This window comes from Magallana gigas, chromosome 2, assembly GCF_963853765.1.
Source record: "Magallana gigas chromosome 2, xbMagGiga1.1, whole genome shotgun sequence".
Classification (NCBI taxonomy): domain Eukaryota; kingdom Metazoa; phylum Mollusca; class Bivalvia; order Ostreida; family Ostreidae; genus Magallana; species Magallana gigas.
Window position 1 is genome coordinate 17,463,268 of NC_088854.1, and position 288,358 is coordinate 17,751,625.

General features: G+C 32.8%; 13 protein-coding genes, 4 long non-coding RNA genes and 1 other non-coding gene across 21 annotated transcripts; 7 read left to right on the forward strand and 11 right to left on the reverse strand.

Moving 5' to 3' along the window:
• Positions 1 to 869: 869 nt before the first annotated feature.
• LOC105340985 (cholesterol 7-desaturase nvd) lies at positions 870 to 20,464 on the forward strand. The gene is made up of 6 exons (XM_011447254.4): positions 870 to 1,651; positions 12,509 to 12,697; positions 15,142 to 15,320; positions 16,326 to 16,571; positions 19,261 to 19,434; positions 19,679 to 20,464. The coding sequence occupies exons 1-6, from the start codon at positions 1,216 to 1,218 to the stop codon at positions 19,844 to 19,846; spliced, it is 1,392 nt and encodes a 463-aa protein (XP_011445556.2). The 5' UTR covers positions 870 to 1,215; the 3' UTR covers positions 19,847 to 20,464.
• A 6,258-nt stretch (positions 20,465 to 26,722) lies between these two features.
• On the forward strand, positions 26,723 to 32,462 carry LOC105340983 (cholesterol 7-desaturase nvd). The gene is made up of 6 exons (XM_011447253.4): positions 26,723 to 27,271; positions 28,796 to 28,984; positions 29,177 to 29,355; positions 30,488 to 30,733; positions 31,349 to 31,522; positions 31,653 to 32,462. The coding sequence occupies exons 1-6, from the start codon at positions 26,824 to 26,826 to the stop codon at positions 31,818 to 31,820; spliced, it is 1,404 nt and encodes a 467-aa protein (XP_011445555.2). The 5' UTR covers positions 26,723 to 26,823; the 3' UTR covers positions 31,821 to 32,462.
• Positions 32,463 to 43,428: 10,966 nt separating this feature from the next.
• On the reverse strand, positions 43,429 to 52,036 carry LOC105340982 (eEF1A lysine and N-terminal methyltransferase). Of its 2 annotated transcripts, none has more exons than XM_011447251.4 (14): positions 51,935 to 52,036; positions 51,540 to 51,653; positions 50,547 to 50,775; positions 49,036 to 49,244; positions 48,621 to 48,744; positions 48,334 to 48,452; positions 48,112 to 48,246; positions 47,662 to 47,848; positions 47,157 to 47,337; positions 46,759 to 46,881; positions 44,875 to 44,948; positions 44,491 to 44,626; positions 44,107 to 44,235; positions 43,429 to 43,801 (listed from the first exon to the last, which is right to left on the reverse strand). In XM_011447251.4, the coding sequence occupies exons 2-14, from the start codon at positions 51,629 to 51,631 to the stop codon at positions 43,470 to 43,472; spliced, it is 2,070 nt and encodes a 689-aa protein (XP_011445553.2). In that variant the 5' UTR covers positions 51,632 to 51,653; positions 51,935 to 52,036; the 3' UTR covers positions 43,429 to 43,469. The 2 variants fall into 2 exon arrangements, with proteins under 2 accessions (XP_011445553.2, XP_011445554.2); XM_011447252.4 differs by having other exon boundaries at positions 51,931 to 51,972.
• Positions 52,010 to 60,656, forward strand: LOC105340981 (target of rapamycin complex 2 subunit MAPKAP1). The gene is made up of 12 exons (XM_011447250.4): positions 52,010 to 52,098; positions 52,402 to 52,581; positions 53,606 to 53,694; positions 53,930 to 54,043; positions 54,994 to 55,151; positions 55,278 to 55,447; positions 55,817 to 55,993; positions 56,815 to 56,924; positions 57,073 to 57,180; positions 57,705 to 57,839; positions 59,936 to 60,064; positions 60,317 to 60,656. The coding sequence occupies exons 2-12, from the start codon at positions 52,448 to 52,450 to the stop codon at positions 60,517 to 60,519; spliced, it is 1,527 nt and encodes a 508-aa protein (XP_011445552.2). The 5' UTR covers positions 52,010 to 52,098; positions 52,402 to 52,447; the 3' UTR covers positions 60,520 to 60,656.
• Positions 60,657 to 71,276: 10,620 nt separating this feature from the next.
• On the reverse strand, positions 71,277 to 99,445 carry LOC105340979 (transforming growth factor beta receptor type 3). Of its 2 annotated transcripts, none has more exons than XM_034446594.2 (17): positions 99,154 to 99,445; positions 98,653 to 98,806; positions 91,909 to 92,130; positions 87,133 to 87,236; positions 86,717 to 86,894; positions 82,199 to 82,322; positions 81,396 to 81,588; positions 79,941 to 80,118; positions 79,517 to 79,662; positions 79,221 to 79,370; positions 78,640 to 78,861; positions 78,135 to 78,306; positions 77,840 to 77,921; positions 77,517 to 77,685; positions 76,801 to 76,939; positions 76,283 to 76,480; positions 71,277 to 75,984 (listed from the first exon to the last, which is right to left on the reverse strand). In XM_034446594.2, the coding sequence occupies exons 2-17, from the start codon at positions 98,714 to 98,716 to the stop codon at positions 75,890 to 75,892; spliced, it is 2,436 nt and encodes an 811-aa protein (XP_034302485.2). In that variant the 5' UTR covers positions 98,717 to 98,806; positions 99,154 to 99,445; the 3' UTR covers positions 71,277 to 75,889. The 2 variants fall into 2 exon arrangements, with proteins under 2 accessions (XP_034302485.2, XP_034302484.2); XM_034446593.2 differs by having other exon boundaries at positions 79,517 to 79,665; positions 99,154 to 99,444.
• A 9,205-nt stretch (positions 99,446 to 108,650) lies between these two features.
• LOC105348310 (acid-sensing ion channel 1) lies at positions 108,651 to 130,586 on the forward strand. Its single transcript, XM_066075301.1, has 12 exons — positions 108,651 to 108,923; positions 119,193 to 119,376; positions 119,911 to 119,947; positions 121,152 to 121,287; positions 121,976 to 122,070; positions 122,740 to 122,918; positions 123,131 to 123,196; positions 125,099 to 125,201; positions 125,398 to 125,473; positions 125,830 to 125,934; positions 128,281 to 128,368; positions 129,298 to 130,586. Exons 1-12 carry the CDS (start codon positions 108,745 to 108,747, stop codon positions 129,457 to 129,459), a joined length of 1,410 nt encoding a protein of 469 aa, XP_065931373.1. The 5' UTR covers positions 108,651 to 108,744; the 3' UTR covers positions 129,460 to 130,586.
• A 2,933-nt stretch (positions 130,587 to 133,519) lies between these two features.
• Positions 133,520 to 138,958, reverse strand: LOC105338335 (syntaxin-17). The gene is made up of 8 exons (XM_011443395.4): positions 138,928 to 138,958; positions 137,824 to 138,000; positions 137,157 to 137,382; positions 136,337 to 136,467; positions 136,019 to 136,069; positions 135,021 to 135,107; positions 134,235 to 134,367; positions 133,520 to 133,823 (listed from the first exon to the last, which is right to left on the reverse strand). Exons 2-8 carry the CDS (start codon positions 137,980 to 137,982, stop codon positions 133,669 to 133,671), a joined length of 942 nt encoding a protein of 313 aa, XP_011441697.3. The 5' UTR covers positions 137,983 to 138,000; positions 138,928 to 138,958; the 3' UTR covers positions 133,520 to 133,668.
• Positions 138,959 to 139,162: 204 nt separating this feature from the next.
• Positions 139,163 to 152,293, forward strand: LOC105338334 (ADAM 17-like protease). Its single transcript, XM_011443394.4, has 22 exons — positions 139,163 to 139,298; positions 140,009 to 140,138; positions 140,332 to 140,459; positions 140,938 to 141,026; positions 141,400 to 141,509; positions 142,168 to 142,262; positions 142,355 to 142,491; positions 142,786 to 142,881; positions 144,077 to 144,160; positions 144,399 to 144,555; positions 146,387 to 146,497; positions 146,919 to 146,924; positions 147,111 to 147,229; positions 147,318 to 147,387; positions 147,505 to 147,739; positions 148,264 to 148,326; positions 148,482 to 148,555; positions 148,866 to 148,996; positions 150,432 to 150,510; positions 151,165 to 151,253; positions 151,394 to 151,450; positions 151,788 to 152,293. Exons 1-22 carry the CDS (start codon positions 139,241 to 139,243, stop codon positions 151,986 to 151,988), a joined length of 2,319 nt encoding a protein of 772 aa, XP_011441696.3. The 5' UTR covers positions 139,163 to 139,240; the 3' UTR covers positions 151,989 to 152,293.
• Positions 152,294 to 158,599: 6,306 nt separating this feature from the next.
• Positions 158,600 to 187,211, reverse strand: LOC136269539 (uncharacterized). Of its 2 annotated transcripts, none has more exons than XM_066075304.1 (7): positions 187,078 to 187,211; positions 171,238 to 171,537; positions 170,265 to 170,552; positions 169,694 to 169,987; positions 169,438 to 169,563; positions 165,945 to 165,966; positions 158,600 to 161,754 (listed from the first exon to the last, which is right to left on the reverse strand). In XM_066075304.1, exons 1-7 carry the CDS (start codon positions 187,169 to 187,171, stop codon positions 161,682 to 161,684), a joined length of 1,197 nt encoding a protein of 398 aa, XP_065931376.1. In that variant the 5' UTR covers positions 187,172 to 187,211; the 3' UTR covers positions 158,600 to 161,681. The 2 variants fall into 2 exon arrangements, with proteins under 2 accessions (XP_065931376.1, XP_065931375.1); XM_066075303.1 differs by having other exon boundaries at positions 158,604 to 161,754; positions 169,420 to 169,563.
• A 15,803-nt stretch (positions 187,212 to 203,014) lies between these two features.
• On the reverse strand, positions 203,015 to 204,532 carry LOC105322736 (uncharacterized). The gene is made up of 4 exons (XR_004595737.2): positions 204,495 to 204,532; positions 204,330 to 204,383; positions 203,552 to 203,645; positions 203,015 to 203,199 (listed from the first exon to the last, which is right to left on the reverse strand). It is a non-coding gene; the product is annotated as an uncharacterized lncRNA (long non-coding RNA).
• Positions 204,533 to 212,694: 8,162 nt separating this feature from the next.
• LOC105338252 (uncharacterized) lies at positions 212,695 to 224,456 on the reverse strand. Its single transcript, XM_066075306.1, has 8 exons — positions 224,310 to 224,456; positions 221,275 to 221,568; positions 218,966 to 219,259; positions 218,643 to 218,768; positions 216,917 to 216,938; positions 213,514 to 213,584; positions 213,386 to 213,403; positions 212,695 to 213,277 (listed from the first exon to the last, which is right to left on the reverse strand). The coding sequence occupies exons 1-7, from the start codon at positions 224,362 to 224,364 to the stop codon at positions 213,387 to 213,389; spliced, it is 879 nt and encodes a 292-aa protein (XP_065931378.1). The 5' UTR covers positions 224,365 to 224,456; the 3' UTR covers positions 212,695 to 213,277; position 213,386.
• A 1,687-nt stretch (positions 224,457 to 226,143) lies between these two features.
• On the reverse strand, positions 226,144 to 229,511 carry LOC105318147 (uncharacterized). The gene is made up of 4 exons (XR_010710830.1): positions 229,385 to 229,511; positions 229,180 to 229,258; positions 229,031 to 229,045; positions 226,144 to 228,926 (listed from the first exon to the last, which is right to left on the reverse strand). It is a non-coding gene; the product is annotated as an uncharacterized lncRNA (long non-coding RNA).
• A 477-nt stretch (positions 229,512 to 229,988) lies between these two features.
• Positions 229,989 to 237,313, reverse strand: LOC117681562 (uncharacterized). The gene is made up of 5 exons (XR_010710831.1): positions 237,211 to 237,313; positions 234,943 to 235,242; positions 233,328 to 233,621; positions 230,361 to 230,654; positions 229,989 to 230,125 (listed from the first exon to the last, which is right to left on the reverse strand). It is a non-coding gene; the product is annotated as an uncharacterized lncRNA (long non-coding RNA).
• Positions 237,314 to 238,555: 1,242 nt separating this feature from the next.
• Positions 238,556 to 245,522, reverse strand: LOC117681560 (uncharacterized). Its single transcript, XM_066073315.1, has 7 exons — positions 245,492 to 245,522; positions 243,665 to 243,731; positions 242,014 to 243,299; positions 241,612 to 241,702; positions 241,250 to 241,297; positions 239,905 to 240,243; positions 238,556 to 238,913 (listed from the first exon to the last, which is right to left on the reverse strand). The coding sequence occupies exons 1-7, from the start codon at positions 245,519 to 245,521 to the stop codon at positions 238,666 to 238,668; spliced, it is 2,109 nt and encodes a 702-aa protein (XP_065929387.1). The 5' UTR covers position 245,522; the 3' UTR covers positions 238,556 to 238,665.
• Positions 245,523 to 255,888: 10,366 nt separating this feature from the next.
• LOC105338261 (uncharacterized) lies at positions 255,889 to 265,585 on the reverse strand. Its single transcript, XR_010710833.1, has 3 exons — positions 265,511 to 265,585; positions 265,099 to 265,233; positions 255,889 to 256,020 (listed from the first exon to the last, which is right to left on the reverse strand). It is a non-coding gene; the product is annotated as an uncharacterized protein (transcript).
• On the forward strand, positions 257,094 to 260,223 carry LOC136272764 (paraneoplastic antigen Ma3-like). Its single transcript, XM_066075308.1, is given in 2 exon segments — positions 257,094 to 258,703; positions 258,705 to 260,223. Coding segments are annotated over 2 exon segments (1,236 nt in total). The 5' UTR covers positions 257,094 to 258,064; the 3' UTR covers positions 259,302 to 260,223.
• A 628-nt stretch (positions 265,586 to 266,213) lies between the features above and the next one.
• Positions 266,214 to 271,428, reverse strand: LOC117680663 (IgGFc-binding protein-like). Its single transcript, XM_034446618.2, has 4 exons — positions 271,410 to 271,428; positions 267,513 to 268,792; positions 267,010 to 267,100; positions 266,214 to 266,284 (listed from the first exon to the last, which is right to left on the reverse strand). Exons 1-4 carry the CDS (start codon positions 271,426 to 271,428, stop codon positions 266,223 to 266,225), a joined length of 1,452 nt encoding a protein of 483 aa, XP_034302509.2. The 3' UTR covers positions 266,214 to 266,222.
• A 1,667-nt stretch (positions 271,429 to 273,095) lies between these two features.
• On the forward strand, positions 273,096 to 276,579 carry LOC136272180 (uncharacterized). The gene is made up of 3 exons (XR_010710126.1): positions 273,096 to 273,483; positions 274,565 to 274,630; positions 276,383 to 276,579. It is a non-coding gene; the product is annotated as an uncharacterized lncRNA (long non-coding RNA).
• The last annotated feature ends 11,779 nt before the right edge of the window (positions 276,580 to 288,358 follow it).

The following is a 288,358-nucleotide window of genomic DNA, read 5'->3' on the forward strand; positions in this document are numbered from 1 at the left end:
GAGCGCAGCGGGAGAGCCGTGAGGACGCGATGTAACAGGGGTTTCACGGACTCTTGTCATATTGTAAATTTTGAATTTACTGGGTGGGTGTAAATACAAAATTTACAACATGACAACTTGTCATGTTGTAAATTTTGTATTTACACCCACCCAGTAAATTCAAAATTTACAACATGACACTCTCAAGTATCAACAGAGTTGTATATGACCTGATTTCACACGTTAATGATGAGGTTCATGTACGTATAGAACCATTTTAACAAGAGCTTGGACTTTTGGTAGTTGAGTCAAACGGCAATGTGACGTAGGCATGTCTATTTCATTGCTGGCCGCTCAGCCATTGCTCTTTGAAATCAACAGGATTTGTCTGGCTTTTGAGCGATGACTACGCAATCAGTGTATAAGCGTCATTCTAACTTGTTTTGGCGCAATAAATAGATCGTTACATCCTACTGAAAGTCCAAGGTCTTGTTAAAATTGTTCTAGACAGCTCTTGATCTACACCTTGAGTGCTAGGGTTAAAATTAGTGTGCGGATGTATCTTGACAAATATTGAAGATAACCCCGCATATAATCAAATATGTGATTAATGCTGAGTGATACACATGCACATAATTATATTATTTGCTACCACATCTCAATTTGCTATTATCTAATTTTACGATTTTATTAATATTCCTCAAATATTCGTGATAAAAAATTTATCAAAATACCGATAACATACCGCAAGACACGAGTGAACATTAGATAACCTTGAATTTAAAACTTTGATTGTGACGTCACGCGTACTACATGGAAAGCTAACCATGCATGTCCAAGCCTATAATCCACTGTATGAACACAATACGTGATTTGATGCAAGACCTCAACATTTATATCGACGTAATATTGCACTACATTTTGAACAATCATAGCTCGATGTTTGCTGTGTCGATTTAACTTTCCCATTAAATTCCCAAACTCGGGAACTTACTATGCCACTCTGGCACTATTGAAGCGATCTTTTTTCTCGCGCTTGTGCATTTAAATTTTTTTCCCCAAATCGAGTGATGGGGCGTGATTTTCTATTGACTCCGAGCTATATAATCATGTTCAGTCTAAAGTTGGCGGAAATGGTGGCAGCTCAATGAAAGAGAGAGAGTGCAGACGAGGACATTCGATAAATCAAGCCGCATATAACTGTCAATAACTTTCACCTGGCGAAAGAAGCAAAGAATGGGAGAATTACACAAGTGGAGTTCATTGGGAGTGATAATTTGTCTATTGATTCTCGCCGTTTCTGCAACCGTTTCACAGAAGGTGTTGAACGTGCCCTTGTACGAGACAGGGCGCTGGTGGTGGGTCTCGCTGAGGGACCACCCAGTCCTCACTGTCCTGACGGATTTCTCATCTGTGTACATTTACGCAGTCTACTTGGTCATTGTTTACGTCCTGTACAAACTGTACCGTATTTTCTTCGTGCCGTTGAATAGGATTAGGTACCTAGGTGACATTGGGTATGCTTCAGAGGGAAATATTAAGGACACGGTCAACAGAGTGAGGAAACAAAGGATTGTGGGGGACATACCCCCAGTCTACCCCAACGGCTGGTTTGGGCTTATAGAGGGGTTCAAACTCCAGACTGGAAATGTATTAAACATTACTGCCTTAGGTAAGGAATTACAACGTTACAATGCTACATATTACAATCATTAAGTTACCACAGTGTTTTGGCATTTTTAAACAACCTAAGATCTTTGCTGATCATATGCTCGTGTCAAAACTGAGTGTCACTATATGATTTACCTGTTTAAAGATAAGAGTTTATTAACAAGTGCATGGTGGTATGTTATATTGACTGATGACATTAAACTAGTATATAGGGCATCGAAAAACTCGGGCCTTAGAGCCTCCATAGATATATTATCATATTGAATTAAAATTTATTTACCTCAATAAACATTACTTGAATTTACTTCAAATACATGTACAACGTTCATTAATTATTTCGTCTCGTTCCACTGAGATTTTTCTTCCTTCTTAGAGCGGAACAAACATTACTTAATTTTGAATTTCCCTGTTTGAAGAACGTTATAATGAGTTTTATAATGGGGATGATATATTTCATTTTGCGCGAAATTTACCGAATTCAGATATAAATAACAGCTAGAAATTAACACCTCCCAGATTTGAATATATACGCTATTTGTTGATATCGTTTTACACAATTCCAGCCGATGTTAGCGTTTACATTACCATTATACCCGACTCCATGGATCAAGTCATTTCTAGTATGTATGCGGTAAACCCGACCCTCCACAGAATACAGAATATTCCAGATGTTGATCATTTTTGCGGGGACATTTAATTGTGGGTTTCATCTTGCATAAAGTATTTTTCTTTTTTAAGTTTGTTAAAAAAAATCAATTTCTCATTCAACATATAATTAAGTATGATACACGAGCAGGAAAATAATATAAATGCGTCTAGTACATATACATTATGAGAATGACTGAGTATTTTATGCATGTTAAATAACTAATTAAACTACTTGATTGCTTTCATAAGTACTGCTTTCATAATCAAGGATAAAGTAGAGGAAAGACGAGGGTTAGGGTCCTTATTTTTGTCAATTCGTTGTTTAAAAAACTATCATGTGGATTTTTTAAAGATAATTTCCTTTTTCCCGCCAAATTGTTCTAATTAAGTTTCATAACGAAATCTTTGAAACCAACGTTTAATAGGTACGTGACTGACATTGTATATATTCTTGTTGATGATTTAGACTTGGTTAATTATTGAAAGATCAAAATATACGGAACAAAACAATGCATTTACTAGTATTACATCTTTTGCTATTATTAAGTTGCGATCACAAACGATCATTCGGGAATCGCTGGTCTCCGGTCCTTGGTTCTGTTTTCTCCTTCCTTCTACATCTTTCCAGCTTGTCTCTTTCAGTTTGATATTTTACGTTTATATTACCTATCACTTTAAGGTCAGACGATACGTTCCTCAATTTTATATCACTTTTTTCATTGATTTACTTTTACTTTGACAAGCTTTCTTGCATTTGTGCAAGATACTAGAGTATACAATTTCCTATATGATCTTATTGAAAATACACTTGACTTGCTGATTCTAAGTTTTTTGGCATATCTATATATTTTTTTTAAAGAATTTAATCACTTAAGATGATAATAAACAATAATGATTTTATTTGGTTTATTATCAGGCCGTTGAAAATTTGAAAAATAATTATCATTTTTCGACGAACGTGTCGTCTGGCCTTAATTGAATATCTTGACCCGTTGCCCTTAATTTCAGTTCGATATCTCGTCATACAATCTTCCAGTTTGATATTTTGTCATACAATCTTCTGGATTGATATCTGGACGTGCATGCAGCTTTTCAGTTCGATATTTTGCCTTACAACCTGTCATTCAATATCTCATCTTTCAACCATTTGAAAACAATACCATGCCTTCCAACACCTTGCCCTTCAACCTTCCAGATCGATGCTCTGCCCTACAGAAGTAGAACCCGACCATGAGAGTGATTCTACTCTCATCAGTAACCGATTTGGTCTTTGAAACAAACTATGAGCTAGAATGGTGTTAATTCGATTCGTGAGAGTGTTTCAATAGCTTGCTGATTTGGCATTAGCTATTGTTGAATCAAACCTCGTCGAACACTTAAGACTACAATTAAACAATACAGCATAAATCCAACCGTTCAACAACTTAACATTAATTAAGCAAGGAATGACATTTCATTTGTTTTATTGCGTCATAAATTTCGTGATTTCGCAAAAGATCAATTTTTACAAGTGATAACACACAACGAGGAAGGAGATAGCAGGAATATGCCGTTCTCAAGGACTTCGAGTTGATTATTATTTGTTGTAGTACTTGAAAACTACTGTTGGCCATAAATGACTCCCAGGGTTAAGCAATGCTGTCGGTCCATTCTACTTCATAACACGCTTTACAGGGATAAAACACAAATCGATACAACAACTCGTTAGCAGACACTTGTTCACCTTAGACTCCGGGTGTGGTGAGTTTGTTTTGCAACTGTTGCTTCCTTGATCCCCGAAGCAGATTAATAATTCATACGTAACTTCCACCATCAACAACTGATGGCGATCAGTTGAAATGAAAAAAAAAACAGCCTGCAACTAAGGCTGACAAAATGTACCAAAGTAACTCGGAATTTCAGCTCAGTTGTTCCTCAAAACGTAAAGGAAAAGTTGGTTTTTTTTAAAACCGCACTCATATTGTTTCAACTAAATGTAGATGATTGTGTCTGATTTATTAAACCCATCGATCCGATCATAGTTTAAGCTAGAGATAAATGCTTTGCTAGCTGTTACAGCTAAGTTGGATTCATCCTACAATTCCGAAGCCAAACCTGTAAAAGCATACGCTGCGAATGTAATTTTTTTTATTCATACTTCAATGAAAAGACGGTTTTTATACACTATGGTTTTATTCTCATTATGAAAGTTCTGTTTTTTGGTGTTTTTTTTTTATTAATGATTCAATTAACTGTAATGAAAAGATGTTTTAAATCCTAAAAATATGCGTTCTAGATTGATTACAACACCCGAAAACATCCCGTATCCGTAAATTACAAAACAATTATTTTTATATCTTTTGAGCAATAGAACGTGTTCCTTGCTAATCTAGTTGGCAGCCATTATCAAATATTCATACTCCCCTGGTAATATTTTGCTGGTCCAAATGACCGATATATCTTGTATGTACATGTAAATGTTCGCACTGTTGTATTAAGGTACATAAGGGTGCCTGTTTACTTGGATACAATCAACATTTTTCTTAGTCACAGATGTAGTAGATTTTTTATGCAATTTCGATTTTCACCTTTAAAAATCGCGGTTGAAAGATTTTCAGTATAATTATGCAATTCCCTAGTACAAACAATTAGAACCAATCTTGGTCTTTCTAATTGCAAAATTGAATTGTATATTTTACTCAGTGCTAGTATGGTTGGTTGCTTTCTAAGAAAAACTTGATTAATCGGTGAAAGTTATGTAAAGTTCACAAAAAGAGACTAGTTTTAGGTTCCTCTTCGATGGACTTACAAATGAAAAATTTGGAAAAGAAATACTAAGGGAAGTGTTTAAAGAGTTTTACGTAAATCCGGATTGCCTTTTGAACAATTTTATGGGTGTAAAACATGGCAATTCTATGTACACAACACTGCTGGGTAAATGCATGATTAAAGCTATGTCTATTTAACCTCACAATGAGTCTTGACAAACTTCACTTATTTTTGTCAAAATATTTTATAGTAACCATTGGTTACTTTGATCAATCCATCTAAAGGTTCAATGCTGTCTGTTGGCATGAACACATTAAAGAGATACGTCTGTACCAGTACCATTCAGCAACTTCTGTTAGTTTTCTTTCCATCTTTTTCTTGGATGGATTGATGTTTTGTTCGTTAAAAAAGACGGATCAGTTTGAAAGTATCCCATCAGATCATATGGTCATCATTAAGACCTTTTGCAAAATTAAATTCCTCTTTTCGCCATTCTGTCATTATAGCAGTTTTCCAGGGTTTTTTTTTATATAATGTGTTTGTACAAAATCAGTTATTAATATTTAACATGCGACTGTATATCGATGACTTACATTTCAAGTTTTGCATAAATTGACCAACTTTCAGCAGTGTTATTCTTGCCAACATTTAGCCTATGCAACTTACCGTCTGGCATTAATCAATCTAGTGTTAACATATACTCATCACCTATTCAACAAAATACCGGTATCTTGTTTTTCTTTTTTTGAATGTTCTATCATTATTATCATAATTTAATGACTTTCTGAAAGAGCTTTTCCGCAAATGTGACCTCAATACACGAAATTCTGAGTATTTTTAATTACCGTAATAGGATGGAGTATAATAAGTACATCCGTTTTGTATACACGGCTTTGACTCGTAAGGGTTATTGTGTATGTGACAAATGAAGGTGTGACTTTACAAATAAAACGGTATATTTAACCAGATCAAGAATTCATTTCAAAATAGTAGAAGATCAATAAAATCGCAGATATTGATACTCTTGACAGAGAAAGACCAATCGATACACATTTTGGGTTTGTTTCCCCCTCAAATCAATAAATCTAGTATATGTTGTTTTTAATTTAGTTCAACCGTAACAGTAATATAATGAATAAATAATATCCCTCACATTATTGGTGAATCGGTGATCGATATCGAGTAAATCGCAGCCAGCTCAATACCATGTATTTAAAAAGCGTTCTTTTGAGGGGGAGTTAAGAAGTGGGACTTAAAAAGACCCACAGAGTAGCCCGAACATGTCATAGGACCTAGTTAACGGCCGTATGTGTTGTCACTCGGGCAAAAAGTTTAAATGTCCACTCGTTGCTTTGGTTAATGTGAATGGGAGGGTGAACTATTGGTAATTAAGGATAAGATCAAATCTGAAGGGCGCAATCGGAAATGGGTTGATACTTGTCCTGGAATATATGACTTTATTGAGTAAGAGTTGAAAGTACCAAGAAAGTAATGAGGAGAGAGAGAGAGAGAGAGAGAGAGAGAGAGAGAGAGAGAGAGAGAGAGAGAGAGAGAGATTTTAAAAATGATGTATTTAGATATTATATTGTCTCTTAAATCAGGTATATCAGTATAACATGAACTATAGAAATGAACAAAATCTATCTTTTTAATTTCTTTAAAATTTATTTTAAACCTTTTGTTTAAAATGATTTTCCGAATTTCCAAAATATTTTTTCTTAAAATTGTGTTTACGTGTATCTTATTGCGCTAGTGATTTTAGTTTCTTACATGTAAGGGTATTGCTGCAATTGATGTACACGCTCAGTGCTTTAGTGGCAAATAGACCCATCATATAATTTAGCATAAAGTGTTTGTGATTATAGGTACTTGTTTTCTCAAGGGCCGAAATTTGGCTCAATTTCCAGTTGAAAAAAAGTTTAATTTTTCCTTAAGCAGCATTTCATTTTTACAGAAAACTTTAATTTTGCATTGAAGGAGGCCGATGGGGTGGGGGGGGGGGGGTGTGAGGGAAAACTACAATACCAAACTCTTTATTTTTAACCATATGTCATTTCCTACCTTATATGTAAAAAATACTAAATTCTACCTTCTGGTTTTTAGTGGGGGCCATCTCAAAATATTAAAAAGCACCATATGCTATATATCTGGAGCATGACGAATGAAGATTGGTATAATGGATTCATTCAAAAAATAGGGAAAATGTCCTCGAGGATAGCATCATTAAGGTCTTCCGTTTCCAACGGAAGACCTTATTGTTATTGCTTTGTTTCTTTTTAGGGTCTTCCGTTTCCAACGGAAGACCCTCTTGTTTTTCTACTGTTTCTTTCTATTATTATTATTCTTAACATTCTTTTTCTGCCTTCTTTAAAGCTTTATTTCTCGAAAACTATTCGACCGATTTGCACGAAATTTTCCGGACTTATAGAACATCGGAAGGGATAAATGTTTTTAGTTAAATTTTTTGTTGACGTCACTTCAGGTTTCAGATATTGACGATTATATAATTTTTTAAGGGTCATTTTGTCCACGCATCTCCTCCGAAACTAATCAAGATAGAAGCTTCAAATTTTCAGGGATTGTAGATGAATATCTGTAGATGTACCCCCATGCTTTCAATTATGAAAATTGCTCAAGGCCTTAAAGCTCGCCTGAACCTGAAAATTAGCATCAAATTTGTAAACGAAATTTTTGCACATTTTTTGTTATACCTTTTGATGTATAAATATTTTCTTAAAACATGTAATGCAAGAGTTGTTTCAATTTTCACGAGCTTTCATTTAATATCAAGAAAAAGGGGCTGGCCCCTCAAATTAGGGGCTAAGAGGACTCTAAAGACTTTTTACAATAACTCTTTATTGAACAATAATTTGTTATTAATTATAGAAGCAAAAATGTTCATTGTACAACTGTTTATCTATACAGTACCATATCTAAGTCATATATTACGTAATAAGGGGTTTTAAGGGGCCAGAAATTCAAAAGTTTGATCATTATAACTGAAAAAGGAGAAATATTTTCAAAAAGTAATGTATAACAAAAGTTGTTCAGAATAATGTTCTGTACAACATGCTCCCATAAATTTTTTGTTGATGGTCCCATTAAGGAGTTTAAGGGTCAGCCCCTAAAATACATTTGTTCAGATATCTCGAGAACGGTTAACACTTGATGAACACTTGTTGAATAAAATATGTTTATATTTGCAATGCCTTTAATCTGATACCAAGAAAAGGGGGCCGGTCCCTCAAATTAGGGGCCAAGAGGGCTCTAAAGTCTTCTTACAATAACACTTTACTGAACAATAATTTGTTATTAGTTATAGGAGCAAAAATGTTCACTGTACAGCTGTTTATCTTTATAGTACCATACTTATTTCATATATTACGTAATTAGGGGTTTCAAGGGGCCAGGAGTTCAAAACTTTAATCATTACCATCTGAAATAGGAGAAATATTTTGAAGAGCAATGTAGAAAAAAAATGTTAAAAAGAGTGTTCTAAACAATATGCTAACTAAACAACTAAAAATTTGTTGTTTGTGGCCCCGATAAGGAGTTAAAGGGTTGGCCCATAAAACACAGTTGTTCAGATATCTTTAGAACGTTTAACAAATCGTGAATACATGTTGAACAAAATATGTTTATATTTGCAAAACCTTTTATTTGATATAAAGAGAAAAATGCTGGCCCCTCAAATGAGGGGCTAAAAGGGCTACTAAGTATTTTTATAATAACTCATTTCTAAGCGTTAATTTGATATTAATCATTCAGAAAAAACCAAAGAATTTTTAAGCTTAATCTTACAGTTAAACATGTTTTAAAATCGGACGATGCACTACAGATCAATTGGGGTTTGTTTAAAATTTGATTTTTTCGGAAATTTTTGATTCTGCGTTCTTGGTTTGAAAAAAAAAGCGTAAAGGTGGCAGGGGATAGTTTTTTTGGTCGAGGAAATATGAGGGAGATAGTGCTCATATATGAGATTTAATTTTTCAGTGGATTTTTAAATTTGCTAAAATTGGTTTGCATGCAGGGGACACATGGTCCCGACTCTTGAGAATTTTTAAACATTTCAGAATAAAACAAGTACAACTTACATATGGCACTATAATGAACAGCCAGGAACGGTCTCAAAATTTTCTGAAAAATTGCCCTTTTTTCACATTTTCACGGGTCCAGAACCGCGCTCCAGTCCCGAGCAACTGCCATAAACTACCATAGGATTTGTAGCTTAATGTATACCCATGCAAATAATCACCAATTGATGGGGGGTCAATCACCTTCTTTTCGAGTGACATTTCGTGTTCTGAACCCACCCTACTTTTCAAGCACAAAACCGAAAGTGAAAATGTTGGCCTCAGTTTCGCATTTTTATTCCATATCTGATGAAAAGTGCTACCAGTATTAAAGTGTCATATATCAATGAAATTGACATGAGTTCCTCTATCCACAAAATGAATGCAATAAATATTCTAGCAATTTATACCCCTCAAATAACCAGCCAAACCCCAGGTTCTCCCTTTATTTCAAAATTTTGACCGGGTCTTTCCTTCGAAACTATCCCCTGCCACCAAAGTTAACTGTAAAATTAACTCGTACCAAAATTATTGTTAAGTTGTACTTGAACACATTCGGATTTTTTTTGTTAGGACGTTCTTATAATCGGTAAGGCTTTTGTTAAGTCGTACTTAAGATCAATCGGATTTTGTTAAGTCGTACCAAAAATTATTCGAATTTTTTCTTATTGTTTTAGTTACTCTTGTTATTGGTTTAAGAACTCTGCTTCTTACGGGTACTTTAAGCTTTACTCTCGACATTAACGAAAGACCCACTCGTTGCTTTGCAACGAGCTTTGCTCTAGTTCCCTTTTATTATTTTTTTTTTCTTACGCTTTTTTGTACAGGCGATTTCTTGAAAACGGCTTGACCGATTTTCGTGAAAATTTCAGATCTTGTAGATATTGATAAAAACCTTATATTTAATTTTTTATATTAATGACGTCACTTCCGTTTGGGAGATATTGATGTTTTAGTGATTTTTTGAGGGTCATTTTGTCCTGCTATCTCCTCCTAAACGAAAAAAGATATTGAATTTAAATTTTCAGGGATTGTAGACAAAAGATTGTAGATGTGTTTAAAGGCATTTATGGTTGTCTGGCTTCAAATGCGTCGAAGCTCGCCTGGACCCGAAAATCGAGTTTGAAAAAACGACGTAATTTTTAATGGTTTTCGTTCTTTATCTCCTTTCCTGAAAATATTTTACCATAACATATAGAGCAAATAAAATTTATATTTACAAGAGCTTACGTTTGATAACAAGAAAAAGGGGCTGGTTCCTCAAATTAGGGGTCAAAAAGGCTCTAAAGTCTTTCTTCCATAGCACTTTACTGAGAAATGTTTTGTAATATGTTTATGAAGCAAAAATGTTCATCTTTTACTAATAAAACTATACATCATAAAATTTTTATTATGCGTTACGTAATTAGGGGTTTTAAGGGGCCAGAAGTCCAAAACTTCGATCGAATATATCTCAAAAAGGACAAATATTTTGAAAAGCAATATAGAATTAAAGATGCTTAGAATGATGTTTTAAACAATATTTAATCATAAAAGTTTCGTTATATGGCCCCAGTAAGGAAATTAGGGGTCGGCCCCTAAAATGTCCTATCCCAGATAGCTCTAAAACGGCAAAGAATTTCTAAACACTTGTTGAACAAAATATGTTTAATATCAAAAGAACTTTCGTATAATGCCAAGAAAAGGGGGCTGGCCCTTCAATTTAGGTGCCAAAAGGGCTCTAAAGTCTTTCTTCCATAGCACTTTACTGAGAAATGTTTTGTTATATGTTTAAGAAGCAAAAATGTTCATCTTTCACTAATAAAACTATACATTATAAAATTTTTATCATGCGTTACGTAATTATGGGTTTCAAGGGGCCAGAAGTCCAAAACTTCGATCGAATATATCTCAAAAAGGACAAATATTTTGAAAAGCAATATAGAATAAAAGATGCTTAGAATGATGTTTTTAACAATATTCAATCATAAAAGTTTCGTTATATGGCCCCAATAAGGAGATTAGGGGTCGGCCCCTAAAACGTTCTATCCCAGATAGCTCTAAAACGGCAAAGAATTTCTAAACACCTGTTGAACAAAATATGTTTAATATCAAAAGAACTTTCGTATGATGCCAAGAAAAAGGGGCTGGCCCTTCAATTTAGGGGCCAAAAGGGCTATAAAGTCTTTCTTCCATTGCACTTTACAGAGAAATGTTTTGTAATATGTTTAAGAAGCAAAAATGTTCATCTTTCACTAATAAAACTATACATTATAAATTTCTATCATGCGTTACGTAATTAGGGGTTTCAAGGGGCCAAAAGTCCAAAACTTCGATTGAATATACCCCGGTATCTCAAAAAGGACAAATATTTTGAAAAGCAATATAGAATTAAAGATGCTTAGAATGATGTTTTAAACAATATTCAATCATAAAAGTTTCGTTATATGGCCCCAATACGGAGATTAGGGGTCGGCCCCTAAAATGTCCTATCCCAGATAGCTCTAAACGGCAAAGAATTTCTAAACACTTGTTGAACAAAATATGTTTAATATCAAAAGAACTTTCGTATGATGCCAAGAAAAAGGGGCTGGCCCTTCAATTTAGGGGCCAAAAGGGTTCTAAAGTCTTTCTTCCATAGCACTTTACTGAAAAATATTTTGTTATATGTTTAGGTAGCAATAATGTTCATCTCACATTTATTTAACAATATATTATGATTATTTTATCATGTGTTCCGTATCAAGGGGTTTTTAATGGGTTTTAAGGGGCCAAAAGTACAAATCGTTGATAACATACCTCAAACAGAACAAATATTTTAAAAAGCATCATTTTGAAAATCAATATAGAATAAAATGCTGAGAATGATGTTCCTAACAAAATTCAACCATCAATTTTTTTTTGTTGGCCCGATAAGGAGATAAAGGGTCAAATATCAAAATCAAGGTCATATAACCTTCAAAAAATCGCACGGAAGACCTCTTCGTTGCTCGCAACGAGATCGTGTCTAGTTCTAATTCTTTTTCTTGAAAATGATAAATTAAGATATCGTTTAATTTAGACGTATGAATTCAACTATTTGGATTGATTTCATTTTTTCAAGTTAAAGTAATAATGTGCTAACTGGATAAAACAGGACAATATGCTGCGAAATGGGATAAAAATCATTACACAATTCATTGTCGTACGAAATTCGATTTTGTCTGCTATGAAAATATCTAGGTCTGAATGTCATTATCCTATCCTCATCCGTTTCTTGACTTTATGATTCTCGTATATTTGTGTTTTACAAATTCACTTAAGAAAAGATCACACTGTCTTCAAATCGAAAAAAGCATAAGAAGTCTTCCACATACATCTATATGTTGATACAAGATAAGATTAAGCATTTTCCAAGTTTTTGTTGACAGGGTTGAATTTGGCCGTATTCCGAGCGGAGGATGGAAAGGCGCATGTCGTTGACACCTATTGCCCACATATGGGCGCCAATCTTGCCGTTGGCGGGCGAGTTGTGGGCGACTGTATCGAATGCCCATTCCACGGCTGGCAGTTCCGGGGAAGTGATGGGAAATGCACCAAGATTCCATACTCAGAGAAAGGTTGGTACCATTATAACTATACATGTCTATTAAATTGATAAAGGTTAAAATACTTTATACTTGTACAAAGGTAAGATTCAGTCATACTTTGTATACATACATAGGTAAAGGTCAATACAACTATAATTTACACAATACTATATAAACATGTACTTGTAAATGGAAAAAGGTCAGAAATAATTTATTGATAAATAAAAGTTACATAGATAAAGGTAAAGAAAACTCTATTTAAGGAAGATGGAATTTTTTTTAGCATTATCATAAGGTGATCAAATACGGTCGATGTGATCAAATCCATTAAACCCGAGGGGCTTAATGTTAGAAAGATCACGCCTGATCGTATTTTATCACCTCATAATATTCAAAGAATGATTTCTTATTACTTATATGTATATAATTTTCAGCTTTTCTTTATATTAGAAATTAATTTATTGACAATTTTATGCGATTTTTATTTCGTATAATTATGTAATTATGCAAACCCCACTTGCGCGGTCACAATACGTCATTTGCATCATTGATGAAATTTATTGGACTATATGTTACGAAGAAGGTATAGTTTCAGTCATATTTTGTCCTGTTTTAAAGTGATTTTTAGATATATCACAAAAATTAAACGGTAGCGTTTATTTGCACAAGAATATTTAAAAATTGAGAATCTTTTAATAATTTCCTTATTAGACTTTGAGGGTAATTGTGACTTCTGGGCCATAAAAGTGCTTAATTTCCTGTTTTTTCTTGAGGCTTAGCAGGAGACACCAATTTTCAGTACTTTTTTAAATAAGACTTCGTCCCTTACCTACAAGGGAATTTACATTAAAACTTTATTATGGAATTTCACATAAAATATATTGATATCGTTGTAGGCGACAGCTGTGGACATATTTTGAGAAAATGTGTCATTTTTTGTCAGTTTTGGCTACATCTAAGGAATATAACAGATTTTCGAAGTCATTATTTCCTTTTAGAAACAGAATAAAAGTGCATAACTTCATACTTTTTACACACATGTTTTCAAGGTTGTATATGTTTATTTTCTTTAGATTTAAACAACATTTGAATTTCAGGACAATATTGAAAGAAACTGTACCATTTCAGCAGTTGTACGATTATATATTGAAATAGTCATTGATGAAATGTGATAAACTATACATTACAAAATCGATTTGTAGTGTTATCACAGACAAAGACACTGGAAATTTAAATATACACAGATAAAGGTTAGAAATACTTTATAATTATATACATGAATACATGTAATTATAATATTATACACTATGATGAAATTCATATAAAACTCTGTATATACATTTACAAAAAAAGTCATGTAAATTAGTTGATATACAAGACTAGTATTACTATATTCATAGACAAGTAAAAGGCGGCATATCTACAGAATATGCATAAAACACGGGGTCAGTTACTGTATTAAAATACATGACATGCGCGGATCTAGAAATTTTTTCAAGGGGGGGGGGGGGGGCGAAAGATAATTGTGTTTGCCGGGGGGGGGGGGGGGGGGGGGTCCGAGGCATATTTGTGATAATTTTACTATGTAAATTCAATAAATTTTCATCTTCCCGGGGGGGGGGCACCTCTAGATCCGCGCATGCATGAGTTATATAGATGTGTACTCAGGTGTATAGTATTAGATTCAATTGGAATTCAATCATTCCAATAAAAGCTTGGATTTTTAGGTAGTTTTGTCAAACAGCAATGTGACGTAGTCTTTTTAAGGCTCTTTGAAATCAACAAGATTTGTTTGGCCTTTGAGCTAAGACTATGCAATCTATATTTCACTCGAAACCAGTGTCATTTTTAACTTGTTTTGATGCAAGAAATAGTCTGATAATTATGTCCTACCGAAAGTCTAAAGTCATTTTTTAATTCAGTTTGCAGTCACATATACAATATCCGCTGCTTGCGTTTTGAAGATTATCATTGTATTTGAAAATATTGCTTACTAGTAGGTAGAGAGAAATGGAGTGTGTACTTGTTTGGTTTATTCTTATCATTATTTCTGAACTGCTTTAAAACATAAAGCAAATTATATGAAATGGTCATGGTTTATGATAATGAATACACAATGCTGTTAGTTACGTTATACAGTTCGAAGTCGCGGTCAGTTTGACGTTACGTTTACAACGCTACGAAAAGTCACGATTTTCCGTTGCATCACTATGAACGCAGAAAAACTCTGGTATATAGCCATAACAAATTTGAAATTAGACAACCTTTAGATGTGTTCTATAAAATTGTGTTAAAATATACAAATGGGCAAAATATGCCATAACAACGCAATATTTGCGAAAACGTTGGGTTTCTCGCCCTACTCAAACTTAAAGATATCTTAACTTTAGAAAAAGCGTCATTTTATAAGTATGCTGTGTCAGAATGCTTTACTTTAAACGCCTTCTTATGATTCTTCGACTTATTTTTATCAGTCCCAGATGTTGCGAAGATCAAATCGTACACGTCGACGGAAGTGAACGGCTGGATCTACCTGTGGTACCACGCGGAAGGATCCGAGCCGACCTGGCAGATTCCGGTAATTCCGGAAATACAGTCAGGGGACTGGGTGTACAACGGCCGGACGGAGCACTACATTAATTGCCATATAGAGGTAGGGGGCAAGGGATTGTGTAAACATTTGAGTAGTTAATTACTTGGTTGTTAATGTCCAGCATCCCACTTTAACAAGAAGTGAACGTAAATCATTAGAATCTTCATTCGCTCACAAAGTGTGAGAAATATCTTTCATGGAATGATATGTAGCGGAATCTTTCTGGTTTGTTGATATTTAAAAAATTATCTTTCTCGTTTATTAAATTTAAGGGAGTCTGTTCAATATTCTGAGATGAAAAGGAATCTTCCTCATAAATGAGACATATACTGAGTATACCAAGTTTCACTGAGATGTAGAACCATTAAAACAAGACCTTGGACTTTCGGTAGGAGGTAGCTATCTATTTCCTGCGTCAATGACGTTGAATTCAAGTAAAATATGCACCGATAAGCGATTGCGTAGTCTTAGCTCAAATGAGCCATGGCTGAGTGGCCAACAATGAAATAGACAGGCCTACGTCACATTGCTTTTTGACACAACTATCTAAAGTCCAAGCTCTTGTTAAAATGGTTCTTACAGTGTTCTTCCCTAACTGAGGTGTAATAAAACTTAACAAAACATAATACTTCACTTGCGCAATGGAATCTTTCTCATGCAGAATCTTTCTCGTAATGTATACATTGAAATGTAACGAAATAATTCTCATTTATGAAAATGTAAAACAGGTTGTTTCATACTGAGATATAACGAAATCTTTCTCTTATATAGAGTTGTAAAGGGATTTCTTTCTATATATCAATCTTCATTTGTAACGAAATATTTCATTCAAATGACATACTACTAAAACTAAATCTTGCACATCTTGAGTGGTAACGAATTCTCACAATCATAATTATATCACACTTATTTGTAACTGATTATTTATTCATTTTCAATTTTACGGAATCAATAGACAATATCTGAATATCAACAGACAACATCTGAATTACCAAAATCCTTATTCGTACTTTATCATGCTTTAAATAAGTTTTAACCAAACTACCAAATTTCCGCTTCTTACAGGAGGTCCCGGAGAACGGCGCTGACGTGCAACATCTGAAGTGCGTGCACACTCCACTGATGACGTCAGGGATCGACCTGCGCTACATGTGGAGCAAGCTGTGGTCGTTTGGATCCCACTCCTGGACAGCGAGCTGGGAGCCCCACCCCGCCCCAGAGGAACACATAGGGACCATGACACTGACCCACTGCTTGTATCTGTTCGGAAAAGAAATGAACCTAATAGACATGACGGTCAAGGCTAGACAGGTGAGTCCCCCGGGCACTTGTTTCCGTAATAAAGAAATACCCCAATATTATCCAAGATACATGAAGAATAAACTGAGAGAGATTGATTAGGACTATACTCTGTCCCAAGTTTTTGCTTCCACCACTTTTTGCTGGATATTTCAATAATCGTAAATACCTTTGTGCTCAAACTACGTTCATCCACTCATATGAAAAATGTCCAGATTATCTGTTTTGAAACGCCCCCCTCTACCGCTTCAGGTTTCAATACACATCCCAAAATAGAAAGTCTACGGAGATTTTGCATTGCATCAGTCATTGATAACCCCGGATGATAACGTTGAAAAATTGCGCGAGGTATCCCGAGTATTTCCGAATGGAGAAAAGATGTAAACATTTCCCATTATAAATCTCCGTAAGAAATTTTTTTTCGTTCCTGTGAACTTTAATGAGTGAAAAAAAATAATTGTTCAATGAAGATATCTTAGATATATTCCCTTTCATTGATTTCAACTGTACTTCTTTCACAGGTATGTGTATTTTCATTAAAAATCACCAAAAATGGATGGAAGCAATGACTTGGGACAGACTATAAATACTTTAAGTAACTGCGTCTAGCTGAAATTATGTATTACTCCCTTTTATTAAGCACATTAACATTTTTTGGTCGAACTATTAAATATCTAGAGCATGATATCCTGTTAAGAAAGTTGCATTGTCTAACAAAGATCTTGTTTAAATGGGAGAAAATAATAATTTCTGCGAAAAATATTTAGTTGTACCAGTGTCATCGTCTGTGATAACACTACGAATCGATTTTGTAATGTCCAATACAGTTCAGTGTTTATGTTGATATTTAATCGTTAAAATACTGAAAATGATACGAATATAAGGATTAAGGAATCATTCTTTTAATTTTAAGAGTTGATCAAATACGGTCGGGCGTGATCAAAGCTATCATTAAGCCCTTACGGCTTTATTGGATTTGATCACCCTGACTGTATCTTATCACCTCACGATACTCAAAAAATATTTCGTTATCTCTCAATTACATTCGTATTTAAACAGCTACTCGTAGTGTTTGGTGTCATCTGTAGATTTGTTTAACTAGTATCTAAAACTCCTGGGGAAAAAGGCTCGATTTGAAAAAAGTTGAAAGAAGATCAATTAATACTAATCGAAATCTTAAAGATTTCTACGAGAAGACCCTATATAACGTACATTTATTTTCGGCCCATGATTTCTTATTCGCCTTCCTATACTTGCAAACGATTCCACCTTGTCTTGAAGAATCCCAGACACAGTATATGATTGATAATCTCCAATGACCACAGTAATTTAAAAATTGTTTTGAATTCGCTCAGTCTGAAATTTGCCTGCTGACATCAGGGCGATAGGACGAAAATAAAACGAAGGCGAATATTTTTCTTTAAACAATACTTCATGGCTTGAGAAATCTTATTACAAATTGAAATTTCCAGATTGATCTAAAAAGTAATTTCTAAATGACAAGTAAAATGTACTCATGTTGCTGCTGATAGCAATGAAAGTTGCGATTAATGGATTCTAACGATTAACTGAAGTAACTGTAAATTAAGCAGCTATTTCTTATCTTCAACAACTTCTTACATTCTGTGTGGTTCAAGACATTCCAAATGACAGCTGATATATATCGATTGATCCAAACTCTCAGCACGTCTCTGCAGTTTTCAACTAAGAGAATTCTAGAAATATGTAGTAGCCTAGCTGAAAATGTTATGTGCCAAAAAAATAGATAACTTAAAATGACTAATTCGGAGACGTAAAATTAAGAACATTTTCAAAGCAGATGCGTTTAGAAAATAAATATTTACTTTGTTATTGTATACAGAATTGAAACGTTTTCGGCAATGAATTTTTTTATGAATTAAATAAATGTTTTTATTCTGTACAAAATTAACATATCGTCGCAAAAACCCCCATTTCTGAACTGTTTGATGTAACAAATTCACGTAATTCAGTCATGATTCGATGAATATACCTGGTGTGTGGTTAAAAGCCATTGTAATTCAGGACATGTCCTAGTTCGATTTTTATGATAACGATAATAGTTTTTCGTTTCCCATTCTTTTGAAACATTAAGTCAAATTTTGCAATTCCACAGTAATTTCAGGGTCAGTAGATACTCCATGGATTACTATCGGCGTGACGTCATCTTGATCAGGGAAAGAATTTGCCAGGCTGGTTTTTTTTAAATACAAATTCACTAACAGACGGTTATCGGTCGTATGTAAGCATTGGCGATGACGTAAACAGTTTAAGTGGATGTTGGAGAACAGATGACATCAACCACTACGAGAAGCTGTTTGATAGTCGAACAATCGAAGACATATCAATTATAACGTCAACATGCCTGCGATTTGAGGTGTTACTACATAAGCCTCCACTTCTTAGATGGAAAGACGGTTTTGCTGTAGTTTGATGACTTTTGTTAATTAGAATTATTTTGGAGTGTTTTTATATCAAAATTCTATAGATCGACCTTGGGTACAGTAATTTTATTATAGTTCGAATTCTGTAGCATTGTCTAGAGATAGAATTATTTTATTTTAATACTTTGTACATGAATATATATATTAGGTACATCGACCTATAAAGATAGAGTAATTTGATATACTTATTATGTAGATTGTTGTAGATGTAGATCAGTCTTTATTTACTTACATTTTAGATCGGTCCAGGGATAGTATATCTGACATTCCAGTCCCCGCTCGGTAACGGAGCCTTCCTGCATCACATTACTCCATCAGAGCCCTTGCTACAGAAGCTAGTGCATAACATCTACATACAACGGTACAGCCCCACCGTGGTGGCCAATTTCCTTATGCTGGGCGAGGCTATCCAGGTATTCATTCCAGTTTGATGGACATACTATTTTTTCCCCAAGAGATTGTAAATGTCCTGGGTTTTTTTTTATATTTACCAATGTATTGTTTATTTTAAGTTCAACTACAGAGACTGTATTTTCAAAGATTTTCTTTGTAAAATATATTTTTTTTTTTGCCATTTCAATCCAACCTAGGCTATGATTTTTTAAGAACAATATACTTTAATACGATACCGTAACGTAAATGATTTTGTACTTGCAGGTCGAGCGAGACATAATGATTTGGAACAACAAACGATATGAACGGAAACCAATGTTTGTCAAATCTAAAGAAGATTCTTTAGTTGCAAAGCACAGGAGATGGTACTCTCAGTTCTACTCGGAAAACAGTCCTCGGTTAAAGTTTCAGAAAGACACAATGGAATGGTGATTCCGATACTACGTAACTAAATAGAGTTATCTCCCTTAAGGCACTTGGAACTTTCTAAAGCTATGGAACAGTATTTTTTTTTTAATTGATCGAATACTAGTATAGTATTAAGTATCGTTATTTCAAATGTGCAAGTTGCCAACCTTACATTAATTATGTAATGACTGTTTAGCTGCTGTATGCTTATGTAGTACTAGTTCTAGAAATTCAAGAAAATTCTAGAAATAGCCACCCAAGAGGTAGGTCAAAATCAGGGCCACATTTGGGTGAGATGTACAAAATGTGCTGAACTTATGTATGCATGTAATTTAAAAAAACAACGAAAGGACAACAGGTGATTGTCAATAGATGAATGTGATGTCCAGCTTGTATTGGCACAGAGGAGATGACGAACATTCCTCTTTAACACTCTGTTTTGTTTTTCAGTTATGTTCGAATTTGTATTGAAGATTTTTTCTTAATTGAAAAGTTTTGTATCAGTGGGTATAAGCAAGATGATAGTTGTTATGAAAGATAGATGACATTCAATTATTTATTATATGTATTTATTGTGTGCATGTACGTCTGCTTCATCTGTTTCTACATCTTGATTAAACTTCACAACTACAAACTGGTTTCCTTCCGTTTTTTACAATCCTGATTAAATTACACTGTCACACCTATAAATGTATTCCGTTCTTGTTTTAAATTTGTAAAATGGCGTCGACCTTGGTGATCTATAAACAATGGCGTTTACAAGTCACGTGATTTGTATGTCGATGCGCCTGCTTTACTATTGCATCAAAACACAAGGGCTGTCTGTGAGTGTGTTTAATGATAGTTTACAATTAGTCCTCTTATAAATATTCTTACTAAGGAGGTCTGATAAATGATCTGAAATGAGATGTCGTAAGGCTAAAATCCATAGGTAGTTTGTTACTTTAAATAACAGTGGACGCAATTTTGTAAGATGCAAATATTAGTTCATTTCAATTATGGTATGAAATATCAAATTTTAAAGCTTATGATAATTGTAAACTCTTAAACAAATCAATCATACTTTATTTATTATGAAAAAAATGCATGTAAGTAATGAAAATATTAGATAAAGATTCTTTTCTGTAATGAATAATAGTAATGTATAGATACATGTATATAGATTGTTAGATCTATTGATTAGAGAGTTTATATCTCTCGGGGCGTCTTTGAAAAGCAAATCTATTTTTATTTAAAAGCACTGAAAGCTTATTTTTGGATGTCGTCGATTCTAAAACACCCCGAGGCTGTGCATACAAATTGAATACCGCGCGTTAGCGCAATATGACAGTTTGTCTGCATAGCCTTGAATGGTGTGTTATAGGATCGACATCCAAAAATAAGCATTGAATATTTATATTCATATTGATGTTTATTTGTATGAGGTATTGTGTATTGTCGTTGTAAAGCCATTATATACGCTCTTAGTCCGGGAAATGAAACATACATGGAAAAGCCATCTGGCTCATATTAACATATTATATTTAGTTCGGTTCCGTGACTTAAAATATACTGCCAGAAACTTTGTATTTTTTTTCATTAACGAGTAGATATGATTAAATGATTATTTTTCAAAAGTACATATCAAATTGGTTATATAAGTTTGAATGATTCATTTATTTATACAATAATAAATATATTTAAAACGCGTTATGACATTTATATTTGTGCTCTTGGCGCATGAATAGGCTAAGTGTTTTCACAGAAAATTGAGAGTCACAGATTTGCAAACATTAGGTGAAATATACAGGGGGTAAAATTAAAGAAGAGCATGAAATAATACGATCAGTTTTCGAGCCTTTCCTTGCTCTTGTAGACCGTTTTGCACAGTTCAACTGTCATCTCTGAAAAGTTAATATACATGTGTAGTTTATATATGTTGAATGGTTTTGAGTGAGATCCAATGACAGAATATTAATTGGTTCCTGTACAATAACAGAAAATCAATGTATAGGGACATGGTCACGATTTGAGCTCTAAAATTGAATTTTACCTGTTATTTTTCCATGGTTAAAATGCTAACTTATATAATTTAATTGTAATGACTAATCGAAATGTGAATGTACTTTGTTATGCGTACTTAATCAAGCTTTTTGTTAATATCGTGGTCATGCACCTTTAAAGAATACGTATAGTATTTGTTCGGTATCAAAAGATTTATTTTTGAAATATTTTTTCAAAAATTACATGTATAATGTTTAATACAATTGAAAAACATTCATCACTAAAAAAAAAAGAAATATTTCGAAATCGATTACATTATTTACCTTTGGTTGCATAATGCAATGTTACCAAAATGGATTAAGCAATATAAATGTCCTAATTACAAAAGACTTTAAAATAGAGTAAATGGCATATTTAATAACGTATACGTTAGTGATGATGATAAACTAGCAACTTCCTTACAGATAAACATGTATGTAAGCGCAAATACAATATACTAGCGTGTGTCAGCCCATGTCAATCAGGCCAGGTTAGGTTTTAGAGTATGCCTTTTTATATTAGGTCGCTAACGTGTAAAGTAGCACGTACACATGCATTTGTTTTTAACCTTAAAAAAATACCAACTATAGGAGTGAGTCAGATGACATCTTAAAATATAAACCAATTCGACTTTAAAGTCAGTAAAATCGCATAAAATATAAAACCATTTGTTATTTATTAACAACAATTTCCCCAATACAATGTATTGTTTGCGACGCAACAATTTAGAGATATGCTTTGAAAAGTTTAAAATAGGTCTCCAATCAGCCTTTTTAGCAAATAAAGTAATGGGGTTTCTTTAGAATCAACATATATCAATGTCTTCCACATATATTTACTCAGATATATATGTTTTAGCTACTGGGTTGGTTATTTTTCATGCAATCAATCATATAACTCATCTAACATAATACATGTATCATTATCTCATACATGGCCTTTGCAGTAATTCTGTGAATTTCTAACAGTTATCAAATATATACAACATACCTCTAATATATGATATACGGTACTAAAAATGATATCAAAGGCCAATTTCATATTTCTGTCCCCTAAAAGCAAGATAAATTATGTCAACAATTAAGGCAAGGTAATTGTGTCAACATACAAGATAATTATGTCTACAAGCAAGATAATATTGGCATGCAAGTTACAAATCTTTTTAGAGAATCTGATTTTTATATAGGTGACAATGTTGACATACGAGTTAATTATGTCGACATGCGACTTTTTTATGTCAACATGCGAGTAAATAATGATACCATGTAAGATGTTTATGTCAACATACAAGCTCTTTCGCATGTAAATTGTTATAAATAACATTCATAAAAACATATAATTATCTCGCATGTTGACATACTAGTAAATAAGTTGCATGACACTATAATTATCCTGCATGTTAACGCAACTTTCTTGCATGTTAACATGAATACCTTGCATGTTTTCATAAATAAGTCGCATGTCAGCATAAAAAGTTGCATGTTTTCATAGTTATGTTGCATCTATGATGTCAGATACAGGCGTAAGTAAGTGATTTTACCCATATAAAAATCAGGTTCTCTTTAAAGATTTGTAACGTGCATGTAGATATAATTTTCTTGCATGTGGATAATTATCTTGCATGTAGACATAATTTATCTTGCATGTAGAGGGAAGAAATGTGCCACTTTACATTTCTAAAATGCGTCATCTACATGTAATTTAAGAGTAATCACAAAAGTTAAATAATGATTCTCTCTCTCTCTCTCTCTCCTCTCTCTCTCTCTCTCTCTCTCTCTCTCTCTCTCTCTCTCTCTCTCAGAGGGCGTAAAAACATCAATATGTAAGATGGCACAACTGCCCATTTGGTTTAGTCGTAAAATTCAATTTCGAATTTAACATTCTTTTCAATTAAATATATTTAATATGTTATAATACAAGTTTACAAAAGGGTAATTTCTAACTATATTTAGTTCGAAATATTTCAAAATATAATAAATCCTTAAGTTTTGGGGGTACGAACCCACAACCTAAAAACCCAAACTCTATAAAGTTACTTATTGGCTGGTGCTCTAACCACTGAGCCATTTCATTCTTAACGAAGTGCGTTGTTTAAATGCTATATGAGACGTTGGCAACGAATTTACGGACGTATTATTTTTCTAAAACGTTCAATTGTTGGGCTACAAAATGACATTTTTAAAGAATAGTGGGTCATCTCTCCACATTTTTGTTGATTAAAATCGGTATAAATTCCATTAAACCGCATTTAGACTATGACAAAAATATGGAGCTCAGACCCACTCTATGAAAGAAAAGGCATTGCAGGTATAAAAATTACACCATTTTGAGGTTTTGACACGCATAAGCCAGTTTAAATCAACATATTGCAAGTATTAAAATATTTAAGGATTACAAACCGATGTTATGTTAAAATTTACATTGTTTCTAATTTTTTTTTTTTAAATATCAGATTTAATGATATTTTAATTTTGCAGTATCTATTCATTTCCTCACATGGGCATTTTACACGCCTTATTGACCCATCTTCTTTAAAAACAAAATTTGAATTTATTGAAATTCACCCCATTTAGAACACATTGCGTTTACAAGCATCTGTTATTAAAGCATACCTCAGTTGGAAACAATGATAGGGTAGTATTTTTTCTCCCGTAAGGCAACTCTTACAGCACAATTTTTTTCATTCGAAGCTGCTGCAAGTGTGTTTACTCTATAATTCTCTTAACTAATGAACATGTGTAAATTTTCTATTTTCTACAAGCTTTTCAATTAATTCGAATATCCAATAGACTCCATGGTCCAATTTCCAGCAAAGTAGATATACAACATGCTTAATGGATGCGTTGCATTAATTGCTATCTTATAACACCGAAAACTCCGTTTCCATTTTCAAAAGCAATATGCGCGATCTTGTTAGAGTGCGATTAAGTCATTTCATTCCATGTCATAATTTTGAGTATCAAATTAAAGAAACGCCATCATCTGAAGACGTTTTGTCATTTTTGGGAGTTGATTTTAATCAACGCTCCTATGCAGTTACTCTGGCAAACCGAAAGTGAAACAGTGTTTGGACCTAACCACAAATCATCGCCGCTGACAAGACTTAGTTCTTGAAAATAATTCAATGCGATGTAACGAATGCTGAAGCATTGTTTTTCAAGGAAACTTATCTATAGATATTAATTTTTTCCCCCAAACTAGCTGCAAATTTTTCGCTTATTTGACATTTGTACAGTTTATCAATCATTACATCTTTCAAAAAAATGTCCTGTTAATTTGAGTGACTTTTTTCAGGTGTGTTATTCCACCTTAGGTTAAATCATGTAGCATTTCAAAATCATGAAAATCCGTAAACTCAACAAATATTCAAATAGATTTACCTACTTTAGGTTTGGAGTGCAGTAAACCCCTCTTCACGGTTTATGGCTAGAGAATTTAGGTTGAATAAAATTCATTGACTTTGGAATATCATGGAACTATGGATCTGTGTAAAGTTATTCACGCGGGGAGCTATTTTGCAATCTTTAAGATTAATAGCCCTGATAAAATAGTATCAAGTGATGGATAATATATCTTTCAATTCAGAATTGCAACACTTTGATGAAATGGGTTTTTCCAGAGAGTTGAAATATCATTACAGTATGTTGTAGCATGTTTGAAGCAAAATATATCCTGAATTCCCCATGGGTATTGGGGCATTTCAACCCACAACAGGGGAAGGTTTTCCATGAGGTTTAAAACATCAACAGGTGTAATTTTGTGTCGATGCATGGTTTTTTTTTCATTCCCAAGCCCTCCCCTCCCCATCCTATTTTCAGGGATGTGTGAATTTTTTTTATTTTTTTTTTTTTGCTTTGTTCGTTAGTTCTGTTGGGTTTTATTTTATTTTTTTAAAAATATAAACTGAATTTTATCTGAAGTATTATTTTGATAAAATGAATATGTGTACTGTGCAATTGTTGAGTGTCTGGGGTTGTCTTTCTTTGTGTTTTGATTTTACGCTAGTATTGGGCGATTATATTATTAAATGAAATGTCAAAATGTCTTCGTTTATTTCTGTATTTTATTCCCAGATCGTGTTTTCTAAAGAAATAGCAATACCCTTATGTTTAAAATGATAATTGGTTTTGTTTGTTTGTTTTCAACTTTTGGGTTTGTTAGTTTTGTATTTTTTTTTAATTCAAAAATTTCAAGAGAATTTTCATGAGACAGGAAAGATCCCAGAAATAACTATCAAATGCGATAGAATTATTCTTTTTATTTATGTTTTTCTATAAAAAAAAAATTGGGGGTGTTTTTAATTAAATTACTGCTTTAGTTTGATTTCAGTTAACCTTGCTTTTTGTGTCCATGAGTTTTAATTATTGTGTACTGTACAGGTGGAATTGTATCCAATATATCCATTGATATAGTAATATTGTGATTTTAGCATACAATCAAAATGTCACCTCTTTTATGGATAGATCTTCATCTTCTATGTATTTATAGAATGACAATGTTGGATTCACCCAACTCATGAAACTGCACCAAAATTACAACGAAGTAACATCCTGATTTATTTGAAAATAAAATCTGCTTCTGATTTTTCACCATTTCAGCAATAATACTTGTAACCCGGTAATCTATTATCACTGAAATATTTTGAATATGCTAGGTAGCTTTATAATTCATCGAGTCCGTCAAATATTCGGTTCAGAAAAATCGTCTTAAGTCTATCATTTGTGAATTATATAACTTGATCAGTTCAATTAAATACTGATTTCCTAAATCCCCGCATGTATAGACATCATAAGAGGAGATTTAAAACCACGCTATTTCAAAATTCTTTTTCTACGTATTAACTTCCGACCAATCGAAAAGGCTGGCGGAAATATAAAAATGAGCAGTTATTAAACGCTGGTGCGATAGAAAGAGAAGACCGTTAGACGCGTGGTTCTGTCATTACACGTAGTTCTATTCGTTCGGTGAAACCGCATATAATGACTATGGGCCATATGAAAAAGTTTGGTTCTTTCGGAGCCACATTATGTTTGTTGATACTAGCAGTGTCCGCAACTGTCACCCAAAGACTACTGAACGTACCCCTGTATGAGACAGCGGGTCGACTCTGGACGTGCAAATGGAATTTCCCTCTACTGTATCTCCTAACAGACTACAGGGTTATTATAACCTGTACTGTTATCACAGTTTTGTTTTACCCACTGTACAAATTATATGGTGTCTTATTTCTACCTATGGATCGAGTTCGGAACCTGGGAGATATCGGATATGTTCCGGAAGGCCGCATGTCCATGAAGGAAATGGCCAATAGGGTTCGGAGACAGAGAGCAACCGGTGATTTACCTCCAATATACCCCAACGGCTGGTTTGGGTTAATTGAAGGCTCAAAAATCAAAGCCGGAGATGTCAAAAATATCTCTCTTTTAGGTAAGTTCATAACTTTATCGATATTATAGCCAAATCAATTTATAAAAATGTAATTTTGTTTTGAATTTATCGATAGGATTAATTAATATGTTTATTTGCTAATTTTTGTAATGCTTCTGAAAGTTTTCATTCACCGTAAAATCAACATAGATATACCAGTTCGTAGTTGCAACTCTGTATGCATGTAGCTGAAAACTTGGAGATTTCTCCAGCAAAACGTTTTATCGTCATGCACTTTACAATAAATGTACCTTTATAACATACAGGAAAAACCCAGTAACCCAACATTTCCTTGAAAATTCTAACCTCAAGTATAATACTTTATTAATCACGATTTTCGATCGATCATAATCTTGATGCTGAACAAAAAGTTGAAACTTTGCATCCCTGTACTGAGGCGTAAACATTGGAAACCACGTGTGTGTGGGACGTTGATGTTTTCCTTCCTCTCTGTTCATGACTATATGCATGTTTTGTCTTGGTCGTAATCTACCAATAAAAACAGGACTTGTTGTGTACCTAGACCAATTACTTAATGACAATTAACATGATGTTTTTATTGTTTGCCCCAATGACCGGCGGATATCGGGGACTCGGTGCCGCAATGATTCAATCAATTACATTGTACCACTTTAAGCTTTTCTTAATATCCATTGATTTTCACATCAATGGGAAATTGATTTTAATACAATGCACGCAAATCTATTGTCACACGATTCTTTAAAGGAAATTTAACCTAGGAATTTATATCAATGACCATTGCAATCATTACATGTAGGTGTGCAAAAACGATAGAGAAAGAATGTACTTTAAACAACCGCTTTCGGCGTAAACTAAACTACAACAAACAAATATTAGCTTGCAAGCCAGTATTTTTTGAGACAAAAATAAGTACGTTTCATTCCACCTTCCCTGAGAGTAATGTGTGCTTAAAATCATTAACAAGAAAGAAATTATTAAAGAGCCCCCCCCCCCCCTTTATTTTAAAAAACCAAAAAATAAATCAAAATAAAACCCTTTATCTTAGACTGGTTATGCAAGAAGTCAAATATACCTACAGTCAGTTTTCGTCCACGGGTACTAGTCATGCTCTAGTTGTGAAGACTGCGTGAACATGTACTTGCATGAAAGTATCACTCACGTTATGACGTGTTGACACCTTTGTGTCGTGTACTATAAAACACCAAGAGAGAATCAAAACAATCACATTAATTCAATCGAATTTTCTTTAATCGTTGACAAGTCGTGTCAGATGTAAAGGAATTAAACTAGCAACTTTAAATCAAACCGTTTCTTTCATAATTAAACTGAATAAGTAAACCTTTTCCTTTTTAAAGGGAAAAGCACACTGTATTTTTTTTTTTTGGTATTTTTTACGAGAAATAAATGCCCCCTCCCCTTAATACATACAAGTGAAATTTTAAATACTTGAAAATAAAATGGACATTAAAAAACTATGGTACATCAATCTTGAAAAATGTGATTATAAATGAATTGACATATAAACATCTACTTCTCCTATAGGTTTAAATCTGGCCGTTTTTCGGGGAGAAGATGGAACTATACATGTCATTGATGCCTACTGCCCACATATGGGCGCAAATCTTGCCGTTGGTGGGCGCGTTGTGGGCGACTGTTTAGAATGCCCTTTCCACGGCTGGCAGTTCAGAGGGAGCGACGGACAATGCACGAAAATTCCATACTCTGAGAAAGGTACAAAACGTTTTCTGCATGAAAAGCGCGCGTTTCTAGTGCATTGACTAACTGATACATCTAACGTAATAATTTTTACTATTTCAAAATTAAAATTGTTTTCCTTTCTTTTGCAAATATTATATACAGAACTCTGTTATTTAATTACTGTGGGTATATTAAATCTTAAACTATCCGCAATACTTCGTATAGTTCCAGATATTGCCAAAGTAAAAAGTTACATATCTGATGAGGCTAACGGTTACATATACTTTTGGTATCACGCCGAGGACTCCGCTCCTACGTGGACAGTACCAAGGATAGAGGAAATTCAGAGTGGGGACTGGGTGTACCGAGGAAGAACAGAACACTATATCAACTGCCATATAGAGGTACTCAGATGAAAAGGGGTTAATATTTTTACACACTCTAACCTTATTATGTAATTTATTAAGGAAGATCAACCCAACCGTTTTAACAACAGCTTGGACTTTCGGTGGGATGTTACTATCTCGTTTGCTCATCAAAACAAGCTGTCAAACATAGTCTTCCTTTCTTCTAATTCGCTTAGAGAACCTCAATAATATCAAAAGACTGTCAAAACCGTTGCTCTGCTGTGTGAAACTGACGCTGTTTCACCGAAATATACATCCCTGGATGAAGTCGGACGAGTGTCATTGCGTTCAATGTATGCATATCTATAGCCAATGACTGGACAGTTAACCATTATTAGACCCCGTTTTCATCAAATCGGAGTTTATCACGTACCGCCCAAAGTCCAAGCTCTTGTTAAAACGGTTTTATGAAATAAAGATTTGGCGCGCCAAATGAAATTTTTTTTTGGGGGGGGGGGTTGAGGTATAAGCATGTACATATATATACAAGTTGGATGGGGTTTATTGGTGGTTGGCGTTACTGGACAGAGAAATTTTGTCATGTTTCCGTCACTAGTAAACCTAGTTGTACTATCTATAAGCCCATGTTTATGTCCAGCAGGAGACTCTTGTTCTGGTCTATTCTATGCTAGTAGCCTACCAGTACTTTCAGTCAGGTCATTCTCTGACTTCACTTTATTTTTATATTATGGTAATTGAAAAATACTTCGAATGATTTTCCTACTGCGAATAGTAACAATTTTTACTTAAACAGTCATTGTCATTGAGTCAACACAGTTTGAGCGATGTCCCGTCACTGAGAGAATTCCTGTTTGAATATTGGAAGGAACACGATATCAAACAGTGACGTTTTAATTTTAGCATTATTATCAATCTCCTTAAACGCATTTCTCCTTATGGCAACATGTCATCCAATCCTCTTAAACACCATAAATATTTTAATATAAACGCTTCATTCACAAGACAAGTATCTGGATTAAAAAAAATACCAACAGTCGAGTTCACTTAGTGGATAAACTATGTAGCTGTGTAACAAAACCAAATTAAGAAAACAATATACAAAGAACTCTTTGATCATGAACGTGCAGAAACAAGTGTTTTACATTTCAAAATGAACTTAATCTTGTAGGAAGTACCAGAAAATGGGGCGGATCTACAACATCTGGAGTGTGTCCATGCCCCACTGATTACGTCAGGAATTGACTTACGTAATATGTGGAGTGCATTGTGGTCATTTGGAAGCCACTCGTGGACGGCAAATTGGGAAACGAATCCGCCTCCAAACGAACACATAGGGACCCTTCGTCTAACCCATTCCATGAACCTGTTCGGAAAGGCATTCCGACCTGTAGACATGGACGTGACAGCGCAACAGGTAATAGGTCGACCTATATTATCGATACTATAAGTCGAGGTAGTCAATAAGGCGAGTATCCGCTGTGTCTATATTGTTCTTTATACAACATTTAAATTACTAAAAGAAAGTGGCTGAGATACGTTTAAATGCATATCTTAAAAATGTCCTTGAAATGAACCTTTTTTACAACAACTTCTTATCATTTCCTATGATTGTAAACTAAAATCTTCCTCAATTTCAGCCATTCAACTTGTCTGTAAGCTAAAAACAAGCATAGAAATAAATTTTACAAAGCACTCTTAAAACTAGAATAATTTCTGGGCAATGTTGCAGAGTGCAAGTTTAACTCGGCAACAAAGAAATGACGCACGCCATGTGGGATTCGAATTAAATCCTGGTTTGTTTGGAGTGGTACTCTGCAAGATGTTTATTTCACACAGTGTTTTAGAGTACCTTACCGTAAAACATGGCACACATGCGATTATTCTGCCTAGATCCACGCATGTCATTTACTATCAAAACAGCTTTTATTCAATTACACATCTTAATAAACACATGTTTGTGTAACTGTTATTCATTTTGATAAACGTATGTACACGTAAAAGTAACAGATTCTCATTTCCTTCGTTACAGATTGGGCCTGGAATTGTCTACTTGACTTTTCATTCTCCCATCGGGAGCGGAACCTTTGTACAACACCTCGTTCCCACCGAACCTCTTGTCCAGAAACTGGTTCACAATCTCTACTTTCAAAAGAATCTTCCAGCTTTTATAGGCAAATTTTTCTTACTAGGCGAAGCGATACAGGTGCAATATTATTTGAAATTAGGTTTAACTTCATTTTAAAATTATGTATCTTTTTCTATTTGCGAAAAAAAATCTTCAAATACAACTGAAATATAAATATTCAAAACTAATTTTTTATGCCTTTTTTCAGCTCGAAAGGGATATAATGATTTGGAACAACAAACGATACGAGAAGAAACCCTTGTTTGTCAAATCCAAAGAAGATTCTCAAGTAGCCAAACACAGAAGGTGGTTTTCTCAATTTTACTCTGAGAATAGTCCCAGATTAAAGTTCCAAAGAGATACCCTGGAATGGTGACTGACGTGTCGTCTGATTCAAAGTCAGCGTAAAACATATACTGCTAGTTATCCTCCGAGAAAAACTTGTACGTGTAAATCAAAATGGCATTCACAGACTTCAAGCGACAATCATCGAAACTCAACCAGCAATAATGCACCATGTTATATTTTCACCATCATTTATTTGCTCTACATTACCCTAACTGTGATAGAATTAAGCTTCACTGATGTTCTTTGTTATTTGATCTCGATGATTGAGAGTTTTAATGCATATTTGACTGCGTTTCAAATACTTTTTTCTAAACATGTGGAGAACATTAAGCACTGAATGTGAACAGAACAGACAATGACTGATCCGGTGTCACGTTGTTTCATTATTGCATCAACTGACAAGTATAATGGAGGAATATGAACAAAAATTTTAATACTTTTATCATCATATGATGAAATATTGACTGTATTGTTATCCGTCAATACTAATGTACATGTATATACGATTTTACCATTTCTTATTTGACACTTAGACTTTATACTGTACATTTATTTATTGTTTTGTTTAATTATATACGATATTTTTCTCAGGGCCGTTGAATTTAGTATCCATCACTATTTTAGTAGTAAATTGGTTCATGTACGGTCTCCTTTAATAAATTTAATATATTTTTGTTACATAATCTTGTCATATAATATCTTAGGCCATACAAGTTGTCAATATATTTGGTATAACGGTATCAGTTTTTGAAGAAAAGGAGGAAGAAATTAGAAAAAAAAATCGGATGTATAATAGATTTCCATTGCCAGATTATGTGATGCACAAAACATACGGGGGAGGATATGTAGGAATACTTAACTAAAGTATTCAATTCTTCAGATACAAAACAAGACACAGCTACAATTTGAATATAGTTTCTCATAATAAAAATAAAATACCCTATATCTAATAATACACTGTATTATTAGATATAGGGTACTATTAGATATAGGGTACTAATTTTCATTATGAGAAAATTATATAACGTCAAGTGCCTGTCTTTTTGTGTGACTGGAAGAAGACTCGGATCAGAAAATTGCCGTGCTTTTTGGTTATATTTTGTTTTTTGGTTTATAATATAAAACAAGCTGCAAACCTTATGTCCGTCCGTCTTCCTTTGAAGTTTTGAGTTCATTTTTGACAATGATCCTAATACGTATATACACGTGGACGAAAAGTGCATGGCGGTAACGACAACAAAAATCTAAAAGTTGTTCTTCGAAAATCGAAATAGAAGGAACGTGTTCATGTCATTTTTGATTGAACAAAGAAATGAATCGCAATTGGAAATATTATTTTAGGAAACCAGCGCGAAACTCAATCCCGTGTGCGTCAAAACTTTGCCTCCTTTTGTGTCAGACAGAGCAAACTTTCCTTACTAGGCCCACGGCTTACTTGGCGACGCATTACCAGCTGAGACATGGATTGCGCTTAATATATGATTATACACAAGGGCCATAGATAGACGATTTGGGACTTTTTAAGGACCACGCAAAGTCAGAGAAACTTCATTTTTATATGATCTTAAAACCAAAACGTGAATTTAACATGCTTCATTTTCTGAGGTTTATTAGCGTGTTTTAGGGAAAGTCTGGGGCAAGTAAAGTAACAATACAGTAGTAAATTGTCTGAAGAAATTATTGCAAGCTTATTAATTTTACTAATCCTCAGAATTTGTGTGTAAATTGCAATGTTTTAGCACGTACGGAACTGTAGCTCTCAGGTCGTTTATCCGGATTTTTTTCAGACCGGAAGTAACAGACCTATAGCAAATAAAGTCTAAAATGTTGAAAAATGTTAAAAACATCGGTAATCACAAATTACAAAGCTCACCGAGACAAGGCATTACCTGTTAGAGACCACTTTGATTAAAATACAGGCTTATGAAAATCATAATTAATGATCACTAATATCAAAATATTAGATATTGTAACACGGTTTGACAAATTAGCCTACATCATAAAATGCAAAACTGTACAATACAATATAATATTATATAATACAATATCGTATCATATTACATGATACAGTACCATATCATATAATACAAAATCATATCCTATATTACAATATCATATCGTTTCATAAATAAAATAGTGTTTGATACTTTATCATGTAATATTTAACATTGTTATACTTTCATGTTAAATACTGAAATCTGATTGGTTAAGACGCAGTTAATAATATTTACTATTACCCTCAGCGTTAGCAACGCACTTGGCAACGGGTAACATTAAAAAATGTTACATGCGCGAAAATTATGCGCGTACGGTTCGCTGTAGAATTCACGTTATTCCTATATAAAAGCAGTAAAATTTTCTTAAAAATTTTAAAAAAGACATTCAGTATAACAAAATAAATAGTGCCTGTTTGGGAGGATAACAGTTGAAATTGACACCCCTCGAAAACCATTGTCAACCTCCGCTTCGCGTCGGTTGACAATGGTTTTCTCGGGGTGTCAATTTCAACTGTTACCCTCCCAAACAGGCACTATTTATATAATATTGTACTTTATGAAATGATATCGTATCATATACTAGGATATAATTTCAAATGATATTTTATCTATTCAATTTATTAAATTATATTGTATACTATGATATGATTATGTATCATTTGATACGATATTGTATCATATGAAACGAAAATGTATCACATGATATCATGAAATTTTGTTTTATGTAATATGAAATACCCGTCAAGTGCACAAGTATCATAAGACACACCATCCGTTCAAATATGGTGTAAATATGACCAGTAATAGCTGGGGTATAGGCATCAAAGATCACCTGCTCCAAAAGCTTTAAACATCTCCAAAAACCTTAACCTCATCTAACATCCGAAACCTTTGGCTCAGATTCAGCATTTAAGCCTGTCAAGTGCATAAGTATCATAGGACACACCATCCATACAAGTTTGGTGAAGATAGAACCAGTAATAACTTAGATATAGTCATCAAAGGGCACCTGCCCCCAAAACTTTGACCTGCTTCGATCACCTTAACCTCCTTCAACAACTGAAAATCATGGCCCATGTTCATCATCCAAGCCTTTCAGATCCATGGGTAGGTCCTGATGCATCATCCATGCAAGTTTTTGGAGAAAGGACAAGTATTACATGTACTTAGATACACGACCTGAAACAAAAACTTTAACCAGGTTCGGGCGCCGACGCCAACGCCGAGGTTATAGCATAAGATACCACTGACTTCATCACGGTGAGCTAAAACTGATATGGTTTTTACGCTGTCTCAAAAACAAGCTTACGTTGTGAAAAGCCCCATTTTCTTCGGTTGTGTTTGTAAATATTATTTCAAATAGAGAGTTCGTCGGAACACCCTCTTTCGGTCACGCTTCTCTTACAAGTTACGGGAGGCGAGACGGTGCGTGGGTTTCCGGCGACGACAATTCATTGGATCTTCCTCAAAGGCCTGAAGATGTTCGATTTTGAAATAGCTTCCCCCACTAGCAAAATACATCTCATTACACTTTCATATTTTTTAATCATTTCTGCTGTCAGTACAGATGTGGTTTGTAAATGCGAAACGTGTTCATAAAAGATACACCAGGTACTGTATTTACCTTATCCTAACATTACCCGGTAATCCAAATAAAAGATGTGTGTATGCTACATAGGTGTAGGCAATATATGGTATAATATCGACAAACAAAAAACTTCTATCTGGAGAATTCTTTACATTGCTATTTTTTTTTACATTTAAACCGAATACAGTTATCCATTCTTGTATGGCTATAAAACTTACACCAATTTACATGAAGAGCCAGATTTCTGAACAAAATTCTGATTGTGCACATTTTGTAACGTTTACCATCTGACAAAACATGCTAACACAGTTACAATACGTAAGTGAACAGACCAGGGGTTTCTTTCAAATTCAAATGAATCACTATATTCATACGTCATCGTTTTAATACAGTAATAAACAGGAAAGTTCTCTGTTTTATTAATGCTGCAGTGAACATGTGACTGGGTAAGGGACGATACCTCCTTTCCTCCATTCACATCAAGCTTCAATCTTATCATCCTGTGAGTTTAAAAGTGACACATAAATCACATGAAGAGAAAAATATAAACAAACAAATAACCCACTAATGTAGCAACTAGTAACTGTATACAAATCTGAAGCCAACACTGAGGTAGCCATACCTGCCGCCGGGAAAAAATATTCATTCTTCTTATACCTTACGCTAACATGTGTAACTGTAAGAGTACATGCTTATTTCATACTGGTCATGATCATTCAGCCCTTATGGATCTTAATCATCCACCCTGATGTATTTGGTGCCCGACTTGCATTGTGTAGAATGTATTAGACAATAACGGCATCAGCATCAAAAAAGTTAGCGAATGAATCGTCATTCTGAGGGATTGTCAGAGTACATGTAACGTCATGCTTGCCATAATGAGGTCACCCTAGGGGGGATTTATTCTCTTTAATTCAATTTAGCCCAATGCAATTTGACAAAAGATCAGGAAAAGCAAAGCAGTTTTAATTCATTGTTAATAACACGCACTGTATGTCATCAAAACATGAAACACTGCTTGTCAAGGAGGATTCAGGTAGTCCTGAGTCTGTCCACTCTACAGCATAGTACTACCTTTCAGTATTTACACAGTTAATCTCTTTGAAATGTAATTCTCGTGGTAATTAGAAAGCTTATTTTCCCATCATTTAAATTATCAATAAAAAGTAATCGTTGTAAAGCCAGAGATAAACCTATTGTAACAAATTAGTACATGTAACTTGTCATAATCAGAAAATTAACTTGTTGTTATAACGAGTGTATAACAATGTAACGAGACAGCAAAATATACGCTATGCCGACTCGTTTAACGAAATAGTTTACTTCTCAACTCGAATTAAAATGAATTTTATGAAATTAAGTGGCTGGATGTGGTGGCCATTTCTATACTATATTAATCCCCTAGAGAAGATCTCTGTTTAAAAATATATAGGAAAATAATCAAAATTTAATGCTAAATTATATGGAATTTTTCTTTACCAAATTAAAGTTTATAACTGAAAAAAAATCATGTCATAGAATTCAAGGTATATCTGATAGGTAATTAGTTGACCACGTAACCTCCTTCATTACACGACTTTAAAATTCAGTAAACGACAATTCTTTATAACTCTAAACAAAGAAAAGATGCTGTTCCTCACTATCTCTGGTCACTATGATATAATCCAATTGATCAGTGTTGTCAACATACATTAATTAATTGAAAACAAACAGTTTACACGCATACGGCTATGTTGCTGTTTATTTGCCTATTTGTTACTAAAGCAAGAAAGGGTGAACATAAGTTTATCGTCCCAACATTTCGAAATCTTTTTTAAAAAATATATTTCAATACTGAAAATTAATCGTCTTTCATACCCCATTTACAACTATGGGGGCAGGCTTCTTGTTAATAAATCCGAAGGTCACCGAATAATTACAGCTCATAGTAAATGTAGACGAGTGACGTACATTAGAAAGAAATTATGAATGGAGCTAACCAAAAATAAATTTTTAAATACCCCCTAGCGATTTATTTCAGTCTATGTTTAGTATTTAACAAAATCTTTGTCAATATTGTTCTTTTGTATCTATGAGTGACATAGATTTTAATTGAAAAGTTTCTTATCTGATTACTTTGTACCGTTAATACACATCGCGTATTCAACTGCTATTTTAAAAAAAATATATTGTGTTTACAATGACATTTATACATACGTGTGTGTGTGTATATATATATATATATATATATATATATATATATATATATATATATATATATATATATATATATATATATATATATATATATATATATATATATATATATATATATATATATACACACACACACAAATATAGTTTGGTGACAAATACTTGAATTTTGGGTTGCGCAATATCAGGGATCTATAAACAATTAAGTGTAAAAATCAATACATCTCGGTCGTAAGAGGCGCTAATCTGACACAGGAAACTGCATTGAATGAGCAAAGCTTTTAATAAGGAAAAGATTTTTTACATGAGACAGGATGCTTTAGTCAGAGATATGACATTATATGTATCTTTTATGTATTTTAGATAAAATATGTATTACTCTGCTGCAGCAATTTGTCTGAAAATGTCACTACTGGCCCAACATTTCAACCTCCAACCACTCCCTGCCCTAGCCATGCATGACATAACAATGTCATTCAATAACTGAAAAAAAAGTACCCAAAAAAAAGCTCAAAATGGTATTTGGTCATAAACCGAGTGTGTTACATAAATCGGGTTTTCCCTGAAGTCGTTGTGTAATCACACATTTCGTGTGTTTGCAGTGCTCCCACCTGACCCCCTACAGCGCCCGTGAATCACGCACCATTAATGGCATCTGGAGATAACTTCCCGTCGTCAACGGACGCGAGACACTATCACGAGATGTTCAAATATGGAGTTTCTCTATTTTTTATCTTATTCTTTTTATTTGAAAAGCCATCGTAATGTTTATAAAAAGAATGAGGGTAATCGGCTCACAGATTGCTGTCCCAGATACTGACCGGGGTACCAGCCAGTGAGGGGATTTTTACATTATTGTTATAAATTATATTATTACGTATTGAATGCTTATTTCGCTCAAACCATATCAATGGTACAAAAAACAAAAATATTTACAAATGTACAAATACAGAGTCAAGTTAGGAAGAGCAAGAGTTAAATAAATCAAGCTAATAATTTTTTTTTAACAAATATGGACAATTTTGTTAATGAATCAATGTCACTGGTATTCATAAGGTTCTTAACTTTATTAGTGATAATATTTGTTGAGTATTTTTCTTGAATTAATTTGTTGCGGAATAAAGAAAATGCCTGGTATTCCATAATATAGTGGTATTCGTCACCCAAAGTGTTTTTATTACATAACGAACAAATTCTATGACATCTTTCTATGTTATTTCATCTTCCAGTTTCAATTGGTAATTTATGATTACAGGTTCTAAATTTTGTAAATATGAATCTTAAATCATTTAGACGTTTTTTAAGATAAATTTCCTGTCCAAAGCTTTTCTTAAAGATTCTGCAACTCAGACATTTGGCTGCATTTTCTACATTCCTGAACCATACTGAACCGTACCCTAGCAACAGTACTCCCTACATTCTCATCACAGTCAGAAGTTAAATCAACACATTTCATTTAAAACAAAGAACATCAAAAATTGAGTTGACTTTCTAAGCTATAAATACATTTATTTATTATTTATACACCTAGCAAACACATGAATTATTCGTTTTTCATATTTTTTTTTTTTACCAGATTTAATAAAAGAACTTTGCACTGAAAAATCGTTTGAAAAAAACCACTTTCATTTGTAAAACAAGTAAGTACATTGATGAAAAAATACACGTATTTGCTGAATTCAGCTCAATGAATAATGAAAAAAAAACACATTTCTTTTGTCCTCAAAATATATGTTCACGCATATTGGCGAGTTTTAAATCAAATAAAAATACCTGCATTTTGTGATATTTGTGATTGTTAAAGCTATTTTGTCAATTATTGCGCATACATCACTTTAGCAGTTGCTATGTGTATTACTGTGGCTTATATACAAGAAGAGAGATAACACTTAAAATAAAATATTACCAGATTGACAACCAATATTTAGTATTATGTCCCTTGTGAGAAATTGTGCTACCTCAATGCCTCTGACCATGAAGATAAAGAAATTTGATTGATGAATTAACAAGAGGCCAATTGGCCTTAACGGTCACCTGAGTAGCATATATCCCATACACAAACTTGTCATGGAGTCTCATATATGCATCTAATTAATTAGGTTTCATACTGGAGTAGAAAAATTATAAATTTGTAATGACAACCACATTTAATTAAAAAAGAACTGTGAAACCTATAATTTTGTGAAAAACTAAAAGATACGGGCTGCGTTTTACAAAAGAACTTACGACCAAATTAATGAATGTTTATTAATCACAAACTAATCAATATTTTATTGTAATAGTTGTAAAATATAATTATGAAAATCAAAATAGGTGTAAATAAATGGTTTGATATAAATTTTGTTCATCAAAGACCGTTCCATGAGACTGAAAATATTTACGACTCTGTCGTAAGTTCTTTTGTAAAACGCAGCCCTGGTCTACAAAATTTCCTTTCAGGTGTGTGGGAGTAAAGAAGTTAATTTTTTAACTTTATATGCATTAACATCTATACATCCATTTTGGCCCTGCCCTAGAGTCAAAACCCATACCCCAGGGGACATGAAAATTAAAATTTCAGTAGAGGACTTCCTGGTAAACATAATTATTAGTCTTTTTTTTTATATAGATGTGTGAGAATATAGAAAAAGATTTTTAAACATTATATGCATTAACACTGTATTGCCATATTGCCCCCCCCCCCCCTCATGTCCTGAACCCCTGACCCAGAGGCCATGAATTTCACAATTTAGGTAAAGGAGATAGTGGATATCATAACCATGTATTCAGTTTTTTGCCCACATGTGTGGGAGTAAAGAAGAAGATTTTTTAAGATTTAAAACATTTTACTATATGGCCATATTGGCCCCACCCTAGAGCCTGAACACCTAACAAAGGGGTCATGAATTTCACAATTTTAGTAGAGGGCCTCATGGACATCATAATCATGCATTTAGTTTTTAACAAATATATATGGGAGTAGAGAAGAAGATTTTCTAAGATTTAATTCATTTTTACTATTTGGACATATTGGCCCCACCCTAGAGCCTGAACCCCTGACCCAGGGGTCATGAATTTCACAATTTAGGTAGAGGGCTTCATGGACAACATAATCATGCATTTAGTATTTAACAAATATATATGAGAGTAGAGAAGAAGATTTTCTAAGATTTAATACATTTTTACTATATGGCCATATTGGCCCCACCCTAGAGCCTGAACCCCTGACCCAGGGTTCATGAATTTCACAATTTAGGTAGAGGGCTTCATGGGCATCATAATCATGCATTTAGTTTTTAACAAATATATGTGATAGTAGAGAAGAAGATTTTCTAAGATTTAATACATTTTTACTATTTGGCCATATTGGCCCCACCCTAAAGCCTGAACCCCTGACCGAGGGGTCATGAATTTCACAATTAAGGTAGAGGGCTTCATGGACATCATAACCATGCATTTAGTTTTTAACAAATATATATGGTAGTAGAGAAGAAGATTTTCTAAGATTTAACACATTTTTACTATTTGGCCATATTGGCCCCACCCTAGAGCCTGAACCCCTGACCGAGGGGTCATGAATTTCACAATTAAGGTAGAGGGCTTCATGGACATCATAACCATGCATTTAGTTTTTAACAAATAAATATGGTAGTAGAGAAGAAGATTTACTAAGATTTAATACATTTTTACTATATGGCCATATTGGCCCCACCCTAGAGCCTGAACCCCTGACCCAGGGTTCATGAATTTCACAATTTAGGAAGAGGGCTTCATGAGCATCATAATCATGCATTTAGTTTTTTCAAATATATGTGATAGTAGAGAAGAAGATTTTCTAAGATTTAATACATTTTTACTATTTGGCCATATTGGCCCCACCCTAGAGCCAGAACCCCTGACCCAGGGGCCATAAATTTCACAATTTTGGTAGAGGGCCTCATGGACATCATAACCATGCAACCAGTTTTTTCCTCACATGCGTGGGAGTAGAGAAGAAGATTTTTGAAAATTTGGCTTTTTTTGCATATTTGGCCCCGCCCGTGGCACCCCAGGGGTGGTAGAGCCATAAATTTCACAATTTAGACTCTTCTTACCATAGAGATGCTTCACACCAAAAATGGTAACACTTGGCCTAGTAGCTTTCAAGAAGAAGTTAACAAGAGGCCAATTGGCCTTAACGGTCACCTGAGTAGCATATATCCAATACACAAACTTGTCATGGAGTCTCATATATGCATCTAATTAATTAGGTTTCATACTGGAGTAGAAAAATTATAAATTTGTAATGACAACCACATTTAATTCAAAAAGAACTGTGAAACCTATAATTTTGGTGAAAAACTAAAAGATCTGGTCTACAAAATAATAAATTTAGTTTTCCTTACAGGTGTGTGGGAGTTAAGAAGATAATTTTTTAACGTTATATGCATTAACATCTATACATCCATTTTGGCCCTGCCCTAGAGTCAAAACCCATACCCCAGGGGACATGAAAATTAAAATTTCAGTAGACGACTTCCTGGTAAACATAATTATTAGTCGTTTTTTTTATACAGATGTGCGAGAATAGAGAAGAAGATTTTTAAACATTATATGCATTAACACTTTATTGCCATATTGCCCCCCCCCCATGTCCTGAACCCCTGACCCAGGGGCCATGAATTTCACAATTTAGGTAAAGGAGATTGTGGATATCATAACCATGTATTCAGTTTTTTGCCCACATGTGTGGGAGTAGAGAAGAAGATTGTTTAAGATTTAAATCAGTTTTACTATATGGCCATATTGGCCCCACCCTAGAGTATGAACACCTAACAAAGGGGTCATGAATTTCACAATTTTAGTAGAGAGCCTCATGGACATCATAATCATGCATTTAGTTTTTAACAAATATATATAGGAGTAGAGAAGAAGATTTTCTAAGATTTAATATATTTTTACTATTTGGCCATATTGGCCCCACCCTAGAGCCTGAACCCCTGACCCAGGGGTCATGAATTTCACAATTTAGGTAGAGGGCTTCATGGACATCATAATCATGCATTTAGTATTTAACAAATATATATGAGAGTAGAGAAGAAGATTTTCTAAGATTTAATACATTTTTACTATTTGGCCATATTGGCCCCACCCTAGAGCATGAACACCTAACAAAGGGGTCATGAATTTCACAGTTTAGGTTGAAGGCTTCATGGACATCATTATCATGCATTTAGTTTTTAACAAATATATATGACAGTAGAGAAGAAGATTTTCTAAGATTTAATACATTTTTACTATTTGGCCATATTGGCCCCACCCTAGAGCCTGAACCCCTGACCCAGGGGTCATGAATTTCACAATTTAGGTTGAAGGCTTCATGGACATCATTATCATGCATTTAGTTTTTAACAAATATATATGATAGTAGAGAAGAAGATTTTCTAAGATTTAATACATTTTTACTATATGGCCATATTGGCCCCACCCTAGAGCCAGAACCCCTGACCCAGGGGCCATAAATTTCACAATTTTGGTAGAGGGCCTCATGGACATCCTAACCATGCATTCAGTTTTTTCCTCACATGTGTGGAAGTAGAGAAGAAGATTTTTGAAAATTTGGCTTTTTTTGCATATTTGGCCCCGCCCGTGGCACCCCAGGGGTGGTAGAGCCATAAATTTCACAATTTAGATTCTTCTTACCATAGAGATGCTTCACAACAAAAATGGTTAAGATTGGCCTGGTAGTTTTCAAGAAGAAGTTAAAAATGTAAAATTGTTAACGCACGACGCACGACGCACAACGCACGACGACGGACGAAGACCAATTGCAATAGGTCACCTGAGTGACTCAGGTGACCTAAAAATGTGATATAAATGTAAAAAACGACAAAATCATATCTTGTTCATAAGATGTATTTCTCTCTAGTATAGAAAGTTTTCACCTGTTGACCAGTTGAATTCCCTGCAGCATCTCCACAAGATCCACACTGACGGAACTGTTCGAGTCTTTAATGTTTTTCTGCAGCACTGACACATTGGCACTGAGCCCCCTAATCAATGGGTCTACTGGACCCCCCTTTTTCTTACCCCCTGTTTCTGACCTGTATGTGGGGTCAGGTAACACAGGCTGGGAGGGGAGGGCATACAACACTGTGTTCACATCGTCTGTAAAGTCTTTGGTGTACACATAGGGAAACACTTCCTGGATGTCTTGAAACACCTGATTCTTCAGCTTGTCATCTCGGCAAACAACATTTATCATCAGTAGGCCTAGGAGAAAAGTGAGAAAGTCTCATTCCATGATTATCGAATAACACACCAATTACAAAGTACCGATAACCTTTCCTGATTGGGGTTTCAACCTCACTTCAAGAGAAGAAGATCTGAAGCTTTTAATGTAGAGAATGTTAAGCTTCTCAAAAAGCTTTTTAAAAAGCTTTTTAATAATGGGGGAATATTCTTCACAACTTTATCTTTTACAAATATGTCTAAGAAAAAAAATACAAATTGCAACTATGCATGATAATGTACTTTTTTAAATACATGTACAATATTATTGCTAAAAATAGACTTACCAGAGTCTTTGAGCAAATCTTTGACAGAAGTCATAAAAGCAGGTGTTACAAAGGGCAGGGGCGGGCAACTCATGCCTGTTGTCCTATCTTTACTGTCTACATCTAGAATCACAATGTCTTTTTTCTGTCCTGTAAAGAAATATTACAACTAGGTTGTTAAACAATTCGAAAATACAAATGTTTTTAAACTGATTCTATACAAAAATGGAATTATTGTTTATGATTTTTCACAATATTTATATACTTTCAAAATGCTATTTACCGGCATAGATGTAATATATATTAACTTGCAGGAACTATTTTTTAAAAAAAAACCCTGCCATAACTGGCATGGATATATGAAAAACTTTCAATAAAAGTTTTGATGACAACTAAATTTAGAACCTTGTTTGATGGCATCCTGAACAAACTTGATTCCGTCAGCCACATGAGCTCTCTGTCGCTGGTCCTCCTGGTATCCAAACCACTTTCTGGCCACCTCTACGATCGCCGGGTCAATGTCCACGCTGTTTATCTCCATCTACACCAGTCAGCAAAAAAAAAAAGAAGAATATTTTCAATGCAAAATAATAATTAACAAAAGAATGTAATAAACAATGGTTTTCCTTGATTTCTAACATATTTTCTTATGTCAAAAGGTACACATACATGTACTGTTAAATAGATAACAGATCCTATATAATGTGGAGCTCAGAGGATCTGATATTACCCGGGTATATTTACCAGCAATATAACTTCAGAAAAGAGCTCTTGAATACTTAGATTTACCTGTGGAATGTGCTGATGTAAAAAGTTGGGCAACCCTCCTCCACCAAGACCTATCAATACACAGCTTAATCTCTCTACAAAGTATGATCAAAATATAAACAGAAAGTTTAAAACTATTTACTGGGATATAAACTTGATTGGTCACATGGTCAAATCCAGTAAAGCCCGAAGGACTTTTCGAAGTATTTGATCAGTCAAATTCATATCTCAGTGAACTTTTTTCATGGTTATAACTTATACTTATGTTTGAGAGAGGCAAATTCTTCAGACTTCAAAAGTACATTGTATTAAACTGTATCAAGTATTAATCAACCATCAAACCATTAGCTTGAGCATAAATCATTGTAAGGTCAAGAAATGACATCTTGACAAATTAAAAATATTTACAGAAATGAACATTTTTGGGTGCAAAACAGTTTTATATGTAACGTTATAAGGACGTTTTTAGATGAGGGGCAAGCAAAACTGGCCCCTATAAAAATAAATTGTTAAAATATGTTACATATATATTTATATATCAATAGAAAGATAAAATCGTGAATTTTGTAAATATTTAAAAATAATGCGCATGTAACTTAACGCTAGAATTTATGTGGCACTCAAAACATGCGGAAAATAGACAAAAGGATGCCTCTAAATGCAGTACACCCATGCATTTTAGGCTCCCCCTAAAAGCAGAATGCAACCAAATCAGCCATTTTTATTTCTGTACATTTTCAAGAGCAAGTCCTTAGGCATCATTTCATAGTATTTTCAGGGTACATTCGCCAGCTTTTTAAAGGGCTATGTTACCCGCTAAAAAATTCATGAAAATCTGCATGTGTAAAATCGGGATGTTTTTGGAGTTACCGCCCTTTATTTTAGAGTCTCACAAAATTAATTTTTAAAAATTTTCTACATACTTTTTTCATGTATTCGAAAGATAATTCACTATATTATGCAACTGAGAGTTTAAAAATATGATTTTCATGTATACCGCATAAAAATAGCAGGAAAATCCCTACCCATCATGCTTTTCCCCAGAGAAAAACCCCCTGGATTTTATACGAAACTGTGTTTAGCTACCTTTGCTTTTAGATGGTTCATATACATGTATTAAAACACATTTGCAAATGTAAATATGGCATTGAATATACATGTATATTTGAAAATTTAATTTTTATACCAACAGGAATGAATTAATCAAAGTACTGAAGTACTGAAAGCCGGGCTCTTTTGGTGTGTCTTTATCCATATTGTGAAGTAAAGACTGAAAATATCTCTCTCTCTCTCTCTCTCTCTCTCTCTCTCTCTCTCTCTCTCTCTCTCTCTCTCTCTCTCTCATGCTTTTAATGTCGGCAAAGCATCAGAGAGCGACACCAAATTTTGTAAGCGGCTATAAACAAAAAATATGTCTGTCTAGTAGAAGTTAAAAAGTTCAATAGTTGCTGCCTTGAATTTTGCAACAAGCATTATATATTCAATCCCCATTTCTTAATCGCGCAGCAAAGTAGTTCATGGAAATTTATGCGCATTGTATGTGTCCAAAATGCATAGTAATGTTTTAAAAACATGTTATTAATAAGAAAACTAAAAAAGATAGACAATTCATTCGAAATTTAAAAAAGGAAACAAAATGCCAACACTTTTGACAAAACGTGGCTCTTTGTGTAACTATTTGGTATATTGGAAGCTTTACCTTGACGCTGTTTGGTTTTTTGTTTCCTTTTGAAGTTGTGCTATTTATAGTAACATTGGCGATTTGCCTGCCTATAGCCAGGACTCTGCTTTCAGCAGAGCCCGGCTAAAAATTAATGTGTCTTAAAATCTCCTTTCAAATTGTATATTAAAAACTGCATAGGTGTCTACATTCAAATGAGAAAGATACTGAAGAGGATCACTTACCATTTTTATTAACAGCAGAGTTTAGAAATCCTAATCCTGTCACCATGGCAACATAGTAATGGCTGGCCAAATAGCTGTTGTCAATAACATGTTTTTTCTTTCCTTTTCCTTTCTTTTTTCCCTCTACAAGTATAATATATCATAATTAAGAAACCGGGCTTTCTCATATGTACTTGGTTCACTTCTCACATACCAGTACAAGTAAATTAAATATCTTTTGAAATCATAGTGTAAAAACCCCCTTAATGACATCACCTGTATTGTATTTAAATTGAAATTTTATTAGTTTATAAAAAGCTATAAGGAAAACAGACTGAAAATATGGAATTTATAAAAGTAACTGCTATCCTAACATCTCTGTGATAAAACTTGTAGCATGATAATAAAGAATCATCTACCTAATTTCAATCTGGCTTCCGATTGGATAACATTTGGACAGGAAGTAAAGATGAGTCTTCTGAATGTTTGTCCTTCATCAGCTACCACATCCTCCACTATATAGTCCCCGCTCAGTTCACTGTGACCTTCACACACTACAGTTCGACTCCCAATGTCTTCTCCCAACGACAGAAATGGAATCTTTAAAAAATCATCTCTCGATAATTGGATTTTTTTCTTTCTTTTTCTTTCTTAACATAACAATTTTCGAATCAAAATAGTTTTACAAACTTGGCTCATCAATTCACCAGACATCAAGACTGGCAAATCGTACTATAATGATTTTTTGAAAGATCAAGTCATTTTATCTTATAGCCTATTAAAACAACATGCTGCATATGAAATGATACCTAACAAATTGGTACATATCCTCCAATGTCCATTATGTTGCTTTTTAGACAAAGTAAAAAGTTAACATATTAAATTGCCTACTTTCAGTGAAAAATCTCCTGAGAGTGAACACACCTGCACTCCTTCTTTGTAGCCTGGTGGTGCCAGTTCCATGACTTTCAATGACAGCTCCTGTTTAACACTTTCCATGTCAACATATGTGTGGTGCCTGCTAAGAGAGACCACTACTAGTCTCTCAAAGCCTGCACTCTTAGCCAAGTGGTTCCTCCCTTCTTCTGACCCAAACAACCAATCAGTTTCTCTGTCAAATTAACTACTATTCTTAGTCTCAAAGGCTTATACATGTATTTAAAAAAAATAAACTCTCTTCTATTTCTTCTATTCTCCCAATACATACTCTCTCTCTCTCTCTCTCTCTCTCTCTCTCTCTCTCTCTCTCTCTCTCTCTCTCTCTTTCTCTCTCTCTCTCTCTCTCTCTTTTAGGATGTATATACATGTATAAGTTTATATTAGTTTATAATAAATATAAACTAAAAATAAATGATTTAAAGATGTACAAATTACCTCCCCTGTGGGACTATAAAAATGGCAAATTTTCTGAGGCCAGTTTCCGGTACATCCAGAACGTGCAGGGTATAACGTGGCTCAGTGGATGCTGATGTAAACAGGGTCAAGGACACTTGTTCTCCAAACAAATTCCTGTAAGTAAAACAAAGTCTTGTCATCTGTACACTGGCATTGCATGTTATTAAATCCTAAGGTAAGAGGAATTGACACTGCTCAAACCTCTTGCTAAGTTTCTGTCTGATCATGGCATAGTACTGTACTTCTTTAATCAGAGTTTTCACTTCGTCTACATCATTGTGTCGGCTTAATTTATCCTCAGAGTTGCTAATTTCAAGTATCTATAAAAATATAAATTCCATACAACTTTTATGTAAACCATCATAAATTGAGATAGAAAAAAATAAAATTAACTCAAGAACAAATTCAGAAAAAAATGCATATTTTACTTGATATAAAACTGTTTTCATAAATATCACAGCTTAAATGGCAGCACCTATTTCACTTACAGGTTTCATATTTGGCATTTTCTTAAATTTTGTGAAAACTACGGCAAACACTGGGAGATGGAAATCCTTATCTGTGTTTTCAGAATTCTCTGTGTCAATCTTGTGAATTCTAACAGGCCAACCTCTAAAATATACATGTAACAACTGATACATCAGATTATGTAAACTGGTCATTAAAAGAAATTCCTAGCTCAAATTTATCATCTGAAATGATCGATGAACATGTAGTTTATTCAATAAAAATTGTGGTTGAAATTAAGTAAACTTTAATTAAAAATACTATTCCCTCAAAAAACATGTATGGCACCTCTGATCTGTATGTGATAAATAAAGATAATCAATATCATCTAAAACCTACCATTTTTCATTGCAAAAATCTTAGTCTTTGCACTCGTAATTCAATACTTGTACTCACATATCTGGAAAATACTGGAGAACTTTGTTCAAGATATGGTCTTGCATTAGGGATATGCAAACATAGCGACCACCAAGTTTCAGCACTCTCCCAATTTCACAGAACAATTTATTGATGTCTTCATTCACAGCCTCTGAATCGTCCACCATTAAGGCATCCAATGTTCCTTTGTCCAAGACAACACTGAATGAAGAATCTTTAAATTCCATCTATAACCATAAAGGAAAAGTACAAAATACTTATTATGTTTGCTTCTTAGTTTCTATCATAAGTAAAACTTGCAGATTTAAATATGAATTTTTTTTAAAATTGAATTGTTAGATTTAAAGACATGTTCATCAGTGAATTCAATTTCTATTCCATATTAATCAACATGTAAAATTTGAATTACTCTGCAAAATCATTTGAGAGAGAACTTTTCAAACAACAGTATCACAGTGTTGAAAATCAAAATCACTTCCAATATTATAAGTAAACCCATTTGAAAATAATCTCTCTCTCTCTCTCTCTCTCTCTCTCTCTCTCTCTCTCTCTCTCTCTCTCTCTCTCTCTCTCTCTCTCTCTCTCTCTTGTACATGCATATTAATTAGTTTGGACTGATTTTTCTATTCTTACACTTAATATATCCTAAGATAAAGATTGTCAAACAATCTTTCAGTCCCAGCTTCCACTGCACCTGTAGAACGTTTATTTAGTATAGCTGGGAAGATTTTCAAACTAATAGGATGCAGTTAAAAGATGAAACCTTTGAAACTTTGATCATAAAGTGCAACAGCAATCTTTTGTCTTAAAGTGTCCTCAGCATAAAGAAATCCGATTAAAATATATTAAGAAATATGACTGGGAAAACCCCTCTGTCTATAAATTAATACAATTAAGTGTCCAAAATTATAAAGATTTGTGTTATCTGGGTAAATATCTCTATTAAGCTTTTTAATAACCGCAACATTATTCCATTAATTGTTTTCTATTATGCACGAATTCTGTGTCTCTATATCATATCTGACATTGTATCATGCTAAATGTCTATAAATGTCTTTTTACTTATGTAATATGTTGTTCATAATGCCACAAGATTATTATATATTGAGCAAATAAAGAATGACTCTTGTATATATAGTCATTGAATTTGAACCTCAGATACTGAACAACAAAAAATTGAACCTGTAGATATGTTAAAGAGTGTTTTAAATTTGAAACATTTGCAAAAACTCTTTATTAGCTTTACTGTTTTAAAACAAAGTAATGGTAATGGTAATGCATTACTTTACCCATGTAATGGTAATGTAATGCATTACTTTAAGAAAATCAAGTAATGGTAATGGTAATTTAATGCCCAAATTCATGAAGTAATGGTAATGTAATGCATTACTTTACAATGTAATTCGCCCCAAGCCTGTATCACACATATATATATATTTATATATTTATATTGTATATTCATTGAATAATTATTTTGCACCATCTAATTACGAGTTGAATGAAACAACAGTGCTAAAACTGATGCTTACATCAAGTGCATCCATTTTTAGATACTTCATTTCTGGCCTCTGCTCTTTGTTTCTCTCTGTCATTTGTCTGACCACAACATCACTGATGTCGATGTTTGTGATGTTGTGATGCCCAACATCAAACAGGTTCTCACTCAGTACCGAGTTACCACACCCAATCATCAGGATGTTATCAGCTGTCTTAACATACTTGTGAAGAACTCCACAAAGCTCTGGATATTCTCCATACCTAACAAAAAGCAAAATAGATGTATTTTACAACTGCTACAGCATTTATTTACATTATTTATTATTCTAAAACACTCATTCTCTAGTGAAGACACATAATTTTCTTGAATAATATATCTGTATATCAAACCATCATAGAATTTGCATTTTAGGAAAGAATCAGTAATTTTTAAACAAACAACTTAAACAAAAACACAAGAAATCAAGCATCATATATGTTGATTTGATACTGTATTAATGATAAATTTGGTGCATAACAACAAATATCTAAGCACAATAACAAGTAATAAGATATTAAATTTAAAGCATTAATGATTTGTTTCAGAAATAAAGTTCATATTTTGTTGCTTGATTCACACATATGTTTTTCTTGTAGTCATCCAATTATCGGTACTTAAAACATGTTAATGTAAAGTAATTTGCACCATTTATCTGTCTTAGTGTTTATATGGAATAGCACAATTTACTGATATACATGTATAACAAAAAAGAAATCATTTTTAATGGTGGTCTGAACCATTCCAAAAATTATATATATATCTGAAAATAGAGTTGAGCTACAAAAAAACATTTGCTTATCCAAGACTCCACTAGTGATTGGATTTGCTGAAAATGTGACCATCTGAATCTCCATTGCATACATGTATGTCATACAAATAATACGGAATCTTGGGTTACACATCCACCAAGGTCACTTAATCTGGTTGTGTGCTAAAACTGTATGTTAAACAATATAAATGCTTAATGTACATATTAAAGATGTACCATTCAAATGCCTTTGTTCCTCTTTTCTGAAAAAAGTTCTCCCAATATTCAGCTGAATGGAAGTCTTTGTAGTTTTGAGGAAGCAGATTCATTTTATGTCATGTTCAAAAGCACCTGGAATTGAATTTGAATAAATATGTGAATGTCTAAAAAAAACTAAAAAAAAAAAAAACTTTCCAAGGGAATTTACATAACTAGCAAGTTACGACGTTAAAAGAAAACATGTAAGAAATTTTTGCTTATAATCTTTTTTAAGTCTTACGTTATTTAAGAACATTTAGATGTTAACTGTATGTCATTAAAAGTGTATGCCAATTCTGTTGTTCAACGTCATAAATATGAATTAAAGTAAAAGTGGAAAAGTTTGCATTTTATGAAAATATTTGTTTACCCACGTTTTCGATGGTCAACTGAAGTTCGTCAAAGTCGATTTGTAACTTGTTACTTCTCTGCAGTTCTAGTTGTGAAAAACGTTTCTCTGATTTCAATTTACATAAATGATCTTTTGTACCTTCTGTGACAGAAGAGCAGAAAGGGTCTAGAAGAAGCTTATGAAAAGGTAAAAATTTGATAAATTCTTGTGAAACGTATATTTTGAATAACATATTTATACAAGCTGTTGTATATAGTAAATTGCCAATGTGTTTACTTGTCTAAACAGTAGCAGGGATTACCTACATTTCCTTCAGTGTTTAGAACACAGCACTTATCTGGGATGCACAATTTACATCAGATTTACATCTGTCTTAATGCTTAAGGACAACAACAAAATTGCTGTAGGAGGCTAGATATATTATATTTAAAAACCCAGTATTTTATAGCAAGTATATAGTAAGAATACTTATTTTTCTTTTGAATACAGTATGTTACAACTCCTTAGTTAGAGAGCTACTCCTATAGTATCAATCATGGCTATGATGGACAATGCAGGTTTCCTTCTGGCTCACATTCGAAACTCATTCATTACAAGTGATGATACTGGAATGTGTGAGTTGATAATTGAAAATGATGAAACAGACAGAGAAAGCAAAAAAGTTTCCAGGTATGTTACACAAAATATAAAGATTTGAATTATACTACTAAGGTCACTCGCAGGTTTAAAATCTTGCGCCCTCTGTGCAGGGTATTTTGCATTACTGTCATAAACGCATATGTGAAGTAAAATGTTCAAATATACAGGTTATCATATAATGTTTTTATTTTTAAAAAATACTTATATAAAAATTATTTTTAGTGAAATGAATTGTTAGAATAATATTCAGAAGTATTTTAATTATTAAACCGCTTCTAAAAAATCGACGTTATCCACGTCTGAGTTAATGTCTGCGGTTGACGTCAGTTGAGACTTTGACATAACAATTGACAAAAATAAACGTCATGCATTTTTTATTGCAGTGTCAATATAATTAAAATTGAAAATATTATTTGCAAAATAAAAACAATTGCACGATTCTTTCATGTTCTGTGTGAGTAGAAATTAGGTATTTTTTATCTATTACAAATAAGATTGAATATGATTCGTAAACATCTTTGTATTCTATACAATTCTATATGTAAAATGGCTGGCACGACATGTTTACAGGACCAAACTATGAGGGTGGATAGCATTAAAACTATCTGGTCAATTTCGTTTTAATTTGGCAAAAAGTTTATTTATACGTTATCCTTCCATCGCTGAAAATTAAAAGAAAATTGTATGTTTGTAGTTTTTTTACATATGAAATTGAAATGAAACCCCCTTTTTTTCTATATAATCATATATAAAATGTCGGGCATGATTCGGACATACCCCCAGAATTTGAGTGCGGTAAACAGATAAACTATCCGCTCAATTTACTTTATATTTTGCAAATATTTTACTCATAAGTTCAACTATCACTGTAAAAAAGTAAAGGAAATCGTATGTTTGAAACATTCTCCCTTGAGACTCCTTAAGCTCAACTACCCAGTACATTTATTTAAGCTGTCAAACTTATATTCATTTGCCTTTCATTATCTAAAAACCACTTTAGAGGGTTTTATTTGATTGAGGCACTTTTTGTTTCACTGCGGGTTATTTTATTTAGGTTAGATGGATCCTTCACCGATAGCGGCGCAGAATTCTCAGATCATGAACTATCTACGTCTTACGATATTCTTCCAGACATGGGATATGGTAACTTTTTACATCATATAGACTACCACTTTAACTCTACAATTGCTTTATAATACAATAAATAAACTCAAAGTTAATTAGCATCTTCAACAAAATATTTAAAATTGTTGGAGGGTTACTCTATATTTGTACACATACTGTTTATAATAGTGTAAATTAAATCTTTTTAAGCTAATAGGACATAATCTTTGTATGTGACTAGATTAAGATGCTAAATTCATTGCTCACACAACAGGACACAGACTGAGATCTAACACTGCACAGAGACTGGAGAGGTTAAAGAAAGAGAAGAAAAGTCAACGAAAGGTCAAAAACATATCATGGCGAGACTGCCCATCAGATTACACAGGTATAAGTTGTCTATTTCACAGAATTTTTTTTACTTTTATTATAAATTTTAAAAAATTTCTATGGATAAGTATACTTAGCCAACAAGGATTCCGTAATAATGTTTAGAAATTTATCTCAATCCTGGGTTGTTGTTTTTTGCCAGAATTAAGATACTTTGATGAAATTCTTCATTGTGTTTTATGAATCAATATGATTTGAAAAAAAGTTGACAATGAGAGAGAAATGGAAAAATAACAATGAGAAGGAATTAAAAAAAAAAAAAAATTATCTTAATGATGCTGTTCATTTGAATTTATGAATTGGTTTATATGCAAAAAATCTAAATTAAAAACAGAGAATTTTTAGAGTTTTGGCTCAGCTGAGCTTAAAGCTTAGGTGAGCTTTTCAGATCACTCTTTGTCTGGCTTCAATCTGTATGTGTGTCTACAAGTAAAATTTTCACATTTCTATCTTTTCCAGAACTATATAAAAAGTTATTTTGGTCACTCATGTTTGTAAATCGGTGTATTCTGATTCATTTTATATTAGTTTTCCCTCATTTTGAAATTTCTGCCACTTTAGCATATTTTTCACAGAATGCTTGATGATACATGTATTGACTCCTGAAATAAAGTACCGGTAAAATTACTAAGTTACCATGGGAAGTGATGTGGCCCATGGGCCTCTTGTTTATTTATTTTGATCATCTTTATACTCTCAGAAATAATGATAAATGATTAGACTTTTGGCAACTAAAGATGAAAGAGACATAGCTCCACTTCCACTTTAGATACATGTTTTATCAAATTATGCATTTTTGATTTTTCCACTGACTATGTGGTTGAGTGTGGCAAACATAAAAGGGATTGAAAATTTTCCTTAGTATGGTATGCTTTGAATGTTTATAATGCAAAGTTAAATATGATAATATCTATTTTACGTTTTTTCACCAACAATTTTTGTTTGTAGCTGAAGATAAAGGGCACCTGTTTGAAAAGAAATCTCTGCCATACCCAGATTCTGATCCAGGGGAGCTGTCAAAAGCTTCCAAATTATCGCAGCAAATTGAGAATTATGCCAGTTCAGGAGAAAACCGATTTCTGGAATATGCAAAGTTTGATGGAAGGGTGTGTAAAGGCTTTAATTGATCAGCTTATTTCTGTCTTGAAATCCTAAAACAAAAATAGTTTTCTAAATACTTTGTGTGATTTATTGTCATTTAGTGTTTATTATTTCAAATTTTGGTTTTAAAGGCCAGTGTTGGAACTCCAACTAAGAAGATTGATATATTTTTGACCATGTGCCCTCCTGGAGAGAGGGAGTATCCTATTACAGTCATTGTTGTGGCATCAGCCAAAATCCATGATTTGATTGGCCTAATTTGCTGGCAGTACACAAATGAAGGAAGGGAACCTAAACTTAAGTGAGGATGATTTGAGTAATATTCAAGAGGACTCAATGGGCATTACCATTTTTATACTTTTTTAATTTCCTTAAGAAGAAGATCTCTGTATAAAGATATAGGAAGATGGTCAAATTTCAAAGCTTAAATATTTGGATTTTTTTTCTTTACTAAATGTTAGTTTATGCCATAAATATCTTTATGTCCAAGGTTTAGGCAGATCTGATGGTTAATTTGTTGACCACCAAGCCTCCTTAAATGAATTAAAATTAGTAAGATGAATTGGTGCTGCTAAAGATCTTTTTCAGTCATACTTTAAGAAAGATACATGTATTAAATGTAAATGATGTTTGGATTGGAAAATTTTCAATTCATCAAATTACATTGTAGTGAAAACATAGAGATGTACTGTCTCCACATTGCTGAAGATGATGGTGAGGTGGACACAGATTTTCCAAGTTTAGACAATAGAGAACCAGTGTCCAAGTTTGGTTTCTCAAAGCTGGCTCTGGTAGAAAAAGACATTCCTCCACCTGCAAACAACCGCTCCACACACGTGGTTACAGTGTAAGTTCTGTTCCCACACAAGTGGTTACAGTGTAAGTTCTGTCTCCACACACGTGGTTAAAGTGTAAGTTCTGTCTCCACACATGTTGTTACTGTGTAAGTTCTGTCTCCACACACGTGGTTACAGTGTAAGTTCTGTCTCCACACACATGGTTACAGTGTAAGTTCTGTCTCCACACATGTTGTTACTGTGTAAGTTCTGTCTCCACACACATGGTTACAGTGTAAGTTCTGTCTCCACACATGTTGTTACTGTGTAAGTTCTGTCTCCACACATGTGGTTACAGTGTAAGTTCTGTCTCCACACACGAGGTTACAGTGTAAGTTCTGTCTCCACACACGTTGTAGCAAGTTCTGTCTTGCTACTTCAGTAAACATCTATGGTAATGTTACTTCTTTCATTCTGAACTGCATGGCTATTTGCAAATGAAAGATGACACATGGCATACATGTAGTTGGTTTACAGTAAATCACGATAACAAGCAAAGAATTCCCATTATTGAATTGAGCTGTATTGATGCATAAACCAGTATTTAAAATGAACTATGAATCAGTATTTCTTTATAATTGATATTGCAAACAATTTTGAATTTTTGATATCATGTATTATGAATTCATCAATAACCCCATCATATTGAAAATTTTATAAAGACTTCCCCAATAATTTAGCATGTATCTCCACAATAGAAGTCATTGAGATATTTTGGATACCAATAATTGAACTACATGTATATGAAATAGCTTAAAACTAAAAGCCATCAATCAGATTCATTAAACTAAGTGAAAAAGGCAGTGCTTATTTTGCTTATTTTGTGTTACAGATATGTTCCAAACAGAGGCTTCAACAAATTCCAAGTGGAAAACATGAACACAACTATTCGAGAAATTTTACAGAGGGTATTAAAACGAAGAAAAGTTAAAATAAGGCCAGGTATGATGCAGTAATACAAATTACATTTAATATACACATTACATTAAAAGTGATTCTCAAAAAGCAGATTTGTTAGATCCAACTGTTGCTCATTTGCCATGAATATAGAGATACCTGTGCTTGTAATAGGTTTTGATTTTGTATGTAGGTCAGCAGTACAACATTGAGAAACAGAGCGAGCCCGGGGTGTCATTAGAGCTCGATGCTACACTGGCCAGTATGGACACACTAGAGTTCTGCCTGGTCCGTGAAAACAGTATGTAGAACACCAACTGTAGTTTTGCAAATCAGTGATGACTTGTTAATATGTTGATGGATTTAAATATTTTTCAAGATATACAATAATTATACCCCCCGCTAACAAAGTTTAGGGGGGTATATAGGAATCACCTTGTCCATCCGTCCGTCCGTCTGTCCGTCTGTCTGTGCAATCGTGTCCGGTCCATATCTTTCTTATGGAGAAACATTGGAAGTTCTTACTTCACACAAAGATTGCTTATGACCTAAGGGTGTGTCATGACCTTGATCCAAGGCAAGGTCAAGGTCAATGGCAGAAAAAATGCAAAATTTGTGTCTGGTCCATATCTTTCTAATGGAGAAACATTGGAAGTTCTTAGCGGGGGGTATCAATTATGAGCTTGCTCACAGTACCTCTAGTTTGTTTAGCTTTTAACTGCTGTAGATTACAAATACAGTGTAGTTTGTTCCCTTAGAATCTGGTGAGAATCTATCTCAAACTGAGTTAATGGAACATGTTAATTTGACTGGTTTGCTGTACAGGTACTCGTGGTGAGTTTGAGGAGGAACGGGACGGGGATGTGTCAACGATAGCGGACTCACTGACCAGCCATCAGTACAAGAGTTACATCGTCAACATGATTCATCGACTCAGGACCAACACGGAGGTCCAACTAGGTTAGGCTTGTTCCATTGAGAAAATATTGGTTCATTATGTAATTTGAAGGGACCTAGACATGATATGAGATGAAAAACTTGATATTTAATTTTTCTGTATCAAATGATCTACTGTGGTTTCATCAATATTCGATGAATACTAATTTTCGTTGATTTCATTGTTAAGGATGACGTTTACTCAGAATGAAAAAAAAATCCACTGATGATAATGAAAAACCATCTATTGTGTGTTATAGACCCCTGCTTGTATTGTTATTTTTCACTTTCAGAAAAGTAGGTCAATGACCTACTTTTTGAGTTAATGGCCATTGAATATTTATTGAAAAATCAAGAAAAATCCCATAAAATTTTACTCTACGATTGAGATTTTCTTAATTATAAAAATATTACAAATAAGTAAACACTTTAAAAAATAAGATACAGTTTATGAATTGTAGTGGCACTAAATAAGTACACAGCATTAATATTTCAGCAACAATTTTAAGAAATAAACCAGTCCGAATTTCCTCTATCAGTTTTCAAATCCCTACCCATTTTTGCTCCAATTTTACAAAAAATTGAATGATGATAATACAAACACATTTATGGTATTAAACTACGTATATTGTCCTTATTCTGTTGGCATAAAATTTACATGAGGTCAATGATCAAAATTTTGAGATATGGTGTCTTTTGTCGTTTTTAAGCATTTTTCAAGACTTTTATAATTCGTGCCATAAGATTATTTTAATGAATAAGTGAGGTAAAACCATCGGAAAATATGCAAAATTACATAGACTTAAATATAAAATCCTAACTTTTAATAATAGACTACTGCCAATAAACTTTTAGCAGAAAACAAAATCTGCAAAATTTAGTCCGAATTTCCTCTGTTTGGCTAAAAGTCAAGTTTTGTTTGAGCCTAATTCCATATTAAAGTAAAAATATTGAATGTTTTTTCAATAATAATTCATTTCATAAATACTTTTTGTGTTTAGAACAAATTTTACACATTACATTGAACTTTATAACAATCGGAATTTGAGAACTCAAACCCTGAGTAAACAACACCCTTAAGTTTATCCTTAAAATTAAATATTCATTGAACTGCAATTTCTACTAATATTTTGTATTGATGGGGTCATTGGCCACGAATTTACATATCCTTGAAACTGTGATTTTCACTTTATCCACGAGAATTGATACCCTTGAATATTAATGAAACCACAGTATTTGTGTGTTTTGAGTGATTAGCCAAAATTTTAATGCTAGAAATCAAGTTACAAGAGAGATACAGAGGAAAGAAGTTGGTATTGTTTAAACAAAGCTCGAGTCTTATATTTGTTTACAAATAATGTACTAAAGTAAAGAAATTGTCATTTCACTAGTGGCAACAAAATAAACTGATTTAATGTGTCCCTGAATACTTTTATCAACAACATAATGCAACATTTGAGTGAAACTTATACCAATACAATGCATACATGAACAATAAAAAGACTGGAGCTTTGTTTACAAAACAAAGAATTCTGACCTCTGTAACTTGCTTGTAAATCTATATTTGACATTTTGATTTTGACAAAGCATGAAAATCATCCATATTAATCATTATAGGCAATAAAATTGAAAAAATGAATTTTGAAATATTTGAGCTCAAATCGTGTCCTAGTCCCTCTAAGAAGTGAAATGCAAAGCTGTTTAGTGAGTCTGAATTTGCAGAGGGAGGATACATTCATGAACATGTGATGAATGTTATTAAATTCAAAATATTTTTGAATATACATGTATAAGTAAAAAAATTACATTTTGAATAAATTTGTGAGATGATGATAAAACTAAACATGCCATGAAAATGTACCAGAGTATTAAATTGTGCACTGTGTTTGTAATAACTCTGCTTGATATATGTGAAATTCTCAAAATATTGTTATCAAGTGTCATTTCTGAATAAGAAAATAACATCCTTGAGGTTGCAAATACATATACATGTACATGTATTGTAAATTTCTAATGAAAGTATTGTGATCTACTGGAGTCGACGTACATTTGCACCTATGCTTTTTTGTGGCTCTTGTAGAAGTGGATCAGTGTTATTGTAACTAGAATGTCTTTTGTAGGAATAAGTGGGGAAAAGATTGAGATTGATCCAGTGGGCACTAAAGGCTCAGTCAAGTTCCTGAGGCAGAAGGCTGCTACATATTTAGCAGACACCATAGCCTCAGCAGACATCATAGAAGATAAAAATGGTAAGATAAGAAGTCTCTTTTACTTCACTCTCTCAAAATAATAATGATAATTTGTATACCTAGTTATCTTCTTATAAAGTTGATCAATGATTCTTTGACAGAATAAGTACTGGTATTTAAGGTCTAGAAAATTTGATTGTTATTTGTAAAAAAGAACCAACAGTACTAGTCACAATATGGTCTATTCAAAGGTTAGATTACCAAAAGAGTAATGAATTGTCTTTTCTGACATTGTTATCTCTGGTTTGGCAGGTAAATCTGTGTTCCGCCTGACCTATTTCACAGACAAGGACAGCTATAAGCACCACGACTTTGAGGCTGATGATGACGTTGCTCATGAAATAGTGCAAAAAATCAAAAACATTCTGGAAATGAGACTGAGTCCTGTCCGAAAAGATTACATGGCCACCAAGGAGCGAAAACTGAAGAAACGCGAGTCACTAAAATTTAGTTAGCAAATACACCGTAATATTACCATTCATCAGTTTCCTCAGGTGCAATTGTTTTTGGAAATACATATGCATATGGCATGTTTATATAGGTAATATATGTGTATTGAAATCAGAAAGCATATTAAAGGATCTCACATTTGCCTTTGTTTTTTTTATTATGTCTCCCCTTTCAAAGGGGAGACATATTGTTTTTGTCGACTTTCTTTTTCTTATTCTTCTTCATCCAAATTTGTCCAGGCCGTAACTTAAATACCCTTTGACATTAAGACTTCAAACTTGGAACATAGGTAGATGGTATTATAAAGGAGTGCACGCCACCAAAAACTTTGACCTTGACCTATTTTGTTCTTCAAGGTCAAGTTTTTCATAAAAAATATTGTCCGGACCATAACACAAGACTCCATCATCAAGGTAACATATAGCTGACATCATTCTTTTTCAATTGTTTAATTTGCCCCGTATTACAATCCTTGGGGAGAAGGGGAGACGTGTTTTTTGTAAAAAAAAACAATACCCACTAGTTTTAATATGTGTTCGAAGTTTACATGCAAATATTTGATGATAAATTATGAATTTTTCTATTTCAAAGTTAAATGTGCTGATGTTTCCTATTTTAAAAAAGAGTAAGCCAATTAATTTGATTGTAAATACAATTAAAAAAAACCGTTTAGGTTAACTGCATTTTGACATAATTGACATCTTGATTTGTAGTCTGAGAATTGTCAAATATATAAAAGAAAAAGAAAAAAAATATTGCTGGGTATAAATCCTCAACGAACAAGCTATATTCTCTTTCTGTCAAGCGTATACTAACTGCTCTGATGAACATGCAAAAAGAAAAGCATCTTATTACATGTCCAGAGATTTTCATCACCTCCCACATTACTTTTCCTAATGGAAATAGAGTTTGCATGATTGAGGTTAAAGGAGTTTTTACCGTTAAGTCACAGCCTCTGCCCTATTGCTTATCACATTTCAGTGATGCAAAACTAAACTTTTTCTTGAAAAATCCACGGAAGTTAAAAATAGGAAATGAAAAAAAAAAATTATGTGCATCATGTATACATAAATTGTTCGTCGTTGCCACCTACAAAATTAACACTGTATTGGAAAAAATCTTTTGATGAAAAGGTTTGTTAACGTGATCTATTGGTGTACATTCCCCCATGCTGGAGTTGTTTATTTTCCTTTCGCCGCTCTCGACGCAGAAGACTCGCTGAAACCTCCCAGGGAGCTGACGGGCTTACTCCACGCATAGATTCTCCATCCATCATGGAGAGACTGAGCGATGTCTGCGATCGTTTGTCATCGGATTATTAAAGCACGAAGCTTCTTCAAAGCCCCTTGTTCTGTGTGTTTATACCAAATCCGACTCCTCGTCAGAAACCCACGAGGACTCTGTATTGACTGAAATACTCACAGAATAGAGATTGCTATTGATTAATCTGGCCGTCATATAAATATTTTTTCTTCTTTGTGATTAAATTATCTTTGCCGTAAGTGAATGCCATTGGGCACTTTTATATATGATGCAGAGTTTTTTTCCCGATATGTTATCGTGTAATCCCCATTAGCTTGGTCGAGTGCACCTGTAGATCTATGTAGACCTTTAATTATATCACTACAAAAAAGATTACGTCTACATAATGAAAAGTAAGAACTAAATACAGTTGTTAATTAAATCCTCTTATTGTCAATATATGAGATTTTTGCCTGCAAATTGATGTTTCTATAGAAACTGAAACCATTAATGATTAAATACTGAGGTAAGGAAATAAGTTTCCCAATACTTATTTTGACTGATTATTTTTTTTTTAAAGGGGGGGGGGGGGGGGGTAGAGCAAATACGACATACAGTAAACTCCATTTAGTACGAACATAGCGACATCAGGTTAATTGTTTAAATGAATCTATAATCACATACACTTTTCAATTTCCAATCCAATTATTTTCAGACTAAAAGTGTATGTTTATTTAATGCTTGAATAAATCAATGATGGTCATATGGAAAGGAACATGTACATAAAGAATTTTTTAGCTTAGCATTACGAATTCGTTATGCGCGCGGTCTTACGAATTACGGATATAGCGACGTAAATCCAATGGTTCCTACGAGTTCGCTATAGCCGAGTTTTACTGTACGTGGGGCATGGGTGAGATTTGTTTAGTTGAGCAAAGACAGGCGTCTTATTTCGTAATAAATAGATAGTTTTTGGATATGCTACTTATTTTAGTTAAATTTTATACGAATTTTTCAAAGAAAAACATTCGTACATGGAACCAATTGTGCATTCGTTCGTCACATGAACTTGTCAGCATCATGTATACTTAGTATTTACACGTCAATTCTTCTTTTGACAAAAACTAAACCTTTGTATATTTTAACAGGCTTGAACTCTAATTAATTTTTCCTTTAGAAATGAAAGACATAAAAGGTTCGAAAGATCTAATTGGGAATAGAATTAGTCCGTACGTGGGTCTGCTTTTTAAACACACCTCTGCTTTTTTGTGTTGCGCAGTTCATCCACAAATATTTTAATTTCATTTCCTATTGGCATAGCTCATTAAGTATTAATTAAAAAACCAGAACGAGCCATCCCTTTCCCTATTTGCCGTGACATATACCAGGCTGTTTCCCTAAGATCGATTTCTAAGCCAATATAAACCGACAGCTATACCCGGAACGAAACGGGTATTTTATCATTAATATATGGATCCTAATCAGATTTTCTCCTAAAAATAAAAGATCCCATTCCTTGGATGTGAACAGCTTCTTGTATCTGATCTGCTTTGAAGTTCACTAACGCTAGGTTATAGTCGGGGTTTGGAGTGAATGCGAGCGTGCATGCTGACAAAGCGACCTCTCGCCAGGTAAGGCTTTACTAAGCATTAATCTGATGTCAAGAAAAGAGCATCTTTTCATGTAAATATAAACAACGCATACCCGGTATATGTTTGATACTTGTTCATTAAATGCATTGGAACTGCTTGTGGTAAAGTAAGACCAAAGTAAGGTTTTTTATACGTACATTAATGGCCAGAAATTAGTCCTGACTTTTTGTAACAGTGGTTACATTGGTTACAGTGCTTGATTGTGAATAATTTACAAACTCTGATGTACTTGTGACAAGTTACAGTGGTTACTGGTAACATTGGTTACAAATTAGGTTAGGGTTAGGTTAGATAAGGGTTAGGGATAGGAATAGTTGGGGTTAGGGTGAGGGTTAGGTTAGGGTTAAATTAGGTTTAGGGTTTAAGTTTAGTGTTAGAATTAGGGTTTAGAGTGAATCAATTTTCTGCTAAACAGAAAAGGGCTTGACACATCTGTTACCTTTTGTCACCCACAGAATATAGCTGTAACCATTGCAACCAAATAAAATAAGACCCCCTTGCTAAAAAGACCAGTCATTCCTGTTACTTTTGTAGTCAAGAAAATATAGCTGTAACCATTGTTACTGAATAAAACTAAAACATCTAGTGGAAAGAAATTAAACAGTTTTGTCATTCATGTTATACCTGAAAACAATGCCTTGTTACTGGTTGAAATGAAATGGGGTAAAAGTCTGGACTATTTTCTGGCCATATGAGGTTTTTGATGTTTTTTTTATTTGAAGTACGTTGCTCATTTTCGAACTATCTTCTTTTTATTAATTTAGTTATTAATCAATTTATTGATGAGTTATCAATTTAGTTATTAATCATAGTTTTTCCGCAAAAGTTTTAGACACAAACATTTTTATATCTATCTATCTGTGATTTTAGATCATGTCGGAAGAACCAGGGACAAAATTGTGTTCTAAACCACGCGGTGCAAAGCGAAATGACTGGAACTTCGTGTCCTCAAATACGGACCAATCAAAGCACAGCGGAGATAGACAACCCACCTATTCCGACCAATTGAACGGAAGAAATTCAGAAAACAACAACCAATCGGAACGAAAGAAAGTAACGGAACTGGTAAAACACGTTGAACTTTTGTGAAGTGATTAAAAAATAAAATACCCAGAATTTAAAAAAAAAAACCACAAAACGAACATTTTCTATAATGTATTGGGATGCGGGATTTGCACGCAGAGTCCTGTACTTTTTCTCAGGTGAATCAACAACCAATCACAACGAAGGTTACGGAACATGTAAAACACCTTCAGCGAACTGATTGAAAAAAGACCCGTTAGTTTAAAATGAAATTTTAAATATTTTATACATCACCTGGATTCCTGCAATTTTTGTTTGCGTGAAATTTCAATGGAATTTGAAACAACGTTAGCACATTGCCAACATTATGTGCCCTGGCAATATCTTATACTTTTAACATTATTATTCATTACTGAATACCGAACCGTGTACATCGCTTTTCAAAAGTTTAACCCTTTTTTAAGTAACAAAAGATTCTTTTGTAACTCACTCTTTATATCCCCAAAAGGCTTTATTCAGTGTGTATGTGTTTGTTAATTTATTGACAAATTGTATTCTCTATGCTGTCTTGTTCAAATGATATAGCATTAACAAAAATAAAAAAAATCCAGATGGTCGTTGCTACTGACACCAGTGAACTTATCCATAGTTACAACCTTTGCCAATGACAACGTATAGAAGGGATGAACAAACTCTATCAAAGGCTATTACATTTAGTATCTAAGCAAAATTTCCAACTTTCAATAAACAAACTCCATACTTATTGATACGAGTTACGACTGTCCTTTTTTTTTATTTCTGCATACATAGAAAGAGTCGCAATTAATGTGCAATCATTTATATTCACGAGGGCAATTTTCGTGGATTATGAGTTTTTTTGCGTATTCGCGAGGATGTTATTTCAGTTTCAGTAAAAAACTAATCCTTAATTTGAAAATTTGTTTTCGTCCGGGATGTAAAATAGTGCGTTAGGGCTACTTAGAATACCACGAAAATAGAACCCCTACGAATTTTAATGATTCCACAGTTTTGTGAGGTCCTCTATACAAGAATTAGTGCTAGTATGTATAAATATATTGATTAATTTTTCTAATTAGACCCTTTTCATTGATAGCAAGGACAAATTGTGCGCTATATTCTTAATGTGTACATGCTTGCAGTTGTATAGGTGATCAATCCTACATATACATAGTCTCTTGAGAAATTAATCACAACCTTCCCTTGTTCCTATTACCTCAGTTTCCCAAATGAATACATAATGATTTTTTTCCCTTCTTGTTAATTAAGTAGCGCAAGATTCTGTTAGTTTTATGATGTAATTTCCTGCATGAGACAAGCTCCGTTATTATTGATGCACCATGTATTAATTAACCCATAATCCCAAAAGCATCATCAAGTATTCGGCTTATGTTTCATAAGTACATATAACGTTGGTTGGAACCAGATAGCCCCAATAAGATCTTATTTCAGGACATTTCGAACGGAAAATTATAAAAACGATTCCTTCTATACATGTTAATTTGCATTTTCATTATTATTACAAATAAACTGTATTACATAACCGTACCTACTTTCAACAAAATGAATAAACAATAATAGAATTATTAATGATTTGTTTTTCCATGTTTGATATATAATTATTTATTCAGAAATTTAACCTTGGGCGATACAGCCCATCAGTTTACAATAATTCACATATTACAATATAATATAAACATTAGACTCTTTGGAGTCTAAAATGGGGGGGGGGGGTGAAACCCCTGATCAAATGTTCCACAGTTCCCACAGTTCCACACATTACATGTAGTAAATTAAACGTATTAATTATATACAAATTGAAAATACAGTTTTAAGTCAACAAGTGTTACACATAACTAAGGCATAGTATAAGTTTCAAACATATGTTAACATACAAGAGAATATGTTACTTAAATACATTGGATGAGTTTCATGCAATTTGACAATTTAAAATTATTATGGATTAATAAAGCACATTAAATATATTTAGCAAGACCAACCAAGGTAGATACGGGATCCGAGCCCCAAAACTGAAGTAATTTAAATGTACTTGGAGACTTGTAATAGTACTAGAGACTGATTAATATGATAATGTTGGCTTCGTTTTTATAAAATTTTAAATATCTCGCAATTGCGACTTATTATTTCATAATTACGACATATTATCTCGTCTACATTTACAACTTGCATATTTCTTTTATGTGGTTTGTATGACTTGATATATCGTTTTGACGACTCAATACTTGCTAAGCAGTTCTGGTTATGCTTTGTTTATGCCGTTTATAAAGCATAATATTTCGTATATCGTTTAAAAAACATAATATTTCGTATATCGTTTATAAAACAGAATATTTCGTATATAAGACGAATAAGACAACTATCTTGTATATGCGACATACATGTAGTATCTCGTACACGTACGACTTACATGGGTAGTGAATTTTACAACTGAGGAGTCTGGGTGGTCAATAAACCATCCATCAGATTCACCTAAAAATTACAGATCTATGAACTATCATGTATTAAGAAAAAATTAAGATATTTTTCTTTATTTTTATAAAGAGCATTTCTTCTTAGTGAGAAATACAGGATAAAAATGGCCATAACCACTCAGCTACCTAAGAAATAGACAATATGTGCATAGTAACACTGCATTTAGTATACTAGTATTTCCCACGACTGTGAAAGTACAAAAGAACAAATAGAATTGTATTCATCTTCAGTATAATGCCATATTGGTCCTACCCAGAGCTTGAACCTCTGACCAAGGGGTCACAATTTCACGATTTGGTTGAGGGCTTCATGAACATCATAAAAATGTATACAGTTTATCTTCCACTATTGTGGAAGCAGATCTAGAATAGAAGATTTTCTAATATTTAATACATTTTCACTATATGGTCATATTGGCCCCGCCTTAGGACCTGAACCCCTAAATCAGGGGCCATGAATTGCATAATTTTTTAGAGGGCTTCATGGACATCATGATCATGCATTAAGTTTCCCCCAAATTTATATGGAAGAAGAGAAGGTTTTCTAAGATTTATTACATTTTTACTGTATTGCCATATTGGGCCCAAAACCTAAGGTCTGTACCTCTGACCCAGGGGCCATGAATTTTCACAATTTTTGTTAAAATTTTTATGGAAATCATCCATTTGTAGTTTCTCACATGAGTGGGAGAAGAGAAGATTTTTGAAAATGTGGCTCCGCCCATAAAGCCCCTGGGATGGTAAGATCATTAATTTCACAGTTTAGATTCCTCTTATCCTAAAGATGATTCAAACCAAAAATGATAACAATTGTCCTTTCAGTTTTCAAGAGGAAGTTAAATGACCATCACAGGGCGCCTGCTGTGCTGCAAAAACTTTCTTTTCCTCCAGTATCTGAAATTCTTGGCGCCGACTAAGCATTCAGATCTGTTAAAGCCCTTTGGTATCCATTGGTGCAACATTCGAATAAGTTTGGTGAAGTTAGGACAGGAAATAACTTAGATATAGGACCTGCTCCAAAATATTTAAGAGGATGACGGCGCCGAGGGTACATTAGCTCCTCGATGTCCTGCGTCTTGGTGAGCTACAAACATTATAATTAATGCTAGATGGTACAACAGGCAATATGTATTGGGTTATTAGCAAAAACAATACAGTTTAATTTACCAGCCAAATAATTTATTTGCAAGATCTTTGTTTGTAGAATTGTAATTACAGTATTAATCTTAAGCTGTGAAATATGGGTAAGGAAAATTTAGAAATATAGAATACATTAACTGAACATTTTTGATACACATATTGAATAATCGTCTATGGTGAGACCGTACGGGTTCCGCTGTCCCGTAATGTGTCAAAGGTGTCATACCGGGCAAAATTGTTCATAGACAGAGCATTCAAAATTGATCCTATTTGTTGATACAATATAATAATGCAATATTCGTTTTCCCGGTGCATTCAAATTGCACGTTTCGTCTGCATTCCGGTGCAGATGAATGCACAAAAACTTGGCTATGGTCATCTTTCTTCACAATCTTTGAATTTTATGAAAAATATTTACAAAAAAAATATGTAAGTTTGAGTCACCATGTCTCTTTAAGAACCCATGAATTGAGCTCACAACATTTTTTATTCCTGCGATTTCCCTCATAAATGGAACAAAGAATACGTTGTTAAGGTGAAGTGGATTACTACTGCTGTCAAACAAAAAATGAAAGACCAGTTAATAGAGAAGTTGACAGTTAATATCGACATTTCTTTTAATCAACATATATATGAAAAATTAAGATCAATTTATAGTTAATCATCCTTTAATAAAATGTATATGGTGTCATTTGAAATTACATATATATTTCAATAAAATACAGTATAATATCATGAAACAACATAATAATGTAATATACAAAATGATATTGTATCATACGATGTTGCATGATATGATATTATGTGATATTTTATGGCATGATATGATATAGTATCATGTAATATGGTACGACATTGTATTTTATGAGATCGTATCATATAATATGATATCGTATCAATTAATATGATATTTTATTGATTGATACAAAATTGAATTATATGATATGATATTGTAGCATATACCATGTTGTATTTTATACAAAATGATGCAATTTCGTTGTATATTATATGATACTGTATCACATATGTTGTATCATATCACGTGATACAATATCATAAGATACAATATTATATCAAACAAGATGACTTGATACAATATTATTTCATATGATACAAATCATATGATACAATATTATAAAATATGCAATAATATCATATAATTCAAGTTTATATTACATTCCAAAAAAATATGCATATTATATTGTATTATATAATCTGTTACATTTTTATATTATTTGATTCAACATCATTTAATAAATATCATATCATATGATTCAATACCATAGGAATATGAATCATGATGATATATATCATATATCAACAATCACATCTATCAAGCAAGTTTGAGTGAGGTAGGACAAGGTTTTCTTAGCATCCTGGATCATGGAGATTGGGCCCTATATCTGGGACTAGCATAATATCTCATACCCACAGTTAAATGTATCCTGACGGCTAGTCAGTATAAAATCTTGAACGACTTAAAAAACTTACACTTGCTCCAGCATCAACATAATTGAGATTAAGCTACGTATCTGAAGTAACATGTATCTCTATTTACACACCCATAGTTATATTAACTGTTGAAGTCTGACTTCATTTTGTAACCTGCTCCAAAACCCTAACACAATTTGAGTTGTTTTAAAATCTGAAACCTACCTAAGCATATAGATAATCAAAATCACTCTCAGGATCGGAAGCACTATGGCTCAGATTCAGGCTGTGGAGTGAATCAGTATCACAAGATGCATCATCTCTCCAAATTTAGTAAAGACTGAACCAAAGATAACCCAACGTTTGTCTAACAAAGGGCAAACTCCAAAAACCATAATCTCATTCAGCATCCGAGACATATGGTTCAGAATCGGCATCCAAAACTGTGGAGTGCATCGGTATCAGAAAATGCACCAGCCATGCAAGGTTGATGAAGATAGGACCAGTAGTTACTTAGATATGACCATCAAAGGGCACCTGCCCCAAAAACTTTAACCAGTTCAAAAAAATCATCTGAACAGCATCTGAAATTAATGACCCAAATTCAGCATCCAAGTCTTTGACGTTCATAAATAGGTCCAGATGCATCATCCAGCAGCAAGTTTGGTGAAGAAAGGACAAGTAATAACTTAGATACAGGACCTGCTCAAAAGCTCTAGCCAGGTTCAGATGCTGACGCAGACGCCGACACCTGGGGTATAGCATTAGCTCCCCCGACTTCGTCTCGGTGAACTGAAAATTAAAGTTTTGGTAGTTCTGACCCTTCAACCTTAAAGGCTCGGTTTTTGATGACAAGTCACACTTTAAATGCTACATAATGCATTCTCCCCACGCATAGAGACTTTTGCGTATTCCCGAAATGCTCAATAGTTGTAAAGCAAAATAACAAATCCAATGTAGAGTAAGTCGTCCTCCCACACTTCTGTTTGTTGTAATGTATTTGGTTCTTTTTTATTTCTAAATTAGACCATAACAAAGATATTGAACACAGAACCACCTGAAAATAAGCTTTGTAGCTCTTTAAAATTAAATTTTTTGAAAACTTTGTACGAACACACCAGTTTGATTAAAAATTTTCATATATTGAACTTATCTAAAGGACAAATGTTACAAAAATTTATCTTAAAAAACTTTTGCAGAGTTTCCATCAATATGAATACTAGTATCTGAATCCTCAGAAATCGGTCACGGTCATTGTAATTAATTTGTATTACATTTGACCAATTTATTCATTTGTATAAAAGTATTTTGAGAAAAATATGTTTTTAAAACGTCTGACACACCAAATCAACTACAGTTGGGCAACTTTCTGCTGCATGATTTCATTATGTTATGATATAAAGCGGCAAACTCAAATAAAAATATTTAAAAAAAAAAAAGTACAATTGTAAAATTACGACAATTGGTATTTGCACCTTCTTAAACACCAAATGATTATTTCATTTCTTGTCCTACATGGATGTTCACGTTTTTATTTTCCCGCCCATTATCATGTTTGAATTGGATGTGCAATGAGATAGTTTTCCTTGATATCCATTTATTTTGCAAACCAATAACTACTTCCCTTATGGAAGATAATTGAAAAGGCAGCAAATGCTAATACGATATACCCCACATAAATATTCCGTCCCGAGTCCACTCGTTGTCATAGTCCCCAGGCCCCCTGACTTCTTGATGATGACATCATAAGACAAAGACAACAAGTCTACTTTACAGATTTATTTCATCAGATACATGAAAAATTAACATAGATGACAATGAAATAGCAAAGATTACACTGAAAAAGATTCTTTTTCTTAAAAAATGTACAACAGGTTCATTTTGAGGTAGATAAATAGGTCTTACAATTGTAAATCCTGACCATCTGTTAAAAGTTGTGTTGCAGTCAACAACTCCGCAAACAAACTTGTCTGCATCTCCATATCATGCTATGCATTCCTTAACGTACAACACATTTTCTTTAATATATGAAACAATAGTAATTCTTGAATTACAATTTTATTGTAAATTTTTAAAAAATCGTTTAGTTATACTTCAGAAATTCATCAAGGATTTTCAACAGCAAGACTCCCATGATCAACTATGGCACCGGGTTTAAAAGTCTTCCAGTCTCAATGACTGGACATAAGCTGCATAAATAACGTAACAGAAAAATTCAGATGAGCATACAAACATATACATAGTACAATGTACAAACACACTCACAACAAATTTGCTACACAGAATTTTATGTACAGTAATACATTTATTTATATTTTTTTAAAATCAAATATCATTTAAAAATTTCTAATCTGGGACGAATATTCTGGACTTTTTTGGTTTTATCTGCCATTTTGTTTTCAGTAAACACTAATATCAGGCATTAACCTTTACTTGGGAAGCGGGCACACTATATCAAAAATAGTCTACCCTCATTAAATTGCCAAATATTTCCTAATCTCTGTTGATAAAATAATGTCAGTCAAATAAATAAACCAGGGCCCAAAATTGTGTATATATGTATGTACAAAGTGTGAGGAAAGTGATTCTATGACAATCAATATGTTATGGATTATATAAATACAGCACTTATTTACATGCTTCATATACATTTTAAAACAATGATGTAAAATGATAAAATGAAATTTGAAAAAGAAAACAAAAGCTGAGGTAGAGCTCAAGCTCATTACAAATTACTGAAATGTACTAAAACAATCTATATTAATATGTACATACAACTTTCTTTTGCACTTGATTTAATATTTGTAAAAAGAAAAAAAAGTGACCACAGCTGTCTTAAAATTCTAAAATGCATCATGAAAAATATCTGATCCTGATATGAAATGTCCTTAGTGATATTGAAAATGAGGTAACAAACAATAGTCTGGCTGCATAATTATGATAAATCCCACTTCTGAGGTCAAATCTAATTGATATGAGCCCAAGTTCATGATGACCAATAACCTTACCGGTGTGTATTTGTTACTAACAATGGATATTTAAAAAAAAGAAGGGGTACTGGTCAAGAAATATTTGTGATTATCATATTTCTCTTTCCTTACAACTATTTAACCAAAACAAAGGACATAGAAATGCCAAAAAGATGATCGACTTTTGGATATGAAAGAAAATTTTACACAATGAACTGTGAAAACAGCAAGGTCTATCCAATTATCTTCAATGCTAAAAAACCGGGATATAAATAATCTCACAACCATTTTGACTGAATCTGCTTAATTTCAAAAGATCAGACCAAATAAAATTAAGGATAACTAAATTAAATGAAGAGGTTCAAACGGTCATTTCCTACTAAAATACCATTAGTTTGCAAGGGCGTAAGGAAAAGTGAAAAAATACAATGCATATCTTATGTACTAATTCATTGAATAAAAATTGTATACTAAAATGAGTGCTTGAATAACAGCACACATTCCATAAACTGAGGTAGACATATCGACGACAAATCAAAATCATACTGAAAATACAGTGCAAAAAGACAGAAACAGACAGACAATACATTGTATGAGTTATCCGGTGCTATTCTGTTAAGAGTTGAAGCTACATGCAAATTTACCTATATGTAAGTTGACACATTGTAACATACAAAATATATGCTGCCTTTCAACAATAATGTTAACTGTTTAAACTTCAAAATCTTGTGAATGAATGAAACACTACTTCAATCTTCTGGTTCATCAAAAATGCTGTTTTCAAAACTTTTATGAAGTGAATAATATTGCTGCTTTAATCTGCCTAACACCGATTTTTACTGGAGTTTTGTTTAACTTTTTTTAAGTATATAATTTGAACAAATAAAGTTTAGTATAACAGTTATCTTGAAAAATAATATAAATCTAAAAGACCAACAAACATTAACATATAAAATGATAAAAATAAACAGAAAAAAAAAATCTCCTTGCAATATCAACTTGTCTTAAAGAAAATAAGATCGTCTCCTTTCATGGTTTAAACAGATCTATAGTCTATATAAAGATAGTAAATAAACCAATTTGTTTGTATACAATTATACAAATAATGTGCCACTATTTTTTTAAATATTCAATACACATGTACAATAATAGATTTTTCATGTGTGTTAATCCAACAACATAAACAGAAACAAATCATAATGCATTGATAAAAAGGTCACATAGCACTTAAATACCCAACAAACAAATTTTTATAAACAACAACAATACAACACCAACATCGTAAACAATTTACATATGAATCTCTCTCTCTCTCTCTCTCTTCCATTCCTTGCATGTTTCAATATTGAAACACAAATTTAAATTTCCTAAGTCTGCTTACATTTTTCATTTTAAAGCAAGAAGGGAAAATAAAAAACTTGAATAAAACAAAAAAAAAAAGGACAAAGACAGAGAAAAAAGATCTGCAGAATACAATACATAATGTACATTAAAATGATGCTCTTTTGAACATATTTTTCATCCATCATTTACCAACAGAAAAAAAAGATATGAGAGATAAATGTCCTATATTTCCTGACTACAAAAAAAGAAAAGAAAAGAAATTCACTGGAATTCTGGTGAGTTTGAAAATTCAAAGTAGCACTTTTTCCATATCTTACATAATGGGTGACCCCACCCTAGCACTAATCCATGTTCTTATGAAGGGAATATATACCAAGTACCTGCCACCAAAGACAAGCAGCTCTTTGATTTAGATCAATTCTTGGTTAGACATAGGTTTTATACATTCAAAATGATCACAGACAATTTCTCCATAGTACCTAATATTTCTAAATAAATATGAGTTTCCATGGTTACAGAACTACAATTGCTATGGTTACAGATTCTATCACTCTCACTGGTATTGATGGTGATTAATAGTTTGATATCAATGCAATCTTGTAATCAATTTATAACATATATATATACACATGTATATACAGTACACATATATATGAATCAGAACAATCTATATACATTACAAAATAACCCATGTTATCTTATTAATGCTATACAATACCACACACTGTGCTAAAGCAAGCTTTACAGCAGCAAGAACTTTCCCTGTCCTATTAGTATATGTGTACATTGTGAGGTATTCAGTGCTTATATCAAGGAACTTGATGCCCTCTTTTGATCAAAATAGCATGCAAGACCAATGAATAAGTAAATAATCTTCTAAAGAATTTACAGGTAGGGTGGGGATATGGTGAAGATAAACTTTCCTCTTATTAAACCCCCCACCTCCGAAAAAAATGTTTGAGAAAAATTCAACCCCCTAGGCATTTTTTCTTTAATTTTTATCTGCAAAGGCACAAAAGTCTCCCTGACCTATTGCATAAATAATGAGCTTCTGTGGGTATATAATGGGGGTATATAATTAATTTAAAAAGAAAGTCCAAGGAATTGGTGATTGCATTTTTAAGTACAAAAAGGGGTGTATAAACAAAACAAAACATTAGCCGATATACATAATTAAATATATTTATCAGCTCCATCCTGAATAATTTGAATTAATAAATAGACTATCTTTAATAAGGGATACAAAGTATGTGGCACAAACTATAGGGTATGCAGAAAAAAACACAGCAATCAAATTATGCAGCCAACATAATACATTGAAATTTAAATTATTATGATAATAAATGGTCACTTAGACAGTTCTGTCAAGCCATTTATTTACAATCACTGTTTAAATACCCGTTTCACCAAATAATGGTTATTTTCAATTCAATTTGTTAACTTGCTTTAGCACAATGGTCTTTTCTGAATAAAAAAAAAAGCTTCTTCAGATAATTTTAACATGTAGAAACCTAAATAAACTTCCTCTACAATTTTACAACCATGATGGGCAAAATAGTCTTCAGAAGCTCACCCTTAAATGTGGCCAACCAAAATCGAGGCAGTAACCCTCCATAATTAAATACTACTATGTTACAGATCTAAGACGGAATTCAATAATTTCAACTCCCATAATAAATTTTGGCTGCCATTAGCCAACACAGCTTAGTGCTGCTAATATCCTGAGAGGACCCTTGATGTGGGCTGAATTCCACAGAAATGTACTGATCTTTGGTTAATGCTATGGTGCTGGCTTTTCTCTGTTTAAGCATACTTCATCCTTTTTCTATTGGCACACACAACCAGATTCCAGGATCAATGCCAGCTCAAAATGTGTCACATTTCACAAATCATTAAAGTTTGTATTGGCTTATAATATCATTCAGTAACACTCATAAATTGACAAAGGACAAAGGAATTAACTCCATGTACTGGTTTCAACAAACAGCTTCTCCTTGGAATAACAATTTACATCACTAAAGCAGAAGTTCCCTCCCTTGGTACTTGAGTGTCGTCGACACAATACTAAGAGTTGATTTGAAGTGGTGCTGTGGACATTGGTGTTGATTCGCCACTACCATCCAACACAGCTCGAGATTGGACTGCATGCTTTATAGGTGCTACAAAATATGTAAAATCATTAAAATCCAAGTGTTTATTTAATTAAAAAAAAGAGTTCAACCCAAAAAAACTGGGTTAACATAATGAAGTAATCTTGTCAGTTTAGAAAAGTGATGGGATTTGGTAGCATCAATAAACTTTTAATATATGTAGAGGACTTTATATAAATATATGAGATTTTAGTTCGGCATTAATGTATTTACTTCAATTCTATCTATTCATTCAGGCATTGTAAATTACAAATTGAATCAGAGATAACCAGACACATGTATAATTCTAGGATTTGTGAAGCCAGACCTGTATGAGTGTGAATGAACCAGAGAGCTGCCACCAATAGGACTCCGATGATGAATGCAGCGAAGGCGATTCCAATGACTGTCCCTGAGTCTAGACCCTCCACTATGACCGTTTGTCCGGAGGTTTTCTGGGAATCCTCATCCTTGGAGGTCTCACTTACTGGCTGCTGGTTCACGATGTGGACCTTAGGTACCTTAACTGAGGACCAGGAAACACCAATCAATTTTAAGTGGACCTCAGCTAGTTTGTTACTCACATCTTGTGTTATACATGTATATTGAGTATTATCTAAGAAACATGTTTTAATTTTCATTTCTATCAAGACATATCTTTGGAGAATTTAGTGGGGTATATGAATTCAGTTTTAATGTACCAAATAAAAAAATCTTAATAAACACGATAGAAAATTTCATACAATCTTAATGAACACTAGAAAATTTCATACCCCTTTTGAGTACATGTATTAAACATTAAAATCTGTACAACGATAAAAGTTGCCATTAAGTTCTGAATCTTACTAATTGTTGAATTGGCATTGTAATTTTCTGTGTCCTCTGGCTCAGACTTGGAGTCAGTGGCATAGAGTGGACCTAGAGTGATCTCCTTCAGCATGGCTATAGGGCTGTCATTGTCACAGAGCTTGCTCTCCTCCACACACTGCAGGGAACATTGCACAAACATCAGCAAGGAATCAGCACCAGGACTCATTATCATTATAGTATAATAACAATCGCAAAATAATTGTTTAAAATTTTTGCCATTCAGAAGATATAAAAGCAGATAATTTTACAAAACTCATCATCAAGGAATCAGTACCAGAATTCTTAATTATTTAATTCAATACCAATACATATTGCAAAATCTTTTTGCCTTTTAAAAAAAGAGAGAGAGGGACAGTTTGACAAAAATGCCTCTGGGCCTTTACAGTCATCTGAGAGTAATCAGGCATTTGTTTGATCCATAAAATGGCACTTACTGTAATTAATTAATCAATTCTGCCCAGAGCAATATGCAATTGATGTTCAAGCATAAATATGTATTGTAATAGAAGATCTAAAAAGTATTCATAACATCTGCATACTGCATATCAAAAAAATATTAATGACTTGATATTTCATTTAATTAAGGTATCCAACATGGTAGTTCTCGAACAATTTCTTGATATCTATTAGTGGAGTCATGGTATCATATTAATTTGACCTTTAGTTGCTGCTAAGTCAGTCTGATGGCTTACCATTGGAATGCCTTTGTTGCTCTCTTTTGGCCAGTTCTGACAGGTGCTCAACTGACAAATCAGGTAGCTGAAGGGTGTGGCATTGCTCAGCAGGAAACTGAATCTCTCATACTGTGTCACACTTCTCAAGACCCCATACTGGTGCCGAACATTAGCATCCTTTATACAACTACAGAATAACAACAAATTCAACTGTGGTGTGTTTGAGTTGCATTTCTTACATTTCTATCAAAATTTGCCTATTCATCTTAGTTAAGAAACTTTTCTTAATTGTGTTAAGTGGGTCAAACACACAATATCTGCATGAAAAAAAAGTAACTTACCCATCCCTGATAAGCCAGTGAATGGGTGCATCATCACTGTGAAAAATCCAGCAGTTCTGTATCACCACACGCAATGACTGGTCTATAAGAAAATATCAACATTTTATGAATGTAAATAATTTTCTCTCACATTTCAATCTATAATACAGCTGCATAGGAATTAATCATATGTACCTGTAGCTTACTTTATAACAATATCTATGTATTATGAACTTCTAAAATGAATTTTTTAAAATTCTATTCACAACACATCTAAATAAAAACATAAACAGTTCTTAATGCACAAAACAAGCACCTGCTTCAATGCTGGCTTTGACATACACCCTGCTGTTGGCTGGCAGAGCCAGGGGGAAGGTGTGTAGGGGGTCAGTGTAATGGGAGGACCGGTAGAGGACCATGCTGTAGTGGATGTCAGAGGATGGGTCCCAGTGGCTGATGTTCCTGGGCTTGCTGGTTGTGGTCAACACCTACACATACAAAAATCAATTAATTTACTTCAGTTAAACCAGCTCTTTAGAAGTTCATGCATATCTTCATACAACTTAACAATTATGCCAGTCTTTTCTACCTTATAAAAAATCCCTCTCTTTTTTTAATACTACTGTAAACCAAATATTTTTTTCTCTCAAAAATTCTTGCCATTTTATTTGTTTATGATTAAAAGGCTGGGTTTTGAAATTCTTTTTTTTTTTTAACCATGAACCACTCCATAACTGGTAAGTTGCTAAATAATATCATTGCAAATAAATTTAAATTACAGGATTTGCACAACTAAAGTACCATTTCTCCAATATACATACCGTTTCTTCTTCTCTTTTCCTAGGCACTGTGCAGTGGATAGGAATCTCGATTCTGTCTGGTGACTGGTTCAAATCCTCATCATCAATGTATGTACCATCCATGGATGATACCCCAGACCCCTCTTCTCCTAAGTCCTCCTCTCCTTCATCCACTTCATTAATTCCCATTCCACTTGGCTGGTCATATAGGTCAGTGTCCACCTCCTCTTTGTGGATGACAATCTACAAGAAAAGGAATTTCTGGGTAACTACACTCTAATACAGGTTTTTTAACTGTTGTTATGATCTCCAACTAACTTAATACCCATTCCCAATACACCCATTCCCAATACACCCCCCCCTTTCTTTTTTTATCTAATATTCACAACTAAAAAACCTAGCAAAACCCCTCCATGTCATACTTTCAGTCTAGAAAGTTTAGAAGTTCTTATAGATATTCACAAGTAATTGACACTCATTTGAATAAAAGATAATTATCAGCAATTACTATACTCGTCTGTGTTCAACATCCTAAGGGAATTAAAGAAAAGCGTTACCATGGTGAGGTTCACACAAAAAATCAAAGCCCTTTGTGCACTTACTGCATTCGAGTAGTGAGTCTGGGTTCCTTTGTGATTGATAACTGTCTTGCACATCTCTGGTGCTGTTGCAATGATCAACTCTTTCTTATATACTTCCCCAAGACAGCCTTTGTCCAACAATGTGATCTGTTTCCAGGACAGGTTAAAAATCTACAGCACAAACAAACAAGTCCTTCACATTGTATCTCAAATATACTTACTGGCACAGTATGAACGGAATTTTTTTTTAGATATCTGAGGAACTAGAAATACTTTAGCTTACATGTATATCATGATTAAACTATAAAAATAGATACCTTCATGACAGACTTTTTCATGTGTATTATAATTTGCCCCTTTTCCCCACACTCTGTGTGCAATACCCTCTTAATTACATTCTTTGTGTATGCTCGAACTGAGAATGGGTCAATGTGGGTAGGATTTGCTTTTGGAGAATTACTACCTGCTGAAAAAAATCCCCAACAATATGCTTTAAAATAAAACACACAAGAAACACATTAGGTAGAAGAGTCTACAGATCTATCCATAATGAGTTAAAATTTAAAATCTAATGAACTATACAAATAACAACAGATAATACTTGACTGACTTTCAAAAGGTCAATTTATCATAAATAAGTTATATAGAAAAAGGAAACAAAATTTCAATTCTGCTTATATATCTTCTGATAGAACATTTGACATCTAAATCTTATTTTCTAAAACATTCTTTTTTTCTTACCTGTATCAGGTAAAACGAGTTTGATTTTGTTGGCCAGGTTGATCTTTGTGTACATGGCTACTGGCCCCAGATAATCCTCTACCCAACGAATAAGTCCTTGGTCTGTGGCCAGAATCTCATCTCTCCGCACGTTTACAGGGTCCATCCGTATCCGCATCATGTCCACATAACTATTGGCCTAGAATGAAAAAAGTTTTTAAAATCACTAATTCATGCTTATCAAATTACATGTCTATTTAATTGATGACAAGAAAGGTTTTTCAGACACAACATAAAAAAGAGCAAAGTCAATTTTACATTGGTAACTTATAAACTGGGGTGTTACATAACATCAGACTACTACCGGTACATGTAGATCCATAAATTTCTAAACTTTGAAGTTAATCATGATCATACATTTTAACCATTAAAATTTGTTAATGTGAGATTAAAATAAAATAGAAACTACTCAAAAACAGCTCTGTGTTATAATTGGCACAATTAAACCAGAGCACAATCGGGTGAACAAAATGGTCAATAACACAATTAACATGTAGAGACTAGATAATTTTAGCAATTGTAACGTTTTGTAAATTACATGTAAATAGAACTGTCTTCCCCTTATCTTCCTCTTACTGGTTTGTAAATGCCATTCTGACCTTAGTCAAATAACGTAAAGTGCAGAGACAAATATGTCATCCTTGAGTCACAAGTAACACAGTTTCTGATGTTTCCTTTTAATAATGCTATTGTTAAAGCTAATAAAAACTTTATCCTTAATGTCAAAAATGTGAATGTAATAACTACTGCATATCTAATAAACTGACTTTTCAAACAAATTACAATAATTATTATTGTATTTCTAACTTTTGACGTTGGCAAGTTTTGTTGTTGTGATTTTTGGAAGCAAAAGCATTCTAACTGACAATTTTCAACGCTTTTATGAATATTTCACATTGCTTAAAAACTTTATTAAATTTCACCTTATGATAAAATCTTTCTTAAGTTATATTTACACAATTATTTTCTTAAAGTTAAAGAAATTCTATATAAAAACTGTATTCAGAGACATGCATATGTTAGTATATAAATAGTGCCTGTTTGGGAGGGTAACAGTTGAAATTGACACCCCGAGAAAACCATTGTCAACCGACGCGAAGCGGAGGTTGACAATGGTTTTCGAGGGGTGTCAATTTCAACTGTTATCCTCCCAAACAGGCACTTTTTTTTTTGTTATACTGAATGTCTTAATTTTAAGAAAATTTTACTGCTTTTATATAGGAATAACGTGAATTCTACAGCGAACCGTACGCGCATAATTTTCGCGCATGTAACATTTCTTAATGTTACCCGTTGCTAAGTGCATTGCTAACGCTGAGGGTAATAGAAAATATTATTAACTGCGTCTTAACCAATCAGATTTCAGTATTTAACATGAAAGTATAACAATATTTAATGTACATGTAAAGTACTGACCACAATATCAATGTATCCCTGGAGTTTGTGGGTGGACACTCTCCAGTTGACATGGTCTGGTGATTTCAGGACTAGCCAGAAATCTTTCTGAACTCTCTTCTTGGACATGCTTCTTATGTCCAGGTGAGCTTCAATGGCTGCTGTATTGTTCGCAATATTGCTCACCTGTTCCACCTCTATGATATATGCCACCCTGTTTTGAAACAACCAATACAGATATTACATTTCTTTCCTTTAATTTTTTAATCAACTTTTACCTTTTGATGTCAACTGTTTCAAAGGTTATTCTAAATAATATATATTTTTTAAATTTATTAGTTTGATAGCAAAATGAAACCTTTGCCAAAAAAAGTTACAAAGATTAACCTCTGTGTGACAAAGTGGGATGCATGTCAGATGTTTCAAGGAGAAAATGTATTTGATGTGCTTTAGTTTTCCTCTGCATCAAGGCTTACCTATTTCATTTAGCTCAAGGCAAGACACAACAATGATAAAACAAACTAATGAGCCTCTTTATTGATTGTAGATTTGTTGATTGGAGAATCACAAAGCTTGAGAATCCAACACTAAGGCTTTAGTCCGTGATAACTATTAATCTCTAGGAGTGTACCTTTATTTGGCCTACATCTACCTGATCTCTAACCTACTTGACATAATCGCTTCAATACATGACCAACTTTGTAAATGGCATTTAGCTCTTTGATCCCTGGTCAACTCATTGTGGCCACACATTCTAGAAATCAAATGACCAGTTGGAATTTTACCTGTGGCAATTAAATGTAGAGTTGATTTGTTTTCTTTACCTGGAGATATCCGTTTGTGGAACAATGCAACCAGAGGAGAGTTGGGGCTGTTCAAATTTTGCCATCACATTCAACTTCTGAGACGAGTTTTCTTGAATAACACAATCGCTAGCTGCATGTTTATCTGAAAAATCAAATACAATGTGAACATGTCATTGAATGTGAATGTTTCCTATACTTTTCCCTAACATTGACAAATATGGTCTTTCTTACCAACAAACTTGGTTATTAAATTTGGAGGAGGCCAATTAGTAAGGTCAGTACTCGGAAAATATCCAAGGACACTCAATGAATACCTAACATTATTTCAAGTCCAATCTAGTAAGGAAAGTGACATTAAATTATACACATGACATTATTCAGAGACAGATATAGCATAATACATAGCATATTTCTACAAGACGAGATTTCTATACAGCTGCCTCAGGATAAGAGAAATCTGCATCCTGACCTGTATATGTCACACCTAGTTATCAACAGGGGAGAAATTGAGATATGGGAGAAGTTTGGATGCCACATTTACTACCCAGGGATGTTTGGCTGCAATTTCAAGCTTAGTTTGCTGTGGTTTTTTAATCTTCCTTTCTGACAGAGATTTTGATAATCCCCAGGATTAAGTGCATTGTAAACATGTAAAAGTTAAGCTGGGGCACTCCCTCTTTTTATGTTCAGAGATAAATAATATCTTTTACCTTCAACACGCAAAAGAAAAATAAAGTTCCTAGCTTTATTCTCTTAAAAAAAAAAACACTTCAAGATTACAAAGTTTAGATGCAACAAGCTTCCATTTCCAAAGTTTAATGTGTTCAAGTTCATGGCAATGGTTGCAAACTTCTCTCTCAAGCTGTCTCCAGATTTTACCCTGTGTTTCACTTATCTACAGAGCAAGATTTATGAGCCATGTCACAAAATCTGGGAATACCCTAAGCAGCAGCAGTTTTGTGGATTTCGATTGTAAATGGAAATGACATTGACTGGACACAAATAGCTGTTTGAATCATAGATCTACAACTCCACTATAGAAGATCAAAAACAAAACCACAGGGATTTATAAATATCCACATGTGAGGTCGCAAAAACAAAGAAATCTCAATGTAAAACACATGGCTGTAATTGAAATGGAGCTCTAAATCATTGTTAAATTTACCTCCTCAAATGACTGCACAGGTAGATGCAATAGATACAAAATATACTGGATTGTTTCTCTCTTACTTTTTAATTTTTTTCTTCAGTTTTCATCCACAAACATGTGATTAGATGCCATAACATAAAATCTAAAATTAGCTTATAATGTCTAGATAAATTGATGAGGTAAAAGTTGACATTTTTGTGGTAACTGAACAGGTAAACATACCTGTCAACCCTCGACAAAAGAACGAGCAGAAAAAGGTCACACTAAGAGCCCACTGGCCACTTTGGCCCTCAGTCAGGTTGAAGGAGCGATTATACACTGGGAGCAGGGGAGCACTTAGCACAAGTTCTATGCATCACAATATTCAACATTTCTATCACAAATTCTATGAATCACAATGTTCAACTTTTCTATGACAAATCCTATATTGCATCGAAATGTTCAACAAATTATGACAAACTCTATGCATCACAGTGTCCAACATTTCTATGACAAATTCTCTGCATCACAAGAACAATAAAATGCAGTGGATTTGCCAAAAACACATAAGTGCTGACAAAACTTTGAAAGTTATATGTGTGCGGAAAATCTCCCTGGTTTATGAATATTAATGGCATGTTATTCATGACTTATTTAAGATCATTTCCTTCTTTATAAATCATGTACCAATTCTTTAACTGACTTCAACAAATACTTTAAGTTTGATTAACCCTGTACAAGTTATCAAAACGTCATTGTGAAAATATCATGCACATCTTTTTATCATGAATTAAAAGTATACATAAAATTGAAGGAAAGTTTCTTGGAACTGGTCTCAACAAATTCATGTCTACAGGCAGACAAACAGACACAAAAATGGTGATTCCAACCCCCAAACCCTTAAAATTTTGCCTAGAGTATAATTATGTCTTTTCAAATATAAATAAAACATTTTTTTACACCATTTCCGGCAGGAAATTGCACACTGAGAGAATCAGGTTAAAACATACACATTTAATTAGCTTCAGAGAAAAACCCGATAAATCACCTATTTTGTGAGTTAAAATTATACATCTAAGTACTAAAAGGCAATATAAGCCATAAAAAGATTCAAATGAATTTGACCTCCTCTGGAATACATCTTGTCTTCCTTTAAATGTGGTTAGATGATACAAACAGACAGTATATCAAGTCTCAGTCACTCTCATATGCAAATCTGAAGTCTTTTAGGCTTCTAAAATGTCTTTAGACCAGTCCATAACCAACAACTGCTATTTTCTTTTTTATCTGTTTCTCTAAGCAAGCCACCTACATGGCATTAATTTATAAAATATTAATTTGTATGTGTTTTTGTTACTTGCATTGCATAAGAAGTCTCCTTGATATCCATTTGTCTGGGATTAAAAAAAAAATGTTTGGCTTCTTTTATTCTTTGTTGGATATATTGCATTTCAACAATAACTTTTAAGGACAATTAGACTGTTGCATAAAAGAAATGGATCAAAGTTTTCTGAAATGTTTAATTTCCAGAGAATCATTACAACCCATATATTCAATGCCTTTAAATATTGAAAGATTGGAATTCTTCCCTCCTCCAATAACTCGCGTCCACATTGTCATCACAACAATGAATAAAACTGTTTTCATTCCATACATTTCTCTTCTTGTATTATAAAAAGAAAAAATTCTTTCAAACCCTCTTCAATCATTTTACTTTCAATAGATGGCATTTCTGTATTGAAATATCAGCTAAATATAAATACAAGTAGTAATAAAGCTGTAAAGTTTTCTAGTATCTGTAGATTGAAAATTATGTTGCGCATTACAACATTTAGGTTGAGAAGTCACATTTTTCGAAACAAATGTTTGTATCCCTCCAGTATTTAAATGGCAATGTTTGAACCTTAATACACTTTGATGGCTAATGTCAATAATGTATAGTAGTGATATGTACTATTAAGATTTCTCACTATTTACATTGGCCCAACCATGGCCTTGAGTTAAACGCTCCCAATATCTTACAAAGCCCTGTGATATTTATCTTTGCCATCTTCTACTTTATGGGTTGCCATCCGATTTAAATGGATTTATTTCAGTTCATTGTTTAAACGTCAAGTATTCTTCGATCTGAACACAGAAACTTGATCACAACAAACTAAATGATGATAACCGTCCTGCACATTATTCTGTCATACCCTACAATGGATAATTCCTAATGACGACATTCAATAAATCTAAAACCTGCCACTTTTATGACTATCAAAATATAATAAATGATGACAATTCAATATAGAAAGCAGCAAGGGGGTTAGTGTTTAGTTCTAACTTCTGAACTTAATACAAAAATGTCAATGAACCAAGACTGTTCATTTATGCTGAGTCTCAAATACGCAGCCAGCAATTTGGAGTAAAATCAATAGGCAATTATGTGACATCTGCAAATAGTTCTGCTGGACCAAATGACAAATTTCTGGAGCATTTTACACAAAGAATACGAGTAATGGATCAATTAGCACTCTATCTAGGGCAGAAAAACGAGAGGTTCCATTTTAACCATACTCTTTTAGCTACCAGATACTCCGATATAAAGCATCACAAATCTCTTTTCTATAAATATTGGACACTAAAGTGACAAGTTTATGTAAATGTACCATAGTTTAATGCCTAATCTCAATGATACTATAAAGATTGACTTTTTTTGTGCACTACACAAACACAAAGACATTATACTGAGTAACTACAATATTCTTTATTTGACAAATGGATAAACAAGTGATTTTTGTAAACCCCATTATGTTTGCCATTAACCCAACCTCTATCTAGACAATCACAGGACAGCATCATTCTTGATCCTTTGTGATCATCGTGGACTTGGTTACTGTAACAACCCCCCCCCCCCCCCCCCAAACCTAATTCACTTTTGCAATCCCCCCCCCCCCCCCCCAAAAAAAAATACTACAAAATAAATAAAAATAAGCCTAATTCATTTTGACTGTGTCTTGTTGACCAAAAGCCAAAGAATGTTTCATTTTCTGTGTCTGATCTTAGCTTTGTCCTATTCATCATCAATGAACATCATGATGCTCTGTTTAGTGAACTAGGGTGTCACCAAGTTGATCTCATCTCTAGTGCATCTTGTCCCCCTTTTTTCATTTCTTATGTAACTTATCCTCAACTGCACAACTGCAATTGATCTACCACCTCATCCATTGTAACCCCAAATCCATTATGCCCTCCTTGTTTCTCATGTAAAAGTAACCTTGTCTCTATAATCAACCTCTTCAACAAGTACAAACACCCAACAGTACCTAAACTCTTTTCCCCTACTCTAGGAAGAGAGCTGTCATCTAGTACATGAAGATGTTACTAGGTTCCTTCCTCTACTCCGCCTGTTTTTGTAATCTTACCCAGTCCAACATTGAGCGTCATCTGATTCCCTCTCTTCAGCTCCGTGTAGGAGGTTATGACTTCGTATTCATTTTTCACCCATGACATTAGAGTCTGGGTGTCCTGAGGCATCATGCTTTTTCTCACTCGTTTATTCTCACTGCCTGTGACGAGTCGAATGGTTGAATATGATGGAATCTAAAATGAGATATAAAAATAAGAACCTTAATACAAAATCTAATAAAACCTGACACTGTTCCCTAATGATTCTTCCATTCACGCAATCATGAGTTTTGTGAACTCAATGAAAATTCCTATTAATATGGTGCAAGCTATCTCCTATCAGAGAAATAATTATCAGGTACTGGAGTACAATTGTAATTTGTTTTGATGCATGATGTAATAGTCCAGAGGAAACTAAGTAAAAGATAACTACCACAAAAAGATGCTTCTTCTTTGATGCTAGGGTAATATCCGTTCGAATCTTCCACCTTACTGGCTGTCGTGAGTTCAATACGTAAACGAAGGGTTCCAAATAGGCTACAAAACAGAGAGAAAAAAACATCATCATAAAAGATTCTCTTCACAAATTATTCATAAATTGTTTTATTATCGTGAGTTCTATCGATAAAATTGTAAATGTCGATCTGATGTAAAATTGTACTCTAGAGTGACACTTTAGTGCAGTTTTCAAAACCAAATGTGCCTCATTAAGGAACGAATTCCCTCTGTGCTCAAAGTTCTCAATGATGTTATTGTCAATTCAAATGGGCACAGCATATTTTCTTTGGTCTAAAAATATTTCCTTTTGCGATCATTTTACACTTTTTGTTGTTATCAGATCTACATACATAATAGCTTTTAACCACCGGTGCCATTAATACAACAAGTTCTCTTAATGACCTGATTTACAAGATTCAAATACTTGTAACAAATGTTGCTCAGAGTGGATAATAACAACTGAAGGACAGCAAACCCAAATACAGTACCGGTACATGAAATTAATCAAAGGAGCACAAATCAATTAGCGATGGCATAAATGCTGGATGTAACTAATGAATTTATCACCTCTTTGAATTCACGTTTTGGATTGAATGTACAGAAACTAGACTAAGGTCAACAGAGAATCATTAATAGTACATCAGTATGCAGGTAATTGGTCATGTAACGATGATATGAAATTCATGGTAAAAATTTGACATCTTGTATGCCACACTAAAGTGAAGGGGTAAAGGGATTGGGTTGTGTTTTAAATCATCAACGTTACAAAACTGATGCAGCTACCCCCCCCCCCCACCCCCTTTCCTCCCCAGTCCCCTGTCCTTGGCCTAACACTCCCATAGGATTCCACATTCAGATTGATCAAATGGCAAAGCAGCACTACTAGTGAATTCCATTGTTTTTGAATAGCATTGATTTTCTAAATATGGAAGCAAATGACAATAACTTTAGTACACAGATGGGAAAAATGGCTTCTTAGTAAAAGCATCAGAAACTAATTGCAGTAAAAGTCAATTGGAAAAAGAATACAAGTAATAAGTGAATGTCCTATATCATATCACATTACTCATATAAGACAAAAATACATAAATCCACAGATAAAAATCATGCAGAATTGGGTACCGGGGTAAAACTGAAAACCTGTGCTATTCGATCAAATCACCCAATCTAATCTGTATAGTCTTGATGATTTGCAGGGTTTTTTTTTAATATTTCAATTATCAGGCTTTACAGGTGAGAATACTCAGTACTTCCCCAACATGCTTAGTTTTGTAATTAAAACATCAAGTCAACATTTCTTTAGTTTTTGTAAACAACTCTAAAATCAATCTACGAATAACAATTGAAAAAAATACCACATAAAAGGCAAATGATAATGAAATATGTTAAAAATGTGGGAAATAAAATTCTGAGAATAAATTTTATGACGCATGTCTATATTTAATTATACATCAATCACTTTCAAATGGGGAAAATAGTTTCATCACAATAGATGGCTCTTTTCAAATAAGATTAATATTTTCATGGATTGTTTATTTTTAGTATACCATCATGGTTGTAGATTTTCCTGATACACAAACGGAAATGGCTAATATGCTATTGTAACTTTCCAATGCTTCGTGTGACTAAGGAGATTAATATAGGTATCAACATATTTTAGGTCTTTATTCAAACCATAGTTCAAGTCTATTTTTGAAATATGTTTTGATTGTAATCGGCTTCCTCAATTAAATTTCTATATCAGCATTGGCTTAGGACGTTAGCCTTTTGACCTTTAAAAAGTTACTTGGAAGCTTATTACCACTCTTCAATTTAATAAATGTCACACAAAAGAAAAACATCAGAGGTATTTGTGTAGCCATCAAGTTTAATCTTCAAATACTAGGCTTTTGTTTTTTAACATTATGCAAAACTATTTTTCTTTGTGCAAATAAAATCCCTTCAAGCTATGCATATATACAGCGAACCTGTCAAGTTTAGGGGCCCAAGAGACGGCTTACACAGAGGAAAGCATAAACTCTATAATACTTATGAGTCAATCCATATTTTAAAAAACTTCAACCACAATCTTTTAATGACCGGGTGACAATGTACGGTCAAGTCTATCATAATTAGTTTTTCAGAATAGCTTTAAGCATGCAGTTTGTCAAGCCATCATCTTGAGATTAGATAAACTTGGTATTTAACTGCTAAATCACTTGCATGACAGATTAATTTTAACCATCTACTGGGTTTTATTGATATCAAAATAATAAAATTTTATGCTACATAAATGTACCCTGTTAGTTTTTTCAGTAAGATTCAGATTTGTTTTCTTGTAATCCAAGGGCAAGGGTGGGAGAGAGCTAGGTTTTCATATGTGTGTTAAGTCCTTGATATTGTTCCAATAATAAAAAATCTTGTACATCTACAAGTAGGAACGGGCATCTTTAGAGCACACTGTCATAATAAGAATGCATGCATGATATCTTATTTAATATAGTGTCCCTTTTTTTTCAAACACGCATTCTAGTATTTTGCTTTATCTATATTTGATGCTTTGCCAAGAGATCTAGTAAAAGCAGCCAAAGTTCAGGCTATCATATTAGACCATCTGTTGAACTTATGGGAGTATTTGGCAAAAGTTCCTGATTGCTAAGCCATTTATAACTATTACACTTCAGAAAATATATACTAACAATTAAAAGGCCAGATTGTAAACATGATCAACTGATTGCAACACAACAATTACAACACCAAAAATTACAGAGATCCAGCAATTGTAATACATGTAAATTGTAACAGTAGAGTCCTGTAAACATTCAATCACACAACACAGACACAGCAAGATAGTAACGACAACAAATACACTGGACGGGAATGTAAAGTCATAGTTTTTCATTCTCAATATGAATATGCAATAAATGAGACAATAGATCATTACAGGCAAAATATGACATACAGTTATACAACATCTGTCAATCTTGGGCAAGTAAAAATAAGCCTGGACATACAAGAGAGCATGTTACTGTTACGTTCTTATCCATAGTTCATGGAACCATGAACATATTAATTTCCTTGGGAAATACTGTAGTTGCTGTCTCACAGGGCAACAAGTAGGTAATGGTATATACAATGTACTAGTCCCCAATCCAAGAAAATTAAAAGTTAATTAATAAACTACATTTAACAGGTAAAATGATTCCTAAATATACCATGAAAGCCTGAAGTTCTATCAATTTTTTAATGCAACAACATTATTTCATCTCTATCTTTTCCCTGACAATTTATCCCTCATGAACATATGTTACATGTAGTTCAAATTTCAGATGCCTGTAAAAGATTTGGTTTAAAAAAACCCAATTAAGTAACTATGAGTCTTTAATGAATAACTGTATACTATAAATAAGTCCATGGGGAGGATCAGGATAAATTTCTTGTTGTTAAGCTTCTCAAAAGATTAACTGATGACTTTGTTAGAGAAAGAATTAATTTTCTCAAATTATAATTGTCAACATTTTACCATTCTACTTAAGGATTGGTTCTACTTTGTGATTTTTATCGTTTATTATCATGACTTCAATCAGCTTAATAAAGTAAAAAAAGAAATGGGAAAGGAATAGTGTTAGAACAGCTGCTGGTGTTATTTAAAATCATGGTGTATAATTTTTCGCATTACCATGACTTCTGTTATTTTCATCTGAGTCACAAACAAGAAATACAAACATTCATAAAACTTCATTGAATAAAAAAGAGACACCTAAAGCCCTCAAATATTTTTTACCCATCTCTTTATGAAAACACTTCCAATATTAGAACATAAAAATGTGAACCAAAATCGTCTACACTATAAATAAATTGTAATCCTTCACAGGGCTGAGTTGTTGTAATTGTAACTTAACACACACTGGGAACATGAATAAATATCTATCTGTGAACTGGAAGGGGGGGGGGGGGGGTCTAAAAGCTATGTGCCCAAGGTTTCACATAAGAATTCATGTTCCCATGAAATTTTCAACAGAGTTAATCTCAAGTTCAATTTCGTTGTGAACAATATATATAAGAACATACCGGTATAGTTTAGAACTTGAAGGGTTATTTTGTCTAAGGTACATAATGAATAACTGCATTATTTAATGTTATGAACTATAAAATCTTGTTAGATCTATACAAAATTCATTTTTTCCCAGCCCATTATGAATCAGAAGATAGGGCCCAGCACACGATCCACTACAGTCTTTTCTACAGCTACCAAGCAATGACCCTATGAGGGTTTTTCATACTTGCATGGTCTTGGAATTTTTTTGATGTTGTTTACTTTTTTAAATCCGATCTATTTTAATCATGTTCAATTGAAATAAACAGTCTTTGTTCTACATCTACATAAACTTTTAATTTCTTATTGTAAAGACAAATGTTTTAATTAAAGAACAGTTATTGCAGTACATGAATAAAGTGACAAAAATGGATGATGGTAACTAATTTTTGTTATAAAATATTGTTAATTGAAAAGGTTTGGAGCTTTTTTTACCATCAATATGACGGTTAGCCATCTGATGTATTCATAAATTCAACCTGACTGATTTCACAGAACTTTATCTTGCCACTAAAAGGACTTCTGCACCTTGGTGCATTTGTGCAATATGCATTACATGCATTACATGCATTGCCTCTCCATTACCACAGACTAAGATAACACACAAGACAACAATTCAAAAACATTGCTGCTCACCTCTCTCTTCATTTCGTGATTTGATCAACAAGTTAACTTCTGCCAAGTCGTTCCTGAACACTGGGCCTGCATTCAGAAGGTTGATGACATGAACCTCTGCTGTGCTGTTCGTTGTGGCGTTACTACTACATCCCTTGCCCTGTATGATCGTATCATAGTAGGCCGAGATGTACTGAGTGGTCATGGGAAATGCAATTCTACAGGGTTGTGAACCAGCATAGCCTGCAAATGCACAAAAATTAGAAGTGTTAATTAAAATATTATCAGGTTTGAATATTCAAAGTACAAGCATTTATCAATTAGCTAGTCAATTTTTACTCATCTATTGTACTTGAGTTGTTGTATCATTTAGAATTCAGTCCATGGTTATAATACTGTAAATGATTTCTAAATATTGATACATCTTGAAATATATGGATACATATTAAAGCACCCAATGGGACAAATCTCTGAGTGTTAAGCAGATTCCCATAGAAAATCTCATTTTAATATCAGTTGAGAAAAGAGAAGATGTTAATTGTATCCTGTCTTTAATTGTTTAAGCTAAATCTGTCTCATTCTAATACTCAAAGATAAATCATTTTGTATGTAATTCGCCCAACACATTACATACTAATGCATAGGTGTTGTTTATTATGAACCAATGAACATGCCCTACATAGGAACTGTACATTTGTCAATTCTGTTAAATTTCTTATATCCTTGTCAAGGATTACGGTGATTTACTTCACACTAAAAAAAAATTCATTCATTATATAAAACTGCTGGGGTTTTTTCACAAGTGATATTTAAAGCATGAACAAGCAAAAATGTCTTTGAACATCCAGAAATCTTCTATGTGTGATTGCTAAAAAGATCAACTTGAAAGTTTCTGAAGCTCTATGGGGCCCAATTAATTCATTGTTAATTCATTTGCGGCATTAAAATTTGATTGACTAAATCTCTTGCAAGTTGAGAGAATGAAAATAAATCAACCATCAATTCCAAGCCCACGAGATACAAACATCTAAAAACTTGTAAAAATTTAAGTTTAAACCTTAATTGCACATCTTAAGTGCAATAGAATTCATAAAAGTGCATTGTACATCAAATAAAAAAATCTTGCATCTAGCATCGGTAATTTTGGCTACGAGACTCTGAGTGCTTTATCACAACAAAACTTAAAAATATGTTTAAACAAATCTTGCTTCAAAAATCAATAAACACCATCACTGAGTACCATACATATAGTTTTCTCTTTTCCAGAAAGTGAACAGACATTTGGTAATACACTTAAATCCACTATAATATACCCAATAACTTGCACAGAAAATGCCCCACAAAAATATCCATAAAATGCATTCTTGTAAACAAACAGTCAATAACTGAATAACTGATATTAATCCAACATCTTGAGATTTCCTCATTCTGATAAAATATACTTATACAGTGATCTGCTGGTCACAGCTGTCAAATGTAATGAATATTCAATGACATACAATCATATTTCATTGTTAAGCAAGAGCCTGGTAAATGTTTTGTATAGAATTTGTATTACACTTTCAAATTGTTATAACTCATCAAGCAAAGTGAACTTGCTTCAACTTCAAAATTGACTGCAGTTCCAAGATGATTTCATATACATTGGCTTCAAATACAGTCAAACTTCATTATCTCAAACTAGATTGGACTGTTCAAAAACTTCGAGATGTCTGAGCATTCGAGATATCAAGGGTAAAATACTCAAAAAGTAAGTGGTTGGGACTCACAAATCTTCAACATATCCATTGTATTTGAGATATCAATGTTTGAGATATCGAAGTTTAACTGTACTATGATAGAAGATTTTAACAAATTTGTGATGTGTTTTCAAGAAAAAGGGCATTTCATTGCAGATCAAGATCCAAGGGTCTATTTGGTCCTTTTTCTGTACAGTTGTGCTATCATAATTACTATTTTGCATGACAGTAATATTTACTTGTAGTGACTATTGAAACAAAAAAAATTCTATGAAGCATTACAATCAAATTAAAATTCATCAGTAAAACTTGCATTTAAATTTGGAAATTTTGAAGAGGCAGAGAGGATTGGAATCAAGCTCAATGAATAAAGAATTAAAGAGGAAAATGCTTTGACTGTGTGTGTTATAAAAATTAAAAGATCTTTCTTTTTGTTCAAACCAAAAATAAAAATACAATAGCTGAAAATACAAGTTTTTCTCCTTGAAAAAGTGTGTTGTACATGTTTCGTATGTACTAAGTAGATTTGGACTGTCAGTTATTTTTTATAAGAGCAAAATGGAGACAGGATGGCTGAGAGCAGACTCCAAAATAAAATCCCATAAAAAATTAGTACTTCAAAAACCAAATAATGTCGGTCAAAACAATAGCCAGAAATGACCTTAACTATTAAGAGCATCAGTACTGGTACAAGTATGGTACATGCATGAATTATTAACTCCAAGACAGTTTGAAGAAGATATTTGCTGGCTAACATCCTTGCTGGCTGATTGACATGCACTTTATTTCATCAAATGATAAAAAGGTCCAATGCAATGATTAATCTACAAATGATGTTTCAAGAATTTGGAGGTAGTGGCATCTCTTTTGATTACCTCCAATTAATCAAGTACAACCTCTCTTTCTGAAGGAGAGCAGGCTTTAATGATGGAACAATAACAACAGGTGTTTACAGTTAGCTGTGACTCTCTATGAAATTCAACTGGTGAGCACAAGACAATGAAACAGAGATGTGGAGCCCTGGAGGTAGACTGCTTTAAGCTGTGTTGATATAGCTGGAGGCTCTGGGTGGTGCAGCTGCACTCAGTATGAAGATTATTAATCTGTAGCTATTTTCATCCAGAGCAAAAACTAAATGACAGTTCTAAAACCAAAGTGTTTATGCATCACTGCATGCAAATGGAAAAAAATACCCAGTGATATCATCTCTTCTTTTGACAATGATCAATAATACAACAGTACCTCAAACTACTGAAATAAATCTTAATCACCGTAGGGCATCTTTATGACTGTATTGTAGAATGACTTCACTTGCATTAACAGGGGCAGGAAAATATCAACAATATTCTGTGAATCTTTCAAAACCATTCTGTAATTCAATCTAATCCAAGTCCCACTGGAGCCTTTAACCCACAAAACCCCAGAGGTTTCTTCATAATCAAATATAATCTCACAAAGAATGAAAAAGAACATCTTTAATAGGTACATAAAAATCATCTACTGTTATGGAAGGTCAATTCTACCATAAGGAAAACCATTAGAGCCATCTCAAGCAGTCTATTTTATATCTTTTGTTTAATATAGGGAGGAAGAATCTAATTAACCCAAGCTTTTTATATCATGTGTTTTGTTATGTCCAATAATTGTAGGTTGCCAAAATCCCCAATTAATGATCCCCTATTTAATTTATTGCCAAACTGCTCTAGAGCATAAACCAAAGAGTATGCATGTATTAACCCATAATTGTTCGCCTCTACACTTTGATACTATAAATTCCTGCTATATCTTCGTGTTCAGCCAAAACGTTTTTCCTCTCCCTACAGCTTTGCGTTTTTGGTGTAAATAAACCCTTAGGAGGTGGATGTATAACGTGTACAACACGCTACTTGACCTTGACCTTGGAGGAATTGGTCTTTGATGTGGTAAGGTTGAGAAATAAACATGAGCTCTGCAGAACATAATATCCCAGAGTAGAAGATAAAGCTCAACATTACCCAGCTTCATCCCAATACCAAGACGTATACAACGCGTAATTAAAGCTGCACATGAAACATTGGGTTCAAATCAAAATCGGAGAGACTTAATTGCCACAGATAGGTTTTTTTTTCTTAACTGTATTGAGTCATCCTCTCTACACCTTTCAAGCATGTGTACCTTGTTACTGTGAAATTCAAGACTGTTACAATACGTAAACAAATCAATATCTATCAATACATGCACGTTAATACCTGCATCTACGTAAACAAAATGCTAAAAAGTTTGGAATCATTTTATCAAGCCTTACTGTTCGTTTTTGAATCTGTTGATCAGTTAATTTCATCTTGCTGAGGCCCATCTAAACCCCATTTGCCGGATCAATCTCCGAGATCAATATCCATGCATAGTAATCTTTCTTTGTGATATCTTTGTACAACCTTACGACAGCTCTTCCTCCTACACTTCTAAATCTAAAGAGTAATATCTTTCACTGCCAGGACGCAGAGTTTCCTTTTTCACCTATAATATTGTCATACTTATATATTGAAAAATTAAAGTTCTTTATTTAGAGAGGCAAAGGTGGCAGATGGAATCACGATCTAAAACATGTGTACCTGCATGGGTTAAATCACAAAGAGCAGTACACAGAAATGAGGAATCATCCACCAACTGATACATGTCTACACACAATACACAAAAACATTGACATTTAATACGATCATGAATTGTTTCCATCGGAAGAGTAGATGAAAAAATCTTGATATATCATAGGGCCTTCATTGTGATCTATTTGTCTTAACTCTTACTTTTTGACTATCCGTATCTATAAAAATTCTCAAACTGTACACAGTGTAAAATTCATAAAAAATCAAATGTATTTCATATCAAAAGGGAGAGCGGTGGTAAGAAGTAAAAGACAGTAGGTCATAACAAGCCTTTCTATATATATATGCTATATTATCTAATATCTATCCTTTATGTAAAGTGTATCAAACATGTACAAGCTGCATGCATTAAGTTAGGAGATGCACGCATCAGTGCAATACAGATTGGCCTTATGATGCCTCTTGGATTGAGTCTGTTTTAAACCTACTTAACGTATGGTGTGCATAATGACTCCATATTATATTTATGCCTTAATTAATAAACAAGGTTATCCAATGATACTATCGGTATATTACTAAACGAACTATGTAACCTGATGTCACTACCAGGTGCTGAATTGGTGTCAAAAGGTGAAAGCCTAAATATAAGGTCTCTAATTCTAGATTTTTATTGACAATTAATAACAACTTCTGTGTCCAACAATACATTTGTTCAACCTTTGGCTAACACTATCAAAACAGAATTATACCAGTTTCAAAATAAGACAATAACAATTTCTTTCCCAACACCACTCTCATTCAGTTGGAATACATACACTGTGACGAAAACACTGTAAATAATCAAATACAAAATAAAAACTGTCATGATAATGGAAAAATCAATTAGTATTAACCCCTTGGTATTCTGAATATATTGTACACCAGTCATTGGCCTGTGATCGCGTTCTTAGCTGGTACAAACAACAGCTAGAATTACCTCTCACCATTCTTTTCACCTGTCAGTGGCCGCATGATAAACAAAGTCTACTTAAATGAAGCTCTATTGATTATTTCCAATGTCTTTATCCCTTCTGAAAGGTTAGTCAACTGTTGTACCAATACTTAATACCTAAACATAAGTATTTACTTGACATGCATTCAGTTCAGAGGAGATTTTTACAGTAGGCATCTTTGATTGGGAATTATTCACAGCAACGTATGATAGGATCTTGCTATCAATAATTAGAAAATAAAATACCTCATGATTAACAGACATAAGTTAAGATCAGGCCTTTTGACTGCACGTACATGCATCTAGGAATAAGCATGGAACTAGGTATCTACCACTGTGTTTGGTTTTACTGCATATATGCATGTACATAACAGAACATTCATCTTTTTTATATTTGCCATCAATTTCAATAATTAAATGTTATTAATTCTTGAAATAATAAAAATTGCTGTCCAATACACAAATGATTGTGCATAAGATTAATTAACCTCGGTATTATTGGTTGTCTACAACAACTGTAGATGTGTCACACTATATGGTAATATCTGTTGACACAAAAAACAGTACATACTTTACTTCATATTATGTTCAAGAGATGATTAGACTGCCTTGTAATTGACCTTTTAAATGATTCATTCACTTATTTCTCTGAAGTTTATTCTATGCGTAAATCAGTTAGTCTTTTTTTAAATGACACAATTTCCTGCTGAATTATCACATCAAATCTATATCAAACATTTTTTAAATAGCGCTATCAAATAGTGTTATAAGCTTAGACCAGCATCATGAGATATAAAAAGTACACATGTAAAAATGTACTAAATAATGTATTCTTGTCCATTTTTCTAGGTAAATCACATATAAAGGTTTCTTTAGCAACATTGATTGAGATATGAAACTATAATAATTTGATACAATATTAATGCAAATGATAGTCTTTCTATTATTTACATGTACATGTACTTAACATCTAGCTGACTTAAAAGCAAATGAACTTTATTACTTCCTATGCTTAATTTAACGTACAGTCTTGCTTTTTTGTAAAATTAAAATTGTATATGATCTTGTTTATACTGTTAAAAATCAAGTTATCCTAAATAATTTTTACAATAAATATAAATAACGCTAAAAAATATTTTAAAAAATCACATTAATAAATCATACGCAACAAATCTTTTTCTTTTGGTGAATTGTTATTAAATGTAGAAAAATTTCCAACTACCAAACTGAGTGCTTTATATAAAATTTTCGTATCTTGATAAATTTAAAAGAAAAGCCGATCACAATAACAGAGGTCTTTCACTTTTTCCATTAACACTATCTGGGCCACTAGAGATTAACCTCAGAATGATTCGAGGTCACAAAATTGAATAATCTTTTATTTCTGTTTCACCCTTTTGCCCGAGGGCACCATGACCTCAAGGCCATCTCACAATCTATAACTTTCACTTACCATTCCCTGCCTGAAGAACCAGGGACAGACATGCAGTCACGAAGAAAACTTCTGGGGGCAACATTACTAAGTTACGGCATGTGCCCCTCTGTTAGACCAGTAACACATTTAGCTGCCAATGCCGCGCTCTCCCCTCAGATGACCTAGATTATATCTACAAAGAAAAATGGCGATAGATCAAACATGTAAACAAATAAACTGCAAGCCCCATTTTCCGAGCAAGTAGTTTAGTTTCTTTTCAAAGGAGTTGGTAGATGCCTTTAGGAATAAAATGTGATGAACTAGCGATATATCAGGTGACAAATTAAGATGTTGTTATTGTTAATTGCTACTGTTTTGACAAAATTCTCTGTTTATAAGGCCAAGCCAGGTCACGCTTTTGCTGAAAATGGCCGACCAAATTATACAGGCAACGTTAATAATATTTACCAGGTTTCAACTCTGTTGTCACAAGATATCATTGTACAAATTTGAACTGATACATGTGCATGGCATACTTACATTAACAATCAATAAGGAAAATGAAGCCTTTAACATCCGTTAGGAATCTTATCTTCACATCAGATTGAAAATTAGGTCAATGCAGATGATTTCATCAATCACATAAAAATATACACAGTTATTGAACTCGACATCCTCTTTAAACACTAAATAAGACTGTCATAGATAAATAAAACTGTTTTACGAAGAATCGCACTTTTCTCACTCTTGTTTGTATCTCGTAAAGTATCGACCTTTTCCCACAAAAAACTCTACGCTGTAATTGACACAATTCCGTATAAGGATTGCTACGTCACAGCAAATGCGCGCACGCTATCCACTCATGTTCGACTAAATCTGTGTATTGAAAAGGCTTGAGATCTTTAGTTTCTGTTTCAGTTTAAACAAACGTTTAAAATGTTGAATGCAAATTTTATGAATGAAAAAATAATACAACCAGTTGTAAATACGTGTATATTTTGGAAACCGAATTTGACACTGCAATATAAAACATGAAGAGAAATTTAAAGGTGTTTTTCAATGGAAAATGTTTATTATCCCCGATTTAAAAAAAAATCTGTTTATACTTATAACGTTTTGTTGGGGGAGGGGGTATTAAGGGCCTAGGCTATAGCTATAATAATAAAAATCTCCACCTATTAAAGCGGGTCAGCTGGGAAGGGATCCTCCTCTGATTTTAACATATCTATTGTGTAAATTTCACAAGGGAATTGGAAACAACACTGAACAAGTTCTTACAACTTACATGTTCCTCTCCTAATGATTATACACACAATAAATGCAATTGTCATAGTACGTGATATAATACTATACATAGGCGTCGGAAGCAAATTGAAAGTGGGGGGGCTAGACTAATCCTCAGAAATATTGAGAAAAAAGTAATTCCAAAAATCATGGAAATCCTAATCCGTGGGGGGGGGGGGGGGGGGGGGGGGGGGGGAATACCTATACTTCCAAAAACAAAAAAATTACTTACCCAAATTTTTTTCCCAAAATCATGGAATTCCTAATCCGTGGGGGGGGGGGGGGGGGGGGGGCTAGTATATACTTCTGAATCTAACTTCTCAATCTTTCAAGGTAAATTTAGGAACAATAATCTTTCCTACAACAAAAAGTGGGGGGGCTGAACCCTCTATCATGCTATGTTTGTAATGGTTAGGTATAACTTTGCAAAAAAAGTGGGGGGGCTAAGCCCCCCCTAGCCCCCCCGGTTCCGACGCCTATGCTATATTTTACTTATATAGATATTGACTTTATAATAGTAATATTCATAGATATGCATTTACAAAGTATTTGCGAATATATAGTAAATAATGTTGATATACAGTATAAAAATAGCAATTACAAAAGAAAATTAATCATTAAATCTTCCAGACTCTTTAATAAAGTTTTGAACTGCTGAAAAAATGAAGTAGTAATTCGAACAAACGACGTAAGAATTACAGATTTAGCAGCCACGACATTTTAGCAATCACTCCTATAGATATATTTTAGGAAATTGAAGTTTGACAAAATAATGATTTCTGTTTAATTTGTTTGCATGTCACGATGTTTGAGATAGGTTGATGATACTACGTGTCTGTTTGTACGTACATATGTTTCCACACCGCAGACCACGCATCCTTCAATACGAACAGCGATTACAATGCAATAGTGTTTTTTTGCCATTTTGTCTTCAACTTTCCATTCACAAATCTTTTTCATCTTGAAGATTTTTAGTTTCATTGCATCTTTTCTTTTTTTTATTTAAAGCAAAAGGAAAAACGCAATTTGTAATTTGTCGGTATTACAAGTAACTAAATGGCGTTTCAAATGTAGTCCATTATGGGCAGCGGAAAGTCCATGATATCGATATCTCTTGTGACCGTTGGAGACTGCGATGATCAATGACCTAAATGGAGTATATTTAAAAAACATATATTCCACCGTAACTGATTTCAACATTCAGCAATTGGAACATAAAAGAGGGCGCCTTCTCCTCTGAAGATCCATCGATTTTTAAGAAATAATTTCATTAGACATGCCAGTTTGTGCTGCACAAATTGTTCTCGTTTTGTACCTAATTTATATAGGTGACCGAGTTTAATCAGATCACGTATACATCTACCTTGGTTGGTCTTGCTGAATATATCAAATGTTCTTCATTAATCCATAATAATTAATATAGCGAAATTGCATGCAACTCATTCAAAGTATTTAAGAAACTTATTCTCTTGTATGTTTACATATGTTATGCATTTATACTATGCCTCTAATTATGTATAATAATTGTTGACTCAAAACTGTATATTCAAATTTACATGTAATTTACTATATTATGTTATTTGTTGAACTGTGGGAACTGCAGAACACTTGATTAGGATTCACCCTTCGCTGAGCCTATTTTAGACTCCTAAGAGTATAATGTTAAACAATATAATACTTATAGTATTTGGATTATAATAAACCGATGGGCTTTATTGCCCAAAGTTGTATTTCTGAATAAAAAATATGTACTTCTTCCGCCACTTTTGAAGTTTTGAAGCCCAAAACCTTGATACTTAGGCTTATACAATTCTTCAAGCAAGTAGAATCGGAGCTACATATATAATGCATGTATATATAGTAATGTTCACCTACAGGCTAGAAACCATGCACGGTGCATTGATGTGCCAAGTACGTCTAAGGAAGGTTTCTGGCTATGCCTATACAAAGTCATTGTCGCCGTAGACTTGCGTTGCAATACATTAGCTATTTTAAATTCGATAGTCAATGCAGTAGGAATGGTTTGTAAGACTAGAAAAAAGAATTATTAGAAAAATTATATATATTTTGAAAGTGATACGAGACGCAATTTTAATTTTTTACAGCAAAACTAATATATTTGAATTTAATTTAGGTCTATATATGAAGAAGACTGCGTTGAACTATGTATAAGTTACGTATTTCTACACAGGTACTATAAATTGATTTTGTGTTATATATAGCGTTTTATTAAAAAGAAGATTATTTTAGTACAGGAGGACAATTGAGTAATTTAAATTCATATTTTGTTCCTTATTGAAATAAGAAATTACAATTTGAAAAAGAACACTTAAAAATGCTGCACTCAAATAATATTGCACAAAGTAGAAAATATTGCTTTAAAAATAAATTTTAGTACTAGTCGTCTACAAATTCTGTATAAGTGATATTAAACGGGACAAGGTGACACATATCAGGTATATTTCATTGCAGCCCGAAGGAATCAATTGCTCTATACATCTGATAGTGAATTTTAAAGGAGAGGACGCAAAAGACGTTAGATTTCACCCACTTGGAGCAATAGAGAACACGATTTTCATATGTAGTTATAAAGTTATAATATTCTATTTTGGTTTTTGTTTTGCTTTGTTTCTTTGGTTTATAGTAAAAATTTAAAGATGGAAATATATAGCGTGCATTTATTTTGTAAGCACAACAGATATCTAATTCCAAATTAATCAACACGGCGTTTTTTGCCTAATCTTGATCTTTTACTGTGCTAAATTGAATTTTTACGTACATGTATGAATGGATCTAAATTTCTTTCTACAACTACTTCTTTTTAAAGGAAAAAAATTCATTTCTTTTATCGTTAGTTTATTATAATGGGATATTGACCCATTATGGGTCAAAATTCTTAATTTTCTTCACAAAAACGTATTTCTTCACAGTTTTAAAACTATTAAAAAATCATTCACTACACATTTGTCTCTCCTAAGCACAGGTGTATAGCGGAAGCTGCAAGACACACACCCCCACCCCCCGTCTTTGTTTTGGAGGGCCTTCGATTCGTGCTTATTGTGTTCGTTTCTTTTTTATTTTTAACTTGTAAATATTTTTGTGCAAAGCATGATTTTTGTCTCGTTTTATATTTTTTATCTTTTTATACAGATAATAAAATTATTTTAGGAAATATTTCAAACTCTACAGATAACGGCCAAATGTGATGATCAAGCCCTGTAATTCAATAGAGGTAGCACCTACCAAATTATCCATTGATATCGATATTCAATATGTGTTTATAAAAAGGAGCCGATTACAAAAGATTCAAGAGAATTATATGTAAATCCTTTTATATACTTGATCTGATAACAACCACTATATTGTAAGGTACCATAGAATCTGATCATTTAAATAAATACAAAGAGGCTTATTTCAAATGTTATACAAATTCCTCAGTAGAGAAGTTATCAGCGTTAATGTACATGTACATAGTGACTGAATCATGACAAAATGTTATTTCACATATAAATTCTGAAATAATATAAAAGACGATTTACAAAATGTTTAAAAATCATAAAAGACATTCAAATAAACATCATTTCATTCAAAATGCAATTAACAAGAGTTGCTGTCACTTTTTTTCAATATGTACACCTTTTTCACCCATCTGCCAACAAAGTATATTGCAATGAATGTTTGATGATAAATCATCAAATAAACACACACATACAATGGAGTTTAAGTTCACATTTCCTTTTCCATACTTTGGATGACACGTTTCAATAACGTCAACACCTTATCCATTCTCCTGAACACATCCTAGGTCTCCCTGTCTCACTGATAGTATAACTCTAAGTTCATGCCATCATGGATTTCATCTTAATCATTGTTAAGGTTATTAGTGCAATACAGACTATCTATGAACCCTTTGTGAGCATGGAACAAAGGAAGATAACTCAAACAATAAATTTGTTGTTCAAGAAAATAAAAGTGAATAAATTATTTTTGGGCATAAGATAGAAGAGTATGGTATATGAGATAATCATGCCTTATATAGATCTATATGGAAGATTTATATAAGAAAATCTCAAAATGATATTTAATTACACATAAATATCTTTCATTGATGATTTTTTGTCAGACTTGTAACATGTTTACTTACCATATGTACGAATGCATCATTTTTGTAAAAATGCAAAATACCTTAAGATTTTTTTCCAGCATTAGCCTCAGCATTCTCTGTCAAACAGGTTATTTTAAGACATGGGTACACAATATAATTTGAGCATTCCTTGTTTGCTCTATTGAGACAAATTTTCTTCAGGGACGAACTGATACTTATCTTAAAGGGGCATGGTCATGATTTTGGTCAATAATTTTGTTTCCGGTTTTAATATCAAAATTGCTTCAGAAAGGCATTTTTAATAAGCAACCAAAATTTGAGTGTCATTTGTTAAGATAGCGAGTTACAGAGCTTGAAATTCTTTGCTATGTAAACAAAGCATTTGTTTAGATTTTGAACGTTGAAGTAAAATTAAAAGGATACAATCACCAACTGTCACATGATCTTTATAAATTGTGTACCTGTACAAAAGAAACAAAACTAAATTTCAAATGTTAATGACTTATTACAATTACTGGGTATTTCTTACCAGTAAAAATTTTAGCTTTATATAAACATTATTGATAAATTCTGATAAAAGTTTATACTTGCCATTTTTTCAAGACAATTTTTTCGGGTCTGGTGCCTGTTTGAGCTGCTATCAGCTTTTTCAGATCCCCAATTGTGTCATCTTGGCTTGAATAGGTTAAGGTTTTGAATTTCATAGAGTGCCAATTTTTGAAAATGCAAGAAATTCATGATAAAATGCACATTTATACACAATGTATGTGTGTGCTCTAGATTATTAGTTTTCATATTACTCATATATAGTAATAAACAATTCAGTTGTTTAGCATTTAAAGGGACCGTGACATGATTTCAGATGAAGATTTTATATTTGATTTCTATGTATAAAATAGTTTACTTTTGTATTTTGAATGATTCACCAAAATTTAAATGTTAGAAGACATGTTACAAGCGAGATACAGATGAAAGAAGTCATTGTTATGTACACAAAGCTCGAGTCTTATATTTGTGTTTACAAATAGTGTAAATTAAAGAAATTGCTATTTCTTTATCAAAATATCTTGTGGAAACAAGATAGACTGATTCAATGGGTTAATGAATAATTTCATTACATCAAACAGCAACATTAGATTGAAACTTATACCAATACAACAAATATGTTAACATTAACAGGACTCAAGCTTTGTTTACAAAACAAAGAATTCTATCTCTGTAACACGCTTGTAACTCGATACATGTATTTGACTTTCAAATTTTGTCAAAGCATTAAAAACATCTATATTAACAATGCTAGACATAAAAATTGAAAAAATAAATTTTAGAAAATTTTGAGCTCAAATCGTGTCCAAGTCCATTTAATGCTTAACAACTAAATTGTTTATTTATCTAACTATGTGTGGTATAATACATTTCTCTCCTCCAAAATCAAACTTCCTTGGAAAGCTATAAAATAAGGTTAAAAATAGTTACAATCATATTAAAAATAAGTATGTAAAAAGTAATCGCCCCAGTTACGTCATAATGTATATGAAGATTGTCTTATTTTGATAAATCAATGTTTTGAAGCCAAAGGTGAGTGTGTTTCGACGTTTTTTTGACTGGAAAACATCAAGCACATGCTTGCTTAATCTCAGCTATGATGTGCATTATAAAAAAACCCAAAAACATATGTAAAAATCGTACTTAAGCAGACTTGCGCTCTGTGTTATCAAAGGCAAAATATAAAGGAAAAATTACAATATTTTCATTTGTTTGCAAAATTGAAATGTGCCCATTTTTGTAAAGTCGTAGATGAACAGCTTTTGGACAATGATTACTAAAATCAAGATTATTGTGATAGACATACTCTGTATGAAGTTTATTGATTCAGAAGATTTGATTTAGACAAGATACCATTTAAAAAAAAATCAGTTAAAATTGGGAACAGATATTTGACAATACCAAATATATATCAGTAGTCCTTTGAAGTGAAGCTCTGTATTCAACAATCAGTTTAGGAGAGAAAATTCAGCATGATTTGTCACTGTACATGCACTTTCTTCTCAGGTATACTCTGTCCCAAGATATCCTTGATTCACATTTTGCTTAATTACTCGATATTTATAAATCCCTCAGGGTTCAAACTATGTTCATGCAAAAGTATGAAAAAATTCCATGACTTCCTTTTGAAATGCCTCTACTGGCTTATCAGGTTTCAAAACACAATTAAATCTAAAAGTGCCCACATTGATAACGTGGAAAAATTGTGCGAGGTATTCTGAGTGGTTCAGAATGGAGTAAAGATTTCAACAATTTCCATTATAAATCTGTGAATTTTTTTTCCAGTAAAATACATGTATGCTAATGAAGATATCTTGGATATTTTTCTTTCATTGATTTGTACCTCTTTCACAGATGTGTATATTTTTATTAAAATATTTTTATAACAATTTATCCAAATAAGAAGAAAACAATGATGTGGGATAGACTATAGATTAATTCTTCTGCAATATGAAACTGCAAGTTCTCTTTGAGATCAAAAGTCACAAGAATTATCAAATACAATTATCAAATACATTGAATCCTAGTTCTAAAAAGCCTGAAAAATGCATAATTTAAGCATCTTACAAAGGATACTTGCATTTAACTCGAACCTTTTTACCAAGACGGTCATTACAAGTGATTTCCAGCATGGCTTGTGTTCAAAATTTCTGGAAAAAATCAAATCACACACTTACTACATACACATAAAAATAGGTACAATTTGTATTGCATGTGATGTATAGATGTATACGTGTACACATGTATGGTAAAACATGTATTAGAATGTGCCTACTGATCAATCATGTTCAAGTTATTTTCAAACATGGATTGGATACATCTCATAAACTATTGCATATTTTATACTATATTTATTCCATTCTCCAATCTACAGGTCTAATCTCATAACAATTCTTCTGAAAGTTTTTGATTTCGTCAGGATCTGAACTTAACTGAAAAAAAAATCTTAAAACAATAATATACTAAGTTAGTAGAAACATAAGAACCTAAGATAATAACAAACCACAAGAGAACCAGAACAGCTCAGAGAAAATCCAGAATAATCTAAACATTCGCACAACGCAGATTGTCTCGAAAGTTTAAAAACGGTCAGGTCAACATTCTTATTTCCGGATGAAATTTCCATATTTTTTACGAACATGTTATCTACAATTATGCATAATGATATCAAATGCTTATCGATGTAATTACAGCTGACTTTTCATATCGTGACACTAATATGGATTTTATGTGATTTATATATATATATGAAAAAAGATTTTCACCCCACCCCCGAAAAAAAAACCCTCAAAACCCTACCCCCCTTAACAAAACTGACAAGGTACAAAAAAAAACCTTATAATTTATATTCCGTGTTCTTAAAACTCGTAGGTTTGTTAGATATGTGTTAAAATATCTCCCTTTTTAAATATAAGTGTGATTAGGGAAATCTTTTGTGAAAAAGTCAACTTTTATCATTAAATGGTTGATATAAATACATGAAGATAATTGTTATAGCGAGTCCTAAATTTCCTGAATTCTGCCCTTAGAAATGTGTTGATTGGTAGTTTGTAGATTTAATGTGGATTTGAAATGAATTATACGAACGAAGATTTTCACCCCCCCCCCCCCCCCCCCCAAAAAAAAAGAATAAAAAAATCAAGCAAAAAAATCAAGCACCCCCTACAAAAAAAAAAACAACAAACAAACAAACAAAAACACAAAAAAAAAACCAACACAAAAAAGCCCCAAACAAACAAACAAATCAAAAACAAAAACCAAGGATCGTTATATATTACTTTTTTTTTTATCCGGGGGGGGGGGGGGGGGGGGGGGTGTTGTGTTCTCAAGCATCTTTGGTGATAGATAAAAAAGCATGATTTTTAATCTTTATCCAGACCTATATTCTGCAAAAGTTGTGTATTGACTCATTTTATAAGGACATTTATTAAAAATAATATATCTAGATATTCCGGTGTAAATCGAGGCATTTTGGGATGGAAGCGATTTTGAAGTCACAAAAAAGCCTATAAGAATAAGCATATATATATGCACACATTTGGAAACAAAAATGTCAAGGGGAGATTTAAAAATTGCATTAATTTAAAACATATATTGGCTGAAGACTTGTTGATATTTGTACTTTAAATTAAAATTAATTGACAAAGTTGATTTATTGTTAATTCTAGTATCACTGCATCCACAATCAATCAGGCTAGACTTCAATATCCGGATGCTTGACGACTGAAGAGCTTCCGGACACCCATTAATTAATAATGATTATATTCAGTAGAGACCTGAACATTTATAACGGATGCACACACTCGCTTATTACCATCTTTACCAGGGGGGCTTAACCGTTGAGTGAACTTTTATTAACAAAATAGATCATTATTCCCAAAAGATAGTCAAGAATTAAGCTTGACAATAAATGACAAAAGGCTTTCACAAACTACAAGCATATTCATATTTTCAATTGAAACTTCACACAAAAGGTCGTACAAATTCTCCCGTTTCCATGAAATCGAAATTTTACAATACTCGATAGCTTTGAGACCTGCGTACATTATCGGTATTCATGTATAATCAATAAATTGAATCTGTAAATTTCAGATGATAACCTACTGCTCGAACATCAAAGCAATACCATCTTCCATATATAAAGAATATTTGACAAATATATAGGAGTTATTCCGTATTATTCCTCATACTGAAAGATGCCGAAACATATACCCAAAATATGCAAGGAGTTTACAGAATATACCTCCATGCACGGAATCGGCCGTTTTGGAAGTGCCCAGTTCCTGATTCAAAAGATTCTGTGGATGTTGCTGTTTTGCGCATGCATTGCGTACTGTCTGTTTCAGACCTACAGCCTCTACGTGCAATTTCAATCGTAAGTCATACTTGGTACTCTGACTACATGCATGTATTATGCCGGTATGTATAGGTATCGGGACCTTTCGTCTTTTTTTTTTTGGTTTTGATTCCTGGTTTTTTGTTTTTTGTTTGTTGTTTTTTTTGGTTTTTGTTTTTGTTTTTTGTTGTTGTTGTTTTTTTTTTGGTCGTGTTATGCAAAGATACGAAAGGGTAAAAATGAGAATTATTATCGTTCTAAGTTTGGTCTATTACATTGTTTGTATTAATCGTTATCGTTATTTTGAAATTAAACTAAAAGCATGCAAAGTTAATTTAACCTAAGATATAATAACATTTTTGGAATACATGTATTTGGTTGATGGCAGAGTGCGAAGATAGCGAGGCAAAAAATGCAAAGGTGTAACTAATTGTTTAAGAAGTATTTTGTTCATAATATATACGTTGGTATATATCGGTGCAGTGATAATGGATTAAACAGCAAACAAAGTAGCTTATATTAGTTCTTTCCGTTATAGATCCTGGCACAACTATAACAATTAATATTATTATACTTTCATGTTAAATACTGAAATCTGATTGGTTTAGACGCAGTTGATAATCCGTTCTATTACCCTCGGCGTTAGCAACACACTTAGCAACGGGTAACACTATATAAATAGTGCCTGTTTGGGAGGGTAACAGTTGAAATTGACACCCCGAGAAAACCATTGTCAACCGACGCGAAGCGGAGGTTGACAATGGTGTTCGAGGGGTGTCAATTTCAACTGTTATCCTCCCAAACAGGCACTATTTATTTTGTTATACTGAATGTCTTTTTTAAAATTTTAAAGAAAATTTTACTGCTTTTATATAGGAATAACGTGAATTCTACAGCGAACCGTACGCGCATAATTTTCGCGCATGTAACATTTTTTAATGTTACCCGTTGCCAAGTGCGTTGCTAACGCTGAGGGTAATAGTAAATATTATTAACTGCGTCTTAACCAATCAGATTTCAGTATTTAACATGAAAGTATAACAATAAATATTATTAACTGCGTCTTAACCAATCAGATTTCAGTATTTAACATGAAAGTATAACAAAACGAATTGTTACATGCGCGTAAATAATGCGCGTACGGTTCGGCGTAGAATTCACGTCATTTCTATATAAAAGCAATATAAAAATTCTCTGTTGAAATTGACACCCCTCAAAAACCATTGTCAACCTCCGCTTCGCACAATCAATTACAGTTAGAAAATAAGAGGAAATAATGGAGATATTGGAGATGAAAAAAGGGGAAAATGTAAAATAAGTTCTGCAATATTTTATGCACATTCACTGGCGTTTAAGTTTCTAGTATATGCAAGTACATATTTTGTTACATAATACAATTGTACATTCTAAAATATTTTTTGTCTTTATACATTGATATTCACTCAATATATAACACATTTTTACATCAAGAGATAGAAGTGTGATCGTGTAACTATATAGCATGTTCTTTCAACCACACGCCATCTAATCGATCTCCGTTTACACACAGATTTGGAACATAATAAAGTAATGCTAATAGTAGTTTTGATAGTGCTCAATTCTGGATTTGACAAATGAAGATTCTCTAAACATGCACGATGAAACAAGTATTTGTCAAAAAATAAATTTTTCGGTAATATTTTGCTATATAATAAATAATAAATAATTGTAAAATTATAATAAAATATTGTCTGTGTGTGATTTTACTCATATTTTCCATTACTATTTCCTTCGTGCTATCTATATCTTATCTGTATCAAAGCTTACAATATAACCTCGTTGCAATTTGAAATTCTTCAGCAGTTGTGCTGTACATAAGTTAATGTAATAGGGTCATGCTTTTTGTCTCTAACATAAAGCAATTAGCTACAGAGATTGACAATATTGATTTTTGTTCTATATTATTAAAAAAAAACCAACCATAGTTTTGTTTTGAAAGAAGAACGTTTCAATTATGAACACATATAATAAACATCAATTTTACATGTTTTAATTAAGAAGAACTTAAATTACAATAACTTGTTTGTGAACGTTTTGGTTTTAAATATTAATTGGAAATCTACAACGTTCAATTACCTGTAAAACACTTAGCCTATTCACGGCACATGAGCACAAATATAAACGTCAAAACGCGTTTTGATAATATTTATTCAAGTAACATTGAATAAAACTTTCAAACCTACGTACAAAATCAATAGTCGTAAAATAATATCTATTCGTTAACAACAGAGACGTTTCAGAACAATTTTTTTCTCAATATAAATTATATTTAAATAGTCGCGGATTAAATAACGTGTACGTCAATATGGCTGTTTCACTTATGTTTCATATCCCCGAGTTAAAGCGTATATTTAAACAATAAAATGATTCATGCGGGTTATGAAGGTGGCGACATTGCAGAAAAAATACATAACCCGCTTTAGCGCGTTATGTACATGTAAATTTTTTCTGCAATGATCGCTTCCTTCATAACCCGTTTATATTAACATCTTTATTTCAGCTAATTAATAAATTGATTATAAAAAGTAAGTAAAATTCACTAAATTACTGTTAGTGTTCATAATTACGTTAGCCAAAAAAAACAGCCATGGCCAAATCGTCTCCTTTGAGACTTTGAGTCTGACATCATCATGATTATTTCGTGCAGTCCGTGATTTTTCTTAGGTCGCTGTTCATAGATTTCGACCAATCGATAAACGGGGCGTGTAGATTTCAGTCTGGCTGTTTGTATGAATTAACTATATATAAGTTTCCTAACGAAATAGAGGGAATCATACTTTAAGCGACGATATGCAAATACCTCATACAAATATTATACAATTATTGCTGTTTTTGAGGTCAATACGATGAGTTAGCTACCCGAGAAGTGCAAAATTCATCGAGCCGGAGGGGAGGTGAAGATTGTACTTCGAGGGTAGCTAAATCATCGTACTGATCGAAAAAACCCCCAGCGATAATTATTTTATTATGATTCAGCGACGAATTGATACAAACATATATTAAATTGAGTGTGATCAAGCAATGTTTTAGTTTGAAACCATAGGCGAAGAAACTGAAAAACGCGATGTTTCATTGGACGATCTATTTTTAGTCCAATGTAGAGAAAATCAAATGTTATATTGACCTCCTAGGCCACGTGCAGGGGAATATTATACAATCATTTGATGCTTGAGCAGTCAATAGACCAGAATATTTTTCCCGAGGTGCAGGGAACAGCTCAGTATGATATATTGCCCGAGGCCAACGGCCGAGGGCAATAGATAATACTGAGCTGTTCCCTGCACCAAGGGAAAAAATTCTGGTCTATTGACTGTTCAAGCATTAAATAATTGTTTTATTACCTAGTTTCTTTTTTAGTTTTCTGGGTTTACAATTTGCACATTGCTAAGATTTTTTTTCATCTTTTACATGCACCAAACCTGTTGTATGCATTACAACATCTCAATTTAATATTAGTTTACACAAAGAAGGAGAAGTCTTCAACCCATTAGATTTTTAAAAGTCTTTTACCTTATATGAGGCTTTAAAACTGTTGATTATTTGATACTTCATTTTGATAACATTGAATTTGGTTTTACCAAGTACTAAAAACAGCGTCTATGTAAAGGAATATACATTCCCTGCGAAAGGATTTAACATCATAACATGCATGCGTTCTGATATACGTTGCCGGTGTAATGAAGAATAATGACCCCCGTAGAATAATGACCGGGGGTCATTTTTCTACGTAGAATAATGACCCCCCGGTCATTATTCTACGCCGAAAAATGACCCCCGGTCATTATTCTACGTAGAAAAATGACCCCTTTGCCTGAAGAATAAGTGTCATTTTCATAAAAATGAGCACACTCCACATGGAGAAAAGTGACCCCCTGTAGAATAATGACCCCCTTGTAAATTAAAGTTTTTCGGTATATTTTTTTATTATTTGTGAAATAGTCTTTACACTATTGTAATTTTTACTGCTGCAGTTTACAGAAAGTAACAGAAATTATAATTCATATTCAAATAAACTTAAAGTAAAAAAAGGGGTATATCTTAGAAAATAAACATCCTTCCGTATTGCATCGGGGTATGGTTGTTATCTTAACAATTACGTTTACATATATCTATGGTGTTCCGATAGGGCCACTTCGACCTTATACTCTGTCCTGAGTTTTTGCTTCCACCACTTTTTGCTTGATATTTCAATAATAGTAAATACCTTTGTGCTCAAACTACGTTCATCCTATAATAAAAAAAAAAGCCCAGATTATCTGTTTTGAAACGTCCCCTCTACCGCTTCAGGTTTCAATACACATCCCGAAATTGAAAGTCTACGGAGATTTTGCATTGCAACAGCCATTAATAAGCCCGGATGATAACGTTAAAAAATTGCGCGATGTATTCCGAGTGTATTCCGAATGGAGAAAAGATGTAAACATTCCCCATTATAAATCTCCGTAAGGAATATGTTTTCGTTCCTGTGAATTTTTCTGAGAGGAAAGGGATAATTGTTCAATGAAAATATCTTGGATATATTCCCTTTAAACGATTTCAACTGTATTTCTTTCACAGGTATGTGTAATTTTATTAAAAATCATCAAAAAGCGATGGAAGCAATAACTTGGGACAGACTATAGTTGCAAAGGCGATAGTGCGAAGGCGAAGGAGCAAAAGTGCGAAGATGCGACGATTAAGCGCGAAGATGTGATGCCTAAAGTGCGAATGTGCGAGGGCGTAGGAGCGATACTACTATCGCTCCTTCCCAACTAACACTCTGGCCTTCGCATCTTCGCACTTTTGCCTTCGCCTTTTTTGATTGCATTCAGCAAGTCTCGGTCGATTGCATAGATTTTAATACAGGCACCGTACTCGCCAAGGTTTTCCGATTAATCCATGCTATTATTGGTACGCATGCGCTATGCCATCGCGCTTACTATGAATGTTTATAAATATTTTAATGTGTACATGTAACATATATTTTTACCAGTGCTGGCTATGCCTAATCATTATCTACTCCACACAAAATTTAATATCCGCCACAATGTGTACATATGCACTTCTAGACTTCTGTCACTTACAAGCCGTCTGTTTACCGTGGACCGACACGGTAACATTCTAATTTCATTTTGCGTTACCCCTTGCTCATGCATGGATCTAGAGGGGGAGAGGGGGTCCGCCCCCGGAAAATTCAATATTAATAATTTTACGCAGTAAAACGGGAGAGGGAGTCCGGACCCTATCCTCCTGGATAATTTATTTTTATTAATTTTATAAAGAAAAAAAAATCCAAAATATGCCTCGGAACCCTTTAAACGATGGAGAGCTCCGCAATTATAAAACATAGGTAATCACAGATTACAAAGCTCACCGAGACGAGGCATCACCTTTATGAGGCATCACCTTTATGAGACCAACTTTATCATATTATATGTAAACTATCCTTTATGGTCTTGGATATTCATGGATTCTGTTTTGAAACAATATCGTATATTATCTGTTAAAAATGTGTATGATAATCATATGTTCATATGTTAATCAATACAATAATATAAAATTAAAATTGCATCCTATGAAACTTACAATATATATCATATATTACCATAACATACCGTAAAAAATTGTGATATGATATTGTAACGTATGATATGGCATTGTAACGTGTTATACATTATAATTGTATTTTATCAAATAATAGAATATCATAAAACATAATACAATATAGTATTATATGAAACAATATCATATTGCAATAATACATCATAATATTGAAACATATGATATTATATTGAATAATTAAGCATTGATTTATTATTTTTTGAAAGATGTGGTCTCATGACTGCAACGGTGTGTGCATACAAATTGTATAACGCGCGCTAGCGCGTTATGAAAATTTGTTTGCACTCATCGTTGCAGTTATAAGACCTCATCTTTCAAAAAAATAATAAATCAATGCTTATATTTACGTTTTTAAAACATGTATTTCCTTCCCGCAAATATGACTTTTTTTAAAAAAGCTCTGTCTTATTCAACGAATAATGCGAAATTAACGGAATGGCCACTGGAACAGCCGAAATATGCTGACATAAATCGTGCACAGCGTTTTAAATTCTAATAACACAATTTTATTTTTCTTTCTGTAATTTAATGAATATACTCTTGGTAAACTAAGAAATTAATCAATTGAATTCATTTAACTGTCAAAATATATTTACATCAATGAAATATTTATCAGCGTAAATATAATATCAGGTCGTTATCCGGTTTGAAGTCGCGAGAAGAGTCAGTTCTTGTTCTTTGAGAAATACTGAAGGAATACTAAATGTATTCATACGCACCAGATTTGGTGATTGGGTCTTCTGTGTTGTGCATAAATATCACTCAAATCAACCAATGCAATTTAATAGAGGGAAAGAAAGTGAATGTAAATATTATAGTATGATATAGTATTGTATGATACTGTTTCATATGTGATACATAATATGATATTGTATTATACATGTATAATACAATGTAATTTTATACAACATTGTATCAAATAAATGATACAATATCATGGGATAAAATAAAATATTATATAATACAATCATATTATAAAAATATATCATATCATAAAATACAATTGCATGTGATATGATAATATATCATATAAACCACTATCATATTATACAATATCGTATGATACGATATTTTATAATATTTCAACATCATATATATACATTTTCATGTTATATAATTCTATATTACAGAAACCAATATCATATTATACAATACTGTATAATACAATATCATAGAATATACAATATAATATCATAGGATGCAATATTATATATTGCAATATCATATGTAATAGTATCATGTGATTAAATAATTAATAAATAATACAATATGATATTATACAATATTGTATCATAATAATCAATACTATACATAACAATATCATGATACAACATCATATCATAAAATATTTAAAAAAATTGATACAATATTTTATCGTATCATAAAATGATTTACAATATAACATATGGTATTATATTGTATCTTATTAAACAATAGTGTTTCAAATCATACAATACTATATCATAGGAATCATGTTACGTCATTTAACAACCACATCTATCTATCAAGCAGGTTTGAGTGAGGAAGGTGATTTCTCAAGCATCCTTGATAATGGAGATCAGGCTCTGCATCTAAAGCAGCCTCTGCGTTTCATTTATAATATAGTTAAATCAACTATGCAAGCTATCATCTATAAAACATGTGACATGTTCCAAAAAACTAAAACTCATCAAGAATCATAAACCTATGGCTCTGATTCAGCGTTCAAGCCTGTCAGGTGCATCAGTATCATAAGACGCACCATCCATGCAAGATTGGTGAGGTTAGCACCAGTAATAACTAAGATATCATCATCAGAGGGCACCAGCAATTAAAACTTTTACCTCCTCCAGCATCTCCAACCTATGGCTCTGATTCAGCATCCATGCCTGTCAGGTGCATCTGTATCATAAGACACACCATCCATTCAGGTTAGGTGAAGTTAGGACCTGAAATAACTAAGATATCATCATCAGAGGGCACCAGCAAAGATATATATTTTGAGTATCCTTAATAATGGAGATCAAGCTCTGCATCTGAAGTTACATCTGCGATTCATTCATATTACAGTTTAATCAGCTATGCAAGTTTGAAATAGTACTATTATCTATTAAATATGTTACCTGTTCCAAAAAAACTTAACATTATCCAGCATCCGAAACCTATGGCTCAGACTCAGCATTCAAGCCTGTCAGGTGCATCAGTATCATAAGACGCACCATCCATGGAAGTCTGGTGAAGTTAGGACAAGTTATAACTAAGATATCATCATCAGAGGGCACCTGTTTCAAAAACTTTAACCAGCTCTTACAATCTTAACCTCCTCCAGCATCCGAAACCTGTGGCTCAGATTCAGGTCTGTCAGGTGCATCAGTATCATAAGACGCACCATCCATACAAGTTTAATGAATTTAGGACCAGTAGTAACTAAGATATAATCATTAGAGGGCACCTGCAACAAAAACTTTAACCTGCTCCAAAAACCTTAACCTCCTCCAGCATCCGAAACCTATAGCTCAGATTCAGCACTCAAGCCTGTCTGGTGCATCAGTATCATAAGACACACCATCCATGCAAGTTTGGTGAAGTACGGACCAGCAGTAACTTAGATATCGCTATTAAAGGGCACCTGCAACAAAAACTTTAAACCTGCTCCAAAAACCTTAACCTCCTCCATCATCTGAAAGTTAGGAACCAGATTCAGTAGGTCCAGATGCATCATCCATGTAATTTTGGTGAAGAGAGGACAAGTAATAGCTTAGATACAGGAGCTGCAACTAAAACTTTAACCAGCTCTGGACGCCAACACCGGGGGTATAGCATATGCTCCCATTGACTTCGTCTCGGTGAGCTAAAAAGGCGAAAGCGCGATGATTCGAAGGCAAGAGTGCGAAGTTGCAAATGCGAAAAAGCGATAGTTGTATCACTTCTTCGCCTTCGCAACTTAGCACTTTCGTCTTCGTATCTTCGCGCTTCGCCGTCGTATCTTCTATACTCTTCATATTGTTCATGAATTATACTTGCATTGAGGATTTCCACAATACAAACTGCTTGGTATACTAGTTCATCACCCAGAATTAATGATGAAACCAAAATTATGAAAAGTTTACTCCACTATTAGGCATTATAACCAAGCTGAAGTTAGTAGGCATTGACAGCAGCCAGTAGAGGTTAATGGCCAATAAGGAAAATCGTCAAAGTACTGAGAGTACTCGTACAGAAAATATATTTTACTTTATCCTCGGCATACTTTAGTAAGTTTAGTTAATATCAAGATGATTAATGCTTCAATAGTTTGTATGAGCATTGGTAACTTTGGATACAATAAAGATCGTGTGATCAAAATCAAGGGGGATATAAACCCTTAACATGGGCAATAACCTCTTATCAACGCTTTCAGAAACAATCTTTTCTTATTATAATCGATCAGTGTTTATTATCTATTAAGATTTACTATAGTCAGGTACTCTTCACACATTTGCTCTAAAGGAATAAAGTCTATTCATGATCACAAAACAACATTACAACAAATGTTTATAATATTGATGTTCTTGTATTACGTAGAAGAAAACAAAACTAACGCAGAATGATTTAAAAAAAAAAAAAAATCATTTTCCCCAAGACATGTAAATAAGAAGTATATATTCATATTCCTACGTTACCCGCCCCCTTAGTTTTTTTCCATAAAGATATATGCACCATAGATATGTATCATTCTTCGATTGACAATTCATTCACCAATGAATATTGCTTATATCATTACAACGATTATTCTTTCATGATTATTGTTCGTTAATTATCACACAATATTACCATTTTGTATGAATTTTTCTTTATTTGCGTTATTTCCCGCCGTATGTCGACAAGAGAAGTAACGTAACTGTTATCAATCAATTTGTGGCAATGTCAGAGTGTTTTGCGCGTACTTGCTTCGAATATGAAAAACTATATACAGCGATTTATTTACAAGTTCGGTGTTTATAACTTCAAAATCAGTTGAACAGAGTGAAAAAATTAAGTAATTTCAAAGTCCTATCTTGGATACGGGGTAACCAATTTCTATTCATGTTTAGGGGGGGGGGGCATTTTTTTATGGGGGTCATTTTTCTTCATGTTTAACATGAAGAAAAATAACCCCTGGGTCTTTTTTCTTCAGAAAAATCCAATTATTCTTCAGCTAGGGGGGTCATTATTCTACGTAGAAAAATGACCCCCGGTCATTATTCTACGGGGTCATTATTCTTCATTACACCGGTCCAATAGATCACAGTCTATTGACCGGCGGTCCAATAGATCGCAGTCTATTGATCGGCGGCCTAATAAATCGCAGTCTATTGACCGGCAGTTCAAAATAGACGCAAATATTTAATTTGTAATAAAACAACGAAATCCCTTTGATTAGGTAATAAAACGTTCTGTTTTTTTCGAGATAGTTGGATATGAGCAAATCAGAGAGCTAGGAACTAATCAATTATATAATAAACATCAATATAACGCATCTAACGCGCCGTATTCAGTTTGTCTGCACAGCCTTGGTGTGTTATGGGACCGACGTCATCCAAAAACATGCATTCAATGCTTAATTATTAAAATATGATGAAACTTGTAATTTTGTTTTTACTACTTCATCATCATCATCATCATCATCATCATCATCATCATCATTTTTATTACTTCTGACTACTTCAGAGAACCCACGAACACTTTGATGAAACAGAGTTACGGAGAAATCGAATTTCCAAAGGTTTCCTTCTGCAATCTCAATCCTATGAAGTTTTCAAAAATGTTGGAAAATGAAAAGCTTTTCCAAATTATCAATGAAACAGCCACAAAGAATCAAGTTGAATTAACGGAGTTCGGACTATATCTTGAGGTATTTTTTTTTTTATTTTGAATATGTTCAGCAAATGTATATGGCGACCAAAACTTGAAATGAATCTTGCCAGGCAAAATGTTTAAACTGAACGTTTAAAAGAAATTAAAATCAATTAAAAATTGTCTTCAATCAAACACTTTTACTTTTATGAAAAAATTATTTTATAAAAAAAAATACGAAAAAACGTCCTAACTATACTGAATAAAATCTGAGCGATTTTATTTTATTCTAATGAGACTAAATAAAATTAAAATTATGATAGAAACTTGTATATATGTTAACTTCACACATATAATTTTTAAATTTTTATACATAGTAACACACAATTGCAAAATCTAAACAATACTACATGTAGATTTGTAAAGTAAGTTTGCAAGTATTTTTAGTAAGTTTGCCAATAATTAAGATATTTGTATTTCATAACACTCAAAGTCCTTTGTCACCCTTTAGCAAATAAAAACTACACTAATTTCTTTTATATAATAATTATTATAATATAAAAGAATTAAATCAAACGATGTATTTTTGTAGAAATATCTCAAGATGTATCAACCTCAGGCCCCACTGGGTATGTATTTTCGTGCACAGAGTCGTCCTTAAATTTTTGTCGCATACAGTGACATTAAAACTTAAAATGCTTTTTATCATGTTTGAATTGGATCGTGTATTTTTCACTTATCTCAGTTTCTATAAAATTCTACAATCTTTTCTCGTCAGGAAAAATAAAGGGGGGAAAATGGATGCAAATCACAGGCACTTGTTTCTGAGAAAAAAATTTACCCTATAGTATAATAATAACACAAGGTTTCTAACTCCCAATGAGGTAAACCACCCCCTCCCGTGTGTTGCAGTCGTTTTTGCTTTTATACGAAATGCAATGCAAAAGTTTTTAGTACCATTTTCTTCTACAGTAAATTATCTAAACAACCATATATAGCATGCTTACTTTTGTTTAATTCTAATGTGCATAACCTGCGTCAAAACATGATAGACTTCAATTGAACCGTAGGCACTGACATGATAGTATCGCAGAGAATGAAAAAATAAAATAACGTGATTTAAAAAACATTTTCAGTGTCTAAAATTTGCAAAAAACTAATGATGTTTAAATAAAATAAAATATTGCAAACCCCAACGGTTATGTTAGTAATGTACATGTGTTTCGATCAAAGGAATCACTTGCCAACGACAAAATTTTTCTTTGGATTTGTAATACTCTTCACTTATTTATAAAATATCTTGGAGTCATATTCCTAATATTTTAAGGGCAATTAAATACGATTATAATATTACTACTACAAGTTATATATTTTATGTAAAAACACGCAGTGAAAATGTGCTAGGGGGGGGGGGGGTCGTCGGAACAGCCGCATTGATCTCTTAAAAATAAACATTTGAGGCAATATACATCGTTTTGACTGGAACTAACACGTGAAATTGACATGGTTTTAAAAAAATTTACGGTTTGAAGTTGTATTTTTTAGATCAGTGGGATCTGATAATTTACTGATGACGTTCGTAGTATATTGGAGAATAATGTCCGCGGCATCTCTTTGATCTCGGCAATAACTAGTAGAATTAGAAATAAACATTTAAGGTCAATGTTCATACGGTAATTGTTATCGAGCAGTGAATTTGCGTTGCAGCAATTTTGACATCAATAAATCTCTCTCTCTCTCTCTCTCTCTCTCTCTCTCTCTCTCTCTCTCTCTCTCTCTCTCACACACACACACACACACACACACACACACATTTCTTTTTCATTTTTGTAGGCATAGAATCTGATTCTGACAGTAAAAACCTGTTTTACCGGGAAATGGCTCAATATTCAACATTAGATGAAGTAGCTCAACCGCGGAATGAATTCATTATTTCCTGCGAGTTTGAAGGTGTTAAATGCAATACAAGGTAGGTTTATTTTTTCTTTGTCTATATTTTTTCCATCAACACCATATTTTTTAAATTTTTGTTTACAATATACATTTCGTTTTTTTTGTTTTAAAGGGACATGGTCACGATTTTTGTCAAAAATTATTTTTTCGATTTTAATGTTTATAATGCTTCAGTAAGACATTTTTAATAGGCAACCCAAATTTGAGTGACATTTGTTGAGTTATGAGCGAGTAGCCGAGCTTACAATTCCTCGCTATGTAAACAAAATTTTTGTTTACATTTTGAATATTGTAGTGAAAATTCTAGTTTTAGACCTAAAAAGAATGTAGTAATGGTTAGGAACTGTTTATTTATGTTTAAAATGAATAAGAATTTTGACAAATCATCTTGAAAAAGATTTTTTACTGGTATATTGAACCTATGTAAACAGAAACAGGGCACGAGCCTTGTTTACATGACGAAGAATTGTGAGCCCTCTATCTCGCTTAAAACTCATCGACGGCCACCCAAATTTCACTTGATCATTAGAAATGCATTCAAAAAGCATTGTAAATAATAAAAACAGGAAAATAAAATTTGACCAAAATCGCGACCATGCCCCTTTAATATGAACTTTTTATACACGTTTAGATATTCATGTAATTTTAATGTGACATTTTGTTATCTGTTTTGTACATGTTTATCTTATGCTCTTCCCCTTAAGTGAACTTAAGCCTTATAGAGATGAGTTCTACGGAAGATGTTATAAATTCGAACCTCAGGTGTCAACCAAACAAGCCTCTCCGGGACCACAAGGAGGTATGTATATTTGTTTAATGATCTATTTTCCTACATAGTGTTTTACACTACCACAGCAAATAAAGCATACTAAGAATTCTCGTCTCTCTCTGCTTTCTACATTTGGCAAACCTTCAATCGGAACATAGAGCGATGTTTCGATTGACAAACCTTGTGTCGTAAACTTCGTCATCATTCAAGATAGCATTTGTTTTACACAAAAAATATTCGGGCATTTTACAAATATGTTTCCTTGGAATATTCCAAAACGATGATGAGATTAGGAAGTTTGTGAGTGTAGACAAATGACTTATGAATAGTAATCAATAGTTTCTTCTCTTATAGAACGTATACCCAACATTTTTAACTTTTATACACACACTTGCCCTTGCACGCACGAATCTGGAAACACCTTTTTCAATAAATACTCCATCTGGCAGTCAATACAATAGTCGTTGGTCCACCTGTACTAATCATATTTCTCTCTGTAGCATTATAACTGAAAGTTGAATAACAATCATTTGCTGTTTGAAAGTATATGATATTATTGCTGAATCAATCAATACACTTTTGGATATCAAAATAGATGAAACTCAATTTATGATTTTATTATATTGTAAATTTCGGATTTACTGGGTGGGTTTAAATACAAAATTTACAATATGACGATCTCTCTGCTGCATGGTATAGGCCTCACCCTGACACTGAATGCTGAAAAAGAGGAGTATATTCCCTTTATCACTGGATCGGCAGGGGTCATCATGGATATATCCAAGAAGTCAGCGAACCCTTCCAACAGAAACCCCAGCATGAAAATCACCGGCACCCTGCTGTCGCCACAGACAGAGACGAACATTGCTTTGAAAAATGTAAGAATCTCTCTCTCTCTCTCTCTCTCTCTCTCTCTCTCTCTCTCTCTCTCTCGTTCGTCACGTATAATATATACATGTAATAATTTTAATATATGTAAAAATGTAAATATGACAATAGAATTCCACAGTGATATTATAACAGAATTAATTTTTTGTTAAAAATTCAAACTATTGATGACATTATATTAAAAATTATATCGTTACTTTAGGTGGAATATAAACGACTTCCTGGGTCCAAAGGGAAGTGCTCCAAGTCAGCCAACAGCAGTGTGGCGGTATGCTCTAAATAGAAACACAAAACATTAGCTTCCAATGCAAGCACCTATAACAACAGGAAATAAACTTTTTTTAAACTTTTATTAGAAAACAGACATTTTTCTGATATGTACTTAAATAAAGAATTGATCCTCCACATTTTTAATAGCGATAAGTGATAAAAATACAGAGAAATTTAGGAGTTTGAATGATGGCTATGTTAGCGTTTTCAATTTATTATAGCTTCTTTTTTATAAGATGGTTTATTCCCACGTAGCTATAATTCTGACATTCTTATTCCCACCTAGCTAAAATTGTGATTTTCACACCTAAGTGAGCACTGAGTACAGTCTGTTATAGGTGTGAACTACCTGTATAAAACTCACCTGTGATATACTGTTAGAAATTCTTGATAATATGGATACAGTGTTATAAAAATGTTAAGAACTATCAATTATTGAAAGGTTTCATATTTATAAATTAAATAAATAAAATAAAATTGAAAATAAATAAATTAAAAAGGAAGATGACCATATATTATGTATTCTGATGTTAACATATTTTAATTTGATTTCTATTGTCATTCTTTTGAGCTACATGGATAAATATGATTCTGGCTCTTCAAAACCGTCAGAGTTGTAAATATAATCATCCCTAGATAAACGCCTAGATAAAAAGGTGGAACTTTATCCGTACATATTTTCATTGACCTATTGCTTCATCACCGATTTATACTTTTTAATGATTTTTTGTTTGCCTGTTTGTTTGTTTGGTTTTTATTGTGTGTGTGTGTGTGTGTGGGAAGGGGGGGTTGCTTATAACAACCTGTATATGTGTCTTTGAAATCAACAGATCCGGTTTTTTCATAAAAGGGGGGAATCAACTTTCTACATTGCTACGTGCATTGTTTTAAAATCCATTGTAAAGAAGAAAATGTTTGTAATGCAAGTTAATAACGGGGACTTCACACAGTAATAATGTGGAAAAAAAATTAAGCACGCATGCAGAATATTACATTATCAAGCGTTTCAGTAACTTTATTCTAACATTCTTAAATCATGTATCCACATAACCTTTTCATGTGATTAAAAAAATCAAATTTATAAAATGTTCTTATAAAAGTTTGTACAAACTTTCCAGATAAAATTCTACACTGCTTTATATGCAACGTTGCAACAACAACAAAAATTACATCAAATTCATTTACTTTGATTTTTTCATTTCATCTGTAACTCCTTTCATGCCCATTTAATGCAACTATGTCTATTTACCTTCTCATCACTCAAAAGAATGAATATTGAGTAATTTTAAATGAAATAAAATTAACTCCAAGATGAATCATAAAACAAACCCTTTTTTTTTCTTCTGAAAAACTAAACTTTAATAGTTTTAAATTTTTTTCTTCAAAATATGTCAATTAACATAACGCGGATTATGTATTTTTTCTGCAATGTCACTACCTTCATATCCCGAATGAATCACCAAAGAAAGCATTTTATTGTTTAACTAATTTCCTTTGATCTTTGACACCCTTAGCTGTGCACCGTTCCCACTTAGCTAACACCGTTCCCACTTAGCTAAAATCAGTCACCCACAGAAAATTCAGAATTTTAGCTAAGTGGGAAGACACCATAAAGATAACGACCATTGCAGAAGAAAATGTATTTTTTCTACAATGTCGCCACCTTTATATCCGGCATGAATCACCAAAGAAAACATTGCATTTCATTGTTCAAATAAATGTGGACAATTTTTTTTTATTATAAAAAACTACATAAGTAACGGAAACGTGAAAATATTAGTATATTATACACTGTAAATGTCTTTGTGTTTGACCGATAGCTATTTAAAAAAGTTTGGGTTTGAAGAAACCACTAAACGATTGCAAATTGCAGTTTATACTTTGATTTTTTTCCCTATAGGAATGTATAGAATACTGTGTAGGAATGGCCGCAGCTTTAGCAAGTGGCTGTTCTCACGAGATTACATACATGGACGCAGCCCCTGCCTGCGAAACTCTATTGGGTATCATTAAAATTATACAACTTGGAAAACTATATATATTCAATTTGTAAAACAAAATCTTGACATTACGCAAAAATGTTACATAAAGATAAGTTTGATGATTGATAACGGTACTTGAGCATCGTCCAAGTTTGACATTGGGTTTGTGTCGTAGTTTATTTTGCACTAGAACACGATTTACTTGTCTTTCAAACAGAAATGTCACGAAACGAAGTCATCCGCGTTAATATGGATATCTCATACACGTGTGGTTCTTGCAATATTCCTTGTCAGTGAGTAAACGTTGTTAATTTGTTTTGATAGAGACAATCTGGATTAAAACTGTTAATACGTGTGGATACAATTTTCATTCCATCATTGTTATATTATATTTTCAATTGCATCTGTAGTATATAAAAAAGAAGTTTTAACATTTGAATATAAAACGTAACAATCTAAACCTAAGTATAAATGTTACGTGTTAATTGACATATTTTGAAGGAAAAAACTATTAAAGTTTAGTTTTAAATAACGTCTTAAATAAACATTTATTTTCATTAGATTAACATTTGATTACTATGTACAAAATTAATCAATCCAGTGTATCTGATACTTTACGCAATAAAAAAAATAAATCATTTTTTTCCAGCGAAACAGTTTACGAACAAACCCTTTCGATGACAAATTGGCCAATCGATACTTACGTCCCGACGCTAAAGAACCAACTTAAAGAAAATGGAATCAATATTTCTGCGTAAGTGAATGAGAGAGAGAGAGAGAGAGAGAGAGAGAGAGAGAGAGAGAGCCAATTTGGTCTATATCATAAAAGAAAGCATTCACATGTATTTCTGACTTTTAAGGCCGAATATTCAAGAGATAGCAATTTTTTCCTCACCAATGTTCCCAATGTATTCTTACCAAAACCATTCTTATGTTCACTCTGTTGAGATGCTTGCAAAAGTAATTTATCTTTTACAGCATTCTAGTTTTTTTTTAAATGAAGGCAAGTATGGCAAGTAAAGTTACAATATAGTTGAATTGAATGGATTAATTATTTCATCTGAATTTGAAAAATAGGATTAATCAGTAAAAAACCGGCGCAGTTTTTGTGCGCAGTGAACTGTTTAGCACCCAGTAGGTCTTCCCGTTAAAGGTGCTCTGTGTATTACCAAAACAAATAAAATTGCAAAATGTATAATTATTGATATAAAACATGTCATTGATATATAATTGTTGAATTTATGAATTATAAAAAATATTTAAGATAACGTTATCAATTGGTTTATATATTAATGTTTCACATGCATGCTAGTATATCGTTATACAGTGACATGACATAACTATATATATATATATATATATATATATATATATATATATATATATATATATATATATATATATATATATATATATATATATATTTGCATGCAGGCCTCATATTTCAGCATGCGCAGTCTGATATTTCTTCCTACTAGACTGTGAAAACTGCAAAGTTGCGTTAGCGCGACGGCGTGTTGGGCAAAGATGTGTAAGCGCGACGGCGTGTTGTGTGTTAGTTCGACGGTGTGTTGAGCATGTTGTGCAAAGGTTGTGTTAGTGCGTTGTGAAAAGTTGCGTTAGAGCGACGGTGCGTTTATCTGAACTCGATGTCGCGCTAACGCAAATGGCGCTATCCGGACACCATATAAAAGAGCTGTGTATTCTATGTTGGGTCCCATTTGTTGATCCGATGGTTTCCGTTAGAACAATTTGGAAAGTATGCTTTATACAACTAGGATACATTCGTAGAAATACTGAAAAATAATAATGTTTAAAAAGACGAAATTTTGAATATGTCCCAGAGAACCTTCTGTCGAATTTAAACAAAATGTTTTTAGATGTATTAAAGAAGGTGAGTAATTCGTGAAATTTTCACGCAGTCAAACAGACCGTATTACCAAATGATACCATCTGTGTAATTAAATATGACCTTGTTCTCGCATCTAGGTCAGGTCAAAGCAACTATCTTTTTCATCTACTTAGATGATGATAAAAACAGATGTAGGTAATATCTATAGTTCTGTGAGACATCTGTTTAAGATATGAAATTTCTAGTCTTCAATTAAATGATAAAATACCACAATGTTTATCAGTTTATCCTACTAAACTGAAATCAGTAAAGACCAATTTCGATATATATTGCTTAGCCCGCATTTCCTCTAATATTCTTCAAATTTGAAGATATTTTCATAATTTTTATATGCTGTAAATATTAGAATATTTCTGATTTTAACACATTGAATTTACACAATAGAAACAAAACCTTTCCTTTATATTAGCAACTCTGGTGCATAATCTTCTATACTACTATATTAGAATAATAGACTCGAATTTTTGGTCTTTAATAACGAGAAATCGGAAGAGTACTGTGTTTTGTTTTACATATTTTTAACATCATCGGTACTTGGAGATTACCAATTTGTTTTTATTTTTTCTCAATCAGGCTTCGCTAATTAATAATCAACCAAAATTCCTTTTGAAAATCCGGAAATCGTCTGAATTTTTCGGATTTTACAATCTTGCACATGCGCATTACATTCACACTAAATCGGGATGCTCTTTAGTTTATGTTTCCACGATATCACTTTTGCATGGATAAACTAAAAAACGATGATACAAATACGTGTAAATTTTCATTAAAAATTGCTATATATTCTGCTCATGAAAGAAAATACAGGAGATAACTCTAACTCAGTGTTTTTAATATTAAAAATTCCGAGAGTTCTGAATGTCAATATGGTGTGCAAATTTGATGTATCTATTTCGTAAATGCCCGACATAATATGCATATGTCAACCCGTGCACGCTAGTCAAAGTCTAGTAATTATAAGTAAAATTTGAAGACACATATGTTGTCACTGTTTCCCGCCACCATTTTGAAGTGTTGTACCGCGATTTTGTTAAATGCCAAGGGGCTTCAGAGAGACGAAGTCGGAATTTTAAATTTCAATGTCTGGTCGGTTAAGCCTAATACAGTTTATAGCTAATGTGGATAAGAATAAGACTGTCTGATTGATGCGAATTTTATGTACCAATTTCCAAGCGATTTTTTTTACAGGGAGTTTGAAACGAGCAGTATGATGAAGATCCATGTATTTTTCTCCACCTTGTCCACTACAGTCATCGAAGAAGAAAACGCATACACGGTGAGTAATCAAAATCAGCATACACATGTATTCACGAGGACTACAAAATAATATATTTACATTTTCAACTGTCTTTGTCTGTGATAACATTACAAATTAATTTTGAACCTTAAAACCCAATTACTTCATTCAAAATGAGTAAGACAAAATGGGCGTGTCTTATAGCATAACCGAAAAACAGGATTGGCTGCGCCGCGTAGTAATACATAGCATGGGCTACATAAAAAAATAATGTTTTTAAACTAATGTTGTTTTAAAGTGTACAAATTGGAAATAATATAAATATAAATAACAAGAAATCATTCTTTGAATATTATGAGGTGATAATTTCAGTCGGAGCGTGGTCAAGTCGGGCTTTATTGGATTTGACCACGCCCCGACCGAAATTATCACCTCATAATACTAAAACAATGATTCCTTATTCCTTACTTAAAAACTGTACATTACGGTATCAAGCTTGGCTGTAAACAGTATAAATTAATGCAGGAATAGAGAGATAGCAACACCAACAAGGATACAGTGCAACACAATAAATTCTTAGTAACCCCAGTCATAAGGTTACATATATCTATGGTAGGGCCTAATTCACAGTGAAACTTTGCATGTAGTTTGCCTAGGACTAACTCCATTCTAAATAACTATATATACCAAATACTACTTAAGATTGTTCTATACCTTTTCCTGTAGTATTGGGAACTACTTTTTAAAGCGCTAAGCATAGCCTAGCGCTTTATTGTCGTTAGACTTCTACTTCCGGTGCATCGAATAACCGCCCCCTATGAGATACATACACTGTTTATCCTTAATATACATTCAGAAGCTGGGTTAGCGCTTTTCAGTACTATGAGTACTTTGATTGTATCCTGGCATACCTTTTCCAGTAGTTTGGGAAGTACACATGTACTTGTTATGTATGCCTTTTCCTGTAGTTTGGGAACTTCCTGGGCGACATTGGCGGCCAGCTCGGACTGTGGGCCGGGATTTCTGTCCTCAGTCTAGCGGAAGTGATAGAACTACTGATTCTGATGGTCGCCGGCCTCATCGCAAGAAAGAACAAGACTGCTGACAATGCGCAAGCCATCAAAGAGTGAAGTGGTAATGAGGATTATTTGTCTTTATGACATCTCATACCACCTAAAGTTCAATATTAACATTGGGAATTAAAGGGGTATGGTCACGATTTTGGTCAAATCTATTTTTATGTTTTTATTATTTACAATGCTTTAGAAATGGATTTCTAATGATCAAATAAAATTTGAGAGTCATTAGTAGAGTTATAAGCAAGATACAGGGCTCACAAGTCTTTGTCATGTGAACAAGGCTCGTGCCCTGTTTTGTTTACATAGTTTCAATATACCAGTAAAAAAATCTTTTTCCAGCTTCTTTTTATTTATTTGAACCATAGATAAACAGTTCCTAACATTTAAAACATTCGTTTTAGGTTTAAAACTGAAATTTTTACTTCAACGTTCAAAATGTAAACAAACGCGTTGTTTACACAGCGAAGAATTTCAAGCTCTGTAACTCGCTTATAACTCAACAAATGACACTTAAATTCCTGTTGCCTATTAAAAATGTCTCTCTGCAGCATTGTAAATATTAAAATCGGAAAAATAAGTTTTGACCAAAATCGTGACCATGCCCCTTTAATGGTTTTGAATACATCAATAAGCTGACAGAGTTTTGTTGTATCAAGATCTACGATATACATGTATATGATTGTATAGGGAATGAACTGATTAATATACATGTTTTATCAAGATTCTACAAGGGTGGTATTCTGTTTCATTGTTTTTGATGTAATTATTTTGTACATACATGTAGTTGTACAAAGTTGTAATTGCAATTCAAGTTACAAAACATATATGTGTTATTTAAGAATGGAAAATAAGCCATATTCATGTATGTTGAGATTAACGTGCATTTTGAAAAATTAGTGAATCAAATCTCAAAGAAGCATGGTCACGATTTTGGTCAAATTTTTCTGTTATAATTGTTTACAATGCTTTATCAATACATTTCTAATGATCCACTAAAATTTTAGTGTCAGTCGAAGAGTTATAAGAGAGATACAGAACTCACAGTTCTTTGCTATGTAAACAAGGCTTGTGCCATGTTTTTGTTTACATTGGTTCAATATACCAGTAAAAGTTCTTTTTCAAGCTGATTTTTATATCTGCTTATTTGTTTTTAACATAAAAATAGTTCTTAGTGTTTACAATGCTTTATCAATACATTTCTAATGATCCACTAAAATTTTAGTGTCAGTCGAAGAGTTATAAGAGAGATACAGAACTCACAGTTCTTTGCTATGTAAACAAGGCTTGTGCCATGTTTTTGTTTACATTGGTTCAATATACCAGTAAAAGTTCTTTTTCAAGCTGATTTTTATATCTGCTTATTTGTTTTTAACATAAAAATAGTTCTTAGCGTTTGTCACATTATTTTACGTCCAAACCTGGACTTTTTAAAATGTAAACAATTACATAATCTGAGCTTTGTTTACACAACAAAGAATAGTGAACTCTCGACGACTGACAGGAATGCATTGTTCAAATTAAAAACGGAAAAATAAAGTTTGACCCAAATCATGACCACGTCTATTTAAATACTGTAAACTCCTTTTATTACAAGAGTACTTAATTCCACGATCCCGCTTGTTTGTATCAAATCGCGAGAATATAAAATCGCGAATGCTGAACTTTCGTCTTATTTCTTTTAGTTTTCAACTCTCAGAAAATAATGGCGAGATTTTAAAATCCGCGAAGGATGCTTTTCGCGATTTTACGCGGATATTAATTCCTCGCGTTTAATTAGGAATTTACAGTATGTTGATTTATAAATACATGTAGAGACAGATATTTTAAAAAATTATGTTAGCATGGATTTTACCTTCCTGTGATTAACATAATTTTTAAAAATATGTCTAATATAATTTCAGATGCAAGTTATATTACAACTTTCAATTTAATTTTCTTGTTAAAAACGGTGTTACAAATGAGACTCGAAACTATTTAACATACATGAATTGTTATTTTACATGTGTTGTAAATATACAGCAAATATTCTATACTGTATACGTAAGACTGTATAGTTGTAGTTTTTATGCCAATTTTATTAAAATTAGACTAGTAAATCCGCTCCTCAACAATATAGAAGCTTGTATAGCATATCATCGTAGTTGAGTTGTTATTCCTTACAAGTATTTGACGACAATTTTTGATTTAAAACATTTTTGGAATAACTTATGTCCTGCAATTTTGCATTATTATAATGACTTTTTTCTAATACATTTGTTCTGTGTACAATTAAGATATGCAATGTTCATTTTAATATATAATTCATTACCATTTTTATCCCTTCCTAAAATGTATGTTTTTATACTAACAATTCTTTGTTACTTTGACATTATTTTTTCTAAAATGTTTATTGCTAAAATGACTTATAAGTATTTTGTTGAAAAGTACTTTACAATACATAAACTGTGTTTATTCAGAATTTCAATTAAAACTTATTTACTCTAGTGTCTTTTCATTTTATATTAAAGTTTTTCTCTTAACTCAGCTACTAAAAGTGAAATGATTTCAATTATTCTTTATATTTGGAAGGTATATTTTTCACAACATTCGTTTTCCTTAATTCTGAACTTTCTGGTAGCCAAATTAACCTCCGTGTTAATGAGCATTTGCAAGAGTTATGAATATTTTGTACAGTGGAGCCTCAGTTATCCGGAGGCTTTCGTTCCCAAGTTCAATCGTCCGGATAGGTGATGCGTCCGGATATCTGAAATGTGTCTATTGTTGTCATAAATGATAATGTATTTGTATACAATGGCTCCCAGTGTTGATACTAGGTTTTTTGCCTTTCATACCATATAGCAACACATGCTAGAGTTGTCTGTTGATATGAACGTTTTTAAGAGATAAAGAACTCTGCTTTATTTTATTATTTTGTCATTAAATATTAACCGGACAATAATGATAACCGAATCTAGCTAAATTCTTTGTGTCCACGTGTGATATGTGTGTGATACACTGTTGTTCGCAATTTTCCAATTTTTGAAAGTGATTTGGGAAGTCAGTGTATTTATACAAGCTACTCATGAGGGTCTAGAACGTAAAAAAGGTGTGAAACTTAATTGACAGGGGTAATCTTTTGTACTGAGTAGGGTATTATCAAATTTTACCGTCCGGTTAAATGAAGCAAGATTAGTAGTAAATCAGTGTTTTGTGGTAAAAACAGACCGTCCGGATCCGGAACACGAAATTCCGGATAAATGAGACAAAATAACGTATAAAATATCTGTTCCCAAATAAAATCGTCCGTAAACTGAAGCGTCCGGTTATCTGGCGTCCGGATATCCGAGGCCCCACTGTAATATTAAAAAGGCACCTTTTCGCAGACTTTTTAACCACTGTCAAAACAGAAGGAAACTGTACTTGATTACATGCAACAAATTGATAAACTATGCAATTAATTTTTCATCTATTTTCACAATGTATACAATAAATAGCATTAACAGTTACATAAAAAGTTCATCGAATAATACATGTACAGTCACAAGAATTATTGTTGAGATAGTAGTATTTCATTTTTTACTCTCGTGGTAAACCAGATTACCGCAATCTTAATAGTAAATTGAATGGATGAAACACAGAAATGATAATCTCTGTTAGATGATAAACAATATTAACTGTGCAAATTATCAAAATCACAATAAGAAAATGGTGTTATGACTTTAAAATCAAGAATAAGAAAGAAATTCCTTTAAAATATCACTCCACAATACAGCAGTAATTATATTTTAATTATAACAACAAAGTTAACTTGTGCAAATTCTGAAATGTTTTAGTATACATATGTACATGCACTACTTTTCCTTTCCCTTTATTAATTCAAACAGCTTTTTTTATTTGGTAAAAATTAATATCACTTGTCTTGCAAAATATAAGTGTATCATTTACCAGTCTTTTTGTTTACATTAAAACATTTTATTTGAAGTATTTTCAGGTTCTGTACGAACAATTTTATGTATAGAAATTCTGATGGATTTGAGAGATCTAAAAAATGTTGGCTGCCATATCCCTTTTAGAGCTAATGTTCATTTCAAACTCGCATGACACCTCATACACAACTTATGTTTTGGTAATCATCGCGACCAGACATGATACAGGTACATGGATTGGTAGGTTTAAATAATGGGTAAGTTAAGATGGTAAAACAGGCAACAGCTGTTAATAATCCTTATGATAGCTCATGAACTGTTCATTCAAAAGCCAAATCTGTACAATCAGACTACATCATCTCAAAGAAAACCAAGACTCTTTTTTCTGTGTTGACTGTGATGCTGCTTGTAGATCTGGGAGTGAAGAAGATTTTTTAACACTAAGATTTCTCATTTCTACTTCTGTCACCTTGTTTTGTCTGTTCTTCAGGTATTTACCTCCAAAAAATCCTGTGGAAAAAAACAATTCATTCACTGACATATAGAACATGTTGTTTACACTACAAAGTGTAAAAAAGTCAATATCACTTAACAGAAATGAAGTTAATTCAACAAATGTGAAAAAAAAATAAATGTACTGGTTTACAGGCACTGTCACATTAAGTCAAACGCTGCTTCAATGATTAATAATTTCATTGCCATATTGAAAAGGGGAATAACTCAATTTTCAATTTTAGTTAAAATATAAAAATTGAGTTATTCCTCTTTGCAAATATATGAAGTTAGTTATTCCCCTTTGCAAATAATATGGAATAAATTATTAACGACACTTTTAATTAAAATTTTTAATAACTTTTTGGCCTGAGAACCAAAAAATTAATTTTTGGGCAAAAGTACTCTGAAAAGTTAATAACAAACTACCTGCTGTTCCGCCAATACCCAACCCCAACGCAGCCCCAATTTTGGCCCCAGCAAACAATCCGACAGGTCCTGCTACCACTGTTCCAATCACAGCACCTGCTATCGGGAAGACGGCGGTCTTGAACTTGGAAGCCTACAATATATGAATCACTTTATAAAGAAATAATTCGAGCATATGCATTTTTAACGGCAGAGGAAAATAACATAAATAAATTGAAATGGCAAATCAAACCAAACTTTCTCCACTGCTATTTTAAAAGACATTGAATACTTCAACAAAAGATGCTAATTTTTTTTTTATAATTCAACAATAGCAAAATATAATCTTGATTTTAGCACATATCTTAAATCCATTTGAAGAGTTCACAATTTTTTAAGATGTACAATGCTTGTACTTTAATTATCACCTTACAAACTTTCATTTCCAAAATGATTAGCACTGGTAACAGTAATCAACCAAAAAGTTAATGTACTGGTTCTTAGCCAAAACATTTCAAAATATAATGAGGCGGACAGGTATCTTACTTTTTCTCTGTTGCAAGATTTGTAAAGGAAGATAACCCAATTTCCATATTTTGTCTGAAAATTGAGTTTTTCCCCTTTTCCATATGGCAATAAAATGAAACAGCAATGCTGCATTACCTAAGAACCAATACATTTATATTTGTTGGCCTTATTTGTTTATGTCAAAATCCATATAAAAATGTCTTCATCAAAGAGAGTGTTTTGGGATTTTTTTATGAAAAACGTTAGCATTAATTGAACACCTTTTACAACATTGCATACCTTTCCCAATTCAAATGCCCCCTTTTGAACCTCACTGTGTGCCTTATCAATGTTGTCTTCAATTCTATCAATGGTTTCTTGTTGAGTCTGAAAATAGCATTTGTTTTTATGTATAGTAAAACATTCTTATATCGAAGTGCCAGGTAAAATGATTTGAATTCATTATAAGCATAATTCATGTTCCATTTCTTATAAGTTTATTATATATCAAAAAACTGGTATGAAATTAATGAAACTGATCTTTGCTGTAAGCATGAAATCATTATAAGTATATTTGCTTAAATCATGTTTTACAGTAGTTGAATTATAATATTTTGTTTAATGCATTTTGTTGATTATAATTATATGTACACATTAAAATTGCTTTGCAAAGGACTAAGTGCGGTTTTATGCAATTTTTGCCCCCCAAAATTAAAGTTTAGAAAGAGCTTTAAAATAAGGTGAAAGATAGTTAAAATCATATTGGAAATAAAGGTGTAAAAGGTTATCACCACAGTGACGTCATAATGTAGAAATGACGTCATGAATATTGCATTGTTTTGATAAATTGATGTTTTGTAGCAAAATATGGGTGTTTTCCGATGGTTTTTCGACTGGGAAACATCGAGCGCAGGCTTGCTCAAATACCATTTTTTAGTATAATATGTATAACTATCTGAAGAAAAACATATGTTAAAATCGCACTTGATCAGACCTGCGCTCTATACTTCCGAATGCAAAATATAGAGCAAAAATGAGAATATCTTCCTTTGTTTGCAAATTTGCGGGAATTAGGTCATTTAAGTGACGTCATAGATAAACAGCGAGTGAGCAATGATGACTAAAATCAAGATTAAAGTTATAGGCATCTTTACAACGATTTGTGAAGATTTCATTTCTATACGATACTATTTAAAAATTGGTTGAAATCGGGGGCAGATATTGGACCATACCGCACATAGTCCTTTGTTAAAATGTAATTTGTCATAATTGAAGCTCAATAAACTCATGATGCTTACCTTAACAGCACTTGAAAATTCATGTACCATGGAATTTAGCTCAGTTAAGCTCTGCAAGAAGAAATTAAATATATTTTTTTTCAAAACAGTTCAACACATCAAATTGAATACATTATAGTTGATGGATCTTTTTTCAAGTATCTTTTTTGAAAATATGATTTAGTTCCCCAAAAAAGCTAAAGATTTGGCTTTTTGGTTATTAATTTGCAACTATCTGTGTATACTAAAACTCACTATAGATGGAAATCTCTTTTTTGGGGTGAAACGTAAAACCACATGGAAGGTGCTACATGTAGTATATAACAAACATGTACCTACTTCATGTAAATTTTCCCAGGATTCTTCTGCCTGTGAGTTATCTGGTATCTGATGTAATTGTTCCATTCCTGAGATGTCAAGCTCATTTTCACTCAGAGTTCTGTGTCTTTCCAAGAACACTTCACTGTCATCTTGGTCACGATAAAAAAAGGAAGAGGTATACAATATGAAGCACAATTAAATTTTTTAATACTGAACACATCTCATAAATAGGCACCAGCACATGGGTATATAATCCCTTCATTTTTGTTACACCTGGTTGCACACCTTAAACTGTTGGCTGACATGTAGTATTCCTTTCATTATCTTAGATTCAGTACACGCAATCTATTGTTTTATGTGCATTTTCAAGTTTTTTTTATATTAATTGTTGACCTGTATACTTGATGTTACTTTTCCCCTGTCTTTTATGAGTCGATCATGCTCAGCTTAATTAGCAGGAGCCGTATAAGTATGTCACAGTGCATCCGTGATCAGTAACCGAGACATGTTTAAATAAAAATACCATGAAGTCGACATCACGTTCTTTGGAATAATTTTACACATGGAATAAAAACAAAACTGTTTAATATGTGATTTTAAAAAAAAATTTTTGTGATGAAACAATTTTTTATTTTTTAGTGATCACTTTAGCGCTGCTAAAAATGCAATACCTAGAGGCTATGTCTATTATTGTAGGCTATACAAACTTATCAAAGTGCAAAAATGACTTGCGAAAATATAAATAAAGTTTTTGCAAATTTGTGACACATGGCATGCAAAAAATAATCTGATACACAGTGAATGCTTAAATTAAAACAATGAAATATTGCAAGATTACCACAAGTCTGAGATAACTCTGTGTTTAAGTTCACAAAGTCTTGAAGAGTCTGAATTGCCTGCTGCACCATTGGTTCAGTTCTGTCATCAAATTTATCAATATCTTCCTCCAAGACCTGGTTTCGTAACTTCTTAATTTCCTTTATATTTGCCTTGATTTGTTGAACTGTTCTTGTTGCATTAATGTTCTCTCTGTGAAGAGCATTCCAATCACTGATTCTGTTAAACTGAAATTTGCACAAAATATGAAAGATTCTTTAGAAGGGGATTGGGGTAATGCATATGAATTTTGCATATTCATGCATGATATAATCTAGTGTACCAAATTTCTTGCTTTGCATTAAAAAAGAAATTAATTTCAACACAAGCATTGCAGGGTTGTCTCTAAGACCCAGGAGGCGGGGAATTCCCCCGCCTATAATGCCTTAATTACCCGGCTATTTTTGCATTTCAAACACAATGTAGCTATAAGCAAGACCCCAGACCCCCCTTCTACTTTTTCATTTCCTCCTTCTACTTCAATTTTTAGAGACATCCCTGAGCATTGTAACATATTCATTAAGTTTGTCTTTTTCCCAAGAAACCAACATATAAATACTTACCCCTTTTCAAAATCAAGTTAAACTATTTCTGAATTAAATATTGTATAAAAAAAGGTTGCACTGTACCTTTTCCACATTGAGTCTGTGTTGCTGTAGCCTATCTATGTCTATTGTTATGACCTTGATAAATTTTTTCACTGATATTTCTAATCTCTGCAATGAAAACTTCTGTACTTCCTGTGGAGTGATACTCTGTTTTACAGCCTTGGATTCAAATGAAGCCATCTTGAATCTGATTAATAACTTTAAACAGAACAAATACATTATAATCCAATAGATCTTATTTCCTAAACATTAATTAATATGAACATTAAATTATCTTCCAATGTTCTTGAATAAAATAAATGGCCCAGATTTTGTTCATACAAATGAAGCTCATTTCAAAAAAAGGAGCAGAGAGTTGCATTTCATTGAGTACATTAGTAATACATTAACCAGGTTGGGAACAATTGCACAAATGGGTTACAAATGCCCTTTTGGGTTCACATTATATACCCAAATGCGATATAAAGTTACAGTACAAAAAGTGGAAAATTTTGTTTGGTAAATTGTTGTAAAATTGCATCAATATACATTTACATATAAATTCAACAGTTTTTTTAAAGCTTGTTTTTCTGTAAACCTAAAGTACATGAAAAACAGAGATGGTTCCCCTAGAAGTTATGGATCTATTAAGTTACATAGAAATCAATAGGCTAAACAGTATGGTTACAAAATACTTGTTTACTAAAATAATGTTTCTTTTTAAGTATTTCAGTGCAGATTTACAATAATTTTGCAGCACACATAATTTTCTAATATTTGCATTGAAAACTTATAGCCAATTCATTCAGAATTTACCATAATATCCCAATTAAATGGACTATTATGACCTATTTTGGGGAATTGGGCTATCTTCGGAAGAGACGTCAGTCGATTTTTTTATCTCGAGATTAGGCATAGACCGATAGTACCCAACCTGTTAACGTTTTGTCAGATATGGATAAAACTAAAACATTGCATTGTCTCTTCTCTAGCTTTTAGTCTACATGCATTGAGTTGAGTTGTGAATAATAAAACTCACAGATACAATTAGGTACCAAAAAAACTCATTAAATAAATACAGTAATAGTATGGCTACATTCTATTGATTCTAATCTGTGAAAAGTAAAAACTTCTCAGCTGTCTTACCTATAAATAAACTGAAAGTAGAATGTAAAAGTCGGAACATATAGGTTTGTAATCCGTTTAAATGAGGTTGAATGGAAAATTTAATTTTAAAATATACATATATTTGATTACGGATGAAAATCATCTTAATATTAAAAGACTTTCATTAGGTGGGAAGACATAAGAAATAAAGAAGATTAAAATATATTACATTTAAACCTGGAAAAACAATCCGTAAAAATCCGTAAAAATATCATTATAGGTTCTTCATTTACAATTTTGGCAAAAAATTTAATGAGTTGGAAATACATTAAACCACAACAAATGACTAAGAATGAGGAGTGTCGTGTTCTGTTTGGTGATGGTAGTAACTTTGGTTAACGTCACAAACGGTGAGTATTATACATGCCATATTCAAACTCAAAATATGCACTCCATTCGATAAAATCACTATAATGGGCCAAGTGTCCAGGCATGACCAATTATTTTATAACAGTGCATTTTAACTAGACGTGGGAAATTTTTGCTGTCATATGCTATTTATTTATTACATTTGATGTTTAAAAAGTGATGACAACTGTAAATCAATAATTTAACATATCTTAATTTAAGATATATTTCAAACTGTCAAATTGTATGGTATAATTATACTTGTAAGTTTTAATTTATATATAGTGTAACTTGTTTGAAAAGTGTCTGGATCATATTCTCATCGGTCCAAGTTTTTCATCGATCCCTATTTCCTTAATTGACTTAAAATCCACTTGTTAAAAACAATGAAGTTTATAAGACTTTGAACTTCCCCAACTTCTCCATGACTGCTAGCTAGCATGCCATTTATGGTTGTATGCATCGTATTGACTGCATGAGTGCAATCTGTTTTGACTTCCTTACAAACATTATTTCCAGTTATTGAAAGTTAGGAAGAAAAATGTTGCCCTTTTTTCCTTGATAAATTTGATCATAGACGAAGTAAAGATGAAGCCTATTATTTGCAACGTAAGACACTTTGGACAGTTAATACATTTAAGAATAAAGACATTGCCTTATTAAGACACTTCTCTAAAGGTAAAGACTAATATATCATGTAAAATATCAACAGGGAATGTATCCAGCAAGTTGCAGTATTATGAGTTTCTGCGTATGTCAGACATTGAGCGTCGGACTAGGCGAGGAGCTGATCCAAACCCTGCTTCACATCTGCACCAATTCTGGTTCAAAGCATTTGAAAGGTATCAGTTAAAGTCATGGTGCAACAATTCCACACTTAGAATGCTTATTGCTCAATGACCTCTAGCCACCAGCTCAGACGTTCCAAATTTTTTGCTGTCACTCATGTGAATAAAACTGAGGAAAACACATGTGAGTGAGTATTTTTTATGTTATTAAATCAATAATCAAGAGTTGATCTCATTTTCTTTTCAGAAAATTTCATTTAGTTCTCAAGCAATCCAACATCTTACCTCGTGATTTTAAAGCAAGGACACTCAACAATAAACAGAAGAGAGAATTTTTCATTCCAAACTCAGAATTTCTTCAAGGGTATTTGTCAGGTAATGTCAGTTACAAATAATGGTAGTTTTGTAATGTATCTTGGTGTTTAAATTTGGCATAGTTGAGATAACTGATAAAATATTTAGAGAGCTATCATGTAGCAAAAGATTTTTTGGTCATCTACATCTGCATTTATTCATGTGGTTTTGTGGTAAGAATCTATTAGATTCTAATTATCCATGCTAGTTATAGTTACATATCATGCATTATTGGTGTTTAGCACAGATGCATTACAGTTAGGTATGATATGAAAACTGAAGCATTTATGCAAATACATGTATATTGTATAATTCATTACTCTTCATGTATGTGACATTTAAGGTATTTATTACATGTACATGTATCTACTTAAAAAACAATAGGTGTACTCTCAATTTGGGTAATACCATCTATAAATCAATTACTGGATATATTACAAGTACTTATAAAAATGAATCAACAAAAATCAACCAGTAACTATTTATTCTGTGTTTGAAGATGATGACAGTTCTCATGTAGAGGCTCATTGGGAAGATGGTGTGTTATCAGCAAGTATTACTACAGCAGATGATATCATTGTGATCGAGGTAAGTGTAAGTTAAGGTAAGTTAAATAGACTGATATTCGCTGCATGATGGCAGCTAGAGTCTTTACTTGGTAAATCTTTCCAAAATCATCTTAGTTTGCATTGTACAGATGCCTTCCATGACATTTTAATTGCTCTGGCCTCACCCCTTATCAATGGTGCTTAAACACTTTATTTTTGTATTTAGGGTTTAATGTTTCATGATATAATGTGATAGCTAAAACTTAATCTTTTTCTTCAAAAAAAAAATTTGGGGGAAAGGTTGTTAAATTTTGTCTACAGCGATAAGGTATAGATCACAACAGGTATACAAGTAAATCATGACATTTACATGTATTGTCAGAAATTTGTATATATATTTTAATGTTTTACAGCCTTCTTGGAGATTTCTAAGAAGTTTGACTCAAGGACAGAATGGCAGCATGATAATCTACAAGAAGTCTGATCTGATATCTGATCCCCAAGATAAAGCCTTAGGATATAGGTAAAGGAATCTTTTCATATAAAAATAGATAGTTATAATGTCAATTGATACCTCTTTATTTTCTTTTTGAAAATACAATGTACCACTGAATTGATTGTAATATTCATACAAAATCTGTTATATCATTTGAATTTGATTGTAATCATCATACTAAATTGGTTATGTTATATATGAATTTTAAAAATTAAGTGAATGCTGTACATGTATTATTTAATATTTTTGAAAGTAGGATTGTTTGACTGTTTTAGATAGTTTGATTTTGTCATGAATAATGTTCTTGTTACATAATTGTTTTCTGAATTCCATGTGAATGTACACCCCATTATCACATTCTGACTTACAGTATGTACACTTCCTTACTGTGGGAATAATTACTGTGGAATCATTTAAATTCATGGGGCCAATTTTTGTGAATTGCTTAAATTGTACAGGTCAGTGGGGACGTAATTTCGTGTATTATCTTATACCTACTAAAGAAAATATGCCTTTATAACCCTTATTTATTAATTCGTGGAGGATGTTAATTCGTGGATGAGAGGTACCCAAGAATTCCATGAAAATCAAGCCACCACAAAATCTAATGATTCCACAGTATGTAAAATTTATACTTACTCATTACACATTTGAGGAATTTATATGTACAAGTGTTTTGTGACAGGATGAAATTTTGTGGAAGTGGTGCTGAAGTGTCAAGAGCAGCAGATGAAATCCCATCAACACCTGAAAACATATTTTTAGAAAATTATTACACAGGTAAATAAGGTTTTCACTTACCCTGCTTTATTTAACATAAAAAAAGTGAACACCAATAATCATGTCTTATTCTGTTATGGCATTTTTTACAGACTATAAGCATCGGAGATTAAAAAGACAGCAGGATTTCTTAGGTCCTAGAAAAGTTTGTCGCCTTTTTGTAGTAGCAGATTATGAGTTTCATAAAAACGTTGGAGGGAAAAACAAGCACACAACTGCACGTTACATTGTAAATATTTTTTATCAGTTTTAATCCAATTCTTTGAATTAATACTTTTATTCTTGATATATAATGATAACACAATGAAATAGATATACATAACCTTGTTTTGTAATTGCATGTAGCAAATATCTTTGAACAATATCTTATCTTGAATTTTTTTTTACGTCTTAATTATTTCTTTCTTCAGTGCATGATTTTTTAGAATATTGGTAATAAGAATTAAAAACCCCCCAGACTAATGCATTCATTAAATATCTACACTTGTGTACCAGTAATGATTATTTCCTTTTCATTGTTTAGATAGGAATAATGAATAGAGTAAATCAGATATTTATGGGAACAAAATGGCCAGATGATAATTCCAACATACAGGGTCTTGGTTTTGAGATTGCAGAAGTAAGTATTAGGACTAGTGTACATTTACTGGTATGTATAAAAGAAAAGCTTTTAAGAATGTTGCCTGCTTTAAAGTATACCAGTGTAATGTTTTATAGTGCCATGATTTTGAGATGCTTACATTTTTATTGTTATACTCTATACATAATGAAGTACACTTAATTTAGATATAAATAGTGTAAATAATAGTGTATATTTAGTATATGCAGTGTTATCTATACTAAAGGGAGTACTTTTAGTCAGTTTTGTCATTTATATAGAAGGTACATTTAGTCAGTATAGTTTATACATTGTACAATTAGTTTATATAGTCTAGTGAAAACATTCTTGACTACAATTTGTCAATATAGTCTAGTATATTCATTGAACAATTAGTGTATACTGTCTATTGAAAATGTTCTACAATTAGACTATACAGTGTAATGTATACAGTGTACAATTAGTCTATACAGTCTTGTGTATACATTGTACAATAAGTCTATACAGTCTAGTGTATACATTGTACAAGTTGTCAATACAGTCTAGTGTATACATTGTACAATTTGTCAATACAGTCTTGTGTATACATTGTACAATTAGTCTATACAGTCTAGTATATACATTGTACAATTAGTCTATACAGTCTAGTGTATACATTGTACAATAAGTCTATACAGTCTAGTGTATACATTGTACATTAAGTCTATATAGTCTAGTGTATACATTGTACAATTAGTCAATACAGTCTAGTATATACATTGTACAACTTGTCAATACAGTCTTGTTTATACATTGTACAATTTGTCAATACAGTCTTGTGTATACATTGTGCAATAAGTCTATACAGTCTAGTGTATACATTTAGGAGTACATTTAGTCTACATAACTCATATTTATTCAAATTCACGTTTCCTCTTTGGAAGAAACCTTTTCAAATATTCATTGTAATACAAAAATCTATTTAAGGATGCTAATGTCTTTTAACACAATATAGTTCAGAAATTAGACTAACCATTATATGTATTTTATAAAGGTGTATAATTATTCTAACTTTTATGTGTAGATAGTTTCACAGTCATCTTTTATTACCATACATACATTTCATGCCCAGACAGAGTGAGGAAAGAAATCTAATTTACCAGGTCACATTGCCGTTAGTTTTGACCACTGTCAGTACAGATGTGTTTGTGACAGCTATAGATTTTGTACATTTCAGCTGGAAATCCATGAAAACTACACATACCAAGGTGTTCATTTTAATAATCCGAACATGCAGTGGAACACCACATACCTTCTGCAGGTACAAGAAGCAACAGAGATATGATGAAAATATCAAATAAACCAGTTATTTTAAACAATTAGCATTTTGTAACAGATGAATGAAATATTTTATATTTGATGAAATTGGAAGCCATCTGATGTCTTTAAATTCTTTTGTGTTTATACATGTATCTAGAATAAGAACAATGGAAATAAAGAGCTGTAAACAAGGAAAGAATGATTTAGAGTTAATGTTGATAACTACTTCTTTGCTTTAGGTCTTCAGTCGAGGTTCAGCATTTAAAGACTACTGCCTGGCCCACTTGTTTACTTACCACAGATTTTCTCGTGGGGTTCTAGGATTAGCTTATATAGCAGGCAGGGAAAACAGCCAGCCTGGGGGAATATGCTCCACTGGTCCCTCCCCAGGCAAAGGTACAGAAATTTAATCATCAGTTTCTCTTGTACATACTTGTTTCTGAAAGCAAATATTTGCAACCAAAAATTATTATACTGAAATTTTTATGCTTTTAGTAGGGAAACTGTGGTAAGACATGAATGAACTTTATTTGTGAAAGGCAAGAAAAGTTATGATATTTTAATATGTTACTTATACTGCAGCAAAAAATACCATAATAGTTTAAAAGTTCTTTTCTTTTTTTCCTTTTGAAACATGTCATGCCTACCCAAGTTCTTTCAATGGACAATGTGGAAATCCCTGTAATGTGGTCATTTGAATGTTTCATTTGTTTTATGCATGAGCTTTTAAGGGTGATTGCAGAACTTTTATTTAACGATTTACAGACATTGTTTGTTAGATATTGCACAAAATGGAAACTGTTTTGCCATCTTTGTTTATACTGGAGTTTATTATGAATGGTTTGGTTGAATAGCCACTAAGTGCTTAATTTTGATTTGCAATAATTGAAAATGTACTTGTAAATGTACTAGTAAATTAGTAAATGGTTTTTTTTACCAACAGTAGCTATTTTAATCTTGTGAAATAAAATTGTAACTAACCATAAAAAATCTACCGCCACTGATTTACCATATACCAAATTTTTACACTTTTTCCACATATTTTAAATATTATATGACAAGATGAACTTTTTAAAAATTACTGTGAACAGAAGTAATAAATTATTATTTGGTCCAAAACAAAAATATTGAGTTTCTCTTCCGCCTCATGGTCACGCAAGTGCAGGGGAATGTAAGTACTGCAGCATGACATATAGCATGAGCAACGGCCTCTCATTGAAATCTGATGTCCTTAAAAGCTAAAATAATTTGTATATTTATTTAGATATACTTTCTGTGAATGTGTATTTCAGACTACAGATATCAAATCACATCAAATTCCAATTCTATTCTCAATGCGTCAATCCCACTGTAACTATTTTTAGACAACAGTCGTAATCACATGACTCTGAAATCGATGTCCGAAACAACTAGTTTTGTGTACAAGTGTAATTCCAGATGAATTTTAATGACTTGTTAGCTGATTTGTAATGACTAAGAATATGTGAAGCATTCAGTGTAATCAAATTTTTTATATTTCTTATTTCCATTGTCATAGTAAAAAGTAAAATATCTTTTTTGAGTCACATGTCACTTGAAATATACTGTTTATTTAGAGAAATATTTAGTGTTTGAAAGCGATTGGTTTGATAAATATTGATAATAATGATTAATCCTTGTTTCACCTTAAGGATTAAATTGTGACTTACAAATTTATGAGATATTGAAATAGTTAACAGCTTGTACAAAAAATAAAAGATTATGAAACCCGTGTAGATTTATTTAGGAATGGTCCTAATAGTTAACATTAAGGCAAAATCAAATTTTATTTTTGCTTTACAATGTTAAAGCAATGAAGAGGACAGTGATATAAACTGATCACAATCTTACCTTTATATTCAACCAGTAGAAAACAATGAACTTGAATCTGTTTTTTTTTTTACCTGCATGGCAAAGTTTGATTTGGTATTCTTAGGATAGAATTTGAATTGGATTTATTGACAAGAGTTGCAAAACTGTTTGTGTGTGCTTACATCTAAGTTTACTCAGAGCTTATAAATTGTTGGAAATGAACTTTGAGCTGAATAAAGAAATAAATTACACTAAAATGTTATGATGAGTAAAATCTTGCCCATATGTCAAATATTTTGAACCTTTTATTTAGTTAGTCTGATGAAATCTTTTACTTTTGTGTCTTGTAAACATGTTCATTGTTAGATTTTTTTCAATGTTCCAATTTTGTCTGCAGTTTTCCAGTCCCAGGGTTATGAGACAACTTTTAACACTGGTTGGAGCTCTGCCCAGAACAGCGAAGGCGATAGAGTTCTCTCCCTTGAAGCAGCATTAGTTATTGCTCATGGTAAGAATACTACAACAGTAAAAATAATTACTATAATATTTTTCTTGGAGAGGTCCTCCACACCAGAGGTATATACTCTTTATGACACAACATGGAGTTTATTTGCATTGTACAATATAAAAATGCTAATAGAAACAAATTTGTTGGCCTTAACTGTAGCTAAACAGTATATTCTAACTGTTAGAGATGATGTATATGCAATATGTATTGTTTAGGCATTGTATTTTATTCTGGAAAGAAATAAAAGAAAAGAAAATTGCAATGTTTTGTACTGCTTTTGATTAAAAGTAAACATGTGTTTATACATGTTTTTATTGATATTTGTATTAAGTAGATTTAACAGAATGGTGTTATTAATATGACATACATTTGTACATGCAATTTAATTTTTTTTTTACCTTTGTATTTCATGTTGATGCAGAGCTCGGTAAGTCACATTATATAGTCAACAATTTCAATGCTATTGTTCATGAATGGAAACAAAACCATTGGGAAAAAAGAGATGTCTTAGATTAATGTAACAATGTTGAAAGCAAATAATTCAATGTTGTATGATCCATGTTTGAAATCATTTGTACATGTTCAAGCAAAAAATGTTGTGGCCTGATTATAGGTCACAACTGGGGGAGTGAACATGATCCAGATACTCCTGGCTGTGCCCCAGGGGTAGAGAAAGGAGGAAAATATCTCATGTATCCATATTCTGTAAGCGGGTATGAGCATAATAATCAAGTAAGTACACAATACAGTATCCGTTTCAACAATTTGATTCTAAATCGCTGGGTATACACCACACTTGATTATGTCCTTTTTCTTTCAGATTTTTTCTTCCTGTAGTAGAAGATATATTTATAATGTGATAAAATCCAAGGGACCTGGGTGCTTCACAGGTAAGAAAACCCAATCCTCAAAGTTGTACATGAATAATCTAACATGATCAAGTGCATTTTGAAAGTACCACTGCTAGAAAGGAAATTCAAAAAATGAATGCATGTTGTAATTTTCAGAGAGTAATACTCTGACCGTCTGTGGTAATGGTCGGATAGAGGCGGATGAAGAATGTGATGCCGGATTCAATGGGGACCACTGCTGTTCATCTCAGTGTAAACTACAGAGTGGAGCCATCTGTAGTCCAATGAACCATGAGTGTTGTGATAATAAATGCCGTACTGCTGACAATAATACTATTTGTCATGCCTTGCCTGATAATCTGGTCACGTGTAAAGGGATTTCTAAGTGCAAGTATCCTTCATAGTAAAATAAAAGAGGGAATGGTTGAACCACATGTCCAGGGTCTATGATATTTGTCTGATTTATTAGACAATAACTACCAATTAATCTACCATTTTATTTCTCAAGAAGCTGATACTGTAGATGCCTTATTTTTTTGCAAGTACTTAATTCCTCTATTCAGTCGTTTTCTATCAAATTGCGAGGACATGAAATCCTGAAAGTCCAATTTTTGTAATAGTTTCATGTAGTTTACATCTGTCTGAAAAATAAAAGCGAGACTGAAAAATTCGCGAGATTTACTTCTCGCGATTTTACGCTGATATTAGTTCCTCACGTTTAATTTAATAAACCACTACTGTAGATTCGTATTAGGAATCTACAGTAGTGGTTTATATACATGTATTAGCCTTATGTAATTTAGGGTGTATAATCACCAAACAGTAGGAATGCTGTTTGTATATCAGAATGAAAAAAAGTACATGTAGATTAGACCTCTTCTATCCTTGTAAATATATTCCTTAACTGCGGTACAGTGGTGTAGATTTGACTTGCCCAGAAGCTGGGAATAAAGACGACAACTCGACTTGTGTGGATGGGTCAGTTTACATCAAATTTGATTATATTAGTATAACTTTACTTTGTTTTTGTTAATCCTGAAGTTTTTTAAAGAAAGGCATTTCTTATTTAAATGAAAAACTTTGCCTTGTTTTTAAATTTTTCACCTCTAATAAAACTACATGTGGCATTTCAGAGGAAAGTGTAAGAATGGAGTATGTCTAAACTATTGTGAGCTCCTTGACAAAGTTCCATGTATTTGCTCCAAAGGTAGGCTAAAGATTAAGAACATTCTATAACTTGTTTGATTAACCAGGGTCAGATTGTTATTCATTCAAAAGCACAGAGATTTAGGTGTATACATGTACATGCATTTTATGGCAAAGGTCCAAATCTTAAAATCTTCAGGACATATAATGTACATGTAAAATCTTCACAGTATCATCTGTGTTGTTTGAAATTTTCTTCTAAGAAATGATAATGATAATTGTAATATAAAGAAGATTATGCAATATTAAAGAAATTATCAGGAAAGATTTACATTCAGAAGTCTTATATTGCTCATATTTTGCCCTTGTAGAGAGTGGATATGCATGTTACCGCTGTTGTAAAGCATTGAATGCCTCAGAATGCTTGCCCGAGCCCCCACCCCCTGCCTTTTTCCAGAAACTTCCCAATGGCAGGCCATGTTTTCATGGTGTTTGTGTGGAAGTGAGTATCATTTAATATTTATTCGTTTGATGAGATATCGGCGCTTCTGATTGGTTGAAAAATTTCTTTGATACCTGCATCAATAAAATTTTTTGCCGGATCTACTTTTCTCAACTGTTCTGATCTATCACTATTTATAGAACGGGAATTTCCAAGATAAACACTGTCAACAAAATGTAAAGTTGTGTCTGTTTTATTGTCAGCAAACAAAATACAACTTTATAAACATAAAAACTTGAAAGTTAAACCTTCAAAAATAAACAAAACACATTATTTGATTCACGAAATAGAAAATTAAGCGTCTTCACACGATTTCGTCTGCTTGAGATCAATCAACATTTGCAGCGAGGCTGGCTGTTCCTTTTCCAGGAATATTATAACGAACATATAGGCCTATACACTTTCACGGTAACACTGCTGTTCAAATTTGGTAACGATAAGTTTTAAATTTACACACGTACATGATCGGTCATCAGAATAAGCGTCGTAAAGAAAAGCTATCAGCAATGCATCAACTCCTTCGGCGCATTCCAAGCGGCAGATATACCATTTAAGTACATCACTGGCTATCTAGTCACCACAACATTTACAAAAGTCGCTTATACATACTATTCTTTGTCGACATATCAGCTATTTTCGTCCACGATCGCCTCTCCTTGGATGGTTATGTCCAGTTGCATATTCCAGCGATCTCACATGAGAACTAGTTTTATTACGAGTTTTTCTGCACAGTGAATAATATCACAAGCTATCGCATGTATTTTCCTTTCGTTTTCAATTCAGCCGGTTCAGATTTTAACTCACTATTTGTGTTAAATCCATTAAATTCAGCTCAATAGCTCTGCATCAGCTGAAAGCGAATCCATTTTGAATATTGTTGCTGTTGTTGTTTTGTATTCATACGCGCCGCTTCATTTACATTATTTACATTTTTGATCAATGACACTTCACATTTTTTAATTTGAAAATGTTTTATTAAATGATAAGAAATGAAGATAATAATTTTTCTATTGATCGACGTATCAAAGAAAAAATTGACCGGAAAACTTTTTCATCAATGCGCTACGCGCATTGATGAAGTTTTCCGGTCAATTTTTTCTTTGATACGTCGATCAATAGAAAAATTATTATCTTCATTTCTTAAATCCTAACTGTGTAATCCTTTGTGAACACACAAACTTGTGCTGTCAATAAAGATCCTGGCAAGATGCTTATATGCTTTGTGTTTGATTTGCCAAAATAAAATTTGATGCCCCTAAGTATATCATCAGTGCTTACACATGTATATGAAGATAATTGTATGATTTGCTTCACTCATTGGAAAGTGGCAATTGAAATTGCAAAAGGGCTATGGAAGGAAAATTGAATGTGGTTTAAATGATGTATGTTTTTTTGTTGTTGATTTTGTTGTTTTAATTGGATTTTTATTTAACAGGGTGTGTGTGAGAAACAAAAGAATCATATTGTTCAGAGATTATTCAGCATTATTGATACCATTACTGTTGATCAGTTTGGTAAGTTGTCATGGAAACTCTGTCTAACATCTTAAACAAGAATGTAAACTGAATGAGACTGATTTAAAATTTAAATTTGCAGAGAAGTTTTCAAAAGCATTTTAAATTGTATGGAACTCATTGTGCACTTCTAAGTACATGTATTATTAATTTAGAGATACAATATAAAAAGGGTGACTATAAATCACAGTACTGTAAATTCCTTATTTTACGCGAGTACTTAATTCTGCGAGTCCTCTGTTTTGTATCAAATCGCAAGAATATAAAATCACGATCACCAATTTTTTGTAATAATTTCCGATAGTTCAAAACTGTCTAAAAATAAAAGCGAGACTTTAAAATCCGCGAGGGTTGCTTCTCGCGATTTTACGCGGAAATTAATTCCTCGCGTTTAATTAGGAATCTACGGTATTGAAATGATTTTACAAATATCCATTTTGTTCAGTCATCTTGCAGAGTGTACAATACACTTTAGACAATTTAAGCATTTTATAAGTAATGTACATCTTGAAACATGACTTCAAATGAATATTCCATCCTGCAATTCAATACAATAGTCTTTGGTGTTTGTATACACATAAAAGCCATATTTCTCTCTGTAACATATAAGATTAAACATATGAGGTTAAATAAAATTTGGATTTTTCTTTTCAGTTGAGTTTATGAAAACCAATATTGTTGGTACCATTCTTGTGTTCTCCTTGTTGCTGTGGATTCCTGCTAGCTGTACATTTAGCCATTTTGTAAGAGCCTTCATCTGTTTTGTTGTATTATTTACTAGTCAATATAAATATAAACTTACAATTATAGCATAAATAGTATTAAAATTCTTCAAATGAGTTCAATTAAATTCACCATTTTATCTGATCGCTGTTTTTTACAGGATAAAAAGAGAGAAAAAAGATTAAGAATGAGGCATGGAAGGTGGAAAAGTCATTCAGTAAGTATGCTGTAAATCTTTTGTAAAAATTTTCTTGATGTCATGCTTGTCTTACAATTATATCTTTGTATTATATCTATCTTTGGGCCATATGCTGTTGATATTAATGTTTACATATTATATATAATATGATAAGCAAAACAAATTTCATGAAGTCAAACAAGTTTCATCTTATAACCCAGTTTAACACAATTTAAATTCTTCAAACAAAGTTAACTACATATCAATTTATTTCTTCTATATTTTTTTTTTGACAATGTATACATGTACATGTATTAATTTGCTTTTGTCTCCAAATGTTTTACAATTTGTACAGTCAAGGCCGTTTATTTTCCAGAGATACACCTTGCTTATGGACTGTCTGGATGCTGAAGACAGACAGAGGATCAAGCAGGCGGGAAGCTTCCGTGTGAAACATGTCGGAGGCAGTGTGATCCGTCATTCTGCCATCCGTGCAGGACACATGTACTTAACTCAATCCAACTTCACCAAAGAGGTTTTACAGTATGCTGACGATTTGAAGGAGTCCTCGGTGTGATCAGTGTGAATGAGAGAGACAGCTGTGTTCTGCTTGTAATGCCTTAATCTTTCAATTGTTGTGTGATAGTCTTATAACCAAAAGTGCATTATTTCATGTCTAACAGGTAATTCTCAGTCAACTCATACAACACATATATTTTACAAGAGGGTTTTATTTTTTATTATGTTATGTTTTATTGTGATTGGGAACAAGTATATTTGTTTATATTGCACAGAGAGTGCAGTTTGTATTTGATCTTCTTAAATCCAAATTTTATGAATTTTTATGCTTTAAGAGAATTATTAAATGATTTTGATTTGAAACATACAGTGTGTGGTTAATTCATTTGGTTGGCAACATGTCAACTCTAACTATATATATAGCTACATAAAACAGTATGTATCTGTTAAACAATGTTTTTCTTTGATTTATTAGAAATTTAATTTACTTAGTAGATTAAACAAGAGGCCCATGGGCCACATCGCTCACCTGAACAGCAGTTCCTTGTAACATTACATTTCGTAGCATATGCTTTTTCTCTTTTAAACATTGAACCCCTTTCTGGGGACCCAGTTATGGTCCGAGGTTTATGGTTGGCTTGAACAACATAAACAGTAACATAGGAATGAAAATGTGTAGCACTGCGGTAGGACCGCACGTACACAACCTGAAAAACTGAACGTAGCAGAGTTCCACTTCAAGAGAAATAACTCTCAGACTGTACAGAACATCAAGAAAGATAACTCTTGGTTCCACTACATTAGAGTTTACACAATTTGAGGATCCTTGCATAATAATCTCACAAACTGTAGCATTATAGTTCTCGAGAAAAACTTTTTAAAAACATTTTCAATATATCTTTCTATGTTAAACTTTGAACCCCTCTTGGGGCCACAGTATTAGTTCAGGGCTAAAGTTTTAATTATTTGGAATCTACATTATTTAAGGATGCTTGCATAGTTATCTCACAAGCTGAAGCATTATAGTTCCCTAGAAAAAGATTTTTCAACATTTTCCCTCTATATTTCTATGCTAAACTTTGAACACCTCTTGGGGCCCCAGTATTAGATTGAGGTCACAGCTTTTATAATTTCGAATCTACACTATTTGAGGGTGCTTACGTAGTTATCTGACAAACTGATGCATTGTAGTTCTCGAAAAGAAGATTTTTAAACATTTTCCATATATACCGGTACTTCTACATTTAACTTTAAACCCATCTTGGGTCCCTAGTATTAGTCCAGGGGTCACTATTTTAAAACTGTCGAACCTTCATTATCCAAGGTTGTATGCATGATAGTAATCTCACAAATTGAGGCATTGTAGTTCTCGAGAAGAAGATATTTTAACGTTACCTTTATATTTCTATAATAAACTTTGACCCCATCTTGGGGCCCCAGTATTGGTCCGGGGGTCACGATTTTACCAATTAGGAATCTACATGAGCGAAGGCATAGAAATTCCACAAACTAAAACATTGTAGTTCTTGAGAAGAAAATTTTTAAACTTTTCCTTTATGTTTTTTAAAATGTTTAAATTTTGAACCCCTCTTGGTGCCCATCAATTGTCCGGGAGTTACAATTTTTAGCTCACCTGAGCTGAAAGCTCAAGTGAGCTATTCTGATCACATTTTGTCCGTCGTCCGTCTGTCCGTCCGTCTGTCCGTCTGTCCGTCCGTCCGTCCGTCCGTCTGTCCGTCTGTAAACTTTTTACATTTTGAACTTCTTCTCTAAAACCGCTTATCCAATTTCAACCAAATTTGGCACAAAGCATCCTTATGGGAGGGCGAATATAAATTGCAGAAATAAAAGTCCGATCTGTATTCAAAGCGGAGAAAACCTTGAAACTGTAGAAAAAGGGGGGGGGGGTGCATTTTTAAAAATCTTCTTCTCAAGAACTAATTAGTTCAATTCAACGTAGTTTAGCATAAATTATCCTTATGGGAAGGAAAATATAAATTGCAAAAATTAAGTGCTAATTCTGATTCAAATCTGAGTTATTACGAAAATAATAATAAAGGAAATGCGTGTTTCAATCAGTTTAATAGCTTCGGGCTCGGCATACGGTAGAATTACCTACGGTAAAATGGATAGGCAAGACTTGGTCTGAGCAAAACAAAAGATTGGCAGGTATTAATCTGCCAATCTCATTAAAATTTCGGGATATTTGATGGACCAGTATATGTGTATTCGCTGTTAATATTGCTGCAAAATAATGCGTATTTGGAATTGACGATTGCCGATCTGCCCCGGCTTTTATTTTGCCACGGCCCGGGTTTGCATACCCATTTTACCAAGACTCGTATTCCATACTTCTAAAACGAGGTTCTTTGTTTAAAGCAGCCATGACATTATACGAAAAAGGGTCGATCTGACTATGATGAATTTACTTGCTATGCAACCGTTCGCGTATGAAGGGAAATTTTTGAAACATGCAAACTATATTGGTGCCGATTTTGTGAAGTAAATTGAGGCTAAATATTTCAATGCGTTGACAGTTTTCACACATGACGTTGGTGTTAGCTTGTTCTGATTTTCGTTTCGTTTTCATTACCTGGGAACTATCGTCTGTATTTCGTGATTTTTACGTATCAAATAAAACAGAGACTACGGTAAATCAAACAGTTAACAGTTTACCTGCGCAAAATAAGCAAAATCTGATGTAGGGGTACTGAAATACAATTCAGTCTATCGGTAATTCGGCATTATCTTTTGCGTAATGGTAGATTAATACAAAAGGGTTTTGTTGAGATGCTCAGCATTTTCTCGAGTTTATTCAGTTTAAATAGAGTTTGATATCGCTGACGGAAATATGTAGATATATACATGTATATATATGATTCATTTCGAAAAAATAAATTGTGTTCTTTATTTGTTATACATGTAGTGCATGTTTCTTGTGTTTAATTGTTACCCTACAATTTCTATTTACTAACCATATTTGAGTGTTAAGCTTCGAATTATAAGCAAGATACAGAGATTTGCTCACAATTCTATGTTTGTACACAGATCTTAAAAGCAGAAGATTAAAAAAGTAAAAAAATTGTCAATATTTATTACGAAAATTTTCAAAGTCTGTTCTTCCAGAAACCAACTTATTGAATTGTAAACTTAACCTTTTTAGCTCACCTGAGGGTGGGGCCACAATGGGGGGGGGGGGGGGTCGAAGTTTAACAAATGAATCTATAGAGTAAATCTTTAAAAATCTTCTTCTCAGAAACTAATCGGCCAGGAAAGCTGAGACTTGTGTGGAAGCATCCTCAGGTAGTGTAGATTCAAAGTTGTGAAAATCATGACCCCCGGGGGTAGGGTGGGGCCACAATGGGGGATCAAAGTTTTACATAGAAATATATACAGTAAATCTTTAAAAATCTTCTTCTCAGAAACTAATCAGCCAGGAAAGCTGACATTTGTGTGGATGCATCCTCAGGTAGTGTAAATTCAAAGTTGTGAAAATCATGACCCCCGAGGGTAGGGTGGGGCCACAATGGGGGGTCGAAGTTTAACATAGGAATATATACAGTAAATCTTTAAAAATCTTCTTCTCAGAAACTAATCCGCCGGCAAAGCTGGAACTTGTGTGGAAGCATCCTCAGGTAGTGTAGATTCAAAGTTGTGAAAATAATAACCCCTGGGGGTAGGTTGGGGCCACAATGGGGGGGTCGAAGTTTAACATTAAATAGAGTAAATCTTTAAAAATCTTCTTCTCAGAAACCAGCCAGGAAAACTGAAACTTGTGTGGAAGCATCCTCAGGTAGTGTAGATTCAAATTTGTGAAAATCATGACCCCTGGGGGTAGGTTTGGGCCACAATGGGAGGTCGATGTTTTACATAGGAATAAACAGAGTAAATCTTTAAAAATCTTCTTCTCAGAAACTAATCAGCCAGGAAAGCTGAAACTTGTGTGAAAGCATCCTCAGGTAGTGTAGATTCAGAGTTGTGAAAATAATGATCCCCAGGGGTAGGGTGGGGCCACAATGGGGGGGGGGGTCAAAGTTTAACAAAGGAATATATAGGGTAAATCTTTAAAAATCTTCTCAGAAACTAATCAGCCAGATGATTCTTTATAATTGTTAAGACTTTGGCCCCAGGATAATTTTTTGGCCTCACAAGAAGGTTCAGAGTTTGATGTACGTTTATATCCCATATATAAACTATTGTTCGGGATCTTTTTGAGAACTGCAATACTCAACATATGATATGACTATAAAATCATCCTGTTAGAAAAGGGACTAATGATTATAAACATAAGAATATCCAGGGGAAAATGGATTTTCTTTATACAGGATCTACATGTATTATTGTACATTGTCCAGATAGTTTGTATTATGACTTCATTGAGCTGATTTTATCATAACTATTGTTCCTCAGGTGAGCGATGTGGCCCATGGGCCTCTTGTTTGAATCTACATTATTTAAGGATGTACATGTATGCATAGTAATATCCCAAACAGTTGCACTATAGTTCTTGAGAAGAAGATTTTAAAACATTTTCCTATATAAGTTAAAATCTAAACCCCTACTGGGGCCCCACTTTTTGTTCAGGGGTCACGATTTCTTCACTATATATACAACCGTTTGTGTATGTATTGGCATTTTTGGTGAAGTGGTTTTTGAGAAGAAAATTTTTAAACATTTTTCATATGTAGTTCTATGTTAAACTTTGAACCCCGCCTGGGGCCCCAGTTTTGATTTGAGGGTCACGATTTCTACAATTTAGAATCTTCATTATACATACAAGCTTTTGTGTAAATATTGGCATTTCTGGTGCAGTGGTTCTTGAGAAGAAGATTTTTTAAACATTTTCCTAAGGTATATCTATGTTAAACTTTGAACCCCGCCTGAGGCCCCAGTTTTGGTCCGAGGGTCACGATTGTTACAATATAGAATCTTCACTATATATACAAGCTTTTGTGTAAATATTGGCATTTCTGGTGCAGTGGTTCTTGAGAAGAAGATTTTTTAAACATTTTCCTAAGGTATATCTATGTTAAATTTGACCCCCGCCTGGGGCCCCAGTTTTGGTCCGAGGGTCACGATTTTTACAATTTAGAATCTTCACTATATATACAAGCTTTTGTGTAAATATTGGCATTTCTGGTGCAGTGGTTCTTGAGAAGAAGATTTTTTAAACATTTTCCTAAGGTATATCTATGTTAAACTTTGAACCCCGCCTGGGGCCCCAGTTTTGGTCCGAGGGTCACGATTTTTACAATTTAGAATCTTCACTATATATACAAGTTTTTGTGTAAATATTGGCATTTCTGGTGCAGTGGTTCTTGAGAAGAAGATTTTTTAAACATTTTCCTATGTATTTCTATGTTAAACTTTGAACCCCGCCTGGGGCCCCAGTTTTGGTCCGAGGGTCACGATTTTTACAATTTAGAATCTTCACTATATATACAAGTTTTTGTGTAAATATTGGCATTTCTGGTGCAGTGGTTCTTGAGAAGAAGATTTTTTAAACATTTTCCTATGTATTTCTATGTTAAACTTTGAACCCCGCCTGGGGCCCCAGTTTTGGTCCGAGGGTCACAATTTTTACAATTTAGAATCTTCACTATATATACAAGTTTTTGTGTAAATATTGGCATTTTTGGTGAAGTGGTTTTTGAGAAGAAAATTTTTAAACATTTTTCATATGTATTTCTATGTTAAACTTTGAACCCCGCCTGGGGCCCCAGTTTTGGTCCGAGGGTCACGATTTTTACAATTTAGAATCTTCACTATATATACAAGCTTTTGTGTAAATATTGGCATTTCTGGTGCAGTGGTTCTTGAGAAGAAGATTTTTTAAACATTTTCCTATGTATTTCTATGTTAAACTTTGAACCCCGCCTGGGGCCCCAGTTTTGGTCCGAGGGTCACGATTTTTACAATTTAGAATCTTCACTATATATACAAGCTTTTGTGTAAATATTGGCATTTCTGGTGCAGTGGTTCTTGAGAAGAAGATTTTTAAAGACATGCACCCTATACTTACTGTTTCGCAATTATCTCCCTTTTGAAAAGGGCTGTGCCCTTTATTTTTACAATTTATAACCCCCTTTCCATAAGGATGCTTTGTACCAAATTTGGTTAAATTTGGCCCAGTGGTTTTTGAGAAGAAGTTGAAAATGTGAAAAGTTTACAGACGGACGGACAGACAGACAGACGGACGGACGGACGGACGGACGACGGACAACGGGTGATCAGAAAAGCTCACTTGAACCTTCGGTTCAGGTGAGCTAAAAACAGAATACTAAGGTGAAAGTATATACCAGAGTACACAATAGTTGTATGGTATTATACATTAGCACACTGCATCATACATACAGCAGGAGATCCATGGTATTAAACAACAAATGGAGGGACAGTATGTGTGTACGTTTCAATTGATATATCAGCACCATAGATATGTATAAACATATAATATAATACATGATAATATCTCATTTTTAAATTAATCATTTGATGTTCAAGTAGATGGCCTGAGAGAGGAGTTGCAGCCAGTTTTCCACATAAAGTGATGTATTAATTTTATGCTTGTAAAACGTTAAGAAGAAAATTTATGATATTAAATAATACGCATGCTGAGCAATACCCATAAACAACAGTTCCTCACACACAAAAGCCTTTCAATATACGCACACAAAAACTTGCGCTAGTTTTTGGCTGATTAATAAACATTATTTCCTAACACATTCTGTGCTTATGACCGTTACCAACAATTACTACCTCATTTTCCTTCGGGAGTCGTCATTTAACTTGCGTCTGACTTTATTTACCGACTACGGAAAGTGAAGAATGGGGCAGACACAGCATAAATACTCGGTCAGAGTACCGAGTACCTACATGCTTGATTATGGAGTAGAGACCTCAACCGGTTTCAAGATATTTGACCGAGAGAGGGGATTGGAGAATGACAATGGGGAATGTACAATGCAATCGCAAGAAAAAATATGCAGGTGGGGCACTGAAAAGTTTAAAAGGTACTTGTGTAATTAGAAAATAAGGGAGGGTGCAATGACCTAGTGCACTTGGACAACATACAACACTCAATTCATTCAATTCAGTTTATTGTCCTTGAGAAATACAACTCATTGGGATACAAAGAACATAATGAACAATATATAAACAGTCTATTAAAAGCAATCGGTGAGTGGACAGATAAGAAAAATAATATATATGAATATTTACACAATGTATATTTTACACAAAATATTATATGAGTGCACAGTAGTTGATTACATTACAAAGATAACAGTCTTAAAATAATGAGAATTTTTGTATTGTCCATAGACATACTAATTTTCATAGGTTATAAACATTAGTTTTTGCTTAATAAAATGCTTAATATATTAGTTATATACTTATTTTTTATAGGTTATAAACATTAGTTTTTGCATAATAAAATGCTTAAAATATTAGTTACATACTTATTTTTCATAGGTTATAAACATTAGTTTTTGCATAATAAAATGCTTAATATATTAGTTACATACTTATTTTTTATAGGTTATAAACATTAGTTTTTGCATAATAAAATGCTTAATATATTAGTTACATACTTATTTTTTTATAGGTTATAAACATTAGTTTTAGCATAATAAAATGCTTAATATATTAGTTACATACTTATTTTTATAGGTTATAAACATTAGTTTTTGCATAATAAAATGCTTAATGTATTAGTTTTTCTTTTTGACATAAAACGGAAATTTCCAAATAAAATGGAACTGGTCCTCTACCCTATGATCACATACATTACATAACCTCGGACTCCTCAGTACATTATTGTGTCTGCCTTTTTGCATTGTTCAAATAGAGCTAAATAGATTTTTTTTTATATGTTTGTCAATTTTAAATCGATATCTAGAAATTGTCTATAAAATGTTGGTATAGGACACTCCTTGTGAACATGAAAAGTACAACTTTAGACTTTGTTTGTAGATATTCATTATCTCTACTTCAATTATCTCGGAATTTTAAAATTGATTTGTAAATGCATTTCACCAAACATATAGTATAAACCAAATGCAGACAGTTTTTCCAAACCCAACTATCACTGGTTACAATAATGTTTCCGTAACATTGCTTTAAGATACAGTTACATATAGTTTTAATTTTTAATAAGTATTCAAATGTTTTTGGAATTTTCTTCTATACTTTATAGGAGGAATCTACTCAGTTCACAAAACACCAAAGCATTGTTAGTTTTTATTTGTTTTGCTTAATTTTTAACGGTGCTCATTTTCAATGGCCGGTGCTTTATAAAAAAAAAAACCAATTGTTTCACCAGCGTAAAAGTACATAGTTATCAAACACAGAAGACTGAGTTTCCACTTAAAAGAATGGGTTTAAATTTTTGGATATTTCAAAGAGGGACTCTGTTCTGCATTATATTTTTGTGTTTGAAAAATACTTCATGTATTTGTAATTTCAGCTGTACATTATATGTCATTTTCTATGTTCCGAAAACTTCTATTATTCAACATGCTACTAGTATGCATAAAATTGTTTTCTTAGTTTTGCATTTGCCTCGGCTGGGGGAAGGGGGTTGGACTGGGGGTAGCCCCGGACCTTTAGCTCTTTTCACAAATTTCATAGGGATTCAGAAAAATTCATATCAAGATCACTAACATACAAATTAAAAATATGCGAAAGAACTTTGTCCTGCATTAAACCAGAATTATCAAAAAAAAAAATTAACTCTCTCCGTAATACATACTTCTACATTGCTAATTCACTGATAACTCAATTGTATACCCTATCTCTACTTTTAACTATCGATCGAATCAAAATGCTTTTTAAAAAAATAAATGGAAGCACAATATAAACGTTGAATTTTGACAATCTTTTTTTTTTGTTTTATGTGTATACCGTACTTTGCTTTAAAACCAAATTTTGCATCTTTAATTTAGCTTTTCTTTAACACGGGCGAATTTAATACACATGTACATATATAATGCAACGTAAAAAGGTTACAACATTGCCTATAAATAGTTATTTGGGTCTCACTCCGAGCTGTGAACCTTTTTTTTACCATCTGGAAGAAACCACCTAAACAATTTACAACGTATGTGTGACGGGTAGCAAAAAAATCTTCGAATTCAATAAAATACTCAAATTATAATTATTCATCACCATATGGTTTGCTACTTTTGAGGAAATGTATTGATATCTTTAATTTTGTTTACACTTATTTTTTCAAATATGGTATAGTATATATTTAAATTTGTATAGTGCTTAAAAATAAACTGTGTTTGGAAAAAGCTTAAGTAAGGTAATAAAAACTCTTTTGTGTAATTTTTTTGTAATATGAATAAGGCAAATGCAGATGAGTGAATGAATATTTACCACAATGACTTTGTTAAACATAACATACAATATTTAAAAAAAAGCAACCCCTTATTAGAATTAATGACCAAATCATGAAGATTTTGGTGGCTACATGTAGCAATTAATTTGTAGGAATGTAAATTAAAACCGGATTACTACACAAAATGTTTCCAACATTAACAGAATATATTGGGAACATTGAGTTTTAACAATTTACATGTACCACATGCCGAGTTTTAAGGTATACAAATTTAGAAAGTGAGTGCTTTTTTTAAAGATTAATTTATCATTCGAAAAGTCAAAGTAGAGTACATGTAGTTTTGAATATATTCAACTACAAATCACAGATAAGTATTCATTAATACTTGTAGACCTACAGGCTGGATTTTACTCAGGGCTTTTGCAGTGATTCATAAGATGGTTCTACTTCATTGGAGTACACAGGGTTTTGATGTACTTCATTGCTACAATCAAAGATACTAGTAATTACAATACAAGTAAACATCCCAATAATAGAGAGGTTGAGATTTAAAACGTGTACGGGTACGCGTACATGTACATGTGTCATAACTACACGTACACGTTTTTGTAATTTATCAGATGATATTTCATAACTTGTAGGATATATAAACGTGTACGTAAATTTCGACGCAGTTTTGTGACATGAATTTACTTAATTAACTCCAAATAAATGGTGAATTTCTTATCAATTTACATGCAAATTAAGTTTAAAAATCTATACAGTGTATCACAAGAATATATTAACTCATCAATTAGATTATTTTTATGCCTCCCTTCGAAGAAGGGAGGGCATATTGCTTTGCTGCTGTCTGTCGGTCGGTCTGTCCGGTCCGTCGGTCCACCAACGGTTTCCGTTCATTTTCTTCGCAAAGGATGCACATAATGAAATGAAATTTCATATACAGGTTTATCATAATTATATATATATATATATATGTTAAGTTTGATTTTGGATACGATTAATCATTTTTTGACAGAGTTATGAGTCTTGGACTTCAAAAATTTCAATTATTTGTAGTTTCCGTTCATTTTTTTCGAAGAGGATACACGTATTGATATGAAATTTGGTATACAGGTTTATCATAATATTATATAGTTCAAGTTTGATTTTGGATACGATCAATCATTTTTTGACAGAATTTCAATTATTTGTAGTTGCCGTTCATTTTCTTTGAAGAGGATGCATATATTGATATGAAATTTCGTATACAGGTTTATCATAATATATTATCAAGGTCAAGGTTGATTTTGGATACGCACGAGCAATTTTCGACAGAGTTATGCCCCTTGGACGTAGACAGATTCCAATTATTTGCAGTTTCCGTTCATTTTCTTCGAGGAGGATGCTTATATTGAATTGAAATTTAGTATACAGGTTAATCATAATAATATCTAGGTCAAGTTCGATTATGGGTGTGATTGAGCAATTTCTAACAGAGCTATCATGCCCTTTGGACGTAGAAAAATTCCAATTATTTGCAGTTTCCGTTCATTTCCTTTGCATATAATGCATAGGATGCATATAGTGCATAGGATGCACATAATGAAATGAAATTTGGTATACAGGATTATCATAATAATATCTAGGTCAAGTTTGATTTTGGATACGATCAATCATTTTTTGACAGAGTAACAATGAATGAGTCTTGGACTTAGAAAATTTTTAATTATTTGTAGTTTCCGTTCATTTTCTGCGCAGATGTTTTCAGGGGAGGGGGAAATAAGTGTTTTACAAACATCTCTTGTTGTAAAAGCTACAAGTTTGTACTTTCGTGTAGACGACACTCTAAAAGTTTAGAGAACGCGTAGAAACCTTGTCGTCACAAAAACTGATGACGTTGTAGGAGTCAAACCCTACTTTATATAATATTTTTATCCCAGTTTCGTTCCGCAATTTATTTTTTCTGGACCAAGGATAACTCTCCTGAAATAAAGCAACTTGTAAAGAGTTCAACTATGGCACGCCAAATTCACAAAAATGAGCTTAACATAGTTTCACAGTCGTTAAACTAGGATAATCGACTAATAACTATAGTTTACGGATCGTAAACTATAGTTACCGAAGTTAATCTATATTTCACATCTGTAAAATATAGTTAACGCGATAATCTATGTTTCACATCTGTAAACTATAGTTAACACTGAAAACAATCATTTGCGGTTGTTAAACATAGTTTATCTGATAAATAGGGTTTTATGGTCGGTAAACTACGGTTTACAAATCTTAAGCTCACCAAATTCACATAAATTAGCAAAACATAGTTTCACAATCGATAAACTAGGTTTATCGGCTGTTAACTATAGTTTACGGACCCTTAACTATAGTTACCGACGTTAATCTATATTTCACATCTGTAAACTATTATATAATAGTTTACGAATGCAAATCTATGTTTTTCTGTCTGGAAATACTCGTTAACAATAGATTTTGCTGATAAATATAAATTCACATCTGTAAACTATAGTTTACATTCGTAAACTATAGTTTAGAGTTGATTAATATAGTTTCACGATTGTGAAAGTATATTTATCAGATAAACTATGTTTTACAATAATTAATAATTTTTACGGTTCTAAACTATAGTTAACTGTCATTTATATTTATAAATTATATTTAAAAGAAAAAAACTATAATTCACGATCCTATAGTATAGTTTTGAGAGATAAACTATAATTTACGTTTGTTAAACATAGTTTATCGTCCTAAACTATAATTCATGTTCGTGAAGGGAAACACGTGCGGATTTGCCCTCTGTACTAAAAAAGATCGATACATTGCCAGTATGCCTAATGTACAAATTGATATATAGCCTACCCATATTTTCGCTGTTGCTGGCCATCGCGCCCCTCGTCAGCTTCCGCCGTACAGTAAATACAATAAAAAAAAGGCCCGCGTTTTTTTGTTGTTGTTTGTATTAATTTTTTTTAAAATCAAAATAAAAAAGGTAAAGTTATTTTAATAATTTCAATTGCCATAAAGTTATCGAAAAATCACTTTTCTTGTCAAAAAGAAATATATATCTTAACAACCAATAAAAATGATCGTTGTTAAGGCACAATCAAATCTTGCTGTAACTAGGATTAACGTACCTATGATTTACGAACAAAACTCTAGTTAACTATAGATTCAATCGTAAACTATAGTTTAGGGTCGTAAAATATAGTTTCACAGATAATTTCGCATGTCAGATGCTAAATGAGAGATTCTGTTTGTAAACCATGCATTACAAACTTAAAACTATGTTTATCACATTTTTGTGAATTTGGCGCCTTAATGTCTAAATAATACAATTTGCATTCGTGAACTATAGTTAAGAGTTGTTAATCGTAGTTTCACAATGGTGAAACTTTATTTATCAGATAAACTATGTTTAACAATTGCAAATGATTGTTTCAATGTTAACTATAGTTAAGTGATGTGAAACATAGATTGTCGCGTTAACTATAGTTTACAGACGTGAAATATAGATTAACGTCGGTAACTATAGTTTTCGATCCGTAAACTATAGTTAACAGCCGATAAACCTAGTTTATCGACTGTGAAACTATGTTTAGCTCATTTTTGTGAATTTGTCTGATGAATGTAGTTTCACAATTTGTGAAACTATAATTAACAACTCTTAATTATAATTTACAAATGTGAATCTATATTTATCAGCAGAATCTATTGTTAACGTTTTTTACCGATAGATAAACTATGATTATCATTCGTAAACTATAGTTTACATTCGTGAAATATAGTTTCAAAGATGTAAACTATAGTTAACGAATCGTTAACTATAGTTTAGGGTCCGTAAACTATAGGTAACAGCTGATAAACCTAGTTTATCGACTGTGAAACTATGTTTAGCTCATTTTTGTGAATTTGGCGTGCCATATTGAACAATTTATTATGAAAAAACATATACAAAAATACTGAGACTTACATGTAATACCGGATTCAGGTGGAAAAAGGTGTAAATCTTGGCCTTTAGTAGATACACTACTGATGTCTTAGGTACTTCACTACACCGAGACTTATACTTTTAAGACACTACGTCACAAGATGGCGATTTAAATGTATTGATAAACTGTTTGTATCAATCGATACAGATATATATCGTCATAGCTCAGTGGTTAAAGTATCAGGCTTGTGAACCGCAGATCATGAGTTCGAATCCGCCTTGGGCTTTTGTTCAAGTTTACTGAATGAAATTTTTTAAAATATCATTTTTTATCTAAAATTGCACATTTTTTTCGCCTATTTGACATATATACTTCTTATCCATCATGCTTTCTATAATAATCAAGCAATTCTCTGCTGATTTGAGAAATTATTTCAAGGTGTAGTGAGGCACCTTAAAGCTTTGTCATGATTTAAATAGCCAAAAGAATAAAGAACTGAAAGTGACCAATAAAAACGTTTCATGCTTGAACGACATTTGACCACCGATAGCCAGAGTATATCCCTCGATACAGCTGTATAAAACAGAATACCTTTAATTCTATGGAACGCAAAAAGTGAAATCTACTACAACGTAATACGCGAAGAATTTATGTGATTTCCATAGTTCACGTTCACGTACCCATACACGCTTGAAAAAGAGGGACTGTTAATAGTTACAGGTAACAAGCATATAAAAGGTATATTCACCTTGAATTTGTTTCTTTTGTCCCTGAAAAAAAATTTGAAAAATGTGTTTAAAGATCTTCTATTTAGTAATTAACATTGCTTTCAAAGTGAACTATTTTTCAAAATAACATTTGTGCGATAATCAACATTTACAACATTGTACCTATTTTTTTTTTATTACTTTCGCTTTTACTAGACAAATTCTTCAAATGTTCCAATTAATATTCGATGTATAAACATGCACAAATGTTACATTTTCAGGTTTTTTACCAGACAACCATTTATCTTTTACAAACAAGTTATTTATTACCGGTACTTGCAGATCTAAATCAAATTTTAGAGTATCTTAGATACATCAATGAAATGTTCAATTGTAGGAGTGTAAAAACACTTTTTGATCGCTTTTTGTCCGTTGTCCGTTCGTCTGTCCGTCGGTCTGTCTGAAAACTTGTTACATTTTCGACTTTTTCTTCAGAACCACTAAACCAATTAAGCCAGGCTTGGCACAAAGCATCATTGGGTAAATAGAATTCAAATTTGTTTAATTTAAATGCAATGTCCTCTTTCAAGGGAAGATAAGTAAAAATTATTGAAAAAAACTATATATGATAAGAGTTAAATTTGGCCCCCATAATTCACCATTTTTTAAGTGTTTCGGGTACAATAAAATGTTAACTAATTTTTTAGAAGAGTTGATATAAAATATATTTTTCATCTATTCATTTGATTTATTTGCACTCGCTGGCAGTATATGACGTCAGAAGTGACGCTATTTCTATAATTCAATCCAAATCAGCCAAAAATTGACATTTTTCTTATCTATTTACGAATGGGAAATATAGAGGCATGCTTGAACAAGGAAAATTTTTTTTTGTCACTTATTAGTCTTGGCTTGATTCATCTCTGATTAAAATATTTTATTTGTTCAAGAATGCGCTCTATGTTTTCGGAAGGAAAAACTGCTTGAAAACAAGCTTTTTTTAACGCTAAAAATGCAAAAATGGCGGGAAAATGTTGTCTTTACAATGTCGTATTTCTAAATTGTGGGCACTTGAACCAAAATGAATATTATGTTAGCACATCACATACATGTCTGTACTAAGAAAACAAAGAATGATAGTAAAATGATGTTCATTTTAGGGGGCCATTTTAGGCCCTTATCATATATAGTCCTTTGTTGGCATATTTCAAAAATCTTCTTCTCATAAATCATTTGGCCAGAAAAGATGAAACTTGTTTGGAAGCATTCTCAGGTAGAAACGTGTGTGGAAACATTCTCAGGTAGGGTAGTTTGGATTTGTTTAAATCATGATACCACTGGAGTAGGATGGGTCACTATGAGAGGGGGGGGGGGTCAAATTATTACATCTTTTTCTCAGAGACTGATTAGTATTGTGTTCCGATGGGGCCACTTCGACCTTCACACTTTCGCCTTTAGGTCGAGGTGCGAGAGTGCGAAGTTGCGAAGGCGAAAGTGCGAAGGTGCGACGGCGAAGGAGCGAAAGTGTGAAGATGCGACGGCGAAGCGCGAAGATGCGAAGGCGAAAGTGCGAAGTTGCGGTGGCGAAGGAGCGATAGTAGTATCGCTCCTTTGCCATCGCAACTTCGCACTCTCGCCTTCGCATCTTCGCGCTTTGGCCTTCGCCTTTTTATAATTGTGGAGATCTCTATCGTTTAAAGACAATTTTAGCTGTATAAAAAGACAATTGAGGCAGACGATGAACTTTTTAGAATTTATTTTCAACAGCCTGCGCAGTCCATAACTTTTTCAATGGGGGGGGGTCCAAGACGTATTTTGGAGATTTTATTATATATACTTAATAAAATTAAATTTTCCGGAGGGATGGGATCCGGACCCTCGAGCCCCCCCCCCCCCTTTACTGCATGTGTGAAGTTATTAATATTGAATTTTCCCGGGGGGGGGGGGCGGACCCCCTCTCCCCCTCTCTATCCATACATGAGCAGGGAGTGTCGCATAATGAAATTAGAATGTTACTGTGTTTGATCCACGGTAAACAGACAGCTGGTAAGTGACAGGAGTCTGGAAGTGCATATGTATACATTATGGCGGACATTGCATTTTATGTGGAGTATATATTGATTAGGCACAGCCAACACTGGTAAACATATATGTCACATATACACATTAAAATAAACATTCATAGTATTTACAATGGCCTAGCGCATGCGTACCAATAATATCATGGATTATTCGGAAAACCTTGGCGAGAACGGTGCCTGCATCAAATTCTATGTAATCGACCGAGACTTTCTGAATGCTATCATAAAGGCAAATTAAGGCGGAATTGCGAAGTTGCGAAGGCGAGAGTGCGAATTTGCGAAGGCGAAGGAGCGATAGTAGTATCGCTCCTTCGCCTTTGCACCTCCACACTTTCGCCATCGCATCTTCGCGCTTCGCCGTCGCATCTTCGCACTTTTGCTCATTCGCCGTCGCACTCTCGCACTTTCGCCTTCGCAACTTCGCATCTTGACCTAAAGGCGAAATTGCAAAGGTCGAAGTGGCCCCATCGGAACACCATAGATTAGCCAAAAAAGCTGAAACTTGTATAAAGCATTCTAGCTAGGGTTGATTCAAATTTTTTCAATTATTGATTCCCGATGGTATTTGGTGGAGCCGCAATGGAGGGGCGTGGCTCTAATATTTATATAGGAGTACATAGAAAAAATCCTTAAAAACCTTCGACTCGAAAACCGATCGGCCAGATAAGCTGAAACTTGTGTGGAAGCATCAGATAGTGTAAGTTTTTTCTAATCATGATTCCAGTCTGATTAAAATCAAACATTTTACTAGCTCCTCTATTTTGATAAAATAAAGGAGCAAGTGAAATGTTTGATTTTAATCAGACTGATCATGATTCCTGGCCGTAGATTTGGGTCCTAATGGGGTAATATAATTATACAGGAATATATATGTATTCTCAAAGAAAAATCTTTGAAAATCCTTTAAAAACATTTGCAAAGAAAAGCTGAAACTTGTGTGAAAGCAATCCCCAAAAGACTAGTGTAGATTCAAATTTGTCAAAATCATAATCTTCGGGGGTAGGGTGAGGCCACATATGGGTGTCTAATTTTAAAAAGGAAAAATTTTTAAATTCTCAAAAAATCTCTGTTCGATGGTTTTTTTTTACAATAAATTTTGAAAACTTATTTAAACATTTATGGAGAACCCATTTCGCTAAAATTTAGTGTTTGTCATCTTTAACAATAGGGTGATTCGTTGATTAGTTCATTTAAAGCTTTTTTTGTTACGCTTTACTCTTAAAATAATAATTAACGAACAATGCGTTCACTGAAATACTTCAGATCCAGCCATTTATATGAAGTAATTATCACTTAGTTAATCACTTTATGCAAAAATTATAATATTTTAAAAATGAATACATCACAGTAAAATTCTAGTATTTTGAGTGTAGATTAGAACACTAAAATGTTCCACTATTCTAGCTACAGCACGATGATTTTGAAAGGTACTTACTGGTAACTGATGTCATACCATTATTTTTTCTCAACTGCATACACAGCTTAACTCCAACAATGGACAATGCTACTATGATGGCAAGGAGAATACCAGCTGTTGTTCCAAAAGTCACGAGCGAGAGGCATTGCGTGGCACCTTCAGCTTTGTATGTATGTAAAATAAAGCAAGTCATATATCAAGATATTGAATATTTCGTTTTACAATTTTATTAGCCATATAAGAATTTCAATATATTTTTATACTACTTTTGTTGAACTCATTTATCACTTACATACAATGGTCATTCTTTTTAGATTCGAATATGCAACATAATGGACTAGAGACTGATTTGCTTTGCAGTAACAATACTGCTGATGATATTTCATTTCTGCTCTGAATATTATTCTTGTTATGCCCCCAATCTGTTCCGCCCTGTCGCTAGGAAGCCTATGATTCCCACAATACCAGGCCCAAGAAATGTCAAGATTGCTAAATTTAGAAACTGAGCATATAAGGCCTATATCGTCTCCTTCACTCACGTCCATTGGTGTTAGCGAAGTCATAGCAGGAGGGTCATCAGGAATGGCTGAAAATACCGTAAATAATTGAAACTAATCGTTTGAGTTTAAACACATTAGATTCTTGTTCACTAATTAGATGGATAGATCGCTTTCATCTTACAATTATAGAGAGTACACACAACACATGCTTTAAATAAATGAAGTATGAACAACAGCTAAATACACATCTATGAGATGTTATGAGAATTCTAAAATGAAAATGGAAAAAGATGTTACTTTTCAAACGTAATTTAAATTAACTTTTTAAGTAATATTAATGATGTTCCTACCAGGCCTACTTACGAAAAACTGAAAACTGAACAAGTTCGGAATATTCTTCATATTGATAGTAAGAGTTAGATAATGTTCCTCTGCATCTACATCCAATACTTCTGTCATTTACATTTAAACTGAAATAAGTCTCCAACCCCATTGTGGTCCCATAACTGGGAGCTTGATTATCACAAAACCATCTCCAAGAAATTGTTGGATATCCTAGAGAAGTTAAATTGCATTTGACTTGGATTTTCTCTCCTGGACGGAGAGTGGTAGGCGATACAGCGTATATCATCGGTTTTGTCGGAGGGCTATCTGTGAAAATATTGTAGGATATGATTTCATTACTTTAACAGCAGAGGCCTTAAAGAATTACTAAACTTGTATGTGTTAGGAAGCATAAACTAGTAAATTTTATGTACAATATTACATGTAATGTAGCACTACCTAATAAACATTTTCTTCAGGTTTTGAATGTATGTCATGAATATCTAAATATGTTAATATTTTTACTTTTTTCAGTGTCTTTGCCTATGATAATACTAAGTATCGATTTTGTGCTATACAGTTTAATAACTTTAAATAAGTTATGAATGGGGCGCCAGCGGGGTTTGCTTATTACATGAATATCTAAACATCGTACGATGGCTGAAAATTTTATAAATATAGGTAATAAGGAATCATTCTTTCAATATTATGAGGTGATAATTTCGGTCGGGGCGTGATTAAATCTATCATAAAGCGCTTCGGGCTTTATTGGATTTGGTCACGCTCCGACCGAAATTATCACCTCATGATACTCACAAAACGATTCATTATTCTGTAATTAAAAGTCTGAAATTCTATACATTCTGAGTTGACATGAAAACAGCGAATATAAAGATGAGAAATTGAATACATGTCTCTACAAAACAAGGTTTCAAAATCAATATTTGTACTCTCTCGCATTTACAAATAACGGGAAATATAACCAATTGCAATAGTCACAAAATTCACTCACGATAAACATATATTGTAAGTCTTCTGTTGGAAGTCATGTTATAGATTAATGTAGAAGATGGCGATGTTGCTCTACAGTAGCAAGCTTTCTTGTGGTATTTCATAGACAACAAAAACTCCAGATACGTATAGGTAGTTGAATTTGTTATAAGGCTTTCCATCTGCTCTTGACCGCAAAACCAGCTCCATACGACAGGGGGATCCCCAAGAGAAGACAAATGGCAACTCAATTTTATCGTATCTCCTTCATATCCACTTGTAGAATATGAGTATGAAATGTATGGTGTAGACGAAGGAATAGCTTTACAAATATAAAGCAAACAAACGCTTTATTACTATGCATTTCAACTTCTTTAAACAGAAATACATTTTAAGTAAAACAAAAAAGTTTTGATTGAATACCTCTGTCAAATATAAAAGCTCAACTCTTTGTATTACTGTTTTTTTTTTACTATAATTAATATAACTATCATATGATTATGAATTCTAATACATATATTTATCATTTCACGAATCGTTCTATAAGTTTATTTTTTAAGCTCGTATAATTGGTGTATGTGAAATCAAATAAAAAACAAAACATATCAAATGGTTTCATGGAATATAAATATGCATGAGTTAAAATAAAGTAGACTGGTTTCACTTTTAAAAACCCATACCTGGTACTCTTTATTGAATGAACCACGAACAAATCAATCGTCACTAACAAATTTTGAGCACTTTGAAAGCTCAAGGTACTTTAATTACAACTTGTTGTTGATTGTTTTGAATATCTTAATTTTACACATTATTCATTCATTTATTATCGTTTCCAACGGAAGACCTAATTGTTATTCTTCGGTTTCTTTTTTCATATTGATAAGGTCTTCCGTATTCAGCGGACGACCTTACTGTTTTTCTACTGTTTCTCATTCTTTTATATTATAAAGGTCTTCCGTTTCCAACGGAATACCTTATGGTTTTGCTTTGTTTCTTTTTCCCTATTATTAAGGTCTTCCGTTTTCCAACGGAAGACCTTATTGTTTTCGTTCGGTTTCTTTTTCCCTATTATTATTATTTTTTTTTCTTTTTTTTTCCAACCAATTTTGTGTACGCGATTTCTCTAAAACTACTCGACCGATTTACATGAATCTTTCAGGTCTGATAGTTAATGATCTGAACATTATTGGAAATTTTTTTTAATGATGACGTCACTTCCGGTTTTGAGTTATTTACAATTTGACGATTTTCAGAGGGTCGGCTTGTCCAGGGGTAAACTCCTAAGGTAGCAAGGGACAGTTTCGAATAAAGTACCCTCAATATTTTTGTAAAATTGAGAGTTGCTGTACTTGAAGGCTTATGAGTGTTGCTATAATTCATGAAATGATTTTTAATGATTATCATTAGTTAGAGGGGTGTCTCTTGTTGAAATTGATATGCAATATGTAGGCCCCTTAAGTTAGGTACATGAGAATCAGAAGTAAAATGCGAAACCTGCGGCTATGACTGTTGTGCTGACTTTACACAGTGAAATTGCAAGTTACAGACGGGAGGTAAAATAACACGAAAAGTAGGTGGATGGGACATTGTAAACTATACACCGGTAAGTTTCTGACATGTGATAGTGCAACATGCACGCGGTACGGAAGGTCAACCCTCTGCAGGGAATGAGCTGGGGGAGGTCTAAAAAGCTGAAAAATCATGAAAAATTAGCAAAATATGAAAGGGTCAAAATCTCATAAAAACCAGTATGTAGAGAATTTTACAGGTTTTGATTAGTAATATTCTTCAGAAATTGGTGATTGGCCTTATAAAGAGTGAATTAAAGGTATTTGTGCTGAATGGGAACTGAGGAAATTCTAGTTACAGAGTTCCGAAGATATGCATCCCTTGGCTACAATGAATTGTATAAAAACAACTGTCCTCTGCCACCATCAAGACTACATGGTATTTTCATATTTCTCCTTTAAGTGTAATTTTGAGTGGATTTTGTACCATAAGTACTACATTTTGTGAAAATAGATGATTTTCTTGGCTATAGATGTCATGACATGATTTATTAGCTAAAATATTCAAGGGGAGTAACTCCCTCTTAAATGTGTAGAATGACCATCACTAGAGTAAATTGGCTTAGAGAGTAAGTATTTCCTATCCTGATGACAATTAATAGGCTTAAGTTAATTACTGAGATAAGAATAAATACTTTAAAACAGTTTTTATCAATTAAATCATTCAATTTATGAATTTGCAGCCATTTTGCTGTCTGATTTTATGAAATAACATTAAGCCACCTGACTTATATCACCCAATTTTTTTAAAACAGCATATTTTTATTTCAAATGAACTTTACATGTAGACAAATGCAGTTATCAAAGTATACAATATGTCAAAAAACTCAAGTTTTTGCTCCTTCCTATCAAAAAATGGTATTTTTGATGTATTTACAGAATTAAAAAAGCCACCCCCTCTTTCCAATGGACTCCATTACCATTACATGTAGGATATGTAAATGTACGTTTGACCTTGAAATAACATCTGCTATGATAATTACTCTTGAAATGAACAAAAAACAACATATGTTTACCCTTTTATTGTATATATGCATCAAAAATGTAGAAAAACATGTAAAATTTGAACATTTTTCATGGAATTCTAATCCGTCCCCAGGTACCCGGGTGTGTTTGAATTTCATTTTAATTAAACGCACACATCACACTTGTAGGTCTTACTAATTTAGCAAAGTTAAAAGGAGACTAGAAACCAGAATATATAAGATATCCACTAAATATGATTATAAGCTTAGTTTTTCATGAAAACAAGAAATCACATGTAGGGCGACATGACTTTTTGTGAATAAAAATGCTACAAATCATCCATTTACCAAGAAAGATCAATTTTAAATATCAGTGATGGTTGTTTTCAAATATGTGGAAGAAATGACTCAAAGAAACTGCCACAAGTTTCATGATATTAGGTTAAAGTGTTCAAACTAATGCTTCTTGTGAAAATCAAAAGATAGGGGGAGGGTATACATGGAAAGGGATTTCTAAGTGATGTGATGCTTTTATCATGATAATATCAAGCAGATGTATGTAGTATTGAATAAGGTTTCTTATTTAAGGAGGTTGAACAACAGTTGACCTCAAAAAGATTAGGTAAAGATGCTTTATTTATGGAGAGCCCTGTGAATCTGTGTTAAATAGAGGAAAGTGGAAATGGTGGGTTCACTTAAATGGCCATATTTTTCTTAAACCTCAATGGAATTGGCAAAATGTGGTGTACTTTTTTTCAGAATAGGATAAGCTTTTTAATTTGAAGAAAAAATGACTTTTCAGAGAATGTTAGTGTATGTTAAAGGTAGCAAGGGACAGTTTCGAATAAAGTACCCGTCAATATTTTTGTAAAATTGAGAGTTGCTGTACTTGAAGGCTTATGAGTGTTGCTATAATTCATGAAATGATTTTTAATGATTATCATTAGTTAGAGGGGTGTCTCTTGTTGAAATTGATATGCAATATGTAGGCCCCTTAAGTTAGGTACATGAGAATCAGAAGTAAAATGCGAAACCTGCGGCTATGACTGTTGTGCTGACTTTACACAGTGAAATTGCAAGTTACAGACGGGAGGTAAAATAACACGAAAAGTAGGTGGATGGGACATTGTAAACTATACACCGGTAAGTTTCTGACATGTGATAGTGCAACATGCACGCGGTACGGAAGGTCAACCCTCTGCAGGGAATGAGCTGGGGGAGGTCTAAAAAGCTGAAAAATCATGAAAAATTAGCAAAATATGAAAGGGTCAAAATCTCATAAAAACCAGTATGTAGAGAATTTTACAGGTTTTGATTAGTAATATTCTTCAGAAATTGGTGATTGGCCTTATAAAGAGTGAATTAAAAGTATTTGTGCTGAATGGGAACTGAGGAAATTCTAGTTACAGAGTTCCGAAGACATGCATCCCTTGGCTACAATGAATTGTATAAAAAAAACTGTCCTCTGCCACCTAAACGCTTTGAGATATTGAGTTCAAAATTTCAGGGATTGTAGACAAAAGGTTGTAGATCTGACATGTGGTATATATATTTTCCTGTGACCAAAAGCGCCGAAGCTCGCCCGAGCTCGAAAATTACAGTTAAAAAAGCGTCGTGATTTTTCGTGGTTTTCTTTCAATATCTCTTTCCTCGATTGTATTTTGTTATAACATGTAGAACAAAAAATCTTTATAAAGCCAAGAGCTTTTATGTGACATCAGGAAAAAGGGGCTGGCCCTTCAAATAAGGGGCTGAGGGGGCTCTAAAGTCTTTAAATGATAACTTTTCACTGTGAAATATTTTGTGATACGTTATAGAAGCAATTATGTTCATTCTAACGTTATCCACCTATACATGGCAATCATTTACTCCTACGTTACGTAATTAGGGATTTTAAGGGGCCAAAAGTCCAAAAATTTGATGCTCAATATCTAAAAATGGAGGAAAATTTTGAAAAGCAATATTGAACAAAAGATGCTCAAAATATTGAGCTTAACAATCTGCAACCATAATTTCTTTGTTATGCAGTCCCTAAAAGGAGTTGCAGGGTCGGCCCCTAAAACGACCCTCTCAAGATATTTCGAGAACGGTACAAAATTTGTAAACACTTGTTGAACAAAATGTGTTTGAATTGATTAGAGCTTTCATTTGAAATCATGAAAAAGGGGCTGGCCCTTCAAATAAGGGGCTGAGGGGGCTCTAGAGTCTTTTAATGATAACTTTTTACTGTGAAATATTTTGTTATACGTTATAGAAGCAATTATGTTCATTCTAACGTTATTTACCTACACATGGCAATCATTTACTCCTATGTTACATAATTAGGGGATTTAAGGGGCCAAAAGTCCAAAAATTTGATGCTCAATATCTCAAAATGGAGGAAAATTTTGAAAAGCAATATTGAACAAAAGATGCTCAAAACATTGAGCTTAACAATCTGCAACCATAATTTCTTTGTTATGCTGTCCCTAAAAGGAGTTACAGGGTCGGCCCCTGAAACGACCCTCTCAAGATATCTCGAGAACGGTACAAAATTTCTAAACACTTGTTGAACAAAATGTGTTTTAATTGACAAGAACATACTTATGAAATCAAGAAAATGGGGCTGGCCCTTCAAATAAGGGGCTGAGGGGGCTCTAAAGTCTTTTAATGATAACTTTTTACCGTGAAATATTTTGTGATACGTTATAGAGCCAATTATGTTTATTCTAAGGTTATTTACCTATACATGGTAATCATTTACTCCTATGTATGTAATTAGGGATATTAAGGGGCCAGAAGTCCAACACTTTGATCTTAAATATCTCGATATAGAGGAAAATTCTGGAAAGCAGTATTTAACAAAAGATGCTCAAAATAATGTGCTTAACAATGTACAACCATATTTTGTTTGTTATCTGGACCCTAGAAAGAGTTTTAGGACCGGATATCAAAACGATTTTTCCCAGATATCTCAAAAACGGTAACCAATTTCTAAACACTTATTAGCGGTACACAAAAATACCTTTTAATTAAAATGAATGAAAATGAGCTGATCCTTCAAATAAGGGACACCAAAGGGATAGATAGTCTTTCACCCATTACACTCATAGATTCCGCCTCCTTTACCGGATAAGTTTCGTTGAGGAAGATCAAGAGTAAGGTCATTCCTTATTCTAAAAATCGGACGGAAGACCTCCTCGTTGCTCGCAACGAGATCGTGTCTAGTTATTTTTCATTTTTTTTCTTACAAATTTTGTCTGCACAAGTTCTCAGAAATGGCGCAGCCGATTTTCGTGAAACTTTTAGATCTGATAGATATTTACCTGAACCTTATTGGAATTTTTTTAATTGATGACGTCATTTCCGTTTCCGATATCTTACCGTTTTAGCGATTTTTTAAAGGTTAGTTTGTCCATGCAACTCAACCATAACTATAAAAGATATTGAGTTCAAATTTTCAGGAATGGTAGACAAAAAATTGTAGTTGTGTATTATGTCATTGATATCTGTCTGGTTAAAAAGGCGCCGAAGCTCGGCTGAACCAAAAAAAAAATAATTTAGAAAAGCGTTGTAAATTTTCCAGGTTTTCTTTGTTTATCTCTTTCCTGAAAAATATTTTGTTAAGACATACATGGCAAAATGAGTTTGTATTTATAAAATCTTTCGATTGATTTCAAGGAAAAGGGGGTGGCCACTCAAATTAGGTACCCTGATGTGTTTAAAATCTTTTATCTATAGCCCTATACTGAGGGATATTTTGTAATATAAGTTGTAGAAGCAAACATGTTTATCTTATAGTTACCTAAACAATATAATGATTTTGTTTTTTACATAATTAGGTGTTTTTAGGGATCAAAAGTCCTAAACTTTGACTACCCATATCTCACAAGGGAAAAATATTTTGAAATGCAGTATTGAAGAATAGATGCTCATAATGATGTACTGAACAACCTTCAAAATTTCGTTTAACGGCCCCAATAAGGAGATAAGGGATCGGCCCCATAAACATTTTTTCTCATATATCTCAAAAACGGTAATCAATTTACAAACACTTGTTGAACAAAAAGTGTTTAAAATTAAATTAACTTTCATTTAATATAAAGAAAAGGGGGCTGTCCTCTCAAATTAGGGGACAAAAGGGCTCTAAAGTCTTTCATCTGTATCTGTTTAGTAAGAGATATTTTGTTTATTTTAATTATTATATCATGTATTACGTAATTCGGGGTTTTTATGTGCCAAAAGTCTAAAATTTTGATCACCCATATCTCAGAAAGGAAAAAATATTTTGAAATACAGTCTTGAAGAAAAGATGCTCAAAATGATGTAACTATAAATAATATGCAAACTTCAGAATTTCGTTAAATGGCCCCTACAAGGAGATAAGGGATTGGCCCTTTAAACGTTATTTTCCATATGTCTAAATAGGGTAACTAATTTTTAAACACTTGTTGTACAAAATGTGTAAAGAATTAAATCACTTTTCAACTGATATTAAAACAGGGGACTGGCCTCTAAAATAAGGGGGCCGAAGAGCTCGAAAGTTTTTTTGTCTACGGAGGGATATATTTTGTGAAAGTTTATAGAAGCGGAATGATACGTTTATATATCCTAACCATGTAATGAATTTCTCATGCGTTTACCTTATTAGGGTTTTTAGGGGCAAGAGGTAATAAAGTTTAATCTGTTTGACTTCGATTGGAAGAAATGCCAGTATTTTTAAAAGCAACGTAAGATAAAAAAAAAGATAGAGAAAAGCATCAGTACTCCACTGCTTTTTGTTATCGAAAATCAAAGTCGATGATATCATATCACTTTCTAAAATTGAACAGAAGACCTCCTTGTTGCTCGCAACGAGATCGTGTCTTGTTATTTTTCTTCTTTGTAGTCACCCTTACTTTCTCAGCCATTTCTAAATCGAATTTAATGATTTTTACGGGGTTGATGTCTTAGGTGAATATCTCTTTGCATCCCACTTGCTGTTAAAACATTCACTTCCGCTTATGAATTATCTCCCTTTATTTATGTATTTTGGTACATATTGTCCACGCATCTCCTAAAAAAACTGTTATAGTTAGAGACTTGAAATTTCTATGCAAGATAAAGTGGTTATAGTAGATTTGCTTGCTTGTTTTAGATTTGACCAGAAGTCATTATCCTTAAACTCACCCGGACCTGAAAATGATGATAAGTTTTAGGAAATTTAAAATTTGAGTACGAATATTTTTCTTCTCATAAATAATTTTTTAACACATGTAGAACATCAAAATTTTATCTATACAACAACTGACAAAAGGTGCTGGCCCTTCAAATTAAGGGCCATGAGGGGTCTAAAGTCTTTAATCTATATCACTTTAATCATAGTTATTTTTTAATGCATTATATAAGTAAAAATGTTTATCTTTCAATTATTTATCTGTATATGTTAAAATGTTTCTGATATTTCACAATTATGGGTTTTAAGGTACTGAAATCCAATATTTTGATTATTTATATCTTAAAAAAAAGAAATATTTTGAAAAGCACTTTAAAAGAGAAGATGCTCAGAATAAGGTTCTCAATAATATTTAACCAACAAAGTTCCGTTAAATGGCCCCTATAAGGAGATAGAGGGTCGGCCCCTAAAACAATCTTTCCCAAATATTTCAAGAACGGTAAAAAAAAATTGAAACACTTCATGAACAAAATGTGTTTAAAATGATAAGACCTTTAATTTGATATCAAGAAAAAGGGGCTGGCTCCTCAAATTAAGGGTCAAGAAGGGTCTAAAGACTTTTATCTATATCTCTTTTATTATAAATATTTTGTATTGCACTATAGAAGCAAAAATGTTTATCTTTAATTTTTTTTTATCTACATATCATAAAAGTTTTCTGATATGATATATAATTAGGGGTTTTAAGGGGCTAGAAGTCCGATATTTTCATCATTTATATCTTAAAAAGAAGAAATATTTCAAAAAGCATTATAGAAAGAAGATGCTCAGAATAACGTTTGTAACAATATTTAACCACTAAAGTTTCGTTTAATGGCCCCCGTATGGAGACTCGGCCCCTTTCCCATATATCTCAAGAATGGTGATTTATTTCTTAACAGATGTACAAAATGTGTTAAGAATAAGAAGACCTTTATTTGAAATAAAAAAAAAAGGGCTAGCCCCTCAAATTAGAGGACAAGAGTGATCTAAATGTTTCCATCAAAGCTCTTATGCATGTCTTATAGAAACAAAACAAGGATTTTGTCTTCTTTTTCCAAATAATGTTGAGCTGGTAAAAAGCAAAATAAAGGTCTTGCATGTACATGTATCTCAACTTCTAAAATTGGACGGAAGACCTCTTTGTTGCTCGCAAAGAGATCGTGTCTAGTTAAGGTCTTCCGTTTCCAACGGAAGACCTTATTGCTTCTTCCCTATTATTATTATTTTGGGGTTTTTTTTCTTACAAATTTTGTGCACGCGAGTCCTCAGAAATGGCTCGGCCGATTTTCATGAAACTTTCAGATCTGATAAATATTGATCTGAACCTTATGGAAAATTTTTATTTTAATGACGTCATTTCCGTTTCAGAGATATTGACGTTTTAGCAATTTTTAGAGGGTCAGCTTGTCCGTCGAACTCCTCCTAAACGACAAAAGATATCAAATTCAATTTTTCAGGAATTGTAGACGAATAATTGTATTTTTGTCTAAAGTGAATCATTTATGTCTGGTGCAAAAGGCACAGAAGCTCGCCTGGACCCGAAAATTACGATTTAAAAAATGAGGTGATTTTTCTTGGTTTTCTTTATGTATTTTTTTATCAAAAATATTTTGATAAGACATGTAGAACAATTAAAATTTATTTTTACAGGATATTTCATTCAACATCAAGAAAAAGGGGCTGGTCCCTCAATTTAGGGGCCAAAACGTCTCTGAAGTCTTTCTTCCATAACACTTTACTGAGAAATATTTTGTAATATGTTTAAGAAGCAAAATTGTTCATCTTAAATTTATTTAACTATACACTTTAAAAAAATATTCATGCGTTACGTAATTAGGGGTTTTAAGGGGCCAGAAGTTCAAAACTTTGATCAATTTTATCACAAAAATTACAAATATTTTGAAAAAACAATATAGAATAAAAGATGCTTAAAATGATGTTTTAAACAATATTCAACCATTATAATTTCGTTTTATAGCCCTGATAAGGAGATAAAGGGCCAGCCCCTAAAACGTTCTTTCCCAAATAGCTCCAGAACGGTAACAAATTTCTAAACACCCAGTTAGCAAAACATCTTTAATATAAAAAGACCTTTCATTTGACAGCAAGAAAAAGGGGCTGGCCCCTCAATTTAGGGGCTAAAAGGGCTCTGAAGTCTTACACCCATAGCACTTTATTAAGAAATATTTTGTAAAATGTTTAAGAAGCAAAAGTGTTCATTTTACATTTATTTAACTATCCATTATAAAAAAAAACATGCGTTACATATGTAAGCCTTCCGTCTTACGGATCCAATTGAGGGTCAGCTCAAACTTAGTGATGACAAGTCCAGTATTTCTTTCTCAAGCGGTTTTATTAAGCGTGATCGTATAGTTACAATTACATCAGCTAATAGCAGCCCAAATCCGGAGTCTTAGAATCTATCTCAATAAGCGGAATCTCTCTAAATCTATCTAAATCTCAATCTAAATCTGTTCAACATCATTTTACATGGGTATATATAACATTTTACTTATGATGGACAGTTCTGACTAGTTCGGCCCATTTACGACGATCATCAGTGAACATTTAGTGTTCAAAATTAAGATTAATATTTTATTTCTAAATAAAGTAACAAAACTGTCAAAACTGAAAGAGTTTGGATGCAGGATGTGAGTCTCCGAGTCCTGGGTCTCGGAGTCCCCCACCTAGTATGAGGCATCGCTTACTCATAATACGTTCATTCATACATGGCATAAAAGGTTACAAAGGTTAATATATAGAGTACACAATACATGAGTCAATATAGAGTACTAGAGCTATCGTTGCAGACACAGAATCGCCAAATATGTCACTTGTTGTTAAACTCTCAATTTGGATATTATTATGCCCGTATTATGCACCTGTTTTCATAACATCATTTAGGAATACTACGCATTGCTACAAGAGTCACAGAGTTCATTCTGTCAATTATCATTAACACTATTCAGTGCCCAGCACCTAGGTACACATAAGTATCATAGTGATCATTATGTAATACTAGCAACTCAAGGTCATAGCATGGCTATCTGTTTACACATAATTAATGATTTTAAGGGTCCAGAAGTGCAAAATTTCGATCACTTATATTACAAAAAAGACAAATATTTTGAAAAGGAATATAGAATAAAAGATGCTAAAAATGAGGTTATGAACAATATTCAACCATTATAATTTCGTTTTGTGGCCCCGATAAGGATACAAGGGGCCAGCCCCTAAAACGTTCTTTCCCAAATAGCTAAAGAACGGTAACACATTGAACACAATATGTTTAATATCAAAAGACCTTTCATTTTACATCAAGAAAAAGGGGTTGTACCCTCAATTTAGGGGCCAAAAGGGCTATGAAGTCTTTCATCCATAGCACTTTACTGAGAAATTAGTGAGTTATAGGGTCGGCTTCTAAAATAATTTCCAAGTATACAATTTTTAAACACTTGTTGAACAAATGTTGACCAACATGTGTTTAGTTTTAAATTCCAATACAATATAATATTTTTCTCGCGTGTAACATAATTAAAGGTTTTTAGGGGTCAGAATATCAAAACTTTGATCACCTATATCTCGTAAAGGAAAAATATTTTGATAAGCAGTATAGAAGAAAAGATGCTAAAAATGATCTACTAAACAATATTCAAGCATCAAAATTTTGTTAAACGGTCCATTAGAAGGAGATCAGGGATCGGCCACTAAAAAAGTCTATCTCAGAATTCTAAAGAACAGTAACGAATGTCTAAATATTTGATGAACAAAATCTGTTTAGTTTTAAATTCCCTTTCATTTAATATTAAGAAAAAGGAGCTGGGCCCTAAAATTTGGGACCAAGAGGGGCCCAAATTTATTCCAAAAATCTTAAGAATGGAATCAAATTTTTTAAATACTTGTTGAATGAAATGTGTTTAGATTAATAATTTTCTTTATTTAATGTGAAGAAAATGGGAATGTTCCCTCAAATTAGGAACAAAGAGGGACCTAAATGTTTTGAACCAGAGCGTTTACAACGGAAATAAAATAGACTCTGCCCTAAGAATGAAGACTCCTTTCTTTTATTTTCAAATCCTGTTTAGCTGTGAAAAAGCAAAGTCAAGGTCATACATGTATCTCAAGTTCTTAAATCGGACGGAAGACCTCCTCGTTGCTCGCAAGTAGATCGTGTCTAGTTATTTTTTTTCTTCCGTTTTTTGTGTCAAATTTTCAGAAATGATATATTTTAATGTGAACTTGATAGCAAATTTTTTACATTGATGACGTCATATCCGTTTTTTGAGATATTGAGATTTTTTTCAATTTTTATATAAGTATTTTGTCTGCAGACGTTCTCTCAAATTATAAAAGATATTGCGCTATGGTTGGTTGAGGGAAGATTGAAGTTTTGCATGGTTTTATATGTCTAGCACTAAATGCGCCAAAGCTCGGTTGGGCTCGAAAATTGAGATACGAAAACGTCGTTAATTTCCTTGCATTTCTATGTTTATCTCCTCTCTGGAAAATATTTTGTAAGACGTGTAATGTAAAAAAAGTTTAAATTTATAAGACCTTTCAGCTGATATCAAGAAAAAGGGGCTGGCCCCTCCAATAAGGGACCTAGAGGGCTCTAAAGTCTTTTATCTATAACTCGTCACCGAGGGATATTTGGTAATAGATTATAGAAGCAAATATGTTTATCTCACAGTTATGTATCTAAGAAATGTAATGATTTTATCATGTGTTACGTTATTAAGGCTTTTTAGGGGGCCAAAAGTCCAAAATTTTGATCACCCTTATCTCAGAAAGGAAAAATATTTTGAAATGCAGTGAAGAAGAAAAGTTGTTTAAAACGATGTTCTTAACAATATGCAACCTTCAAAATTTCGTCAAACAGCCCCTCTAAGGAAGAGATCGGCCCCTAAAACCTTTTTTCTCATATATCTCAGGAACCCTATCAAATTTCTAAAACTTTTGTTGACAAAATATGTTCAAAATTAAATGTCCTTTCATTTGATTCCAAGGAAAAGAGGCTGGCATCTTAAATTAGGGGAAGAAAGGACTTTAAAATCTTTATCTTTTATCTATAGCCTTTTACTGAGAGCCATTTTGTGAAATGTTAAAGAAAAGCTAGATTAGGTATAATACGTTTATATATACGTTTATATATCCTAACAATATAATGATTTTCTTTTGCGTTACCCAATTAGGGTTTTTAGGGACCAGAGGTAAACAAGTTTAATCATTTCTATCTTAATTGAAATGGAAGAAATGCAAGTATTTAAAAAAGCAATGTAAGAGATCTTATAAAAAGCGATACAAAAAGCATTAGTACTTCACTCCTTTTTCCATATCATGTTTTTTGTCAAAAATCAAAGTCGATGATGTCATATGACCTTCTAAAAATCGGACGGAAGACCTCCTCGTTGTTCGCAACGAGATTGTGTCTGGCAATTATTATTAAGGTCTTTCGTTTCGACGGAAGACCTTATTGTTTTTCTTAGGTTCTTCTTCCCAATTATTATTATTTTTTCTCTTACAAAATTTGTGCCCGCCTTTATCAGCTAGGGCTCATTTGATTTTTATGAAACTTTCAGATCTGATAGGTATTGATCTGAACCTTGTTGGAATTTTTTTTTATTGATGACGTCAGTTCCGTTTTTGAGATATCGTCGATTTTATGATTTTTATAGGGATATTTTGTCGGTGGAACTACTCTTTAACTATTGCAGATAAAATTTTCAGGGTTGGTAGAAAAAAAACTGAAGTTGTGCATGAATGTGCTCGCCTAGACCAGAAAATTTGGATTGAAAAAAAGTCAAGATTTTTTGTGTTTTCTTTGGTTATTTCTTTTTTGAAAAATATTCTGTAAAGACATGTAATGTAAAATAAGTAATAATTAACAAAGGCTTTCACGTGAAATCAAAAACAGGGGCTGGCCCCTAACACTTGGGTTCCAGAGGGGTCTAAAGTCTTACATCTATAGCTCTTTACTGAGGGATATTTTGTGATAAATTATAGAAGCAAAAATATTTAACTTAATGTTATGTACGCATGCTATATAATGATTTTATCAGTAATTACGTAATTAGGGATTTTTAGGGGTCAGAAGTTCAAAACTTTGATTATCTATATCTGGTAATGGAAACACATTTTGAAAAATAGTAAAGAAGAAGAGATGTTCAAAATAACATATTCAACATTATTCATCCCTCAAAATTTCGCTTAACGGCCCCGATAAGGAGATAAGGGGTCGGCCTCTTAAATCTTGTTTCTCAGATATATCAAAAATGGTAACGAATTTGTACACACTTCTTGAACAAAATGTGTGTAGTTTAAAGTGACGTTTCAATTAATACCTACAAAAAGGGGCTGGCTCCTAAAATCAAGGACCCAGACGGGTGTAAAATACTTTAGTTATAGCTTTTCACTGAGGGGTATTTTGTAATAAGTTAAAGACGCAAAAAATGTTTATCTTACTGTTATGTACCCATACAATATAACGAATTTTTCATGTGTTATGCAATTAGTGTTTTACGGGGGCAAAACTTTGATCACCTTTCTCTCAAAAAGATAAATGTTTTGAAATGCAATTTCATGCAATTTTGAAGAAAAAATGCTTAAAATGGCGTACTTAACAAGACACAACCTTCAAATTTCGTTAAGCGGCCCAAATAAGGAGACAAGGAATCGGCCCCTAAAACTTTTTTTCTCAGATATCTCAAGAACAGTGACGAATTTCTAAACACTTTAACAAACATTTTACACGTGAAACAAAATAGTATCTAGACCTTAGAATGTAGATCCTGTTTATCTATTTTAAATCATGTTTAGCTGTTAAATAGCAAAATCAAAATCGAACATATATCTCAAATTCTAAAATGAGACGGAAGACCTCCTCGTTGCTCGTAACGAGATCGTGTCTAGTTTTAAATTTATTTTTGCTTTTACATGTATGACTCATTTCTCATTCGTACTCCCAAGTATTTCGTACAAACAGCATACCATTTCGTGAACATAATTTGTACGCACGACGGAGCATCTCGTTCCTACGACTAAGTAATTTTTACGAACTCATTATCACTTTGATACAATTTATATACACTGTAATTATACTTTTATGTTAAGTAATAAAATTTGATTGGTTTAGACGCAGAATATATTCCGTTCTGTTACCCTCAGCGTTAGCAACCCACTTGGCAACGGGTAATACAACGAATTGTTAATAAAGCATTGAATGATTTATTTCTGACGTCGTCGTTAGTAACATCAGGTACAGCTGTTTTATAAAAACGGTTTAAACTGGTTCTCACATAGACTGTTGAGTTGATATCGATGAGCATGAAAATATAATCCATGAAAAATAACTCTTGAAATTCTGCTTATAACTATAAAATCAATTTTTTGTTGAATAATTGTAAAACATGGTGTTTTGACAACATGTATGAAAAATAATTTTTAACCGATAACATAGAAATCACTGTTTGAGAACTTTTTACGTAATTTACGTGTAAATTCAAATGCTGTGTATAGTCGTTGCATTTAGAGTCATTTAAAGATCACATAATTTGATGGGAAAACACAGTAGAATGTAAATATATGCGCATAGACTATGTGCTTATGGTTAGCCGTAGAATTCACGTCAAGCAGTAACAATTTTTTAAAAATTTAATAAAAATAAATAGTGCCTGTTTGGGAGGGCAATAAATTGACACCCAGAGACACTTTGCGTCTGTATACAATGGTCTTCTCAGGGTGTCAATTTCCACGGTTTTACGTGCGACATATTTATTTTCGTTATTGCAAATACAACTAATTATCACGTACGTAGACAAATAATCTCTTCATTACGACTTGTTATCTTGTTGTTAGTTGCGGCGCAGTAAAAATATCATTTGGCATCAATACTTATTTGTTCTTTTCAATAAGCATATACAAAATAAAACTTCAAATTTAAAGCGTTCTTTGATATGTTCTATATTTTGATCAATAAGCTTTTAACAAAAAACAAATTCATTTGTTCCTAATCAAAATTATTAATATCTTTTCTAAGCTTATACAAAATTTTATTAATTGCAGCTTTATAAAAAAAATATTGCAATCTTTTGGAAAAGTGATTAAGAAGTGACCGTTCTTAGCATTTGTGCATGTTTTACACAACTACAACTTACTGTCTCCATCAACGAACTCATAAGACTGCCATATGCACAGTATGAGAATAAAAGTAAAGTCCATATTCGTCAAATTGATAAAACAAGTTACCATATGAAAGTACAGGAAACTAAATGAAATCGGCACACAATGGTCGAGCTTTTAAATAAAAGTTTAATATTACGGAAGAAAGCAGGATTCTTTAACAAGAATTCGGTTTCTTCGAATTCGGTTGTATAAAATGAAATGCATCTCTATGGTAATATTATACTATTCTTTGTAACTATACTTCTTAAATTAGTTGCATGATAATAATTTAAACAGGAAGTAGTTTATTCTTTTCTTTTGTAGAGCAAAACTAGTTTAGGAAATATTACGTATCTCATGAATAGTTTTAAATAGCCTTTAGAGTTTTAAATCTGGTTTAAATTTCTTCCTTAATATGATAATGCGAAACTAAAAGAAAACGTTTAAAGATGAATGCAAAGTTGCAATCATTGTTTTAAAAAAATATGTTGTGTGTATTATAAATTGGTTGTTACATCCCATGTGAAAAAGTTAGATTAAATTAAAGCTATACACGCTATAATTTGCGTCAATTTTGAATAAAGGGGAACATGTATGTGTTTGATTACTAATAAAAGTTACCTTCATCCTGTTAATTATAATGCTCAATTCGGTCACGTAACAAATATATCAAATATTAAACAATAAAAAATATTTATTTTCCTGCCAGGAAAGTAATGCCTCCTCGTGAATATCAATCTATCACGTGATATCGACAGCTAAATTTAGCCTATCATACCAAAACTGGTGAAGGGTCAACATCTTCATAATTGTGATAGTTTCACAAAGGAAAGGATATTTTCAGTAAAGCATAAATTTGTCCGATATACGAGTACAAACAAAAGAAAAAAAATACAAGCCTGTGAGTAGATATAAATACTGCCTTTAAAAAAAATGACGTAGACCTGTGTTTTTCCCCTATGTGCTATTTATAGATCCTATAAGTGTTAATGCAGAAGTAAGGGTATCGTGAATGACAAACGTATTTTACTCATTATACATGTATGTATTTCAAATTAACAACTGTTAAGCATATTAAAAATCAAGTTGGATACTTAATTAGGCAAATAATAACGAGTACCTAGTTCTCCGCGGACATGCGCAATGAGGTCAGTTTGCTCTTCCTTTATCAATATTCATGAAAAGGTATATTTTCCTGGCAGGAAAATAAACAATTAAAAATCTATATCTTTGTAACGAGATGGAATTCACCATTGTAATTTACAGATTAAGGCTAACTTTTATAAGTAGACAAACACCTGCGTTTTCACTGTCATTCAAAATTGACGTAAATCATAGCGTGTATAGCTTTAAAAGAGAATCACGGAATATTGTGTATACTTCGTGCCATATTTTTAATTTTATATTAGTTATAAATAGAAGGCATTTATCTTAATGAAGCAACCTGTCATATAACAAAATTCCAAGAATATGCGGACACAACATACTAACTTTCTCACTATTTTGATGGGGTTGAACTCATGTACATGCTATGCGCGGTTTATTTTGCACAATGTTCAGGAGGAAAGCTGTACGTAATTTAATCAAACTTAATTATAACAAATTATTTATACTTAATCTATAAAAAGCGTGAACATTTTCATCTACGCCGTCCGCATTTAACACGCTTACATGAATGATACTGTTCTTGCATGAGTGCATCTATTCACTGCTTTGTGGCTGAAAATGCAACAAATTGGTTTACAGGGGAAAATACAGGTCAATCTATTACATAGTTGAGTGTTTACATGTCTACTTTTGAGCGACTGAAAAATTATAATGTCTATAAGAAATTCTACATATCAAAGAGATGAGAGCTGTAAAGAGAGAGAACACTAAAAAGGTGTGTATTCTGATTTCTGATTACGATTTGTCAATTGCTGTTTGCAGCATCATATATGATTTAAAATGTGTCTAAATAGACAGAAATTTTTAGAGAATCTACGTAGATTCAACAGGAAGCAGGGAAAAGCTCCTAGCCCAGGGGATCGACCTTAGAAACACGAATGTGAGAGTGTATGGCACCAATCCTTATTCTGCCGGACTCTCGAGTCCTTCTGAAAACGTTGTCAAAATAACTGTCAAGGATGTACCCCTATCTGTTGTTGATAAAGAAGTGTTTAAATTGCTAAATGACTATAATGTTTCCTTTTCGAAAAAAAAATCGGCATCTCAATACCAGAAAAATGACGGGTATTCTAAACAGCAATCAGTTTATCCACGCCAAATCTCTTGCAAAGGGCACGTTTTTTTTCCTCGCACAACTACATGTACTTGTGCTGGTCTTTGATGTTTCATCTACCAAAATAGACAACCGTCTGCAAAGGGCAACCACGCTGTACAAATTGCTGGGAAAAGCATAGTTCCTCTAAAGACTGCCTAAACCAAAAAAGATGCAAGGTGTGCAAATTTGAAGGTCACATGCCAGTTGACCAGAAATGCGAGTACTTCTCTCAAGAAGAAACTAATGGCATTGCATTTGCTGGTCACGACAACTGTCTAACTTTTAGCCATGCGACATCAACGTCTTCGGTGTCAGCAATAGGTCTGCGGAACACGCCTTCCAGTACGTTAAAGCTATGCGTAGTGGGGATATCCTGAGGGCAACGGCTATACACTAAATTAACCCTTGATGCCAAAGAAATAGGGAAATCTATTACAACTTCCACCAGTTTTACAGAAAACCAGGTAGCCCTAATGACTGAAATCATCGACACAAAAGCAGAGTAAGTTCCAGCTGTCGTTGATGCCATTAAAAAGCACCAAAAATCTGACGTATTTGTCGAAACAACATATGATAATTTTTGGACTTTATGCGTATACAAAAATGGATGAATAATTATGGATCATTTAAATTTTGTCTCTGCTAACGTAAGAGGTCTACATACAAAAGAAAAATGACTTAAATTTTATAATTGGCTTAGCGACTCAAATGTTGATCTAGCTTTTATACAAGAAACGCACTACGTTGAACGAAATGAATTTCTATATAACACTATATGGCCTGATAAATCTATACACTGTTACTCAGATTCTTCCCTTAGCAGAAGAGTATCCATTTAAATTTGGAAAGGTTTAGAATTAGAAGTAATAGCCATATCTAGATCTTATGATGGTCGTAAATTACTAATAAAATTGGTGAAATGGATTTAAGTTTATTTAAGATATATGCACCTAATAATAAAACAATAGAGAGTGCAGTTTAAAAAAAGAGAGATCTTATATAAATATTGCAGTATGCGGTGATTTCAATTGTAAATAAAATACTAATAACTCTGCGGATAAGAGTGCTAAATTACTTAATGAAATTTATGTTTTATCATGCTGCACAACCTCTCCGTGGCTCTGTTTTTGCTGTCTGATAAATGAACTTAACACTTGTGCATGATGAAATATGATGAAATATGTCATTTATTAAAAATGACGAAAGTTAAGAAAAATATAAACAACATAGTAGGGGATCAGACCTCAAAACTGTTCACACAAAATGTTAAATAATTTATCGATATGCTGATCCCCTTTACTTACAGAAAAACAATATTTTGTTCAAAATTGTATATAATATATACTAAACCAGCAAAAAGACAGCACCTAAAAATAAAATAGGCCATGCCCCTTAAATTACAGAATAACAATATTTGGTTTATATATAATTAGACAACTTTAAAATATTGGATTGGTGAAACGGGGATGGAGGTGGGTGTATCTAAACATTTCTCGTGCTAACACTCTCATAGATGAAGACAGAATGACCCTACTTTGACCGGATCAAAACACGTGACCGTATCGTTTAATTTGATTGGCAATTTAATTTAATTTGGGAGAATTACACCATGGAATTTTTTTACAATTACATAATAGGTCACTGGGAGATTTTTAGACTAGAGATTTGGGCTACAAAATAGGTATGGCCGGTGACCACTGAAGGGAAATTACAAAATATGCCCAACGACCTCTACAAGGCCTCACTGGGAAAGAAATGCAACATGTCTAATCAATCATAAAACATAAGAAATTCAATAAATAAGCATATAAAATTATAGCATTCAACACATAAACACAATTATTAACGTTAACATAATTGTTGTTTTAATAGTGAGCGCAGCGCCGGCGAGCAAAGCGAGCTCTACCGGCAAGGTGTGTGTGAAAAGAAAATTCGGACTAGTTGCACATTGATTCAACGGATTTTTTTTGGCGTCAGTTACTCAGACCAGTAATGCCCTGTTTATATCGGACCAGCAGTTCCGTGTAAATATGGTTTTCCATTTTACATTCACGAGAAGAAGATAAAAATAATTAAAGACTATGTAAATGCATTGTAAATGTACTGCTGACACAACGTAATTCCATTACTATCGTCCTTTCGAGTGACGTCACAATGGATTTTTTTACACATTGAGCTGACAGAATTTTTTTGGCGTCAGTAATTTTCGACGCACAATGCAATTCAAAAAATGGCGTTCTCACCTTCTCGCGAGAATCGAAGTAAAACTTTCGAGAAACAGATGAAATGTGTAATTTCAAGAACATCATGCTTTTTAACAAAATAAAACAGTATATTTCGTCTAGTTTTTAAGGGTCGTTTTTAAAAAGACAGACGACACTTGACCGACGTGAACTTTGACGTTACAATAAGGGGAAATGACTCTAACTTTAGTTTTAAATCTGCTGAAATATAAATACCAAAATCTTCTCAAAATCTTGCAGAGCTAGCGAATGGGGACATTTCTTCAGAGTTAGGAAACAGTTGTAACTTTCTCTCATTTGGATGAATGCTCACATTTATTTTATACGTAAATTTAAAACGAAATTATTTTTTTTTAGGGGAGGGGGTGGCAACTCTATGATAGGTCAACTTTTTATATATAAGTTTAAGAAAAACTTCTGCTGCAAGGAAAGAGGAAATAAACTGCAATGAACATCATGTTAAAATCTTTATTATTCACAACATTGTATCCGAAATAAATTTTGCTTATTAATAAATAAAAAGTTCTTATAAATTATGAATAATGAAAATTTACTGACAAAAATTGGTATATTTTATATTATTTTGCATTCAAATTCATTTACGTTACGTTGCTACTTTTATTTTTATTGATTTATCATAATTAACTGTTGATTACATGCTGCGCTCGTCCCAACGATCGCACCGTAAAACAGATATCACAATCAAATGTTGTTTTACTGGAATGATGAGCATAATGATACGGAGAGTTTTACATGGTGCGATGCTACTGACACACCAAAAAGTAGAATTTATTTCATTTTTCTAAGCAAGTATTTATATTATAAAGCTAAAACATCTTACACGAAAATGAGAGAGAAACAGGTTACTGGAAACTTAATACATCTCTACTTGAAAAAAAAGGATCATATAGAAAACATCTGTGACATTATTCAAAATATCAGCATTTCACGCTATACTTTTATGCAAAATGGGAAAATTAAAAACAGAAGGATAAACAATTTTCTATTCGTCATTCAATAAACAAGGCTGTTTACTCTCGCCCACCCTCTTCTTAATTTTGATAGATTTGATTACAAAGAAGGCATTTGACAAGCCAAGGGGAATACACTGGATAATGGTCAGGAGATTAGAAGACCTAGACTTTGCTGGCGACCTTGCCAACCTAATAAAAGACACAAGAGAAAAAACCAACAAACTAAGTGAAATTGGAAAGAAGATAGAACTCAATGTTAACATCAAGAAAACAATAGTTTTGAAAGTGAAGACAAGAGAAGGTAGACCAATCACAATCGAGGGGGAAAAACTGGAAGAGGTAGAGAAATTCACTTACCTAGGGTACAATATTAGCAAGACAGATGTCTCAGATGAAGATAATTAAACCAGAATAAGCAAAGCACGACAAGCCTTCGCAATGCTCGTCCACCGAACTATGCGAAAGTACAAAGAGCGGGATATTTAACACCAATGTCAAGTCGGTGCTTCTACACGGATTTGAAACCTGGATACTGACAACAGGACTACAACAAAACATCCAGGTTTTTAACAACAAATATGTAAAGAGACATGGCCAAGAAAAATATCTAATTTAAAACTACTGGAGCATACTAGCCAGGAACCAACATAACCCCAGATTAAGAAAAGAGCATGACAATGGATTGGCCACACATGGAGAAAGCCCAAAACATATCACCAGAGAGGCACTAGACTGGAATCCACATGTACAAGGCCAGAGAAAACAAGAGAGACCACTGCACAGTTGAAAAAAAAAAACAAGATTGAAAGAATGTGAAAATATTGGGAAGACCTGGAATGAGGCAACCCCCCCCCCCCCCCCAGCCCAAAACAGTGAGATGTAGTAGTAGCCCTATGCTCCACAATGAAGGAAGAAGTTAAAGTAAGTTTAGTTGTGTATCCATACTGTAATCATACAAGTATACAAAAATATGTATGCAAATATAGTATAATCACTATACGTTATGTGTTTAAACAATAAGGGTCTACTATTTTAAGAAACATATCTCTTAAATTTATATATGAAAAAGTGAATTATGATTTTTTTATCAGTCTGTCCCTCACCTCAACCCCCACCCCCACCCCCACTTTCAAAAACGAAACTGAAATACCTTTTATTCACAATTCATGGCGTGAAATTATTTCATATTTTAATCATATTTTTGCTACAAATTGTTTAATAATACTAATGCATTGAACATTGAACAAACTATTGGATGAAAAAAGTAGATGATACTGTGTCAAATGTATATACTGAATCAATCTGACAAAGATGAATTTGGTTGTTGTGGAACAGTTTGCGTGCGAAAGGAATATTTGAAACGTGCAAGATACATTAATGCCGATTTTGTGAAGTAAATGGAGATTAAATATTCCAATGCGTTGACATTTTCACCTTTGACGGTAATTTTAGCTTGTTTTGATTTTTGTTTCGTTTTCATGAATTACGGTTTATAACTTAGGGGAACTATCGGCTGTATTTTGTTATTTTTACGTATCAATCAAATATAGACATCGAAAAGTAAGACAGCTGACTGTTACTTGCGGAAAATAAGATACATTAACAGGTACGGTAAAAATACAAATTATAATGGTAATACGGTATGGTCTTTGCGTAATTGTTGATTACTGCAATGTGTTTTAGGCTAGTTGTATGTATTTTCTCGTCTATTCAGTCTAAACGGAGATTAATATTGCTGATGGAAATACTAAGTGTGTGTACATGTAGCAGAAACATAAATAATTGTTAGCTAACCTGAGGTGAAATATACAGAGAAACATCTTTAAATATATTCTTCTCAAAAATCAATCGGCCAGAAAAGCTGTAACTTGTGTGGAAGCATCCTCAAGTAGTGTAGATTCAAGCTTGTCTGTAATGATGTACCCCCCCCCCCCCCCCCCCTTTCTACTTTTTATTTTATGACAATAATGTTTGATGACACAGTCTAACTTATTGTTTCATCTTTGACAGTGTTCAATGAACTATACTGAGTCAATGACTGTAATATTTCGCTATTTTGTATGAGCTTGGAGCGGGTTGATATTTCTATCAAATAGAGTCAAGGACTGTAATATGTTTTTGTACATTGTGGTGATTTGGAGCGGGTTGATACGGTATTCATACACCCAGAGCTTGATACTAAATAGTTAAATGTATGTTATTTGTTTTTTACGTAATATTTTTGTGTTATGATATTATAAAGAAGTTTAGAATATGAGTGGTAGCATGTGTAAACAATGTCGAGGAAATTCGGACTGTGCACGAATTCGTTTTTATGTTTTATTTCATCTTGATTGTTGATCACGATGTTATTATTTAGTTGTCCTTATGCTATTCCTAAGTCTTATCTATGTAAAATAATGTTACCTTTGTTATATGGCCGGAAAATTGCATGTATATGTTCATATGAGCAGCCACATGTTTTCCTGTCTGCTCGCTTCCGGTTTAGCTTGATGTCTATATAGTCGATAAACTTATGCTTGAGTATTGATATTATATAAATAGTGCCTGTTTGGGAGGGTAACAGTTGAAATTGACACCCCGAGAAAACCATTGTCAACCGACGCGAAGCGGAGGTTGACAATGGTTTTCGAGGGGTGTCAATTTCAACTGTTATCCTCCCAAACAGGCACTATTTATTTTGTTATACTGAATGTCTTAATTTTTAAGAAAATTTTACTGCTTTTATATAGGAATAACGTGAATTTTAGAGCGAACCGTACGCGCATAATTTTTGCGCATGTAACATTTTTTAATGTTACCCGTTGCTAAGTGCGTTGCTAACGCTGAGGGTAATAGAAAATATTATTAACTGCGTCTTAACCAATCAGATTTCAGTATTTAACATGAAAGTATAACAATAAATGATGTTAATTCTTGAGTTAACATTGTGTATTGTTAAAACTATTGATTGAAAGTTGTTTGGTATATTTTGTACTTAACGTTTTGATTGTGATTGATTTTTATGTTACGTTGTACACTGTGAGTGGAAGTTGTTAAAATTATAAATTTATCGATAAAGAAGTGTGATTTCCAATATCACACGTTAGGTGGCGCTAGTCCAAAAGCGATTTTTTTTAGTCATCCTATCACATATCACTATTGATCACATGATCAATTATTGATTTTTGCCGCTGAATGTTTTGATCGTTTGCTCATTAGTATAAATACCGAGTTTTATCGTCTGTACATCACTTCTGACTCCTTGATTTTAAAGAGCAGTTGGTACGTTAAGTCGTTCCAATTTATTTTTATTTTTATTTTTTTTTTATTTATTTTATTTTATTTATTTAACTTAGGGATTAATATTTTTATTTATTTATATGATCGGAATATCAACTATGCAGTGATTTAACTGCGAGTTGTTATTTCCGTGATTTTTATTCAGTTAGTAAATTTTACGGAAATTCTTAGATTTTTAATTTGATTGAAATTGGTTAAGATTTTAAAGTATTTTTGATTGAGAATTAATTTTGAACAAGTAGATTTATTTAATTATTTTTGGCGATTTTTGGAAAATTATTTTTCTTCAGTAATATTTTTCTTTTGAGATTTATTGATAAGTAAGTCATAGGAATAAACCATATTGTATATCAAAACAGTAATTTAACTGTGATATGCATCCGTGGTTCTGTTTTAATTAGCTTTAAGTAGGGTAACCATAATGAACAACACAGTAATTTAACTGTACGTTCATGTTTTGGTTGTTTATAAATTTTCTTGTCTAATAGCGAGCGCAGCTCGCCGGCGCGCAGCGCCGGCGCGAAGCCAGCTCTACCGGCAAGGCGTGTGTGAATAGAAAATTCGGACTAGTTACACATTCATTCGACGGATTTTTTTGGCGTCAGTAAATCGGACCAGTAATGCATCGTTTTAATCGTCCCAGTAGTTCCCTGTAATCATGGCAATTTTTATCACTTCACACTCTCACGAGAATCAGCAAGACAAATTTAGACAGTAAAAACAATAACGATGTAAGCGACATACAGTCAATGTTACACCTCAGTACACTTTCAATCAAAAATAATCGTGTGACGTCACAAACGTTTACACATTGATCCGATATATTTTTTCGGAGTCAGTAAATTTTGACCCACAATTCATAGTACCAATGGTTTCCAACCTCACGTTCCAACATCACGTTCTCCCGAGAATCAAAGTAAAACCTTTGAAAAGCTTATAAGATGTGTAATTTTAAGAACATCATGCTTTTTAAGTAAATAAAACAGTATACTTCGCATACTTTTATTTCTCAGGGGAGTTTTAAAGAGTAAGACGACAACTTAACCAACGTCAGCTTTGACGTCACAATAAGCACTGATAAGGGGAAATTACTCTAATTGAAGTTATTGTGAAATGACCAAAATCCTCTTAAGGTAGCTCCATACTCGTAAAATTCTCTGAGGAAAGTTGAAAACCCGAACTGATTTCGACTTAATAGACTTTAATGTCATCAATTGTTAGAAAAAATATACATGTCATCACACTTTTTGAGATGCCAGATAAACATAAACTAAAGCATATTTTAGCATTAGAAAAATGTATTTTTTTTTTGTTAAAAGTAAAATCTTGTAGGCAGAAATTTGTTTTTCTTGTTTAATTTTAATGTCAACTTTATCAGAAAACTAAAATTACAAAAATATTTAAAAATTAATCGTTGGAATAAGAAAAACTATAGCATTTAGACAAGCAACTGAGAGAAAAGTCAGAAAAAGAGTTATTTCCCCTTTGCATAGATAAAATATATAAAAATTTGAAAATTTCGTATAAAATCAAGTGCGAACATATCTTGAACCTACCAATAATTCTAACTACATCCATGTGATTATATTCACATAAAATAAATAAAACTATCTTGCACAATTTTTAAAGAATTCAAAGTTTTACAAAAAAGTGTGACGTCACAGAACACTGGATCTACTTTAAAATCTTGCAAAGGCTAAGATAAAGAACAGCTGACGAATAAGGACATTTCTTCAGATACAGGAAACAGTTGTAAATTGCACTAATTTGGATGAATGCTCACAAATATTTTATTCACTATAATTACGATAATTTCCTGAAACGCCTTTTTTAAAGGGGGTGGGTGGGTGGATGGCAGCCTCATCCAAAAAATCTTTGCAAGCAAAAAGAAAAATAAATCATGAAAATTCTAATCCTTCAGCTTTTTAGCAGTTCAATGGTTTCTTTATTTTTACTTCCATTTATTACATGCGGGGGGGGGGGGGGGGGGGGACAACACCATGTTTTTTTAACATGATAAGCAAATATTTTAAGCGTAAATTAAAAATAAAATTAAACATTAATTATTTTTTTTAAGTGGAGGGGCAAATCCATGGTAAGTCGATTTTCTATGTATAAATTGACAAAAATGAAAAAAAATTTAGCATGGGGGGAGCTCTATGATGAGTCAAGTTTTATATGTAAGTTTAAGAAAAAATGTCTACTGCAAAAAAAAAGGGGGAAATCAATCAAACAATCATAATCACAATCACTTTAAAAGAGGAGATGCAGTGCAATGAATATTTATATATTAAAATCTTTATTATTTAACAACATTGTATCTGTTCTACATATAAATAAATAAATTATAACAAATCTTATAAACTATGAATAATGAAAATTTACTGAAAAATAGGTATGTTTTATTTTTTTGCATTCAAATTTCACGTTGTTAATTTTATTTTATTAATTTATTATAATTCATTGTTTGATCACATGCTGTGCTCGCCCCAACGGTCGCACCGTAAAACATATTATATAGTGATAGGTTAACCATAACGGTGAACCAGTGAGTAATTTAACTCAGTTCACCAAATGGTACAGTAAATCCTGTTTTGCATTTAATCAAATGACACATAACGGGATTATTTAATTGGAGTTATTCCCCTTTGCCCACCTTTATATTTTTGGGAGCTTTAAAAATGAAGGTTCTAGTGATACATTAATGATTTTTAATTTATTAATTATATGTGTAATTAAGGTATGAACGAGTGTGAGAGTGTAATTATAATTATAGTATTATTTATGTTGTGTTATTGAATAAATTTAATATCATTAACTTGAATAAATCTTGATTATTTAATTGAACGAATTCAGGAGTTCTGCACAGTTCCGACTGGTATTGATTTTGTTTATAAATTTTTGCGTAATTTTAAATATCTTACAATGCTGCTGCGCTACATTAAAGCTTAATAGGTTAGCGATATATTACAGCTACATTCTTGGCATCCACGGCGGGATATCCTCTTTATATTTAGGGATATCCTGTGATACAAACTTTTCTTTTTCAATATTGTAAGACTTTTTTTTTTTTTTTTTTTAAAAGGTGTTGTGTGTAGTGACATATGTTTACATATTTCTTTTTGTTAGTTCTTGTCGTACTGAAGCCTACTGAAAATTTGTACTAAGAAGTGTTCTACAATAAACATGGGGGAAAATAGAAAGAGAGAGAAAGAGTGTGATGAAGGGACCCTGTCTGAAAAATCTGTTTCTAAACAGTCTGTAAATGTAGGTCAGGATAGGACTACAACTACCTCCAGTACTTTAACTGAACATGGTAGTACACAACTCTTAAATAACAGTCAGAAGGATGGTCATTTAACTGACTTCGAAACTGTCACTTTCATTCCTGACAACAGTAAAAGAAACGGTCAGATAACCGATCTTGACACTGTAAATCTCTCTTTCAACAGTAAAGGAAATAGTATGCTAACTATGCCTGACACTGTCAACAGTACAAACGGTCAGATAACCGGTCTTGAAACTGTACATAAATGCATATCCGATATTGAAGCAAACAACAACCCAGTTCTTCAGAAACATTGTAATACATTGGAGATAAATGGACACCAGTGTCTTGATAGAGGCGATGTTACTCCATCTAGACAGCATTATACGTTTAATCAACATGTTGAACCAGTATGTCAATCAGATGTGGAATACGAAGAGAGGAGATTTCCATTACCAGCATCTCTGCCTCCAAGAAGATCTATGAACTTTTCACCTTCTAGAAACTATGTACCAGTACATGATGGAATTATGAGCCAAAGAGATAGAAATCAAAATGATACGAATGAAGCGACAAAGGTTAAGGATGTTTTTCAGACCATGAGTCAAATTTTAGAAACAATGAATGATAAAATAAGTAATGGAACCCACATTCAACCCATGCCTCAGAGAAAGCAGAAAACTAAATATGTACCAAGGTTACATAAGAGATCCAAATCCAGTTACGGTGACTCTTATGGCACCTCTAGCTCTTCAGGAGACAGTTCAGACAACAGTAATGATGATAGCGTGTCAACTAGAATAGTGACAGACAAGAGAACAAAACGTTCTACATGCAAGTTACCTCCCTTTACTGGAGAAGGAAAGGAGAAATGGTCCGTTTGGAAAAGTCGTTTGGAAACTGTAGCGAGTAGATCTCGATGGTCAGATGAAGAAAAATTGGATGAACTCTTACCAAAACTACATGGAGAAGCTGGCGAATTTGTATTTGATCAGTTGAAACACAAAACTAGAAGCAACTACCGTAAACTTGTGGATGAGCTGGATAGCAGATATAGAATTGTGGAAACAAAAAAATCCTTAGAGGCAAAATTTAGCAACCGTAAACAAAGACCCAATGAAAGTGTAGAAACATATGCTACAGAACTAAAGAAACTTTATGCAAAAGCATATCCTGATAAAGACGACAAAACTAAACGAGAGGATCTTCTTAGAAGATTTTTCGATGGTTAAACTGATGAAAAGGTTCAATCGCAAGTAGAATTTGTCAAGGATCCTGACAACATTGATGATGCAGTCTTTGAAGTGGTTAATTTCCAAGATATGAATAAAAGAAACAGCAATAAGCAGGAGAAAAAAATGACAAGGGCCATAACTGAAGCTCCTCAGAATAATTTCAAGAATAATCACAGAAACAAAGAAACTTCAACTGGTTCACAACAAAAGCCAAAGGTTAACAACAAGTCGCCAAGTTACTCATCAACAGAAAATCAGCTGCAAGATGAAATGAATAGACTTAGACAACAAATGTCGGAGATTCAGAAATCCATTGAACAACTGAGCCAAAGAAACCTTCCTTTTAAGAATACAAAATCCTCCATGTCATGCTATCATTGTGGAAAACTTGGTCACTTCAAACAGGATTGTCCCATGTTGCATTTTCAACCACACGTGGCTCCTCCTGTAAGCCAACATTATAATGGAAGTTCTAGATACAACTCCTATTCTGCTGCTCCTTTAAACATCCAAGGATCGTAACTGGTGGCCGAGGAACGGTCCATGACTCTGAGAAGAACGATCTACAAAAGACCAAAAATGAAAATGTTATAAATCGTAATTACCAAAGAAGTCCTGGAATTTACGTAGAAGGACAAATTAATGGATCTTGCCTTATATTTACTATAGATACTGGAGCTTCCAGAACAATTTTGTCAAAATCAATCTTCGAAACTTTGGAGAAGAAACCTCCTCTACATAAGACTACTGGAATTTTGAATGCCTGTGGCAGAGAAATAGAAGTGCTCGGTGAAGCAAAATTTACATTGAAATTGGGAGATTTCCTAACTGATCAGCACATCATAGTTGCAGAAATAGATGATGATTGTCTTTTGGGTGTTGATGTCCTATATGCAGAACATAATATGCCTGCAGAAATATTACTGAGTAGAGGGATACTTAAACTACAAAATAAGGAAATTCCTTGTTTCCAGACAACTACTACAAACAGCAAATGTCGTAGAGTTACGGCTGCAGACAATTACGAAATTCCACCGTTCAGCGAAAGAGTCATACAGGCCTTTGTTGAGAGATCTGAAGATCCCAATGAACAAAAGGAGTTATTAATTGAGCCGTCGGAACTTTTCGCTGAACGATACGAACTTCATATGGCGAATACTCTTGTAGATATTAAAAACAATACTACTGTACCTGTAAGACTACTTAACCTTACCAATACGGAACAGTGTATCCACCAAGATGCTGTTATAGGTGTAGCAGATGAATATATACATGATGTTCAACTTCCTACAGGTGGAATAAAGAATCCAGATTCTTCTACTTTGTCGATCAGTGACGTTACTGAAATTGACACAAGAGAAGTTAAAGAATTGCCAGGCCATATGAAAGACTTGTATAGCAATGCTGTTGAAAATAATGATTTTGATGACTTGTCCAAAGAAAAAATTTATAATTTACTTTGCGAATACAGTGATGCTTTTTCTAAAGATGACTTAGATTTAGGATATACTACAGTGACCGAACACGAAATAGATACCGGTGATAGCAAGCCTATGAAATTGCCACCAAGAAGAGTGCCTCTCGCCTATGCCGAAGCAGAATTGCAATTAATAAAAGATATGGAAAAACAGGGCATCATCCAGAAGTCTAATTCTCCATGGGCATCCCCTTTAAACTTAGTAATGAAGAAAAATGGAAAAGTCAGACCATGTATCGATTATCGAAAGGTGAATGATGTAACTAAAAACGACGCCTTTCCATTGCCCAGAATACAAGATTGTCTTGATGCTGTAGCTGGAGCTTCTATTTTCTCTACCTTTGACTTAACTTCTGGATATCACCAAGTACCAGTAAAGAAATCTGATGTTCCAAAAACTGCGTTTATTACTAAATATGGCCTTTGGGAATTTTTAACAATGCCAATGGGACTAAAAGGAAGCGCTCAAACCTTCCAAAGAACTTTACAGATCATATTGAGCGGACTACAGTGGCATACTTGTCTTATTTATTTAGACGATATTATCGTTTTTGGATCAACCTTTGATGAACATTTAAAAAGAGTCAAAGAAGTTTTAGATTGTATACATCAAGCTGGATTAAAGTTAAAACCCAAAAAGTGCCAGTTTTTCCAACAAGAAGTTACCTTCTTAGGTCATGTGGTAAACAAAGACGGTGTTAAACCAAACCCCGAAAATATTTCCAAGATTTTGGAATGGCCAATACCGAAAAATGTTACTAAAATACGGCAAATATTAGGAATGGCGTCATATTACAGAAAATTTGTCAAGGACTTCTCTGCCATTGCGAGACCCTTAATTCATTTAACAAAGAAAGATGTCCCTTTCAAATGGACTGAAGATTGCAATATAGCTTTTATGAAAATTAAAGAATGTCTTACGGGACCAGATATTATGGCCTTTCCTATGCCAAACGAAGAATTTATTCTTTATACTGATGCCAGTAATTACAGCATTGGAGCTGTCCTAAGTCAAATTCAAAATGGCCAAGAGAGAGTTATTTCGTATGCCAGTAGAACTATGAACAAGGCCGAGACAAATTATTGCGTCACTGACAAAGAATTATTAGCAGTGAAATATTTGTAGAATATTCTAAACAATACCTACTAGGCAGAAAATTTAGAGTACGAACAGATCACCAAGCCTTAGTTTGGCTGTTCAAAATTAAAGAACCAAAAGGACGTATTGCCAGATGGATAGAAATACTATCAGCATATGATTTTTCAATAGAATACAGACCTGGACATAAACACGGCAATGCTGATGCTTTATCAAGATGCCCCAATCCTCATAGTTGTGAATGTTCTGTTGACACAAAGTTAAAATGTGGACCCTGTAAAAAATGTATTAAAAGAAATGAAGAGTCTCCCCAAAAGAAAAGATGGCCTAAAGATCATACAAGTGACGAAAATAACATTCGTGCTGTTACCCGTAATCAGACACATACAGAATTCACATCTTGGAATGATGTTTGCAAAACTGTAGATATGCCGAAGTTACAACAAAATGATCCAGATTTGAAATTACTTTATAATGCAAAGAAAGAGGGTCATCAACCAGATGAAGTTCTATTAAAAGATACTAGTCCTGCTTGCAGATATTACTTCAATGTGTGGAGTTCTATTGTATTGAAAGATGACACTTTGTACAAAGAGTACATCTCAAAAGATGGCAATTATACTTACCTTCAACTATTGTTACCACATTCCTTGCGTGAAGAAGTATTACAACAGATGCACAACTCAATAGTGTCTGGACATCTAGGCATCAAAAAGACAACTGAAAAAAATAAAGAAATTGTTCTATTGGTACGAAATGAGAACTGATATACAAGTCTGGATAGAGAAATGTCATACTTGCCAAATGAATGAAATTTCTAATAAACCTGCAAAGGCTTCCATGGGTAACATGAGTACAGGAGCACATATGGATCGTTTATCTATAGATATACTTGGACCATTACCAAGGACTCCTCGAGGCAACAAATATATACTTGTTGCGATGGATTATTTTAGTAAATGGGTGGAGATATTACCCGTTCCTGATCAAACTTCAGAGACATGTGCTGACAAAATTTTAAACGAAGTAATTGCAAGATACGGCTGCCCCCAATGTATACATAGCGACCAAGGTCGGAATTTTGAAAGTAGTTTATTTCAAGAGTTTTGTAAAATATTAGAAATCAAGAAAACCAGGACAACTCCAAGAAATCCAAGAGCCAATGGTTTGGTTGAGCGATTCAATAGGACTTTGATTAGTATGATTAAATCATACATTAAAGGCAAACAAACAGATTGGGATAAAAATATAGGGTGCCTGGCTCTTGCATACAGAAGTACTCCTCAAGAATCTACAAAGTTTACTCCGAACATGATTATGCTTGGAAAAGAAGTAAAACTCCCCTTACAAGTTATATACTCTGACCCAGAAAAATCAGAAGAATGTTCTTCATATGGAGATTACCTGTATAAACTCAGAGAGAATCTGTATCACTCTCATCAGATTGTCAGGAAGAACCTGAAATGTGCAACAAATATACAAAAGAATAAATATGATAAGAAGTCAAATTTGAATCAATATCAGACTGGTGATTTAGTCTCTGTTTTAATGGAGAGCCCAGATACTGACCTTGAGAGTCACAAGTTGCAACCAAAATACATCGGTCCTTGTTTGATTCTACAAAAGATCAACAATTTGTTATACAAAGTTAAAATCAGCGAACAAGCTAACGTCAAGATGATACTTCACAATAAAATGAAACCATATGTAGGCGAAATGTTGCCTTGGATGAGGAAGTTTATCAAGAAGAATTAAATACATACGATAACCAAGATATATTGGTCATAGATATGTTATATGCTGTTTATTGTCAAAAGAATATTTTTCATCAATACCTTAGGAAGGAGATGATGTATTTTGAATTCATATGATAATATATTAACAAGTCGAATACATAATTAATGTATCACAGAACTTGGTCCTGGCCTGGGGTTGAAAATTCAAGGGATTAGAGATTACTAATACATATATAAGTAGAATTATACTTACATGTATCTACTTCTTATTACAGTTGTTGTTGTTATCACCATTGATTAGAAGAGCCACCATGGATCCAGTAACCCTGAAGTTGGCCCAGAAAAGAGGTCCAGTTTTTCAATGCACGCATACAGATTGCTCCGAGCATGGAGATATGATAGCCATGGTTAGACATGTGTTGCTTAGACATACGGCTCAAGTCAAAGTCCCTTTTAAATGCTCTGCTTGCGACTTTGTATCAATGACAGAGAAGGAGTTAGTAAAACATACAAAGTGGTACCTTCCCCACAAGAACCAAGGCATAGGATCATTTATAGTTATCAAGGGAGAAGAACCTTTAAGTACCTCAGAACTGAAGCTACAGAAATGGGAAAAGACAACATCAGTTATGTTCTGGTATAATAAACTACAGGAGAAGAAGACAACAGACAACAAAGCAGACAGAAAGTTAAGCAGCATTGAGAATAGTAAGACTGAACAGGTGGTGGTAGAAGAAAGAGTAGAAGATATTAGAGGGCAACTGTTAGGATTAGAAGATGAGGACTACGGGATCGACATAGAGACAGATAAGGAGAACGACAAATCAAGGGAAGATAATACGTATGTAGCTAAGAAAGAGAAGATACTGGACGAGAAATTGAAGAAAATAGATGAAGTATTTAGAATGGTAGCGGAAATCTATAGAAACGGTCCAACCAGGGGACTCTCTCCAATTCCTCTTAGAGCACAGACTCCACCCCTTAGGAAAAGAAGCACATCAAGAAGTCCAGTCAGAAGGAAAACAGCTCCCCTTGCCCCCCATACATCTTCCTCTAGTAGACACCATCCTAGGAGTAAGAGGGCCAACAACTGGCGCGAGATGAGATGGAGGCGAGCCACAACTCTTTTTGAGGATAAAGACCATCACCAAAGAAATTCGTCACCCAAAGTCAAGTCCGTAGTTAAGATTGTTCATAAGTAGAGGTATAAATATTTGTGTAGATTTGCGGGTTAGGGGGAGGACTTTAGATGTTGTGCATATTATATATATCTTCATTAAGATGAAGATTGAACCAGGTGTCTCCAAGTATGTCATCTTTGCTGTATTGTTTGAAATATGATATATTGTTTCTGCTGTTGCCTCTGTGTATATATTGATGATTATTCCCCTGTTTAGGTGTAGGCATGTTTATTGTGTAGTAGAACCTTCTTATGTATAATTACATACATTTTACTGATTACAAAGTGTGAAGAAATGTTTTTAATTACTTATTGTCACTGATATTTGGTGTGTTTAAATTATGGTCTATTATTGTTACATCAGGATTTACAGGGATCCTGACTTTTATTTTAATTCTGTGTCAAGAGTTTTTACTAGTTTTTCTTATGTAATAAAATTAGTGTAAAGTCGGGTATTCAGTGACGACTGACCCCGCATAGGTGTAATTAACGACGGTTAATCACCGAAAGGTTCTGGTTATGAGATATATCCTGTTATATTGTTCATATTTTAACCCTTGTATAGAACCTCATTTGATTTGATATTTTTGTTAGCAGGATTGCATGTATATTATATTTTCTCTCCGACGAGACTTTTGTTGTTGGGTCGGCCAATGTTATTGATTTTATTTGACAATATTTTGTCCAGTTATTTGTATTGTCTGTGATATTATTTTGAGAGTCTGTTAGTATATTTGTTGTCATAGTATTGATTCATTATTCCTAATTTATGAATATTTTTCTCAGTTGTTATGATGAATATATGGATGCATAGATGTGATTAATTATTTTCAGCATTTTGTGAATGATGTGATGTCTATTTATATTGTCTTTGTCTTTTGAGTGAGTCTATTGTGGTGTCTTTATGTGTTTTCAAGTGTGTTTATATTATTTTAGATATAAGGTGGAGATATATTGTTAAGTTCATGAGGACATGAACATTTTAAAAGGAGGGCAGTGTAATGATGTACCCCCCCCCCTTTCTACTTTTTATTTTATGACAATAATGTTTGATGACACAGTCTAACTTATTGTTTCATCTATGACAGTGTTCAATGAACTATACTGAGTCAATGACTGTAATATTTCGCTATTTTGTATGAGCTTGGAGCGGGTTGATATTTCTATCAAATAGAGTCAAGGACTGTAATATGTTTTTGTACATTGTGGTGATTTGGAGCGGGTTGATACGGTATTCATACACCCAGAGCTTGATACTAAATAGTTAAATGTATGTTATTTGTTTTTACGTAATATTTTTGTGTTATGATATTATAAAGAAGTTTAGAATATGAGTGGTAGCATGTGTAAACAATGTCGAGGAAATTCGGACTGTGCACGAATTCGTTTTTATGTTTTATTTCATCTTGATTGTTGATCACGATGTTATTATTTAGTTGTCCTTATGCTATTCCTAAGTCTTATCTATGTAAAATAATGTTACCTTTGTTATATGGCCGGAAAATTGCATGTATATGTTCATATGAGCAGCCACATGTTTTCCTGTCTGCTCGCTTCCGGTTTAGCTTGATGTCTATATAGTCGATAAACGTATGCTTGAGTATTGATATTAAATGATGTTAATTCTTGAGTTAACATTGTGTATTGTTAAAACTATTGATTGAAAGTTGTTTGGTATATTTTGTACTTAACGTTTTAATTGTGATTGATTTTTATGTTACGTTGTACACTGTGAGTGGAAGTTGTTGAAATTATAAATTTATCGATAAAGAAGTGTGATTTCCAATATCACACGTTAGGTGGCGCTAGTCCAAAAGCGATTTTTTTTAGTCATCCTATCACATATCACTATTTTGATCACATGATCAATTATTGATTTTTGCCGCTGAATGTTTTGATCGTTTGCTCATTAGTATAAATACCGAGTTTTATCGTCTGTACATCACTTCTGACTCCTTGATTTTAAAGAGCAGTTGGTACGTTAAGTCGTTCCAATTTATTTTTATTTTTTTTTTATTTATTTTATTTTATTTATTTAACTTAGGGATTAATATTTTTATTTATTTATATGATCGGAATATCAACTATGCAGTGATTTAACTGCGAGTTGTTATTTCCGTGATTTTTATTCAGTTAGTAAATTTTACGGAAATTCTTAGATTTTTAATTTGATTGAAATTGGTTAAGATTTTAAAGTATTTTTGATTGAGAATTAATTTTGAACAAGTAGATTTATTTAATTATTTTTGGCGATTTTTGGAAAATTATTTTTCTTCAGTAATATTTTTCTTTTGAGATTTATTGATAAGTAAGTCATAGGAATAAACCATATTGTATATCAAAACAGTAATTTAACTGTAATATACATCCGTGGTTCTGTTTTAATTAGCTTTAAGTAGGGTAACCATAATGAACAACACAGTAATTTAACTGTACGTTCATGTTTTGGTTGTTTATAAATTTTCTTGTCTAATATATAGTGATAGGTTAACCATAACGGTGAACCAGTGAGTAATTTAACTCAGTTCACCAAATGGTACAGTAAATCCTGTTTTGCATTTAATCAAATGACACATAACGGGATTATTTAATTGGAGTTATTCCCCTTTGCCCACCTTTATATTTTTGGGAGCTTTAAAAATGAAGGTTCTAGTGATACATTAATGATTTTTAATTTATGTATATGTATAATTAAGGTATGAACGAGTGTGAGAGTGTAATTATAATTATAGTATTATTTATGTTATTGAATAAATTTAATATCATTAACTTGAATAAATCTTGATTATTTAATTGAACGAATTCAGGAGTTCTGCACAGTTCCGACTGGTATTGATTTTGTTTATAAATTTTTGCGTAATTTTAAATATCTTACAATGCTGCTGCGCTACATTAAAGCTTAATAGGTTAGCGATATATTACAGCTACCCGTGAGCATTACATTGTCCAAACCATGATCCCCGGGGGTACGGTGGGGCTACAATGGGGGATCAAATTTTTAGATAAAAATGTATAGAGAAAAATCATTAAAATCTTCTTTGCAAAAACCAGTTAGCCAGAAAAGCTGGAACAGTGGAAGCATCTTCATGTAGTGTAGATTCAAATTTTTTCAAATCACGATCCCTGGGGGTAAGGTGGGGCCACAATGGGGGGGGGGGGGGGGGTCGGAATTTTTACACAGGAATACATAGAGAAAAATCTTCTCAACAAAAACCAGTAGGCCAGAAATGCTGTAACTTGTTTAGAAGCATCGTCAGGTAGTGTAGATTTAAATTTGTTTAAACCATAATCCCCGGGATAGGGTGCGGCCACAGTGGGAGGGTCGAATTTTACATAGGAATACATAGCGAAAAATCTTTAAAAAATGTTCTTCTCAAAAACCAATTGGCCAGAAAAGCTGTAACTTGTGTGGAAGCATCCTCAGGAAGTGTTGATTCATTCTAGTTTTTTCAAACCATGATTTCAGGGGATAGGGTAGGGCCACCATTGGGGGTCAAATTATGGTGGTGCGTGTTATTCGGTATTATCTCTACGTAATAGTTGATTAATGCAACATGTTCTTTTAAGATGTTCAGCAATTTCAATCTAAACGTGGAGTTTATTCTCGCTGCTAGAAATATATAACTAAAGTATATATATGATGAAAAATAAATTGAGTTTTCTCTTTGTTTTAGTGCAGTTTTCTCTTGTTTTAATTGTTTACAAATTCCTATAATTTTACTAACCTGAGAGTCAAGCTTCGAGTTATAAGCAAGATACAGAGCTTTGCGCACAATGCTATTATATGTTTGTACACAAAGCTGAGGTCATGCTTTAGTTTGATTATATTTTAAATGCACCTATGCTGAGTAGGAAATACCAAGTTTAAAATTCTTAGTTGAATGTAATAAACTCATGTGAGCAAAAACATGACTCAAACCAGGCTATGAATCTTGCTTATGATTCTACGATTGACACTGAAATTTTGGTTTATCAATAGAAATGTCTTGCTAAAAGGATGATGTGCTGTAATTACATTCTGTTGCCCCTTCTTCAACAATGAATTGCATTAAATCTACACAAATTTTTATAGTTTTTCGAACACAATGCCTTTTAAACAGTTTCCATAGGTCTGACACATTATTATTATGAGGATAAAAGCATTATCGGTGTTCTTAAAAAATGATCCCAATTGAAAATCATCTTTGTACACATTTGTTGTTTTTTAATAAAGATGAAAATAATGGAAGGGCCTTGGTACAATAGAGCGACATGCCTGCCAATACATTAATTTGAATTATAGCTCTTTAACATATGTGACAACATTTTCAGTTAAGTTTATTTTCTTCAATCAAGTGAGAAAGGATATCATACGTCAAACGAAATGAATTCATGCCTGGTAAATGACAATCGTCTATAATGGAGAAGGCCAATTAAATTTTTCAATGTTTTTAATTTGAGGAATAGAGCGCATTCATTATGGTGCATTGGGGTACACTTTTCTTCTTTCACATATATAATTTTTTAAAATACAATAACTAGCAAGTAGTGGAGGTAGAAAATGTACCTTAATGCTCTTATGTATTTTAATCGTTTTATAAAGTGATTGGAAGGGGGGGGGGGGGCTAAAATAATGGGAACTGGAAGTTGACCGTGAACTCCAACTGAAAATTTAGTTATTTATATTGCATATGATCTTATTTTCGGTAAAAATGGTATTCCATAAAGGTTAATATGTCAAAGATTAAGTATATGCAAAAATAAAGGAAAAATTCGGATATACGTTTTTGCTGAATCTCCCGAGGGGCCATATGGCACAATATCCTTTGAACGTCCTTATAAAGCCAGTGTTGCTCAGGTGAGCGATGTGGCCCTTTGGGCCTCTTGTTTCTATCATGAGGTTTTATCAATTTAACACTTTCAGTGAATGGTTTTTGAAGGGAGTTCATTTTTGAAGGGAGTTCATTTTCCCCCAACATGCATCTGTTTTCTGACACAGATAAACCACATATCTACTTAGTTGACAGGGTTAATGTTTATAAAGAGTTGATAGAATTAATAATAATGCCAGGATGTAAAGCAAAGATTTGTACTGCTATGAATGGACAATGATTCAATATATTCCTGTTTTTATTCTTAGTTAACCATGTATGATCTGTACAAAAATGAGATTACATGCATCGCATTTCAGATGTTTGTACGGAGATGTGGTAGTCTGTGTTTAGTGTTTACGTAAATAAGTCTGTTTGTAAATTTTAAATCAATATAAAAAGGTAATAAAAATTATTGGTGATTTCACATTCCCGTTCACATTTTGTTGTTGGCATCTGTTTCTAAGTATTTCAGTAAACCATCACACATCTCTCTAAGTATTATTTATTTTACTCGAGAGTTTTTGCTGTTTTTATTTTGCCACTAGCTATAGGTGTTTTCTATGTACACGTTTAGATTTTGTATACACTGAAGCAAAGTTCAAATTGCTCACCTAATAATTTTCTAATATTTTGTAATAAACACAATTGAAACGTAAAGCTTTTAACAATCATTTTTCTCCTGGATGTTGTGGGAAAACTACCTAGAACCTCACGAGACGTTAAAACAAATACCATCTGAAAAAACACCTCACCCCAACCCCCCGAAAATTAGTAACATTAATGATCAACTCTAACTCTTAAAATCGTAAGTTATCCTATCTCTGCGACATTATTGTGCACATAATTTTTCTATATTAGAACAACCTTCTCAAACATCAGGACTTTGTAGTTTTATTTTGGCATCACCTACAAAATGGACATAAATAATACTTAGAGAGATGTGTGATGGTTTACTGAAATACTGAAAGGAACATAAAAAATAATCAAATGTCAGTTTAATTTATATAATGAATTCTAAAAAACATTAAGACACAGCTTTCCTAGGCTAAGTAAGAAGATATACCATTTCGAATGGCCATGTTGTTTAATTCATTACCTCCCTGCCGGGTGATTTCTAAGCATCTACGAGAGGACAGAAGCGATGCTTACGTCAGAGAGACGCATTACATTTTCAGATAAATCTGAGATGCCTTTGTACCCATCCCTGACGTAAAGTACGATATCTCTGAGTCAGTACTTTACAACTATTAGTTGTCTGGTGTGTAAATGTACCTCTTTAAGGTGACTGAGAAAGTTTTGGACAGCTTGAGATGACATTACAAGGCCATAGCCAGCATTCGTTTGTCTTGTTGATGTTGCTGATCTCCACGTATCTTTCAAGTGATTAAGAACGATGTAACACGCAGAAAGTTTCCGTATAAAACATGTCGAAGACAGCATGATCCGTCATTCTGCAATCCGTGCAGGACTCATGTTCTTATACAATTCTACCAAAGAGGTTTTACAGTATGCGGACGATTTGAAGGAGTCCAGAGGGTCAGTGTGACTGAGAAATTAAATACGCTCTGCTTGTAATGCCTAAATCTTTCAATCGCTGTGTGATAGTCTTATAACCAAAAGTGCATTATTTCATGTCTAACATGTAATTCTCAGTCAACTCATACAACACATATATTTAACAAAAGGTTTTTTTTTATTATGTTATAAATGTTGTTTTTTTTGTGATTGGGAACATGTAAATTTGTTTATATTGCATAGAGAGTTAATTTTATCAATTTTTATGCTTTATGCGATTAATTAAATGATTTTAATTTGAAACATACACAGTTTGTGATCAATTCATTCACACGCAAAGAATTATTGTGTGAAATTTCATGTGAAATTAATGTAAAGTGAAATTCATTTATATATATTTCACAGATGAATTTTGTGTCACTGCTATATTCAGGTAAAACTTGAGATTTAATTGTTCAGGTATATAGAGTATCAAGTAAAAATGAAATGATTAAATATTTATTCAATTTTTGGTAATAAAAATGTTTGTTACAAGTTTAAGGTTAAAACAAATGTTAGTGGTTCAGTTATTTACAGACACAAGGATAGCATATCATGATAGTCAAAATCTGTACTAAAGGTTTTTGTCATGGTACTAACTGTACCTGCTACACTTACACTAGATTGATTACATAATGTATTAAAGTATAAAATAGATACAATTAAATTGTTTGATAGCAACTAGGATATTAGTGGTTTTGAATATTATACTATAACAGATAATATAAACTTTACATAATGATGATGTGGCAAAGAAGCCAAAACATTTTCCGTATAGTGTGAATACATTTGGAGTAACGTTTAATACATGTATCTTTACACATCCACATAAACATACGCAATCTACAATATATATTCAGATTGGTATACAAGTAGCATTTCCTGGCATACAAATTAAATTTACCTAACTTATAATACTAAAGTAAAATTCTAAATATGTTAAGTTTTTTTAAACAGTTAAACTTCATCGGAAGTAAGTTTAGTCGTCAGTTGTTTCGTTTTTCATGGAACATATCTTTTGCACGCCTCCTACAAAGGGAAGAATACTTTTGAATTTGAAAGCTTATTTTAAAATGTCAAAGTAAAAATAAATGAAAAGAAGGTCAAAGATTTTTAAAAGTAATCTTATGCTCTTACCTTAGTTTTGTGTTTTTCCTACAGTGAAACAGTAAAAGTAAAATTCTTTGCTCAAACATTAAAATCTTATCTTAAGTTTAAGTGTAAAGTTTATAACAATGATATAGATAATTAGTCAGTGTTTTTACCACAGGTCCTTTGAAGTGTTTCGTAAGAAGGCTCATTGGAATAAGCAGGGTTCTGGTGGCCTATTGCGTCACTACAACATCATATATATAAATAAATATAAATAAATGTATATATATATATATATATATATATATATATATATATATATATATATATATATATATATATATATAAGCACTAAAATAACCAACGACACGCACAATAAAGTAAAATATTGTCAAATTTTCGGGACAACCCGTCCCTTCTTCAGGACAACAAAATAAAAACTACATAAGAAAGAAGAAAAACATCTACAAAACTAGCACTAAACTACAAACTAAATAATATATAAAAACTAGATTTCGAGCCCGAGAAAGAAAAATCCCGACCGAAGCAGCGGACGGTCTGTGAAGAAGTGCTGAAAGATAACGCGAACGAATTAACTTGCTAATTGGGGGTTGCTGTTAATTAAGTTGTACTAGTAAGATAATTCGTAGTGAAAGTTTGTAGGGAAGATTGGCCCTGTAAAAGACCACATAAATAATCATGAATGTAAACACTAATGGAAGTTAAATAAAGAAAATAAAATGGATAGAGAACAATTAAAAATAACAAAACTGATTAAGGAACGAGCCAATAATTTGAATAATTAACATGATTAATAGTTTGTACATGGACTCAAAAGGATGAAGATGGTGATATTGCTACGAAAACAAATCAGTATTTAGTTGATGTTCATTTTGGTGAAGTCACTTAATTTGTTAATGCCGTCAGAGCGGAATGACTTCAGTCTATGCATCCAAAATTTTTCTTTATTTTTTCTCTCCGCATCTGTCCAGTTAGGGTTGTGATCATTGACCAAAACCATCATGTCCTCCCATTTGTGACCATCTAAGTTAAAATGTTCCCCGACGGGTTCTTTAATTTTCTTAGTTTTGATGGTGGAACGATGATTATTGATGCGCCTGCGGAGGTCTCCTGTTTCCCCTACGTATTGTTTCTGACAAAATTTACAATTGATGAGATATATACAATTGTCATTACGGCAAGAAGTATTTGCGAAAATTTTGTAAGTACGGCCAGTAATGGGGCTAGAGAAGTCGTCTGCATCAGAGCTGTGTTTGCACAACAGACATCTGGTGTCAGAACAAGTTTTAAAGCCACCATTAGGTAGAGGGTTCTTTAGTTTGGTTCTTACCACCATGTCCTTAAGGTTTCTAGGGCACTTGAAAGCTGCCATCGGGTTTTTTTTTGAAAACCTCAACCATTTTATCATTGCTGTAAAGGATTGGCAGGTTCTTCTTTAGGACTGCATTTAGGCCCCTGAGGACAGGGTGGTAAGTAGTGACAAATGGGACCTTGTTGTCTTCGTTTTTGGGTTTATATTTCAAAAGGGATAAACGATCCTCTTTAGCTAAATCATCAATTGCATTCTGTACAGAGTGCGAGCTGTAGCCCCTGGCACATAAGTGGGATTTTAGGAGTTGACTTTGCTCAGAGTATAGTTCTTGAGTTGAACAAATACGTCTGACTCTGGTGGCTAGGCCTTTTGGTATGCCTCTAAACGTATGAGGTGGGTGGCAGCTAGACGTCATTAAATAGAGGTGGAAATCTGTAGGTTTAGTATGAAGATTGAAATCGAGTTAACCATCGATTAAAGTTAAAGTAGTGTCAAGAAACGTATTGTTGAATGAGACAATTTCAGTCGTAAATTTGATAGAATGATGGAAAGAATTGACGTTTAGAGGCATACCAAAAAGGCCTAGCCACCAGAGTCAGACGTATTTGTTCAACTCAAGAACTATACTCTGAGCAAAGTCAACTCCTAAAATCCCACTTATGTGCCAGGGGCTACAGCTCGCACTCTGTACAGAATGCAATTGATGATTTAGCTAAAGAGGATCGTTTATCCCTTTTGAAATATAAACCCAAAAACGAAGACAACAAGGTCCCATTTGTCACCACTTACCACCCTGTCCTTAGGGGCCTAAATGCAGTCCTAAAGAAGAACCTGCCAATCCTTTACAGCAATGATAAAATGGTTGAGGTTTTCAAAAAACCCTGATGGCAGCTTTCAAGCGCCCAAGAAACCTTAAGGACATGGTGGTAAGAATCAAACTAAAGAACCCTCTACCTTATGGTGGATTTAAAACATGTTCTGACACCAGATGTCTGTTGTGCAAACACAGCACTGATGCAGACGACTTCTCTAGCCCCATTACTGGCCGTACTTACAAAATTTTCGCAAATACTTCTTGTCGTACTGACAATTGTTTATATCTCATCAGTTGTAAATTTTGTCAGAAACAATACGTAGGGGAAACAGGAGACCTCCGCAGGCGCATCAATAATCATCGTTCCACCATCAAAACTAAGAAAATTAAAGAACCCGTCGGGGAACATTTTAACCTAGATGGTCACAAATGGGAGGACATGATGGTTTTGGTCATAGATCACAACCCTAACTGGACAGACGCGGAGAGAAAAAATAAAGAAAATTTTTGGATGCATTGACTGAAGTCATTCCGCCCTGACGGCATTAACAAATTAAGTGACTTCACCAAAATGAACATCAACTAAATACTGATTTGTTTTCGTAGCAATATCACCATCTTCATCCTTTTGGGTCCATGTACAAACTATTAATCATGTTAATTATTCAAGTTACTAGCTCGTTCCTTAATCAGTTTTGTTATTTTTAATTGTTCTCTATCCATTTTATTTTCTTTATTTAACTTCCATTAGTGTTTACATTCATGATTATTTATGTGGTCTTTTACAGGGCCAATCTTCCCTACAAACTTTCACTACGAATTATCTTACTAGTACAACTTAATTAACAGCAACCCCCAATTAGCAAGTTATTTCGTTCGCGTTAGCTTTCAGCACTTCTTCACAGAGCGTCCGCTGCGTCGGACGGGATTTTTCTTTCTCGGGCTCGAAATCTTAAATACAAAGATGTACATGTAGCTGCCACGTTTTTATCCGGTGTTTATACATTATCTAGTTTTTATATATTATTTAGTTTGTAGTTTAGTGCTAGTTTTGTAGATGTTTTTCTTCTTTCTTATGTAGTTTTTATTTTGTTGTCCTGAAGAAGGGACGGGTTGTCCCGAAAATTTGACAATATTTTACTCTATTGTTCGTGTCGTTGGTTATTTTTAGTGCTTTTATATCTCATCTTATAACCGTGTATCTTTTGATCCGACACTTTAGATAACGAGTGTTGTTGGTTTGCTAGTGCTTCTTATATATATATATATATATATATATATATATATATATATATATATATATATATATATATATATATATATATAAAAGGCATGTGTTATTATGTGGATACATTATCCCAAAATATACTTGCTTAAAATGAAAAGTTAAGGTAGGATATTTAAAAAATAATGTAAAAATTATATTTACTTTGATCTTGGTTCGCTCGTACCTGAAAAAAAATCCCTAAAATGAGTGAAAATTTTGTAAATTGTGATGAAAAGCCGAACTAATTCAAATAATCTGTGATAAACCTGTATATTATAACAGTTAGACTGTATTTATCATTTTCATCAGTCTTATCTTATAAATTGAAAATTAAAGAATTAAATACTCATTAATATACACACAAACATGCAAATACAATACACTACTTAACTTTCGCCGACAAAAATGCATATGTAAAATTTTATTTTTTCAACATTGCAATTCGTAACACTCTATCTATGAATTACTCAGTCTTCTCAAATTTCAGTAAATCTAATCTACCTACTGTCATTTTTTACACACATACCGCTCATAAAAATGAAAAATTCCCGACGAGGAGTCAAAACAGTCAATTAATTAATTAACCGATCTCAAACGAAGAAGTTGTAAATATCGTTTTTTGTACCTAATCTGTTTCAAAAGCTGTAATTTATTGATTTCTTTTTTCGTTCATAATCATCATGATTTATATTTTCAGTAATTTAAAACTGAAAAGCTTTTAAATACTTTAAATTTATTTTTTGCATTTCGCCTGATATTTGAAATGATCGTATTATTGTGTAAAATGACTTTTACAGTCTGTGAACAGTGTTTTAACGCTGTTAATAAATGAGTAAGTGAAGTCAACTATATAGGGTTTTGTAGATATATTATAGTAGAAGGGAATGGTACCAAACACTTTTTTCACGAAAGTGGAAATGGTTATATTTTATGGAGGGAATGTACTTACGTAATCTAGATTAAATACTTTTTTTTATTTATATACTACTGGACAAATTTCTCGCAAAAACAAGTGTGTGTTTTTGTACTAGAAAGATTCAATAATAAGTTCAGCATTTTCCACAATTCAAACCAAAAAAGAAGAAAAAAAACGACAAAAAATTAAAAAACACCCAAAGTCAATATTTCTGTTTCTTATGGTGGTATATTTCAGTCCTCTGAATGCAAGTTATATATTAAGCCAACAAGCAATGTCATTATACGATAATACGGTTTTTGAAATTTTATTTGAAATTATCAATATCTGTCCACAATTGACTTCCTACATGCCAGGCACACAATTTAATTATGTCGACATAAAACTTTAATTATGTTGCCATGCGAGATAATTATTTTGACAACGCGGGGTAATATGTTGGCTTACAAGTTATATCGATATGTTACATTATAATAATTTTGACATGCAGCTTATTTATTTACCTTCCTGTGAATATGGGAGATGGATATGTTAGCATGCAACATATCTATGTTTACATAGGAGATAATATGCTGACATTAACAAAATAAAAATGATGCAGGTCAGCATATTTATCTTTCATTTCATGTCACATGAACATGTTGCATGTAAACACAAAAACGTTGCATGTCGACATAAAAATTTCGCAAGTCGAAATTTTATCTATGTCAACATAAATCAGTTGGATATCGACATAAGAATGTCGCATGTCGACAAAACATAAACTTGCATGTTGACAATTAAATCTGGGCAATACTTTTTTGACGAATTGTTACCTGACTACATATTTTAGCATATCAACATAATTATTTTGCATGTTTACGTAATTATCCTAAATGTCAATATAATTATTTTGCATGTTAACATGATTTAAAGAACTTTGACTTGGATACAGGGGACTGAAATATGCCATCATTGTTGTTTTACCATTACCATTTCTCTTCCGCACACACTGCAGGATAACGACAACGGAAAGTGCGGCGATGATGGATACAAGTAAACCGGTCGTTGTACCAAATGCCACGGGGGAAAGACATTGTGTGTCATTATTCGGATCCGCTGTATGAAAAAGCCAATGATAAGAGAAAACATTAATGTAACGCTTTCGACATTTAATGGCTATGCAGACAGTTTCGAAGTAAATAGTATTTTTTTTTCAGATAAGGGTATAATAATAAGAATTAACTAAATAAAAGTTGCGTTCAAAGCATCATTAGATATTTAAAAGGATATGGAGTAATATTTCCAGCACTTACAAAGAACGGTGAAATGTACAAAATCGGAAAACTCGTCATATTCATAATAAGTGATCGAAGATGTTGCTCTGCATCTACATCCAATAGTTTTGTCGTTCGATGTGATTTTCAAGCTGATATAAGACTCAAATCGTATAGCAGTACCAGATACTGGAGCTTGATTACTACAAAACCACATCCACGAAATTTGTGGATAACCCAGGGAAGTTATATTGCATTTGGCTTGTATGGTTTCTTCTGACCGAACAGCTGTGGACGACAAAACATATATCATCGGTTTTGTCGGAGGAAGATCTGAAATGTATTTATAATGTTTGTATTTTGAATATCATATATCTATATAAGTATATTAAAAATATGTTTTACTTATTAGATTTTATTATAAAATAATACTTTCATGTTAAATTCCGAAATCTAGTTGGTTTGTTACCGTCTTCCGTGTAAGACGGTATAAAGAGTTGAAGTAATTTACAGTCTCCGGATTGTGCATTTCCCTTCTTTTGTGATTGGTAGAAAAGACATGATGTGAAAATTTACATATATTTCATTTGTTGTCATAATGTTCGGCACAAATTGAGATACTTTTTTTCTTCTAATTTTTACGTACGACTTAACAAATTTCCTAGATTTCAATTCTTAAAAAGTGAGAAAACGAAAAAAAAAAACCAAATGGAAATTGCTATGAATGAAATTCAGGCTTTTAACTAGTTGAAAGCAACAATCTTATATATATCTTATATATCTTATTTGTTTGTTCTTTTCCTTTTGTTTGTGCAAATACAAAAATGTGAAAATCTGATACGGTGGTTGTGTTAACTTTAAAGTAAAAAGTGTACGCCTTGGAAATTTTACACAAAGAATTATGCTATACTAGGGGTTATTTTTTTTTGAACTTTTGAATAAATCCACTGTACCAATCTCGTTTTGTGATACTCTAAAAATATAGCAAAATTTGGTGCATTTTGATCATTCTTTGAGTATTATGAGGTGATTAAACTTTACACTGTTGGAGGTGATCAAATCCTGTAAAGCCCGAAGGGCTTTATGAAAGATTTGATCACGCCCGACTGTATTCAATCACCTCATAATATTCAAACAATGATTCCTTATGACTTATATCTATAAAAGTTTTAGCAATTGTACTATTAATTACTAAAATAGTCATTGATGAAGGTAATGGAAAATAAATCACAAAATCGATTTGTAGTGTTATCACAGACAAAGACACTGGAAATATAATAAAGTATAATACAATAATACAACAAAATGATTGCAATTCACGGAAGGTTGTACTCCACGGAATTTGGAGTAAGATTCGTTGTATATCATTGTTCTATATTTGGTGAATTTTTTTATTACAGAAACAAGCGCCTTTGGTTTTAACATATGGTATTGATACTTAATGGTTCCTTTGATGCCTTAGTATTTCAAATCAACATTGCTAAACACTTATCTTAACGCACAAAAAAATATCCCAATGTAGACGTCACCATCCTTGCTCTGCAAATATGATGTACTGCCAGGGCTGCGTTCAAGATCGTAACAGCTAGCCTAGCCGCTAGATCGTATATATCTAGGTCTATTGAACGGACCGCTAGGTTAGCCACTAGATCTCAAATTTGAAGTTGGAAATATTCAACTAAAGACTAATTACATCGACATATTTTGTTAATTTCAAGCGGAAATATACATGTTAAAATTTATTATAACGTAAAAGATGAATAAAATATCACAACTAAATAAATAGATTTCATGTTTGTTATAAAGTGGTAACTAAGGTGGCCATCTTGAATTTGATGCTTAGCATAAAGTATTTAGGTTACGAATATCTACGTAGCGGCTAGGCCAGCTTATCGTTCAACTACGTAGCTCTACGCAGCAGCTACGATCTTGAACGCAGCCCTGTTCATTTACGGTTAAAATGGTTAAAGTGTCAGGATGGAGACAAGGACCCTGATAGATTTACTTATAATGAACGTAGTGCCTAAAACATCTTCAGTAATACAAAGGAAACAGATGGAAGATTACGTGGAACAGGAAAGAACATGCTTCCCGAGTGTTGGAGATTTCAATTATAATCTTGACCAACACGGGACAGAATCAAAAGTTAATATAAAGTTATCGAGCATCTAAAGTAATGATATAATTAGTTTTGAAATATCTTACATTCCAATCTTAATCATATTAATAAAGAAAGAAAAATTGATATTTCATTACATTTAAAAAAAATAAGGTACCTTCACAAATCATAAATGAGCATTGTTTACTCTTGTTATAGTAACACATAATAAACAATAGTTCTTACTCACGATTAACATAGACTAAACGTCTGGTTGAACTCCGATTATATATCAATAAAGTAGATGGCGATGTCGCCCTACAGTAGCAAGATCTCTGGTGGTATTTCATGGATAACTTGAAAGTCAGGTACGTATAGGTAGTTGAATACGTGATGCCACTTGTCATCTGCTCTTGTCCACAAAACCAGCTCCATATTACGGGGGGACTTCCAAGAGTAGACAGGTAGCATCGGAATTGCACTGTTTCACCTTCATATCCATCTACCGAATATGGATAAATGGATGGGTCAGAAGATGGAATGGCTGTGGAAAATAGAGCACAGAAGCCTTAAAATATATTTTCTATCAATTTATTATAACGTATTGTCCCATGAAAAATATTACAAGTGTTTACTGAGATATTTTGATAGTTAGAATCGGAAACCCCAGCAGTATACATTAAATGTTATAATTTATAAATTCATTCAAGTATCCTGATCATTAAGACCAAGAAAAAAATTATTCAAAACTTTATATGCAAGCATAAGTAACGGCGATTTTTATTTATCATACTGAGTACTTGGATGTGAAGATCGATCTTCGTACCCTAGATTAAAATTGAACAAGACCATTGAACTAAATGTACACCTTTATGCGATAAAATTCTCTTGAATTCTATGAAAACATTTATTATAAATGTTCAGAGGGTTATATACACACAGTTTTAACTACTTTTTTGATATTGTTTAAATTTTTATTATGTTCTTACCTTGATACTTTCTTAATCAATACAAGACTATTGTTGCATTTAATGAAAATTACGCAGAATGTGATGCAATTGAAAACATTTTTACATTACTGAAATTATGTCTGGCTGAATTTGTTATTATGAAACAATTTTAAGAAAAAAATCCAGCAGGGATACCCCAAAAGGTTTGTTATTTAAAGTCAAAATGATCTCTTCACGAAAGAAAACATATCCCAAAGCAAAGTTTTAAATGGAAAAAAATGTTTTATATTCTTTGTCACTGAAGGATGTTCTCACGAAAGAGAGCTGCATAGCTCCGAATAATGACAAATCCTTTACCATGTCACTTCTGTCAACAAGCCCCCGAGACAATAGCTCAGTAATATTTATTTAAAAGAATGCTGGATAAAATAAAAGAAATGGATGGTAGATTTTTTTATACACAAATAAATTTTAATAAATATTCAATCCTTTTTTGGAAAGTATAAAAATCAGTGACTCAAAAAAAATTTATTATTTTATTTACAAAACAACGTATCCTGAAAAGGAAATTAAATGCATCAGACTCAATGTTAACTGAAGAAAGGAATGTAACGTGCAATGTGGGTTCAATACCCTGTGTCTCAGCCCTCTGAAACTAATGTTTCCGACCTGTTTCTGATTTGCTTCTGAAAAATTGCAATTATTATCTATATGATACATATTGGAAAGTTTTTTCAATGTTTGGAAAATTCGTCACTCGCTGATGTCTCTCTTTCTTGTTTCCTTCTGAATATTCTAGTATTTAACCCCTAGAAAAAGAAAAGTAACGACGTATATTGTTTTCCACATTTTACACTTATTATCGAATTCAGGCCAGGACGAGGATGTATTTTCACCTAATTAGAAAATGCCAAACTTTAAAATCCTTATCTAAGTGGGGGAGGGGGTGATTGAGTAGTACCTAAACGTTCACTAGGGCCCCGCTCTGTAGGCGACCTATAGTGTTCAGTCTGTCCGTCCGTCCGTCTGTCCCTCCGATATCACATGTCCGGAGCATTTCTTCTCTCTTTAGCCCAACTTTGGCTTAAACTTCGGCCACAGAGTGTCTTTGGGTTAAGGGTGTAAAGTGACATTGGGCCAAGTATAAGCTTAAGTTCTAAATTAAGAAGAAATAAGTAAATTTAACCTTCTTTTCTAATTTTAATTATTTTGAAAAAGTTGATTTGAAAAAAAAAACTTTGTTTTTACAGAATCATATAATATAATAAATAATATATATATATGTAAATATAAAAACCACAAAAACAACAAATTTTGTTTTGATCTCGTTGATACCTTGTACCGAAAATTTAGGCCAACTGAGTTGCAGGTCATGAATGACACACCTTTCAAATGATACGCCCTAAGTTTGGTCAAGATTTGCCCAGCAAGACAAATGAAATATAAAGCATGGCGAACAACAAACCAGACACGACGACGAAAAAAAACGGAGAGCAATAGGTAGGCTCAGTTATTTCAGTGACCTAAACTTACTGTCTGCAGACACCATGTCATGATATGCGCGGATCTACAAAAGGGGGAGGGGGTCCGGACCCCCCCCCCTACCCGAAAAATATTCAGATTTATTAAGTTCACATTTTAAAATTCCCAAAAATAGGCCTCGGACTCCCCCCCCCCCCAAAAAAAAAAACCCCAAAGATATCCCTTGGAACCCCCACCCCGGAAGAAAAAATTTTGTATCCGCGCCTGCATGTACAGTACGAATATCATTCAATATTCATATTCAGAATTATAACCCGGTGGTTAAAAATTCCTTTAGGGTAAAATTCCGGAACCGGGAAGTAATTTAAAAAAAAAATCATATTGTTCTTTTGCACGATTCAATGGTTTTGCTAAAACGTCGTTAAAAAATGCCATATCAAACCTTATATTTTATGAGATATGGAAATGATACTTGTAATCAAACTCAACTGAGTTGATTTTATCTGTGTAGTTGATCATGTGGCGGAAGTCTTTGGCTATTTCGGGGTAAGGTTATATGTAGATATATAAACCCGTATTAACATACACTAAATATGTAATTTTATTGGCTAAAATACGAAAATATTCTTTTTGTTATATTAAAAAGCAGTACCGATGCCTTGCTTTATTTAATAATTTTTGGGTTCTTCTGCCAGGTTAAAGTGATCCGTCATTCAAAGTCTACTGCGTAGTTTGAACCCAGAGTTCGTAACATTTTCTTTCCTTCTAAACATCTACAGTAACTGTATTGCGAATGAACCAATTGTTACTAAGAATTTTTTAATGATATTTGGATACTGAGATAGCAACTTACTGTCACCAGCAACAGCTGACAAGAAGCACAGCGTGATGAACAATATGTATTCCATATTCCCAAATCCTTTTAACTCTGCAATTCGTTAACTGTAGCTAGCGAATATACCAATTGATTTTTAAAACCTGTATTGCACGATTGAGTAACTTTAAGAAATGGGTTTACAAAATAAAAAAATCATGCAGGTATCTACATAATATATAGGACATAAACACGAGTTACGGTTTTGGTTAATAAAACTGTTAAAATCTATTTTTTCCTCTGTAAATCTGTAAATGATTATATTCTAAGCTAAGGCATTTCCAATAATCAACCAAAATTTGAAAGACAGTTGTCTAGTTTCCAGCAGGAAACAGAGCTTAAAACTTGTTGTTATTATAACCCACGCAACAACTTGCGATGGGTATGTTTTTTATGTGTTCCTGTCCGTCAGTCAGTCCTGTTTTTTTTTTTGTTAACGCAACTCCTCTTAAACCGCTGCACGGGATTTTGCAAAAACTTTTTAGGTATTTTGGACACAATATTTAAATGCGCTAGTTACCAGAAAGTTCCAAAAATGATCTGAATAAATAAATATGAAGCTCTTGCCAATATAAAACACCACACGAGACTGGTTTATATAACAGAATTTTGAGTATGCTAACTTGCTTGTAACTTTACACATGACTTTCAAAACCCACCATAAAATTACCACATCAAAACGGAGTAAACAGCAAAACAGAGAAGTGGAATTTGAAAATTTTCAGCTCAAATCGTAATCATGGCCCTTTAGTTGTAAAATTAATGGGCTTATGTAATATCTGATGATGGGATTTAAATTTACATAATTAAACTGCACTTCATGTTTTTTTCCTGAAAACTATTTGTAAACCTGCCAATATTTCTTTGCCTTTAAGACGCGCCCTTGAAAATTAACCTAGATAAAAAATATTTGATACTTGAAATCTTAATGCAGGTAACAATAATGACCCTGTATACAATACACATTAATTTCATAGTACTTTTAGGTGTTTATAGGGAATTGAAATTTAAGGTAAATTAGGAGAGAAAAAATTAATTTATAGCGAAGGTCATATTTTGTAATCAATTTTGTCAAAGGCTGTGAAATTCGACCAAGAGAAAATGTTTAAAGACTTGATTTGCATGTATTCCCCGCCGACTTAGGTAAATTGGAGCAATTTAATAGATAAAAGAACATGTCACGTCACAACGAACGACAACTTCACCAGCAAAACTTGAATGGTCCAGGGGGAGCCAGAAAGAACTAATGATTAATGGTAAACTCAGTTTGCTTGAAAATCAGTTGGCGACAACCCCAGTATTGCAGAATTGCTGCTCAGTAGTATTTGAAACATACATAGATATTTATATACCTTACATAACTACCAGAAATATTTAAATCGTCGTATTCGGGTACCTCCAGTGGAGCAGACACCATTGAACAGAAAGAAAAAGGCAGATTCATTCAGTAATTATAAAGTCATACTATCCATATTACATAATGCTTGTATAAAATGCAGAGCCTCGGTAGTTCAATTTGAATATGTTTTATTTGTGTGTATTTTTAGGGCTTTCAACTGCCACTAACAATTTTTACTGGAATTTGTTTAAAACGGGTTTTAAATATCAGAATTTTAAAGGCATGCACACCTACTCTCTTTCGTTTTCAATGTTCTTCTATACAGTATAAGTTAACTCACGCTGTGTATCCAATGCACTGTTGATAAATTAAAATACTATGTAGAGACAAAAGACACATCACTTTTGAAAGCGGAAAAATTAATTGCTTGTAAATTTGATAAAACATAACATCGCCCCATTTTTCTTTAATCTTGTACTGTTCTTCTTTGTTCTTAGTGTGAAAGACCTCGTAAAAGCCGGTGTTGTATCGCAGCCTTTCCATATGGTCGATTGCCCCATTTATTTATTCTGTACACCAGATATCTTCTTGTGACATATAAAATATAGATGCAATTGACGATGAATGTTTTAACATGCATGTATTTTAGTTTTGAATTTAAGACATGATACAGATACTTATGCATTTGTGCCGTATGTATAAAGGAATAAGATGCTGTTATCGAAGGAATGCAACTTTAGATTGTCCTTTTCCTTATTAACAAATTGATTACCTCCCCTTCAGTAACTTATTACTTTCCTTTCGTGTATATAAATCATGCGCAGGCATTTAAATCGCCCTTTTCCCATAAATTCACTGCAAGAAGATGGTTTGTGCATTATGTGTTCAGAATTTTTTATGCAAAACATTAGTTTTTCAAATCCCAAACCCACATACCCTTTACTGTTTTTTGAAACACGATACTGCTTGTTCTTATTCTTTATTGCAGACTATCCACCATTAATCATACCACCTGGCACGGCTGAAAACCTAGAAGCATATCGAGGGGCTCTTCTCTTAAACATGTTAAATGCACAGTTGTTCTTGTTGAAAACATTGGCCTTGACCGCTGCACCTCCCTGGGTCAAGGTCATATACGCTGAAATTGAGTTGAACTTTGACCTTGACTCTTGCACCTCACAGGAACAAGGTCATTTATTCAACTTACAGTTTTTGTTGTTGTTTGAAACTTTGGCCTTAACTGCTCACATTTGCTCACATCATAGATTGATATAAAGTTTGAACAATCATTGTATTTGACTACTTAATTGAAAAATATACATATATGTATATATCAGTCGTGCCCAGTATCGCCAATAAATAGTTTACAAAACTTTTTGTTTGTTTGCAATCTCTGAGATAATGAAAATTATACGAGGGTCAATAAAAAAATACGAAGACTTTTGTCATAGGTATGTTACTTAACGTCATATCATTACTAAATTTGGAAGACATAATTTAACAATAGTTTCAAACAATTTGCAAGCAAAAAAGTTAAAAAATGTCTTTATTTCTAAGAGTTATTTAGAATTTAATCCTGCAAAAATGAGGTCACGGCGCACGGTCAAATTGTGTGTTACGTCAACAATAATCCGTATTATGTTGAAAGTAATATCTCCATAAATTGGGCTTAAAACCAAATAATATTGAAACTTCAAATTTAGTATAGTCATGGTATTCTATTTACCAAATAATGACGGGATATATTGTTTTGTCGAACAGATATTAGTAACTAAAGTCAGATAGTTCTCTTTAGAATTGACTAAAAACATCGACGTCGCCGGACGTCACGGCGCAACGAGAAGTACAAATAAAATGGATTTAACTCGGGGAAAAAGCCGATATAAGCTGTGAAAATGCTCAATGGTGCAAAAACGAAGTCAACAATTATTTGCAAGTTTGTGTTTAACTGTAATAAATTTTGTGGGGGTGGTGGTCATTGTATTTTGAATATAAAACAGACCGAAAGAGAGTAGAATATCTGTAAATATTTGGTCAAAAAAGAAGTAACGTAAATCGACGTTCAGGGTTATCCTTACTGTTAACTAAGAGATACACGGTTAGAAAATGAAAACTTTGAAGAACTAACTTATGATTCTCTTACAAATGAGTGCAACTAGATGTTAAGTGGTTCAGTGCCATTTTAAATTGTAAAGAGAAAGGCACAAGAGACTAAGTATGATATAAAGACGGGGTATATCTATAACTGTGCGCGTTTAATCTTGACGCCATGTTTTGAACGTTACTGTGCGCCTTGGTGACCAAACATGATGTTTTTAAAAAGAGTTAACAAAAATACCGCTTCATCAAATGGACTAAAACTTCGCATATCAATAACAAAAGTGTTGGTGCATAGATTAATCTGTTTAGTATGACTTTCATAAAAAATATATGATAGACAGCCACATTGTCTTCGTATTTTTTGATTGACCCTCGTACATTAAAGCAAAGCAAAGGCAAATAAGCCAAAAAAAAAAATTACACATTTACAGTATCATGTTTCTATTTTTGGAGTGACATATTATAACCGTTTACATCAAAATAATATCAATTTAGCAGGGTTATAATTATACAGTTAGTACAGGTAGAAACAAAATTTTCTTAATAAAGGAGTCTTCTCGTTATCAGACAAACTTCTTAAATAAAAAAAAAATTATGATGTTTTTACACAGTCAAACAACCTATATAATCAAATGATAAGATATCACAGTGTCTATCAATTTATACCAATAAGTTGATATAAATATTTGAATTACCTTTCTATTGCTGAATCTAGTTTTCTTAAAATTTGAAGACATTTTGACCATTTTTCTATGCTTTCAATACTGAAACCCAAGTATCTTTTTATTAATTTACATTAAATTTACTTCAAAAATACAGCATCAATGTTATTGTTAAAAATATGCTAAATAAGCTTATAAATAGTCCTTGTAAGATTTTAAACTTTGATCACCATTTCTATAACAAGTTGTATAAAAGTTAGAAAAAATGAAAGAAAGGATCTTAAAATTTTTTTTTCACTTTGATTTAATGAACATTCAATGAAATGTATTTTTGATATTTTGACAAGTTTAAAAGCAAACACGACTACTTCCTTAACTTTTACATTAGGCGTTAAACGCGATACGTGCTATTTTAGTAAAATCATATTGTACAGAAATGTACGATCGTCAACAACTGTCAATTGCTTGGAAAATTCTCTCTTTTGTGGCAGACTCCTACAAAGACGAGGATATATTCGAATTATAAAGTAAAAGTTAATGTTTCTAAATAAAGAATAAAAATACACCGTCTGTTTTATAAAAGTGCAATGTGTTCTTACCTAAACGTTTTCTTCCTAGAAGGAACAAGTAAAATCAAAATTTACTTTTTATAACAATCACAAGTTTAAGAACACGTAGTTTGAGAAACCATCAAATTTTTATGAGTATATTTGAAAAGTAGCTATTGTAATTATTCAAAATTGAATACCTAGTATTTACCCCTGTTCGTTTGAAGTTCTTCGTAAGGTTCATTGGTATATACAGGATTTTGAAGACTCATTTCGTCGCTTAAAACAGATACAAATCATATATACAATTTGCTTTATTGTATCGTGCAAATAAATAAACTAGTGTTAGAACGAGAAGTTTTTAAGGAAATAAAGTATCAAAAATAATGCACAATGTATATTTACTTTGATCTTGTTTCTCGTATACCTGAAAAAAAAACCCCCACAAACAAATAACATGTGAAAATGTTACAACAATTAGTTTGGAATAGCTAACATTGATTACTAAATACACCATATTATTACAATTTTGTTAATAAATACACATTGTAAACCTGGTGTTTTATTTCTATATGTACTTCATGTTGTTTCTTTTTATAATTATTAACACCAGTTAAATTTGTGAAAAAAATATTGTTTCAAAATTCCAATTGGATAGTTATTCTTTCTTTATTACAATTTAAATACAATTTTTCATTCGGAACATATTGAATAATTTTTCTATAACTGTAAATTTTAGCGCCCAATTTAATATAATATATCATATCATATCAAAACATATCATATCATATCATATCATAATGAGGGATAAGTATTGTTAAAATTTTCAAGAAACTTGACTAGTCTTCTAACAATTGACTGTTTCTGATCTCTTTGTAATTAATTTATTTTCGATATACATTTTAAAAAGAGGTTAATTGTAAAAATTTTCAAAATAAAAAGAATTCAAAATTTTATGATTAGAATTGTAGCAAATTACAAACTTGAAACAAAAGTATCAAAACTATAAAAAATTAACGTTTACTGTATTTTTCTTCCGCAAACACTGCAGAACAACAACAGTGGAGAGAGCAACGATGATGGCTAGTAAAATACCAGTGGTTGTACCAAATGCCACAGGAGAAAGACATTGAGTGGCATCATCCGCTTTGTTTGTACATAATTATATAAGTAGAACATACATTTACATGTTATATTTCTTGATCATGAAAAAATTCAATTCACGTCATTTTACCAAACTCTAGGAAGCATTATAATATTGTCTGTGCTTTAAAAAAAGGAAAAAATAATATAACATTTTTTCTATCTTTTATCCAGTAATGTATCTAGCATACTTTAACTCCTATTTTTATGAATTGTGTTTTACACACCGATCACTTACAAGTAATGGTTAACTTCTTAGCGTTTGAGTACGCAGCATAATGATATAGCGACTGGTTTAGTTTGCAGTAACAGTACTGTTGATGATAATTCATCTCTGCTCGGAAAATGATTTTTGACGTTGATCCAGTTTGCTCTACTCTGTTGCTTGGAAGACTTCGTTTTCCACAAAACCAGCCCCATGAAACGTCGGGATCTTTCACTTGGGATACCGAACAAACAAGGCCTACGTCTTCCCCTTCTCTCACAGCCATTGGTGTTAAAGTAAGAACAGCAGGTGGGTCGTCAGGAATATCTAAGTAAAAGTGTTTTAAGGAATATTATAAACCCATCAATTTTATTTCTAAAAACTGTTTATTTTACAGAGTATAAAAGGTTTCCAAATCACCATATCGTGTTTTAGAATCCATATCACCTCTTTATAAAACTGATTAAGTACATGTATTTACACAATGAACACCGTTTGCTTTTTAAGCGCGTTTAAAAATGAATTTGTTCAATTTATTTTAAAAGAAATAAACGGAAATTTGACGGAAAGAACGCCCTAACACATTATATACTCCTCGACACAGAATCAGACAATATAGGGTTTCCCAATGGCGAAAAACCTGCTCTGGTTCTCCCCTTCTGTTTCTTGATTACAATACAGGAATATTCTGTCTATATGTGAACCTTATGCATATTCTGTCTTGTTTAACTTAACTTATTTATTAAAATGAAAGGTAATAAAACAATTAATGTTTACTTAAATTGATCAATTTTAACAAAACATCTATATTCATAAGTAGTAATTACATTTAAGGACATTTAATTGTTAAGTGAAATGGAAAAAAAAATGGCGATCTAAATGTAAATTTAAGCTACTTCATTCCGAGGTCAGTAGCGTGTTCCGGAGAAAGTCTGAGGCAAGACGATAGACGATATAAGTAGTAAATTGCATAAAAAATGTAATGGTAATAATTTTCTTTTCCACAGAATTTGTGTATAATTACGGCTAATCAATCCAAAACTAGCGTTTGTGCGCAATAAATGCACATTTTTTTCAATGAATAGCACTGTAGCTCCCAAGTCGTCAATCCGATTTGTTTTCAGACCAGGAGCTACAGACCTGCAGCTAAATTCTCCTATGCAGTTACTCTTGCAAAACGGAAGTGAAACAGTGCTTGGACCTGAGTGCAAATCATCAACGCTGATGAGACTCAAGACGAAGTACTTGAAAATAATCGATAATTTCGATGTAATGTATTCAGAAGCATTATTTTTTTAAGGAAACTTATTTCTGTCATTTTTGAACAGGATGTTATTGATATTCTTTCCATTCTACAAACAAACAAAGCTGTTTGAAAAATGCTATAAGCCACAAAATGCTTTAAAGTACTATGTACATGTATAATATTGCAAAGCCTCTAAGTTTGTTGTTTCGCCGTTCTTTAGCAGTCTGTTTTTACATATTACTAAAAAATATCTAATGTTCTACCTTTGTTTAAGAAAAGTGACTCATTTCAAATGTCCAGTTACAGACCTGTTTCTCTGTTAAGTAGTGTTCCCAAAGTAATGGAGGGCATACTTTTTAAACATATATACATTTTTATTTAATGAAAAAAATCTTTTTAATAAATATCAAGCTGGATTTCTACCCTGCCTCTCTACAGTATATCTACTTATAGAAACATATGATCACATACTTAAAGCTGTAGATCAAGGTAAATCATGCTGTATGATACTTGTCAAAAGCGTTTGACCGCGTCTGGCACAATGGTTTACTTTTAAAATTCCAGACTTACAATGTCACTGGAAAATGGTTTAACAGTTACCTTAAACATATGCAACACTGATCTTCTTTTAACCCTGTATAATTATGCTGGTGTTATACAAGGCTCAGTACTGCATACTCTGTTGTTCCTTATTTATCCAAATATCCAAATGATACATTAGATAACTATCATAATGACAATTCTATAGAAATTGGTTAAAGTACATGCGTTATGTACATAGCGTATGTTTATCAATATTTATTAAGAAATGTGTAATTAAGTTCGGTGATGAGCCTGTCGACACCGGGTCAGAAATCTAAATAAAATGCTTCTACTGACCACGGTGCGTCAGATCAGTATTATGCACTTGATCGCATTTACTTATAAGGAGGAGAATGTTGCAGCACAGTATCCGTGCGTATAAAATTGGGGTGCGGGAAACACAGCTCTCCAGTAGTCATCTGAAAGCTGTCATTCTGCCTCCTCTTTTTATACAGGTTTATATAATGTTGCATAAATATTCTTCCTTACCTGACCTTGTATTTATATAATTGTAAACATTATTTTGTATCGCATGCTACGTTGATATGGTTTAAGGGGGAAAAACAAACATTAAATAAATAAATAAACTATTGTCATATGATTTGAAGATTGAAACAGGAAGATGTAATTGAAATAGGAGTAGAAGGAAATATGATTTATGTTATCTAGATGATATTGAAAATGAGTTTCATTATTTATTGGTCCATTTTTTTGTAATTTAAGTCACTACCCGGAAGACATAACCTCTTTAAATTCATAAATTGGTTTGTAGTACAAATACTTAAGAAAAAATGAACAGTTATTGTAGCCGACTTTGGTTTTTATTGCGTATGCTTTTGTGCATTCTCGTACAGTGCCACGAATTTTCAATTTATGAGAAATAGTTTGGATACATCTTATGAAATTAAGCACAATTAATAAATCATAGATAAAAATATTTGGATTATTCAAGAAACTTTTATATTTTAAACAATTTTCTCGTTTTTATGAAGTATTGAAAACTGAAGCGTTGAAATAGTTGGCTGTTAGATTGCTTTAAAACTGAACGCCTTGAAAAATAGAATTTATCCACGGGGTTATATTTTTCGCGTGATGCTTAAAGTAAAAAATTAAAATATAATTAATATACTTGTTTATTTAAAATAATATGAAGTATTACGTCTGTCACTTACAGAAAATAGTAAACTCAATGACATCGGAAAACTCATCATATTGATAGTAAGAGCTCGAAGATGTTCCTCTGCATCTACATCCGATAGTTTTGTCATCAAAGTTTATATTCAAGTTTAGATATGACTCTAACTGAACACTCGTACCGGATATTGGAGCTTGATTACCACAGAACCACCTCCATGAAATTTGTGGATAACCAAGGGAAGTTTAATTGCATTTGGCTTGTATGCTCTCTACAGATCGGACAGTTGAAGAAGACAAAGCATATATCATCGGTTTAGTTGGAGGAGGATCTGCAAAGAGGATTTTAAACCTATTGTAAAGTTTTATATAACATATGTTAAGGAGGCTGAGTGGTCAATAAATTAACCATCAGATATGCCTTAATTTTTAAAAATGATAATTTAGGATATATATATATATATATATATATATATATATATATATATATATATATATATATATATATATATATATATATATATATATATATATTGAAACACAATAAAATCCACAGTGGTCGGCGAGTTATAGATAAAAATTAAATAAGAAAACACGAAAAACGTTCAATATAGCTTAAGCGCTTTCATTTTAAAATCTTCAGAAGCTATATATATATAGCTATATATATATAGCTTCTGAAGATTTTAAAATGAAAGCGCTTAAGCTATATTGAACGTTTTTCGTGTTTTTATATATATATATATATATATATATATATATATATATATATATATATATATATATATATATATATATATATGATTTGCGATGATATATGATTTTTATCCAAGGAGTTGGATAAAAATCATAAACCATCGCAAGTCAAGAGAGATTCTTTTTATCAGATGTTTTACCGTTTACACGTTAAACCTCAATCTCTTGTTAAAACTCAATCTTTCTGTAAACATTTCAGTTGTGAGCCACACATATAAGACGTCAACAACTATACGCATTGAAAAAAGTTCTTAAGAAACGAACATTTCACATTCTGGTATATTTTTATCATTTTAATTAAAAAAAACTGAAACAGCATTAAATGCTCCACATTTATATATCTTGGCTTTTCAACTGAATATTATTTTGTTACTTTTTCATACTACGTCAATAGTCTACCTAAAGCTACGTTATGTTTAATTATGACGTCACATGGCGTAAGAACACACAGTGGAATATCAAAAATTTATCCCATGAGTGATATCCACCGTGTATTGAGATAACCATGTGGTATATATATATATATATATATATATATATATATATATATATATATATATATATATATATATATATGCTTCTCTTCTTTTTTAGGAGATCAATATACCCTAAAATGGCCAGGGCTATTCAGCCCTCTTAATTGCTTTAGGAAGAATACCCTTACGTTCATTTATATTTGTGAAAGAAAATATATGTAGATCTGATACTATTGAATATATTCTTCCTACATTTAACAATTCATAATTAAAAAGTTATAAAAATAAAGATATTATTTATTCTATTTGATATTTCATATCAAAATATATTTGCATTATCAATGATATAATATTTCAATAACTGATAGTCTTCTCACGGTGATATCTAAATAGTTAACAAACGAAAGTGATTCACACTTACGATAGACATAGAGTATATATCTGTTTGATGAAGTCTCGTTATAGACCAATGAAGTAGATGGCGATGTCGCTCTACAGTAGCAAGCTTTCTGATGGTATTTCCACAACAGCGGGAAAGACAGATAGGTATAGGTAGTTGAATTTGTAATATCACTCATCATTTGCTCGTCACCACAAAACCAGCTCCATACGACAGGGGGATCACCAAGAGAAGACAGATAACAATGGAATTTCATTGTATCTCCCTCATAACCACTTGTCGAATAATAGTTTGACATTGATGGTCTATATGTTGGAATGGCTTTAAAGTATGTAAATCAGACTGATTAACTTTCCACATATTTATTGCAATGTACACGTACTTTCTAAAAGAATTATATCTAAGTGTTAGAAATACACGTTGTCCCTTTTCTGCTTAAATTCTATTGTAAAGGCTTTCATTCTTATCGACATGCATTTTCTGATAGATAGATAGATAGATAGATAGATAGATAGATAGATAGATAGATAGATAGATAGATAGATAGATAGACAGAAAGATAGATAGATGCTACATTTTAAACAACTGGATACCCATTGATAAAGTAGCTATTATGTAAAAGCTTTTCAAGTGAATGAAGAGTAGATACAGATTTCGGAATGCAATGAGGCGTATGACAAAAATTGCAGGATTGTTACTATTGTGTTTTATTGTAGTTTAGAATGTGGCATTTTATATTGTATTTGTACTTTGTCATTTTTTATATTATTTGATAAATGACCATTCTTATTACTTAATCAATGTCTTGAGTTGTATTGTGCCAAACGGAGCACCACCATATCCGTTATCATAATGTCGATTTCATTTGATAAATATTCCTTTGTTTATATGTATAATCTTCTTGTAAATTCATGAAAAACATTTGTTATACATAGAGTTAAAGAGGCACTGGCAAAGATATGTGTGCCTTAAAACATTGGCGCATCAGGCCAATAGAAATCCAGCAATTAATTTTTTTAACCGAGTTATCGTTTTGTTAAATCATTATTTTTTTTTCGCAATTTTGAAGTGGAAGAAATATGTTAAGGAAGAATGATGCACCTATCGATATTAATGTGGAGGGGATGAAAAAAAAATTGTAATCAAAATACTTTCACTGTTTAGAATTGTTAAAATTCAACAATTTTTGATTAAAAAATGTTTTAAAATTTTTTGGAAAGTTAAAATTTGTTACAGCCCAAGCGGAGTTCAATCTCAAGACTTACAGATTTGTAGTTAACTCTAACCTTTTTCGCCATGCTGTTAGGTAACAATTTCGGAAAAGAAAAGGTTTATAGAATTATGTTTGATTTTGATCGGAATTACGTCACAATATTGAGGTGTCCCATACCACCTTAATCGCAGTTATCATGAGAAATAAACACAAAACTGTCTGTGCTCTATCCGTTGATGTTAGCACACTGTTGGGTTTGGTGGTTCTGCTGTAAACACTCGCCATAATCAAACAATGTTTCTACTTCTCAGGGTAATTCATTTTTAAAGAGCATTAAAATGACATAAACTAGCATGTGGAAATGAAATAGAAAACAAATCACGTTGACAATGTCTCTAATGATTTGCTTACCTACATCACGGTGTAATTCTGTGTTCGCGCTACCCATAGTATTATACATGCATTTGCACGCTACGGATACCAAAGTACTGGTTGATGGAGTACAAAACTAGTGCATTGAGCATGTTCAAGTTTGTATCCACTAATTCTATTTTTGGTTCATTTTGATTAAAGCATATCATCTTTTTACGATGCATCTGTGCAGAAACATATATAAGGTCTGAATGTAGTCAAATTGTAAATGGTCTTGTTTGTAGAATCTTGAATCTATAATTATTAAAATATTAAATCAAATAAAATATTGGTGCATATTTTATGAAAATGGATCTAATTTTCATGATTACAATGTATATGTACATATGTAAGTTAAGATAGAAACCTTATTAAATTCAACACAAAACCAAAAATGCTGTGAGCTCAGTGGTTAATTTATAGAACATTTTTATACGACAGAATCAGTAAAAAAAAGTCACTGCAATTGTAAAATTGTGTAAAACTGTGAAGAAAAAAAATCCAAATCTTGTTGGGCAAAATATTGGTAGCTAGCCAATTGGTTAAATTGAGAAAAACCCGATAAAGCGACTAAGACTTGGCTGACCTTGAAAAGCAAAGGTATCAATTGTTAAAAGCTAAACAAGGGACTGCATGTTACAAATTTTGAAAAAGATAAAACTCACTGTCTCCAGCAACATATGAACTCACATACAGCAGGATTATAAAAATCATATCCATATTTAACATGAATACTTGTGATGTTTTTTACGGAAAACTTGTATTAATAAGAGACTAGGTTGACCAGGAAGTACAGCGTATATGATAAGGTTTTGGGTTGTGCTCTTTTGTGAAACTTTACACAGTTCAGTAATTCTAACATACTGATCTGCTGACGCTTGCATCAATTTGTTTATTGTATATATACATACATAATGGCAGATACATTCCATTTTTATTGATAACTTCTAATTCACTGTTCATATCCTAACCTGAAGTGTTCTCCATAGACCCTCTTTCATTCTTAAAAATTATCTTTTTAAATCTACCTACATATATCAAAGTGATCATCAGGGAAGGATAAGGTAATTTTTAAAGTGCTCGATCATGGGTATCCATTTTCGTCCTAAGAAAACAGTACACAAACTAACTTTCAGAAATTGCTGCGATACAATATATTAAACTAAACACAATAAAGGATTTTACGGATAGACATATTTTCAATTATTCAAGAATTTTTTTTTCGATATTTACGTTGTTCAGTAGGTAAACGTCTGCATTTAGGATGTTTTGATAAATTAACGCTTTACAGAAGTGGATCAAAAGAAACTATATAGACAGATTTGTTATTTGTTAGAGGTTATTCTTTTTTTTTAAACTCTAATGCCAGTAAATACCCGAAATCATTTATTTAAGAAAACATCGAATTCGCAGATTGTAATTATTGTGAAGTTCTTTGCTGAATAAGTAATAATTTTGCCTGTACTTACAAGATTAGCGTATTACGGTGCTTATGAACCTATTTGGATTTTATTTTGTGATGAGGATTTTGCACCAAAACTCTTTTGTCAAAAAAGGAGCAAATATTTGCAGTTTGATATATTGAGATTATTCCTTTTGAAACTAGACAATAATATTTGTTTATTTTTTTTTTTTGCTTTGCTTTGTTTTTTGGGGGGTTTTTTGACATAAAAGGTTTAATATAACATTTCTTATCACATATAACAATTTGAGGAAATGTCTAGTGAATAATATTGATTATAATCTTAGAAGTGCAATAAATAGTAAGTCCATGGAAGTTACGCATGAATTAAAAATGACTTTTTTGCTTGTAAATCTTTTTGTTGAAAACCAAAACCAATCGGCGTTTTTGTCCTACCGATATACCTGGTCTTCACAGGTTCTGTGGATATATCCTACTGGTGTCCTTCCAAGCAAGTGATGCAGCTCTGAATCACACCAATAATTGTTATTAAACTGCCCCCCTCCCCCCTTCCAAAAAAGAGGATATGAAACTTCATTTTCTTAGGATAACATTTTTCTAATACTGCATATAACATCATTATTTTTTGTTTTGTTTTTCTTTTGATTAATATAGGCAATCACATCTAGAGGACTTCGTTTGATGCATTTAACAGGATCTACCAATGCACAGATCGAAGGGAATTACTGAAAAGTTTTCTCCTTATAAAATGTGATTTTCGACTGTTTGCATTGGTCTCTTCATTATCGTCGTCATCATCTGCTCTTTTCAAAAGTATACAACATTTTTTGCAGCAGATTCCAAGTGCACCGATGATGATTAGAGTCACTGTGCCAACAGTGGCGTATTCCGCGTAGATCAACCATTCTTGAGTCCGGAGGTCTTCGAATGTATACGAGTCCTTTCCTTGACAAAAAAACGATATGCTGTTCAATTATTTATGAAACTCTTTACAGTAAGATTCATCATACAAAACTTTCATATAAAAGTTAAGTGAATTTTCTTCATATAAAAAGGGAACAGCAAGCAAGGGCACCCCCGTGAGAAATGAGAAATTGCTATATATTCATAATTGTTATACATGTAACGTGTACTAGTCCTGATATTGATACGAAATCTGATAACTATTGCTGTCAGAATCCACCACAATTTTGCTTGTTGATTTAGGATGGAAGTTTTATGAATTCTTTTGGTATAGCGCAGAAAAATAATATTAGTTAACTCAACAAACTTTCTTTGCCTATAAAGATGGGGTGGTAAAATTTAAGCTGATTAAATTCACATATTACATGTTAATTACAAAAGTTATGCCTCGGACCACCAAGGGAAACAAAACACTCTGAATGCCCCCCCCCCCCCCCCGTGCATAATCTCTCTCTTTCTCTCCCTCTGTTTTATAGCAATTATCTTATTTGTCCGAACAAAAATCTTATTCGTCCAAACAATAACAATAAACAAATCCTAATTCGTATGAACAAATAGCTCAATTCGTTCTAACAAGTATCTAATTTGTCCGATCTAATAGCTAATTCTTTCGAACAAATTGTACATTCGTCCGAACAAATACGCAGTTCGTCCAATCAAATACCTAATATGTCAGAATAACTATAACTATAACTATATATATATATATATATATATATATATATATATATATATATATATATATATATATATATATATAATTGGCATTTCCACGCCGCTGTAAGAAGGAAACGAATTCAGATTGGTTTGAGAATTTTATGAGAAAAGAAAATTACCTTTGCTTGCATATGAAGTAATTTGGTGATACAGAAGTTATTCCTTGCATGATAATTAATAAACTCTATAATTGAACTTTTTGTTCATTGCTTTTCACCTGTTATTGTTTATAACAAAAATTTACTCTGTGTTTTACCTATAATATGCGTTGGTATTTTTCTTGTCGTCGTTTTCATTGTTGTGATTGGTTTGGAAATCGTATCGAATGTCATTCTTTCATTGTTTACAATGCTTGTAATGACAGTGGATGTAGATCCAGCCTTGGTTTGAGGTAGTCTGGTTGAAGTAGTCGTTTTATGTTGTACATGGATGTCGGAAATCCTAGTGGTAGCCATTGCTGATACACCCGAGGTTCTTGGAATGTTGACAGTGGTTAAGAATTTGGTATTTGTACTTCGTTTTGTTCTCATGAATCCTGTAGTTATTGCTGTGTCTGTTGTCGTGTCGGTGGTGTCCAGGATGTTATGAGTACTTTCTGTAATTGATTATAGATTAAAAGTTATTCTTCATGTAGCGTAAAGTACAGAAATATATTTGTTAACTTTTTAGATATGCAGTTTAACTCAGTGTCAATAGAAGTACGGAAAGATTTTTGAATATTATATGCATCTATATTTTATTAAAATCTTGGCCCCATCCTGCAGACAGTACCCCAATTCCGGGGGTCATGAATTTATACTTGGTAATGGACTTTATGGTGTTAATACATATGCAATCAGTTTCTATTCTTTTAAAAAAATTATTTTATATTCGGTAATTTTCGTGATGATCTTATTTTAGCTTTCCGCAATATTGTTTACATCGCAAAATATTTAATGGGCAGACATTTTATCCAGTATTGTTTGCTATGAGAAAATTTTCAATTGCAAAACATGACTGACGCAAATGAACATAGTTACATTTTCTTCTTTTTCGCTTTGTAACGGGCGAACACCCCCCCCCCCCCCCCCCGGATATACGGTATTCGTTAATACTTTATAGCCATAGCCATTCGTTAACACGATATGACAATTTCATCCCAAGGGATATAAAATTTGTAAACCTGTAGACTTCCTTATCTAACTCTAAATTCTGTTTTTCTATTAAATGTACCAATGTTGATTTCTCAAAATTGACCAAATTTTGACAGTTTTGGCCTTGCTTCTAGGTCCTTTGTGTATTAAGATTCCTGAAAATTACAATTTATGTTTTCTAACTTCAAGGACACATCATACCATGTTTAAAAGAACTGGTCATGTTGTTTTCAATTAATTAAACATTTTGAATTCTTAACGCACGGCACATGGCGCACGACGACGGCCGTATGTATACATGTACATGTAACTCTTCGGTGACTCAGATGACCCAATGAAAATTAAGCAGTTAATAATCAACATGAAGTAGAGAGCAATTGTAGTTATGATTGCTATTTATCTCATATAAGCCATTAACATGTAATCTTTTTAAGACAAATCGTTATTAATGTATAAATATTAACTTACTGGTTTCTTCAATACAGTCTTCATCTATGATCCCATCTCCATCATTATCTATTGAACAATTCAAACATGACAATACTTTAAATGGTATGTGGTCTTTTTATAACTTGAAAAATCTCATAATATATTTTACTGTGAAATATTGTACAAAACAATGATGGAATGTAAAGAGGCATAGGAATAACTTTGATTAAAAGTCATTGTTTATAATTATGATCTCATAGATATGATATAACTGTTTAAGTTATATGTCCAATTCATAATATATAATATAATATTAATATTTATTTAGATACGGACACAAATGAATTAAACTTTAGCACAAACAACAGCTAATCATCAATCGATTGACATTATTTGCTTACCTGTGAAGTCTCCACAAATTTCTTCATCTACTTTTCCATCACAATCATTGTCAAGTCCATCTCCAACCTCCATTGATGTCAAAATACAATCCTAAACAACCAATGAAAAACGCCAAATAGTAAACAGGTGTATTATTTTATGAATAGTTGTAATCTTGATTTTCAGAACAATGTCATATAAATGCATTGAATGTCTGTCTCTTGACTAATTCATGAGCGATTTTGACTTTACTTTCTATGCAAACTGTACAGAAAAATATAAAAAAAATCAAGAAGGACCTATTAAAAAATGTACATTTAACTCAATTATATTAGAGAAATACGCGCAAACATGTGTTTTCATTACCTAGACGTATAAATGTATTATCCATTTAAAAAAGATATTTGACACATATGTCTTACCTTATACATTGGTGTCAATCTTTGACCAATAGGATAAGCATATGATTCATGCATCATCCCTCCATACAAGATTCCACCAAACGGTACAATTCCCGAGGAATGTTCTAAAGTATGACTTCCTGGTGAGAGTTTTATGTATCCTGTCGTGACATTGGCACTATAAACAATATTTAAAAACTCCTGCTGCTGAAGGGGTTTATTATCAAGCAATAAATGATTGTATGACGAACCTTCCATTATAAACAAAAATATGTTAGTAAAGTTGGTGTTTGTAGATGACATTGGTGTCAAAAAAGAGTAAAACACATTGCTTTGCTCTATTGGTGGGACAAGAGTCATAGCCGGATCCCCTTCATGACCATTAGAACCACTGGGTACATACTGAATTGTTAAGATAGGTTTGTTAGAAGATACTAGAAAAGCGGTTTGAACAAGCGTGTCGTAAAACTCTCCAGATTCCAAATTATGCGTCATACTATTTACAGAAACTGTTGTGCCATTTGCACTAGCCAATATTCTTAACAGATTTGGATTTGTATCAGGAATTGGACTCACTGCAAAATGTTTGCCCCAAACATTCAGTGGAGGTATTTGCTCCTCAATGTGATCTCTTGTTTTTCCTACTCCGATGCTTGTGACAGTAGCTCCTCCAAAAACAGATATTTTATGTGAAGACTGAACAAAGGTCCCTGTCAAGTCACCTCGACAATGGAGCTGTATTACTTCATACCTGTTTATTGTAGTGTTTAGCCAGTCGCCATTTCGATAATGTTTCGTTTCAAGGTATACATTATTACCATTGTTTATTTTTATCTGAATATTAATCATTGTTCTGTTGTTTGTTCCTACGAGGAGTATTGCAGATTTATAGAAATTTTGAGAGTTAGAATAGAAGGATGGCACATAATATTGCATCCCCAAAACATCAACGGGCAAACCAAGGAATCCATCAGTTGATTGGTGTGCCTCATTTATTCCAAACACGGCAATTTCATCTGAGGAAGCGATAAAGACGGCGTTATTTGATCTGACTGCCCCTAAATTTCTGAGAGTTTTTGGTAGTGTTACCTCCATAACAGCCCCTCTCTTCACTGTAATGTTTTCGCCGCGGTATAAAGTTTTTGCCAGTGGAGCTGTAATTGAGACCTTCACGGAAACTGGAGAAGAGGTTGTAATAAATAATTTTATTGGTAGTTTTGAAGGATTTCCAGTTTGTGCTACCGAGGCTTCCATGAATCCTAAAACGAAGGATTTTCCCATATTGTCTGGAATATCTCTACCTAAAACTAAAAGCAAAATAAGAACATGCCAAAAATATAACAATGAAAACCGCAAACTTAAGACTGAATAAAGATTTTCTATATATGTAAAGAAACATATTTTTCTCATTTTTAAATGAAGTAGATGACTTCAGTCAAGAGGAAGTTTTTGCAATTTTATCCACACCAGTAGTTGAATCACCTTTTAAAATGTAAATTATTTCTCTCTCAGCCAACTGCCCAACTGCCCTTATACTATTTTGATGAATTATTTCAAGATGGTTTGATTTACAAAAAATAAAAGTAAATAAAAAAAAGTAAATCCACGTATTCATTAAATTTGTAAAAGTGTCCTCTATTCATTAAAAAAAAGACGGGATGTTTTCACATACCAGAACATATAGCTATCCATAGAAAGGATGCAAACAAAAGTCGTCCAGAATTAGAAATCATTGTATTCTGAAACAAAAACGGAATATATTTTTTTTCAAGTGAAAATTGAGTTTGAATAAGTTTTACCATAATAATATGAATATCTTTTCTGCTTGGCAAGCCACTGAAACTTTGTCATATGTCAATCAATATATATACAGACATTCAGTCATCATTACATTATAAAAATAAAATACATGTATTAACATCAATTAAGAAAATTATTTAACATAAAAATCAAAGTAGTAAGAAACAAATGAAATCAATCTACATGATTTGTGGGCTGTATTTTCTTTACAGTTTTTTTTAATATGCACTTATTTAAAACAGAATGGAATTTTATCGTTAATACTAAAGCAGGTGAATTATTAGTGCAAACTTATGATATAGGTTTTAATCAGCCTGGCATGACATGTCTCAATATAGATTGAATAGTTTACTAACATGTTGATTTAGACGTCGCCAGTGTCGATCTGAAACATTCTTGAAGATACTGTATAGAATCGATATCATTCAGTGGGAAATTAAACCCCACACAAGTTGAAAATGCTTTAAATCATAGAGATACTTAAATGAAGAGGTGTATCACTCATTGGAACGAAAGAATTGCTGGCCAGATGGACGACGCAGTTAATAAATAATCTGAATTGTCAATACGTTATGACAGAAAATCAATTGTACATAAAAGGTAACTTCAGACATTTGTCAATAAATGTCAAACGACTTTAAGATAAACCGTTTGTATATGAAAATTGTTCATTATCAATTTGATATGGTAACCATTGAATTTCCAATGCTTTTAAGAAATACAGATAACTGATCGTATATTGAGATGAATAAAATCATAACTTCTGTACTTTATTTATCTATTTGCATGCATCTTCTTTATTCTGTATCTTTTACAAGTTGCATCATACAAAAGTTTAAGAAATAAAAACAAAAATAAAGATAAAAATATTAAGACAACCATACCAATTCTTGTATGAATAAAAAGAGTGTTTCATTTTATATCGCTAAGGCATTTCTTACAGTAGAAAATAAATTGTTTCTTTGGAAGTCTGTTCATAATCGCAATATCATATCTATATGAATTTTTTTCTATATGAAATACACGTTTAACGTATTGATTAGGGCAATCATTTTTTTAAATAGAACAATTCATTTATAATTGATTACTTTTTAACAATTTTATCTGGGTTTTTGTTAAAATCAAACCTAGTCTATATCTTTAAGTGTAAAACCCAACAGCATTTTCTCATTTGTTCTCAAAACCATAATAAAACAAAGTGTGGAAACCAAGTGAAGACACTCACAGACTGACTCACAAACAAAACAAAATTCTTTTGATTTTACCGGTAGAAAAAAATTACATCGCTTTTTGATGAATTAAGATCAAACTTTTTTTATAGAGAAAATTATGGTATCAACTCAACTAGAGAACGATTATATTTTATTATAACAGAAAAGACGTAACTTAGGTTGCGTCGCCCATAGAAAACAACAGAATGATTGCAAAAATATACATGTATAATTATAAACTCTCTCTCTCTCTCTCTCTCTCTCTCTCTCTCTCTCTAACATTTTAAAATATCTTTATATTTACTTTATTTTCCTAAATTGCACAGATTCTACACTTTTTTGTTGCAATTAAAACCATTTTGATTTATTAAATTTTGTAGTGGTAGAGTAAATCATAGTTGTCTTTGTATTTGAAATTATACGTTATTGATAGTGCTCTAAAATTAACAAAATTGATCAAGAAAATTTAAAAAAATATATATACAAACCGTCATGTTAAATGACTCCCTCCCTTGCATTGCCAGTAATCACTGTAGCCTATTTTCATAAAGTGTCTTTTTAAATCATAAAGATAACCTTTATTCATAGTTTTAATCTTCAATTTAAATGGAAATAGTGTAGGTAATATAGATTAACTTTAGTTTAAAATAAATCTTTAAAGTCAGTTGTCATAAGTTTTAGTGTAAGAGCCGTTATTTTTGTAATTTTGAATTATGGTTTCAGTAGACTGTGAAAGTTCTTGATTAACATATATCAATCATAGGCTTATATATTTTTTGTGCTTTTTGAATTCTAATATTAAAACACAAGAAGATAAACAATTTTGTGTATAACTATAAATGTTTCTTAATTGATCTCAATTTGTGGAAATAAATACAATGTATGGTCAATATTAACGCCAAAATACATTGGAACGTAAATTTCGTTTTCGCTTCCCTGTTCTCAACGACGGTAGATAAATTCATTGACTTTAAGATATTTAGATATAAGACTAAAAGATATTTTACATTTTATTAAACGTTTACTTACTAAACAAAAATGTTATTTTATAAATATTTGTAGAAAGTTCTTTTGTTGTGTCCGTTATAAAACTGATGTATGATATTTAATCTTTTTTTTATAAAGTGCGCTGCTTTGGTCCTATATAATTAAGTAAAATGCTCTTAGTAAATTGATAAAAAAAAATCATTTCGCGTGTACTTAATCTAATGTAACATGAATATTTCTATGCTTTTTATACATATATGATTTAGAAACAATACTATTTTTTTTAAAATTTGAATTCAACTGAAAATGTTTGCAGAGTGGATCAATTGATTGCAAAGATTATTTTTTTCTAAAGTGCGTTAGATATAATATGGTCGATAATAATGCATATATACATTGGGTTTATATTTTATTGTCTCCTTTCCGTGCTTAATGACGGTGTGTCATTTTATAGGTTTTAGAACAAATTTACACTCTCCTTATTTTACAACCTTTTTTAACATTTAAAGTTAAATGTCTCAATGATAACAAAAGTTAGTGAACAACCATCAGCCATTTAAATTTTTTTCAAAGTGCGGTCTTCAAAATGCATATATTTTTTTAAATGTTCGTTGCTGTACAGAATCGAAAGTTTCAGTGTAATATGTAGTTGAAAACATCAATAAATCAAATATCAAAAATGCACATTACTTATTTTTTGTATATGATCCCGAGAACTGTAATTGAAAGAAAGAAGTTCAACACATTCATATAAATGCTTTTCGATTCAAATATTACGATGAACAATCATGTCAACTTTTGCGAATCTACATATGCATGGGTCGAATACTAGGACCCCTGATGCTAGCTTGGGCGTTACTCCTTTTCTTGCGTCTATGTCGTTTTTCATCCTCATGATGACAGCTTTATGTTTTTATCTAAATATGCAGTCAGTTTTTATTCTGTATCAGGAGACGTTGCTTAAACATTGTATACATTAACATTAAATGACCATTTTGGCCGCACTCTGCATTAGAAACCTACCCTATACACCATATGAATATTTTGGTCCCGCCCTACATTCAAATCCCTTCATTTGGAGACTTGAAATTTAAAGTCTTGATTGATGGCTTTGGTTTATTTTTATGTGTAGTCTGTTTTTATTCAGTATCAACAGAAGTAAAGAATACGATTCCAAAAAAAGAAAAAGATTAAACGCATTAACACTATCTGATTATTTTGGCCCCGCCCTAGAGTCAGAAACCCTACTTTAAGGGACATGAAATCTAAAATTTTGGTGGAAGACTTCCTGGTCTACAAAATTATAAATTCAGCTTCCCTACAGGTGTGTTGGAGTAGGTAAAATATTTTAAAACATTATCATCATACATCCATTTTGGCCCCACCCTCGAGTCAAACCCATACTCCAGGGACATGGAATTTACAACTTTAGTAGAGGATTTCCTGGTTAACATAATTATGAAGTCAGTTTTTGGGAGACGAGAAGATTTTTAAGCATTATATGCATTAACACTATATAACCATATCCCCCCCCCCCATTTATCTTTGTAGAAGCCAATTACTTTTTATCTAGAATGTGTCACTTGTTAATTCAAATACATTTTTCTTTTTTAAAATGCGTACAAATAGATTAAATAGAGTCCTTATTATAGGTTCTATTCACAGGAAATAAAATTGTAAAGTATTAAACTAAGGAAAAGATATATTAATGATGAAATCATTATATTTTAAATAAACTAAAGTAATACAGACTTCTGCAGATGTTATAATAATGAATAATGATAATTATTGAAAAAGCGTACTAGTGTGATCACATGAGAAATTGGGCAGGAATGAAAAGAAAAAAGGCCTGGATAAAACAGCAATAAAGAGTCAACTTTTAATGTGCCCTTACTTCTCTTTATATTAAGGACTGGGAATAATCTGAAGTAAGAAAAACTTTTATAGAATAATACGTGTTGAGGCTATATTATTCCATAAAGCTTAAAAGTATAAAACTATAATACTATCATTTAAAAGAATGTTAAAGGTTTGATATTTCAAAATATAGATGTCTTAAATATCGTTATCAATATTCAACTATGTAATAGATGAAAGTGTTAAAGTGGGGAAAAGATTTTGTTTACATTTTTTTTTATTCTTATTCTTTTCCTTGTATTTTTTAGTATGAAAGCATTCCAAGGTTTAAGTGAGACAAGTGCCTAGGGTCTGAGCTCACTTTGTCACCCTTTATGTAAAGAAAAATTACGTATTTTCCACTTGATGTTTTTGTTGACAATATGTACATTGTTCAAAGCAATAATGAGTGAATGAGTGATATGATATTATATGTCGCCATAAGTGTAAAATGAAATCAGACTTTCTCTCTTAGTTGTTGGTTGTTTTGTTGTCGTGGTCTGTATAGTTGATGCAGTTGGTCTGGCTTTTGAACTTGTGAATGATGTTTCGTTGTTGCAATTTCAGTCGTTCCTTATAATAAAGAGTTGCATGTCATGCCATATCATATCATCAAATACTCCTTTTTCCTGATCATCCATAATTGGTTAATTTCTATTACATTCTAAATTTAGATGTGAAAACACTAGCCTGGGTGTTAGTTTCAAGAACAATTAACTGTAACAATGATTTACTAGTAGATGATGTAGGCCGCATTGTTTTGGATTACAAAATAGCACACCAGTTCCTACGAACTTGCAATGATCTTTGGTTTAACAATTTGCAAAGATCTGCTCCTTTAGAATTGACTGTACGGAGTTTGCCCTTCAAATTGTTATTCTAGTCTATCGTAAGTAGGAAATTGCTACTTTTGTAAATTATTGGTGGTAACTATTTTAAATGTACACATGATATAATTTATGATTACCGGTATGTTACGGGATTTATCACTGGACACAATTTAACTATATTGTAACAGATTTAATTGCCACTACTGATGATAGATATATGGCTCTGAAACATACACAAACATACATAAACATGCACATCACAAGACAACACAAACACATATATATCAAGTACAATAACTCAATTCAATCATATTTACTACTTTAATGAAATGGAAATTAGATCAAATTAAAATCCAATCAATTGTTCATATTTCACCATTATTATTAAGAATGATCAATATGTAAATTTATCACATACATGCCTATTTATGACTTTTAGATATAAATGTCAAGAATAAGTATAGACACAGTTTAGACAATTTGGACACCACATACATTTATATGTTAGTTACACAAAACATTGATCTTACCAGATATATGGTATTAGAACCTATGCAATTGACATCACTGTAAATTACTCATATAGGAATGACTCTTCAAATCAACCAAATAAATAATCGTTTACTGATAAAATATTTACTTTAGGGTCTTTCGTTTCCAACGGAAGACCCTCTTGTTTTTCTTCGGTTTCTTTTTATTATTATTTTATTTTTCATTTTTTTTGCTGACTCCTTCTCGGCTTTATATCTCAAAAAGTTTTCATCCGATTTCAATGAAATTTTCAGAGCTTTTGTAAAGTTACCGTGTCTCAAAGATGTTAAAGTTTCAGCATTTACGTCACTTCCGTTCAAATTTGGCAGCCATTTTTAAATTAAAAAAAAGTGATTTTGTCCGGAAGAAATCTCCGTAAAATTTAAAGATATCGCTTTGAAATTTTTACTGATGATAGATGTATCAATTCTAGAATGTACTGGTAGGTTTAATTTTGTTCATCAATTTTTCTTCAAAACCGGAAGCAGTTCCAATTTTTGGAAATTTTCATTTTTTTTAACAAAATAAGACAATACTACAGTCTTCTAGAACTTGCCATGGTGAATTTAAATCTGAAATCCGTTTGATAATCAGACGATGCATTACAGAGATATCGAGGTTTAAAAATTGATTTTTCCGGAAATTTTTATTCCGCGTCCTTGGTTTTAAAAATAGCGTAATGTTCAAAGTAAAATTAATTCGTACCAAAAATAATTGTTAAGTCGTGCTTGAACACATTCTGATTTTTTTTGTCAAGTCGTTCTTGAAATCAGAAAGGTTTTTGTTAATTCGTACTTAAAATCATTCGGATTTTGTTAAGTCGTCCCAGGAATAATTCGATTTTTTCATCTTTTTATTTTGGTTACTCTTGTTGTTGGTTTAATAGCTCTGCTTCTTACAGGAACTTCCGGCTTTACTTCCGACATTAACGGAAGACCCACTCGTTGCTTTGCAACGAGCTTTGCTCTAGTTTTAATTTATAATTTTTTCTTTCACACAACTTAATAAAGTTAATACACTCTCTTACTTTAGGTCTTAGTCCAAGTCTATATAGAATGAAATATAATAGACCACTCTCAACAGTAGTCACTGGTGAAATTAAATCAAACACTCTAAAATCACTCTACCTTCAAAAACCTTAAAACCAACCGACCAAAGTTAAGAATCACTAGACCATCTGAATACTCTCTACTTTACATGTATGGAAACCCATAAGTGACTTTACCAAATGAATGACGAATAAAACTGTATAATATGGAAACATATGACAGCTATAATAAATTTATTCAAACAACCAATAATTAAAATCACTTGCAACCTGTTCTATCACAAACTCTCCTTTGTTCGAAAAATGACTTCCACGTCATTTCACAAGTAAGAGCCCAAAAAATTTGAATAAACAGGGACAATATCAGTGTTATTTAACAAATAACACATTAAATTTTATTTGCATGTATAAAGTTAAATTCAGTCGCATAGATCTCTGACATTCATGCATAGCTGAAATAAAACATGATATGTTCATTCTGGAATTTTTAATCAGTTACTCAGTTGATTAAAACATACTTTATAACAAAATCTGTTCTGTCTCTTGAGATGGTTGTATTTCTCGTAGATTGGATGGAGTTTATGATAAAATCCGCCTTCTCCTTCCAATTCTTCTGCACTGTTACATCGGATTTCGTTATAAATTGACCTGAAGTCAACAATTTAGGTTTCTGCCGTACCCATGATGACATTCTCGGTACATCAGCCTCATTTGCATCATCCTCCTCAATCAAATTCCTCTTCCTCAGATTCCTCTGAAATATCTTCAATATCTTCAGAAATTGCTGGTTCCTGAGTCTCTGTGTTTACAATATTTTGTGGAATATTCTAGATCTTCTAGATCACTAACCACAATATCTTCATAACTCTGCTCACTATAAATGCTCTGACCATCATCAGAAGCCTCCGCATATATCTCTACTGCAGGCTTTTTTTTATAGGCAATGGTGTTGGTTTGTTGTATGATATAAATCAATGGGGTATAGTAAATTTCGATGTAAAGTTCTCTCTTTTCCATCTCCATTATCCTTTCTGACTGTATAGTCTGGAATCTGGCTATTCGGCTGTGCTATAATGATATAGGGTTCTTCTTCCCATTTATTGGCTAACTACTGGTTTCCTTCAAACTGAACTACTCTAACGAAAACTCTGTCTCCGACTTCTAACACAGCACCCCTCATATTCCTATCATATTGTTCCTTTTGCTTTTGTCTGGACTTATTCTGCTACCTTAAAGGCTAAATTGTAGGCTTCAACCAGTCTTTCTCTAAGATCTGTAATATATTTTGTTTGTAGTTTTCTATTCTTTTCTTTTACTAATCCAAAAGCTATATCAATGGGTAAATTTGGCTGTCTACCGAACTTTAAGAAATACGGAGATAGACCTGTCGATTCATGCCTGGTACAATTATAAAAATGAACTAATGTTGATACATACGATTTCCAATTCAATTTTTGCTTCGGGCCTAAAGTTCCTAACCTGTTAAGAAATGTTCTATTAAACCTTTCTGTCATTCCATTTCCCATCGGGTGATATGGAGTTGTCCTAGTTTTTTCTGTTCCCAAAATTTTACAAAGTTCCTTGATTAAGTTTCCCTCAAAATTGGCTCCGTGGTCTGAATGAATGCGTTTTGGAATTCCGTAATTAACTATAAAGTGATTGAATAAAACTTCTGCTGTTGTTCGAGCTGTTTGATTTCTGGTGGGATATGCTTGTGCAAAACGAGTAAAGTGATCCGTTACTTTTAAGATATTTTGATATACCATATAATCATCCATTGTTATGGATATTCGACATTATCTAGTCAAGTCTTTAACTGACTTTAAAGACTATTGAGAAAAGGCAAGATAATGCTCATGCAAATAGCTGTAATGCGATAATAACTACATGTACCTATGTATGATACCATTCAGAAATGTATAACTACTGCATATTTATTTTATATTGGTTGGTTGAATAGAAAAAGATGACATTTGAGGAGCAAATAGTAACTTTTTATTAAGTAAAATAAATCCATTTCATTTCTGTGCATGCGTGAGAACTGCAATATTTAACACAAACCAGTCAAATATTTTGTAATTTCCTCTAACGTTTGGGGGAAATGACATTATAATAGGGCAGCCGTTACTATCTTCTGAAAAAATAATCTTAAATTTAATTCATTAATTAAATAAGAAGATATAAAACAATGTCTTTAATTAAATACATAAATGTTATGAAAGAAGTATATTCGAAAATATTTTAAGTCATAACAATTATGAGCATATACAATATTGATTTATTTACCATGCCATCTGCCTTATCATCCTGTAAACTGCATTATTTTTTTTATATAGTTACTTTTTCTCTACAGACGTACCACTTGGTTTGTAAGGAATTTAAATCTGTTAAATCTGCTATCTTTTAACAGTTTGCCTTCATACCTAAGATAAAAGTATCTGCATATTTGCAGATGTCTCATTAACTTGAAGAGGTTGTCATTACAAAGCAAGGGGGTAGTGGCAACACTCAATGATTGATAATGCAATAAGGCGATTGATATTTAATTATTATTTTTATACACGTGTATCACCAAAAAATACAAACTTATCTTTAATTGCCATTTTTTTCAAAATACTTGACTATTCAGAGGAGACTTGATTATGATGTAAATATTAATTTTTTGGTGAATTTTTTTAAATATTTTTTTATATCAATAGTTCTAAATTCAGATAATTCAGCTGTTATAGGTGAGATACATATCTTTATTCTGTTATTGTAAACAAAGGTCAGGCCATGTTTTTGTTCACATAATTGGATGCTTAAGAGAAAATACACAGTTTCATACTTTTATTGGGACAAATACTAGCTATTGATCATTGTTATTCAGAACGAACAAGGAAAGAAAAAAAATTACCTTACAAAAAACTGTGTTGACTGACTTAAAGTACTCCAATTAAGCACTTATTTTTTAAACATTTATATTTAAAAAAGCAATTTACGGAACAAATCGTGATCACGCCCCCTAAAATAAAATGTTTTTTCTTCACATATGATTTGACAGAAGTTGTGCAAAGATAAAGAATATTTTTTCACTACCTTGTTTTCATTGCAGTGGCATGAAATATTTATTATGCTCTTCATATGCTAATACGCTTGTAGTTTATAAAGTTTTAGTGCATATTTTTTTTTTAAATAATGGAATTTGAATTTTATAATTTAGAAATGACAATAATGTATAGCAAAGTACATAGAAGAGTTTAATAGGGGTTAACTCCAGGAAAGTTCCTACGTACTGTTATGACTGACCTTTGTCGAATCAAATCGTAGCTAGGCGGAGTTAAGACATTGCCGCTCGTGACTTGAATGAGAGAGAGAGAGAGAGAGAGAGAGAGAGAGAGAGAGAGAGAGAGAAAGAGAGAGAGAGAATTGAGCACATTATAAGTAGTGCCGATGAAAAAATAATCATTAGTTATAAACTTGCAAACAAATGAATTATAATCTGTGTATAAAAATTACATGTATATCCTATATCAGAATAACTTTTAAGCGTTTTAAAGAACAATTGTGACAATTTCTTTGGACGCGCGTCGTCGACAACATGTACATGTATAAAAATGACGTAACTAACCAACTAAATTTCTTACATTGGAGTCCAGGAGTACGGGCATTAAATATTTTGAAATGCGAACGAATGATCACTTATGAATTTAGATGTAGTAAAAAAGAAAGGCAACGCAGGCGGGTGCTTAGTGGAAAAATAAAACAATGACGGACAAATTCGTCCTAAGGTAAAGAATATTTCACACTGAGTTACCATGAAGAAAGTTTTTATACAAAGTAAATTTGCACCCTAATAGTATGTTTATTTCCAGGAAGATTCGGCAACTTTCATTAGAATACTAACGGTAACACTTTGAATAAAAACAGTTTCTTAAATATTCATACAATCTTCGATGTTTGACATTACCTCATCCCAATATCCATATATAGACATCGTTGTTCCCTGGTTAAAGAATTTCAAAACACTTCAAAGTTTCATAAATTTATAAGATTTAATAGACTTTGTCACTTATAACTATTGTTGATAGATAGTTCGCTCGATATGGTGGCATAGATATGCCACCACTTGTCAGATAATTATGTTAACTTCTCATATGATAATGTCGACTTGTCAGATATTTATGTCAACTTGTCAGATCTTTATGTTGACTTGTCAGAAAATAATCATAGTAACTAGAAACTCAATATTTCGTTGTCAAAGCATGTTAGTGCCACTAACTGCCAGTTACTTGTCATCATAATATCATATAAGTCGACATAAATATCTAACAAGTTTACATAATCATCTTACAAGTCGACATAAAGATCTGACAAGTTAACATAATTATCTGTCAAGGACATAAAGATCTGACAAGTTAACATCATTGTCTGTCAGAAAAAATAATACTTAAATAATAGAAAATAATAATGATATAATAAAAGTAAAAAATAATAGAAAAAATAAATAGTTTTAAAGAAAATTATCATTTATATTGTAAGTCGACTTGTCAGATAAGGATTTTGTTTGTCAGATGTTATGTCGTCCTGTCAAATAATTATGTCGACTTGTCAGATAATTATGTCGACTTGTCAAATAATTATATTGACTTAAAAGATGATTATGTCAACTTGTCAGATCCTTATGTCGACTTGTCAGAAAATATTATTTTAAATTGATGGCAGAAATTGGGCGTGGAAAGGTTAAAGTGTTGAATTCTTAAACACGTGAATAAGTGACAAGTCGATTTAAAGAACTGACAAGTGAACATAATTATCTGACAAGTCGACATCAAGATCTGACAAGTCGACATAATTATCTGACAAGTGATGGCAGATCTATGCCACCATAGCTCGATCATTTGCGTCATCTATAATTTACTCCATTCACCTGATAACTCTCTCTCTCAAATTATGGACAAATGTCAGTAAAAACATTACGTAACAACTTTTCTGGAGTAAATGCCTATTAAACGCATCTATGTATTTTGCTCTAATTGGTTCCTCAAATCAAAATGACCTAATAATAATGCATTCCAATTTTTTATTTCAAGAAAAACAAAAATCGTTACGAAATATTCATATAATGGATGTTATTCATATTAAATTTTCTACGCCCATTTAAGTTGTCATTATTGCAGAGAACATGATAGAAGTGATGTGTTATTTAAAAGTATTGTTGTTATACCCCTGTAAAACAGTTACTATATAACGCTATACGAATAAAAGTCCAGCATTTTGACTGTTGGACTGGGACTGTTAGATTGGAACTGTTAAAATCGACTGTTAAAAAAGACTGTTGATCGGTGACGTCACATTCCGCGAAAACGTGTTAATGATTAGAAGGGGTATAATAAAACAGTTGTTGACTGTGTCTCGGGCAACAGTTGATCTGTCGGACCGCCTCGCAAACTGTTGCCCGCGGCCTTCGGCTACGCTAAGTTAAACAATCACTTTAAACATTGTTTGCAAATCTACATATACATGGGTCGAATACTAGGGGCTCCGAGAGGTAACTTGACCGTACTCCTTCTCTTTCGTCTATATCGTTTTTCATCTTCATCGTCATCATCATCCCGGTCTTTGAGTAGACCCCAGCATTTCTTACAGCACACCCCGATAGCACCCAGTACAACGATAGCGACGCCACTGGTTATTCCAATCTCCATCAAAGTGAACCACTGTGGTCTAATCTGATCCATGCTTACTTATAAATGAAAATTTTTAAAACACGTTAATGTAAGGATAAAACTAAACATGAAAAATCAAAAGTTTGAATTTTATTTGCCTGTAGTTTCTAAGAATGATGCTAATAAATGGGTTGTATTCAATGTAAGTATTTTTTCCAGATCTAACTAACATATATTTGTAACCCGTGTAAGTAATTAATATATAATGTTTGTCTATTTGTAAACGTAATTGTTTCTGTGTGCATGTGTGTGTGTTTTATTTACATCTCCAGGTGAGATTGTCCACGTGTAATTATTTATTTTTATTTGACCATTCGACTACCCGTTTGACCTGTCTGACAACATTCTAAATTTAACTTCTACTAACCAATCTTCCCGCCTAACTAACCAGGCCCGCGCACACTTTGTCTTGCCTTGAGAGGGGACAGACCTGCATGAAGATTAAGCGCAAGCTTTGTCTGCGATTAGCTGCCGGTGTCTGGTAATTCTTGTGTAATTTATTACTTATAAATATATTCTATGTTTATAATTTAACAATTCCATGCTATATATTAAATAATCTTTATCCAAGTTATTGTACCGTATTCTGAGATAATTGTCAAATGAGTCAATGTTGTATGTTTCAGGTTTTTCGTATATATTGAATAAATACATTGTATGACCCTCACTGGTGTTCTGTCTACTGCCTGGGTTACAAATGGCGCCCACGTAAAATTTTGAAAAACCAGACACTACGGAAGATCCACATTTTTCAAGATTGTCCTTATTAGCCGGCCGGCGATAAACTGAGACGGAAGGAGAGAGCCAGAGAGCCAATATTCCTATCCAACTCTACAGGACATACTGTGCACAGTGGTATACGTATTTCTGGTGGATACAGCTTTTCAACAAGTGTAAATTTATAGATATGAAATTTGTTTCATTCATGTTGGAGAAGAAAACCGATTGGGGAGCGTGAAGCCACCTCGAGGCGCGGATCCTGTGAAGTCTATGTACGTAGCCGAGGAGTTCCGAATTCATATTCCGGATTGCGCGCAAGAAACAAACACCCGGCAACTTCAGACAACGTGGATTGATTCAAAGAAGTGATAGAAGGTACTGTACAAAGTTTTTCAGCTGAATGTGGTGTGCGTTCGTGTGAAACAAATTGTCTGTTTGTCGTTTCATGTTAGTAGGCCTACACAAAGTTTGTTTATCTGACGAAGCTTAGAGTTAAATAGGGGATTTCCCAGAATTACTGTTCTATTTTTAGAAAACACATGTAAATATTCTGTGTGAATTTAATTTAGCTAATACTGTGTTTCATGTAGTTAGTTTGAGTAGTTAAGGTAGTTAAGTTAGTTAAGGTATTTTTTTTGGTGCACCAGGTTCAATTTTTTTTTAAACTGTTTATTAAGGGGTCTTAATTGTCAGCTGTTCTGTATTATACATTCATTTTTATACAGTGATTGTTTCATCACATAGTAAACAGCTGATTAGCAAATGTAATTCATGAGACTTGTTTATGTTTAATTAGTTTTATTACAGAGTAGTTATTATAGTTGAAAAGTTAGAGGCAGCAGTTGTAAAAATCCCAACCAGCATGCAGCTCACTAATTACTAACAATTTTCTTACAGTATCAAGAAGACAAGTGGACGTAGACGCTGACTTACTGTACTCTGTACACGAATGAATGATGTTTGAGTGCATTTTCTCTTAATTTTACTTAGTTTATTGTAAATAAGTTTATTGTAAATAGGATTTAGAGGGAAGTTTTATACATACAGGTACTAAAAAAAAAAAAAAAAAAAAAAAAAAAATCTTTGTCAACTTAAGCTCATGTAAACAGGGTCTTAGACAATAAGGGATCCAGGTTTTGTTGATATAAGGTCAGTTTAAACAAGGAGTTGAGATTGAATATTAGAACTGGGTTTGTGTTTTTTGGTATTAATTCCTAGTGATTCAAATTTTGATTTGAGGTGTTATTTTTCCTAAAGGTCATTGATTTTTGTTACTGGGTAGATGATTTTGTTTATATGCTGTTTTGAAAGTAGAAGTGTTTCCTTGGTTCGGTTTGGGGGATGTCTAATACGTCAATAGCAGATAAGATTAAGTTGTCATTTGAAAATAAGGAGAAAGAAATGGATGAGGAATTGAAACTTAACTTTGCAGGTGTTTCAGATGAAGATGGGTTTGATTTTGCTGGTCTACCAAATGTTAGTACACCTAAGGGTCAGTTGAATGAGGGTGAAAATAAAGAGCAAAAACCTTATGTTCCTAAAGAAATTCAACATGAATTTAACTTGCCTTTAAAACCAGAAGTTATGAAACAAAAAGGTGCTATCCCGAAAATGCCTAATAAAACAGGTATTAAAGATAGTAATCCAGGTTTCAATCTTGGGAACAATACTTCCACTCAGGTTTATGAAGTCACTAATAATGTCCCTAGAATTCCACAGTTCTCAGGTGATGAACCTCCTCAGAAGGGGGATGTGTCTTACAAAGAATGGCGTTTTGAGGTGCAATGTTTAGTAAGTGACCCTGACATAAAACCAAACTTGTTGATACAAAGTATAAGAAGGTCATTAAGAGGTACTGCTAAAACTATGCTCATACCGTTGGGGGAAAGAGCAACTGTTAAACAAATTCTGTCAAAGCTTGATGTTTTGTTTGGTGAGATTTCAACCAACGGTATGATTATGCAAGAATTTTTTTAATGCTTTCCAATTACCTGGTGAGTGTGTCACAACATTTGGTTGCAGACTTGAAACCATGCTTCAGACTGCAATTGATAATGGTTATTTAGAAAGAACTGCAAAGAATGATTTGCTTAGACACAAGTTCTGGACATCGCTCAGTTCAGAGAATTTAAAAGGTCAAACAAGGCACAAATATGATTCCATAAAAAATTATGACAAGCTTTTATTAGAAATAAGAAGGGTAGAGAGAGAGATTTTTATTTCAAACTCTAAAGACAGAAAACCAGTTCATCAATATGGGATGTCAGTAGATGAGGATGACTTGGAAGAGAAGTTGAACAAGAAAATAGGTGAATTAGAACAAAGATTAGAAGGTAAGATGGATGACAAATTCAACAAAATCTTAGAGAAGCTAGATGGAAGACCAGGAACCCAGTATAACAGGTATGAACAGGGAGAGAGGACAAATTACCACAGAGGTTCCAGAGGGAGAGGGTACCAAAGAGGTAATTTCAGAGGAAATTTCAGAGGAAATTATTCTGATAAGAGAAATTATCAAGTTCAGGATCAAGGGCAAAGAGGATACCAAGCTACAAAGTCGAGTAACCCAAACGCATGAAGGTCTCTGATGAGGGCCGACCAGGGACCGAAGACAATTTTCAAGGCCAATCATACAAGTGTGAGTTAATAGGTGAGTCTAATGAAATAGAGATAGTTGTTGAAGGTGAAAATGTAAATGCACTTATTGACAGCGGGTCAATGATTACTACTTTGTCAAAAACAGGTTATAATTCATTGAAAAAACAACCTGAAATGAGAAATTTAACAAGCTTGGGTTTAGAAGTCTCTATTGCAGATGGTTCATTGTTGAAGTACATGGGCTATATAGAGTGCTGTATAACAATTCCATTTATGGACATAGATTTAGCTGTCCCTGTGTTAATTGTACCAGACACTAACTTTAACAAAACCTGTCCTATGATCATAGGTACAAATGTACTAAGACTCTGTAGAGATTTAAGTGATGCTACTCAAAGTCTCAGTGAAATACCCAAACAATGGAAGAATGCATTTGAGGGCTTAAAATGTCAATCTTACTGTGTACGGTCTGTGTCTAAGAAGACAATTATGGTAGAACCAAATGAATCAGTAATGGTCAAAGGGTTTACTAAGGGTATTCCTGTCAAAGAGCATATGACGGTAGTTACTGAAAACTGTAATAGTGATTCCACTTTTACGGTGTGCCCCAGAATAGTAAAGTTGTCCACTCTGACTTCAAAACCATGTGTACAAGTTAAGATATGTAACATCTCTGCAAAGCCTATTTCGATAAAACGTGGTACTGTGCTTTGTAGTCTACAAGAGGTTAAGGTGGTAGATGACCTTATGCCCATACAAGCACCCCAACCCAATACTATACAGTGTGACCCTATAGAGTTAGGAGTCAAAGTTGATTCCAATGCACTGAGTGACAAGCAATATGAGTATGTGAAGTCCATCCTTAGGGAATATAGTCATGTATTCTCAACAGGTCCATTAGACTTGGGAAAAACTAACTTAGTTAAGCATTCAATTAAGTTAGAGGACCATACTCCATTTAAACAACCATACCGCCGCGTACCACCTGGTATGTATGACGAAGTGCGTCAACATATTAAAGAAATGTTAGATGCGGGAGTGATAAGAGAGTCAAATAGTAATTACTCCTCCAATGTCGTACTTTGCCGGAAATCGGACGGTTCATTGCGGTTTTGTTTAGATATGAGAATGTTGAATGCAAAAACGCGAAAAGATTGTTACATGTTGCCACGGTTCGATGACATTATTGATACCCTTTATGGCGCGAAATTTTTCAGCAAACTTGACCTAAGATCAGGCTACTGGCAGGTGGAGTTAGAAGAAAGAGACAAGCATAAAACGGCATTTTCAGTGGGTAACTTGGGCTTTTTCGAGTGTAACAGAATGAGTTTTGGTCTCACAAATGCACCGGCCACATTCCAGAGACTCATGGAAAAGTGTATGGGGGAAAAGCATTTGCGAGAATGTTTAATATTTTTGGATGATGTTTTAATCTTTTCAAATTCTTTTGAGGAACATTGTGGAAGGTTGAAAAATGTTTTTTCCAAATTGATTGAACATGGTCTCAAGCTCAAACCATCAAAATGTGAATTGTTTAAAAAGTCAGTGACTTATTTAGGACACATTATTTCAGAAAAGGGAATAGAGACAGACCCGGAGAAATTGTCAGCTGTGAAGGAGTGGCCTGCACCTAGAAACCTCAAGCAGCTGAGACAGTTTTTGGGGTTTGCCGGCTATTATCGTCGATTTGTCCCACATTTTGCCCAGATAGTTGCTCCTTTGAATGATCTTCTGAAAGGACATGGAACCAACAAGCAGATGAAGAAATACACAAACAAGGTAAAACCTGTTCCCTGGAAGTGGTCTGATAAAGAGGATGAGGCATTTAAGGCTATTAAACAGAAACTTATCCAACCTCCAATTCTTGGTTTTGCAAATTACAAACTCCCATTTACTTTGCATACAGATGCTAGTAGTGTTGGTTTAGGGGCAGTTCTTTACCAAGTGCAAGACGGTAAGACAAAGGTTATAGCATATGCCAGTAGGGGATTACGACCAAGTGAGAGGAATTATCCGGCCCACAAGTTGGAATTTCTGGCTCTCAAATGGGCGATCAGTGACAAATTTCATGATTACCTATATGGAACATCTTTCCAGGTAGTCACTGATAACAATCCTCTTACCTATGTGCTTCATAAAGCTAAGTTAGATGCAACAAGCCAAAGGTGGGTAGCTGCATTGGCAAGTTATAACTTTACTTTAACCTACAGGCCCGGTCGGCAGAATGCTGATGCGGATGGATTGTCCAGACAGCCAGAGCTGTTCTCCGATGCTGTCAAGGCCATTTGCCAGTCTGTGTTATGTGCTGTACCATACTGTCATAGTATAGGAGCTGACTCTGTAGCTAATTATGAGGAGTCTGGAGATGTTCAACACATAAGTGATATAGATTGGAGAATAGAACAGAGGAAGGACAAGGTGATAGCAAGAGTGATAGGACTTATTGAACAAGGATTTTATCCCAACAGATTTACCAATAATGTGAAGAGAGAGATTTTTCCCGTCCAGAGATTTTGTAGGGAATGGAGGAAACTTCATCTTAAAGATGGGATTTTATACAGGAACGCGAAAATTGAGGACAGAGAGGTGAATCAGTTAGTTATCCCAGAGGTGTACAGAGAAGTAGTTTTTCAGGGAATTCATAGAGATACCGGTCATCCAGGTAAGGACAAGACTCTTTGGTTAGCTAAGCATAGGTATTTTTGGCCAGGTTTGGAAAGGGAAATTAGTCAGAAGGTAGACGATTGCCCTAGATGTATTAGGCGCAAAACCCCAGCAAAGCCTTTTGCTCTGTTGGTCCCAATTGAAAGTACACACCCTATGGAATTAGTGTGCATTGACTTTTTAAGTCTTGAGAAAAGCAAAGGGGGGACAGAGGATATATTGATCATAACTGATCATTTTACACGCTTTGCGCAGGCCATACCTTGCCGCAACCAAAGAGCCACGGTCACAGCAAAGGCATTATATGAAAATTTTTTCCTGCACTATGGTTTTCCAGAAAAACTGCATAGTGATCAAGGCAGGAACTTTGAGTCTAAGGTTATCAAGGAACTGTGTAAAATGTTAGGCATCAAAAAGACTCGCACCACTCCGTATCATCCATTGGGTAACGGATCAGCTGAAAGATTCAACCAGACCCTCCTAAAAATGTTAGGTACATTGGAACATGAACAGAAAGCAGATTGGAAATCACATGTAGCTCCTTTAGTCCAAGCGTACAATGCAACAAAGAGTGACGCGACAGGTTATTCTCCACACTTTTTAATGTTTGGGTGGCACCCACGGCTTCCTATTGATTCTTTTTTAGGTATCAATCCTGATGAGGAGGAACATAAGAATCACAGCGACTATGTTGGTAAGTTACAGATGAGAATGGAAACAGCTTTCAACATAGCAGCAGCTGAAGCAAAGAAGTCTGCAGAGAAGAACAAGGAGAGGTATGATGCTAAGATACGTGAAGCAAGGTTAGAAGTGGGAGACAAAGTGTTGACCAGAAATGTGGGGTTAAAAGGAAAAAATAAATTGGCTGATAAGTGGGATGAACCAATTTATATTGTGAAAGAGAAAATTCCTGATTTGCCAGTTTATAAAGTAAAAACAGAGGGCAGTAGAATGCGGACATTGCATAGGAACATGTTGTTACCCTGTCCCAATCTTTCAGAGGGGAAGAAGCTCCAGCCTAAAGAAAAGCATGACAGAGTGAGATCTAAAGGCACATCTGGTGGTTCAGTGATTGAAGAGCGGATGTCTTCTAATTCATCAGATTCTGATTCTGATGTGGCTATTATGAGATATGTTACTCGTACGACTGATAGGAACAATGATTCAGAGGATGTGGGTTCAATTTTTTCTGAGGAAGAAAGTTCTTTAACTAAAAATATATCTTTTCCTTTACAGAATGTTAACCAGTCACATCCGAGTGATCTTACAGAAGTGGATGAGTTTGCTGAACAGAATTTTAGTCATCCAGCCTCCATTGATCCTATGGAAGCAAATAAGATAGCAGAACAGAATTTTAGCCTTCCAACCCACATGGATTTGACAGAATTGAAGGACATGGCTAAGGAAGAAAACGAAGAGAATGAAGAGACGAAAACTACAAGGGAAAAGAATCCGCCTCTTAGACGATCAGGCAGAGAAAAGAGGAGACCAGATTGGTATGGGAATTGGACAGACAAGTAGTGAATAGAATGTTTTTATGTGGAAAAGACAAAGTGAAAGTGAATGATTTGATATTTTAACCATCTTTTATATTAATTGTCATAATTGTTGTCATATGGTTGTGTTTATAATTGAGGGTAATAAACTGAATTTGTACCTAATCCATACTGAATGTTGTTTAACTGAATCCCCAATATATAATATGCAAATTAAGCAACCCTAGGCAGTAATGCTATTTGAAAATTGCTGTTGATGTGAGAATTGATCGGTTTCAACTGTAAAGTTGTCATGGGTGCATTGTACATTTCTTGATCCATTTGTTGTTGATCATGGATGTTGGTCATCTGGGGAAAGTCTCAGTTAGAGGAATTGGATTGGATTAAGGTTTATGTATATGTTTGTAAATAGTGATTATTTGTTCTGATGATGGGTTTTATATATCAAGCTGGTGGTTTTCTTGAGTGAAGTTCCCTGATATTTAGTGTTTGTGCTATGGTGGTTATGATTGCTTGGTGATCAATAGAATTTTATTAATAAATAAATTGTTTATTTCAGACCATGTCAGGAGCCATTTAAACAAAAGGGGGGAATATGTAACCCGTGTAAGTAATTAATATATAATGTTTGTCTATTTGTAAACGTAATTGTTTCTGTGTGCATGTGTGTGTGTTTTATTTACATCTCCAGGTGAGATTGTCCACGTGTAATTATTTATTTTTATTTGACCATTCGACTACCCGTTTGACCTGTCTGACAACATTCTAAATTTAACTTCTACTAACCAATCTTCCCGCCTAACTAACCAGGCCCGCGCACACTTTGTCTTGCCTTGAGAGGGGACAGACCTGCATGAAGATTAAGCGCAAGCTTTGTCTGCGATTAGCTGCCGGTGTCTGGTAATTCTTGTGTAATTTATTACTTATAAATATATTCTATGTTTATAATTTAACAATTCCATGCTATATATTAAATAATCTTTATCCAAGTTATTGTACCGTATTCTGAGATAATTGTCAAATGAGTCAATGTTGTATGTTTCAGGTTTTTCGTATATATTGAATAAATACATTGTATGACCCTCACTGGTGTTCTGTCTACTGCCTGGGTTACATATTATTAGGCCGTAAATATCGACAATTTGTTTAAGTTTTGCCGGTCGTAAAAATAATGAATGTTTTATTCCTTTTCATCGCCTTGGTAACCAAGGTTATATCGGTTTGTCAATCTCCAAATAGATTCCAAAAAGTAATTTTTCTTTCAAGCAATTTTTTTAACAGTTCCTGTTTATCGATGGCTGTTATTGATGAAGCATATCATCACTACTGTGTTGTTTGACTTCAAGATCGAAATAATTATGACATTTGATATTGCAAAATTAATTATAAATCAACACTTTGATTTGAGCACAAAAATATATTTTTTATATATCCTGCTATTCTTCTTACATCTATATAAGTACGGGAATATTTCAAAATTAATATACATGTATTAGACGTAAGCGAAGCTTCTGAACACATCGTGTCGGCTCTAATTTTCGAGAAAATAGCTCATAATGGCACTCGTACTCTCAAGGAATTTTGAGGCAACAACATGAAAGTAAAGTTTAATCATACTTTCTTTCTTTGTCGTTGGTTGTTTTGTTGTCGTGGTCCGTGTCGATAATGTAGTTGGTGTAGTTTGTAAAGTTGGTCTAGGTGTTGAAATTGTGGATGTTGTTGTTAGTTTCGTTGTTGCAATTTTAGTCGTACCTTAAAATAAATAGATGCATATCATATAATATCGTATCAATTCATATCATATCACTAAAAATGTAACAATATTAATGAGCTTCGTGTGTGAATGAATATATTTTTGTATTATTACAATTTTATATTATATTCTATCAGCCATACAATAAACTTGCAATGAAAAATACAATTTATTTCTTACAGAAAATAGCCTATATTAGCATATGTACTCACTGGATAATATGTACAAAGTTTGAGGCAACAAATTGAAGGTAAAATGAAATCAGACTTAGCTCACTCTTTGTCGTTGGTTGTTTCGATGTCGTGGTCCGTGTTGTCAATGTAGTTAATGTAGTTGGTGAAAATGGTCTGGCTGTTAGCCAAAATGAAATTTAATTTAATGATTAAAGATTTTTAGCACATGTCGATACCGGTAAGTTAATGCACAAGGTTCAAAGTAACAATGAGTGCAGAAGTGACGTTATATTAGTGATTATATGTGTGTCCACAAGTGTAAGATTAAATGTAACTTTGCTCACTCTTTGTCGTTGGTTGTTTTGTTGTTGTGGTCCGTGTCGATAATGTAGTTGGTGTAGTTGGTCTGGCTGTTGAACTTGTGGATGTTGTTGTTAGTTTCGCTGTTGCCATTGAAGTCGTACCTTATAGTAAGGTTTTGCGTATCATATCATCTCATCAAAATGTAACAGTATTTCTAAATAGTCGTTTTGCAGTGTACAGAATCGTATACTTCCATTTTGCATTCCTTCATATATATATATATATATATATATATATATATATATATATATATATACACACACACACACACACACACACACACACACACACACACACACACACACACGATATTTGATTGCCAAAAAGAGAAACTGATAATATTATATGTTTGCATTTATCTTATTATCCTCAACATTTTATTGACATGTAGAATTTACATAATAGTGGATGTCTGAAGCAAAGTAAAGTTCTGAAAAATATACCTCATATTTTTAAAGACTCTTACTTAGTTCTATGATGCAATCTTCATTTTCCTTTCCATCCACATCATTGTCTGCAATCATGTTAATCGTTATAAATTCTAACTTATGGTGGCATATTTGTCATCCACAGAATTTTTGGTCAACATAGCATATCACATATATACATTAATTTAAATGTGGTTCAATATCAACCTTTCGTCATCCGTCTTTTATTCAAGGTGTCTTAAGCACTAAAAGTCAGCATATTTATATATGTATGTTAAATACAGATTCAAATATGAATTTGCAACTTAAGATCAACTATTAAGAGATAATTAATTAGACACTAATTGACGGGCAATTCGGTATATTTCATTTTCGATTACGCATACGAACCTCTCTATTACAGTAATGTAAAGAAATTGAGTAATGAGTTCCAAAATACGATTATACAATTTTTATAATGTATTATCTCGTTTTGTGGATGGCAGCATTTGCAAATCCAACAAATTTTAGTCAAAGATAAACTATCTCATCTTGTCGAGATAGTTATTGCAACAAAATGTAATAGCTTATAAGACTTGACGAGATAGTTATCTTGACTTTATGTGATATGCTATGTTGACCAAAAATTATGTGGATGGCAGAAATATGCCACCACACAAATTAACGATTTATCTATTTGCTACATTATTTCAAATATTGAAAGATAAACTATTTCTACATAACAAACTCTGTCAAGTTTCTTTTTCATAACTAAATATTTGGCTTGTCATAAAACTGATAAAATAAATAGTAGTATACAGCTACAGTTAACCTTTAGAGTCATTGCATATCTCTTCATCCACTCGTCCATCACAATCATTGTCTAAACCATCGCCAACTACCATAGGTTGAGGCTGACATTCCTGTGCAGTAGAAAATAAATTTATATGAAAACGCCCCTCTATGGTGTTAAATGCGAGTATCAAGGTAGAAAATGTTGCAAAATAAAATTTAGAACTCATGTTGGTACAATGTTATCCGTTCTTTTTATGACTTTAGTTCTGTGGACAGAGTATGAAAATATCTTACAAATATACACAAATGTCAAGGGATACATGTAAACGTGAATAATATGTATTTTTGACATCAACATTTGAAATCAATTTTGGAAACTTTTTGTTTTGCATTATATGTACACGTACCATAAACCAGACTGTTAAATTAGATGCATTTTATTTCTCAAGTGTATAACGACAGCCGTAGTCCGTTACAAAAACTACACGTTATAAAAACGTTGTCAATCTTCTTCGATTACTACCTCCTTGCACGTAATACCTGATTGATTGGTGTGAATCTTTGACCGACCGGAAAAGCGTACGATTCATGATATGCTCCACCGTATAAAATGCCCCCAAGTGGTAACACTCCTGATGAATGTTTCAAGGTGTGACTGCCATGTGGGATCGTAAGGTAACCAATCGAGATATTGTTGATTTGAGCAACATTGGAAAAGCCTCCCTGTGGAATGGGGTTATTATCCAGAACCAACTCTTTGTAGGACAGACCTTCCATCAGGAAAATAAATGTGTTCTTGAAGTTTTTGTTTTCGGATGATTTTGGTGTCAAGAAAGAGTAAAAAACATTGCTTTGCTCTATTGGTGGAACAAGAGTCATAGCAGGATCGCCATTATGTCCACCATGTGCACTAGGAATATACTGAACTGTTAAGATAGGTTTGTTGGATGAAATAAAGTCAGCATTTGAAACTCTTGTTTCGTAAAACTGTCCAGCTTGTAATGTGTGTTTCCCATTATGTTTATTACTAATCACCGTGTCGTCTTCACTTGTCAAAACTCTGATAAAGTTAGGACTAGTATTAGGAACAGGACTCATTATAAATTGTTTACCCCAAACATTCACAGGAGGTATTTGTTCCTCGATGTGATCTTTTGAAGTTCCTTCTCCAATGTTTGTTACCGTTGTTCCTCCAAAAACAGATATTTTCTGTGATGATTGAACAAAGGTTCCTGTTAGGTCACCTTTACATTGGAGTTGCAATACCTCAAATCTACTAATAGTGGTATTAAGCCAGTCATTATTTTCATACATTTTACTCTCAAGATTAATTTTCCCCCTATTTGTTGACTTTATCTTTATTTGCAGTGTAGTTCCTTCTTCTGTGCCTACTATTACAATTGTAGATTTAATGAAACTTGCATAAACGGAAAAAAAGGAGGGTACAAAATATTGTGTTCCTAACACATCAATAGGTATTCCAAGAAATCCATCTGTTGAATGATGAGCCTCGTTAATGCCGAAAACGACAATTTCATCCGATGAAATGATATGGACAGCTTTATGGAACCGTCCTGTTCCATGAACTCTGAGAGACTTTGGAAGTGTTACCTCTCTAACAACCCCTTTACTCACTGTTATGTTTTCTCCAGAGTAAATATCTTTCGCAAGAGGAGCTGATATTGAAACGCTAACGATTCCAAGATTCGAAGTTGTTATAAATACTTTTAACGGGATTTGTGAAGCACGCCCCTGAGTTCGGGATGCTTCCATGAATCCAATGATGAAATCTTTCCCAGCATTGTCTGGTACTTCTTTACCTAGTAAAATCAAGGGAGCATCAAATAAGTTAAAAATTCAATGAGACGAATTTCTTTGCAATTAACCTTTTCCTATTATCCTATAATTTTAATCGAAACTAAATTTGTTCTTCATAACACCTTATATGTCATAAGTTCATGTGCTTATTACTCTATGTTTCACATGATACGCAGTTGAATTAAGCTCTGTTGTGATAACATGTGCATGTTTTATGGGACATTACCTGTATATATATCTGATAGAAAAGTTTAAAATCGAAGAACAAATGTCTTTTAGTCTAAGTCCAGTCAGAAAGATTTGTTTCGATTCATCACCTTAAGGTTAAAAATATTCAAATAAGAAAATAATATTCGGTCAGTATCATACATGGTCATCTTAAACTTTCCGCTACTTTAACGTTATTATGACGTCACAATGAACTTTTGCTTATTGACGTTACTACGTTACATATTAGTCATTTGTACATAACTGCCTGAAAAGCCGGGAATGGCGAAAAAGTTTGCAGTAAATAGGATCAATTTGTGATTTTATTCTGGATATTTATTATTTTTAAATTATTTAAAACTGTGCCAATTTATGTTTTGTTGTATTAGGAAATTATATATATATATATATATATATATATATATATATATATATATATATATATATATATATATATATATATATATATATATATATATATAAAGCACTAAAAATAACCAACGACACGAACAATAAAGTAAAATATTGTCAAATTTTCGGGAAAACCGTCCCTTCTTCAGGACAACAAAATAAAAACTACATAAGAAAGAAGAAAAACATCTACAAAACAAGCACTAAACTACAAACTAAATAATATATAAAAACTAGATAATGTATAAACACTTGACCAAAACGTGGCAGCTACATCTTTGTATTTAAGATTTCGAGCCCGAGAAAGAAAAATCCCGTCCGACACAGCGGACGGTCTGTAAAGAAGTGCTGAAAGATAACGCGAACGAATTAACTTGCTAATTGGGGGTTGCTGTTAATTAAGTTGTACTAGTAAGATAATTCGTAGTGAAAGTTTGTAGGGAAGATTGGTCCTGTAAAAGACCACAGAAATAATCATGAATGTAAAAAATAATGAAAGTAAATAAAGAAAATAAAATGGATAGAGAACAATTAAAAATAACAAAACCGATAAAGGAAAGAGCTAATAATTTGAAAAATAACATGATTACTAGTTTGTATATGGACCCAAAAAGATGAAGATGGTGATATTGCTACGAAAACAAATCAGTACTTAGTTGATGTTCATTTTGGTGAAGTCACTTAATATGTTAATGCCGTCAGGGCGGAATGACTTCAGTCTATGCATCCAAAATTTTTCTTTATTTTTTCTCTCCGCATCTGTCCAGTTAGGGTTGTGATCAATGACCAAAACCATCATGTCCTCCCATTTGTGACCATCTAAGTTAATTAAGTTAATTAAGAAGCACTAGCAAACCAACAACACTCGTAATCTAAAGTGTCGGATCAAAAGATACACGGTTATAAGATGAGATATAAAAAAGCACTTGGGCATTATGCCACGTTAAAGTAATCGTCGAGTTTTGACTGCTTTGATTTACTGGCGTGTATGAACTTTTCAATTTCACACAGATAAGTAAAGAGACGTTCTGGGGCATTTAAACTTATTTCAAGACATTGCCTCAACGAATGTCTGTGCCATCGTCCGGATTTGGAAGATCTGTCGATTCTACGACTTTGTTATCATTGTCGGCGCTGTTTGGTTCAGAGTTAACGCCAAGAATATCGTTGACGATGTCATCTTCGGGTCTTGTCTCAACACTTATCACGTTCTCGTCCACACGTGTACCGAGAGGAACAATGAGCACAACTCAAAACTCCTAAATTCCTTGTAAGCCCGTGAACACTTTTAACTATTTACATCACTACACAAGACAAATTTAAAATTCTTACGTTTTTTCTTTAATAAATTCTGTTGAAAAATTATATTCGATATAGGAATTTTCCCGTTTTATAAAGGATTATATAAGGACTCTGCCGGGACTTGAAAAAAAAAAACGAGTTTTGCTGTGTATATATATATATATATATATATATATATATATATATATATATATATATATATATATATATATATATATATATATATATATATATATGCAACACCTACGAGATATTGAAATACATAGTCATAAGTGAAGAGAAACGTAAACTTCTGAAATATGGAAATATTGACTATATGGGACTTGTCGTATAATAGCCATGATACATGAGTATTAATGACTACAGTTGCATCTTTAAACCATAAAAACTGTTACATGTGCATGAAAACTGTTACGCTTGGGTGAATTTTTTTAATAAAATTTATTCTATAAAATCCACTATTACTTAGTTCGTGGGATGCTTTGGCAAATATTACTGTCATATTGAAAAAATGGTCATTTCTAGAAAAACAAGACAAACAAGTTAATTTGGCGTCGCGTAAAACACATTAACAACTTATGAGATAAAAAATCCTTAACATTATTAGACTTTTATATTTGAAATATATTTTTTAATAGTTATAATATTAACCGTTTCGGTGGCTAGTTAAAAAAAAATTACCTGCATTATGTCACTTACCTATACAGGAAACATCCATCGACAAAAAGACGAGTAAAATCATTTTTGTTTTGTCCTTCATTTTCTTTTTTTAAAAAACCTAAAAAAAAAAGAAGTTATGCACAAAAGCACAGAAGGCTCATATGAAATTTGAGATTCAAAATACGATATTCGAAGTTCAAAGTCCGAGATTCAATATCTAAATTAACCAATCAAATAATGGATTTGGAAACCTGTATCCTAACAAAATCATATTGATCAAATATAGATCTTCCAAACATGTTTTTATCTACAAACAAATGCATATCATCTCTTATATATACCATGGGTATATAATACAAAATGGTTAAATCAACCTTAATGAATTATCTCATAAGGTATGAATAATCAAATTAGTGATAACATAGTGTTCTTCGCGAACCTGAGTGTGTTTTTCTCTTTCATATATTTTTAAAATTTGAATAATGAAAATTATTGGAGTGATTTAAGTTATGACACGAAATCTGATGATAGGATCAACCTATCAAAAGAGAGGTTACCAGTAATGAGTATAATGAAGTTCAGACACCATCATTCAATTAACAAGTTCTATTGGGGGGGGGGGGGGTAGCATGGAAAAGGAAGCTTTATATCACTATCTGGGGGAAGGGGGCATTTAATGTCTTATATATCAGCTAGCGGTAATGAAAAAAAATAATCAATTTTCTGAAAATTGTCCGTAGATGGGTTGTACCAGTGTTTCAATTTCAGTATATAGATATATCTAAAAAAAAAATTCAACTAAAAAGTAGGAGGCAGGCATTACTGCCCCCTTCTTTTTATTTGCTGCTTACATGAAAGAATATGATCACGCTTTATGCAAGGAAAAACAAACGTTTCTGTATCATAAAACAGTTCTCATTGTTGAAGAAAACAGTGCCTGGTTATGATTGAAACCATTTTCATAGTTATAGATATCGAGTAAGCATATAAACCGGAATTTTACCCAAATATATTTACATCTACTATGTATAATTTCCTCTTTTTCTTACGGAAAAATATAGTCAATTCATAGCTCTATAGAAAAAGCCAAATTGAAATTTACACGCCCCATTTATCGATTGGTCGAAATCTACAGCGGCTGAAAGTGACAGGACTGAAATTGACACGCCCTGTTTATCGATTGGTCTGAATCTACAGCGACCTAAGTAAACTCACGGACTGCACAAAATAATCATGATGATTCCAGACTCAAAGTCTCACAGGAGACGATTTGGCTGTTTCTTTTAGCTAACGTACTTATGTACATTAACAGTAATTTAATGAATTTTACTAACTTTTCATAATCAGTTTATTAATTAGTTAAAGAAAGATGTTAATATAAACAATAAAATGCTTTCTTTGATGATTCATGCGGGTTATGAAGGTAGCGATCATTGCAGGAAAATTTACATAACCCTTTGCGAAAGTTGCAAACATTGTAGGATCCAGAAACCCCTACACCCTCCCCAAAAATGATCGATAGAGTCACGTGTACATAATTGATACATCTGACTCCCGGAACTCAAAATCACTTTGACCATGTATTTACATTTCATTCCCCTATTAAATTGCATTGAATGATTTGAATGATATATACATATGGGTATATCCCTCTAACTATTTTTAGAATCGGTAGGACAAGAAAGAAACGCCTTTAAGCAAAATAGTCCCTATACTTGCAGAGTGTATATACATTTATTGGGACATTTTAAATCAAAATGCTTGACACATGTCAGAAAAGAGGATTTGCAATTTTTAAAACAAGTGTCAAAATTGAATTATCATTTGAAGAAAAGAATTGAAATTGTTTGATGTACACCCTTTCCAAAACTGAGAAATTCCCTACTTTTACTTTCATTTTCAGAGTTTTTCAATACAGACGCATTTTGCCGGAAAACGAATCTGACTTCAAACCACGAAATTTTAACAGGAAAGAGACAATTTGATGAGCTTTCATACAAGAGGTCCCTCGTTGCTGAACGAAAATTAGGGCCGGAGCTATGAACCATAACGTTAACATTACCGCCTATGGAAAATGCATTAGTGGACTATACCCATATTGAGCTCCATGCTGGTAAGGCATATTTCTTGTTTATTTGCAATTATTACGATAAACGTGCATTTTTCTTTTGTACGTCTTCTCATTTATGTGAATAAACTAAATTTCCAACAAGTTCAACAAGTTTAATCATTTAATAGCATATTTTCCAAAAAATATCCATCTTAACCCCCCCATCCCCCCGGGATTTTCAAAAAACCAATTTAAATTAAAGAAATTGTGATTTTAACTTGAATGTAATTTATTTTGAGTTTTTAAATAAAAAAAAAAATGAAAATGTAGGTGTGTTTCTAATTATATATGAGTTTAGAAGACATTTTTATAAATTTTGAGACCAAATATCACTTCGGGTTTTAAGTGCGATCATTTCAAGCGAGCAAAAGTGAAAGTAGAAAAGCAGAAAGTTTCCGGTGAGGAAAAATACTTCATTCTAGCAGTGTCCAGCTATCTAAGATTAGTTTGCATTGTAATGGAATTGTATTAGTGTCCGGTAGGTTCCAATTCTATATTTATGATGATAGATTTGCATTAAATTGGAGTAAATTATTTTGTCATGCATGTGACATGACTATGTACTAAAGATGTAGGTATGCACTCTTTAACATGTAGAAGCCTACCATGTTGGTTAGTACTTAATCCACAAAATCTATCTTTGTTTATCATAATCAAAATTGAATGAAATTATCAGTAATCATTTTAAGTAGATATTTACTAGTATTTATTTATTCATTCTATTGAAAAAATAGATCAATATGTTGGGGTGGGGGTTGATATTGAATGTTATTGGGGGGGGGGGGGTGTTGGTCTTTAGGCTGTATAGATGTGTTGTGCATGAAGATGTAGTTATTGTTGCCTATCTGTTCTCTCTTTCTGTATCTTTCCCCCTCTCTCTAATTCTCTCTGTGTCTCTCTGTCTGTCTCTCTGTCTGTCTGTCTGTCTCTCTCTGTGTCTGTCTGTCTGTCTCTCTCTCTCTCTCTCTCTCTCTCTCTCTCTCTCTTTCTCTCTCTCAACATATGGCTGCTTTTGATATGGAATTGCAAATGTTGGGAATAGTGTTGGATAATGTAGAATTTAATTCAATACATTTCATTTTAGATAACATGTAAATTGAAATGGTAGTCTTCTTCAAAGAATAAAACACAACAATGAGCCACACTTGATGTAAGTAAAATTTATTTTTGTATCTTCACTCGTCCAAGTTTAAAAGAAGGAACCTATAAAAACTATATACCCTGCATGGCCAGTATTTTACATGCAGATAATTTAGAATAGTATAGATACTGGGAAACTTTACATTGATTATACATATTTCACAGACTTTGTGGGTATTTCTTGTTCTTCTGGATTTTGAACTTTAGTTAAATGTAGACTCTCTTCCACAGGATATGTCTTGATAATTTTTGTTAAATTTGTTACCATGGTAACAATATACAAGAGTAAAAGAAAAAATCCTTATTAGCAAGTTTCTTTTCCCTATGACATATATTTAATGAGTTAAGGTCAAGATCTACTAAATGATTCCAGACTGTCTCTTTGTTGCTAGACCATTATGACGTCATAATTGATTTAATGAATCTTTTCCCATATTTTACGGCTTTAAAGGAATTATGTAGAAAATAAAACGATATTTTGTCATTATATATTTAATCACGGGAAAAGTAATCCCGATACCTATATTCTATGTGACATCATTTTAAAGAGGAGGTCAAGAGCTTGTTGATAGCCATTTTTGGAGAGATTGTAGGCATTCTAGACATATTTCATTAGTCAAAAATTTACAAAACTCTAATATTAGTTACTTTTATCCTTCATATTTCATATAAAATGACTGTTTAAAACGTGATTTTTTATTGTGTTTACCAAAAAATTAAGCCCCGGTACACCCTATGAAACAAAGATATTGTTATGAAGCATCATTAAAAGAGTTTATATCTTGAATTTCATAAACCTGTAGGCACCTTTCATTTACTAGATCTTGACCTTAAGTCATGGTGCATTTGTTCCGAAATTAGGCTTAAATAAAAGTTCAGCAAATATTACACTTATATGAGTAAAAACAAATCATCACTATGACGTCATTATGACGTCATAGGTGAGGTAATCTCAAGCTAGCATCAAAATGGAGCAAAAACTGAATTGAGGGCCTCACATTATAGATTCATATAACTTTATTATTTATAAACCAATACCTACATGTAATACCTTGATGGATAGGGAAATTCCTATACTTTTCTTTTTTACCTTTTTCGTGGTGTTTGAAAACAATTCTTTTTTGTAACTTAAGAAAAACTCATGATTTTTACGACAACAATTTTATAAAATCAGACATAATTGAGCTTTTTCATAAGAATATGAACAAAATAAATTTGGTAAAATATTGAATGTTTATGTTTTACATGTATTTTAATCCTTGAGATTAAAGTTTCCTCAATTTATGCAATTTGAAGAGCATCGAGTGCCAATGAGCTATATGTTGTTTAGGTAAATTATGACTGGACTGTTTCTTCAAATTTCATGCATGTGTATCAATGCTGCAAAATCCATAGTTATGTATTGAATTTTTCCAAATTTGGAATCATGGTTCTTTATAGTGTCTAGAGTGAATATATAAGCTAAGAATTGTAAATAACCACAATGACTGTTTTATATTGGGTATATCCCTCTAACTATTTTTAGAATCGGTAGGACAAGAAAGAAACGCCTTTAAGCAAAATAGTCCCTATACTTGCAGAGTGTATATACATTTATTGGGACATTTTAAATCAAAATGCTTGACACATGTCAGAAAAGAGGATTTGCAATTTTTAAAACAAGTGTCAAAATTGAATTATCATTTGAAGAAAAGAATTGAAATTGTTTGATGTACACCCTTTCCAAAACTGAGAAATTCCCTACTTTTACTTTCATTTTCAGAGTTTTTCAATACAGACGCATTTTGCCGGAAAACGAATCTGACTTCAAACCACGAAATTTTAACAGGAAAGAGACAATTTGATGAGCTTTCATACAAGAGGTCCCTCGTTGCTGAACGAAAATTAGGGCCGGAGCTATGAACCATAACGTTAACATTACCGCCTATGGAAAATGCATTAGTGGACTATACCCATATAACACAGAAAACAAAATCACTAAATCTAGCGCGTATTAATACAATCTTCCTTCAGTATACCATGAAGAACATGACTAACTCTCCTAGCGACTTCAGCCCCGATCACTATTATATTTATGCTGACAAACATTTCATTGATGTTAATATTTTTCGTTAGTTAAATGAATACAATTAATTCATTCAATTTTAAACCAAAGATTACATTTATTTAATCGAAAAATGGGGGGGGGGGGGACTCTGAAATCAGAATTGATGGCGTTGTGCACTATTTTTGTATGAATAATTCGACTTTTCCAATTACTCTTCTATCAATTGCGCATCATTCGTAGAAGAAGAAAGATGTTTTGAAATTTAAAATATTTTATTAATTACATGACTGTAATTTTCACAGAAAAAAGAATCTGATTTTTTAAACACTGAAATTTAGAATTTTGTTATTCTTTTATCTTTCCGAACTCCGAAATATCTACGTTACTAAGCCCTAGACTGCCCCTCTACAATATACATCTTATGAGTTTGGTGTATACTACCCGTGTGATAAACCGTTGCCCTATCAAACGGGTGATGCTTTATCAAATACTTCCGGTCACACCTTTTTTTGCCACAGCCCATCCCTGAAATGCTACAGTGACCTATTTCCGAAAATTTTTACAACCCAAAATTCATTTAAAGGAATCCCATTCCTAAATGTTCTTGTGTCAAGAATTTCTTGAGAAGTATATCATTGAAATCTTTACATAAAACATATTTTGAAAAATACAAAGATAATGGGAAGTCAGTGTTCATCCCTCTGAGTTATGGTCAATTTGATTTGACCTTTTTGCGCCTAAACTATATCCACCACCCACAAAAATGTTTTACATTTATACACAAATATGCCACTAACTTTTGACACTTTATTTATATAATCATGCATTTTCACAGTTTTCTTCTGTGCTTTTTCCGCGTTGAATCCATACTATTATCAATTCTCATTGCTCCATGACGTCCGGTGACATCATCTTTCTAGTGTATTTTAATGAAGACTATCCGTAATTGTTTTCTCTCCAACGAGCAATATATACTGTTATAATTTGGTATATGTACATAAAATACCACAACAATACTCAATTTATAAGTTTTATTATTATTTGTTTTCAGGCCCAATTTATAAAACCATTACTCTCGACATTATATAGTTTATTGTTGCACATCACACATTTTTGCCGAGCCTAATAATTTAATTTTTACAATGAATATTTTTAAAAATCTTTTGATATACATGCAAAAGAATATTTTTTTCTCAATTTATTAATTAATGAAGAGCCAAGTTGATATTCGATTGCAAATATTAAATCGTCAAATTAAATATAGGCATGTAGAATCATTGGTTTTTTCATGCTCGTGAAAAAGAGTTTGTATTAAATGATGACAAAGATAGCAGTCATGGTGTAAAGCTAATTAAAGCTAATTAAAGTTGTTAAAACATAACACCTTTCTATCTATGAAAAAAACCCACTAAAAGGCACCTGATCAATGAAAACTTACAATTATGTTACATCATCCTCGGATATCTTAAATACAAACATCAAAGAATTCAATCCGAATTTAGGAACAATTGATACAGAAGCAAATGTTAGTAAAAGTATTATTAAAACTTTTTATATTTAGGATATTTGTTTTCATAAATGCTATCAGGATTTCACTTAAAATACAGATAAACAAAATCACGGATTTACTTGCTTTATACATCCCAAGCAGACCAGATAAAAAACAAAGCTTTAATCTCTGTCATTTTGCGTCATTTTTTTTTTTTAATTTTGTACCTTTTAGTTTTTAAATATTGTTTGACGAAACCAACTTAACGTTTGCTCTTTCCTATAGTCTCAATATTAAATGAAATAGTGTTTCATAGAGAGGCCGCTGGCCCAGATCAATGCCACGCTCTAGTACCCCCTGCCCTTGCGTTGCTATGGAATACAATTGAAAGAGAAAATAAAGCAAGCAAGAATATAACCTATTTTTATTTACTTTTTCTGCTATATACAGCCAACAGCGCCAGATTTCCCAGTTTTTAAAATTCAAACTTGTTCACAATAAATTCATTTGGAAAACATAAGACATTTCTCATTTCGAGTGTGTCGGGCACATAAATAACTGAAAGCATGTGACCTGAATTTATTTATTTTTAATACATACTATAAATTAAACCAATTTTGATAAATTTCAATTTAAGATTGAGTGATATTTATATTAAAAACAGTAAAGTAGTTTGTCCCACTATTGTCCTTAATGCAACAAATGTTCTAGTTTCTTGCTAGGTAGAAAAGACTACATAAAACTGACAGTAAATAGGATTTAAAATATTGCTAAAAGTAAATCTTTTGAAAGATATCTATACCTATTCACGTATTTTACATATGTAGTCCTTCAATAACAATGAAAAGGCTCTTTTTCTTTCAATTCCATTCCGCTGGAGTCTTTCAAGGTCTAGTAGAAATTGAATAATTTTGAAAAAGTTGTTATTTTTCCCTTGAAAATGTTTTTTTTAGTTGTGTTCGTATCATAATTTACTTTTGAAATATGTTTTTGAAACATTGATCGCCGGGCAAGTTAAATTAATTTATACTTTTGAAAACAATACAGAATGTTACAGTTTTTCTAAATAAAGTTTTTCTGTTGGGAGATACTCAGATATTCTTTTCTTTTCTCCAGGTTTAATTTTTCCGGCACTTTTTTCCTGATTTTGTTTTTGTTAAAAACAAAATACACTTATCAGCGAAGTTGCAATCAATATGACCAAAAAAAAGAACTTCGTCAATATGTCCCCTTTTTATACCCACTACATTTCGTGGGGGGGGGGGGGGTATTATGGACATCTGATTTTATTTTATCTATTTATGGATGGATAAAATATTTTTTTGGAAACATAATATCGTAGTTTAAAGAAGGTTTTTATTTATTTTATGGACATCTGATTTTTTTTTTTATCTATTTGGTTCTATGAATAATTTCACTTTTATTTAAGTAACTGTATTTTATAGATGGAAAAAATATTTCTGGAAACATAATTTCGTAGTTCAAAGAAGGCTTTTGATTATTTCATACGATTTTTGAGATCTCTTTAACAGAAAGTAACAAATCCTTTTTGGTTGCAAGTAAGAGACTGTAGAGAAAAAATTGTTGTATGTAAATACCTGTATTAAGACGTCAAAAAGATCAATTTAATAAATTCGTGAATTTTACGGTGGCAAATTAAACCTTCCGCAAGAAGAAAATGCTTTTAAAATCCGGTGGATTACTTATATGAAGAAGCATGTCATTCAATGTAACAAAAGAATTCCCGGTAAGATAAACGACAAAGTTTCGTTCGAATAAATTGTATTGTCCATAAATTATGACTGAAAATCATTTAAGTATATAAAACAAGTTCAGACATTTTGTCAATAAATGTCAGACGTCTTAAAGATAAATCACACGTATATGAAAAAGGTTCATTTTCAGGTTGATAATCTAACCATTGAATATCGATTGTTTTTTTTTTAGATATTAAGAACTTATTGTATTGAGATGAAAAAAATCAATTTCTGTTTGTCTGTTTTTCCTTTATCTTTTCTAACCTTTTCTAATATGTACATACACTGCAACGTATAACGAGTACACGTTTAAGAAAAAAAAGGTAGTTTTAATGGCTTTTGAAAATAATTGAAGAAAAAATACAAGTCTAGCGACAATGCATTACACGGTGTAATGGTTTCTTTCATTGTTATCTTAACAATCATTAACAATACCAAAATTATATATTAAAAGCATGGTTACATGAACTCGCTGCATTGTGTTTCGAATAAAATAATTGTTTTTGGGAGTTGATTTTAATCAACTTTCCTATGCAGTTACTCTGGCAACCCGAAACTGAAACAGTGTTTGGACCTAAGCACAAATCATCACCGCTGACATGAGTTAGTTCTTGAAAATTATCGATAAATTCGATGTAATGGACGCTGAAGCATTTTTTTAAGGAAACGTATATATAAATACCTAAGAAATAGTCAGATTTTAAATAGTACGAACAATTTAGAAGTTTTTTGCAGTCGTGTGTATTCCTACGGCAGAGTTCATTATAGTTTCGTTCAACCATCGGCTGTCTTAGAGGTCGCATCTTCAAGCTATCACGTGATCTGGTATCTCTTAATTGTTGGAGATTAACGGAGACAGCCGAGCATCTTGTTGAACGAAACTAGAGTTCATTATTGGTTGGATCCATGCACTTTTTGAAATATTTCGAATACAGATACATAGTTTGATGAAATCAATTCTATTTTTAAATATTACACAGCATGATTCATACGAGGTTTTCTCGAAATTCTTGTCGGAAAAGTCCGAAAATCCATATTATAGAAATGTGCGTAATTCAAATAGAGATTAAAAACTACTTGCCAAGCAAAATAACATACATGTATCGTTGATTTCAAGATAAATAATAATCGAACAAATCAACTCCCGTCAGTACTCCAGTACTTTGATTATTTGATGTTATCTCGTTTAGGCGGGGCTTGCAGTAATGACTGTTTCTTATGACAGTCTGCTCATAATCTCAACAATAATACTATATGTATGATATACAAGAAAAACTCTGATCGATTGAACAATTTGTCTAAAATAAATACCTTTTCACATCTTTATACTTCATCAATCGATTTAGAACTCTCTCTCTCTCTCTCTCTCTCTCTCTCTCTCTCTCTCTCTCTCTCTCTCTCTCTCTCTCTCTCTCTCTCTCTCTCTCTCTCTCTCATTTTAAGCATCTCCAATATTTAAATATTTAAGACTTTTTCAGATATTGCACAACAATACAATTTTGTGCAAAAATCAAATCTTTAATTTCAAAACTGTATTTGATAGCAAGAAACAAGACTTAATTTTAAAAAAAATAATCAAAAATACTTCATAGTGATTTGATCTTTTCACTATTAATGCTTGAAAATATAAATATACAAACCTTTATGTAGATTGACACCGTCGGTCCTCTTGTTGTCACTGTAGTCTATTTCTATAAACCGTCTTTTAAAATCGTATAGATAACCGTCAAAGTTTAAATCTTTTAATTCAAATGCTATGAGTTTGAGAAGATAAAACTTTATTTTGGTAATATTGAATAAATGATTTTTCGGCAGATCATGGAGAAAGTAATTTTAATTTGCATACTGGTAATACATGTATATTTGATAATATGTATATTTTTTGCTGTTTCTGTATACAAAAGTCATGATTTACTGACAAAGATATTATTTTCATTTTGGTTGCAATGAAGATCTTTTAAGCGCATTACATATAATATGGTCGATAACGCATTATATACATTGGATTGTATATTTTGTTGTCCCTTTCCTGTTCTCAATGACGGTGGGTCAATTTATCGGTTTTTAAATCAAATATATCACTTGATAAAATCTCTTCTTACTTAACACAATTTTAAAACATTATTTTAAGTACGTTAAGTTTCACCATGATAAAAATTTTTGATGAGCTTCCATCACGCAAGTAAAGATTTTTCAAGTGGACATTTTTTTAAACATGTTTGTTGCTGTACAGGATGGAAAGTTTCACTGTAATATGTAGTAAAAACATTACTATATATGCAAATCAAAATATCAAAAAAGTTGTCGCATCAAATCTCCTCGAAATAGATGACATGCACACTATTCAGACACGACCAAATACAACCCAAATTATTGTAATGCAACACACGAACATTAGTACGAACGTTTTACAATGTGTCGTGTACTTACAAGAGCGATGCACAATTTTTAAGATCGTAAGAAAAATTGTAGCTGTTTATGCATGTATTGTGCTTGTTTCGTGTAATCTTGCAATGTTTAACTATCATTGCAAGAGTTATCGGTTTCAGTTTCCATGTATTGCCACTAGTATATTTCATTCCGTGATATTTTGCTTCTACTAACTGCTTTGCCTTGTTTTTAATTAGCCCAAATAATGATGTGGTAAAAGAGAGATAATATGAGACAAAAAAATTCCCCATGTCATGCAAAGCATTCTATAAAGATTTTTTTAATATATATTTACAGAAATTGTCCAAATTCAAGATTAATGTTTAGAAAAGTTTAAAACCTTGTTAAATTATTATTCAATAGATGAACGATTCCTAAATTAAAAAAAAAACAAAACTCATAACCTTTCCGTACCCAGAGGTAAATACATTTTAAATGAGATTTTTTTTATACAAATTTGTTCTGGCATCTGTAGTTGTTTTAGTTCACGTCGTTTACTGTGATACATTTTCTATAATATATTCTCTGGAATTTCGGAACCCATTTTAAGTACGATTGTTATTGAATTTTCTTTGTGTTAAGGAATTTATGTTAGTGCAGTTCAAATGTATTTCACGTGATATGGAAGGTTATTCTTAAAGGAGCATGATATCAAAATAAATTAGCTAAAAGAAAAATTGCTCTTTAAAACGACATATCGTACTGCCAATACTCTCATCATTCAAAGTCCGTTGAAAACGGTATCGGTAAGCATCACTGGAGACAAAACGTGCCTGGGTTACGATACTTGTATGTGCTACCACAACTCGTTTACTTGTATTCTCACTACTTATTTGATTTACATATGAAATTTGTGTTCATTTAGTTCATTGAAACGTATTAATTTAATACTCATTATATTCTTCCAAAGTCAAGTACTAGTATACGTTGTGTTTATACAAATTCAAATAGATATGAAATCCTAATAAAAATAACGCTTTTAGTGCTTTAAAAATCACAGGGAAGCAAATACATAATGAACATAAAACTTACATAGCTATGGTTATTGTATACTTGCATGGGTAACATTTGAAAAGTCAAATCGATAAAAACATGATATTAAGGTAAGATAAAAATTTATTATAACTTACTGTTACAAATTGCAAGGATAAAACAAAGTGTCATGTGATCAAAGGTCAACATATAGCTTGATAAGATATACTTGAAAAGTTACTTGTTTCATACGCTTTTAGGAATTGCAAATCCATACTTTTCGTAATATCTATATCACATAATGTCTCATGTTGTCATGTGATATTGGCCATTGCTGTGGTGCTACAACATGTTCTCGAATTATGTTCATTTATTATTATTCTCCCATAGAATTGTTAAAATAAAAAAAACCCAGAAAAAATTGGTTTATTTTATTGAAATGTGTCTCATGTAAGCATGAAGTAGCTTTTACACTAGAGCTCCTTTCACAATTGGCGCATGAGCGGAAGCGACACGATATGGTCTGTAAACTGTTGCCACAAAAAGCTCAAGACGAAACCAGCACATTTCAGAGCTACCGTTGTACGGTGTGAACGCATTGAATCTTACAATATATATTGGGTCTATATAATATGCGAATTATGTACAATGAAAGCGGGTGTTGTAAGATAATGCGATAGGATCGATAGGTACTTAAAATAACCACACTTAGTATTTAGAAATTGAAACCTTTATCTTTTTCATAAAAAAAAATGCACAGATAAATATGAGTCTTTGATGTTAACAGACTCGACCTTAAGCTGAATACTAGCTATTTATATAACATTTTTAGTATATATATTGAAAACCTGTTACCTGTACGATGGCATACCATATAGAACAGCAATATATATTTCTAAGCGTACAGACATTCATTTCAAAGTTCAAGTGATTTGTGGGATTGGTTTTATGAACAACCTTCCACTCTTAATTCATGGAAAATAGCCTCTATTGCAATTAGCAGATGTTAGCACCGTTGAGAAATACGAGGCAACATTGTGTCTAGAAGTGATATTGTGCACCACCAGATAAAGAATATGATGTTAGATAAAATCATAATTTTCTCACTCTTTTTGTCTTTGTAGCCTGTGTCCTTAATATATAACGTAGTTGGTCTCACTTGCTGTTGAACTCATTGCAATTGTAGTCTTGCCTTAAAATGATACATTTTAGACAATACTGTTTTATTAAAAACGAATAGTATCAATGAAGCTTTTTGTATTTATAAATAAATGCGACTGAGTCGCATTGGCAGCTTTCTTTTTGCGGTCCTCTATTTTCAGTAAATATTTTCTTTTTCTGCTACATATCACTAAAATGTCAAGGCCATAAAAATTAGTTTTATGACACAACTTTGTTTTCTTTTCCAACCACATCAATGTCGGCAAACAGAGATTTTATCATTTTTACATTACGTAATGAGTTAGGAAATAATAAACAGTCCGTATCTAAGGGACTATATATGATATGGGCCTAAAATGGCCCCCTAAAATGAACATCATCATTTGTTTTCTTTGTACAGATATATATGTGATGTTTTTACATAATGTTCATTTTGATTCAACTTCCCACAACTTAGAAATATGACATCGTGAAGACAACCCTTTCCCGCCATTTTTAGCATAAAACAGCTTGGTTTCAAGCAGTTTTTCTTTCAGGAAACATAGGTAGCAAGTACCAGTTTCGAATAAAGTATTTATTAAATTTATATATTTATAATTTATTAAATTTATATATTATTTAATGATTATCATTAGTTAGAGGGGTGTCTTTTATTGAAATTGATATGCAATATGTAGGCTTCATAGGTTAGGTACATGAGAAACAGAAGTAAAATGCGAAACCTGCGGCTATGACTGTTGTGTTGACTTTACACAGTGAAATTGCAAGTTAAAGGTATCACACCGGTAATCGGCCAATCAAAATGAACTCAATTGTAGTTCCATATATACTTCAGAATTTTTTTTTTCCTTGACTGCATTTTTACATTTTCCTTTACTCAGTTTTAAAAATTGTTGTACCACTGAGTAGGATATTTCATGTATTTTGTTAGGTGATGATCTTTTTTCACAGGGACTACTTCTTTCAGGGCACATGCAGCAGCTTCCTGGGGAGTTTGCAGTCTGTTTACATACAAATGGAAAACACGTGGTTTTGAGGGTAGACCTGTTTGGAGCTAGATATTTTGAGAAAATGCAGTATCGCTTGCACTTTTTATGGTGTTAGCTGATGAGATAGGTAACAAATAACATTTCCTCCGATTATTTTGTCATAAAAAATACAAACTGATTTTTAAGAATTTTTTCCCCTCTATAGTGCTACAATGTGTGTAGTGAAAACAATTACCGGTGTGATACCTTGTGTCAAATTGAAAAAATGCATGAAGATGCCAGTTTTCAGTATTTTATGTCAAATCTTGTTAACAGAAATTAGTTTCTGTAGTCTGAAGATTGAAAAATGCTTTTAAATTTTGTAATGAAAAAAAATATGAAAAATGATGATTTTTGGTGTGGAAAACATGTAATTTTTAATATATAATAATAAAAACCTTTAAAAATTGATGATATGAGGTCACTGGAGCTTAGAATATTGGTTTATGTGTTCTAGATGCTGTAAAAGTGTGCAGATCAGTTGTCGCAGTCATATATGATGCCCTCAGACTTTGTCGTAAGAGCACGCAGCGACTTGTTTTTCATCGAATGACCAATTTTGAGTTTATGTGCAAGTCTCAGAATTAAGCGACAAGTGCAAAACATTGCGAAGAAGAACATGAACAGTCTATCAAAGGATTATTTTGACAAAAACTTTAATTTCTTTGATTTCTGCTCACCTTATAGGGCGCCTGTAAAGTGCGAAACGAAATCGAAACGAAACGAAACGAAACGAAATCGAACGAAACGAAACGAAACCAATCGAAACGAAATGAAACGAAACGAAATCAAACGAAAGGAAACCAAAAATCGAAACGAAACGAAACGGAATTTAAACAAAACTAATATCAATTTTGACTACATAAAAGTGAAAATAAATTCATTGAAATAAATTTTTGAACCATAAAATATAACTACCTGTATGTTTCAGATTGCCGCTGTAAATTTTTAAGCCGATTATCTGAAATTTGCAAAAATTATATAATTATGTAAATAAGTGATGTACATTCCTCCACCTTTTAATGTTTCTAATCTGTTTCATTAAATGATAAAAATGATATTCAGACGTTTTGAGAGAGAGAGAGAGAGAGAGAGAGAGAGAGAAATGCCTTAAAATTATCAGCGACATCACATAGCAAAGTATATACGCAAATTTGGGAGAGAGAGAAAGAAAGAAAGAAAGAGAGAGATAGAGATATGATGATGATGATGGTGATACTGAATGGGGAAATTCTAACACCAATTCTCTTTCTATCGATTTGAAATATTGTTTAAATGAAACGATCGAATACAATGTGATTGAGAGCATACTGGTTGGTTACCAGTTTTGAACATATAATAAGAATTGTTTTAATATGTATAGCATGAATTTGGACGTCGTAATTTAACAAAATTAACGTGCAATATAAAGATGATTATACTGTAAAATATATAAGTAGATAAAAAGGTAAATTCAGAAATGCGCTAAATAAAATCCATCCTACTTGTTGATAAATTATATTCCGCCAAATATTGTACACCCTAGTTATAGTGCGTTTACATTATTTACGGAGATAATCCAACTACACGATTTTTTATATCGATATGAAATATTGTAAAAATGATTCAAATACATTGTGCGTGCGTGTGAAAGGGAGAGAAAGAGGGGATAATGTTTGATTTAAGGTAAAACACAGGTAAAAAAAAAACCCTCTTTATCTTGCACGTTAATTTTGTCAAATTACGACGTCCAAATTCATGCTATACATACTACAACAATTCTTATTATATGTTAGAAACTTGTAACCAACCAGTATGCTCTTAATCACATTGTATTCGATCGTTTCATTTTTACAATTTTTCAAATCGATAGAAAGGAAATTGTTGTTAGAATGTCCCCTTCAGTATCATCATCATATCTCTATCTCTCTCTTTCTTTCTCTCTCTCCCGAACTTGCGTATATACTTTGCTAGTTTTAAGGCCTCTCTCTCTCTCTCTCTCTCTCTCTCTCTCTCTCTCTCTCTCTAAACGTCTGAATATCATTTAATAAAACAAATTAGAAACATTAAAAGGTAGAGGAATGTACATTACTTATTTACATAATTATATAATTTTTTGCAAATTTCGGATAATCGGCTTAAAAACTTACAGCGGCAATCTGAAACATACAGGTAGTTATATTTTATGGTTCAAAAATTTATTTCAATGAATTTATTTTTACTTTTATGTAGTCAAAATTGATATTAGTTTTGTTTAAATTCCGTTTCGTTTCGTTTCGATTTTTGGTTTGGTTTCGTTTGATTTCGTTTAGTTTCAGTTAATTTCGTTTCGTTTCGATTGGTTTCGTTTCGTTTCGTTTCGTTTCGATTTCGTTTCGCACTTTACAGGTGCCCCACCTTATATGATATTTAATTTCATTTCCTACATAGTCATGATTCAAGGAATTAAGGGATTTGGGCAAATATGTGCTATGTTTATGTTTATTTTACACTGAATTATCCATTTGTAATAGTTTAAGGCAAAAACATGCTTTAACACCATTTACAAGATCACACAGATGCATATTTTGTGTAGAAAAGAGGTTTCATGCATTTAGTTGAGAAGGCCATTATGAGTCAAGTGTATATAATAACATCATGATTGAATCTAGGAGCTTTTCATGGTTATCATCCTTAAAAACTGATGAATTTCAGTTTACCAGAAAATGTTTTGATGCATTATAGCCAAAAAATCAGTTCCTTATTTACAAAATACAAATACTGATATTTATGTTTGAATGACCTAAGATATTGAAACATTAGTCATTGTTAAAATGTTTAGAAGGAGATATTAATATTTTATATATGGTAACCTCAGCACACCTGTCCTATTCTA

Coding starts and splice junctions, on each gene's coding strand:
- LOC105340985 (XM_011447254.4), top strand. CDS start 1,216: ATGGGAGAATTACACAAGTGGAGTTCATTGGGAGTGATAATTTGTCTA. Junction 1,652..12,508: donor ATTAAACATTACTGCCTTAG/GTAAGGAATTAC, acceptor TTTTGTTGACAG/GGTTGAATTTGGCCGTATTC. Junction 15,321..16,325: donor ACATTAATTGCCATATAGAG/GTAGGGGGCAAG, acceptor CGCTTCTTACAG/GAGGTCCCGGAGAACGGCGC.
- LOC105340983 (XM_011447253.4), top strand. CDS start 26,824: ATGACTATGGGCCATATGAAAAAGTTTGGTTCTTTCGGAGCCACATTA. Junction 29,356..30,487: donor ATATCAACTGCCATATAGAG/GTACTCAGATGA, acceptor TTAATCTTGTAG/GAAGTACCAGAAAATGGGGC. Junction 31,523..31,652: donor TACTAGGCGAAGCGATACAG/GTGCAATATTAT, acceptor GCCTTTTTTCAG/CTCGAAAGGGATATAATGAT.
- LOC105340982 (XM_011447251.4), bottom strand. CDS start 51,631: ATGAATCTGCTTCCTCAAAACTACAAAGACTTCCATTCAGCTGAATAT. Junction 48,745..49,035: donor CTCCAGTATTTTCCAGATAT/GTGAGTACAAGT, acceptor TGTATATTTTAG/AGGTTGGCCTGTTAGAATTC. Junction 44,236..44,490: donor TCAGGATGCCATCAAACAAG/GTTCTAAATTTA, acceptor ATTTCTTTACAG/GACAGAAAAAAGACATTGTG.
- LOC105340981 (XM_011447250.4), top strand. CDS start 52,448: ATGGCTATGATGGACAATGCAGGTTTCCTTCTGGCTCACATTCGAAAC. Junction 55,448..55,816: donor GGAAGGGAACCTAAACTTAA/GTGAGGATGATT, acceptor ATTACATTGTAG/TGAAAACATAGAGATGTACT. Junction 57,840..59,935: donor CAACACGGAGGTCCAACTAG/GTTAGGCTTGTT, acceptor TGTCTTTTGTAG/GAATAAGTGGGGAAAAGATT.
- LOC105340979 (XM_034446593.2), bottom strand. CDS start 98,716: ATGTTGCCCCCAGAAGTTTTCTTCGTGACTGCATGTCTGTCCCTGGTT. Junction 79,666..79,940: donor ACTCGTTTTACCTGATACAG/GTAAGAAAAAAA, acceptor GATTTTTTTCAG/CAGGTAGTAATTCTCCAAAA. Junction 79,371..79,516: donor TGAAAAAGTCTGTCATGAAG/GTATCTATTTTT, acceptor TTTGTGCTGTAG/ATTTTTAACCTGTCCTGGAA.
- LOC105348310 (XM_066075301.1), top strand. CDS start 108,745: ATGCCGAAACATATACCCAAAATATGCAAGGAGTTTACAGAATATACC. Junction 119,377..119,910: donor AGTTCGGACTATATCTTGAG/GTATTTTTTTTT, acceptor GTATTTTTGTAG/AAATATCTCAAGATGTATCA. Junction 128,369..129,297: donor AAGAAGAAAACGCATACACG/GTGAGTAATCAA, acceptor CTTTTCCTGTAG/TTTGGGAACTTCCTGGGCGA.
- LOC105338335 (XM_011443395.4), bottom strand. CDS start 137,982: ATGGCTTCATTTGAATCCAAGGCTGTAAAACAGAGTATCACTCCACAG. Junction 135,108..136,018: donor AATTTTCAAGTGCTGTTAAG/GTAAGCATCATG, acceptor TGCTATTTTCAG/ACTCAACAAGAAACCATTGA. Junction 133,824..134,234: donor GGGTATTGGCGGAACAGCAG/GTAGTTTGTTAT, acceptor TTTTTTCCACAG/GATTTTTTGGAGGTAAATAC.
- LOC105338334 (XM_011443394.4), top strand. CDS start 139,241: ATGAGGAGTGTCGTGTTCTGTTTGGTGATGGTAGTAACTTTGGTTAAC. Junction 150,511..151,164: donor CATTACTGTTGATCAGTTTG/GTAAGTTGTCAT, acceptor TTTTCTTTTCAG/TTGAGTTTATGAAAACCAAT. Junction 151,254..151,393: donor GCTGTACATTTAGCCATTTT/GTAAGAGCCTTC, acceptor TGTTTTTTACAG/GATAAAAAGAGAGAAAAAAG.
- LOC136269539 (XM_066075303.1), bottom strand. CDS start 187,171: ATGGTAACTTGTTTTATCAATTTGACGAATATGGACTTTACTTTTATT. Junction 170,553..171,237: donor ACTTACAATATATGTTTATC/GTGAGTGAATTT, acceptor ATATTTTCACAG/ATAGCCCTCCGACAAAACCG. Junction 161,755..165,944: donor ACAAAAGAAACAAATTCAAG/GTGAATATACCT, acceptor CTTTGATTGTAG/CAATGAAGTACATCAAAACC.
- LOC105338252 (XM_066075306.1), bottom strand. CDS start 224,364: ATGGAATACATATTGTTCATCACGCTGTGCTTCTTGTCAGCTGTTGCT. Junction 221,569..224,309: donor GTCAGCTGTTGCTGGTGACA/GTAAGTTGCTAT, acceptor TATTTTCCACAG/CCATTCCATCTTCTGACCCA. Junction 219,260..221,274: donor ACGTTTAGTCTATGTTAATC/GTGAGTAAGAAC, acceptor AATACATTTCAG/ATCTTCCTCCGACAAAACCG.
- LOC117681560 (XM_066073315.1), bottom strand. CDS start 245,521: ATGCAAGGGAGGGAGTCATTTAACATGACG. Junction 243,732..245,491: donor GGGAGTCATTTAACATGACG/GTTTGTATATAT, acceptor TTTTTGTTTCAG/AATACAATGATTTCTAATTC. Junction 238,914..239,904: donor AATACCAACGCATATTATAG/GTAAAACACAGA, acceptor TTTTTTGTCAAG/GAAAGGACTCGTATACATTC.
- LOC117680663 (XM_034446618.2), bottom strand. Junction 267,101..267,512: donor GATTCACACCAATCAATCAG/GTATTACGTGCA, acceptor TCTACTGCACAG/GAATGTCAGCCTCAACCTAT. Junction 266,285..267,009: donor GATATGCAATGACTCTAAAG/GTTAACTGTAGC, acceptor ACATGATTGCAG/ACAATGATGTGGATGGAAAG.